This window comes from Oncorhynchus mykiss, chromosome 8 (genome assembly GCF_013265735.2).
Source record: "Oncorhynchus mykiss isolate Arlee chromosome 8, USDA_OmykA_1.1, whole genome shotgun sequence".
NCBI classification, from domain to species: domain Eukaryota; kingdom Metazoa; phylum Chordata; class Actinopteri; order Salmoniformes; family Salmonidae; genus Oncorhynchus; species Oncorhynchus mykiss.
In genome coordinates, this window is record NC_048572.1 from 67,933,058 (window position 1) to 68,221,415 (window position 288,358).

General features: G+C 43.9%; 3 protein-coding genes across 24 annotated transcripts; 1 reads left to right on the forward strand and 2 right to left on the reverse strand.

Moving 5' to 3' along the window:
* Positions 1-8,257: 8,257 nt before the first annotated feature.
* Positions 8,258-192,890, reverse strand: LOC110530414 (zinc finger protein 521). Of its 6 annotated transcripts, none has more exons than XM_021613442.2 (8): positions 192,236-192,890; positions 179,737-179,790; positions 161,441-161,650; positions 114,502-118,058; positions 114,025-114,118; positions 68,142-68,273; positions 41,930-42,045; positions 8,258-9,780 (listed from the first exon to the last, which is right to left on the reverse strand). In XM_021613442.2, exons 1-8 carry the CDS (start codon positions 192,273-192,275, stop codon positions 9,751-9,753), a joined length of 4,233 nt encoding a protein of 1,410 aa, XP_021469117.2. In that variant the 5' UTR covers positions 192,276-192,890; the 3' UTR covers positions 8,258-9,750. The 6 variants fall into 6 exon arrangements, with proteins under 6 accessions (XP_021469117.2, XP_021469119.2, XP_021469116.2 ...); XM_021613444.2 differs by having other exon boundaries at positions 114,034-114,115; positions 179,737-179,793; XM_021613441.2 differs by having other exon boundaries at positions 114,025-114,115; positions 179,737-179,793.
* Positions 192,891-230,310: 37,420 nt separating this feature from the next.
* LOC110530416 (protein SSXT) lies at positions 230,311-246,968 on the reverse strand. Of its 15 annotated transcripts, XM_021613452.2 has the most exons (15): positions 246,770-246,968; positions 245,804-245,880; positions 245,569-245,653; positions 244,217-244,255; positions 243,561-243,720; positions 241,316-241,546; positions 240,991-241,152; positions 240,534-240,611; positions 239,422-239,487; positions 238,829-238,876; positions 238,621-238,668; positions 238,223-238,345; positions 235,285-235,421; positions 234,822-234,884; positions 230,311-234,051 (listed from the first exon to the last, which is right to left on the reverse strand). In XM_021613452.2, exons 1-14 carry the CDS (start codon positions 246,836-246,838, stop codon positions 234,867-234,869), a joined length of 1,341 nt encoding a protein of 446 aa, XP_021469127.1. In that variant the 5' UTR covers positions 246,839-246,968; the 3' UTR covers positions 230,311-234,051; positions 234,822-234,866. The 15 variants fall into 15 exon arrangements, with proteins under 15 accessions (XP_021469127.1, XP_021469126.1, XP_021469130.1 ...); XM_021613451.2 differs by lacking the exon at positions 234,822-234,884 and having other exon boundaries at positions 244,217-244,252; XM_021613455.2 differs by lacking the exon at positions 238,621-238,668.
* A 5,881-nt stretch (positions 246,969-252,849) lies between these two features.
* On the forward strand, positions 252,850-265,918 carry LOC110530418 (proteasome subunit alpha type-7). Of its 3 annotated transcripts, none has more exons than XM_021613468.2 (7): positions 252,850-252,985; positions 262,955-263,081; positions 263,161-263,285; positions 264,541-264,663; positions 264,924-265,043; positions 265,338-265,400; positions 265,491-265,918. In XM_021613468.2, exons 1-7 carry the CDS (start codon positions 252,983-252,985, stop codon positions 265,584-265,586), a joined length of 657 nt encoding a protein of 218 aa, XP_021469143.1. In that variant the 5' UTR covers positions 252,850-252,982; the 3' UTR covers positions 265,587-265,918. The 3 variants fall into 3 exon arrangements, with proteins under 3 accessions (XP_021469143.1, XP_021469141.1, XP_021469142.1); XM_021613466.2 differs by lacking the exon at positions 252,850-252,985 and adding an exon at positions 253,022-253,236; XM_021613467.2 differs by lacking the exon at positions 252,850-252,985 and adding an exon at positions 253,081-253,250.
* Positions 265,919-288,358: the final 22,440 nt, after the last annotated feature.

A 288,358-nucleotide genomic window follows, 5' to 3' on the forward strand; every position in this document is an offset into this window, starting at 1 on the left:
ATGAATACATACGATTATGATTTATGGATGATACATCTCAAATATAGATTATAAAAAATATAAAAAAAAACCTTCCTCAGTGAGTCTGGGAATGTAGCATACAGCATACTCAACAGCAGTATCATACTGTCTCTGTAACAATAGTCTCTTCTAATGACATTCCCCCAGTAACTCCTTGCCTCTACACGTCTCGGGGGACAGGCGCTACAAAAAGTGATAATTACATGAAATATACATAGAGAATAAAGAGAGCATGTTTACATAACCAGGCCCATAAATATCTGACTGAGAAGACATTGTGCTCCGACTCCTTTTAAGCTGATCTCCCAGGGATGCCATTTTAATGACATGATGGTTTAAAGAGATGCTGCTCCGTCTCGTTCCATATTTAATTAACTTTTTCTTTTCTGACGCGGCGGAGAGAAAAGAGAGAGAGAGAGAGGAATAAAGAAAAGTGTGATAGAGACAAACACACGATAGCGGAGGAGACAATAACAAACAGCTGGGAGAAGGGAGAGTAAAGAGGGGGGAACACGAGGAGACCTTGTCACACTTTTGTGAGCTGTTTACAATACAAGATATGCAAGAGAGGAGGGGGACGGTGGGAGAGAGAGGGGAGGGAAAGGGGGAGAGAGACAGAGGGAAATAAAAGAGTTGAGGAGAGTGGGTAAAGAGGTAGCAGTAAATTAAACAAGGGTGAGAGAAAGTAGGTAATACAGGGATAGCGAGAGAAAAAGAAAGACAGAAGCAGGGGGAATGAGGCCTTTATCTCCCACGAGGCACCATTATAGAGCATTTCCTAGTTCACCAATAAGCACATGTAGGAAAACAAATGACAAACTAACTGGCATTATGAGGCAATACAATTAGTTCCCCTTCCTCCCAGCCTCCATAAGGCAAAACAAACAGACAAAAATAAGACTTCACAAAAACACACCTCCATTGCAATGTGTTAGGCCTCCTCTGCCAGTAAAGCATTCAATCAAATATATCACATAAAACCATGGAATGACTGACAAGTCTAATTAGCCCAGATACAACTAAATCAACTCAATTCAGTATGGCTGTGTTTCTCTGTCTTTCATTCTCCATCTATCCCTGCCCATCTTCGAGAAGTAGCTATTTTCTTACTCTGCCCTCTTCTACACCCCCACACACTCAGACTTAGAGCAGAGGCCATGTGAGCTCGGCTCTTCCTCTGTCCATCCCCCACTCCCTCCTCCCTCCTGCGGCCCTGATGGCTAATGATCCCCCCTGCGTCCTGAACTAGGAGAGGCTGAAGGTGAGTCTCTCCCTCTAGCCATCATCTTCCATCCCACCCCACTGCCCTAGCAGACCCAACAAGACAGCAAAACACTTAAAACAGGGGGATTATTTTTGTATTCTCTAAAATGAATTAAACACCAAGTAATGAAATATAGACTATGTGTGGTCAAACCCACAGGAAGACTCTTGGCTCCTGCATGCCAGTGTGATGGGAAGGGAAGGTTGAAAATCTGAGAGAGAGAGAGAGAGAGAGAGAGAGAGATAGTACTGTGTATATAAATAATGCAGTGTACACACAGCTACTGCAGCTAACTGTGTAAGTGGGATGTACACAGCTCAAGAGTAAGTTAAGATCTAGATCACATAGGCAAAGCTCCAATGGTATCTTCAATACGTTCAGTTAATTTGACATTATGACGCATCGTTTTATTACAGACAGTTGAGGTCATGTTTGTTCTACTGTAGTAGTAGTGTTGTAGTGACATATTGTAGTACCTGTGTTGTCAGGTGTATTAGAGGAAGAGAGGATTTGTGGTGTTGCATGGGGGCGGGTGATTCACTGTTGCCAAGCTTCTGTGACTCCTCCAAGATCCGAAGGTGATATTCACAGCTACACACTTTTTTCTCCCATTATCACCTGAGAGGTTTTTTCTTGCCATCCACACCTCTATAGCCCATAATTCTCTGTAGGTTAGTTTTGAAGTCACTGTGATCACTGTGAAGTATTTATTTCTCTTAATTAAGAAGGTCTTCTATAAAGATGGATTTTTACAAAGAGCCTATGAGTTACAGTAGAGCTGATTACTATGCATCACAAGGATCAAGTTTGACACAGAGGAGATGAGGGCTACACGTAACCTAGTGGTTACGGGCGTAACCGAAAGCTCGCTGGTTCGCGTCACCGAGCCGACTAGTGAAAAAATCTGCCGATGTCTCCTTGAGTAAGGCATTTAACCCTAATTGCTCCTGTAAGTCACTCTGGATAAAAGCGTCTGTTAAAATGGAAAATACAGTGAATTGAAAAAAATACTAAAGGCGGCCCCTTTTCACACAGATTCGATTAGACATGGAGAGGCGACAATGTCCATTTTGCTGACACAGTTTTGAAAAGATGTCTCTCTGGACAAGAGAGAGGAGAGGGGACGGTGTGGTCATGGAGATCCTATTAAATTATTAGAAGGGATATGTCATAAACCATCAAAATTCCAGAATGGGCTGAAAATGGCAGCCATATTGGTCAGGGAGAAATCCAAACCAGTCTAATTGGAATGAATGGCACTAGAGGCATAACACTGATTTTACTTATGCAGGGAAATAAAAGTAAGGCATGTGATATGTCAGAAATGATCTAATAGAATTATTGTCAACCTAAAATATTGTCATACACTACAGAACATGACCAAAAATATGTGGACACCTGCTCGTCGAACATCTCATTCCAAAATCATGGGCATTAATATGAAGTTGGCCCCCTTTTGGTGCTATAACAGCCTCCACTCTTCTGGGATGGCTTTCCACTAGATGTTGGAACATTGCTGCGGGGACTTGCTTCCATTCAGCCACAAGAGCATTAGTGAGGTCGGACACTGATGTTGGATGAATTAGGCCTGGCTCACAGTCGGCGTTCCAATTCATCCCAAAGGTGCAGGCCAGTCAAGTTCTTCCACACTGATCTAAAAAAAAAAACATTTCTGTATGGACCTCGCTTTGTGCACAGGGGCATGGTCATACTGAAACAGGAAAGGGCCTTCCCCAAACTGTTGCCACAAGTTGGAAACACAGAATCATCTAGAATGTCATTGTATGCTGTAGCGTTAACATTTCCCTTCACTGGAACTAAGGGGCCTAGCCTAAACCATGAAAAACATCCCCAGACCATTATTTCTCCTCCACCAAACTTTACAGTTGGCACTACGCATTGGAGCAGGTAGTGTTCTCCTGGCATCAGTCAAACCCAGATTCGTCAGTTGGACTGCCAAATGGTGAAGCGTGATTCATCACACTGTCCAATGGAGGCGAGCTTTACACCACTCCAGCCGACACTTGGCATTGCACATGGTGATCATAGGCTTTTGTGCGACTGCTCGGCCATGGAAACCCATTTCATGAAGCTCCCGACTAACAATTATTGTGCTGACGTTGCTTCCAGAGGCAGTTTGGAATATGGTAGTGAGTGCAACCGAGGACAGACAATTTTTATGAGCTACGCGCTTAAGCGCTCAGCGGTCCCATTCTGTGAGCTTGTGTGGGCTACCACTTCGCGGCTGAGACGATGTTGCTCCTAGACATTTCCACTTCACAATAACAGCATCTACAGTTGACCGGGCAGCTCTAGCAGGGTAGAATTTTGACGTACTGACTTGTTTGATAGGTGGCATCCTATCACGGTGCCACGTTGAAAGTCACTGAACTATTTTCTTGACAATGTTTTTCAATGGGGATTGCATGGCTGTGTGCTCAATTTCTATACACCTGTCAGCAACGGGTGTGTCTGAAATGTCTGAATCCACTCATTTGAAGGGGTGTCCACATACGTTAGTATATATTGTATAATCATAAATACAGTTTTTACCGGTTTTATACACATTTTCTATATAAATAGCCTCTAAAATGTATGCAAACAGACCTTAAATGTCTAAATGTTTGTTTTCTTGAAAAGATGTGAGTGTTATTATATGATACATTAGCAGTAATTGTTGCATTTACAACTTGTCTAAGTTCTATCATCAGCTGATTTCAGTCAGTGTATGGCAGTGGATTGACTGCATCTGCTGAATGCAATGTTGGCATATTCATTATTTTACACAATATCTTATCACAGCACTGGCAAACCAAGGTTGACCAACTCCCTGACCAAAATGGCTGACCTTTATCTCACCATAAGAAGGTTCATATCCATTCTAGTATTCTAATTCCTAATTCTATGGGCGCGGTGGTGTGAGAGATTGGGTTACCCCAGACAGTCCCCATGGATCCCCGGCTAAATGGATCTGGAGCTCATGCTTGGGCGCACATATTGAATGCCATAAGAGGTCTCCCAGGTCCCGTTCAGTGGGAGGAATGCTCAGTCTTAACCGTGGTCAGTAAAAAAAAGAAACGACAGTAAGGAGAAGCTAAGGGAGCAAGAAGAAGCGAAGGAGTTGTTTGGTGTTTGTGTTTTTTGCAGTGCAAAAACAACGCTTTTTAAGGAAGGTGAATACCCCAGTAGGTTTTCATTATTCTTTCATGAATTGTACACTACAATATGCCTCTGGTAGTAGAGGTCAACAGACTAGAGAGCTTCTCCTGCTGATTGCTTCTCCTGCTGATTGCTTCTCCTGCTGATTGCCGCCTCACCCTACGTGGTCCTTCACTATAACCCTAGCTTCATGTCCACCTCCTGGTTCAACTCTAATCCTATCCATTACCCTAACCCTAACTATAACCCTAGCTTCATGTTGTCGTGAATGAGCCTAGTCAGTATGAACTGATGACTCCTCCAGTCCCCAGACAGAAATCTGGTAACTGAAAATAGGAAAAGACAAAAAGAATGGAAGAAGGACCACAAGTAGTTCTAAAGAGCAGCAAGACCCAGCCAAAGGCAGAGAGGGAATTCTGGGTGCGGGTGGACTGTATGTAGATGATCCTCTGCCGGATGGTGGAGGTTCATCTTATTTGACGACACCCCCGTCAAATCTCTGCCCTCGGATGGAGTTGTTAGAGTTGCCTGATGGGACGTGGCCATGAAGCAGATGACACCACGGGTTGTCGTCACCTACGAAGGAATCAATTTGTTACCCGACTCTGTGTAGACATCACGTGTAAAGGAGAAAATGTGGTATGTAATTTTCCTTAAATATCACGTGTAGGTGGGAGGGGGTGTGTTGTGTGGCTGTACTCAAAGGAGGCATGGGCTTCAGGAGCTGATCAATGTATTAGAACAGAGCTGCCCAACCCTCGTCCTGGAGATCTACCGTCTTGTGTGTTTTTAGTCCAAACCTAATTTAACACACCTGATTCTACATACTAGCTGCTCAACAAGACCTTAACTAGCTGAATCAGACATGCTAAATTAGGGTTGGACTGAAAACCTACAGGACAGTAGATCTCCAGGAAGAGGGTTGGGCAGCCCTGTATTAGAAGTTGGAATAATTTGTGGGGTAAGGTAAGAACACAACTTAATTACTATTGTTAGAAGCTACTGCATTGTAATTGCTATAGAAAAAAAACGTGAAAACCCATCAGTTGTGAAGCTGTGGAACCAAAACAGAAGTGTTACTGGTTTTCATTAACTAGTTAAATGACACTATTTGTTAAATAAGTGCTGAAGAGAAAAAGTTTCATTATAACAAATTTAGGCTCAGGGGGTACACCTTAGGTGTCCCGCGGCCATACCATATTGTGGGCTTGAGCAGGAAACCACAGGGGAGCTTGTGGGTAACTGTGTAACAATCACACAAAAGGACTACTGAGTGTCTATAGTTTGTCCTTACTCAGACGAAGTGCCGAACCCCTGCTTTAGGCTGAGAATTAATTTCAATACATTTGTTTTAGCTGAAACCCTAAAGCTGGGACTTGGCAAGTGTGACTCACCCCTGAAGTTGTGTTGTCAGATCAACTATAAAGGGAAGACCAGCCGCTAGCAGGAGTGTCTGAGATTATGCCATGCTTATAAAAATTGTTTAACCCCGTGGCTGAACGTATCCTGCGTGAACAGCGAGATAACACGCAGTAAGAGGCGGGCCACACGAAAATAGAGCAGAGGACACATTTTTTTTATTGGATTGCCCCCTCTGTCACGTGGGATAAAGTGTCACAAACTACCCATGAAGTGTTAACAGTATGAAGGAGTGAGCTAACCTCTGTGGCAAGCAGGGATAGACCAAGAGAAGTGACCATGATAAAGTGTCAGGACTCCATTGCTAACTCAGTTTAGGGTAGGATGACAGGGAGGCCCCCTCACCAGGAAAGATGCTCATACCGCAGGATAATCCAGGCCTACAATGTGCGGTGGGAGTTGACCCACCCCGTGTGGTATAAAGAAGGTCCACAGGCAAAGACTACCAGCACGTGAAATATCCAAACCGCGGTTCAAACAACCTAGGAACATCATTCGTCTTGCACTGAAAGTACAGTATGTGTGTGCAGCCATATTATGGTGGATCAGCCCAGTAATGATATCTCTATAGATGCCGTGCAGGCCATGTGGTCCATTGCTCGCTGTCGGAGATGACAGGGGTCTGTGTATTTATATTCCTTTAATTGAGCCTCTGAGAGTCCCCTTGCCAAAGCGCCCACAGTCTCACTCTTGGGCAGGAGGAATTTGGAGGCACATGCATGTGTGTTTTTGTGTGTGAGAGTGTATACATGTGCGCATGTGTTTGTTTTTGTGTGTGTGCTTTTCATTGCTGAGGCTGGCGGGAGAAAGGGAGGCCTCGGTGGTTCTCACAAGTTCATTTAATTAAATCATAAATATGAGCTGGAGGCCGCCACCCAATTTAACGTAATGGATGATGTGGGCCAGTCCATCTCTGGCAACACAAAGTTCTGGACCCGTTCAGAATGCCCTTGAAGCTTATTAAAAGTGTCTGGCATGGGGAGATGCTAGCAGAGTTGTTTAATGGCTGCCCAGCTTGCATTCTGCTTGACAGTTAATGCTGGAACACTGGTGAGATGAGCCATCTATTCCATTCCATTTCAATTGAAAAAGATTGTCACAGTCAGAAAAACATAATGAAGAGGAGTCAAAATAGCAGATAAAACCTCTACATCAGATACACACATATATATGTATATATATATCTCTGATCGGCTTATATGTGTTCATTAGGATACAGTGAAGGAGAATCCAGTGAAGTAATTGTTGTTGACACATAAAGTGACTTTATTTCCCCATGGTCGTGGTGCTGGCTCGTCATGGTCAATAATCTGTCTGGACACATAATTGGGTCTGTTACCAGCCAATCATCCTACAGGCAGATCAATGGGAGGTGCTGTGAGTTTATATATTTTCTTGTATTGATGTATTAAGACGGTAGGTTGGTGAATCATAATACTAATAAACAAATACATTCTAAAAGCTTTAACAAGAGCAAGGTATTGTGTTTCATTTGAAAACAGCATCACATTTTGTAAAAGCAGAATATTTCAGGTCCTCCTGATAGGGATTGGGGATTGCAATTATTTCCCAGGAACGAGGAATTCCCATGAATATGGGAATGAATATTCCCTGCTGATTTAATTTATTTCTAATCTTAATTTTGTTCAGAAAAAAGTGGCATCATTTTATTAAAACATTAATAAGTATTCTATAATATTATTCAATTTGTTGTCTTTGTTAAATATATCCTTTTGCATGACATACTCATGTCCCTTGTCATAACGGTTATTTTGGACTTTGTGTTTTTCATCTCATTGCTGTGAGGAATCATCTGTAAAGACAGACAGATGTTACTAGTTGGCCCTTTGTCCCATTCGGCACAGACATCCTTCCTTTCCATTGGTCCCCTGGAGTGCTGCAGGCTCCCTAATAGGCCTGGTGCGAGGGTGTGTGGAATGGGACCGCACAGGGTGATGGGTAATGGAGTCATTAATAACGCAGACCTCCCTTAAGATGCTCAGATGTTCGTTAGGCAGAGCCACAAGGGAACCAGCGAAAAGGATGGAATTTGATTTAAATCCAAAAATGCAAAGTAAGCTTTTGAAGATGATAATGTTTATGCTGCCAAGGGCCCATTTTGCCACTTAATCAAATTAATTGATCCACACACATACTGTATGCACACGCACACATGCATGCATAAACACACACACACACACACACACACACACACACACACACACACACACACGCACACGCACGCATAAACACACACACACGCACGCACACACACACACACACACACACACACACACACACACACACACACACACACACACACACACACACACACACACACACACACACACACACACACACACACACACACACACACACACACACACACACACAGCATTTTTCATACAGTTTTAATATTTCCATCACATGTGCAACACCAAAAAAAAACGAGGTCTGCCAAATACAGAACTCCATATTTGTACAATAACATTTGAATAACAGACAAGATAATTGTCCTTTTGCTGAAGCAGGAGATGGTGGTTAATTTCCTGTAAACTGAGTACGAACAATTCTCAATCAAAAGATCAAAACATTAAAGTTTCATACAAAAGTGCATCTCAGGTTCAATGAATGCAAAAACATTTACATAACAGAATGATTTATATTGGTGTATTATAATGCCACATTGGCTTCCAGCTTGAGCAGAGAGCAGAGCAATGGGATACCGCAGGAAACAGGGAAGAAAGAGGAGGAGTTGGGAGTTCTCAAGGAGAGCCCAGGACATAAGTTTAAGCACATCCCCCAGAGAGACCTAATACATGTAGTCTCCCCCACGACCCCAAATCAAAATGGATTTATTCCCCATTGCAAAAAAAATGTAATACAAAGAGCTAAGAAAAATGACATAATTTTTCCAGTAATCTCCAGGCTTGAACGAGCAGTAAACATTAATAACAGAAACGTACAGGTTTGAGTCAGTGGGCTGGAGATTTCCCATGATGCTCTAGGAGACACAGGGGGGTTGACAATGTCTATGTTACCGTGCCAACCAGAGTAGCTAGCTGGCCTTTTCAAATCTGTGTCACTGCTTTTGCATATATCAGAACCCTGTCCTGTTTTTCTCCATTTTTTTCTTTTTTTTTCTTTGTCTCATTTGAACTTGTCCATGTGCAGTTAGGCAGGCGGACCAGATTAAATGCACAACTTAGTCCTCAGCTGGTCAACTGGAATGGCAGCCATGTTGGAATGAGACCTGTGATGTCATGTCAGGCTCTGCTGGTGATCAAGCATCCTGCTACACCCTTCTGTCATAAGTGACCAGGTCAGGATAGTGTCACATACAGGAAATGTGCGCTGATGAAAAGGGACCTTACTGACCATACCACAACTTCATGTTCCCTATATAATAATACCCCACATTGGCACCCTGTTTCGCCAACATATTGTGGATGAGTTCCACATCTTCTTGTTGACAGTGGCATTCTCTGTTTAGCTTTTTTTCTCTCTTTATTTTTTGGAGACAACCGGTTCTGAACTGTACATTAGCAAATACTGTACTGTATAAGACTACAATTTAGCTGGAGTTATTAAGCAACACATGAAGAAGTACTTCTATTTACAAAGATAGTTGTCCAGTTTTGGTGACATGACGACCAGACAAAGAGATACGTTTTTCTGTCTTTTTTTCACACCTCTGTCTTTCATCTGTCCTTTTCTTTTTGTTTGACATGGTCCTTCCTGATGTGAAGTGAATCCAAAGTTCAGTGCAAAAGAGACAGTGGGCTATTGCACTGACGGTGGTTGGAGGACTGACTGGGTCAGACATGATTCTCCTCCTCGCCGTATGGTTCTCCTCTGCTCCTCAGGCCAAGTGATGATCTGCCTGGTTAGCTGCTGTGCTGAGTCAGCGTGTGGTTCTGGACAGGAGGAAGAACAGAGAGGGAGAGAGAGAGAAAGGAATGAAACGACTGAATCAAGATCAAATTCAACACAAGGACATTCCATTTCATTCAACATTTACTCCGTTTAGAAAGTTTGAATTTGAACACTGAATATCTTCTCATTAATATTAAGGCATATTCCTAATACCAAATAATGAATTCCCATTGGTTTTTCAGAGGGTTAGTGATTGACATAACGTAGTGTTGTAAGTGGTGAATGTCAGGATGTGGGTGTATGTCCAATCAACCCGAGCAGCAGTAAATGGTTATGTGGAGCCATATGTTCTGGTCCTCCAAGGGATTAAACATGGTTAAGTCCTCTCCTGACACACTGACACGCCACCACGGAGCTGACAACATCTCCCTCCCTACAACATCTCAATCCCCAACCATCAATACCAACATCAGATCAATGGCTGTGGCCACGGAAACAACAGTTACCATGTAATATCTGTGATGGAATATATTAACACACACACAGGGTTGGGGAGTATAAGAGATTACATGTAAGGGATCCATTAAATTACCAGCAAAAATATTGTAATCAGATTACAGATTCTTTTGAAAAACTAGATGATTACTTTGAGGATTACTTTTGTAAATATCACTTTTCAGTAGTGCTCAATGCATGCCATTCCACAACAAAATCATGAACAACAGAGTAGGGCTGGCTAATAAATTCTTAATTTGACTAGTTTCATTGAAACTAGTTTTATTGAAACTCGTCAGTCAATAAAATGCAAATTAATTATTTAAAAATCATACAATGTGATTTTCTGGATTTTTGTTGTAGATTCCGTCTCTCACAGTTGAAGTGTACCTATGATAAAAATTACTACATGCTTTGTAAGTAGTTAAACCTGCAAAATCGGCAGTGTATCAAATACTTGTTCTCCCCACTGTATGTATGTATGTATGTATGTATGTATGTATGTATGTATGTATGCATGTATGTATGTATGTATGTATGTATGTATATATATAAATCAAATCAAATCAAATCAAATTTTATTTGTCACATACACAGGGTTAGCAGATGTTAATGCGAGTGTAGCGAAATGCTTGTGCTTCTAGTTCCAACAATGCAGTAATAACCAACAAGTAATCTAACTAACAATTCCAAAACTACTGTCTTGTACACAGTGTAAGGGGATAAAAAATTTGTACATAAGGATATATGAATGAGTGATGGTACAGAGCAGCATAGGCAAGATACAGTAGATGGTATCGAGTACAGTATATACATATGAGATGTGTATGTAAACAAAGTGGCATAGTTAAAGTGGCTAGTTATACATGTATTACATAAGGATACAGTCGATGATATAGAGTACAGTATATACGTATGCATATGAGATGAATAATGTAGGGTAAGTAACAGTATATAAGGTAGCATTGTTTAAAGTGGCTAGTGATATATTTACATCATTTCCCATCAATTCCCATTATTAAAGTGGCTGGAGTTGAGTCAGTGTCAGTGTGTTGGCAGCAGCCACTCAATGTTAGTGGTGGCTGTTTAACAGTCTGATGGCCTTGAGATAGAAGCTGTTTTTCAGTCTCTCGGTCCCAGCTTTGATGCACCTGTACTGACCTCGCCTTCTGGATGATAGCGGGGTGAACAGGCAGTGGCTCCGGTGGTTGATGTCCTTGATGATCTTTATGGCCTTCCTGTGACATCGGGTGGTGTAGGTGTCCTGGAGGGCAGGTAGTTTGCCCCCGGTGATGCGTTGTGCAGACCTCACTACCCTCTGGAGAGCCTTACGGTTGTGCGCAGAGCAGTTGCCGTACCAGGCGGTGATACAGCCCGTCAGGATGCTCTCGATTGTGCATCTGTAGAAGTTTGTGAGTGCTTTTGGTGACAAGCAGAATTTCTTCAGCCTCCTGAGGTTGAAGAGACGCTGCTGCGCCTTCTTCACAATGCTGTCTGTGTGAGTGGACCAATTCAGTTTGTCTGTGATGTGTATGCCGAGGAACTTAAAACTTGCTACCCTCTCCACTACTGTTCCATCAATGTGGATAGGGGGGTGTTCCCTCTGCTGTTTCCTGAAGTCCACAATCATCTCCTTAGTTTTGTTGACGTTGAGTGTGAGGTTATTTTCCTGACACCACACTCCGAGGGCCCTCACCTCCTCCCTGTAGGCCGTCTCGTCGTTGTTGGTAATCAAGCCTACCACTGTTGTGTCGTCCGCAAACTTGATGATTGAGTTGGAGTTGAGTTGGAGGCGTGCGTGGCCACGCAGTCGTGGGTGAACAGGCAGTACAGGAGAGGGCTCAGAACGCACCCTTGTGGGGCCCCAGTGTTGAGGATCAGCGGGGAGGAGATGTTGTTGCCTACCCTCACCACCTGGGGGCGGCCCGTCAGGAAGTCCAGTACCCAGTTGCACAGGGCGGGGTCGAGACCCAGGGTCTCGAGCTTGATGACGAGCTTGGAGGGTACTATGGTGTTGAATGCTGAGCTGTAGTCAATGAACAGCATTCTCACATAGGTATTCCTCTTGTCCAGATGGGTTAGGGCAGTGTGCAGTGTGGTTGAGATTGCATCGTCTGTGGACCTATTTGGGCGGTAAGCAAATTGGAGTGGGTTTAGGGTGTCAGGTAGGGTGGAGGTGATATGATCCTTGACTAGTCTCTCAAAGCACTTCATGATGACGGAAGTGAGTGCTACGGGGCGGTAGTCGTTTAGCTCAGTTACCTTAGCTTTCTTGGGAACAGGAACAATGGTGGCCCTCTTGAAGCATGTGGGAACAGCAGACTGGTATAGGGATTGATTGAATATGTCCTGGCTGGATTTCTTCCTGTAGTCCGTGATTGACTGTAGACCCTGCCACATGCCTCTTGTGTCTGAGCCGTTGAATTGAGATTCTACTTTGTCTCTGTACTGACGCTTAGCTTGTTTGATAGCCTTGCGGAGGGAATAGCTGCACTGTTTGTATTCGGTCATGTTACCAGACACCTTGCCCTGATTAAAAGCAGTGGTTCGCGCTTTCAGTTTCACGCGAATGCTGCCATCAATCCACGTTTTCTGGTTAGGGAATGTTTTAATCGTTGCTATGGGAACGACATCTTCAGCGCACGTTCTAATGAACTCGCACACCGAATCAGCGTATTCGTCAATGTTGTTGTCTGACGCAATACGAAACATGTCCCAGTCCACGTGATGGAAGCAGTCTTGGAGTGTGGAGTCAGCTTGGTCGGACCAGCGTTGGACAGACCTCAGCGTGGGAGCCTCTTGTTTTAGTTTCTGTCTGTAGGCAGGGGTCAACAAAATGGAGTCGTGGTCAGCTTTTCCGAAAGGGGGGGCAGGGCCTTATATGCGTCGCTGAAGTTAGAGTAACAATGATCCAAGGTCTTTCCACCCCTGGTTGCGCAATCGATATGCTGATAAAATTTAGGGAGTCTTGTTTTCAGATTAGCCTTGTTAAAATCCCCAGCTACAATGAATGCAGCCTCCGGATAAATGGTTTCCAGTTTGCAAAGAGTCAAATAAAGTTCATTCAGAGCCATCGATGTGTCTGCTTGGGGGGGATATATACGGCTGTGATTATAATCGAAGAGAATTCTCTTGGTAGATAATGCGGTCTACATTTGATTGTGAGGAATTCTAAATCAGATGAACAGAAGGATTTGAGTTCCTGTATGTTTCTTTCATCACACCATGTCACGTTAGCCATAAGGCATACGCCCCCGCCCCTGTTCTTACCAGAAAGATGTTTGTTTCTGTCTGCGCGATGCGTGGAGAAACCCGTTGGCTGCACCGCCTCGGATAGCGTCTCTCCAGTGAGCCACGTTTCCGTGAAGCAAAGAACGTTACAGTCTCTGATGTCCCTCTGGAATGCTACCCTTGCTTGGATTTCATCAACCTTGTTGTCAAGAGACTGGACATTGGCAAGAAGAATGCTAGGGAGTGGTGCACAGTGTGCCCGTCTCCGGAGTCTGACCAGAAGACCGCCTCGTTTCCCTCTTTTTCTGAGTCGTTTTTTTGGGTCGCTGCATGGGATCCGCTCCGTTGTCCTGTTTGTAAGGCAGAACACAGGATCCGCGTCGTGAAAAACATATTATTGGTCGTACTGATGGTGAGTTGACGCTGATCTTATATTCAGTAGTTCTTCTCGTCTGTATGTAATGAAACCTAAGATGACCTGGGGTACTAATGTAAGAAATAACACGTAAAAAAACAAAAAACTACATAGTTTCCTAGGAACGCGAAGCGAGGCGGCCATCTCTGTCGGCGCCGGAAGATATATATATATATATATGGAGGAATCCATTGATTGTTGAAGAATATAACTTATACATGCCGCGTGTGCTTAGTTCAACTGTCATACTCTCTGAGAACCTTGTTAAGCTTGTTTTACTCCAATGTTTGTAAACATTGTACATATAAACAAACACTGTACAGCCTCATAACATGGTTTAAACATTTTTTTTCGTCATGGATGGTCAGTCCTTGCATCAATAGCTCCGTCTATTAATCTGAGAGTGGTTACATTTCTCCAAGCCCATCCCTCAGCTTTTTACCAAAACAGAGACGGGGCATCCGTTTTGTTAATGTTTCATCTGTGGATTTGCCCTTTAAACAGCTGGATATTATCAAGATATCAAAGTGTCACCAATAGGCCTATAGCAAATCCAGCATATGGCATTCATTTTTCACATGTAAATATCACTTTTCAGTAGTGGTCAAAGCATGCCATTCCATGAGCGCAGCATTTATTTTTCAACTCGAATCAATGAGCCCAATCAGTCCTCCATGACAACAAAATCATCAACAACAGAGTAGGGCTGGCTCATAAATTCTTAACTTGGCTAATCTATACTTCCATATTTCCAAGTCCTATTCCTGAAGATCAATGGGTATAACATTTATTGGAATGACTAATTCTGATAGACTTTGGTTTTTAATGTAAAGATATAACCAGCAAAAAAAAAGAAACGTCCTCTCACTGTCAACTGTGTTTATTTTCAGCAAACTTAATTAACATGTGCAAATATTTGTATGAACATAACAAGATTCAACAACTGAGACAAACTGAACAAGTTCCGCAGACATGTGACTAACAGAAATTGAATAATGTGTCCCTGAACAAAGGGGGGGTCAAAATCAAAAATCAAAAGTAACAGTCAGTATCTGTTGTGGCCACCAGCTGCATTACGTACTGCAGTTTATCTCCTCCTCGTGGACTGCACCAGATTTTCCAGTTCTTGCTGTGAGATGTTACCCCACTCTTCCACCAAGGCACCTGCAAGTTCCCAGACATTTCTGGGGGGATTTCGCCCTAGCCCTCACCCTCCCATCCAACAGGTCCCAGACGTACTCAATGGGATTGAGATCTGGGCTCTTCCCTGGTCATGACAGGACACTGACATTCCTGTCTTGCAGGAAATCACACACAGAACGAGCAGTATGGCTGGTGGCATTGTCATGCTGGAGGGTCATGTCAGGATGAGCCTGCAGGAAGGGTACCACATGAGGGAGGAGGATGTCTTCCCTGAAACGCACAGCTTTGAGATTGCCTGCAATGAAAAGTTCAGTCCGATGATGCTGTGACACACCACCCCAGACCATGACAGACCCTCCACCTCCAAATCGATCCCGCTCCAGAGTACAGGCCTCGGTGTAACACTCATTCCTTCGACAATAAATGTGAATCCAACTATCGCCCCTGGTGAGACAAAACCACGACTTGTCAGTGAAGAGCACTTTTTGCCAGTCCTGTCTGGTTCAGCGACGGTGGGTTTGTGTCCATAGGCAACGTTGTTGCAGGTGATGTCTAGTGATGACCTGCCTTACAACAGGCCTATAAGCCCTCAGTCCAGCCTCTCTCAGCCTATTGCGAACAGTCTGAGCCCTGATGGAGGGATTGTGCATTCCTAGTGTAACTCGGGCAGTTGTTGTTGCCATCCTGTACCTGTCCCGCAGCTGTGATGTTCGGATGTACCGATCCTGTGCAGGTGTTGTTGCACGTGGTCTGCCACCGTGAAGACGATCAGCTGTCCATTCTGTCTCTCTGTTGCGCTGTCTTTAGGCGTCTCACAGTATGGACATTGCAATTTATTGCCCTGGCCACATCTGCAGCCCTCATGCTTCCTTGCAGCATGCCTAAGGCACGTTCACACAGTTGAGCAGGGACCCTGGCCATCTTTCTTTTGGTGTTTTTCAGAGTCAGTCGAAAGGCCTCTTTAGTGTCCTAAGTTGCCTCCCGTCTGTAAGCTGTTAGTGTCTTAACGACCGATCCACAGGGGCATGTTCATTAATTGTTTATAGTTCATTAAACATGGGAAACAGTGTTTAAACCTTTACAATGAAAATCTGTGAAGTTATTTGGATTTTTAACTAATTATCTTTGAAAGACACGGTCCTGAAAAAGGGACGTTTCTTTTTTTGCTGAGTTTAATTTAATTGTGTTATTATATGTAGTAGAAAGCGATGGGTTAGAAGAAGTCTTCATAACCAACCCATAAAGTAACATTTAACATCAATATATGGCCAGCTATTTAAACTTTAACATTGGTTTATTCTGCAATAGATGTCGATCAATTGGTAACATACATTTCTGTCTTCTTCTAATGCCGCCTAAGCTGAAAGTAATCTAAAAGTAACGGAATGTAATCAGATTACGTTACTGAGTTTGGGTCATCCCAAAATTACGTTACTGATTACAATTTTGGACAGGACAGTTTTGGACTAGTAACTGTAACAGATTACATTTAGAAAGTAACCTATGCAACCCTGCACACACACACAAACACTCACACACACACAAGTGGGGTGTGGTGCAGTGAGGGAGAGTGGTTGTAGTGGGGGCAGCTGCGCCAGCTAGGTTCTTTAAAGGAGGGAGTGTGTGTGTGTGTGTGTGTGTGTGTGTGTGGACCAGGGGGTGTGTAACTGGTGTCCCTGGTGGGCCAAATCCAGGTCATCTTTTGAAGTGACTGCTAATCCCTTTAATGCAAACCACATGCCCCACTTGCTGCGCTCTGTTAAAAACATGGCCTTGGACTCGCTACACTTCCACGGACTAGGCACACCTGTCAAACACTCATCAGTACGCTGATTACACACACAAAGAAGAACAGTGACATACAGTTCAAACACACCCTCACACATAAGCAAACTCCTACTCCGGATAGGTTTGAATTCTCTTTGAATAAACAACATGGAAAGACCCTGAACCACAAAAGGTTGTGACTCCTTCAGCGAGCCTGAGCCATAAAGGTGAGTTTACTAATGCACTGACTGCAGTCACCTTCAGTCTTATCAACATAGCAGAATCCCTAAGGCAGGCTAGGCCACGTCCATTTGTCCCCTCCCTTCCATCCCCTCCCTCTTTACCGTTTCAAGTGCCTCCATATAAAGCATTTAAACACCTCGACAGCTTTCCTTTCAGCCGGGGCGATTACTTTCCGACAGGTGGGGTAATAAGCTGTTTGACGGGGGCAGGAGGGAGTTTGACCCCTAGAAGGGTTAGCCTCGGCTTGCCTGGGGCCCCATCTGGGCCCCCGCACTTCATTTTAAAGAGCCGGTCCCGGCTTCTCTTCTCTCCTCTGCTTCCCTCTCCTCTCTCTCTCTTTCCTCTCTTCTCTCGATGAAATAAAGCTCCTTTAAGTGAGTCTGGGAGGAGACTCCCCACGGGACGCCCCCCCCCCCACCTCCCATCCCCCCGGTGAAGACATCCGTGGCATTGCCGGGGAGGGACAGGAGCACGGCAACCTTATTAATGAATGCGGCCCATTACCCGTCAGCCTGGCTCCTCGGTGACTCCCAGAAGCCCCTGCAGTACGTGACTTCAAATGGCAGGATATTGACACGGAGCGAGCAAAGCGGCCGGGAGAGTGTGTGTGTGCTTTTTTCTATGTGTGTTAGAGAGAGAGAGAGGGAGAGAGAGTGTGCCTGCGTGTGTGTGTGTTTGTGTACTGTATGTGTACTGTGTGTGTGTGTGTGCGTGTGTGTTTGTGTGTATGTGTATGTGTGTGTGTCTGGACCCCAAAGGAATGTAGCTCCTTGGATATAATGTAGGGCTCGTAACAGCTATTAGAGGGGAAAATAACCCCCCTGGGGAGTACCCCCCCTCCATCTCCACCACCCTACCCCTTGCACATCCCAGCTTTGTCTGACACACACTGCATTCTACCTTTTCCTTAAACATGCCAGTAGTTTTCTCACTGAGGGCTTTTTCAAGGACGGTGCTAAACGACTTCAGTGGCCGTGGCAGCCATGCAGGCTGGAGGGAAATAGAAAGACAAGAAAGAAAGAATGAAAGAGATTAAAAAAAAGGTAAAAGGAAAATGATACCTTTACCTCTGTGGATATTGAACTCCACAGAGTGGAAGATAGATACTGTTCTGTATATCAGTGGAGAAAGGGGGAGGGAGAGAGTGATAGAGGGAGAGAAAATAAGAACTCATCATTCAATTTCGACTCTATCATTTTATGAAATTCTTGAAGGCCAATGTGTGCAACCATTCACACAGTGAAATAGAGCAAATACACTGCCTCAGCTCCTAGCCTCAGCCCACCAATGTCACCTAAATCAATCATGTCAATTCATAACAGATTGACTGACCCCTTACCACCAATCTCCTTGCTACCCCATCTTCTTTCTTCCTAACCCCCAATCTCACACTCACTTACCCCGCATCACCCCCTATCTTATCCTCAATCTCCCCCTCTCTTAGCCACACTCTCCCTTACCCCCCATGGTTCTTCTTCCCGACCACCCGCTGGGCTACATACAACACGCTGCTATACTGGTAACTGCAGGTCCCAGTTACCAGCAAAGCCCAGGTAAAACCCTTAACAGTCAATTCTCCACTAAATAAAGTTTTGCTCTGATCAATAATGAGCATCCATCTCTCTCCCGAATAAAGCCTGTGACTGGGAAGGCTCTTCTTCCCCCTCTCTCTGCTCCATCGATTGGCTCTCTGCCACCGTTAACCCTCCAACCGCCTTCTTTCATCAGATTACATCATATTGCTGGAACGCCCTCGGGGGGTGAGAGGGAATGGAGGGAGGGAGGGAGAATGCCCGGCAGGGGTCCTGTGTACCTATGAAAACCCATGCAAATGTCTTAAAGAATTTAACAGAGAAGGAGGAGAGGAAGAGAGATAGAGAGAGGGAGGAGAGAGACAGGGAAAGTGCATGCAGGCTGGGGAGTTGATTTATTAACTAATCATTCTTTATGTAGTTTCCAATTCCTCTGGTCTCCATCAATAGCACCGGTCTGGGCTCCAGTGTAGCAAGGCAACAGAGGTGTACCTGTTACATCAGCCCTGCAGAGGAAAAAGCCAAACAGATCAGCTGCCATTTTAAACCTCTCGTTTACTCTAGGTCATGTCCCCTGCTCAGGCATTGCATGCATCAACCAATGGTTGCACGCCACATTATCGACTGTGTAATCGACTGACAGATTGCTATAACATATGATGAGGTTAGCTGATACTTAAAATACCTATCTAGGAGTTGTAAGATCTGGCATGCGTCAGTCCCTAATCTACAAACTAGGCAAAACTATAGCAGGACTAAAAACTCAACTCATTCTTTCTGGTTCTGGAATGTCTACTACAACCCAGAGCTGTGACTTTATAGAGTGTTCAGAAAGCTGATGGAATGAACAATAATTACTCTCTAAGCTTGGGTCTCGGGAGACCCCTCAAACTGGGGGAAAGTCGAGGAGACATTATATTATACAAGCGTAATGCCAGGCAACAGAGAGCACAGTCCAGGCCAGGTGAATAACATCAGATTCTCATTAGGCCTCAAAGAGACATAATTGAAATGGTAAACATTTGTTGACACGTTGTATGCGCACCAATTCACAACAATGATTGAATAGTTTGCTAAAGGACAATTCAGGGAGTTGTCAGGTAATTTTCAACTGACATTGAAAGACAGAAAAATGACAAAACAATCTATTTTATTTTGAATGCATGTCTGCAATGGAAACTTTCTTCAAACTCATATATTCATATCAACAAGAACTGAAAGTGATTCCAGCACTAACTCCCCTTACTTCTGCTACCTGATTCCATCCAAGACCCTGCACAATTGTTTTTATTGTCATACAGCTCACAGTCCTAGCAACGGCTATCCCCCCATGCCTAAGCAGTAGTTGTTACTCCCCACGTCTAAGCAGTAGTGGCTATCCCCCCATGTCTAAACAGTAGTGGCAATGCCCACCATGTCAAAACAGTACTGGCTATCCACCCATGTCTAAAGAGTAGTGGCTATCCCCCCATGTCTAAACAGTAGTGGCTATCCCCCCATGTCTAAACAGTAGTGGCTATCCCCCCATGCCTAAACAGTAGTGGCTATCCACCAATGTCTAAAGAGTAGTGGCTATCCCCCCATGTCTAAACAGTAGTGGCTATCCCTCTATGTCTAAACAGTAGTGGCTATTTCCCCATGACTAAACAGTAGTGGCTATCCCCAATGTCAAACAGTAGTGGCTATCCCCCCATGTCTAAACAGTAGTGGCTATCCCTCTATCTCTAAACAGTAGTGGCTATTTCCCCATGACTAAACAGTAGTGGCAATCCCCAATGTCAAACAGTAGTGGCTATCCCCCCATGTCTAAACAGTAGTGGCCAAGCCCCCCATGTCTAAACAGTAGTGGCTATCCCCCTATGTCTAAACAGTAGTGGATATGCCGCCCATGTCTAAACAGTAGTGGCTATCCCCCCCATGTCTAAACAGTAGTGACTATGCCCCCATGTCAAAACAGTAGTGGCTATGACCACCATGTCTATAAAGTAGTGGCTATGACCACCATGTCTATAAAGTAGTGGCTATGACCACCATGTCTAAACAGTAGTGGCTATGACCACCATGTCAAACAGTAGTGGCTATCCCCCCATGTCAAACAGTAGTGGCTATCCCCCCATGTCAAACAGTAGCGGCTATCCCCCTATGTCTAAACAGTTGTGGCATCCCCTCCATGTCTAAACAGTAGTGGTTATCCCCCCCATGTCTAAACAGTAGTGGCTATCGCCCCATGTCTAAACAGTAGTGGCTATGCCCCCCATGTCGAAACAGTAGTGGCTATGACCACCATGTCTAAACAGTAGTGGCTATCCCCCCATGTCTAAACAGTAGTGGCTATCCCCCCCATGTCTAAACAGTAGTGGCAATCCCCCCATGTCTAAACAGTAGTGGCTATGCCCCCCATGTCTAAACAGTAGTGGCTATCCCCCCATGTCTAAACAGTAGTGGCAATCCCCAATGTCAAACAGTAGTGGCTATCCCCCCCATGTCTAAACAGTAGTGGCTATGCCCCCCATGTCTAAACAGTAGTGGCTATGCCCCCCATGTCTAAACAGTAGTGGCTATGCCCCCCATGTCTAAACAGTAGTGGCTATGGCCACCATGTCTAAACATTAGTGGCTATCCCTCCCATGTCTAAACAATAGTGGCTATGCCCCCCATGTCTAAACAGTAGTGGCTATGACCACCATGTCTAAACAGTAGTGGCTATGCACCCCATGTCTAAACAGTAGTGGCTATGACCACCATGTCTAAACAGTAGTGGCTATGCCCCCCGTGTCTAAACAGGAGTGGCTGTGCCCCCCATGTCTAAACAGTAGTGGCTATGCCCCCCATGTCTAAACAGTAGTGGCTATGACCACCATGTCTAAACAGTAGTGGCTATGACCACCATGTCTAAACAGTAGTGGCTATGCCCCCCGTGTCTAAACAGGAGTGGCTATGCCCCCCATGTCTAAACAGTAGTGGCTATGACCACCATGTCTAAACAGGAGTGGCTATGCCCCCCATGTCTAAACAGTAGTGGCTATGACCACCATGTCTAAACAGTAGTGGCTATGCCCCCCATGTCTAAACAGTAGTGGCTATGCCCCCCATGACTAAACAGTAGTGGCTATGACCACCATTTCTAAACAGTAGTGGCTATGACCACCATGTCTAAACAGTAGTGGCTATCCACCAATGTCTAAAGAGTAGTGGCTATCCCCCCATGTCTAAACAGTAGTGGCTATCCCTCTATGTCTAAACAGTAGTGGCTATTTCCCCATGACTAAACAGTAGTGGCTATCCCCAATGTCAAACAGTAGTGGCTATCCCCCCATGTCTAAACAGTAGTGGCTATCCCTCTATCTCTAAACAGTAGTGGCTATTTCCCCATGACTAAACAGTAGTGGCAATCCCCAATGTCAAACAGTAGTGGCTATCCCCCCATGTCTAAACAGTAGTGGCCAAGCCCCCCATGTCTAAACAGTAGTGGCTATCCCCCTATGTCTAAACAGTAGTGGATATGCCGCCCATGTCTAAACAGTAGTGGCTATCCCCCCCATGTCTAAACAGTAGTGACTATGCCCCCATGTCAAAACAGTAGTGGCTATGACCACCATGTCTATAAAGTAGTGGCTATGACCACCATGTCTATAAAGTAGTGGCTATGACCACCATGTCTAAACAGTAGTGGCTATGACCACCATGTCAAACAGTATGTGCTATCCCCCCATGTCAAACAGTAGTGGCTATCCCCCCATGTCAAACAGTAGCGGCTATCCCCCTATGTCTAAACAGTTGTGGCATCCCCTCCATGTCTAAACAGTAGTGGTTATCCCCCCCATGTCTAAACAGTAGTGGCTATCGCCCCATGTCTAAACAGTAGTGGCTATGCCCCCCATGTCGAAACAGTAGTGGCTATGACCACCATGTCTAAACAGTAGTGGCTATCCCCCCATGTCTAAACAGTAGTGGCTATCCCCCCCATGTCTAAACAGTAGTGGCAATCCCCCCATGTCTAAACAGTAGTGGCTATGCCCCCCATGTCTAAACAGTAGTGGCTATCCCCCCATGTCTAAACAGTAGTGGCAATCCCCAATGTCAAACAGTAGTGGCTATCCCCCCCATGTCTAAACAGTAGTGGCTATGCCCCCCATGTCTAAACAGTAGTGGCTATGCCCCCCATGTCTAAACAGTAGTGGCTATGCCCCCCATGTCTAAACAGTAGTGGGTATGGCCACCATGTCTAAACATTAGTGGCTATCCCTCCCATGTCTAAACAATAGTGGCTATGCCCCCCATGTCTAAACAGTAGTGGCTATGACCACCATGTCTAAACAGTAGTGGCTATGCCCCCCATGTCTAAACAGTAGTGGCTATGACCACCATGTCTAAACAGTAGTGGCTATGCCCCCCGTGTCTAAACAGGAGTGGCTGTGCCCCCCATGTCTAAACAGTAGTGGCTATGCCCCCCATGTCTAAACAGTAGTGGCTATGACCACCATGTCTAAACAGTAGTGGCTATGACCACCATGTCTAAACAGTAGTGGCTATGCCCCCCGTGTCTAAACAGGAGTGGCTATGCCCCCCATGTCTAAACAGTAGTGGCTATGACCACCATGTCTAAACAGGAGTGGCTATGCCCCCCATGTCTAAACAGTAGTGGCTATGACCACCATGTCTAAACAGTAGTGGCTATGCCCCCCATGTCTAAACAGTAGTGGCTATGCCCCCCATGACTAAACAGTAGTGGCTATGACCACCATTTCTAAACAGTAGTGGCTATGACCACCATGTCTAAACAGTAGTGGCTATCCACCAATGTCTAAAGAGTAGTGGCTATCCCCCCATGTCTAAACAGTAGTGGCTATCCCTCTATGTCTAAACAGTAGTGGCTATTTCCCCATGACTAAACAGTAGTGGCTATCCCCAATGTCAAACAGTAGTGGCTATCCCCCCATGTCTAAACAGTAGTGGCTATCCCTCTATCTCTAAACAGTAGTGGCTATTTCCCCATGACTAAACAGTAGTGGCAATCCCCAATGTCAAACAGTAGTGGCTATCCCCCCATGTCTAAACAGTAGTGGCCAAGCCCCCCATGTCTAAACAGTAGTGGCTATCCCCCTATGTCTAAACAGTAGTGGATATGCCGCCCATGTCTAAACAGTAGTGGCTATCCCCCCCATGTCTAAACAGTAGTGACTATGCCCCCATGTCAAAACAGTAGTGGCTATGACCACCATGTCTATAAAGTAGTGGCTATGACCACCATGTCTATAAAGTAGTGGCTATGACCACCATGTCTAAACAGTAGTGGCTATGACCACCATGTCAAACAGTAGTGGCTATCCCCCCATGTCAAACAGTAGTGGCTATCCCCCCATGTCAAACAGTAGCGGCTATCCCCCTATGTCTAAACAGTTGTGGCATCCCCTCCATGTCTAAACAGTAGTGGTTATCCCCCCCATGTCTAAACAGTAGTGGCTATCGCCCCATGTCTAAACAGTAGTGGCTATGCCCCCCATGTCGAAACAGTAGTGGCTATGACCACCATGTCTAAACAGTAGTGGCTATCCCCCCATGTCTAAACAGTAGTGGCTATCCCCCCCATGTCTAAACAGTAGTGGCAATCCCCCCATGTCTAAACAGTAGTGGCTATGCCCCCCATGTCTAAACAGTAGTGGCTATCCCCCCATGTCTAAACAGTAGTGGCAATCCCCAATGTCAAACAGTAGTGGCTATCCCCCCCATGTCTAAACAGTAGTGGCTATGCCCCCCATGTCTAAACAGTAGTGGCTATGCCCCCCATGTCTAAACAGTAGTGGCTATGCCCCCCATGTCTAAACAGTAGTGGCTATGGCCACCATGTCTAAACATTAGTGGCTATCCCTCCCATGTCTAAACAATAGTGGCTATGCCCCCCATGTCTAAACAGTAGTGGCTATGACCACCATGTCTAAACAGTAGTGGCTATGCCCCCCATGTCTAAACAGTAGTGGCTATGACCACCATGTCTAAACAGTAGTGGCTATGCCCCCCGTGTCTAAACAGGAGTGGCTGTGCCCCCCATGTCTAAACAGTAGTGGTTATGCCCCCCATGTCTAAACAGTAGTGGCTATGACCACCATGTCTAAACAGTAGTGGCTATGCCCCCCGTGTCTAAACAGGAGTGGCTATGCCCCCCATGTCTAAACAGTAGTGGCTATGACCACCATGTCTAAACAGGAGTGGCTATGCCCCCCATGTCTAAACAGTAGTGGCTATGACCACCATGTCTAAACAGTAGTGGCTATGCCCCCCATGTCTAAACAGTAGTGGCTATGCCCCCCATGACTAAACAGTAGTGGCTATGACCACCATTTCTAAACAGTAGTGGCTATGACCACCATGTCTAAACAGTAGTGGCTATGACCACCATGTCTAAACAGTAGTGGCTATGCCCACCATGTCTAAACAGTAGTGGCCAAGCCCCCCATGTCTAAACAGTAGTGGCTATCCCCCCATGTCTAAACAGTAGTGGCTATCCCCCCATGTCTAAACAGTAGTGGCTATGCCCCCCGTGTCTACACAGTAGTGGCTATGCCCCCCATGTCTAAACAGTAGTGGCTATGCCCCCCATATCTACTGAGTGTGTGCTAAAACTACCTCTCTGCTCGTAGCGGACATAAGTCTGCTGACATACAGTAGCTGGATCTGGAGCACAGGGAGCAAGCGGAGCGCCAAACCACAGAGATCCAGCCACAGCACACTGCTAGTCATCAGTCAGATGTTTAATTAATGCATAAGAGCAGAGCACGCTGCTGCTCAGATACGCTGAGCAAAGAACTCACAGGCCTCAGAACAGATCACAGGTTAAACTGGAACATTGGGCTGCTTTAAGAGACACATATGGGTCATGCTGTATCCGAACTACTAACACAAAGCACTGGACAAATGCTATTTCATTCCACAAAGCTCTAAATAGCAATTTTTTTCTATGGTGTTTTCACCAGATACTGTAAAAAGACTGATCATACCTAACCTATATACGTGAAGTTCACCCCTATGACCAGACCGAGAAGGCCAATGCAGTCCTAGTGCTACATTCCCTGGGTTCTGTCTGAGCAGTGATTGCGGGTTTAATTGAACCCAGGCCAGTATTGACTCAGTCCCCCTTTGCTTGCATTGATCTCCATTCCATACTGTTGGCACAACCACTAGGGGTGCAATCTCTTCCTGTTTGGCTTATGAAGAATACAATCAAATAAATAAATACAACTAATAAAACTAGCAGCTGTCACTCTCCATAGTCAACACTAATTGACTGTATTAGTATATACTGTATTCTATTCTACTGTATTTTAGTCAATGCCACTCTGACATTGCTCAATCTAACATTTATATTTTTCTTAATTCCATTTTTAGATTTGTGTGTATTATTGTGAATTGTTTTTAGATGCTACTGCAGTGTTGGAGCTCGGAGCACAAGCATTTTGCTACACCCGCAATAACATCTGATAAATATGTGTATGCGACCAATAAAATTTGATTTGATTTATTTGGGCGTAGGGAGGGCTGACCTTGTCGCTGTTTGGCCACCACCGCTATGGTCTCCTTGGTAACCAACCGCTTTGTTTGAAGTGAGGTGTCTGGGGACACGTGGACATTCAGTACAGCTCTGGGGCTAGCGTGGAGTGGGGAGACTTTGGTGTGTGTCTTATTGTGTCTAGCCTCTGGCATGTGGTTATGTGGATAATAGCCATGTAATAAATGAGTAATAGCTGGAATAGTCTGGCTGGATAGAAAAAAGAGCCATCATTTATCACACCATGATCCGTTTCACCTGTCTTGTGCTTGTCTCCACCCCCCACCAGGTGTCTCACATTTTTCTCCATTATCCCCTGTGTATTTATACCTGCGTTTTCTGTTTGTCTGTTAGGCAGTTCGTCAAGACTCGTCAAGTCATCCCAGCGTCTTTTACGTGTGTTACCTTCTCTCTAGTTCTGTTTACTAGTCTTCCAGGTTCTGACCTTTATGTCTACCCTGAGCCTGCCTGCCGTTCTGTCCCTTGATGACTCTGCCTTGGATTACAAACCTCTGCATGCCCTCAATCCAGTAGACTCAGACCAGCTCTTCCTGCAAGGAGCCACCATTGGAAGACACGAGGAGCTACTTCAGAACCTTATGGAGGGACTCCATACCTTGGAAGAACTCCTTGACCATACAGTTGAAGTGACCCCAAGCATACTTCCAAAGTTGTGGCAAAATGGCTTAAGGACAACAAAGTCAAGGTATTGGAGTGGCCATCACAAAGACCTTACCTCAATCCCATAGAACATTTTTGGGCAGAACTGAAAAAACGTATGCGAGCAAGGAGCAACGAGGCCAAGGAGGAATGGGCCAAAAATCACCCAACTTATTGTGGGAAGCTTGTGGAAGGCTACTTGAAACGTTTGACCCAGGTTAAACAATTTCAAGGCAATGCTACCAAATACTAATTGTGTGTATGTAAACTTCTGACCCACTGCGAATGTGATGAAAGAAAGAAAAGCTGAAATAAATCACTCTACTATTATTCTGACATTTCACATTCTTAAAATAAAGTGGTGATCCTAACTGACCTAAGACAAGGAAGTGTTACTAGGATTAAATGTCAGGAATTGTGAAAAACTGGGTTTAAATGTATTTGGCTAAGGTGTATGTAAACTTCCGACTTTAACTCTATGTTCAACTCATTACTAGAGCAAGCCACAATGGAAACCTCCTGGATCCTGGAACCAGCCGTGAGTTTCTCAGCCAGTTCTCGCTCATCTTTGATCCACAGCCCTCTTCATTTCCTTTGGATTGGTCAAAAATAGAGTATCTTAGAACACTGATATCTGGAAGGGTGCTCGATTGGGCTACAGGGATGTGGGATCAACAATCCGCTGTTTGCCCTAGTCTGGAGATTTCATGGAGAATGTAAGGAAGGTGTTTTATTCCCATGTGTCTGGGAGAGAGGCGGCTGAGAAGCTACTTCATCTAGACTCCCGCAGTGTGGCAGACTACGCGGTTGACTTTCGTACGCTGGCCGCCGAGAGAGCCTGGAACCCGGAGTCCCTGTTCAACACCTAACCTTCATGGATCATTGGAGGAAATCAAAAAGGAATTCACTGCCCGGGAGTTACCCAGGGACCACAACTCCTTCATAGCCTTGACTATATTGATTGATGGGCGCCTCCGGGAACGCAGGAGGGAGAGAAGGTCTGTTCTCAGCCACACACGCTTGTCCACGGTTTCACCCTCGCCTCCGAAGAACCCCGGAAGTCCCCGACGCCTGCATTCCCAAGAAAGCCCGAGACCCCTCGGGGATCATCTGGGACTAGCGGCTCATCTCCTCCTGAACCCATGCAACAGAGCAGGGCTCGAATGTCTCCTAATGAACATTTACGCAGGCTGAGCGCCAACAGTTGCCTGTAGTGTGGTACAACAGGACATTCAGGACATATCCACCTGTCCAGTAAAATATCAGGCTCATCAGTAGGTACGGGAACGCTGGTGGGCCATACAGGGAGTCTCCAAACTCCCATTACTCACACTCCACTGCACGCTATCCTGCTGTGGGCTGACTGGTCAGAATCTCTCCGGGTGCTCATTGACTCTGGGGCTGACGAGAGCTTCATGGACGCTTCCCTGGTATCTGAGCTGGGTATCTCTACTCAACTCCTCTCTATTCCCATGGACGCCAGTGCTTTGGACTGATGCTCCGTTGACAGGGTCACTCATAGTACGGTTCCCGTTAACCAGCGAGTGTCAGGTAATCACAATGATCCCATACAGTTTCTACTAATTTGATCTCCTCATACACCTGTGGCTTTGGGATTTTCATGGCTCCAGAGGAAAAAAAACCTGATTGACTGAGCTACTCCTTCTATCCTGGATTGGAGCCCATTCTGCAATGCACATTACCTTAAGGCAGCGCAGCTTGCCCTGGGACGTCGTTCTGTGGGCTTGTGAAAAGCCTTGGATCTCTCCGCGGTTCGCGCAGAGTACCAGGACCTCCGGGAGGTTTTCAACAAGGCTCGCGCCACATCCCTTCCTCCGCATCAACCCTACGATTGTGCTACTGACCTCCGGCCGGACACCTGTCTGACCCGGACACCAAGACCATGGTGGTATACATTGAGGACTCTTTAACTGCTGGGACCATGCATCCTTCATCCTCCCCTGCCGGTGCAGGGTTTTGTGAAAAAGAAGGACAAAACCCTGCACCTCTGTATCAACTACTGGGGCCTCAATGACATCACTGTAAAAAAGTGTTACCCGATTCCACTCCTCTCCTCGGCTTTTGAGTGCCCCCAGGGGGCGACCATTTTTTGGAAGTTGGACTTTCGGAACGCCTACCACCTGGTTTGGATACGGGAAGGAGACGAGTGGAAGACAGCCTTCAACATGGCTAGAGGAGACTACGAGTACCTAGTTATGCCGTTTGGTCTGAACAACGCTCCTGCAGTGTTCCAGGCTCTGGTCAACAATGTGCTCCGTGACATGTTGAACCGGTTTGTGTTTGTCTACCTCGACAACATCCCTGTCTTTTCCCGGTCAGCTCAAGAGCATGTTCTCCAAGTCCGACAAGTCCTTCAGCGCTTCCTGGAGAACCAGTTGTTTGTTAAAGCAGATAAATGTAAATTCCATTGTACTACTGTCTCCTTCTGGGATACGTCATCACTGCAGGGAACATTCAGATGGATCCTGACAGATGAGAGCGGTGGTGAATTGGCCCCAACCCACATTCAGAGTGCAGCTGCAACGTTTCCTGGGATTTGCTCATTTCCACTGCAGCTTTATTCAACTCCACAACACCCTGGCCTCCCCCTCTTCACTCACCTCTCCCAAGGTTCCGTTCATGTGGTCCCCTGCTGCTGACTGGGTGTTTCTGGATCTGAAGCACCGTTTCAGCACTTCCACCATCCTGATCCATCTGGACCCATCCCGTCAGTTCGTGGTGGAGGTTGACGCCTCGGACATTGGAGTGGGGGCCGTCTTGTCCCAGCGTTCTGCCAAGACCAAAAGCTGCATCCCTGCGCTTTCTTCTACCATCATCTCGATTCTGCTGAGAGGACCTATGATGTGGGAAATCGGGAACTTCTGGCGGTCAAGATGGTGCTGGATGAGTGTAGGCACTGGCTTGAAGGGGCGGAACATCCATTCTTAGTGTGGACCGACCATAAGAATTTGGAATATCTCTAGGCACGCTCATTGGCCTCTTAAAAAAAATAAAATGTATTTCACCTTTATTGAATCAGGTAGGCCAGTTGAGAACAAGTTCTCATTTACAACTGCGACCTGGCAAGATAAAGCAAAGCAGTGCAACAACAACACATGGAATAAACAAACGTACAGTCAATAACACAATAGAAAAAATATATACAGTGTGTGCAAATGGCGTGAGGAGGTAAGGCAATAAATAGGCCATAATAATTACAATTTAGCAAATTAACATTGGAGTGATAGATGTGCAGATGATGATGTGCAAGTAGAAATACTGGTGTTCGAATGAGCAAAAAAGTAAATAAAAACAATTTGGGGATGAGGTAGGTAGATAGGATGGGCTATTTACAGACTGGCGGTGTAAAGCTGCAGCTATTGGTTAGCTCCTCAGATAGCTGATGTTTAAAGTTAGTGAGGGACATATAAGTCTCCAACTTGAGCAATTTTTGCAATTCGTTCCAGTCATTGGCAGCAGAGAACTGGAAGTATAGACAGCCAAACTTGGTGTTGGCTTTAGGGATGACCAGTGAGATTTACCTGCTGGAGCGCGTGCTACGGGTGGGTGTTGTTATCATGACCAGTGAGCTGAGATAAGGCAGAGCTTTACCTAGAAAATACTTATAGATGGCGACAAATACTGTATGTAGCAAGGGCCAGCCGACGAGAGCATACAGGTCGCAGTGGTGGGTGGTATATGGGGCTTTGGTGACAAAACAGATGGCACTGTGATAGACTGCATCCAGTTTGCTGATTAGAGTGTTGGAGGCTATTTTGTAAATGACATCGCCGAAGTCGAGGATCAGTAGGATAGTCAGTTTTACGAGGGTATGTTTGGCAGCGTGAGTGAAGGAGGCTTTGTTGCGAAATAGGAAGCTGATTCTAGATTTTATTTTCTAAGTCAGAACCGTCCAGAGTAATGATGCTAGTCGGGCGGGCGGGTGCGGGCAGCGATCCGTTGAAAAGCATGCATTTAGTTTTACTAGCATTTAAGAGCAGTTGGAGGCCACAGAAGGAGAGTTGTATGGCACTGGAGCTCGTTTGGAGGTTTGTTAACACAGTCTCTAAAGAAGGGTCAGATGTATACAGAATGGTATCGTCTGCGTAGAGGTGGATCAGGGAATCACCCGCAGCAAGAGCGACATCGTTGATATATACAGAGAAAAGAGTCGGCCCGAGAATTGAACCCTGTGGTACCCCTATAGAGACTGCCAGAGGTCCGATTTGACACACGAAACTCTATCTAGGAAGTAGTTGGTGAACCAGGCGAGGCAGTCATTTGAGAAACCAAGGCGGTTGAGTCTGCCGATAAGAATACGGTGATTGACAGAGTCGAAATCCTTGGCCAGGTCGATGAAGACGGCTGCACAGTACTGTCTTTTATCGATGGCAGTTATGATATCGTTTAGTACCTTGAGTGTGGCTGAGGTGCACCTGTGACCAGCTCGAAAAACCGGATTTCACAGTGGAGAAGGTACGGTGGGATTCGAAATGGTCAGTGATCTGTTTATTAACTTTTTATGGCTGCAGGGACAGTATTGAGTAGCTTGGATAAATGTTGCCTATATCAAACGGCTTGCTCCTCAGTCATAGTTGCTAATATTTGCATATTATTATTAGTATTGGATAGAAAACACTCTGAAGTTTCTAAAACTGTTTGAATGATGTCTGTGAGTATAACAGAACTCATATAGCAGGCAAAAACCTGAGAAATTCCACTTCCTGTTTTTTTTCTGGAGGTGGCAGATTTTCAACCAAGGTCTCATTGAAATTACAGCGAGATATGGATGAGTTTTCACTTCCTACGCCTTCCACTAGATGTCAGCAGTCATTAGAGTCTGATGAGTCTAATGTGAAGGGGGGGTCGATTGACACAGGAAATAGTCACCACAGCCATGAGTGGACCATGCTTTCACCAGGCGCGTTCACAGGGGAAGGACTTGCGTTCCACCGCTCATCTGAAGTAATTCTAATTCTCCGGTTGGAACGTTATTCAAGATATATGTAAACAACATTCTAAAGATTGATTCAGTACATCGTTTGACATGTTTCTACTGACTGTTACGGAACTTTTGGACATGACTTTCCAATGACTTTGGAATTGTTTACCAAACGCGCTAACCAAAGTAGCTAATTGGACATAAATAACGGACATTTTCGGGAAAAAAGCATTTATTGTGGACCTGGGATTTCTAGGACTGCATTCTGATGAAGTTCATCAAAGGTAAGGAAACATTTTTCATGTATTTTCTGGTTTCTGTTGTCTACAACATGGAGGCTAATTTGGCTACTGTTCTGAGCGCCGTCTCAGATTATTGCATGGGTTGCTTTTTCCACAAACGTATTTTGAAATCTGACACAGCGGTTGCATTAAGGAGAGGCATATCTATAATTCCATGTGTATAACTTGTATTATCATCTACATTTATGATGAGTATTTCTGTTGAAACAATGTGGCTATGCAAAATCACTTGATGTTTTTGGAACTAGTGACTGACTGCGTGTATTGGTTCCTGACTTCCCTTGCATATTGCGGGGACTATTCGATGCTAGTGCAGTCCGCCACAGGAAGTTTTTGTGCTGGTCGAGGGCAATCAGGTCCTGGAGTGAACCAAGTGCTAAATCTGTTCTTAGTTCTACATTTTTTGAAAGGGGCATGCTTATTTAAGATTGTGAGGAAATTACTTTTAAAGAACGACCAGGCATCCTCTACGGACGGGATGAGGTCAATATCCTTCCAGGATACCCGGGCCAGGGCCATTCCCCCCTGTTATTCACTCAATTCAATTTAACCATCACCTACCACCTTGGGTCCAAGAAAGTGAAGACTGACACCCTCTCCGCCTGTATAGTTCCGATGCTACACCATCTGACCCTGAGACCATCCTCCCTACCTCCGGTCTAGCAGCTACACTAGTCTGAGGTATTGAGAGCCGGAGCTTCAAGGCGCAGCGTTCCCAGCCAGACACTGGATGTTCATACCAGATTTGGCCAGGTCCCCGGTCCTGGAATGGGCCCATTGCTCCAAACTCCCCTGTCATCCCGGCTCCCATCAGACATTGGCTTTCATCAGCCAACGTTTTTGGTGGCCCACCATGGTTCCAGACATCTCCTCATTCATCGCTGCCTGCACTGTGTGCGCACAGAACAAAACTCTGCGGCACGCTCCAGCTGTCCTCCTTCAACCACTCCCTGTTCATCATCGCCCTTGGTCCCATATATCCCTGGACTTTGTCACCGGTCTCCCTCCATCAGTTGGCAACACCACCATCCTTACTGTGGTGGATAGGTTTTCCAAAACTGCACATTTCATTCCCCTTCCCAAGTTACCCTCAGCCAAGAAGACGGCCCAACTTGTGGTGCAGCATGTCTTCCGGATCCATGGACTTCCGGTCAACATGGTCTCTGATCGGGGTCCTGAGTTCTCATCCAGGTTCTGGAAAGCATTCTGCACCCTCAATGGTTCATTGGCCAGCCTGTGCTCCACGGCCAATCGGAGCGAGCCAATCAGGACCTGGAAACTACTTTTCGCTGCCTCGTCTCTGCCAACCCCACCACCTGGAGCCAGAAACTTGTGTGGGTGGAGTACGCCCGCAACTCCTTTCCCTGCTCGGCCACTGGACTCTCAATCTTCGAGTGTTCCTTGGGTTACCAGCCCCCCTCTTCCCTGAGCAAGAGGAAGAGGTCAGCATACCCTCGGCCCAGATGTTCATTCGCCGCTGTCGGCTTACCTGGAAGAGAGCTTGGTCCGCTCTTCTTTAGACCTCCTCCATGTATCGGCGAGAAATATTCTGAGTACCGAACCATCCACCTCCTGTGCCTGCATCTGGGTCATATCCTGAGTAATGATACTTTTTGAGGTGCAACGGGAGAAGACAGATCCCTTATTAGATGGCTAGTGTGCTTTGTTCCACCAAATGATAATCATTACCCTGTCTATGTAGACAAGTGAATGGTGCTAGAAACCCACTATGCAGTGAGTGACTGAGGTAGCAAAACAACTGCACAACCACTGGGTTATTATAGAGCCTCATTAAGTGAAGCGACTACAGAGTGGCAAAGAGGGAAGGAGAGAGAGAACAGAGAGAGAGGGAGGGATGGAAAGAGGGAGGGGAGATAGAAATAGGAAGGGAAGGGAGATGGGGAGAAAGAGAAAGGGATATGGAGAGAAAGCAAGAGAGAGAAATGGTGAGAGAGATATATACAGGAATTGAGAGAAGGCAGAGGGAGGGAGATGGGGAGAAAATAAGAGAGAGAGAGAGAGAGAGATGGTGAGAGAGATACATACAGGAATTGAGAGAGAGCAGATGGAGAGGGAGGGAGATGGGGAGAATGAGACAGTGAAAAGAGAGAGATAAAGAAAGCAGTGAGCGAGAGAAAGAGAAAAATCTGAGCTGATTTCTGAGGTGATAGCTACAAACACAGATGCCTTTCCACACTTAAAACGTAGACTATGACTAAAGAACCCAATTAAGGATCTTTCTTAGGGGAGCCATCTTGGGAGGGAGATGGTGGGGATGAGTCTTGGTGGGACGTGAGCCCTAGGCTACACACACTAATTAGACTGAGGCAGGGGGTGGAAGGGGGGTAGAGGATGTGAGATCCAAGCCTGTCACTGGGAGGGAGATGGGGTCCATGGAGCTCCACAGTCCCAGAAACAAAACAAAATTACTCTCACATTTAACTGCTTCCCTTACGCACAAGAGTTTGCATGATGATGCTACAACACAGCACAGCAAACTCACTCATACAATACCCCTCTCTCTGTTCTATGTCTCTCTCTCCTTTCCTCTCGCTGCTCTAGCTACTTCAGTGACAGAGTGAATTTTAGGAGTAAATTTGAGGCTACTGTTAGATTTGAGTTGAAACTGTGACGCCGACAAAGAACAAATACACTCTCACATCTACCCACTTGTTTGGAGAGAGTCAGTCAGAATATTCACTTTTAATAGCCACACAATTGGTGTCATGTAACATTTGTACAGAATTGAAATGTCTAATAATTATTGTACATGTTTGAAAACGTATCTGTGAAGAACTGTTTAATCTGACGCTGTGAGGACCAGCTAGCCTCAACAGGGTTTTGTAAAACACGTTTAGAATCAAACATTTGCAGAGTGAATCTCTTTAAACCTGGAATATATTTCTCAAGCGGCGTTAATGACAAGCTTCATCAAAGTGTCAGAAAGTGAAATAGAAATACAAATGTGTGTGTGTTAGGGAACAGATCCGATGATGAATTCCAGCACTGAGCATCCCTCCCTCTGTTTGGTTTTAACTTTTCCCTGTAGTACAGCGAGCGGAGGAAGAAGAGAAAGAGAATGCCTCAAAGGCTTCTGGGAGTTTTTGTCATGTTTCCCTCCAGACACTGTGTTTGCATGTACACATCAGATCCACCCTTGGAGGAAGAAACAGAGACACATACTCTACATACACACACACACACACACACGCACAAACATACACACATACACAAACACACACACATACACACTGCAGTGAGAAAATCCTCCTAGGATCATTAGGTTTGTCATGCTGTCTAATTCTGATCCACCTATAGTAGGAAAGTAGAATGCCGAGACTGTGTTACGTCGTCGCCATTCATCTCACAATGTTCACATCCCCTTTTACAGGGCTGGACGACTGTTTGTACAGCGTGTTTGTACATCATTATAGATACATTTAAATATTAATTATAGCGCATCACAAACAAACAGTTGTGCTCTTTTATTCACTTTTACTTTGATGCTCAACTTTTTGAAATAGTGACAGCATTGTGAGCACCTGGGGTGATGAATAGAAGAACGGCTTGTCATTTAAAAAGGTAAAAACAGAAGTTCAAACGCATGTGAAGCTGTCACACTTGGCAAATGAAGATAGTGTATTCTCAAAAAGTGAAATGTAGATCAGCCTCAGAGTGGAAAGTGTTAGGGACATGATGCACTCAAGGTGGGGGCATATTCCAAATGGGCACATTCTAAAATCAATCTTCATGGGAATTATAGTCCCGATGTACCGTGTCAGAATAATGCTTTGCCTCGTTTCAGTTTCTCAACGTCGGCGAGAGACCCAAAAACACAGATAAACATCACTCTCCAAAAAACACTGACAAACTTAACACTAAATAATATAATGTAATATTGTTTAAATAATATTTTGTGTGATGACCGTGTATATTTGGCTCTCACAGACTTTGAGAAATTACCCTAAAATTGTTATCCGATCTACAGTAGAATGGGCTATGCTATTACATATGCTAATGCAATAATATCATTAGTAATACAACAAACCATGGTGATTATTTCTGCTCTATTTCCAAGATATAATCTTTTCTCCCAATTTTGAAGTATTTTCCCCAGACATTATGGATGTCACGACATGCTTCGCTGTTTACACTAACACGGCGACACGCCAGCTAATACATTTCCTTCATTTATTAAAAGCTTGGCAATAATGGCTATCACACACAGAGGAAAAAGGAGGATTTAATTTGTGAGAAGAAGTACAACATGATACAGACGTGTTCTTGTGACTACTTGGCGTCTTTGAAGGAATCATTTTAAAAGACACTCCAATTAAGGTGTGTCCTGCGGGTATCTAAGAAAAGGGAGAAGGAGAAGTCCTAGTGTACAAATTGACTACCCACTCACTCCCCTCCTCTCCTCTCCTCTCATCTGTCAATTGGAGCAGGACATACATGACTTCCAAGGAATGATATGAAAGTGTAGTATAAAAAAGAGCCCCAGCCAAGAGGAACAAGGGGGAATTTCATCCCAGAAAAAATGTACAAATGTAAGTGGAACTGCAAAATGAACTTCCACTTATAGAAAGATTTAAGCTGTGGCTAATTCACTGCCACCTCCATCAGTTAATATATCTGCCTCATTAACCCAGTGGAATAGTAGAGCATTGTCAGTGACTCAGTGCCTTATGTAATAAGGAAGAGACGCATCCACTGAATCTAATACTGAGGAAAGGGGAGAACAAAAAATGTTCAGTATGGCCAGTCCTGAGTATCCACAAACCCCTGGCTTGTCCAAACCAGGATAAGGGCATGGGAGGAAGTAAGAGTACAGTAGATTGGAGGAGAGACTAGAAGAGGATGTGTCTCCTACCCCTATCCTATAGGTGCATGGGTGGTGGACGGTAGGGGGTGGTGGAAGAGAGAGAGAGAAAATGAGAGAGAGAGAGAATGAAAGAGGGAGAGAAAGAATGAGAGAGAGAATGAGAGAGAAAGAAAGAGAGCGAGAGAGAGAGAGAGCGAGTGAGAGAGAGCAGGGAGACCATACTGGAGACCACACCACAGCTAGCCCTGATAGCACCAACACTGAACCATTGGCCCTCCCCATCAGTACCTCATGCAATATCTCCACTCCATATTTTAATGGGATGGGGGAAGGGGAAAGGTGGTGTGTGGAGGTTGGGGACGGATCACAGGAGGATTCAGGAAACAATGATGGTCTAGGGGAGAGCAGAGTCTCTTCTGGACTGTGGATTCTGGGTCACCGAGGCCCAGGAGTCAGTCAATCTGTCCGGTCCGAGGGGGTGGCCGGGAGGGGGGTCCTGGGAGGGCTGATTAGACGGATGCTCTCCCATCATCCATCTCGACAGGCCGGCAAAAATTGTCTACCCCTCGCAGGGTAGAGTTCACAGGGGGAGGCGGTGTAGGAGAAGGGGGGAGGCGGTGGGGGAGAGGGGAGTGGCCCTGCATACCAGTCACAGCCTTTGGTCTGTTTCAGGGAATCTCAGCAGCAAATTAATAAAATATCGTTGCTGCTTCCCTTTACCTGCCTACCATGGCAGACAGCTCTCCCTCTCCTCTAGTCTCTCCCCCATGCCTGCTTCCCCTATTCTCTCTCCCCCCTGCCTGCAGTAACCCCCTGACCTCTCTGACTACAGTGAGAGATGAGGAGTCGAGGTAGCCAGAGTGTCTGGGTGTAGGAGGAGAGAGAAACTCAAAACTCCAGGTAGACCAGGCAGAGAGAGAAGCAACATCTACCTCCTCATTGCTGGATGACAGCTTCACTACAAAGAGATTGACAAATATCTTCACCATGTTAGGGAGACATTTTTGAGTAGTGATATAAAAACCAACATCCCAAAACAAACAACTCGTATACGGTACATAAACTTTGACGAGCAGTATGCCGCATTATGGATCCAGTAGAAAAGAGACATCTACAGTTGAAGTCAGAAGTCTACATACACTTAGGTTGGAGTTATTAAAACTCGTTTTTCAACCACTCCACACATTTCTTGTTAACAAACTATCGTTTTGGCAAGGTGGTTAGGACATCTACTTTGTGCATGACACATGTCATTTCTCCAACAACTGTTTACAGAGATTATTTCACTTATAATTCACTGTATCACAATTCCAGTGGGTCAGAAGTTTACACACACTAAGTTGACTATGCCTATAAACAGCTTTCAAAATTCCAGAAAATGATGTCATGGCTTTAGAAGCTTCTGATAGACTAATTGACATTATTTGAGTCAATTGGAGGTGTACCTGTGGATGTATTTCAAGGCCTACCTTCAAACTCAGTACCTCTTTGCTTGACATCATGGGAAAATCAAAATAAATCATCCAAGACCTCAGAAAAACAATTGTAGACCTCCACAAGTCTGGTTCACCCTTGGAAGCAATTTCAAAATGCCTCATCTATACAAACAATAGTACGTATAAACACAATGGGACAACGCAGCCGTCATACCGCTCAGTAAGGAGACGCGGTCTGTCTCCTAGAGATGAACAAACTTTGGTGCGAAAGTACAAATCAATCCCAGAACAACAGCAAAGGACCTTGTGAAGATGCTGGAGGAAGCTGGTACAAAATGACATACTTCCAAAGTTGTGGCAAAATGGCTTAACTTCTTATGGCTGGGGGCAGTATTGAGTAGCTTGGATGAATAAGGTGCCCAGAGTAAACTGCCTGCTCCTCAGTCCCAGTTGCTAATATATGCATATTATTAGTACATTTGGATAGAAAACACTCTGAAGTTTCTAAAACTGTTTTAATGATGTCGGTGAGTATAACAGAACTCATATGGCAGGCAAAAACCTGAGAAAGAATCCAAACAGGAAGTTGGTCGATTTTCAACTCAGCCCCTATCGAATACACAGTGGGATATTGGTCAAGTTGCACTTCCTAAGGCTTCCACTAGATGTCAACCGTCTTTAGAAACTTGTTTGAGGCTTCTACGCGCTAACAAAATTAGCTATTTGGAAGAAATTATGGACATTATCGAACAAATCAAACATTTATGGTGGAATTAGGATTCATGGGAGTGCATTCTGATGAAGATCATCAAAGGTAAGTGAATATTTATAATGTTATTTCTGATTTCTCTTGACTCCAACATGGCGGATATATGTAAATGTTTTCTGAGTGCCGTTCTCAGATTATTGCATGATTTGCTTTTTCTGTAAAGCTTTTTTTGAAATCTGACACAGCCGTTGCATTAAGGAGAAGTATATCTATAATTCCATGTATAACACTTGTATTTTCATCAACATTTATGATGAGTATTTCTGTAAATTGATGTGGCTATGCAAAATCACTGGATGTTTTTGGAACTTCTGAACATAACGAGTCAATGTATACTCAGATTTTTTTTATATAAATATGAACTTTCTCAAACAAAACATACATGTATTGTGTAACATGAAGTCCTATGAGTGTCATCTGATGAAGATCATCAAAGGTTAGTGATTAATTTTATCTCTATTTGTGCTTTTTGTGACTCCTCTCTTTGGCTGGAAAATGACTGTGTTTTTCTGTGGCTTGGTAGTGACCTAACATAATCATTTGTGGTGCTTTCTCTGTAAAGCCTTTTTGAAATCAGACACTGTGGCTGGATTAATGAGAATGTTTACTTTAAAATGGTGTAAAATACTTGTATGCTTGAGGAATTTAAATTATGAGATTTTTGTTGTTTTTCAATTTGGCACCCTGCACTTTCACTGGCTGTTGTCATATCGATCCCGTTCACGGGATTTCAGCCCTAAGAGTTAAATGTATTTAGCTGAGGTGTATGTAAACTTCCGACTTCAACTGTATATTCTAGAAACATTGAAAACACGTGTCTTCATTATTAAAAATAAGGAACTCCAGGCGGAGTCAGTGGATGGTCTTGGTGTTAATAAACTGCTTGTGTATCTTATATAATGTGAATGTATGTAATGCTGTGTTCTGAATGCATGTTTAAGTGTGATAAGCCTGTGTGTGTGTGTGTGTGTGTGTGTGTGTGTGTGTGTGTATGTGTGTGTGTGTGTGTGTGTGTGTGTGTGTGTGTGTGTGTGTGTGTGTGTGTGTGTGTGTGTGTGTGTGTGTGTGTGTGTGCGTGCATGTGTGTGTTTGAGCATGTGCGCACACGTGTGTGTGTCTATGTGCGTATGCACCCACTTGGGGTTGCTTCAAGAACATGCCATGGCACAGGTTGAATTTGATGATGATCTTATCCCCTATGCTCAATACATGCTCTCCTTTTCACAACCCTCTGCTCCACAACAAAGTGCCATAGATCTTTCATGTTTGCTCTCCATCTCTTCACAAAGGGTGTAAAACAATATAAGCATGAAACAACACCTCCGGGAGCTGGATCCCAAAACATGTCAGAGTAAAAAGTAGGAAAAACATCCCCAGGTTATTTGAGATTGTTTACAGGTACTTGTAACAACCCTGGCTATAGCGAAAACACTCCAAACACTCGTTCCAATGAGAGATGAAGTGGGATAAATCAGATGCTGTTTGCCATGTTGTGTAGAGAGATAGAGAACACACACAAGACGTGTTAGTTAAACACAATACTTTTTAGTTACTAATAACCTTGTCCTCCATGAGGAACCTGTATGTTGGTGGGTGGTGCATCAACACTTATTTTATTCATGCTGGTCTGTTCTGTAGACTCAACTGACCGGTAGATAATAATCACATTCACCTTCCTCCTGGCACACCATGGATATGTGTTTACTGGCTGAATCTCAACATGAACTGTCTGATCAATGCTAAGCTAAAACCTTGGATTCACCCTTCCATCTGCTGGCTCGATGCTAATACTGAGCTAGCGCCACCAATCTGTGTAAGTGGTGGTTGGGGTTAGAGGTCAGTAGTATGATGTTCGGTACACTCTTAGAAAAGAAGGTGCAATCTAGAACCAAAAAGGATTCTTTGGCTGTCCCCATAGGATAACCCTTTGAGTAACCCCTTTTGGTTTCAGGTAGAACTATTTTGGGTTCCATTTAGAACCCTATCTACATGGAACCCAAAAGAGTTCTCCCTGGAATCAAAACGTATTCTATCTGGAACCAAAAAAGGTTCTCATATGAGGACAGCCGCAGAACCCTTTTGGAACCCTTTTTCCAAGAGTGTACTAGCGGGTTTCACAAGGTGCTTGGACATATGAACACTTTAATTGTCTCTACTCAGATGGCTATATTCATATATGTTAGGGTTCTTAGTTCTCAACTATGAGAGATACAAGAAGTACTGATAGAAAATAAAAGATTTGTACAAGGAACTAGGAAAGATGTGGCATGCCCTGCCAGGGTACAATTCCCCCAAATATGATCGAGCTGCTTAAAAACAACAAGTTGACGACTGAAATTATTTAATTTTGTTTAAGTACTCTGAGGATAGTGGGAAGAGATGGCTTGCAAATGGATTATCTCTACAACGTTGAACGTTTCAAAGAGTCCAAATTCTAACTTTGTTGAAGGGCAGATTTGGCATCCCTACAGTCACAGATCATATTTAGCTATGAGTGCCTCCTCTGTGATTACGAGGCTGGGAGTTGCTGGCATATTATTGACTGAACTGTGTTTTTTCTCTGCACAGTATAGTTAATACTCCCCAAAAAGCACATTCTCCTAATCCTTCTAATTCTAGATATGTAAGGTCTAATAAGCAAATCAAATCATTCTATATCTGTTGATCACAAATTAGTTTGGAAACCAACTGGGGTAATTCTGTCTGAGTCTCCCAGTCTCAACCGGAACAGAGAGGGGGCACAGTGTAATGTGTGTATGTGTGTGTGCTCCTGCTTGCATGTGTGTGTGAGTGTGTGAGTGAGTGAGTGAGTGAGTGAGTGAGTGAGTGAGTGTGCGTGCGTGTGCTTGGTGTTGGTGACCACTACCAGAGCTAAGTTTGGGTTTACCTGTAGCTCGGTCTGGAAGAAGAACTTCTGTGGGCACGGGGAGCAGTCGTATATCTTATCCTCCTGGCCATGGGCTGAGAAGATGTGTTGCTGGAGCTTGCTGGCCTGGACAAATACTATAGACAGAGTGAGGGAGAGAGAGAGAGGGAGAGAGGGAGAGAGGGAGAGAGGGGGAGAGAGAGGGACAGAGAGAGGGACAGAGAGAGAGGGAGAGAGGGAGAGAGAGAGAGGGAGAGAGAGAGGGAGAGAGAGAGACAAAGAGAGAGGGAGAGAGAGAGGGACAGAGATAGAGGGACAGAGAGAGAGGGACAGAGAGAGAGGGAGAGAAAGAGGAAAAACAAAAATGAGTTTATTTTTTGAAATCATAGTAAATTATTTAAAATGTTGCTAACAAAACAAATACAGCTATCAGGAAATAACGGCAAATGCAAAATAAAACACAATTAAATAGGCTAAATGAAACAGAAACAAAAAAGAGCAACAAATGATTGTAAAGCCAATATATATATGCGTCGACAATAGCTAGGAAAACGCACTAAATCCGGGCGCCTGAATATGTTGTACGGACAATAAATGACATTATGATGTCAGTAATTAAGAAAAAAAGAAGTGAACTTTGATAGGCTTTGATTGACCTGGCTGTGCTGCTACACTACAGTGAGCTAGGACATAATGTTATGAGAATAATGATGATCTTTATTTAGGAATACTGTGGGGACAACAAACTAGAAAATAAACAACCACAGAAGAAATTGGCATTGCTTCGTGCAAAACATGGCCTCCATTACTCTACATCGCTAATGATATTGACAATATAAATATTCATGCAGATGCACTATTTATTTATGCAGACTAAGACTACAGTCACTATGATATAAACACATACACGCATACAACTTGCCTAGCACTTAAAATATATAAATATATACTATGCATTTGTGCTTTAATTAAGCCATAGATAGTCCACGTTGCTACAGTAGACTAGGGAGATGGGTGTATGCGTGTGTGCTTGTCTGTGTAATTTGTGTGTGTGTGTGTGTGTTTGTGAGTGTGTGAGTGTGTGTGCGTGTGTCTCTTCTGTGTTCTCAGAGGGGCACTTCAAACATGGCGTTTGTTATCCCAGACCCCTGTGCTTTAAGGAAGTACGTACAGACTGCTTCCGAAAAGTTACCATGTGGGGCCAGGCTTCATTTGAATTTCTCAAAATAACTTTTCTCTTAATGCATGCACCGCCTGGGCTGAGGGGCTGAGGCCCGCAGGGAGGTGAATGAAAAGCAGCCGCTAAAGGTGAGGTGTCTATTTGAGAGCACTTTGGGGTCGCTTCAGCCCATTTGCCCCTGATGGGAGCCACACTGCAGCGCACGGGCGCATGGCGGAGCTCGCAACATCAACATGTCCCAATTTGAGTGCACCAGGGAGAGCTGATATTAATTATTGAGCTGCATATGCCTGAGGCTCACGTAGCTCCGGCAAACAGACACCAGGATGGCCGCCACCTACGGTCCTTAAATATATATTTTTAAATAAACGTTTATATATCTCCAGCTCGCGCTTTACATCCAGAGTGACAGACACTGCCTGGCTACTAATATCTCAGTGACAGCTGTCTGTGATACACGACTAAACTAAACACCGTGTTGAACACTGATATGAACAAAGTCACACTAATGAACCAACAAACAATGCTACAGCTATGGTATTGGTTTTGGCACACTTTTAAAAACACAAGGACAAACAGACAGAGATAGAGACAGCTTGCTGGATGTTCTATTCACAACAGCCTTGTTTTATCCCAAGGTTAACTACAACATGAGAATATCCAACGCTTTAACTATACAACTACTTTGTTCTAAGAGGCTACAATGATTGTGGCTTTGATTGTGTTTTTGACATATTTTTTAAAACTGAAAATAGGCTTGCAGACAATAGCTGTTTTTTAAAGCCATGGTGTTGTCTGTCTGCTCTGCATAGAAACAGGTCAACCCAACAACAGTGAGTTATCATTTTTGGACTGGGAGGCAGAGAAATCCCTACGACAAAAAAAAGCTTCAAGACTGGGAGGCATCACTACAGACCCAGGTTTGATCCCGGGCTGTACCACAACCGGCCGTGATCGGGAGTCCCATAGGCCGGCGCACAATTGGCCCAGCGTCATCCGGGTTAGGGGACTTTACAAGTAGGCCGTCATTATAAATAAGAATTTGTTCTTAAGTGACTTCCCTAGTTATAAATAAACACTTTCATCTGGGGGATGGGTTGTAAATCCCACACCGGCCTACCTACAATACAGTACACAAGAGAGGTGTCAGGTGAGCTCCTCATATCATGATGTTAACATGTCTTCTGACCTTGTTCATACATCAATATTTAGTGGGTTGAAGTCATTGGTACGTTTGTACCAATCCTTGAAACATATCTCTGGCAAATATGAATTCACAGCTTTATCATCAGAAATTGAAACACTATGAGTAAAAACACCCAGTGGGCTATTAGGGGAGTGTTGTCTAACTTTTTATTTAGCTTTTATAATGCATTTTCCCCCAGGTTCACATTCACTAAATGTGCAGGTTTTACTATATCATTTCTTCCATTGTAGACAAATGTCCTCATCTGCTTGCATGCACCTCCCCTATATCAAGATGTTTTGGAGGTTCCATTATGCACTGCACATCTCCACTTACTAACTATACCACAGGCTAATATAGTCTACCAGTCTATCTGTCTATCCTGCCCTCTATCCACCTTTCAAAGTGACAATAGTGGTAGGTGGATAGTTTGTCCAGATCTGCAATATGTTAACTAACAATGATACCACACGTAGAATCATGTGATTTGAACATTTCATTCCATTAATTCAATTTGGATCAGTTGTGGGTCTACTCTGGACAGTTTATAAGGCCTATAAAGACACAATACCAGGCCAGTCTGGCCGTATTTTAAGACCTGAGATACGCTGTCTGTTGCGGATCATCATTCTCCTAAGTCGTGCTATAAAAATGTGGCCACATATGTTCCCAACAGGCCCAGTTGTTCAGGAAAGCGTCATGCGTGCTCTGCCTCCGAGCAGCTATTCCTCGCGCACCTAGAACCTAACACTTCAATATAGCCTAAATATTTGTAATTTATCTTTTAAAATGTATTACCTTTTAGGGGAGACAGGTAGCATAAAGTTAAGAGCGTTGAGCCAGTAACCAAAAGGTTGCTGGTTTGAATCCCTGAGCCGGCAAGGTAGAAAAATCTGCATTTCTGCCCTTGAGCAAGGCAGTTAACCCCCAACAACACCTGCTCCCCAGACGCTAATGACATGGGTGTCGATTAAGGCAGCCCCCTTCACTTCTCTGATTCAGAGGGGTTGGGTTAAATTCAGTTGAATGCATTCAGTTGTGCAACGGACTAGGTGACCCCTTTCCATAAACACAACGTTTAATCTGATTAAGCTACTTCAAAAGTCTCCTGTAGGCTACATGTGCACGTTCGTTCAAAATATAATTCAGGCATCCAACCTGTCCAGATTGTGGTGTTAAAAACGTAAATCATGACGTTGAAGCACCCAAAGTCAGTATGCTTTGCTTATTGGTTGTGGTGCATTGGCACAGAAACTGTTGGTGTAACATTTGTTGCATATATAATTATAAATATAACATCAACATGTTAAAAATCTGATTTCCACCTAGATCATTGTCTACAGCTGGCTCAGATCATAGTGTGGGTCTAATGAAACAGGCCGGGAGAGGTGTGGTGGTCGGCGAACCCTCAATCTTCTGGCCCATAGCCTTGTGTGTAATCGACTGTGCCACAAAAGCATGCCAAAGTGGCAAAGTCAATATCCATATTTATAAACACAGGGTCACTAAAGTTATTGTTATTTGTGGTCGGAAACATTAATTTGAGTTATTCTTATGAGGGGGACGGTGTTCAAAAATGTTTTACAGGACAAGGCGAGGGCTGTGCGAAAATATTTTTAACATTGTGGAAGTGGGCACATTTTTTTATGACACTGAGTTTTGGCACCTCGCGTTTAGAACTGTCCCTATTAATGGCTACACAGGGCCATAGTAATAGCAGAGAGGAAGCAAGATACAGAGCAAGAAACTGAGAGGCAGGGAAAGAGACGGGGAGAGAGAGACAATGAAAGAGAGGGAGAGAGAGAGACAGGGGAAGAAAGGGAAAGAGAGAGACAGGGAAAGAGAGGGAAAGAGAGAGACAGGGAAAGAGAGGGAGCGTGAGACACAGGGAAAGAGGGGGAAAGAGAGAGACAGGGAAAGAGAGGGAGAGAGAGACAGGGAAAGAGAGGGCGAGAGAGAGACAGGGAAAGAGAGGGCGAGAGAGAGACAGGGAAAGAGAGGGAGAGAGAGAGTGACAGGGAAAGAGAGGTCAAGAGAGAGACAGGGAAAGAGAGGGAGAGAGAGAGACAGGGAAAGAGAGGGAGAGAGAGAGACAAGGAAAGAGAGGGAAAGAGAGAGACAGGGAAAGAGAGGGAAAGAGAGAGAGACAGGGAAAGAGAGGGAGAGAGAGAGACAAGGAAAGAGAGAGACAGGGAAAGAGAGGGAGAGAGAGAGACAGGGAAAGAGAGGGCGAGAGAGAGACAGGGAAAGAGAGGGAGAGATAGAGACAGGGAAAGAGAGGGAGAGAGAGAGACAAGGAAGGAGAGGGAGAGAGAGACAAGGAAAGAGAGGGAGAGAGAGACAAGGAAAGAGAGGGAGCGAGAGAGACAGGGAAAGAGAGGGAAAGAGAGAGACAGGGAAAGAGAGGGAGAGAGACAGAAAGAGAGGGAGCGAGAGAGACAGGGAAAGAGAGGGAGAGAGAGACAGGGAAAGAGAGGGAAAGAGAGAGACAGGGAAAGAGAGGGAGAGAGAGAGACAGGGAAAGAGAGGGAGAGAGAGAGACATAAAAAGAGAGGGAAAGAGAGAGACAGGGAAAGAGAGGGAGAGAGAGACAGGGAAAGAGAGGGAGAGAGACACAGGGAAAGAAAGGGGGAGAGAGAGACAGGGAAAGAGAGGGAGAGAGATACAGGGAAAGAGAGGGAGAGAGAGAGACAGGGAAAGAGAGGGAAAGAGAGAGAAATGGAAAGAGAGGGAAAGAGAGAGACAGGGAAAGAGAGGGAGAGAGAGACAGGGAAAAAGAGGGAGAGAGAAAGACAGGGAATAGAGGGAGAGAGAGAGAGTGGAAAAAACAAGTGTGTGCGAAAGAGAGCAAGCGAGTGCGAGAGAGAGCTAGGAATACGACTTTGTGGACTTTTCTGGCTGTGTGAGTGGAGGCCGAATGAGTGAGCAGGTCTGGGGCTGGTCTGAGCTGAGGCGGCGGGGCAGAGGGGCCAAGGTCTCCTGGCTGTCGGGGATATTAAGCCCTCTGATTAGATCTCAGGGGCCTCCGCCATGGCAGACGTCTCCTTTACTACGGGCCTCAGCACGGGCCCCAACTCATCTTTATTTTGGCAGGGTGGACGGTGCTCTCTGCAGGCTGTCTCTCTTTTTCACTCTCTCTGAACATACATCACCAATACTAAGCTGTTTGTGGGAGAAAAGTTGATCCTGCTTTTATTCTCCCTTTCATCTTTTTTATGTATTTATTTATCTGTTTTATTTACTTGTGTTTCACACCCAGGAGTTCATGATAGGACAGCTATAGATTTTCCAGCAACGTGATTCAGTACTCTCAGATTTATGTAATTTCATTGTTAGTAATAAGCTTAATTTGGGATGCTATTTTGAAACTTTTGTTTGATACAACAACAGAAGAGACTGGCAGTTCATGGAAGGAATGAAAGGAATGGACTACAGAAATCACTTTCTATTTCCAATAAAAGACAAAGAACATCCTGGAGTTTTGTGACATTCATTCACCTACTGTGACAAAAGGGGGGAACACCCACAACACTTTCTCCTGTTTTGTTTGTCTTAATATTCCCAATCACATTTTCCCTGGCAGGCCCCTCGCAGCCGCTCCTAATGGTGCGGGAAGAGCAGACACTCCTAGCTGCAGGCTCCCCCACTTCTGAAACCTGTCAAAGCTGTCCTGGGAGAGTCAGCCTCACACTATCTCCTCATCCAGGGGCTTATGGACCTCTTTGCTCTCCTCTCCTCTCATCTCCTCTCCTCGCTTCCACTCCCATTTACCCTCCTTCCGTTCCCCAGCTTTCTTCCCCTTCTCCTCCCTCTCTCCATGGAATATGAAAATGTATGTCATTTTTGTTTTGTTTTTAAAGGTTAATAGATGACGTTATTATGAAAACATTATAAGGTCAACAGTTTACCTAGAATATGTTTGATGTTTATACATTGTACGATCTATGGAAAATGTCCAAATCAAAGAGAATGTTTTGGTAAAGATGAAATGTGAAGTTAGTTGTCTAAAATTGGATTTGAATCAAATCTAGACCTTGCCCATAACTTGGTACGCCCAGAGAAGGGCCCTAAAGGCGGTTACGCCCACTTCTGACACGAGGGTATAAAACCTGTGAGTAAAGAGTTTCTAGATTAGACTACGTGACCCAAGCTGTCAACTAACCCAAAAGTCAACTAACCCAAAACGCAACACGTTTGAAGACAAATAAATATTTTTCTACCCAAGCTACGGATGAGTAGCTGTGTCTAAGCGGGTGAATTCAAGTCGAACCACCTAGCCTCCATCTCCCATCGAATCGTGGTATCTACACTGTTTCATTCCTATGCTGTGAGCTCTGAGCTACAGAGCTGTCTGTCCTCAGAAGAGCCCTTCCAGAACAAGGGCGAGGGAACAGACTCCTAAGCCAAAAGGACACTGGCATCGTGAGGATGACCAGAGAGGTGCGCCTGAGAAGTGCGTCATTGAGCAGCCTGGACGGTCCACGCGGAGAATCCACAGAGACCTTCCCCACGTAATTACATCCTTATATTCTGACCCATAAGAGCGGCAGTTTGGGGCAAGGCTAGGGTTAGAATAAGCATAGCTGACAAATTCACCCAAATGTATATTTCTCTCATGTACTTTCTCTTTTCTCTCTCTTTGAAATCCCCATTTTGGGTAACACGCGCCATAGTGTGTTGGCCCGTTATACTAAGTTCTAATCAATAGCCTAGAATGTGTTTTTGTGTATGTGTATCTTTTATCATCATTTTAGCTTTCTAGTAAATAAATCATCAACTAAGATAGGTGTGGTACAAACTCATTGGTGAGACCCGGGTCCGTGCAGATTCCCGGATTATACGACGTTCAGAACGAGATTGTAGAGGTAACTGATTAATTAGCGGCTGTTGTAAAATCGATATTCAGATAGTCTTTGAGTTAATTTGGGAAATAGAAACTCAATAAAAACATATTTTCCCATGGTGCCGCAGGTTAATGAGTTAATAATTGCTTGATTCAGTTAATCACGCAATTAGAAACTTTTAATAATTCGATGAGCAACAGTCATCACATTAACTAATACAACGTCACAACATATTGGCGCCCCCTGTGAGGATTCTAAAATAGGACTAGGCCGCACTGTTGGGTTAATTCTATACCAATTGTGTAGCAAGATACATACAGTGCCTTGCGAAAGTATTCGGCCCCCTTGAACTTTGCGACCTTTTGCCACATTTCAGGCTTCAAACGTAAAGATATAAAACTGTATTTGTTTGTGAAGAATCAACAACAAGTGGGACACAATCATGAAGTGGAACGACATTTATTGGATATTTCAAACTTTTTTAACAAATCAAAAACTGAAAAATTGGCCGTGCAAAATTATTCAGCCCCCTTAAGTTAATACTTTGTAGCGCCACCTTTTGCTGCGATTACAGCTGTAAGTCGCTTGGGGTATGTCTCTATCAGTTTTGCACATCGAGAGACTGAATTTTTTTCCCATTCCTCCTTGCAAAACAGCTCGAGCTCAGTGAGGTTGGATGGAGAGCATTTGTGAACAGCAGTTTTCAGTTCTTTCCACAGATTCTCGATTGGATTCAGGTCCGGACTTTGACTTGGCCATTCTAACACCTGGATATGTTTATTTTTGAACCATTCCATTGTAGATTTTGCTTTATGTTTTGGATCATTGTCTTGTTGGAAGACAAATCTCCGTCCCAGTCTCAGGTCTTTTGCAGACTCCATCAGGTTTTCTTCCAGAATGGTCCTATATTTGGCTCCATCCAACTTCCCATCAATTTTAACCATCTTCCCTGTCCCTGCTGAAGAAAAGCAGGCCCAAACCATGATGCTGCCACCACCATGTTTGACAGTGGGGATGGTGCGTTCAGGTTGATGAGCTATGTTGCTTTTACGCCAAACATAACGTTTTGCATTGTTGCCAAAAAGTTCAATTTTGGTTTCATCTGACCAGAGCACCTTCTTCCACATGTTTGGTGTGTCTCCCAGGTGGCTTGTGGCAAACTTTAAACGACACTTTTTTATGGATATCTTTAAGAAATGGCTTTCTTCTTGCCACTCTTCCATAAAGGCCAGATTTGTGCAATATACGACTGATTGTTGTCCTATGGACAGAGTCTCCCACCTCAGCTGTAGATCTCTGCAGTTCATCCAGAGTGATCATGGGCCTCTTGGCTGCATCTCTGATCAGTCTTCTCCTTGTATGAGCTGAAATTTTAGAGGGACGGCCAGGTCTTGGTAGATTTGCAGTGGTCTGATACTCCTTCCATTTCAATATTATCGCTTGCACAGTGCTCCTTGGGATGTTTAAAGCTTGGGAAATCTTTTTGTATCCAAATCCGGCTTTAAACTTCTTCACAACAGTATCTCGGACCTGCCTGGTGTGTTCCTTGTTCTTCATGATGCTCTCTGCGCTTTTGACGGACCTCTGAGACTATCACAGTGCAGGTGCATTTATACGGAGACTTGATTACACACAGGTGGATTGTATTTATCATCATTAGTCATTTAGGTCAACATTGGATCATTCAGAGATCCTCACTGAACTTATGGAGAGAGTTTGCTGCACTGAAAGTAAAGGGGCTGAATAATTTTGCACGCCCAATTTTTCAGTTTTTGATTTGTTAAAAAAGTTTGAAATATCCAATAAATGTCGTTCCACTTCATGATTGTGTCCCACTTGTTGTTGATTCTTCACAAAAAAATACAGTTTTATATCTTTATGTTTGAAGCCTGAAATGTGGCAAAGGGTCGCAAAGTTCAATAGGGGCCGAATACTTTCGCAAGGCACTGTATATACCATTAATAGCTATAGGCAGGACTAGTGCGGGAGAGAAGCGCGTGTGTGTGTGACGTTCAATTTCACCCAGATACTGGTCGGGAGAGTACCACCCTGTGGTATTTCTGACGAAAGCCAGTGTGTAGGGGGGTCTACTGAATGCTACGAGCCAGGGCATAAGTACCAGCCGATGCAGGCATTCTAAGAATAATACTAGTCCGGCCCAACTTAGTGTTATTTCTGTCGATCGCTTTCAGGAGCAGAGGACATATGAGCCAGCCATTACGGAAATTGGAGTAGATATATTAGTTTGACCGAAGCAAAGTCATTATCTCTCTACCTCTCGCGTTAGGTAACGTGAAGAGTATAAGGGTTGAACGTAAGACGACACCTAGCAAACCCGTTCCCTTGTTGGAGGGAACTTCCCTTGTGCGGCGTGGTGGAAACCCCGCGCAAGAAAGCATTGCGCCAGATGCTAAGCTAACAAAGCGGAGCAGCCATTTTTGTTTTCCCCTTTGTTCATAGTGTGAGATCTCAGCTTGCCCTATCAGTAACCTCTGGCGACGAATCGCCAGTCATTTTTCGTGAAATAATTCAGGTTACGCCGTAGGATATCAAACCAGTCTCAACTGATTGGATAATATTGTCTTTCAATTTTATACATACATTAAATTGATACACTACCTTTCCAGGTTGGTTATTGGAATAATACACAAACGAATGTGTTCTAACCAATGAGACATGGTTAGACTGTTCCACATTAACTTAGATATAGCAACTATTTCAGGTTAATTAAAGCTAATTCCTGTAGCCTATACAGGGTTGACTAATCATTCAAAATGATTAATAAATTAAATCTGTTTTACCAGCTTAATGGTGTTTAGGGAGACCTTTTTACAGCATTGTGAAATTCTACCTTCACTGGTACCTGGTCGATTTTAGCTTGTGTTAACAGTGGCCTCCGATGGTGAAGAATCACCAGTAATTATTTTTAAATAATTCAGGTTATGCTGTACGATATCTAACCAGTCTCAACTGATTGGATATCATTGGCTCATTCAATTTAATACATACATTAAATTGCTACACTTCCTTTCCAGGTTGATTATTTAAATAATACGCAAACTAATGTGTTCTAACCAATGAGACATAGAACTTAAACTTTTCAACGTTAACTTAGAGATAGCAACTCTTTCAGGTGAATTAAAGTTCAAATTCCCAAATAGCCTATTCAGGCTAGATTGATCATTAAAATCGATTTAATCAATTAAATCTGTTTTGGCAAGTTCAGTAATAACATTGACATTTACAAATTGAGTTAAATCGTGTTTGCAGCCTCCAACTCAAAAACTCAAACATTACATAAATTGAAATAACTGATAATCATAACAATGAGCAATCCATCAAATGGGTTTCCATTGCGAGCAACTTGATGCCCTGCAAACAGTTATGAATGAAACCACTCAAAGCAATAATGCTCTATTCCAAAAGCTGCAGACCAAAGACGATCAGTTAATGAACACAATGACCAAGTTGGAGGACAAAACAGCAGAACTCATTGAAGTCGCTGATTTAATGGAGGATGAGAAAGACCAGGTGAGAAAGTTGGAAAAGGCGACCTCTAAACAAAAGGAGGACATCGCATCACTGGATCTCTCACTCCACACTTTGGACCTCTCACTGCAAACCATGACAGATAAGTATGAGGCCGAGCGGAGCAAGGGCAACACCTACGTCTCTAAAATAAACACCCTCAACTCCCAGGTGGACTCTGCGATGCAGCAGAACACCACCCTTAGGTATCATCTGGAGGAACTCCAGAGGAACTCCAGAACAGTCACGCGCTATCGCAGGACAACTAAACCAAGCAACATAGCTCACATCCGGAGCTCAGAAACGGAGGGAATGTAGATGACAGGAGATTTCAGCCTCTTTCTCTTGGCCATTCGGCCCATAGTGAATTGGGGCCTCCTCGCCAACACAACCACAGCTTGACTTTTCCTCTTGGCCTTTCGGCCCACAATTCCCCACAGGAGAGTGCAGATGCTCCCCGCGCACTTGGCGGGGATCTTCTTGACAAAATCGTCAAAAACTTCCGCCTCTTTGACCCCGTTCCAGGAAAGCCAAACGACACTGAGACATTCTTAGCAGACATAGAGGACGCCTTGGATGGCTACCCAAATGCTACGAATGCAGACAGGCTCTACCTTTTGAAGCGAACATCCAACAGACACGTGACAAGGTTCATCCGTCTACAAGAGCAACATATGCAAAACGACTATGCTAAATTTGCCACGGTTTTGAAAACAGAATTCAGTGGTTCTGCGACTCGCAAACACGATAGCTCGTTGGCTAACAATATCAGACAAGCTCGAAATTAACATCCACAAGCCTACTATCACCGGCTTCGTTCAGCTTACTTTGGCAAGCTCACTGAAACCGGAATGGAATATTTATTGCCATTTAAACAACTGTTCCTGTCAAACATGTCTCCCAACTTCATTAACTACTTGGGCCCTACTGCCCACGTTGGGTTGCCAATCTCAACACTCCAAGAACTTGCAAGCACCGCTTTTGAAGCATCAAAAGCAAGCCGGGCTAAGAGCCCAGACACCTCGACTTTCGAGCTTAGGCGTGAACCATCACAGCGAATTAGAAGGTGCTGCATCGGGGACATGTGCGGTAAAATATGACAATGAAAGGGGGTGGCTACCAAGTAACCACCACCCGACAACCACCGCTGTGACAATAGCTACGATGAACGTCACCAATCTAACAGGTCGCGTAGAGATCAACCTAGCCGACATGCCCCTGCACCAGACTCTCACAAAGGGTCAGGACCTAAGGGTAACAAGCGTAACAAGGGCAACAAAGTGTTCAACAATGATCTAAATGCTAACCGAGATGATCTAGAAGCTCTGATAAGAGATGTACTGCATCGTAAGAAATCTGAGAAAGAGTACAAGGATAAGTCATCATGACTAGGCATAAAATCGTTGGAAACCAAGTCCGCCAAAACTCATGCAATTCGAGAGGACGCAAACATTTCCATTATCCCCTTCCCCACTCAAATCTCTGTCCAGGAACCACTCGTTCTAGACACAAGCCTGCAGGTTTTGTCTATAGACTTGGATACGGATGTGGAGATGCACAAGATAAGCTGCGTTGCAACAGATGATTCCTCTCCCATTCCGATAGAGGACCCACTGGGTCACATAGGTGACTTACCTGTCTTGGAAATCGACACAGATTACAAACCGCTCCGTTCTCCCAACCCACTCCATTTCGTTGGGGATATGACGAGGACAACCAACTCGAACAGACCATACCTTAGAACAGACCTGGAGGACTGTTTGACCTGTCACGCTCTGATAGATTCGGGTTCGACAATTTCCCTCATATACGAAACCTTGCTGGATGAACTAAAAAGGGCAGTGGACCCTTCAAAACATTGGTTGAAACATCTCCTACTTAAACTCAACTTCGAAAGCGTGTCACTGAGCCGCGTATGTGACTAGCGAAATTGAATGGATGCTGATTGGGATCGATTTAATTGACCGTTTGGTACCACTAATGGATTGGAAAACCAATCAAATCTGGTCACAAATACCTATGCCAACTCCATTGACTTTACAGCATTCTTCCAAGGCTACCTGCCATACATTGTGCAACGACGTGGGTTCGACGTCAGCATCTGACGCAAAACCGGTGAACTTGTCCATGAGCCCGCCATTGGTGGCAAATGACAAGGTGAGTTCAACTCGGAACTTAACCGAACATGAGGTTTTCCTGTGTGGCTTGGGTGACTCAACAGCCGACACTTACCGCCCTCCTCTGATAGGGGGCGTGTGCCTAAACGGCACTATGGTTGAGGATGTCAGACTGGCAACCTGGTCAGAAAAATCCGCAATCAGTTTGGAAATGTTCAACGAAATTTCGAAAACGGCTAACTGCCATCCCCTTGTGCCAAAAACATTTAGATTTCCACTGGGAACGACTCCCCTTACGACGCTCACCGCAATAGTGGTGTGTGCGCTATCGATCTGCATTAGAACCAAGGAAGTATCTCACTACCCACTGGTTGTCGCGGACCTCCCACATACAGTCTATGTGGGAGTGGACATTTTGGTAAAATTGGGTGTGAAACTCGATACCATACACCATGTTCTTTGGTCTTTGGCGCAGCCAACATGCATTGTCTTTCGACCCGATGCGAATGGCATCCGGGCAGACTATTCCTGAAGCTTGCAAGGTGATAACTGAGTCCGCCATGTTGATTCCAGCAAGAACCACAGAGGTTTCTGTAAGACTGAACCTGGCGCCCGGATACCGGATGGAAGGCAACACTGCGTTCTTCCAACCCTCTACGCAACTATTCGACTTGGGGCTAACTATCAAAGGCAACCCGCTGTTGGAATTAACCGCTAGATCCACTTACCTCCTGGTATGTAGCAGGCAAAACTCAGAGGACTAACTGTTCAGAATTTTTTTGGTTTTTTGCCTCTGACCGTTCCCTCTGTTGTCTTTGCCAAGGGATATTTGATAGGGACCATTTTACAGTTCCTACAACTTCCACTGGATGTCACCAGTCTTTGGAATTTGGTTGAGGTTAATCATTTGTGCAAGAAGAAGAAGCACATCCTGGAACAAGGTTACACTGTTGAGAGTTGCGCAAGACGAAAAAAGGAGCATGGTTTGTTTACTTTCTGTATTGAATACAGATTGCCCATCTACAATTTGATCGATTATTAACGTTTAAAAATACCTAAAGTTGCATTACAAAAGTAGTTTGAAATATTTTGGCAAAGTTTATAGGCAACTTTTGAAATGCTTTGCAGTGACGTTATGTTTTGGTAAGCTGTTTTTTTCTGGATCAAATGTGCTTTATAAATGGACATTTTGGGTATACATGGACGGAATTAATCGAAAAAAGGACCAATTGTGATGTTTATGGGACATATTGGAGTGCCAACAAAAGAAGCTCGTCAAAGGTAATGCATATTTTATATTTTATTTCAGCGTTTTGTGTAGCGCCTGCTACGCTAGCTCTTTTGTTTACTACTGGTTCAGATGGGTGCATGCTATCAGATAATAGCTTCTTATGCTTTCGCCGAAAAGCATTTTTTAAATCTGACATGTTGGCTGGATTCACAACGAGTGTAGCTTAAATTGAGTATCTTATATGTGTGATTTAATGAAAGTTTGAATTTTATAGCATTTTATTTGAATCTGGCGCTCTGCATTTCCCCAGGTAATTGGCCAGTTGAGACACTAGCGTCTCCCTATCCTCAAGAGTTAATATACTCCATCGTCACGGAGGATGACATCGCGTCTCTTCCTGCATGCGAAGTACACTCTTGTGAGGTAACAACCGATGACTCTCCCAAAAGTGACATGCCATCACCACCCGATGAAGACCTGCACAATGTCACCGAACCATATCCTGGTTTCCATGCACAGGTAATACAACTACTGTCGGAGGCTGATGCTCTTGTCAACGCCATCAGTTGAGAGAATTGTTTAACAAACAAAGTGAGATCTGGTCAACAGACTCACTGGATTGCGGGGTGACGGGTATCCATGTGGTGCGTATTCCTACGCCACCCGGAGCAACTCCTACGTTTGTTAGACAATACAAAATCCCACTCGCAGCATACGCAGCGGTACAAGAGATTATCGATTCCTTATTAGCTAAACGGATAATCAGGGAATGTAACAGTACATACAGCGCTCCCGTGTGGCCCATTCTAAAACCAACAGGTAAATGGCGTCTTACCGTTGACTATAGAGAACTCAACAAACCGGTTCCGTTGTCTCGTTGGCCAATGACACAGCTAGAACAAGAGTTTCCAAAGGTAGCAAACGCCAAGTACTTCTCCACCGTCAACGTGGCTAATGGTTTCTGGACCATGACAGTCAACCCTCGTGACCAACACAAGTTGGCCTTCTCTTTCTCGAACAAGCTCTTCACGTTCAATCGTTGCCCATTCGGGTATGCGAACTCCCCCTCAGAGTTCAACATCTTCCTGCACAAGGCAATGCCAGACGCAGCCTCTAGGGGGACGATAATCTATGTGGACGACGTTCTCATGAGAAGTGAGACAATGAAATGGCCAACGTTCTCACCCAACTCGGGACTGCAGGGGCTAAATTGGCCATCATGAAAGGACAATGGTGCAGGACCAAGGTAAACTACGTTGGGCTTCTGCTGGGTGCCGAGGACATCCTGCCACAGTCTAACTGAATCCAAGCAGTCCGCAACATCAAAACACCTACGAACCTTCACGAGGTGCGCAGCTTCTTGGGAGTATGTAATTACTCCCGTCAATTCATCGAAAACTACATTGTTTTGTCAAAACCGTTGACTCGTCTTCTTCAGAAAGACACCCCATTTGTTTGGGATGTCACTCACAACGAAGCTGTGGCTTCCTTCAAAAACCTGCTTTGAGAGGCACCCTGCCTGGTATACCCCAACAAAGACAAGACATTATTTTTTGAAGTCGGTCTCTCAGAGCACTGCCTTAGCCCTGGGTTGTACCAAAAATACGACCAAGACGAACGTGAGCAAAACACTCAACCCTGCTGAACACAAATACTCTGCGACTGCGAAAAAGCGCTGCTGTCGACAGTCTGGGCAGTCAAACACTTCACCAGTTATGTCGGCGGACAAAAGGTGATCATAGAAACAAGTCACCAGCCTGTGACTTTTCTGAAAAGCCAACGAATCCGTGAGGGCTCTGTACACAACAGCAGCGGCTTGGCTTATGACGCTACAGAGCCATGATGTAGTAATCAACTACGCAAAAGCGAAAAACCTGTCTTTGGGCAGTGCCATGGCGGTGTGTCAACGCTGTGGTGACGATGAAACCGACTCCGCACCACCCCCGCGTGACATCGCTCCGCCATTGCCTTCTACTTCAAAGAGAACGAGTGTCTTGAAATGCTGATGGCACTTGTAGATGGCTGTTCTTACCGCAATCTAGACCACTTGCAAGCTGGGGTGAGATTGGTATGGCACAACGACATTCCGTGCAAACCGCTTCAATTTCAGCTTGGCAACAAGACCGGCCAGTTTGCAGAAGTGGCTGGTGTGTAGATCACCCTGCAAACGATGGTGAAACACCAATTGTCAGAACTGGTGACCTGCACCGACTCAAACTACGCGAGACTCACCTTCTTATGCCACTTGCCGTTTTGAAAAGAAAAGCAAATGACTACTTCAAGTGGTAAAGAGGTGAAAAACAAAGAGCTCATCCTAGCTTGTGATGACCTCATCACCAAACACGACATACAGGTGTATTGGAAGTAAGTCAAAGGACACTCCAAATCACCTGGTCATGACAAACTTGGCAATGACCATGCCGACAGCATGGCGAAATCAATTCCCTTGGGTGTTTGATGCTCAAGACGGAAAAAACACTGAGGAAGCTATGGTGTCTGCGTTAACGCATAGCCATGTAGCACCACAGAAAACGTCTTTGCACGAACATAATGTGTTCGCATTATAACGCATTCATTCCTGAATAGCGATCTGGTAGCAATGCAACAAGATGAGTCCCTCGCCACTTTTATGGCGTTCCTGTCATATCCAGTGTCCGAACTGGCTTTGGCAGGTTCACACCACTTGCATTCGCTGTACGCAACTAAACAGCACCTCACACTTGTAGATGAGCTACTGGTGTATGTTTCAGAAACCGACACCGCTCAAAGGTGGGTGGTTCCTAAAACACAGAGGGGGATAATGATAGCCCATGCCCACAATGAGCCATGTGGAGGCCATAGGGGGGTCAAGGCTACATGTGAAACATTGCGACCTCACATGGAACAAGACGTGGCACAATACGTGAGGGGGTGTCTAGTTTCAACCCTCCATGCCACTTCACAGAGCACCCCTATAACGCAAGGGTGTGTCTTACCCCTGGAGCTCGATCCAGATCGACTGGGTCGGCCCAGTTGCCAGGTCGGCCAGAGGCAACAAGTATCTCCTCACAGTGACTTGCGCATTCACAAAGTGGGTGGAGTGCCTGCCGGCGACCAATGACACAGTGGAAACCACAGCCGTTCTTTTGCTAAACCACGTTTTCAGTCGTTTCGGCCTGCCAGGAGAAACCGTGGACAGCGACAGAGGAACCAACTTTTCGGCAGCTGTAATGACCGAACTGTGGAGGCTTCTGGGAGTCAAAGCTAAACTCCACATAGCATACCACCCTAGGAGCTCGGGCAGGGTAGAAAGGAGCAACCAAACAATCGTCAGAATCTTGAGGAAGTATGTGGCAGTCAACCACAAAGATTGGGACCTCAAACTCCTATTGGTACTGTTGGCGATCAGAACCACACGCAACAGGTCTACAGGAATAACAACCTTCGAGATGATGACGGGCCGGCAAATGACACTTCCACTGCATCTCCTGTACCAACTGGGAGATGTCGCCGCAGCCACGGCCTACACGGCTCATCAATACGTGACTGACCTGCGGAACCATCTCCACACTACCTTTGCATATGCTCAAGGACAGTTGGAAAGAAGTGCAGAAGGTGACAAGACCTATTACGACAAAAAAGGCCTCACACCAGGTGTTCGAGGTCGGGGATAAGGTGTGGTACTACATATACACCAAACCCACGGGCGTCGCAACAAAGTTCCTGCCCCACTGGACGAGGCCACATGAGATTGTGGTGAAGCTATCACCTGTAGCTTACCAGATAAGAATCAGCAAAGGTCGACAAAACGCCACATTAAAGTGTGTCCACCGGAACCAAATCAAGTTGTACACTCCCCCCATGGGAATAGAAGGGGTGCTAGCCAGCACCGAATAGATAAAAACTTGGCAAAGTCAGAGGTACTGAGAAAATTCTTAAGTCCCCTCAGCTGATCCCTTCCAGGAGATCAGTACGTTGCACCTAACATCTCTTATTTGCTTCCCAGCTACCAGATATACATCTGTTGACACTATTGATATCGTTCTGCGCTGTACTGTTTCAAAATACCGCCAACACATTCCACCTGCGGCACATTTGAGTTGGGCCGGGGCTGACTGGACCAGCCAGGCAATTAAGCACACCCAGCTAGACACTGCCCATATGTTGGCCCAACTCCAAAAGTTCACAGTAACCCAGTCTGAACTACCCGAGCCCAGGCGAGAGAAACGATTAGTTGGGGCGCTACTATCGATTGGGGCAGCCGTTGGGTCACTATTTGCCGTAGGTACCACTGCCGTCAACACAGTCAGTCTAGCCACAGTCAAGAGGAATGTTAGGGAGATTACTGAAGAGATGCCACTTATCCAGCAGCAGATGAAGGCACAGGCCCTCAGGTTACAACATGTGGGAGAGTCTCTCCAGGACACTATTCTAGTGGTCAACACACACGCTACTCTCCTGAACAAAACTATCCTGTCTGTAGGAAAGCTAGCAGAGGTCATGAACCATGACTATGCCCATGTCCAATTGGTTTGATTATTACTGGAGGATTTACGTTGCCGCTTGTTGAACTGGAGAATACCTATAGATTGAAAACAGTTCTCAATGTCAGATTTTGGAGTGACAGTACCCACGTAAAGATTGCCAAGCCCCCAGTTGTAGCTTACCAGGAAAACAACCCAGATTTCTATCTCACCCCTAATGTGTACTCTAACCAAAGATGTCCACTACCTCTGTCCTAGCAAACCGTTTGTCAGGGATAACACTGAGCGTCTTTGTGGTATTAAAGCTATCACCAGCGAAGAACGCGGGAGAGCCAAACTAAAAGCCAGGGATGGGGCCACCACCACACAAGTGGAGGTGGTAGGGAACACACCGTCCGCGTCCGCCACTATGACTTACGAACGCCATGACTCCATCACCCAATTGAACCTCCCCAACCAGGCTGTTTTTGGTAAGCTCTATACCAACTTCCAGGATAGACACAGGATAGACACCGAGATTGAAATGCCGGGCGCTTTTTCTAAACGTTCCCTTTAGTTACGACAAGCCATTCAAAACCAAATCCAGTATGAGGGACCCATGACTGTTGATCTTAGGGTACAGGATAAGGCACTTTTAGTTGACCCGACTGACTACAGACCAAAAGATTGGTCCCGCTCTTGGACGGTGCCGGACAGTATCCTGACTGTTACCATGATCCTTGGTCTTATTTCCCTTGGTGTGTGCACCTACTACGTACACAGGCGCACATGTGCAATGGAAGACCTAATGAGGTCTTATACTAGGATCACCCGTGGGACGGAAGCGATTCCGATTTTTGGAAAGTTGGCAATGGATCCTGAAACCCCCTTAGGGGGTCCAGTCCCAGCCTCCTCTCCCGAACTCGTTAGGTCAGCCCAGTAATGTGCCCAATGTAAGCTTTGGCCTTCAGCGGCAAAGTTTTTACAAGTGCCTTAACTACCCACCTGCAAGTAGGATCACCCTAGACCAACATTAGAGACAATGCCATGATAGAGTCATTTAGCCAAGAACTTGGACATATATAGAACATAGTCCAAATTAGATGATTAAGGTATGGTAGACACATTTTGTATACTTTTATGTTTTAATCCATTATTTTTTGTTTCATTTCCTTTGACACTTAGGAAGCAGTAGAGCCCAATGGCGCTCGTTTGGGGAGGAAATGTAATGAAGTATTGCCTGAGTGAACCACCAAAGGGGGGGGGGGGGGGGGGGGGCTGCTATGGTGATCCACAAACCAGGACATCCGATTGTCATTCTTATGGTGGGTTGCAACATGCAGAATCATCCCAAGTTGAACCTACCAGAGGGGGACTGTCATGACTGTCCTGATCAGGTCAGGTTACAGGAGACCACAACCCTACAGATTATCTCTCAGCCCCAACAGAGGAGGAGAGATCTAGGGGTCTGAAGATGTGGTGGTTTTATGACCCCTCGCGCCCCTGGTATATCTTAGGCCACAGACAAATTATTTTGTCCTGTTACTATGGAGAACCAGCCTCAGAACATTAAACATGAAATAAAGGCACTTTGGAACAATGGTTTCCATCAGCCACAATGGTGGTCATGACGATAGATGGAATATGAAAATGTATGTCATTTTTGTTTTGTTTTTAAAGGTTAACTAGTTGGATATAGGGGGCGCTCTTTAAATTTTTGGATGAAAAACTTTCCCGTTTTTAAACAAGATATTTTGTCACGAAAAGATGCTCGACTATGCATATAACTGGTTATTCGGTCTCATCAAACAGCGCTTCGGAAAGACCAGAGTGAACACTTTGCCTCAGATTGCTGGTGTTGTTAAGGACAGCACTGTGACAGGGTTCAACATCCCACAGCTGGTTGGACTGGAGGATGGTACGGTGCTGGTGGAAAGCTATGGCTGGCAACAACACCTGACTCCGTACTTCAGGCCGCTGCCACAGATCAAGCAGTACCAGCACTTCAGGTGAAAACAATTTTCATGACATTTTATGAGGTTATTCTTCTGATCTAAACTCAGGAGGTGAATTGACATTATGCAGGGTTGTAATGTTTTCAGATTTTTTGTTGTTGTTATTCCCTGTTTTACAGCCTCGATGCTCTGGAGCCTGGTGTTGTTGTCGCCAAGAAGCGTTCTGACTGTCGGGACCATGTTTCATCTGCTGCGCAACACTGACATTATTTCTCCCATAGATCGTATGCCTGTATGAGCACCACCTGGACAGGACACAGCTGTCTGGTTTAATATAAGGAATTTTAAATTATTTATACTTAAGTATGACAATTTAGTACTTTTTCCACCACTGGATGTGCCTGAGGGTTATAGCATTTATTTCACATGACCCATCAATTTAGACAAACGTGTCTGGGTTTGTGTCTGCGACACAAACTCAAAAAATAAGAGACATTACATCGATAAGAGACATTACTGTGCAGCCGTATTCATCGACCTGTTATGACAATCGGTTTGTATTGCTAGTAACGTTACTCTATGGATTGGGATTGTAGTTTATTTTTTAGCTATCTAACATTAACGTGACTTGTCTAAACAAAAGACCCTAAGTTAAAGCTTGCTGTTAGCTAGCTAACATTAGCTGAGGTTAGATGGCTGGCTTGCTAGCTAACATTAATTTACGCGTATGATTCGCTAGCCAGCTGGAGTTCGATTGCTGGTTTACTAGCTAACATTAACGTTGAACCTAATTTATTTGAATAACTTTAGCTGTGACAATCGGTTTGTATTTCTAGCAATGTTACTCTATGGATTGAGATTATATTTTTTAGCTAGCTAACGTTAACGTGACATGTCTAAACAAAAGACCCAAAGTTAAAACTTGCTATTAGCTAGCTAAAGTTAGCTGTGGTTAGATGGCTAGCTTGCTAGCTAACGTTAATGTTGAACCTAATTTATTTGGTTAACTTTAGCTATGACAATCGGTTTGTATTGCTAGTATCGTGTATGATTGAATTGTGTGTAATGTTAGTGATATTTTTTCAGAATGCCATTTCGCATCTATTGTATATAAATGCTAAAATATTTGTATCTGGAATTTGTATTTAAGCATCAGTAGAACACGCCTGACTCTCCTCCACCAGTCATACAAGGAGAATGGTCTAATGCCTCCCATTAAAAAGAGAGCTGGTCCAAGCAAGCAAAAGGCAGCAGCGCAGTCATCAACATGCTCCATTTCTTCACCCACTATGGAGTTGGGGAAACATGTGTGGACCTGAATTGTGATAACTGCAGTGGCCAAGGCTTTTGACTCTGTCAATCATCACATCCTTATCGGCAGACTCAATAGCCTTGGTTTCTCAAATGATTTTCTCGCCTGGTTCACCAACTACATCTCTGATAGAGTTCAGTGTGTCAAATCGGAGGGCCTGTTGTCCGGGCCTTTGGCAGTCTCTATGGGGGTGCCACAGGGTTCAACTCTTGGGCCAACTCTCTCCTCTGTACATACATCAATGATGTCGCTCTTGCTGCTGGTTTCTGATCCCCCTCTACGCAGACAACACCATTCTGTATACTTCTGGCCTTACTTTGGACACTGTGTTAACAATTGCAAACAAACCCGTATCCGGGAGCGTAATCATAGCCTCAAACGCATTAGCGTAACGCAACGGACATAAATACCCCTAGAAACTTTTCCTATTCATGAAAATCGCAAATGAAATGAAATAAATATATTCAATCACAAGCTTAGCCTTTTGTTAACAACACTGTCATCTCAGATTTTCAAAATATGCGTTACAGCCAACGCTAGACAAGCATTTGTGTAAGTTTATCATGGCATTATGCTATGCTAGGCTCTGCTGGCAGCAGGCAACATTTTCACAAAAATAAGAAAAGCAACCAAATTAAATCATTTACCTTTGAAGAACTTTGGATGCTTTCACTCAGGAGACTCCCAGTTAGATAGCAAATGTTCCTTTTTTCCAAAAATATTATTTTTGTAGGCGAAAAAGCTCCCGTTTCTTCACCATGCTTGGCTGAGAAATAGACCGAAAAATGCTACAACTATAACGCCAAACCTTTTTCATAATTAGCTACATAATATCGACAGAAACACGGCAAACGTTGTTTAGGATCCATCCTCAAGGTGTTTTTAACAAATATATTCGGCAATATATCCATCGAGGCAGTTGGTTTCTCATAAGAAGCGATTGGAAAAATGGCTACCTCAGTATTTTACGCAAGGTTTTCTGCGGGAGACACCATGTGACCACATGCCATATATGGTCCCTTACAGTCATTCTTCAAGGGAAATGGCTAAAAAGACGTCACAATGCTGTAGACACCTTGGGGAAAATGTGGAAAACGTAAGCTCATTCGTAGCTCATTCACAGCCATATAAGGAGTCATTGGCATGAGGCGGTTTCAAAAAATGCGGCACTTCCTGGTTGGATTTTAATCTGGGTTTCGCATGTAACATCAGTTCTGTGGCACTCACAGACAATATCTTTGCAGTTTTGGAAACGTCAAGAGTGTCTTCTTTCCAAAGCTGTCAATCATATGCATAGTCGAGCATCTTTTCGTGACAAAATATCTTGTTTAAAACAGGAACGTTTTTCATCCAAAAATTAAAATAGCGCCCCTTAAATCCAACTGGTTAACAACCCTCCAGACGAGCTTCAATGCCATACAACTCTCCTTCCGTGGCCTCCAACTGCTCTTAAATACAAGTAAAACTAAATGCATGCTTTTTAACCGATCACTGCCTGCACCTGCCCGCCCGTCCAGCAGTTTTGACTTAGAATATGTGGACAACTACAAATACTTAGGTGTCTGGTTAGACTGTAAACTCTCCTTCCAGACTCACATCAAACATCTCCAATCAAAAGTTAAATCTAGAATTGGCTTCCTATTTCGCAACAAAGCATCCTTCACTCATGTTGCCAAACATACCCTCGTAAAACTGACCATCCTACCGATCCTCGACTGCGGCAATGTCATCTACAAAATAGCCTCCAATACCCTACTCAATAAATTGGATGCAGTCTATCACAGTGCCATCTGTTTTGTCACCAAAGCCCCATATACTACCCACCCCTGCGACCTGTACGCTCTCGTTGGCTGGCCCTCACTTCATACTCGTCGCCAAACCCACTGGCTCCAGGTCATCTACAAGACCCTGCTAGGTAAAGTCCCCCCTTATCTCAGCTCGCTGGTCACCATAGCAGCACCCACCCGTAGCACGCGCTCCAGCAGGTATATCTCTCTGGTCACCCCCAAAACCAATTCCTCCTTTGGCCGCCTCTCCTTCCAGTTCTCTGCTGCCAATGACTGGAACAAACTACACAAATCTCTGAAACTGGAAACACTTATCTCCCTCACTAGCTTTAAGCACCAGCTGTCAGAGCAGCTCACAGATTACTGCACCTGTACATAGCCCATCTATAATTTAGCCCAAACAACTACCTCTTCCCCTACTGTATTTATTTATTTATTTTGCTCCTTTGCACCCCATTATTTATATTTCTACTTTGCACATTCTTCCACTGCAAATCTACCATTCCAGTGTTTTACTTGCTATATTGTATTTACTTCGCCACCATGGCCTTTTTTTTGCCTTTACCTCCCTCATTTGCTCACATTGTATATAGACTTATTTTTCTATTGTATTATTGACTGTATGTTTGTGTAACTCTGTGTTGTTGTATGTGTCAAACTGCTTTGCTTTATCTTAGCCAGGTCGCAATTGTAAATGAGAACTTGTTCTCAACTTGCCTACCTGGTTAAATAAAGGTGAAAATAATAAATAAATAAATAAGTGTCATTTAATATTTAGCGATATCTGGACGCTTTCTGTTTACCTGGAATTTCCCTTATTGTAGGCTACTACCAGTATTAGTCTTAACTTTACTACACTACTCACTGTTTAGCACATGACTTCATGTGAATCCTTAAAGAGATGTGTGGGGCTGGCTTAAGAGGGTGTGAACAATGCTAAATGGGTGTAGACAAAGGAGAGCTCTCCAGTAGGTACCACAACATTCAAAGGCCCTTTTCTCAAAGTGTATCAACTTTCAAAGCAGAATTACTTTCCCATTGTTCCTCAACAATTGTGTATGAAACGTGTATGATATATCATTTTGTAGCTCGGAGTCTCTACTTTTATCCAATGTAAAAAATCAAATAAAAAATCAAATGTTACTACATAAGACAGAATCCAGGTGGTGAATAACTCAAATGAATAACTGCAAGTAATTTTGCCCCTCCGCCACAGACATGCCTCTCCGGGTTAACTGGATCATTTGGATACAGACTTGTATCACTGAGTCCATCTTAATGGATATAAATGTTTTCAAGGACAGACTGGGTCTCACAGACAACTGCCCCCAACCCATTTCTCCCTATCCAGAAAATGTCTGAGGAGGCTAGTGTGATCTGAGTCTCAGCCTGTCCCCTCCCTCCTTTCTCAACAGTAGCAGGCCTTTCAGTCTCTCCATCCATACTCCCCATGGTCCACCACTTCCATCCATCCCCCCGTCCCCTGCCTCTGTGTGTCTGCTCTACCACCACTGTCCTGAGGGCTCTCTCTCTCTCTGTCTCGCTCACATTCTCATCCTCTCTCTCTCTATCTCCCTCTCTGCATCCCTCTCTCTCCTGCGCCTGCCGCCGTGATCGATATGGATGCAGAGGGAGAAGGGGGACCTGTCTGTCAAAGCAGCCTGTAGAAAATGAAGGCTCAGATGAAGAAAGCATGCTCTGTATATTAAACGGCCTGACCCAGGCAGGGGGAGGAGGGGGGGAGAAGGGAAGGAGGGGAAATATCAATAAGCTGCTGCTAAAAGAGAGATAAGGCCAAACAGCAATGAGAGGAGATGGGTATGAGAGGAGGGGTGAATACTGAGAAAAAGCGAGAGAAACAAGCCAAATGAGTGAGCATCTGCTGGACAATGGGACAAGAGAAGAGCTTATGAAGAGGAGAAGAGCGAAAATATAAATATAAAGTAAAATGATGAGACCTGATCAATTCTAAATATTAACTGATGAAAAAACACTGAGATAAAAACGAGTGAAGTGAGTAAACAGCTGAGGATTGGAAAAAAGTGAAAAATAACGAGTATAGCTAAAGAGCTGAGAGAGGGGGAAAAGAAAGAATGAGGAGAAGTTAACGACTTTGCAGATTTCATTATAGAGATAGTTAACCCTGTTGACACTGAAGGAGGGCGTTATCCTCTCCGGAGGAGTCCTGTATGGTCCTTCCACCTCCACGCACACAGACAGATGAGATCATTACAGCTATCAGCACCACCGACATCCACAATTAGCACTTCACTCTCCCTCCTTCACTCCCTTCATCCCCCCTTCCTCTTTATTCCACTCTAGCACACTCTTTTCCTCCTTATTATTTCCTATTTTCCTTTCTCTCGCCCTCTCCCCCATTCTCTCCCTCCCCTCCTCTACCCTCTATCCCTCTGCTCATGACAGGTCTTGATTTAGAGGCAATTTGAGTAAATATTAAGATGCACGCAACAAACTGCTTTCAGCTTTGGCTGACCTGCCTTTCTGACCTTTTCATACTCATTTAGAAAACCATTTGCCATTTTAGACAAACAATGAGGTTTCTGAAAATTGCTTTGCATTGTAATGCAATTTTGTGGGTGGGGCTCTCTGAGGACACATGTGCAAGCACACACATGCACACAGGCACTCACCTGTGAAGCAGACAGGACACTTGAAGGTGCCGCCCATGCCCTCGAAGCTGTGCTCGATCAGGTGGCATTGTAGTTTGGCTGGCGAGTCGAACGACTGACTGCAGAGCTTACACTCATGGTTCAGGCCCTCTTCTAAGGAGAAAGAGACCACACAACACACAAAACAGCATAGTTAGAAGGGTGAATAATCTGAGTAGAAATTGCAGAGATGGATCCAGAATATACACTATCGTTCAAAAGTTTGGGGTCACTTAGAAATGTCCTATTTTTTGAAAGAAAAACACATTTATTGTCCATTAAAATAACATCAAATTGATCAGAAATACAGTGTAGACATTGTTAATGTTGTAAATGACTATTGTAGCTGGAAACAGCTGTCACGCCCTGACCTTAGTTATCTTTGTTTTCTTTATTATTTTGGTGAGGTCAGGGTGTGACGAGGGTGGTTTGTGTAGTTTTTGTATTCTAGGGGTTTTGTATGTCTAGGGGTTGTTATAGTTTGGGTGTTTATATGTTTATGGTTGCCTCGATTGGTTCCCAATCAGAGGCCAAGCTGTTTATCGTTGTCTCTGATTGGGGCCCATATTTAGGTAGCCATATGCCTTGGGTATTTTGTGGGTTATTGTCTATGTGTAGTTGCCTGTCAGCACTTGTTATTGTAGCTTCACGGTCGTTTTGTTATTTTGTTAGTTTGTTAAGTGTTCTTCATTTATTTAAAAGAGGAATGTATTCATCTCACGCTGCGCCTTGGTCTCCTCTATACAACGAACGTGACAGAATCACCCACCAAACAAGGACCAAGCAGTGTGAAAAGGAGGAACAGCGCTTAATGGGGAGATGGAACTGGGAGGAGATATTAGATGGAGCAGGACCCTGGACGCAGCCGGGGGAATATCACCGTCCTAAGGAGGAGATAGAGGCAGCGAAAGCGGAACGGCGAAACTACGAGGAAAAATACAGGAGAATAGAGGAACGGCGATGATATGAATGTACACGGCTAGCACGGAAGCCCGAGGGGCAGCCCCAAGATGGGGAGGCTCGCGAGGAGATTGGCTGAGTCAGGTAGGAGACCTGAGCCAACTCCTCGTGCTTACTGTGGGGAGCTGGTCAGGCGCCGTGTTATGCGGTAGAGCGCACGGTGTCTCCAGTAAGCTATTCTAGCCCGGTGCGCTCTATTCCAGCTCCTCGCATTTGCAGGGCTAGAATGGGCATCCAGCCAGGACGTAGTGAGCCAGCTCTATGTTCTGGATCTCCAATGCGTCTCCACGGTCCAGTGTATCCTGTGCCTCCACCCCGCACTCGCCCTGAGGTGCGTGTCACCAGCCCAGTACCACTAGTGCCAACACCACGCACCAGGCTTCCTGTGCGCCTCCAGGGTCCAGTATGCCCTGTTCCTCCTCCCCGCACTCGCCCTGAGGTGCGTGTCCCCAGCCCGGTACCACCAGTGCCGGCACCACGCACCAGACCTATAGTGCGCCTCGGCAGTCCAGTATGCCCTGTTCCTGCTCCTCGCACTCGCCCTGAGGTGCGTGTCCCCAGCCCGGTACCACCAGTGCCGGCACCACGCACCAGGTCTACAATGTGCCTCCAGGGTCCATTATGCCCTGTTCCTGCTCCTCGCACTCGCCCTGAGGTGTGTGTCCCCAGCCTGGTACCACCTGGTGCCACGCACCAGGCCTATAGTGCGCCTCGGCAGTCTAGAGCGTCCGTGTACTTTCTTTTTCTCTCTCTCTTTGAAATCCCCATTTTGGGTAACACGCGCCATAGTGTGTTGGCCCGTTATACTAAGTTCTAATCAATAGCCTATAATGTGTTTTGTCTATATGTGTCTTTTATCATCATTTTAGCTTTTTAGTGAATAAATATTCAACTAAGATTGGTGTGGTACGAACTCATTGGTGAGACCCGGGTCCGCGCAGATTCACGGGCTATACGACGTTCAGAATGAGATTGGTAGACGTAACTGGTTAATTAGTGGCTGTTGTAAAATCGATATTCTGATATTCTTTGAGTTAATTTGGGAAATAGAAACTCAATAAAAACTAGTTTTCCCATGGTGCCACAGGTTAATGAGTTAATAATTGCTTGATTCAGATAATCACGCAATTAGAAACTTTTAATCATTCGATGAACAACAGTCGTCACATTAACTAATAAAACATCACGACAGGGTTGTTATATTCTAGGTGTTTATGTCTATGGTTGCCTAGATTGGTTCCCAATTAGAGGCAGCTGTTTATCGTTTAGGTGCCATATTCCTTGGGTATTTTGTGGGTTATTGTCTATGTGTAGTTGACTGTCAGCACTTGTTATTGTAGCTTCACGTTCGTTTAGTTATTTTGTTAGTTTGTTAAGTGTTCGTTTAATTAAAAGAAGAATGTATTCTCATCACACTGCGCCTTGGTCTCCTCCATATGACGACCGCGACAACGGCTGATTCTTTTATGGAATATCTACACAGGCGTAAAGAGGCCCAATATCAGCAACCATCACTCCTGTGTTCCAATGGCACGTTGTGTTAGCTAATCCAAGTTATGGAATAGCCTTCATTTATCAGAACAAGAATAGATTGACGAGTTTCAGAAGAAAGGTCTTTGTTTCTGGCCATTTTGAGCCTGTAATCGAACCTACAAATTCTTATGCTCCAGATACTCAACTAGTCTAAAGAAGGCCAGTTTCATTTCTTCTTTAATCAGAACAACAGTTTTCAGCTGTGCTAACATAATTGCAAAAGGGTTTTCTAATGTTCAATGAGATTTTTTTTTAATTATAAACTTAGATTAGCTAACACAACGTGCCATTGGAACACAGGAGTGCTGGTTGCTGATAATGGGTCTCTGTACGCCTATGTAGATATTCCATAAAAAATCTGCCATTTCCAGCTACAATAGTAATTTACAACATTAACAATGTCTACACTGTATTTCTGATCAATTTGATGTTATTTTAATGGACAAAAAATGTGCTTTTCTTTCAAAAACAAGGACATTTCTAAGTGACCCCAAACTTTTGAATGGTAGTGTATATTATTTATTTTCTCCTCCTTCCCCATTTTATTGAGCTCCAACACATTTGTGTCAAAGGCTCCTGCCTATAACTTTCGTGGCTCATACCAACAGTAATATAATGTGTGATCTAGACCCATCAGGCATAAATTGGATGGCCAGTGTGGGGCCTAATTGCACAGGCGAGGTCTTGCACTTTGAACATGGCAAGCATCGCTCTTTTTGATTGGCTAACACGCAAATGAATTTCTGTGGGCGACTTGGTGTGGGCAAATGGGCTGTAGGGTGCAGTGCTACTGTAGCTTGATAAAGGGAAAGATGTAATGCATAAAAAACATCTAGGCTAATTTACAGATTCAAGTGGAAAATGTAAGAATAGCCAAGCGGGGGAACATATTCATTTTATAATCAACATTTAATAATAAACAATATGAGCAAGTGAGAATATTATAGATTTCAACATCTCAACGTTTACACACTTCCCTTTATTATCACCATGGCATTTTAACCGCTCTCTTTAACACCACTGTTGAATTTAATCTCATGGTTTTCAACCAAGATGAATACCCATGTTTTCATGTTATTACTAATACATGAGTTATAATTAATACCTGAAATGAGATATTGCTCAAGGCAATGGCCAAAACAACTGTGAGTCTGCATCCATTCCCCTGTCACATTAGAATGTATGACACGTCTCTCCCTGACATTAGATTACCTCGGACCGATATTTCAGACCTTGATAGCTGAAATAAATGGCATTGGTTCAGACACTGAACCTTCCCTACTGCTCATTTGCTGCACAACGATCCGCTGACTCAGCATTCAGCAGAACCGAACTGCCCATCTCCTGAACTACACGCCAATAAAAACCCAGTGCACTCTGCTATCCATGCAGTTTGGCCTGTACTCTGTCAAAATCCCCTTGTCCCGTGAAGCATGGGTCCAGGCATGGGGCCAGCGAGAGGGGGGTGAAGGGGGATGGAAGGAGGGTCCCTGAGTGCCTATCCAGGGCCAGGGCCCATCCTTCAGTCTCTACAGCCCAATGCCCACAACATGGGCCCAGGGTACCAGACGCAGAAACACACAATCCACCTAACCAGCTGTGGCCATCTAAAGCCCTGGAGGATCAGAGTGGGGGGTTACCGGATGGGCCTTGGGCAAATCTGGCAACGCAACTCACAGATCTGGCAAAGCAAATCACCTTAACAACAATGGCCTGAGATGAACGGGACAGATTCGTCCCAGATCCACCTAGATGCCAGTGTTTTAAAACCCCCGCCCACACACTGCCAGTGACTTTCCCATTTGTACTTTTATGGTCAATTGTTGTTCCGCTGCTCAAAGCACACATTAAACAACATGGGCTGGATCGCTCCACTAACAACATTTGGCAACGTTATAAAAAACGGGTCATTTCTGAAACCTGCAGCCGATTACAACAAGCTTTGCAAAATAATGTTAATAAAGCATTTTAATACCAAGTTAAATGTTATTGGTTTAATTCTTTACAAGGGAAGTGTAGTCACTTAATGAGATGTGCTACAGTATAGTAAAGTAACTGTACAGTATAGTAATAAAACAATTAGAGGTATCTGTACCTGTTTTGGTGACTAGCTACCTACAGTATAATGGAGAGTATCCACTGTATATCATGCAATACGATATAAAGTGACAATACAACCCAGCGACCTGGGCTGTTCTAGGAGGGCAATGGGAAACGTGTTACACAGCATAGTGAGTCTATTAATTTATTATATACAGAGCATGTTTATGCTCTATTTCACCATATGGCCAGCCCTCTTCTCCTTATAACCCTGTCAAGGAGAATCCTCTACTACGACCACAAAACAAACATTTAAAGCTGGTCGTGTCTGAATGAGCTCACATGACAAGCTATTGTCTTACTGTGTGTGTCTGGCTTAGTGGCTTAGGTATGGATGGAAAGATTTAAAAAACTATTTTATCACAGAAACCAGAGGAGTTGATTGTGTCGCCTGTAATTGTGCATTCCCCTTTGAAAGATGAGACATGGTGTGTGTGCACGTGTGTGCGTGCATATGTGTGTGCATAATTTGTGCATGTGTGTAAGAGAGCGACAGAGTTCTTTGATCCCCATTCAACCTGGCCGTCTGTGTGTGTGTGTGTGTGTGTGTGTGTGTGTGTGTGTGTGTGTGTGTGTGTGTGTGTGTTCAGAGCACTCCATGCCTTTGCCCATATGTGCAGCCCTTGTTTGACCCTGGAGCACACTCCTGTTCCTTCAGAGACCTGACCTGCTTCATTATGCAGAATACTCTGCACCTGCCCAACCGTCTGACCTTGGGTGCATGCGTGTGTGTATTTGTGTGTGAGAGGGAGAGAGGTTTGCATATGTCTGTGGATCTAAGATACGTGATTGTTTGATACTGCATGTGTGTGCATGAAGAGTGTGTGTAAGACAATACAGTGCAAGTGGGATGACTCAGTGTGTGAGTGCACGAGTCTGTTCGGCACTGCTCGCCCCTGTAATGTAACTGTGTATAGGGGGACGGGTTTGTTTGCGGCAGGGGAGCAGGGGTTGGATCACACTGGCAGCCTGTTCCTTAGTGAGAGTCAAGGGAGGAAGTCAGCCCTATAGCTCCCTCATCGGGGTGAGGTCACTTCCTGTCGTTCCCCCAGCCTCCCCCAGGGCTGTCCAATCAGGACAGAGCATTCAGGAGCCCCCACCCTGGCCCGCTCTGCACCGATTGGAGCAGACTCTGGATATAGTTACAGAGCCACTGGGGACTGGAAGCTCTCTCTCTCTATATATATATTTCTCTCTCACCCCCCTCACCCTCCCTTCTCCCTCCACTCTCGTGAGTGTTCTGCCTCCACTGCCACCACCCTGTCCCCCTGCACTCATAAGCGAAATCTTTTAGATGAGAGCTTTTCTGTTCCTGCTCCCTCTAAGCGTCCCTGACACCAGCAAAGTAAGTCCATCTGCATATCCACAGGGCATGGTGGCACATCCAAGGTTCATGGTTTATGTATTTCACAGCTCCTGAAAAACACAAACATCTAATATCTTTCCCATGTGTAAGGAGAGAGGGAGACGGAGTAGGAAAACTATTTTAAAAAAGGACAGCCTTTATTATTTCTTCTTGTGTTTATTCTTCAGCAACCAGGCTGAAGTTAATGTTCTGTTGAAGGTTGTTTGGGACACTGGGGTTTGTTTTCATTTTGGTTTCGTCTGGATGTTCAAGTACAGCTTTGTATACACTGAGAGTACAAAACGTTAATAACATCTTCCTAATATTGAATTGCCCTCAGAAGAGCCTCAATTAATCGGGGCATGGGCTCTACAAGGTGTCAAAAGCGTTCCACAGGCATGCTGGCCCAATGTTGACTCCAATGCTTCCCATTGTTGTGTCAAGTTGGCTGGATGTCCTTTGGGTGGTGGACCATTCTTGATATACACAGGAAACTGTTGAGCATGAAAACCACAGCAGCGTTGCAGTTCTTGACACAAACCGGTGAACCTGGCACCTACTACCATACCCCGTTCGAAGGCACTTAAATATTTTGTCTTGCACATTCATCCTCTGAATGACACACATACACAATCCATGTCTCAATTGTCTCAAGGCTTAAAATTCCTTATTTTTTCTGTCTCCTCCCCTTCACTGACTGAAGTGGATATAACAAGTGATATCAAGAAGGGATTATATCTTTCACTGGTCAGTCTATGTCATGGAAACAGCAGGTGCTCCTAATGTTTTGTAAACTCAGTATATAGTAGAGTATGTGTGTAGAGTAGGTTTGAGTAAGAGTGTGAATCTGTGTGTGTGTGCAGTACAGTATGTGTGAGGATTTAGTGTGGATATAGTGCGCACTAGTGAATACAGTTGCTGAAAGACACTACTGATATTTCTCAAATACTCTCAGGTATTGGGTATTCTCACAAATTTGACCAAAATTAAGTATGTTGCTCTACAGGGCTTAATTAAAATATGTATCCTAGCCAAGTCCCCTCCTCATCCCCTACCCCTTACATACTATCGTATATAAACAATTCTGCTTCAGAGCAGGTCCAGTTGAAAGGGGAATTCAGGATCACTTCATAGTAATCTGATAGTAAGATTTACACTTCTCTCTGTCTCACTGTGAATCTTACTCACAAGCTCCCTCTTAAAGGAACCAAGTCTGCTCACTTCTCAAAATCAGGCAACAACCTCTAACAAAGTTGTGGAGACAAAACAAAAGATGTCAACCAAAGACAACAGTAGTCATAGAAAACAGTAGTCATAGAAAAGGAATTGGAAACACGGTAGACTAAACAAACTACAATCGGGGTCAAGTCAAGGTTGAGGTCACACTCAGACTGCAGTCTCTCAACAAGGTATTATTTGTGCTCAATCAGGTCTAAAGATGATAGGCTTCAGACTGCAATATGGTGTACTATAGGTCACAGAAAACACACCAAGAAACATCTGAGGAAATTGCCTGGCATTAAAACCCAGAGTAGTCCACAGCTGTTTCTGAAAGACTCAGTTACATATCCTGCATTCAAACATCTTTCAACTTACACACTCTCTGAAATGCTACTTGTGACTGCAATACTTTTTTAAATTGTGAGAAGGCGAGAGAAGGATATCATTTGTTTTTTTAGAGGACATACATACAGTATATAGAGTAAAGCTATGGTGTTGTGTGTATGGTGGCAGAGTTCAGTAGACAGCTCTGAGGCTGTAAACAGTAGGTGGGTTTACTTGGCTCTACATCTCCATGGGAACTATCCATTAACAGATAATGGGGGAAAATCTGAGTGATTAAGGCCCAGGGAATTATGGGTGAATACAAATACATCTCCGTGTGGTGGAGTGAGTGTGTATGTGTGTTCTCTGGAGATATAGAACCACTTCTCATGTGGAACTCGGTTCATTTTAGAGATACTAGAAGGCCCATTAGTGTGTTGAGAAGAGAAAGGGGGCGGGATATGGATGTAGCTGGTAGATGGGAGCTACTGTAGCTAGCGCACGGGGACCAGGCTCCCCCTGGACCAAGGCTGATTGGCTCCCCGTGAACCTAGGCTGATTGGAGAACTGGCACCTGGAGGGGAATATACCTAATATTTATTTCCTGCCTTCTCAGTTTAAAGAGGAGGACATGCCATTATGAACAACATTATAGAATAAAACCCTATTTAAACGTCCTGAACATCACCCTCATTACTATACAGGTATGATGATAATGATGCCCTAGTATGGTCAAATGCTAGCTAATAACCTCATTAAGACTGATAAAACTACCTGTATATCAGCTATAAACAATAAGAATACAGGAGAGATGTGTAGCAGAGAAGTGTACTCATGTCAAAACAGAGAGAAGACATTAATTGAAGTGAGAGTATAAGGGAATCGGGACAATCACAAGGAGAGAACAGGAAGTGGAAACCAATGTGCCACAGACAGACAGAAAGAAAAACCCCAATGTCAGGGTCCCATGCTTGTGCCATGTCTGTGTGACTTTTACTTCAAACCTGCAGAGTGAACTGAACTAAGGGGTGAGGTTGTCGGGTGACAGTGGTGGCGACGACCTTACAAGCGAGTTGCCGCTGGCATCTGGGGGTGGGCGGGATATAGTTCTACGTCCCCAAATGGGAATAGGGTGTGATTTGGGACGCAGCCTAAGTCTCTGGGAGATTGTCAGGCCTGATGCATGGCTGAACTTGAACCTGGACGCACAGTGGTGCACAGTGCACAGCGCAGGGTGTAAGTGCTAATCAGAGCACAGCTAGTCTTATGCTAGCCACTTTCTCGCTCTCTTTCTCTCTCTACACCGCCGGCATTATCCGTCTCACACCATCCCCTAGCGGCCAGGTTGGCTAGGTCACAGGCACCTTCTAACTGCCAAACTGGTATTGAGATAAACAAGTGTAAGGCCTGAAGACAGTATAAAAGGCGTAGCCAACTAGAACACCTTGAAGAGGACAGCACACTGTAATATCTGGGTTATCTGTGAGCTATAAGGTGTCTGTTCTATATCATAGCCTCTTTATGGGTTATGCATAGTAGACAGTAGACCTATACAATGCATAAAAAGTGTTGCTAAATAGTCACTAAAAGACAAACTTAACAATCAACATGGTAAAATACATACAGTATGAGCTAATAGTCACTGTCTGCCATCAAGATGGCTAATATCAGGTAAGTAATAAGAACATCAAAACATTGGGCATGTGGCATTTTTTTCTCTAGCTAATCAGTACTCAGCTGAAGTTAAGGATGCTGCTGTATGGAAGTGTGTGCTACACTCAAACAGTGAAACCAGAGAAGAGCTGGTGTTTACACATGACTTAGGTAGTATATGATCCTCTGACTGTCTGCCAGTTTTTTGCTTAATAGCTACAGTTAAAGCAAGAAGACACACTGGTTATAACTCAAATTAATAGTTGGTAGGTCTTTGGGGCTGCAGTTCACCAACATGCACACACAAAACCCCCACCATAGCAAAGGGGAGAGCAGAGCAGAAGACTTGTTAACGAATTATGTGTAGGCACTGCAGCTTGAGGCCAGGTATGGAGGTCCATGGGGGCCAAACAGTGCAGGTTAGCTGCTGAGATGGATGGTATTGGAGCATTAGACCCCCTGCAGCCATACAAACACAATTCTGCAGTCAACTGCTCTCATTTACTTCATCCATGCCCCATTCTAAACTAATGGGGCCTTTTCTTGTTGGGAGAAAATAAAGGTCAAATGACTATAGCCCTGCTATTTCACAGCACAAGAAGGCTCTGACTGGCACCCAATGCAACCCGCTGCCGAAAGAAAGAGAGAAAAAGACAGAAGTGAATCAGACAAAAAAGCTAACAGGCAAAGAAGCACAAGTAAGGGAGGTAGAGCAGGGACAACTCTAACAAGAATCTGTCTTTCTGCCCATGAAAAGAGTAAGTGGCCTAAATGTAAAAAGTTAATTATGACACACTTGCAAGGGCCTTTCTTCGCTATTCACATGGTGGCAGCTGCGTTGTGCAGGCTGAGGATCGCATGGCTCTATGGTGTCCGTCCGCAGCCCATCCACACAAAGAAGCAGGAGGGAGGATAGATGGCTGGAGAGCGGGGAGAGATGGAGAAAGGTCCCTTGGCTGGTCTCGCGGCATGGAGCACTGTACAATTAGCCAGCCCCTGCGTTCTGCTAGCTTATAATTATCAGCGCTCTCTTTAATTGACTCCCTTAGCCTGGTGCAGAGGGACCCCACCACCACCTCCTCCCTTCAATACAACCCCCCCACCCCACACCCCTCCGCTCAGCGCAGACCACGGAGCATCGAGCACCACGCCGGGCTCTCCAAAGTCATTTATAAAAGCGCTCATATTTTCAACACAAAAAAGAGAGGGGAACATTTGGTGAGAGAGAATTCATCATCAGGTATCTAGAGGTTTTCCTTAATAGAAAAGCCGAGTCCCACTGAGCGCGCTCCTTGTAGCGGCCAGCCACGCATGCTCAGGACCAGCAAGCCACCGTTCGCAGCGGGTCAGCTAGACATTAGCATAATTTTATATAACACAGCCACGCTGGAAATTTAATACATCTCAGCAAATATGAGACAGGCATTTTGCATAATGTTTTTAATTATTTTCTGTGAGCGACATACCTACCTGTCTATACACTCTTAGAAAAAAAGGTGCTATCTCGAACCTTAAAGGGTTCTTTGGCTGTCCTCATAGGAGAACCCTTTCAAGAACCCTTTTTGATTGTCGGTAGAACCCTTTTGGGTTCAATGTAGAACCCTCTCCAGAAAAGGTTCAACTTGGAACCCAAAAGGGTTCTCTTATGGGGACAGCCCCCTTTTGGAAACCTTTTTTTCTAAGAGTGTAGTCTAGTTTATTCTCTAGTCTCTCCTTGTCCCTCCTCTCCACGTCGCTCTACTGTCCTGTTTTTCTCTCTCTCTCTCTCCCCCGTTCTCGCCCCATGGTGCTGATCTCACTAGGAGAAGAGAAGTTCATTACCGCAGCTAAATCAGAATTAGTCCCTTCATTTTGACAGGGCGAACTTCATTAGAAAGGCCCTTCCTTAATCCAGCCGGGAAGACTGATGAATCTACATGGGGCCCATAATTTGCTTCAGACAGCATATTCAGCTACTTCCTACTCAGAGGAGGCTGGTGGAAGGAGCTATAGGAGGACAGACTCGTTGTAATAGCTCTAATGGAATCAATTGAATGGTACCAAACACATCAAACAAATGGAAACAAGGTGTTTGACTCCGTTCCATTGATTCCATTTCAGCCATTACAATGAGCCTGTTAACATATAGCTTCTCTCACCAGCCTCCTGTTTCCTCCTCCTTTCCTTTTCCCTCTGCCCCCTTCTATCTTGCCTTATGCATTTACACTTACATTTTTATTAGATAAAGAACAAGAAACTGAGAGAGGAACTTAAGTTAGGAAAACACCTGCATATAATGAAGTAATGGGAGCAGAGAGGGTGTAAAGAGAGAGGGAGTTATTCTGTTTGAAACGTCCCGTCTCCCCAACAGACCTTGGAGCCTCTGGGGCTGAAGGACTACAGTATGGCTGGGTTGGTTGGCGGACACTCAAATACAGAACAGACAGTGGACTCAGTCGGTTAGTTCAAATATGAACTAATAGTCTACAAGGCCACATACACATGAGAGAGATATAGAGAAGCAAAATTGATATCCACTATGTCTGTGTTTTTGGGTGAAAGTGGAATCCTGCCAAATTTTGTCCCAAAACCCCAACAATATCATACAGTTTTATAAGCCTGTGTTGCGTTCGACACACCCCATCCACCACTGCAGTTCACCAGAATCAACACAACGCCCCAAAATCCAGAGACGTGGATGAGGACAGTCAGTCCCCGACTGGCATCCACTGTGTCATCACTGTGCCTGTTGACTGGTGTCAAGCAGATGTGGCACTTGGAATTGCAGTTACTCTCGCTATGCCCCCACCCCTCCACCCCCCACCTGCCAGGCCTCCCTCCCCAAGCTGGCCCCTGGAGAGCTCGAGAGCTCTGAGCTGGGGCACCCCCCTTTGCCACCCCTTGTCTAATATAGTGTGCATGCACACACAGTCTCTCGGAGTGGCAATAACACATGCACGCACACACACACACACACATACTCATGCACCCACACACATTTACCCATCACAGACACACATACACAAGTGCGACAAGCCATTGAAGGAAAGCACTTCACACATAATTTATATTCTCACTCATCTACATTAAGATTGAATATATGATAAACAAACAGATACCAGGAATTGAGTCAATATATGTCAAAATTCAAATGTGCATCATCTGGGACACGGCTCAGCTTGTGTGCCTCTGGTCTCCTCTAGCCACTGACTGCACCTGACTTCTGTTGCCATAGTTTCCATTATCTGAACCCATCGAAATGAAAGGACAGAAAAGGACACAAGAAGATGACTTACTAATCCAATAAATAAAAGGGTGCCTACTAGATGTCATAACCCCAAGAATAGCACCGTTGCACCATAGCATTGTTCCATATGAAGAGACTCCATATATTAATAAACATGATTAAACCAGATCCGGCCTGTTTTTTTCCATCCAGTCCGGCATCAGAGTAGGATTTCCCAGAGGCCTACTAGTCTATCTGTCCAAGTCTTCCATCCCTCCATCCCCATACCATCTTTCTGTCTATTTTTCCTCCTCCTCAGTCGATTCTCTGAAGCATACGTGGAGCTGTAAACGATTGAGTCCGCTCTCAAATCACACAGACGTCCTGAAATAGTTGACAGGACCCGGAGGGGCTAAAGATCACTGCAGAGGAAGCCACAGAGGCCTTCCTGTCAGAACAGACTCAGGGCTTTTTCAGGGCCAGGGGTGATGGGGTGAGGGGAGTGATGGGGTGAGGGGGGTGAGCGAAGCCAGGGGGGGAAAGCCAGAGAGCCTCAGAGCCACAGACATGACATACATTTTATTACACTTAAACCAACTGTGGGTTCAACTCAGAAACCTTGGACTTGCATTTTCTCAGAGGAAAAAGTATGGAGAAAGTGGAGGTGGGAAGAGTGACTTTTAAAAAGAGCACAATGGTGATGTGGACAAAGAGAAAGGAGGCAGTGGACTAATTGCTTAGGGGGTTTGTCTGATTATTTGTTGTGCTAAGTTATTTAGTTTAAAGCTCATGGCTTGTGCCTATTGAGATGAAGATACACTAAATATACAAAAGTACGCCCCTTCAAATTAGTGGATTTGGCTATTTCAGCCACACCCGTTGCTGTGTGCTAAAATGGAGCACACATCCATGCCATCTCCATAGACAAACAGTGGCAGTAGAATGGCCTTATTAAAGAGGTCAGTGGCTTTCAACGTGGCACCGTCATAAGTCAGTTTGTCAACTGTAAGTGCTGTTATTGTGAAGTGGAAATGTCTAGGAGCAACCATGGCTCAACCTCGACCCTCTGATAGGCCACACAAGCTCACAGAAAGGGACCGCCGAGTGCAGAAGCCCGTAGCATGTAAAAATCGTCTGCCCTCTGTAATAATAATCCCAAACGAGTTCCAAACTGCCTCTGGAAGCAACGTCAGCACAAGAACTGTTCGTCAGTAGCTTCATGAAATGGGTTTCCATGGCCGAGCAGCCGCACACAAGCCTCAGATCACCATGCGCAAATGCCAAGCGTCGGCTGGAGTGGTCTAAAGCTCGCCGCCATTGGACTCTGGAGCAGTGGAAAAGCGTTCTCTGGAGTGATAAATCAAGCTTCACCATCTGGAAGTCCGACGGACAAATCTGGGTTTGACGGATGCCAGGAAAATGCTATCTGCCCCAATGCATATTGCCGACTGTAAACTTTGGTGGAGGAGGAATTATGGTCTGGGGCTGTTTTTCATGGTTCGGGCTAGGCCCCTTAGTTCAAGTGAAGGGAAATCTTAACGCTACAGCATACAATGGCATTCTAGGCTATTCTGTGCTTCCAACTTTGTGGCAACAGTTTGGGGAAAGCGCTTTCCTGTTTCAGCATGACAATGCCCCATGCACAAAGCGAGGTCCATACAGAAATGGTTTGTCGAGATTAGTGTGGAAGAACTTGACTAGCCTGCACAGAGCCCTGACCTCAATCCCATCAAACACCTATGGGTTGAATTGGAACACCGACTGTAAGCCACGCCTAATCACCCAACATCAATGCTCAACCTCACTAATGCCCTTGCGGTTGAATGGAAACAAGCCCCCACAGCATTATTCCAACATCTAGTGGAAGGCCTTCCCAGAAGAGTGGAGTTTGTTATACTAAAGCAGCAAAGGGAGGACCAACTCCATATTAATGTCCATGATTTTGGAATGAGATGTTTGACAAACAGGTGTCCACATACTTTTGGTATGTTGTTTATATCCATGTTTAAGATCTCAATGAAAAGCATGCCAATGATCAGCATATATAATATGGCGCAGTGTACTACATTTCAATATCGGCATTCCACTCTCATGCCACCATGTTCAAGTTTATTACTTTAAGAAAGCTCTACTCTTGACCATTTCCACCCATTCTGAAAGAGACCTCCCATCAGGAGCCCAAAGGAGCCTAGAGACCCTCCTCATCTATACTCCCTAGCCAACCTCCCCATCCACACTCCTCATTCCTCAGCCCTGCTCCTCGTCCAACCTCCTCAGCCCTGATCCTCGTCCAACCTCCTCAGCCCTGCTCCTCGTCCAACCTCCTCAGCCCTGCTCCTCGTCCAACCTCCTCAGCCCTGCTCCTCATCCAACTTCCTCATCCAACTTCCTCGGCCCTGCTCCTCGTCCAATCTCCTCAGCCCTGCTCCTCGTCCAATCTCCTTGGCCCTGCTCCTCGTCCAACCTCCTCAGCCCTGCTCCTCGTCCAACCTCCTCAGCCCTGCTCCTCGTCCAACCTCCTCAGCCCTGCTCCTCGTCCAACTTCCTCAGCCCTGCTCCTCATCCAACCCCCTCAGCCCTGCTCCTCATCCAACTTCCTCAGCCCTGCCCCTCATCCAACATCCTCAGCCCTGATCCTCGTCCAACGTCCTCAGCCCTGATCCTCGTCCAACCTCCTCAGCCCTGCTCCTCGTCCAACCTCCTCAGCCCTGCTCCTCGTCCAACCTCCTCAGCCCTGCTCCTCATCCAATTTCCTCAGCCCTGCTCCTCATCCAACTTCCTCGGCCCTGCTCCTCGTCCAACCTCCTTGGCCCTGCTCCTCGTCCAACCTCCTCAGCACAGCTCCTCATCCAACTTCCTCAGCCCTGCTCCTCATCCAACTTCCTCAGCCCTGCTCCTCATCCAACTTCCTCAGCCCTGCTACTCGTCCAACCTCCTCGGCCCTGCTCCTCATCCAACTTCCTCAGCCCTGCTTCTCATCCAACTTCCTCAGCCCTGCTCCTCATCCAACTTCCTCAGCCCTGCTACTCGTCCAACTTCCTCAGCCCTGCTCCTCATCCAACTTCCTCAGCCCTGCTCCTCATCCAACTTCCTCAGCCCTGCTCCTCATCCAACTTCCTCAGCCCTGCTCCTCATCCAACTTCCTCAGCCCTGCTCCTCATCCAACTTCATCGGCCCTTCTCCTCGTCCAACCTCCTCGGCCCTGCTCCTCGTCCAACCTCCTCGGCCCTGCTCCTCATCCAAGCCCCTTAACTCTACTCCCCAGCCCCTCTCCTCATCCCTCAGCCATGCTCCTCATCCCCAGCCTAGTCTACTCCTCATCCAACCTCCTCAGCCCTGTTCAGCACCTCTGCCAAGCATCTTATCCCCACACCTCCTCTTGTTCACTCCACAGCCTAGTCTACTCTTCATTCAACCTCCTCCCCACACCTCCTCTTGTTCACTCCCCAGCCTCTTCTCCTCAGCTTTACTCTCTATGTTCACTGTTCTCTGATCGCTCTGTTTAGTTCCTCCCAGTAAACACAACAGCCTTGGTAGGGCCTGAGAGGAGGATAAGAGGATAGGAGAGAAAACAGCTCTTATCCCAGACATGCCCAGAGTGGTCTTTTCAGCAAGAGCGAGAGAGCAAAGAGAGACAGAGAGACAGTCCATAGCCTTGGAGAGAGACCACTTGTCCATTAAGACTGTCAGAGGATGCTCCTTGAATACAATAGGCCATATCTCCGAAGAGGTCTTTAGAGAGCACACTCAGTCTGGGGCTGCTGGGGGTTAGAGGAGAGGGGAGCACTATTAGAAGCTACTAGCCAACTATATTGTACACAGGGTCAAGCTGAATCTGCTCTCTGGCTTATCTCAGTCAGATAGATAGTCTGGCTACTATAACTTTGCTTGGAGGAAAAGCCCATCTCCTATCGTTCTCTAGTCATAGAGTTCCTATAAACAGACTCTATTGGGTAACACTGCATTCTGTGAAATAGCATTTACTATCTAGCGTGCTTTGGTTTACAAAGGATCTCTTGCTAGTGTTCAATTCCTTAGAGTATTATTAGAAAGGGTATAGAATTACAGAACACTATTGTTATCACGCACGGGGGTACCCTTGTTCATTACACTGCTATGAAGTCGAGGATTTACAATGATTCTATCAGTTCGGTTGAGCTTTTTTTACTATTTCCTTCCAGCTGTCAGAAGACGTACAGTACAAGATCACAAAACACCTTCAAACAGACTTCTGATATAATATCTGATATGTCTTCAAAACCCATTGGCAGCCATTGCTTGATTCCCCCATTGCTTTGCAGCGGGATTAAGGAAGTCGACAGAGAAACTTTTCATTTTCCTTAACCGGTTGCTACATGTGACATCAGAGTGCATGTAACAGAATGGTATTATCCAGGGCAGGGAACCCTTGGTCTATCAATCAGCACATCCTTGGTGGGACAGAGGAGATTAAAACACCCTGTGTCTGACTGACAGGCTCAGCACAGCTTCTAGGAAGATGACAGCTCTCCAAGTCACACAAAAAGACAACTAATCCAATTTTACCTCTGACTACAACACCAACTGAGAACCAACCCTTCTGTCAAAACCCACAAAATAATACCCCCCCCCCCCCCCCCCCCCCCCCCCCCGCCCCCCCCCCCAACAGAGTTTAGATGAATAGCAATAGGGAGGAGAGAGACAAAAGGGCTGAGAAGGCACCATCTCCCTCTGGTGCACGCCAACAGCAGGAGCCTGTGGGATTGTAACACTTTCAAACATTTCTGTTACTTTCTCAGAACATGTCTGATGCCGCGGCTCCGATGTGATGTGGTGTGTGTTGCTTCCTCATGCAGCAGCCTCGTAGTCCCACTGTACCACCGTACAACCGACTTGGCAACTCTGGCAAGTTCTGGTTACCCAGAAAAACATCACACACTCCTCACTGACTACACTTGCCATTTGTCATGACAGATGAGGGGGAGGGAGGGAGGGAGAGAGAGAGAGACAGAGAGAGACAGAGAGAGCGAGAGAGAGGGAGAGAGAGAGAGAGAGAGAGAGAGAGAGAGAGAGAGAGAGAGAGAGAGAGAGAGAGAGAGAGAGAGAGAGAGAATGTGATCAATGTGTGAACTAGTATCTGAGAAAATATAGGTCTGTATTCTGAGTTTGTTGTGTTTTAAGGAGGAAAGCATGGGGGGGTACTTCCTGTCGTTGTCACATTGTGTAGAGAACGCAGGCAGGATCGTGCCCTAAATGATTAACTGAAAACTGAATATTTTACATTGGCGTCAGCAATTCAGCCAGGCGCCCTTATGGGGGAATTACTTTCTGTGTGTTTTTATTGAAGCCTGTGCCGAGTGGGCCCAAAAGCTCTGACAGGGGGCCCCCGCGGGCACTTGTCTTCACCTGCAAATCATAAGATGGAGAGATGAAGCTCCCTCTGTGTTCTCAATTATACCCCTCAACACCCCCTCACGTGCATGCACACACACACACACACACACACACACACACACACACACACACACACACACACACACACACACACACACACACACACACACACACACACACACACACACACACACACACAACCCCAACCATCCCCGCCCAAAAACCAAGAGAGGGGCAGAGAAGAAAAGCCTTCAGTAATACAGTCCCGGTGGAGGGCTCCTCGATCGGGGCTCAGCTCGAAGCAGAGCAGCGGGCGCTAGCTGCTGGAACAGCTGACAGGCTCTATCCGACCGGTGGCCCCGGCAGCCCCGTCCCCCACGGCCTGTCAGAGCTTGCTCTACAGCGTGACGGTTAGTTGCTTCATCTCCAGGGACATGCCTCATAGGCCTACAACCTCTGCCCCTCACTACTCCCTGCCCCTGTCCACACCCTTCACATGACAGGCCCGTCCTCTGACCCGTAGAGGCTCCACGGCCTCACCCCGATTACGACTGCCAGTAGGGGGAGCCACAGGTTACATTCCCCCCTCCCTTCTTCTCACCTCTCCCTCTGTCCCCAGCGACTGGGATCCCACACATTCCAGCTCCTAGCAGGCTCAGAGGAGGTATGGGGGGACGAGTGAGGAGAAGGGAGGGGTGCAGATGGGAGCCGGGGGGTGCAGAGAGCGGGTCGGGTGTAATTTAATCGTAGAGCACAGCTGCGCAAACAGGGGTATCAAGGAATGTCTGTCTGCTGAAGGAATGGACTTTGCATGAATGTCCCCACTTTCCCACCAAAACGGGCCGTTGTTCACGTCTTAATGAGTGGGAGTGTAACGATCCAGACAGCTTCTCTTTTTTTCTTTGCAGTAATCAGACTGTTAACACTGGAGCTGAAACACAGGGTAGCTAGTGCCTTGTTTCTGCCACTGCTGAAACCAACTCACTGACGGTTCATCTCCCTCCCTCTGTTTCTCTCTTCCTCCCTAGCTGTCTCTCTCTCCCTCTTCCTCTCCCACACTGGCTGTCTCTTTCTTTCTCACTGTCTGGTTGTCTCTCTCTCTCCGCTAAAGACCTCATCCAAGTTCCTGCTGTCTGACCTGTCAAAATACAGCCCTCTCACCCCACCTCACTAAAACCATCAAACAAAACAACCCAACAACTGCTAGTGGGGTCAGAGGGCAGCTGTTCTGGGTGCCTGGACTCTGGTGGTGGCCCTGATTGGTTAAACGGGCAGCACGGAGAGAGAGAAAATGAAACAGGTTGTTTTTCAAAGTGAAATCTCCAGCTGACGGCTTATAGCCCCCACACACACACCCCACAGTTAGCTAGCTACAGTTTCTCTCACTGCTGTGTGTCTGTTTGTCTGTCAGAGTCTTAATCCGTCCAAGCCATTTGGAAGGATTAGAAAAAGAAGGAGAAGAAAACTAAAGCACAGCACACTGGGGCTTCATAGTGATAGTGTACTGCATAGTGTATAGTAGTGCCTGAGGGATGGTTCAGAGACCATCAAAGAGTGTTAAACCTCTTGACCTTAACAGTCCCCAGTGGTGACCGTGGACCTCCCTGACCTCTGGCCCTCTGCCAGCCCCTCCTCACTGTGAGACAGGTGCAGGCATAAGAGTGGCCGACTGGCCATACTATATCCCGCTGTCTTGCCTAAAACCTAAAACCATCCTCGCCTGACCTATCTGCACAGAGACCCTCCCCAATCTCAGACAGGAGTCAATATAACCCCTGGCGCAGGCTAGAGCTAGTGTGCTCCTGATATTGGTACTGTACACCCCCAAACTATTACCATACAGAACATTCCAATGTTCCAACAAGGTGTGATGCAAGTAATACGGGTGATGGTATTTGTTTCAATTTGCTACATATAACACTGAACTAACAGTAGTTATGCTAAAATGCTACCCAGGATATACGTGGAGTGGAAGACAGAAATCGACCATCAGCAGAGGAGGGGGAACTAGCTAAATGGATCAGGAGGAAGACAGACATAGCCAGTTTACAAATGGATTAAGTTCCATTTTAAAATTATACACACTGTTACATAAAACAAAACTGATGACTGTGGATATTTTTTAAGTGGCAGCGGCGTGCAGATCTAGAGTGGAATGGCACATCACGCCGCCCCGTTTCAGTTCCGCAGGTGGGTGAGCGGGATGGCGGGCGCCCGGTTCCAAGGTCGTGCCAGTCTTTCTTTCTTCAAATCCATTTCCTCTCCCTAGGCGCCACCCTCCCTCTCCCTCGTGTTGTTGGCCCAGTGATTCAGTGCCTTGCATTAAGAGCAATTCACCTGCCTCCGGCGTCCCAGCGGCACGGGTCCCCAGGGAAAACCAGGTGGAGCGTAAAAAAAGTTCCACATATGGTAAAGTCAAGCTGCTCGGAGGCTGCTGAGTGTCTGCTGTGGGGATAGAGGCTCCTAAAAGGCCCAGCTGGTACTTGGAAAACGGCTTCTGCATTACTACACCTTAGTGCCTGTTTCGGCTCCCCTTTGGAAAGTGTTGGCCGGCGCTCACCACCACCAGCCATTTTAGATTTCTCCGTCTCTATACCCACCTCCCTCCCTCCCTCTCTCTCTCTCTCTCTCCCTCCCTCCCTCCAACTGGTTCTGTATCCAAATGAACATTTGGTCCTCCACTGCTGGTTAATCAAATTCCTCCATCTGGCCCCCCTATCCCTGTGGAACACAAAAGGTGCAGCCTGAGCCCTGGTCCAAGTGGATATTGGGAGGGAGGGAGGGAGGATGGGATTGAGGGGTGGAGGGGAGGGACTGCCTACCTAACTTACCCAGCCCAGTCAACTAGATCAGGAAGGGCCAGATCGGATGGGATAGTTTTGGGCAAACAGAACAGGAGGGAGCTACGAGGAACCAAGCATCACCTGCTGTTCATATAGAGCTCAGGGACATGGGAGGAGGGGAGTGCGGCTCAGTATGGCCATATGAGGGTATGGAATTATAGTTATCTTTGCATACACTGTAGAATAGGTACTGTACAGTATAGAATACAGAATAGAGCATATTCATGCTATTAAGTCTCCCTGGCAGAAGGGGGTGCCATCCTCATAACACACAGCGTTAGGAGGAAATAAATACTAAAAGGAGAGAGGAAAATAAGAAACGTTGATGCCTGGGGTTTTAGAAAAGTGACAGTTCACAGAAAAGCGAGGATTTGCTGGTTGGCTCCGTACATAATCTCCTGCTCAGTCAAAGAGAGCAGCTGAATGCCTAAGCCGACTCTCTGATCAAAAAAAGCTACCTTAAGATATCACACAAAGCTTCAAATGATCTTTTAAACCCCCCAGGAGCGTGTAAAGCCTTCAGAAAAATATCTTAACTACATATTTATCAGACTACAACTGTCAAAAAAGCAGCCCTGCTGTATGTCGTCAAATTGGGTTAAAAATACAATAAACTCTTCAAAATACATCACTCACAGGAGTGACATATCCATCGTTTAATTCACACTCTTATATTCAGCACTAGAATCCAAAGAATGGCACAGACAGTGGAAGAAAACGTGCCACAGATGAGAGAGAGAGAGAGAGATGGACTTCATTATTATTTTAGATTTTTTTTTACTCAAACCACCCATGGGCCAGATTGGACCCCTGATCTGGACAGCGGGCCTTATGTTTGACACCCCTGCTCTAGACTCTCCAGAGTTATAGCTCTCCCTACAGGTGTCGGATCTTAATTTGATCACTGCATTAACACATGTTTTATTAACCAGTATTGCACTTTTCATATAGCCTAATTTTGGCCAGCTAATAGCCTAACCACCAATCAAGAAACATTACATTGGCAGAGATCCTGTTGCTGTAGGATTATTTTTGCTGCGACAATACTGGCCATAAGATCCTACATCTGTATACCAGTCTCATAATATATATTGTTCATGTCCAACCATCCCCTCTCCCTCTGCCAGGTGGCAAAACATGTGTCAATAATGAAACTGCTTTTACATAACAGGATACAGGAACACAATGCAATTTGTTCACCATATTTCATTGTGCCTTTACGGAAGCACATGAGAGTGAAAGTAATTAATCAAACCACTGGAATATGTGAACAGCAATTTCCACCTAATGGCACTTACAGGGATTGGATCCCTTAAGCGCCACGATGTGTCTACCAAACGAGCCCGATTCATTTTCTATCTACACAATATCAGACAATAAAATGCAGGCGTGGCCGTGGACATTATACCGTTCCATTTATTCCAGACATTACAGTGAGCCCATCCTCCTATAGCTCCTCCCACCAGCCTCCTCTGGTGGACATATTGGCCTATGAAGAACCCTGACATTTCACTCTTCGCAGTACTACACCATGTGTAAAAACACAATACTTTGAGGGTTGGAATGGATGCTCATTTTAATGATCTTGGCTTCACCTCAAACCTGAGTGTTTGTTCTGTATTCACTTAACCACACCAGCAGGCTATACTAAACCACTGTGGCCCTCTGAGGGACGGCCCTCCAGAAGATGACCATACACTGCTTTTAGTGAGGAGGTGGACCTAGCCTAAATGGCACCCATGTCCCTAAAAGTGTTTCTCTTTCCCTCTTCTCCCTCACTTCTCTCTCCATCTTCACTCTCTCCAAAGACTTCTCTAAGTGCAGCATCTTGTTTCAGTAATTCAGCCAGGGCAGAGACAGTGGAGGGAGGAAACTAATCTCTCTCTCTCTCTCTCTCTGTAAGGTTTCTTGGATAGTTCTGGACTTTTGGATAGGACAGTGTTATGGGAAAGAGTGCCATTGCGTTTAAGGTCATTGTTACATCGAGGTTTCATCTTGAGTGTTTTTTTAATCGGCCTTTAAAACAAAGTCGTTAAACAAACAAAGCTACTATTGCTACTGATACAGAATCTATATAACAAATACCAAGTTGTTAACACTACATCATTTGAAGGGATAAATAACAATTCCTTGTACAGTAGCAAACATATTTTAGTCCCAATTTTTAGGCCATATTTGTAGGCCTGCATGTTAAAAACAAGCATTAAAGGCCAAGCTTTTAGTAAGGTGCATAGGTAAACCCCAGAACTATAAAAATACAAGATCACTAAATAATTCATATAAATGCCTTTGTCATTACTTTTACTGCACCTTTTCAAATAGAGAGATAGAGAAAGTGGGTAAAGATCAGTTTATACTTGGTCTAACGACATGTCTGTAGACAATTAGAAAGTGAAAAGTGTAGCAGCTCAAAATGTAATTCATACTCTGGTGGAATGCCTGTACACCGTCGCTGTAACTGGTGGTTTCCTTGTTGCACAGACATGAAAAAAGTTAATGTGTCTGCGACTGTCGCAACATCCGTTGTCGTGTCCAAATCCATCAGTGACCAGATGTGCAGGAGTTTTTAACCGTAACCCATTTTCTGTAAGCTAGCCATCCTTACCTTGTAAATAACTATGTTGTTGTGGGTTATTTTTCATGTAATAATGAATAAAATGTTGCTAAAGTTAAGACGTTGTCAGCTATACTCTGGTCATTATTTGAACTATCTAGCCAGCTAGTTAGCTAGCTATCAAGCTAGCAACGAACCAAAACATTGTTTAGAAAGTTGCTTTTAGTTGCCTGGCTAAATTCATTTTATAAATAGAGCAAATACGCTATTCGGAGCACTGAGCTACTGATATCATGCAGAGCCGGTCGTTTTGTGTTTATACCTTTTCATAACTACAACAAGAAGTTTGATGTCACTGTGACAACTGCAGACATGTATATGGACCAACTATAAACCAGCCTTAATTGTGCATTTGTGAGAGAGAAAGAGATAAGATTGAGAGATTGAAAAACACACACAACCCACTGTGCACACGCTGGTTGAATCAACATTGTTTCCACGCCATTTCAAATAAATTACGTTGAACCAACGTGGAATAGATGTTGAATTGACGTCTGTGCCCAGTGGGGCACCAGCACACTCCATATAACTTCAAAGGCCACATACAGTACTGTAACAAATACAAATACAGGAACTACTAGAGCTAGTCTAACAAGACAAACAGGGTGACAAAATAGTCATAAATTAGAAAACTAAAAGGACCACTGCCCCTTTAAGTCTAATCAGGACAGTGCATTGCCAGGGAAGGCTTCATTCCAACTCCCCCCACCCCGGCCCCCATCTATGTGTGTGGGTTCATCCAGTCTCTAGGGGCCCCAGTCGCAGCCCTGCATTTGGCCCCCTTATGGATTCTAATCTTTCACTCTGGGTTTCCACTGCCTGCCGCCAAGCCACACCAGGCCTTTAATTCTTAATGGCGGTCAGTAATTCTCAAGTTGAGCTTCTTTTCTAATTTACAATAAATATTCCTTAAAATTCTTGAATGAACCAATTAAAACCAGTAACATATTAATTACAGTAGCAGTAACACTACAAGCCACACAATCCATACACATATTCCAATGTATACCAATATTCAAGCTATCTATTGTTTATCTTCTTTTTAAAGTGCTATACCCATTGGGGCGGACTAAGAGACAGGGCAGAAGTCAGCATCATCACCATTCACTCATCTCTCTGAGTCAGACACTGCAAAGACATGCATAGGCAAATTCCATGGCAGCATCATATGTATCTCACATTAAAATAATCCCCATAAGGGCTAAGCTTTCGTTCAAATTCATTTGATTCTAAGAGAGTTATAAAAACAATCACAATGCTGAGCTGACAGCCTCGTCCAATCTGTGTATGTGTTTCATGAGTAGAGTTGTTGTTTGTCTCTCAGTCTTGTGACTGCTCTTGCTAAAGACGTGCTATTCCAAGAATAAAGCATCAGGGGAGATGGGGGATCATTGAATCATACTGGCTAGAATATCACATCATCTGGAAAGCGTCTGTCTTCAATATCAAACTGGGTCTCGAAAATAAGATCTTCAAGAAGAGGGTGGATTTTTCTACTGTATAAATATTGTTATTCTATATTTATGGACTGTTCCAAATAACATTTTCATCATAAAAAAAGAGTCCTAACCTGGATTATAATTGTTGTACAAATAAGAAGAAAACAGATACATGATAAAGTAGAGCACATTCTCCATTTGGGCTCTACTTATAACATTATGGCTACAGCCTTACCAGTACACATCCTCCATTTTGGCTCCTGGTGTCACCTGTTACAAACTGCCAGCATTTGCAGCTTCACTTAACACTAACATTCAAGGTAACAAATGCTACGAGGGTACAATGTCATGTCACAATGCCAAGAGACCAGGAAACAAAAACTCTCCATAACATTTATTTTTCATCAGTGCAGGCAGAGGCAACCTAATGAAGAGGGCAGTGAGCCGTGTGCTTTTCAACCCTACATTCTGACTTGTACACATGTAGCAATCTTTAGCATAGCCTTGTCATGACAAAACAGTGATCCAGAAGATAAAAGGAGAGGGGATGAATGAGAAAGGAATACAATAAGAGGGGGAACAAACACAGAAACCTATAGAGAAAGAGATGAAAAGAGAGAGAGAGAGGAAGAGAGTGGAGAGTAAAGTAGTCAGGACCAACACAGACAGAGAGAGAGAGACAGGAATGGAAATGCAGGAAAAAGAGAGTGATTGGGAAAAACTATCGGAAAAAGGGTAGAGTACAAGACAGAGAGAGAAGGGAGAAAGAAAGAAAGAAAGAAAGAAAGAAAGAAAAAGAAAGAAAGAGAGAGAGAGGAAGAAAGAGAGATCTGTGAATTTCCCCCTTCTATCCCCTGAGACCTCCCTTGATGCCAAGCATTCATCATCCAGCCTCTAATATCAGTTATTCTGTGGCTCCTCTGCTTACAGCAGAATTAATTTTGGCTTTAATTACTCTCATCGGCGGAATGCTGATGAAGGAGAGGGACCAGGCATTCTGGGACCCGGGCCTCATTCCGACGCTTTAATTTGAATGAATTCCACCCGGAGACGCTGGCAAACAACCGGCAGCCGAGCCCAGGGAGCCACTCTGGGACCACACCGCTCTACACTGCACCGTGAGAGGAAGGAAGAACAGCGGCCGTGGCCCTACCCAACCTAGTGTGTGTGTGTGTGTGTGTGTGTGTGTGTGTGTGTGTGTGTGTGTGTGTGTGTGTGTGTGTGTGTGTGTGTGTGTTTGTGTGTTTGTGTGTGTGCTAAAGGGCTGCTATAGGGTGACTAGAACATCCAGGGAGACAAACTACAAAAGCAAATAATATCAACTAAAAAAATGAAGGATCCTAGAATTCACCACTACTCTGAGACAGAGACACACTACTGACTGTATTGAGTGGCACAAACGTTAATTAGAAAATGTTCATTAATAGTTCATTTTATTCTTATAAGTAGGGCATATCATATCAAACCCTTCAACAAGTCAGTGTGTGTGTATTATACAATAACCATGGTACCAATACGGATGTCGGATCTTAACTTCTCCTGCTGCATCAGGAAATTCCCATGAGTCCCTAAAACGAGCAGTTCTCTTTCTCTCCATGCGGGGGGCAGTTGAGTCATTGGAATGAGAGCTTGCTATCAAACTAATCTCTCGCTCGCTCAAACACTAGGCCTAGCACCTATTGCTGCAACATTCAAATGTACAAAAATATATCTGAAATGCAGCCATACACATCAACATCCATCTTAATAACATAATATAGATATTGATCTCCACTAGGCTATGACATACAGTTGAAGTCGGAAGTTTACATACACCTTAGCCAAATACATTTAAACTCAGTTTTTCACAATTCCTGACATTTAATCCTAGTAAAAATTCCCTGTTTTAGGTCAATTAGTATCACCACTTTATTTTAAGAATGTCAAATGTCAGAATAATAGAAGAGAGAATGATTTATTTCAGCTTTATTTCTTTCATCACATTCCCAGTGGGTCAGACGTTTACATACACTCAATTAGTATTTGGTAGCATTGCCTTTAAATTGTTTAACTTGGTCAAACGTTTCGGGTAGCCTTCCACAAGCTTCCCATTCCTCCTGACAGAGCTGGTGTAACTGAGTCAGGTTTCTAGGCCTCCTAGCTCACACACGCTTTTTCAGTTCTGCCTACAAATTTTCTATGGGATTGAGGTCAGGGCTTTGTGATGGCCACTCCAATACCTTGACTTTGTTGCCCTTAAGCCATTTTGACACAACTTTGGAAGTATGCTTGGGGTCATTATCCATTTGGAAGATCCATTTGTGACCAAGATTTAACTTCCTGACTGATGTCTTGAGATGTTGCTTCAATATATCCACATAGTTTTCCAGCCTCATGATGCCATCGATTTTGTGAAGTGCACCAGTCCCTACTGCAGCAAAGCACACCCACAACACGATGCTGCCACCCCCATGCTTCATGGTTGGGATGGTGTTCTTCGGCTTGCAAGCATCCCCCTTTTTCCTCCAAACATGACAATGGACATTATGGCCAAACAGTTCTATTTTTGTTTCATCAGACCAGAGGATATTTCTCCAAAAAGTACAATCTTTGTTCCCATTTGCAGTTGCAAACCGTAGTCTGGCTTTTTTTATGGCGGTTTTGGAGCATTGAGTTCTTCCTTGCTGAGCGGCCTTTCAGGTTATGTCGATATAGGATTCGTTTACTGTGGATATCGATAGTTTGGTACCTGTTTCCTCCAGCATCTTCAAAAGGTCCTTTGCTGTTGTTCTGGGATTGATTTGCACTTTTCGCACCAAAGTACGTTCATCTCTAGAGACAAAACGCATCTCCTTCCTGAACGGTATGACGGCAGCATTGTCCCATGGTGTTTATACTTGCGTACTATTGCTTGTACAGATGAACGTGGTACCTTCAGGCATTTGGAAATTGTTCCCAAGGGTGAACCAGACTTGTGGAGGTCTACAATTTTTTTTCTGAGGACTTGGCAGATTTCTTTTGATTTTGCCATGATGTCAAGCAAAGAGGCACTGAGTTTGAAGGTAGGCCTTGAAATACATCCACAGGTACACCTCCAATTGACTCAAATGATGTCAATATGCCTATCAGAAGCTTCTAAAGCCATGACATGATTTTCTGGAATTTTCCAAGCTGTTTAAAGGCACAGTCAACTTAGTGTATGTAAACTTCTGACCCACTGGAATTGTGAAACAGTGAATTAATTATAAGTGATATAATCTGTCTTCAAACAATTGTTGGAAAAATGACTTGTGTCATGCACAAAGTAGATGTCCTAAACGACTTGCCAGAAATAGAGTTTGTTAACAAGACATTTGTGGAGTGGTTGAAAAACTAGTTTTAATGACTCCAATCTAAGTGTATGTTAACTTCCGACTTCAACTGTACAAGTGTCAAGTGTATCCTGAGGTTAAGGAATGAATTGTCAAAATGTAGTTCAATCGTGGCCTGGGGTGGACTAGCTGCCATATAGGACTATTGTGTCGGTGTGGGTTTGATTTCCTTCTGGTACAAATAACTCAATCCCCTTGATTACAGTGGAGACTCCTCAGAGGAGGAAGGGGAGGACCATGCTCCTCAGTGAAATTCATAAAAATAGTGAAACATTCTAAAAGTTTTTAGATAAAACCATACTAAACATATTCACGTCAAATAATTGATTAAAACACGCTGTTTTGCAATGAAGGTCTACAGTAGCCTCAACAGCACTCTGTAGGGTAGCACCATGTTGTAGCCAGAGGTCAGCTAGTTTCCATCCTCCTCTGGGTACATTGACTTCAAAACCTAGGAGGCTCATGGTTCTCACTCCCTTCCAGAGACTTACACAGTAATTACGACAACTTCCGCAGTCCTCCAACCTAGCACAGCTCTTGCAGCATGAATTGACATGTTGTTCACCCAATCAAAGGATCAGAGAATTAATCTAGTACTGAAAGCACAAGCTATAGCTATCTAGCACTGAAATGCATAAAATGTGGTGAGTAGTTGACTCAAAGAGAGAGAAAGACAACAGTTAATTAACCTTTTTGGGATAGGGGTTACTTTTGGATGAATAGCGTGCCCAAAGTGAACTGCCTCCTACTCTGTCCCAGATGTGAATATATGCATATTATTACTAGTATTGGATAAAAAACACTCTGAAGTTTCTAAAACAGTTTTAATTATGTCTGTGAGTATAACAGAACTCATATGGCAGGCAAAAACCTGAGAAAAATCCAACCAGGAAGAGAGAAATCGGAGGTTTGTCATTTTTCAAAGCTTGGTCTACCGAATACACAGTGTCTATGGAGTCAAGTTGCACTTCCTACGGCTTCCACTAGATGTCAACTGTCTTTAGAAAATTGTTTCAGGCTTCTGCTATAAAGAAGGGGGGAATGGGAGCTGAATGAGTCATGGGTCCGGCAGTTTGTCTCAGGCTCGTGAAGCGTGCTCCCGACAGGGTTAGCTCTCGTTCCAGTGCTTTTCTTCAGACAATGAAATTCTCCGGTTGGAACCTTTTTGATGATTTACGTTAAAAACATCCTTAAGATTGATTCCATACATCGTTTGACTTGTTTCTACGACCTGTAATGGAACTTTTTGAGTTTTTGTCTGGACGAAGTGCTCGTGCCTCATGAAGATGGATTACTGGGCTGAACACGCTAACAACAAGTGGCTATTTGGACATAAATGATGGACTTTATGAAAGTTTATGGAACAAATCAGTCATTTATTGTCATACTGGGATTCCTGTATGATGAAGATCATCAAAGGTAAGTGAATATTTATAGTGTTATTTCTAACTTCTGTTGACTCCAACATGGCAGATATTACTTTGGCCTGATTGGGCTCTGAGCGCCGTTCTCAGATTATGCATTTTCCGTAAAGTAAAAAAAAAAAATCTTATACAGCGGTTGCATTAAGGAGAAGTATATATTTAATTCTGTGAATAACACTTGTATCTTTTATGAATGTTTATTATTAGTATTTTGGCAAAATCACTGGATGTTTTGGAATCAAAACATTACTGCACGTAACGCGCCGATGTAAAGTGAGATTTTTGTATATAAATATGCACATTATCGAACAAAACATACATGTATTGTCTAACATGATGTCCTATGAGTGTCATATGATGAAGATCATCAAAGGTTAGTGATTCATTTTATCTATATTTCTTCTTTTTGTGACTCCTATCTTTGGCTGGAAAAATGGCTGTTTTTTTTTGACTTGGTGGTGACCTAACATAATCATAAATTGTGCTTTCGCTGTAAAGCCTCTTTGAAATCGGACACGGTGGGTAGATTAACAAGAAGTTTATCTTTCATTTGCTGTATTGGACTTGTTAATGTGTGAAAGTTACATATTTAAAAAAAAAATTTTTGAATTTCGCGCACTGCCTTTTCAGCGGAATGTTGTCGAGGGGTTCCGCTAGCAGAACGCCTGCCCTAGAAAGGTTAAACAGTTTCGAACTGTTAATGAAGGAGAAGCAAGAGAGAGATAGAGAGAGAAAGATTTCGTATATATTTTTTTACTTTCACTTAGATAGCAAATGCAGCTAGCTAGTTTAGCCTACTCAAACACCCACCTCAAACAGAGATGGATGCTATGTTAGCTAGCTGACGTTCCAACACTGGAACTCTTCCAAGTCAAGGTAAGCTTTTTGTTTTATACATTTGTTTCCAGTGTAACTGCTAAACTACTTCATAGTAGTTTAGCAAACCGAACGAAACGGGGATAATCATACCTGAATTTGTCCAAAAGAAACTCTTGTTTGCAACTGCTGGACTAATGATTAACACTCTAGATCAGCTATATGCAGGCAAGAGTGTGCAAGGCGGTATTGAATGTGTAATGTCACCCATCACCATCTTTTAGGCCGCGGTAATGAGATGACCAGAAATTAAGATCAGCTGTGCGGGTGAATTTAGCACATATTGATGGTTTAACGAGACATCAACTGGTGATAACCTAGTACCAACAATGTAGGTCCCTTGTTATTTGATTATATTCCAATAAGCTACATTCTGTAGGCTACCCGTTAGCCTAGCCATAGTCACATAATAAAAGGTGTGAAAACCATTAACAGTGTTTGTGTTTTCCGAGCTGAGTTGATGAACTGATCTGGGCCATCAGTTTATTGACAGATGTAGGCCTACTGTATAAACTTTCCTCCCGTGTGGATGCTAGCCCACGTTTTACTGTTCAGCTATGTATAATTTATCAATTTAGTTATGGTCTTTGGTGTAGTGAAAGCCTGTATTGTGTGGCTTTAATATTACATTTCATAAAGCTGTCAAGATGTTTATGCGTTTGAGCCAATCCAAAGACGATTTCGTTGAGCTCAGACACTTTTCTCTGATGTGTTAATGATCAGACTATTTGTTTTACTTGTTAAAAACATTTTAAAAAGTGCAATTAACTTGTGGGCCTAATGCAGGCTCAGGCTGGTCACTAGATCGCTCAGCACTGGGCACAAACTCATGACTCCACTGCACTACGGCAGGTTACAATGCAAGCTCTAAGAATGTTATAAATACTGATGATACACAGGCGCGTTGTTTTAAACTATTTTGTTTTAAGCCTTCCCAAAACCATAGCCATAACCTTAACCACTCGGAATGAACGCCTAAACCGTTTAGTTGTTTCTGTTTTAGCCCAGTAACCATGCAGAATGAACCCAGTAACCACGAGGAATGAATGCGTCAAAAATATACATTAATTCATGAGTCAAAGGGCTGTAGCATATGTGTGCCGGGGTAAACCGCTGGACCACACAAGCACTGAGGTAACCAATAATTGATTCTGCCTATTCCTTGCCTTCAACATGTAATAAATAAATACATTATTTCAACGAATGAAAAATACATATACCCCCTACAAATACAATCCACATTAGAATTCACATGATGCTGTAGCCTGCAAGTAGCCTACATAAGGTACAGTACAGGTGTGTACCCGGGTCTTCCACGGTAGAGACCAACATTTTACATCGTTAGACCAGGAGGAAATTCTCCTACTGCAGGATTATTTTCCTCCTATGACGAAATGGGTCAAATTAAGATTCGACATCTAGTTTATGAAACTACATAAGCTAGATGCTAACGTATGCATACTGTAACAACCGCAAAACATGCATAATATCACAGAAAAGCCGCAGAAAGAGAAAGGGGAGAGTGTTGTAATTGACTTTTCTCCAAGCCAGCATGGTAGTTACAGAATGTAACATATTGGATAAGGATTGTGATTGATTGTGTGAGTCTTCCATAGCGATTCGTTTGATTAAATGTAACCACAGGATCCTCTTCCAACTCCTAATGAAGCAGCAATTTGAAAACTGGGAAAGGAGGAGAGTGAGCCAGACAGCCTATAGCTAGCTCCACACACACTGTCTCCGTGACGACCACATCACACTGTATTGAGCTACTCTAACAGAGTAGTCCTCCAACCGCCCCAACTACAGCAACATGTAAATCATGACTGCCTCACAGTTGTCGTAGAACATGTTCTTCTAATCCTAGGTTACTGTAACTATGATGTTCACACCCTTAGTTAATTCACCGTCATTGTGGAAATGAGTAAAAGAGAAAGCTATTATATGGTACTGTCACATTGTCCGTTTTTAAATCTATTACCAGAAATTAAACAAATTATTTGCACAAAAAGTCTAATTTCACCCAAAATGTAGTATTACTGCTCAACCGTTGGAACAGCGTGAGTTAACAGTAACATGGAAATGTACTGTATAATTATGTGGAATAAATCTCTGAAGGGAAAACATACATTTCCCCTTGCATCGGAATAACATAGTTAGAATTAATATGTACGCCAATATTGTATAAGAGGGAGATGTTTAAGAATTGGGTTGGTTATTATAATAATCACTTAGTTTCATTATAGACGTTGGTAATCTTTCAACCAATTATTTTGTTACTTTTTTGTTTATTACACCCACATACAGTATAAACACACTACTTAAAAAAAAATGTACACACAAATCCATAACTTTCACCAACACCTCTGCACTGGAAATGTAGCTAGATAGAGTAGGTTTCGACTAATAACCAAACTTGTCCAATCAGAAGCCTGGGTTGTAGGCGTCACCTTTGGTGACCCTGAGAGCCCCTGGACAGGTGGGCGGTCAGCCCCTGTGGTCCCTGAGCAGGGTCCGTTTTGGCAGCGACGGGCATGATGAGCAGCTGGGTCACAAACACTAAGCACATTAATATCTTCTTAATGATAATAATCATTATGGTATAAGCACCTTCCCAAAAGTGGGCCGGATTGTGGGAAGTGCCAGGTTAGCATCATTGTCGTCTTTAAGGTAAAAAAATTAGATGAAATAATGAGCAGTATATCTCACAGCACAGACACCATGATAATGACAGCCAACACTAAAGCACTTAAGTGATAATGCGATTTTTTTTTAAAGAACATAGTCTCGGAAAAACGCTTGACACCTATGATCAACATTTATCACGGTATATGAACAACAGACACATGGAATATATTACACCATGACGGAGTGCCAACCAACCACAGCCTACATTTTGTCTACCAACTAGAATAACACATTTTCTCTCCAAACCCCTCCATTTCAGTGTTGTTTATTCACCACACTAGACTTTGTGGGACCACTCAACCACAGTACTGTCTTCCAGAGCTTCCCAATCCATGAAGCTACCACATCCTCACAGTCTTTCCCATATACCCTCCATCCACCTCATTTAATATAACTGTCACTGTTCACCTATCATAGGCTATTAGCTGTCTCATTCACGTTCATTATTGAAGCTAATGATCTGTTGTCCTCTCTGTTCCCCATTGAAGGAGGACTACATTAAAAGTCTCTTACTAACTTAATCAGTAATTATAAACGTTAAAGATTAATCAGAGGGAGAGTGGCTTAAGGTTTGCGTCTCCAGTGGGACAAATGGAAAGACAAAGGGCTGCGTCGCCACAATGTTCACTCTGAACCTTTACGGAACGAACAGAGAACTCTGAACATTCTACCACTAACGCCCAACTAATACCTTTCTATGTCTGAGTTGAATGTATTGTCTTTCAAAAAATCTGCAGAGAAAATGTGTCAATTAAAAATGTTAATGCAAAAAAAAATATTCCCGATAAATTATATTACATTTTTAGAACAAACCCATACATCTAAGCTCATAAACCAAAAAACACTGAATTTTGTCCAGTATTTTGCTTTCTTTTACTGTTGATTAGGAAAAACCACTTTACAGTACGCTCCAGCAGTCTTTTCATGCTCATCATCAACTGTAGCGGGGATAATGTTGTAACACAATGCAACGTACAATAATGGTAACAGATGATGCATGCAGGACACACATTATCCTCCACATAACACACATTATCCAACAACATAACTAACATTATCCTCCACATAACAAGACTGAAATGGATCCTCTCAATTAAAACCCGTGATACAGACTAGATCTGCGCCACACCGACAATTCTACCTCAGCAGAGTCGAGGAACTGTATTAACACTGATACATCAACATTAATGCTTAATATGTACTGTAGCTTTCATCCTGGGAGTTCCTGTGGGAGTAATACTGTATGTACTGCAGCTTTCATCCTGGGAGTTCCTGTGGGAGTTCCATTAATGAGGAAGAATCGCCCAGGACCATCTCCTCTCCCAGTGTTCCGGAGTGTGTTGACGATGGAGCCAGAGGGGGCTGCAGTCACGGAATGGAACAGGGAAAACAAGCAGTAACTTTCTAAGATGAGGACGGGAAGAGTTGTGGAGAGGTGGAGGGATAAACTGCAGATCTGTTTTCTCCTCATCTTGTTAAGGTTAAGAGGTCAAGTGAGGAGAGTCTACTGTAAGAAATTGTACACTTGTTTTTAGCCTATAGTACAATTCTGAGTACAGTAAACTAAAAGCTAAAGAAATGTTACACTGAGACAAACAACAGGAATACCACACTGCGGGAATGGGAGGGGTCTACATGACAATTAACTTTTTACTGAGCATTTTCCTCTAGAAATGACTGGTGTCCATTGTCATGTGTCTCCCCCGTCTCCTTGAGAGGAGAAATGGCAGTGCTGCTATCACACGGGACGGGACGGGGGTTTGGCCGGTGTCTCACAGCACCTGAAACCTATTAGAGAGCGCTTTAGAACATTCCACAGGGTTCCTCCACTCTGCTTCACATTAGCCAGAGGGCATCATAAAGGTCTTCACTGAGAGGGTTGCTCACTAAATCAGATGCCCAGTAGTTTTTTCGTCCCCAGACCCAGTGTATTGTATAGCCGGGACAGGCAAGTTGAAACAACAATACAACCACCACTGCGTGTGAGAGAAGGGATAGAGGCTTCTAAAATGTCCAACAAGAGTCAAAACAATCTGGCTCTTGTTGTTGGTGTTCAAGTCGGGCAATACAGCATGGCAAAAGGAAATATGACTACTAGAGCAGCGTAAGGGCCCCAGAAGGGTGTGTCCTCAGTCCTCTGCTGTACTCTCTGTTCACCCACAACTGTGTGGCTTTACACGACACCAACTCCATCATCAAGTTTGCTCGTGACACCACGGTTGTAGGCCTGATAACCAACAACGACAAGTCAGCTATGGAGGAGGTAAGTGAACTGGCATTGTGGTGTCATGACAACAACCTCTCCCTCAACGTCAACAAGACAAATGAGTTGATTGTTGACTTCAGGATGTAGAGGAGGGAGCGTGCCCTGATCCACATAAACAGGACTGCAGTAGAGAGAGTCACAAGTTTTTAAGTTCCTCGTCCACATCACCAAGGACTTTTCATGGACCAACAACACCACCACTCTTGTCAAGAGGGCGCAACAGCATCTCTACTTCCTAAGGCAGCTGAAGAAATGTAGCATGCCACCACAGATCCTCTCCAGATACTACCGCTGCACCATCGAGAGAGTCCTGACTACTTGCATTATGGTCTGGAACGGAAATTGTGCACTCCCGCAACGGCCCTCCAGCGGGTGGTGAAGACGGTCCAGTACATCACTTGGATCATGCTACCACCCATCCAGGACATCTACTCAAAACGGTGCCTGAGCACGCAGCATCATCAAGGACCCCACACACCCTAGCCACGAGCTGTTCTCTCCCTTACTGCTGGGCAGACGCTATTGGAGCATGAGGTCTGATACTAACAGGCTCAGAGACAGTTTCTATCTACAGGCCATCAGACTGATTAACACTTGAACTGGACTGACCACCTGCTCTGATTCTCCGCACCTTAACAAACATGCACTCACTCATGCACACACCCACACAGACATACACACACAAATATACGTTAATGCGACACACACATCACAACTGCTGCTACCGGACTCTTATTACACTGCTCAGTTCATACACTGCCACCCAGCCCCTCCTTCCCCATTAAACATTTAAATATTGGATTATACAGTGCCTTGCGAAAGTATTCGGCCCCCTTGAACTTTGAAACCTTTTGCCACATTTCAGGCTTCAAACATAAAGATATAAAACTGTATTTTTTTGTGAAGAATCACCAACAAGTGGGACACAATCATGAAGTGGAACGACATTTATTGGATATTTCAAACTTTTTTAACAAATCAAAAACTGAAAAATTGGGCGTGCAAAATTAATCAGCCCCTTTACTTTTAGTGCAGACAACCTCACTCCAGAAGTTCAGTGAGGATCTCTGAATGATCCAATGTTGACCTAAATGACTAATGATGATAAATACAATCCACCTGTGTGTAATCAAGTCTCCGTATAAATGCACCTGCACTGTGATAGTCTCAGAGGTCCGTCAAAAGCGCAGAGAGCATCATGAAGAACAAGGAACACACCAGGCAGGTCCGAGATACTGTTGTGAAGAAGTTTAAAGCCGGATTTGGATACAAAAAGATTTCCCAAGCTTTAAACATCCCAAGGAGCACTGTGCAAGCGATAATATTGAAATGGAAGGAGTATCAGACCACTGCAAATCTACCAAGACCTGGCCGTCCCTCTAAACTTTCAGCTCATACAAGGAGAAGACTGATCAGAGATGCAGCCAAGAGGCCCATGATCACTCTGGATGAACTGCAGAGATCTACAGCTGAGGTGGGAGACTCTGTCCATAGGACAACAATCAGTCGTATATTGCACAAATCTGGCCTTTATGGAAGAGTGGCAAGAAGAAAGCCATTTCTTAAAGATATCCATAAAAAGTGTCATTTAAAGTTTGCCACAAGCCACCTGGGAGACACACCAAACATGTGGAAGAAGGTGCTCTGGTCAGATGAAACCAACATGGAACTTTTTGGCAACAATGCAAAACGTTATGTTTGGCGTAAAAGCAACACAGCTGAACACACCATCCCCACTGTCAAACATGGTGGTGGCAGCATCATGGTTTGGGCCTGCTTTTCTTCAGCAGGGACAGGGAAGATGGTTAAAATTGATGGGAAGATGGATGGAGCCAAATACAGGACCATTCTGGAAGAAAACCTGATGGAGTCTGCAAAAGACCTGAGACTGGGACGGAGATTTGTCTTCCAACAAGACAATGATCCAAAACATAAAGCAAAATCTACAATGGAATGGTTCAAAAATAAACATATCCAGGTGTTAGAATGGCCAAGTCAAAGTCCAGACCTGAATCCAATCGAGAATCTGTGGAAAGAACTGAAAACTGCTGTTCACAAATGCTCTCCATCCAACCTCACTGAGCTCGAGCTGTTTTGCAAGGAGGAATGGGAAAAAATGTCAGTCTCTCGATGTGCAAAACTGATAGAGACATACCCCAAGCGACTTACAGCTGTAATCGCAGCAAAAGGTGGCGCTACAAAGTATTAACTTAAGGGGGCTGAATAATTTTGCACGCCCAATTTTTCAGTTTTTGATTTGTTAAAAAAGTTGGAAATATCCAATAAATGTCGTTCCACTTCATGATTGTGTCCCACTTGTTGTTGATTTTTCACAAAAAAAATACAGTTTTATATCTTTATGTTTGAAGCATGAAATGTGGCAAAAGGTCGCAAAGTTCAAGGGGGCCGAATACTTTCGCAAGGCACTGTATATTGAGCCTTCCTCTATTATATTTATGCTAAAATGTTTATTCTATTCTACTGCCATTTACTTATTGTTCGTATTCTTATTTATTACTATTTCTTATTGTTGTTGTCCAGAAAGAACCTGCAAGTAAGCATTTTGTTGAACTATGTATACCATGCGTATCCCTTACATATGACTAATGAAACTTGAAACTAAGGACAGCGTGAAGAGCTCTTCTGAAAATATAAAAATGAAATACGAAAAAGGAGGTCTTTATCAAAATATAGCTAAAATGTCAAGAATGACTTTAATCTGACAACATACTCTAACAGATCATGTTTGTGTTCAATACTTTGCCATCTGGACTCATAACAGCCAGACCCCAATAGTGCACTCACACTAAGAAACAAGCACACAGAACCCAATGCCAACTTTACCACGCTAGCTAGCTCTATCTATGTACACACCACTGTCCCTGCACTGTCCCTGTGTTTAGCTGCAGCATCAAGGTCCATCTCTGTGCTCTGCATTGGCTGGATCTCTGTCTGTCCAAGCCTCAGTGTTATGCTCGGTGGGTTTAGCTCCATGGGTGTCTGTGGCCTCTCCTCTGGCCGCCCGTGTCCATTTGCTCTGCGGGTATGGCAGGCCCGAGCTGACAGATGGCAGCCCCTCTCCTCTACTCCCGTTCTCTACTCCCACTCCGGAGTAACACAGTAACTGTTTTTTCCTCCAACGTTGACCTTGCCGCAGCCAGCCAGCGATCCAGGCTGGCACTCCGCCTGTCGAACAGGAGGGTAATGAAGTCCAGTGCAGCTCACATGATTATTAAGGCTTTGGCGCTGGGGGGCCTTTTGAGGGGCTTACGCTCTACCCCCCTCACCTCTCTTCTCCCCTCCCTTCTCCTCCCATGTCTGTCGTTCACACACCAAGCGTTGATGAGAACAGTCAATCGTTACACAGCACTTTGGAAATACCAATTGTGCGCCATTAAGAGTGTTCCAATCCTTGGGTACATCTCTTTAGCAGTTTGTTGTTGGTTCATAGCCACAGAATCTGCTTATGATAAGTTATGCCACTGGAATGCCTTTTCTTTATTGCTTTTAAGTAGAAGAGTTATCTTATATCGCACCCGGATGTACTGCTGTAATTCCTCCCAGCTGACACCAACACGGAAGGACTATGTTAGGACTAAAGTTTCATCAGATGAAGATACTGTATATAGGTGACAACTTCTAAAGCCAGACCACACCGCCACGTCAGTCTATCACACCACCACGCCACATCAGTCTATCACACAACCACACCGCGTCAGTCTACCACGCCACGTCAGTCTACCACACCACCACGCCACATCAGTCTATCACACAACCACACCACGTCAGTCTACCACACCACACCGCCACGCCACGTCAGTCTACCACACAACACCGCCACGCCACGTCAGTCTATCACACCACCACACCACGTCAGTCTATCACACCACCACGCCACATCAGTCTATCACACAACCACACCACGTCAGTCTACCACACCACACCGCCACGCCACGTCAGTCTACCACACAACACCACCACACCACGTCAGTCTACCACACCACACCGCCACGCCACGTCAGTCTACCACACAACACCACCACGCCACGTCAGTCTACCACACCACCATGCCACATCAGTCTATCACACAACCACACCACGTCAGTCTACCACACCACACCACACCGCCACGCCACGTCAGTCTACCACACAACACCGCCACGCCACGTCAGTCTATCACACCACCACGCCACATCAGTCTATCACACAACCACACCGCGTCAGTCTGCCACACCACATCAGTCTACCACACCACACCGTCATGCCACGTCAGTCTACCACACCACACCGTCATGCCACGTCAGTCTATCACACCACCACGCCACATCAGTCTATCACACAACCACACCGCGTCAGTCTGCCACGCCACGTCAGTCTATCACACAACCACACCGCGTCAGTCTGCCACACCACGTCAGTCTACCACACCACACCGTCATGCCACGTCAGTCTACCACACCACACCGCCACGTCACGTCAGTCTACCACACCACACCGCCATGCCACGTCAGTCTATCACAGCACCACACTGCGTCAGTCTGCCATGCCACGTCAGTCTACCACACCACACCGTCATGCCACGTCAGTCTATCACAGCACCACACTGCGTCAGTCTGCCATGCCACATCAGTCTACCACACCACACCGTCATGCCACGTCAGTCTACCACACCACACCGCCACGCCACGTCAGTCTACCACACCACACCGCCATGCCACGTCATGTCTACCACACCACACCGCCATGCCACGTCAGTCTATCACACCACCACACCGGGTCAGTCTGCCACGCCACGTCAGTCTACCACACCACACCGCCACACCACGTCATGTCTACCACAACACAACGCTAGCCCTGTAATTCTCCCCAGGGCAGAGGGAGGCATCTCTCTCCAGTCACACTCAGAGTCTGGGTCACACAATGAGAGGTCGTTCTGCGATTTGAGAGGTGTGGGTTGCAGCATTGACCTTTACTAAGGCAGAGCTGTCTGTTTGCACTGCTCCCATAAGCCACCTCCCCGTCAGACTGCTTAGCAACCCCCTCGGACCGGGGAGTGCCGCGGTGCGCATGCTCCGTTGGCCTCCGTGACATCTAGGAACCTCCGGGGAGGGACAGGAATGGAGAGGTTAATTCTGATCATCCAGTATTTATAGGCCAATTCAGAACAAGGGTTGGCATTAACACTCTAAAGGAGACATCCCTCCTGTATATCAATAAAACATAGAAGAGCCAGGACTGGAGCACAGGAAGGATGAGCCTTCTACCTCAAGCTCATTCCAGGACTGTAGAGAAACCAAGCAGTCTGACATGGTAGCTGGGCTAGAGCTACAACAGACACATTTGTCATTAGGTAGAGTACTACAACAGTATCTCCTCAAAAGGATTTGGCAAAATAAAATCACCATGGTGACATGACATCAGCCTACCAATCACAACAGAGTCCAGACATTGTTCACTCAAACCTTGTGCAAACACACCGTATGAACTGTGGGAGCATCACATATTTTCTCACATGTTGGCCTAGTCTGTGAGGTTTGGGGAAATATCAAGAAAATCTCAATATCAGGACCATTTCAGACGGAGCTTGTCTGGCCTAGCAACAGACCATCATAACAGAAATACCTTTCCAAGAAGAGTACATTCACCGCAATGCTGTAAAAGCTTTTAATAGAGACAGTCTCTGAGTTAAAGGAGAACTTTCACTTTTTTTTTAAGGAAGGAGTTATAATCCAGTCCGATAAAAACTGTGCAATTGAATGTGTCGAAACTACAGATAGTATTTTTCTTTGCAGCCCATCTCTGTTTCTCTATTCTCCTCATGGACTCCACATTAGTCAGGCAGAGAGGTATAATGTAACGGGAAGGAAGGTGAGCGTAATTGCATATTAGCAGCAGCACACTCGACTGCGCGGGAGGTGACTGCGCTAACGAATCGAGAGGAGTTATTATTAATCACCAATTAATACAAATCAGGCTAGAAATCGCACTCAGTCTACAGTACGCATGGCATCCTTTTGTTTCCAATGGCTGATCTGGGCTGGTCAGAGTGAGGCTGGTCTGTTCTCTTATTTATTTCATAACATTGATCGAGTTCCTGTTGCTGTGGTATGTTGTGTTGACTATTGGGTTTTAGAGTCTGATCCAACCCCCTAGGATTGAAATGAGAAGCCTGTTCCACTATGTTAGTTAACAGATTACATGTGTATGTGCTTTATGAATTAGATTAATTCATTGCAGAGCACAGGTTATTGTTATACTGTCTGGTGGTAATAACAAGAAAACACTAAAAACCATCCTATTTCTTTACGCAACACGAAAATAAATGTCCTTTAATGGAGTAGTGAGTGAGTGTGTTTCCACTAGTAAAGAGAATGACAGAGACAGCCTAATCAACACACCATTGTCCAAACTGCTCCAGGGACCCACAACCAGGAGGAAAGGGATCATTTGAAGCCCTTTAGAAGGCAATGAAACAAGCCTTTTAGCCTCAACTACAGCTATACTTCTCTATTTACTCTATCATCACTAAAACCCAAACACAGTAAGGGTTGCCAGATTGGTGGATCATATAAAAAACTAAACAACAAGCCTTTTAGCCTCTGAAAACAGCTATTCTTCCCGCTTTACTACATCACTAAAAGCCAAACACAGTTAGGATTGCCAGATTGGTGGTTAGTATGAAAAACGGTGTCAGAGAGTCAGGGAGGGAGAGATAACAGAGACAGAGGTTGAATCTGGAGGAGGGCTAGAGGCCTCATGCTCCTCACCCTCCTCTCTCCAGCTCTGTAACGGCCCACAGTGACCTGCTTCACACAGAGCAGCCAGCTGTACACCAAATGTGCCTTTCCCTCTCCGCCCCGAACCTCGTACCCTACCCCTCCTGTGCCCCCCCCCCCCCCCCGCCCAAGCTGACCAGGCCACTGGCTCCGCTCTGTGAGAGGGAGAAGGCTCCTCCCTGAATTGGCTGCAGGCTCAGCGTTGTCCTGTCACCAGCCCAAAAAACGGTAGAGGTGACCCCAAACCCACTTTCTGGAATGTCCTACCCTGCTGCCTAGGGTTTGTTTGTTTATGATTGTCCTTCTGAGCCTTGCCACCTTGGCTGGAGTAGCTTGGACTGGACTAGTATAAAAATATAGGATCAGAGTGGACACCAAAATTGTGAAAATGTGAGACCCTTCTTCACCTTTTAAGCACCACGATTACTGCCCATGCTTTTAAAAGGTGTCATTGGTCACTGAAATCCACAGAGGGATATTTGAGACAGTAGGATAAATGGGTCAAAAGTCACCCCCCCATGAGTTCACGGTGAGGTCAAAGTGAAGGGCTGTGGAGAGGTTATGTCCTGTTGGTTTAAACCCAACAGGCTTAACTGACATATGAAGGAGCTTCAAAGGCAAACAGTTCAAAACAAACAAAAACTTGAGCAAACAAACAACCCATCTAGAGCAGGGATGGGCAATTTTGATGGTGGTGGGGCCCAAGAAAAATCTTAACTCATCATGAAGGGCCGCGGTGTCTCGCAGGTCTGCATACCCACATCCATACACACACGTAGTCAGAGCTGGCTCTAGCCTTTTGGGGGGCCTGAGCAACACATTTTATCATCTCCTTGACAGCAGAGAGAAAAAAATAATTAACTGCGGGCCTACAAAAGGGGGGTCACGCGCTGGCCGCCAGTTACCCATCCCTGATCTAGAGTGCTTGTCTCATACAACCCAAACAGATGATGATTGACACAAATGTGTTGTATCTGTGTGGAGGATGAAGAATTCAGAATGCCTTAATCAACATCCTGCACGAAGAAAGATACAAATGAGGGAATTGATAGTCGACAACCACAACAACTGAAAGCAGTATAAATCTGTTTGTCGGGCACCCTCAATTCTGTAAGTGCACCATGCCAAAAAAAAATGTAAACCAAAGAGTGGCCAGCTGTCTTCTGGCCTGCTATTAAATTGCTCCTTGGATGGTGGCAATATCATTTTTTTCTCGATAGGAGTATCACACCAGGTCCCCAAACAGAGCGACCAGCTGTACAGCAAATGTGTACTGATCCATCTGGGCCCTAGCAGGTTGCAGCCTCCATCTTAAGACACTTGGGTCTGTTTCCAGCGCTTGGCCAGAGCTGGTCTAGCCTGGTTAAACCAGACTGAACACAGAGGCAACATTGTGAACACAGTGTTGAGTCTGGTTCAACCAGGCTAGGGCTGGTATGCAGTGTACTGTCCTCCTTCATTCACACCCATAGCCACCTCCCTCCTTCCCTCCCTCCCTTCCACTTCCAAATGATCATGCTAAATGTTGAGAAGCAATGCACGAGAGCTGTGCTTTCTGTCGTCATGCGAGCATAATATCCATGCATCAAAATGTGCTGGCAGACGTACAAACAAGGCCACAAGCTAGCTAGCTCTTTGGTTAGGAAAGCGGGGAGGAAGGGGAGACAGAGTGCACTTGATTTACGGTCAGAGATGATTGTATTACAAAGACAGACAGCTGAGATGGACTTCTCGGGTTCTGTTGTTCCATACACTTAGCGACAGCGTTATGTCACGCCACATCACTATATATAGTTATCAGTGTGAAGCAAAACCAGTGTGGAGTGGGGTAGGAGTGGAGCAGGGCATGGGTTGAAAATAACACCCCTATGAATCCAGCTCCTGCTCCATTACCTAGGCTAATAACACTGAGAGCTGAGCAGAGATGACCCGAGCTCCGTTTCCCCCCTCTAGTGCAGATGGCCATTAAAGTGAGAAAGTCTCCCTTTTTCAGGGAGAAAGAGACGGTAGTTAGAGCTTTTTCCAAATGAGGGTATTTCAGTTTTTTGGAGGGGGAATGAGGGTATTTCAGTTTTTTGGAGGGGGAATGAGGGTATTTCAGTTTTTTGGAGGGGGAATGAGGGTATTTCATTTTTTGGAGGGGGAATGAGGGTATTTCAGTTTTTTGGAGGGGGAATGAGGGTATTTCAGCTTTTTGGAGGGGGAATGAGGGTATTTCAGTTTTTTGGAGGGGGAATGAGGGTATTTCAGCTAAATTGGGTTTGTGGTAATTACAGCCTGCTCCAGGTTTAACCCTTCCATTGTCGGAGAGGGAAAGCAGAAAGAGAAATGCCTCAGCATATAAAACCAACCAATGTCAACTCTGAACAATGTTTGTGTAATAACATAACTATAGGCAATTAACAAATAATTACAAAAAAATTACAATTACTTTTTATTGATTATATCTATTTCTCTTTAATCTATTTGAAGTATATACTTTCTTTAACAAAACGCATTCGATCAATCAATAATTGATTTTGATCCATTGCACATTTGTATTTATTCCAAATAAAGTAATTTCAGATTTGGTTTTCTGAAACTGTTTGGATTCTAACATTATGGGGGAATAGCATGCCTGTCTGTGTGGCTGAAAGACTTAAAGTAACCAGTAGGGGGAGGTGTTTTGAGAGGACTAGCGCTAGCATGGTGATGTATTAGGCACCCCCAGTAAAGTGTAGAGAGATCAGATCAGATGAATACAAACCAACCACACACATAGCTACACACTTTCTCTCACACACACACACACACACACACACACACACACACACACACACACACACACACACACACACACACACACACACACACACACACACACACACACACACACACACACACACACACACACACACACACACACACACACAGCTCAAACACAGCTCAAAATCAGAAATCACATGCCTGATTGTTTATGCACAAACAGTGTGTTCCTGATAGAATTGCCCACCGGTCCTTATAGAATTGCCCACCGTGTTTAAATTCACCTGCGCCTAGGAGCGCGTCCCAAACAGAGAGGCAGGTTGGTTCCAGATCAATGAGTCTCTCTCCCACTGAAGACAACAGATAATGCAGTGTAATGAAAGAGACGCCAAACGAGTTGAATAAATGAATGAATAAAGGAAGGTGAGACTGGAATTCAGACGCCTACTTACTGCAGGCAAGAAAGAAAGAAGCCTGGGTAGTGAATTGTGTTTTCTCTGCAAATGATTCTACCTGCATACAAATGAAAGCCAAAAGTAAAGACATTTGAGAATTATAGAACAGGAGAGGGTATGCTCTTTGTGTTTTAATTAAGCATTCAGAATATTAATGTGTTGAATAACATTTGAATAAAGGGTTTTTATCTAGATTCTTGTTCGATGAACTTAGTCTACATGCATCAAATTGTACTACATTGTTGTTTTCATACATTTCATACAGGATCAGGCATTTCAGCATTGACAGACAAGAATATCTGAAAATCAAAAGCAGGCTCACACAATGTTCATGCTTGTGCATCCCAGAGGCTTTCATCACATATTCACAAGGTATAAAAATAGAAGATTTTATATTCTATAGTTATGCTTACAGTAATTATTTTTGTTACAACAAAGGGTGTATTTAGTACTGCAATCTGGGGAGAGTGTGAAAGATTTAAAGCCAAATATGAAACAATATGCTCTGGATAAGAGCGTCTGCAAAATGAAAAAAATTGAGTGTAAATGGAATATCTTCGGGAAATATGTTGAATAATTAACAACATATCAACAGATATTCCTTTGTATGACTACATTAGACAGTACCTCAAAACAAGTGACCATAAACATGGAGAGAAATATGAAATGAGTCACCTCTCCTACCTAGCATGTGATTGGCCACGTGGACCTGGATGTCCCATTCGCTGTAGAAGACCATCTGACACTTGATGCACTGGTAGGTCTTCTTCTGAGCAAGAGACCAGGAGGAAAAGACAACACAAGGACACAGGGTTTTATACTATGTCAATGTCACATTCTTACTGAGCACTCTGAGTAGTTCTGAGCAGTTCTTTGGATACAAATCTGAAACTAATTTGTATACTCTGTGATTAATTAACAAGCTCACTGGACAACCAAAAAACTCTGGTACTTTTCTAATTTGGTAATTTTATAAGATATGTTTTATCATAGGGGCGGTTTCCCTGACACAGATGAAGCCTAGTCCAGGAATAAAAAGCATGGTCAATAAAGAATCTCCATTAAAATAGCTTTTTAGTGTAGGACTAGGTTGAATCTCTCTCAGGGAAACCGGCACCTTTTGTTTATTTACATTGTATTAAAGTCCCTTACCTCCTCAGTCTGTGAGGGGCTTGCCCTGGGCATGGGGGAGATCTGTGGGGTCCTGAGCTGCCCGCTGTTGCAGTCCCCTCCCTGCTCCCTGTGCACCGTCTGGGCGTGGTTCTGCAGCTCCGCCTCTGACTCAAACTTCACATTGCAGCTGGTACATCGAGTCTTGGCGGCGCTTGAGGAGATAGAGGAGGAGGACGATGACGATGAATGGGCCAGCTTGCCTTTCCCCTCCCCGGGGCTGAGACTCTCCATATGAGCAGTCCATGCTGCTGCAGGCATGGCTGGGGTTGTGGCTCCTCCCCCTCCCTGCTGCTGCCTGCCTCCGTTCATTACCTTGGGGCTGGAGCTCTTTGAGCCAGCGGCACTGACACACGCGGCACACAGCCCGTACGGCAGCCCGTTGATGTCTAGCTTCACCAGGTCAGATTTGGACCGGAACTCCTTCAGGCACGAGGCACACTTGAAGAGCTTCTGGTTTACTTGGTGGTGTTGTTGGTGATGATGGTGGTTGTGGGAAGCCAGATTGGTGGTGCGGCCGATGGGGTGGTTGGTGGATATTGTGCCAGTCTTCTGCATGTGGAAGGTGCCGTGAATCTTGAGCTCCAGGGTGGAGGTGACGGTCTGCATGCACACCACACAGCGGAAGCCCGTCAGGGAGTTCCTCAGGTCTGGGTGCATCTGGCAGTGCTCCATGAAGTCCTCCTCGCTCTGCAGGGGCATCTTGCAGATTCGGCAGCTGCCTGTGTCTAGGCTCTTGCTGTGGGTGACCTTGTGCTCGGTCAGTGTGAGCAGCGAGGGGAAACGCTCTCCGCAGATAGGACACATGTAGTGCTTGACGGGGCCCAGGTGGGTTTGCATGTGTTCCCTCAGACCTGCCTCTGAGAAGAAGGTGCGTTGGCAAACATTACACTTGTGGGTGCCCTTGATCATGTCTGACTTCCTCTTCGCCATGGCGCTCTCGCCCGGGCGGATGTTGTGGTCTCGGAGTTGGTGGTTGGTGAGGAGGGAGTCCATTGTGTACGATGCCCCGCAGATGTCGCACCCGAACAAGGGGTCAGCGGTGTCCACCTCCTCCTCACTCCCATCATGGTTGTTTGGGGACTCCAACACGCCCCCTGATCCTGCCACCCCTACACCATGGTTGTTGGTCAACAGACCCTGTAGCTCTGCGTCGTCCTTGGTCGCCGGGTGGTGGTCCACTCCTCCGGTGGTCGATCCATTGGCGCCACAGTTCTGGGCCTTTCCCTCAAACACACAGTGCTTCTCCCTCAGGTGCTTCTCCAGAAGTACGATGGCTTGGAAGGCTTTGCTGCAGAAGCGGCAGTTATACTTCTTGCTGTGGGTGGTGATGTGGCACTGCAGCTCCACCTCCGTGCCGAAGGACTCCCCGCAGAAGATGCAGCGGTGGGCCCGGCCCTGGTTCTCCAGGTGGCTGTGCTTGACATGCAGCTGCAGGTCGGCCTCGTGCCTGAAGTCCCAGTTACATGAGGTACAGCGGTACACCTTTTTCTCGTTGCTGTGCTTGACGGCCAGGTGAAGCTGAGTGGACACCTTGGAGTCAAACACTTCCTGGCACAGGGTGCAGCGGAAGAACACGAACGTATGCATTTCCAGCAGGTGTTTCTGCAGGTCGTCCACTGAGGTGAACTGCTTGTCGCAGCTCTCGCAGATGTAGTAGGTAGAGGTGATGGTGAAGTGGACTGTCACATGCTTCAGCAGGGACTCCTGGTTGGGGAAGTCCTTGCTGCACTGGGGGCAGGTGAGCTGGGGCTGTATCCCGTCCAGGTGAGTTTTCAGGTGGGTCTGGAACAGGTCCAGGCTGGTGTACTTGGCCCCACACTGGTTGCAGATGAACTCGCTAATGCCACGATTGCCACGAGAGGAGGAACCATGAAGGAAAGATTGATCAATCGATATGGGTGAGGAAGGGCTGAGGGTCCGCAGAGACTTCTTTCCATTGTTGATGTAGTTCAGTGCCAGCGGAATGTTCTTGTGGTTTTCTTTGATGTGCTTGTTCAGCTTCAGAACGCTGTTGAAGATTGGCGAGTTGGTGCAGTAGGAGCAGGAGTACACCTCCATGACGGGCTCCTTGGGGGTCACCGCCAGGGGGGAGTCGAAACGCAGGCTGCCCGCCTCGCAGTGGGTCTGACGGACGTGCTCCTCCAGCGTGGCTTCGGTCAGGAACCCCATAAAGCACTGGGGACAGAAGAAGGCATTGCTCTCCTTAGCCACAGGGCTGGGGAAGCTGTGGGAGCAGCGGATGTGTTCTTGAAGAGCATTGAGGTTGCTCAGCACCTCAGTGCAGAAGTTACACTGGAGCAAGGCGTCGGGCAGGCTGGCCACCAGGGCGGCATGGTCCTCGGCGTTGTGCACCTGCTTTAGGTGCTCACTCAGGTTGAACAGGGAGGGCAGCAACTCCAGGCAGAACTGACAGGTGTGTGCCTGCTCAGGTTTGTCAAGGTGCATGGTCCGCAGGTGTATCTGAAGTACGGCCAGGCTATTGAACACCTGCTTGTTGCAGTAGATGCAGCTGTAGGAGATCTTGGGCTGCTTGGAGGAGCGTCCCCCGACATCATGTGAGGTGTGTTGGGCAGCCCTCTTCCTCCTCCCCCGGGTCTTGGGCACAGGTGGGGCGGCCTCCACCATGGTGGAGCTGTCGACGGAGAGGTTGGAGTCCGGGGTGGTGCTGGAGACAGAGGTGTAGCCCACGGTGAGCAGGGAAGGGCTGTTGCTGTGGTTACTGGACTCAGGGAGTTGGTGGTTGTCCATGTGGGCATAGAGGTCCTCCACGGAGAGGAAGTGCTCGGAGCAGACGGCGCAGCAGTGACCTTTGCGGTCATGGCTGTGGGCCTGGTCAATGTGGGTCAGCAGGATGCCCTCATCGCTGAAGGGCTCGTGGCAGTAGATGCACTGCAGGGCACCGCACAGGCCCCCGTCCTCTGATGGAGAGCACTCAGGGTGGCACTCAGCGATGTGCCTCTGCAACTCCTCAGGGACGTCAAAGCCCTCCTCACAGCGGCTGCACTTCCTTGTCTCCTTCAGCTTCCATTCCTCCTTGGAGAATCCACTGCCTGACCCCCTGCTGCTGCTGTCTTTGCCCCGCTCGTGTACCTGCATGTGTCCGTGGAGGGAGCTGGAGGAGAGGAAGCCCCGGCGGCACACAGGGCACTTGTGGGGCTTGTTGGAGGCGTGGGTCTTCATATGGATCTTGAGGTGGTCGCTGCGTGAGAAGGCCGAGTCGCATTCGCCACAATGATATTTCTTGTCGCCGGTGTGCAGCTTGACATGCCGGTCGCGGCTGCGCTTGTGCTTGAACAGGCGGCTGCAGAAGGTGCAACTGAAGGGGAGCTTGTCACCGTGGCTCTGCTCGTGGCGCTTGAGAAAGCTCAGACGGCTAAAGGACTTGTCACAGAACTGGCACGGGTACGGTAGGCCAGGGCCCCCTTCATCCTCGCCAAAATCATAGTCTTCGCAGTGGCCAGGGGAAGTCTGGTCTTTACTGGATGGAGATGATGCAGGCCAAGAACAGGATGGGTCATCATCGAGATCAACACCGTCTGTACATAGATACAGGTTCATAAAGAGAGAAGAGAGAGAGAGAGAGAGAGAGAGAGAGAGAGAGAGAGAGAGAGAGAGAGAGCAGAGGGGGGAGAGAGAGGGAGAGAGAGGTAAGAGAAAGTGGGGAACAAGAGGGAGAGGGAGAGAGAGGTGTTTTGTCAGATTGCATTAGGAACTCATTTGTCTCAGCTCTGTTAAATAGTAAAGGTTGGCTGCTGTGGCATTAGTCATTATGGTAATTGCAAGGTAGCTAAGTATGAGTTTACATTCCTTTGTTACTTTGACATTTTTTCTCTTGTTACTGCGTTATGCTTGCCTCTCACAGGAAACAATGCCTCATCTTAGGAGTTATCTAAAATTGTACATTTCAACCTGCTATTTAAAGTATAATTACAGGTAAGGAAAGAAAAATGAAAGCGCTTTTACCACAATTAACCTTGTATGGGGCCATGTAATGGCTTAGCCCACCGTGACTCACAATGCAAACTCTCTGACATTTAAACCCCAACACAAGGCAATGGGGAGCTTCAAGATGTAAGCCCCACATGAGGTAAATTAGGACATGTTTATTATTTTTTAGCAATTACCTGAATAGCTTCTATGAAATAATAGGCTTTAAAATGACCTTACGTCAACGGAGACAAGAAAACAAAAGTCAAAAGGGAGATTTGAAACAAAGACAGAAATGGAAACACATTGTACATAAATATGCAAAAACAACACTCCCGTCTCAACTGCAAAATGAGCAACTTTTTAAGAGAAACGCGGTTTGTTCTGACCATTAATCTGTTCTAGATATTAGATTATAGAATATTGGCTGAGCAGAGTGAGTGCTGGCTAAACTGAGCCATAAGGCAGCCGGTGCTGGATAGATAAGGTGTGCCAGGGGGCACTGTGAAGGGTTAAGGTGAGGTCAGAGAGAGAGTGATGGGGGAAGCGTGGGGGAGGATAAATACCTCACCCAAGGACAAGCAGGTGCAGTGAATGACCTGGGGACATCAGAACAACTGCCAATGTACCCTCGCTTTTATCATTATCACAATGGGCTATTCGTCGCCCAATTCTAAGTGCTGTGAACTTCTTTACTTGAATAAAACCACGTAATTTCACCCCTTCAGAAAAAAATCCCAAGTCAAAAGGCCAAAACCTGCATTGGAACGGGAAAAACAAGAGGAAACTGCACAGATGTATTTGACTTATTTATTTATGGGACGGCTGGGGGAAAAGCATAAAGCCTCCATCATTCCAGAATCCAACCTTCCCCTTCACCATGTTATCTTTCAGCTGACACATACTGTTAGTCTCTCTCTCCCTCTCTCTCGTTCTGTTGTTTTTGATGGGGAAAAAGATCTGCCTTTCGTCAGGATAACATACCCTCACTGAGCACTTACAGGCGTCATCAGGGCCTATCTTCAGGAAACAGATGGGGTCAGAGGTTATTCCCCTGCCCCCCCACAGCCCACTTTACACAAGCTCTCACTCAAGGAGCAGGCAGAAAACCAAAGCATCTACTGACTTTCTTTATCCAGTTCATCCATGTTGTTTTATTCTGCTTTGAGGGAGGATGGGTGAGTCAGTGGAATGCCCTCCCCCACAGTGTGGGAGGATCTGCGCATGCACACACACACACACACACACACACACACACACACACACACTTACAGGGTTGGAATAGACAGCGGAGCAGAGAGGAATGACCAATGCCTTATAGTCAAGCATGTTAGCTAGGAGACGAAACCAAAACAAACAAACACATATAACAAGATATATACAAGGCAAAATCTAATTCCGCCTGTCTTAAATGATGATGGCATTGCGATATTGCGATGCTGTCAAGGCTGCCTCCTCCCTTCTTTGTTGACTGATTTATATTATTTATATAATGTCTTTATTACATTGAGCTGCATACATTAGTTAACATACAAACCCAAGAGTGGGGAGTGGGAGTCATGAGTAATGTACACATGTGGGCCATCATTTGAGTTGAACTGTCAGATGCTTAATTGACTTAACATGCTCCATGGTGCCACATTGTTGATTAACACAAGTGAATTGATGATATATGTATGTAGACCTTACAGCTGTGTTGACATTGGACCTGTGAGTACAGTATTCCAGGTACTTTACAGTTTGTTAATCGTACCTGTGTGACCTAATGTCTTCTGAATGATATCTACGCTGCTTTCTCTGAACTGTTGCTATTCCCACTAACACTTGACATTGTTTTGAAAGGATGTCGGTGTGCAATTCAAAAGATGCACTGATATGGCTTTTTGGCAAACAGGTGGTTACTGACCCCTCGTAGCTAGATAACTTGTGTTCACTATATAACATATTTTATATGTTTTGCTGCCCCTATCATCACCAAGGCATATTTTATATGTTTTGCTGCCCCTATCATCACCAAGGCATATTTTATATGTTTTGCTGCCCCTATCATCACCAAGGCATATTTTATATGTTTTTCATATATCACCATGGGGGTAGCACTTGAGGACAAGAGCTCAGGTAACCCACACACACACAACCCCCTCCCCAACACACACCCACACACACAGCCAAGACAAGTGTGTGAACAACGGCAGATGGAAAGTACTGTTCAACCCCAGGAGACGTAAGAGGAAAGAGAGAGAGAGAGGCTCTGTTTTTTCCCTACTTCACCCAGACAAGAAATGCCCAGGTCTCATCAGCCTGAGTAAATAAAAGCGAGGCGAGCAGGCCTATACTTCCCCGTCCGTCCGTCTCTGGGGCCTGTGCACGCCAGAGCTCTCTGCGCCGCTGCCAAAGGGTATTCTGAGGCCTGAAAAAGTACACCCTGGAGCTGAAGGGCTGTCTTTGTTGGCCTGCCAAGGCCTTCCTGAGCATCCTCCAGCCAACAGCCTGTCACATCCTGGGAGGAAGACCTCCATCTTAGGTCCCTCTCCCTTGCTCCTCTCTCTCTTTCTCTGGGCTCTGGAGTCTTTAATCTCTCTCTCTTTATGGTCTCTCTCTGGGTTCTTTCCTCTCTCTCTCTCTGGGTTCTTTCCTCTCTCTCTCTCTCTCTCTCTCTCTGGGTTCTTTCCTCTCTCTCTCTTACTGGGTTCTTTCCTCTCTCTCTCTCTCTCTCTCTCTCTCTCTCTCTCTTTCCTTTAAATGTCTGCTACATAGAACAAAACAACTTGGTTGCGGGGCTGATACAGGGGACAGCTGGAAACTCATTTGACATCTGTTAAGTAAGAGTGTGCTCGTTCTCTAGCTAAGACTGGTGCATTACAAATATAGTTTTTTAAGCTACATTTAAATATGTTATCTTTCTTGGTTTGTTCTGAGTTGGAGGTCCACAGGGAATGGTGGCACTTAAAAACAAAATATTTTTGGGCTCTGTTCACTACTTATTACAAAATAATCTTGGCATATCAGCTTTCACTTAAATGTATAACTACTATAACTTCTAACCTTTATCGAGGCTTCAGTGAAACACACAACCCTGATGAAATTGTAGTACAACGTTGCCATCTAATGCACATTCAAATGTCATGAATCAACACTGCAGAGCTCTCCCTGTCCTCTGCCGTGCCCTGATTGTATTAATGCGCATGTACACCCTGGCCCATCTACTGTTGCTAGCCCCAATTCTGCTCTGATATCTGCGTCACTGATTTCTTCGTTCTTCTTTCTTCTTCTTTTTTTTGCACTTTAACACTAAAATGGATCAATTGAAAGTGTGGGTTCACAGCTCCAATCCAGATGTGTTGGTCCTTACTGAGAAGTGGTTAAGAAAGAGTATTTTGAACACTGATGTTAACCTTTCTGGTTATAACCTTTTTCGGCAAGACAGACCTTCCAAAGGTGGTGGAGTGGCAATCTTACCAAGGTTCACCTTCAGTGCTCGGTTGTCTCCACCAAGTCTGTTCCCAAACAATTTGATTTGCTGGTTTTAAGCATTAAACTTCAAATAGCTCTTTGCTGCTTTGTCATTACTCATCCATAAATGTATATTCTTATTCCATTCCTTTACTTAGATTTGTGTGTATTAGGTAGTTGTTGTGGAATTGTTAGATTACCTGTTAGATACTGCTGCCCTGTCGGAACTAGAAGCGCATGCATTTCGCTACACTCGCAATAACATATGATAACCATGTGTATGTGATTTGATTTGTTGACTGTTGCTGGATGTAATCATCCATCATCAGCACCGGCCTGTACCCTACCTGCCCTAAGCTCTCTCCTGACCTCTTACACTAAGTCTGAATTTGTCCTGCTAGGTGACCTAAACTGGGACATGCTTAAACCACCTGACCAAGTCCTAAAGCAATGGGACTCCCTAAATCTTTCTCAGATTATTATCCAACAAGGTATGACTCCAAACACCCAAAGGCTACTCTCCTTGATGTTATCCTCACATATAATCCTGATAGGTATCAGTCTGGTGTTTTCTGTAATGACCTTAGTGATCACTGTTTTACAGCCTGTGTTCGTAATGGCTGCTCAGTGAAACGAGTTGTCCTGATTTGTCAAAGAAAAAAAAACTTTAATGAGCAAGCCATCCTTCATGACTTGGTATAGAATCATCTTGATCTTCTCTGTCGAAGACGCTTGGACCTTATTTTTTTTTCAGTGGTATTGTTAACAAACATGCCCCCATAAAGAAAATTAGAATTAAAAACAGGTTCAGCCCCTGGTTCGACTGTGATCTGTCAGAGTTACTCCACCTCAATAATTAAATTTGGTGAAAGGCTCGGCACATGCATACTCAGGCTTACTGGCTCTCGTTCAGGCAAATGAGAAATAAGTGCACTCAGGCTATTCGGAAGGCCAGAGTTAGTTCATTTAAGGAGCAGTTCTCTCTCTGTGGGTCTAATCCCAAGAAGTTCTGGAATATGGTTAAAGACCTGGAGAATAAACCCTCCCCCTCACAGCTGCCCATGTCCCTTAATGTTGATGATGTGGTTGTTACTGACAAGGAGCACATGGCTGAGCTCTTTAATCACCATTTCATTAAGTCAGGATTCCTATTTGACTCAGCCATACCTCCTTGCTCATCCAACATTTCCTCATCTCCCACCCTTTCCAATGCGACAAGCCCACGATGCTCCTCCCTCTTTTTCCCCTGCCCCACTACAAAGTTTCTCCCTGCAGGCGGTCACTGGGGTGCTAAAAGAGCTCCTTAAACTTGACCCCAAAAAAACAGCTGGGTCAGATGGTTTACACCCTTTCTTCTTTAAGGTTGCTGCCCCTATCATTGCCAAGTCGATCTCTGACCTTTTTAACCTCTTTCTCCTTTCTGGGGAGGTTCCCATTGCTTGGAAGGCAGCCACGGTGCATCCTTTATTTAAAGGGGAGATCAAGCTGATCCAAACTTTTATAGGCCCATTTCTATTTTGCCCTGTTCATCAAAGTGTTGGAAAAACTTAATAATCAACTGACTGGCTTTCTTGATGTCTATAGTATTGTCTCTGGTATGCAATCTGGTTTCTGCAACCTTAAAGGTCCTAAATTATGTCACCATTACCCTTGATTCTAAGCAATGTTGTGCTGCTATTTTTATTGACTTGGACAAAGCTTTTGATACAGTAGACCATTCCATTATTGTGGGCCGGCTAAGGAGTACTGGTGTCTCTGAGGGGACTTTGGCATGGTTTGCTAACTACCTCTTTCAAAGACTGCAGTGTATAAAGTCAGAACATCTGCTGTCTCAGCCACTGCCTGTCACCAAGGGAGTACCCCAAGGCTCGATCTTATGCCCCACATTCTTCTCAATTGACATCAACAACATAGCTCAGGCAGTAGGAAGCTCTCTTAGAACTTGAGGTAGTCACCTCATAAAAGTACTTGGGTGTATGGCTAGACGGTACACTATCCTTCTCTCAGCACATATCAAAGCTGCAGGCTAAAGTTAAATCTAGACTTGGTTTCCTCTATTGTAATCGCTCTTCTTTCACCCCAGCTGCCAAACTAACCCTGATTCAGATGACCATCCTACCCATGCTAGATTATGGAGATGTAATTTATAGATTGGCAAGTAAGGGTGCTCTCGAACGGCTAGATGTTCTTTACTATTCGGCAATCAGATTTGCCAACAATGCTCCTTATAGGACACATAACTTCACTCTATACTCCTCTGTAAACTGGTCATCTCTGTATACCCGTCGCAAGACCCACTGTTTGATGCTTATTTAAAAAACCCTCTTAGGCCTCACTATCTGAGATACCTACTGCAGCCCTCATCCTCCACATACAACCCCCATTCTGCCAGTCACATTCTTGTAAAGGACCCCTAAGCACACACATCCCTGGGTCGCTCCTCTTTCAGTTCGCTGCAGCTAGCGACGAGAACAAGCTGCAAAAAACACTCCAACTGGACAGTTTTATCTACATCTCTTCAGTCAAAGACTCAATCATGGACACTCTTACTGACAGTTGTGTCTGCTTCGTGTGATGTATTGTTGTGTCTACCTTATTCTCCTTTGTGCTGCTGTCTGTGCCCAATAATGTTTGTACCCTGTTTTGTGATGCTACTATCTTGTGCTGCAGCCATGTTATGTTGCAGGGTAGCCTAGTGGTTAGAGCATTGGACTACCAGCCGAAAGGTTGCAAGTTCCAATCCCCAAGCTGACATGGAACAAATCTGTCGTTCTGCCCCTGAACAGGCAGTTAACCCACCGTTCCTAGGCCATCATTGAAAATAAGAATTTGTTCTTAACTGACTTGCCTAGTTAAATAAAAAAAATAAAGAAATGTTGTTGTTGTGTTGCTACCATGTTGTTGTCATGTTGTGTTGCTACCATGTTTTTGTCATCTTATGTTGTTGTCATGTTATGTTGCTACCATGTTGTTGTCATGTTGTGTTGCTTCCATGTTTTTGTAATCTTATGTTGCTACCATGTTGTTGTCATGTTGCTACCATGTTGTTGTCATGTTGTGTTGCTACCATGTTGTTGTCATGTTGTGCTGCGACCATGTTGTTGTCATGTTGTGTTGCTACCATGTTGCTGTCATGTTATGTTGCTACCATGTTGTTGTCATGTTATGTTGATACCATGTTGTTGTCATGTTGTGTTGCTACCATGTTGTTGTCATGTTGTGTTGCTACCATGTTGTTGTCATGTTATGTTGCTACCATGTTGTTGTCATGTTGTGTTGCTACCATGTTGTTGTCATGTTGTGTTGCTACCATGTTGTTGTCATGTTGTGTTGCTACCATGTTGTTGTCATGTTGTGTTGCTACCATGCTGTGCTGTCATGTGATTTTTACATTTTATTTATTTATTTATTTTTTAGGGGTGGATCAGCTTAATCTTGCAAAAAGAATGTTGCTTCCATCAATGTAATTCTCTGCATCATTTCCAATCCCCTGTATATTTCTTTGGTAAATATATATATCCATATACATACACGCATGCATACATATACACATATATACATACACATACCTATATAGACATACTTTTTTTATAATATACTGTAACTTTATTATTCCCCGCAAACCCTACCACCCTTCCCCCAATTGGAGTAAACTAATAAACAATAACACTTAGGCTTCTACCTTCAGCTTATACATATTATACACATTTTACAGAGACAATCTATTTTACAATAGTTTTATTTTGTTTGTTTTTTGTCCTTCCTCTATTAGTTGTCATGTGTTGCTGCCATGCTATTTTGTTGTCTTAGGTCTCTCTTGATGTAGTGTTGTGGTGTCTCTCTTGTCGTGATGTGTGTTTTGTCCTATATTTTAAATGTATTTTTAATTTTTAATCCCAGCTGTAGACCTTTTTGCCTTTTGATAGGCCGTCATTGTAAATAAGAATTTGTTCTTAACTGACTTGCCTAGTAAAATAAAGGTAAAATAAAAAATATATATAACAATAATCACAACCTAACAAAACTACCCACCACAACACAGTCACTGACAAACGAACACACGCGCGCGTGTGCGCGCACACACACACACACACACATGCACATACACAATCACCCTGAGCTTCCAAGCCAGTCTACACTCTCTCTGTGTGCCACCTCTCTTCCATGTTCATTTTTAGCTCTCTCTCACTGAGTAAATATGGCTGTTCAAATAAGCCCTTCAGCCAGGGACCTGCTGCCATTACTGCTCCTGCATACACACAGACACTGCTCTTAACGACCCGTAAGCTGACATGCGCTTCACTTCAAGCGTTTAGTGCAAAAATATAGCTACAGCACAGTATCTGTTAGTTCAAATTGGTTTGTTTCTGTGACCCCATTCTTCCTCATGTCTTCACTATAAAACATGTTGAGAAATGAGCAGGAATGCAGCGAAGTCACAGGTGTGGTCATTATGGTTTAGGTGGGTGAGAATATGAATACGTTCAAGCTTCTCGTATTCTATACTTCTATAGTGCAGGACTGTGTAACTCCACCTCTCTCTGCCCTGTCATCAGAACTAGGACAATTTGACAGAAGAGGTGAAAGCAGGTTTCCCCTCCCAGCTTGCGTAGCATGATAAATTAGACCAGACAGGCCTCTGTGTCAGTCTATGGCCTCTACCCCTAAATCACCGCTATGGACATCAACTTTAACGACTGACGACAAGCTGCTAGTGATTGTTTTTTTATCCAGTCATAACGCACAGACAGCATTAAGCTTTTAAGGGCCATGCTTAGGGAATGACTCACTGTTGGCACCTGTGGCTTCCTGTCTGGGTTCCTGGGAGCAGTTCAAGGAGTCTTATCTCTGCCTGACAGAACTAAACAGGGGTGGCTAGAGCACCTTGTCTCTTATTCCAGAGACAGACAACTTTTATCCAAATCCACCTCCTTATCTTATCAGACAAAGGCTTTAGGAGATCTTCTGTCAATTATACCGCTAGACTTTTGTCAAACACCTGTTCCATGTTCTCAGTGTTGGGGAGTAATGAACTACATTTAGTTCAACTAGTAATTTAATTAAATTTGGTAGTAGCTTGGTGGTAGTGGAACTAAATTCACATCTCGGTAGTGGTTCAGTAATTAATTACTGTTTTACCATGTCATGGTGTAGCTTTTTGGAACTACACACTATTGTTTTCTGCTAAAATAAGATAAAATATGGGTGACCTGCCTAATTCTCACTTGAAACACATTTTGTATGCCTAATTCTCACATGTTGTGTTTAATTTAAATTTGGCTAAATTACACATTGTGTTAACATCTGACTCCAGAGTGGTCTGTTCTTGCAATTTGCATTCTAAGACATTTCAGATTCAGATAGTTTTAAGTAGTTCGGATGAAGTGAACTACTTTTTCAAAGTAACTTCAGTTAAGTAAACTATATTTTCCTTAAGGGTACCATTAGTGCAGCTTAACTTCTTCCACTGTGAAGTAATTGGAAGCTTCCCCATCACTGCATATTCTTATGATAGAGAGAACCGTCAATGCACCTTTCCCAAATCAAAAAAACAACTTGATATCATACCAGAAATCTTTATAGGGATTTTCCTAGGAACTGTATCAGTGCGCACGTACACAAGTGAGGGTGCGTGAGTGTATGTGTGCGTGTGTGCTTGAGTGTGAGTGTATGTGTGCGTGGTCGTGCGTGTGTGCTTGAGTGTGAGTGTATGTGTGCGTGGTCGTGCGTGTGTACTTGAGTGTGAGTGTATGTGTGCGTGGTCGTGCGTGTGTGCTTGAGTGTGAGTGTATGTGTGCGTGGTCGTGCGTGTGTGCTTGAGTGTGAGTGTATGTGTGCGTGGTCGTGCGTGTGTGCTTGAGTGTGAGTGTATGTGTGCGTGGTCGTGCGTGTGTGCTTGAGTGTGAGTGTATGTGTGCGTGGTCGTGCGTGTGTGCTTGAGTGTGAGTGTATGTGTGCGTGGTCGTGCGTGTGTGCTTGAGTGTGAGTGTATGTGTGCGTGGTCGTGCGTGTGTGCTTGAGTGTGAGTGTATGTGTGCGTGGTCGTTCGTGTGTGCTTGAGTGTGAGTGTATGTGTGCGTGGTCGTGCGTGTGTGCTTGAGTGTGAGTGTATGTGTGCGTGGTCGTGCGTGTGTGCTTGAGTGTGAGTGTATGTGTGCGTGGTCGTGCGTGTGTGCTTGAGTGTAAGTGTATGTGTGCGTGGTCGTGCGTGTGTGCTTGAGTGTGAGTGCACAAGCTTGCGTGTCTTTGTGTTCCGCACAGCAAGGATTGGCGATTCATTGAATAAACAAAGAACTGCCAAAGCGTCTGATATAACGCTATGACCCTACTTCATATTCAGAGAGAAGAAGAACAAGGCATCCTTTATGGCTACTGGTAAAAGTAGTCTGACAATCCCCTCGAGACTGTTAATGTGTCATTGTTGATGTGTCATCTCAAAGCACATTCTGAAGCGCATATCAAACATGATATCATGTTTGAACAACACAATATCATCTTCACTGCTTTATGTGACACAACCACTTAAGATCTAATAAGCGGAGGCTAGAAAGCTGCGAGAGGCTTCAGCTTAGCTAGCTAAAGAGACTCCCGTTTCCCTCACATGAAAAAAAGAGGTTTCAATGGTTTCAATTTTCAGGCTAATTCCAGTTCTCCTCAGATGACTGGATCATTGAGCCGACTCAGGACCCCACACAGAGCTATTGGAGCGAGCCCAGCCCCAAGGCTTTACATACAGTGCCACTGCTACACTGCGACAGCCCTGGTTAAAAAGAAATCACATCCAGTCAAAATGGAGTGCTGAACATTCCCAGCAGCACTCAAAGAGAAGTGCCAGGTAGCATGGCTTATTGCACCAGTCTCACACATACTACCACTGACACTACACACAAACATAAACACACACACATACACACATACATACATACATACATACACAAGTAGAACTTGAATATTGAGTGTCCTCTCTTGCCCATTGGAGATGGATTTAATGCCAAGCCTTGTCCTTGCCTTCCCACCATCTCTTTCTTTAGTTCTCCATCTCTCTCTCTCTCCCCCTCTCTCTCCTCCCTCTCTCTCCCCCTCTCTCTCCCTCTTTCCCTATCTTGCGCTCTCTCTCCCACTCTCTCTTAGCAAACAATATGTTTTTTAAACATCAGTGAGAAATGTCAGGCCCTGCTTTCCCTCCTGCCAAAGAACAATCAAATCTGACATGCTACAGGAAGAGAGGGAAGAGGGGACTACAGCAACACTACTAAAGGAGGAAAAAAGAGGGGCAGGAGGGAGAGAGGGATGGGTGCATTACTGGAGGACAGAGAGAGAGAGGGAGAGAGGAGGGAGGGGTCGAGAATGATAGAAGGATGCACTTCCCATGGTTTCAGTGGCACCTTAGCAACGTGTCTCTTCCTGTCACGTCATGCTCACAATGACACGCCTTGTCACAACACAACACAACACACACACCAAAATGGCAGTCAAGGGGAGGCTTTTACACAGGGCCTGACACTAGAAGCTGGAACATTAAACTGCTGCCTAGCTGTCTCAGTGGCCTGGGGTCCATTATACCGGCCTTCAAGGCTCTGTCTGCCCCAACCACGGGGAAACAGAAAACTGTCAACTACTTTGTCCACATTACCCATGTCCCCCAGCACAGAGAGTAGCACTTGGTCACTGTCCCAGAAATCACAGTGCCCCAGTGGCGTCCCAGGAAACATAGACAAATGGAGGGCCAGCGGAGGGAAAGTAGGGCGGCCAGTCATCTTTTACGAGCTGGGGCCTTTTTCTTTCCATGAGGACATGGAATGGGAGAGTGAGACAGAGCGAGGAGAGGAGGAGAGGGATTCAATTACTTATCATGGGTCTTGATCCCACTGTTCTGATGTCTTGAAGACAGACGAGAAGTGTGAGAGCAGAAACCACTGAACATATTTTTCTATCATAAAAGAATGTGACAGATCATGGTAAGGGGACATGAGAGCAAGATGCATATGATGTGTCTCTTATAGCCCCATGTACAGTGCCTTGCGAAAGTATTCGGCCCCCTTGAACTTTGCGACCTTTTGCAACATTTTTTGTATTTTTTTGTGAAGAATCAACAACAAGTGGGACACAATCATGAAGTGGAACGACATTTATTGGATATTTCAAACTTTTTTAACAAATCAAATACTGAAAAATTGGGCGTGCAAAATTATTCAGCCCCTTTACTTTCAGTGCAGCAAACTCTCTCCAGAAGTTCAGTGAGGATCTCTGAATGATCCAATGTTGACCTAAATGACGAATGATGATAAATACAATCCACCTGTGTTAATCAAGTCTCCGTATAAATGCACCTGCACTGTGATAATCTCAGAGGTCCGTTAAAAGCGCAGAGAGCATCATGAAGAACAAGGAACACACCAGGCAGGTCCGAGATACTGTTGTGAAAAAGTTTAAAGCCGGATTTGGATACAAAAAGATTTCCCAAGCTTTCAACATCCCAAGGAGCACTGTGCAAGCGATAATATTGAAATGGAAGGAGTATCAGACCACTGCAAATCTACCAAGACCTGGCCGTCCCTCTAAACTTTCAGCTCATACAAGGAGAAGACTGATCAGAGATGCAGCCAAGAGGCCCATGATCACTCTGGATGAACTGCAGAGATCTACAGCTGAGGTGGGAGACTCTGTCCATAGGACAACAATCAGTCGTATATTGCACAAATCTGGCCTTTATGGAAGAGTGGCAAGCAGAAAGCCATTTCTTAAAGATATCCATAAAAAGTGTTGTTTAAAGTTTGCCACAAGCCACCTGGGAGACACACCAAACATGTGGAAGAAGGTGCTCTGGTCAGATGAAACCAAAATTGAACTTTTTGGCAACAATGCAAAACGTTATGTTTGGCGTAAAAGCAACACAACTGAACACACCATCCCCACTGTCAAACATGGTGGTGGCAGCATCATGGTTTGGGCCTGCTTTTCTTCAGCAGGGACAGGGAAGATGGTTAAAATTGATGGGAAGATGGATGGAGCCAAATACAGGACCATTCTGGAAGAAAACCTGACGGAGTCTGCAAAAGACCTGAGACTGGGACGGAGATTTGTCTTCCAACAAGACAATGATCCTAAACATAAAGCAAAATCTACAATGGAATGGTTCAAAAATAAACATATCCAGGTGTTAGAATGGCCAAGTCAAAGTCCAGACCTGAATCCAATCGAGAATCTGTGGAAAGAACTGAAAACTGCTGTTCACAAATGCTCTCCATCCAACCTCACTGAGCTCGAGCTGTTTTGCAAGGAGGAATGGGGGAAAAATTCAGTCTCTCGATGTGCAAAACTGATAGAGACATACCCCAAGCGACTTACAGCTGTAATCGCAGCAAAAGGTGGGGGGCTGAATAATTTTGCACGCCCAATTTTTCAGTTTTTGATTTGTTAAAAAAGTTTGAAATATCCAATAAATGTCGTTCCACTTCATGATTGTGTCCCACTTGTTGTTGATTCTTCACAAAAAAATACAGTTTTATATCTTCATGTTTGAAGCCTGAAATGTGGCAAAAGGTCGCAAAGTTCAAGCGGGCCGAATACTTTCGCAAGGCACTGTACGATATCATCATGAAGATGAACCTTATTGTTCTCCTGGAGTCAATGATGAAACCATGCCAGAGAAGACACACTGTGGCCACCAAGAATGGTGAGATCTGGTCATTTTCCTCACCCCAGCTATTCACTGTTACAAGATCAGCCCCGCCATAAAGCATTGTTAACTAACTTAACAGTATATGAGTGTGATTGTGGGTGTTGTTCAACTCAAGGCTGCTGATGGAAGCTAGAGGAAGAACAGATAGTTGACCATGGCAGTTACTACAGGAGAGGAGAGAACACACTAACAGGAAGGAGGCTCTGCCCCGCCCCAGGCCTTGGCCGGACCACCAGCTCCCGTGGGCCTCCCAGGGGGGAGAAGGGGGGGATGCAGGGGGAGGAGGGGTGACAATCTGTCCCCCAGCACGGCCCATCACTCCTGCCTCACTGCACTGGCTCTGAGGGAGTGAGGGGGAGAGTGCTGGGTTGGATCTGGGTACTAGAGGGGGCCGTGTGTACTGGCTCCTTTCCCTCACCAATACGGCAGGCTAGGTAGGCAGGAAGGCAGGTAGCATGTAGGCAGTCAGGCTAGGCAGGCAGGAAGGCAGGTAGCAGGTAGGCAGTCAGGCTAGGCAGGCAGGAAGGCAGGTAGCAGGTAGGCAGTCAGGCTAGGCAGGCAGGAAGGCAGGTAGCATGTAGGCAGTCAGGCTAGGCAGGCAGGCTAGGCAGGCAGGAAGGCAGGTAGCGTGTAGGCAGTCAGGCTAGGCAGGCAGGAAGGCAGGTAGCAGGTAGGCAGTCATGCTAGGCAGGCAGGCTAGGCAGGCAGGAAGGCAGGTAGCGTGTAGGCAGGCAGGCTGGAGACCCAGTGGACAACTAGCCAGCTGGAGAAACACAGCATTCCGCTATGTTCTACCATCCTCTTACACCTGGTTTCACCTTCTTCCACACATCACAGAGGGGGAATTTACATGGACAGTAGTGTTTTATTTTCCCTGTTAATTTACTCACAGAGAACGTGATTTATGTGATAAAACTTTTTTAAATAAATATATACAGCCATGGAAATATGCTGTTACTCAATGGTTTGCTGCTTCATTAAAATTGGGTTGGCTCAGCAACTTCCTAGAGGTGCTATCTATTACTTATGAACCAAGTGCTGGACTCAAAGTGCAAAATAAATCATATTTTCATATGCATACTGTCATGGTGACCCACTCAGCCTAATTATACAATTTGAAGAATTAGACACTCTAATGAAAAAAAATGAATCTATAGAAAATGTGTGGATGTTTACTTCTTGAAGCACTTGAGTAATCTACCTCTCAGCAGCATGTTCCGTTCAGGGGAAAGCGGAGGTCAGTGAACCTTTCAACCTCCTACCACTGAGAACACGGCTGATGTTTAGACAATCGTCTGTTTCAAAGACCTCCGGTGTCTCTGGGCACTGAGCTAGCTACAGTACTGAGCCAGATCAAGCATGGAACCGAGGAGAGGCTAACAACAGACAGCTAGACAGATGCTAGGTAGCCTACTAGTCTTAGAATGCACGCACCAGAACACCCTGAACCTTGACCTCTAAGCCCTGACCCTGCCTTCCCCTGATTAATCCACTCTGGCTCTCCGTTTTATATCTCGTCAATGCCATGTGGTCTTGTCAGCGGTATAACAACTCCAGACAGTCCAGGAGGGAGTGGAAAACATGCACCACTGAGGAGAAGAGAGGGGGATGGAGGGATAGAGGGATGGAGGCATAGAGGGGGAGGGAGGAAAACAAGCAAACCAAGCAAACAGCCCATGTATTTTTATGCATCCCTGTCTTAAATGTCAAGATTTCCTAAAACTCAGATCACTGGAGCACTGACACTTCTCCGAGGTTCAACAGAAACCGCATTCATTAATAATTAGATGAGAGGACAGGCAGAGAGAGAGTGAAAGCGAGATAGAGAGATCCAGGTAAACTCCAACCCCTTCCCTAGCTGATATAATGTTTTTAGCTGTGTTATTTTTGTATTGTCTTTTTTTTCTGTTTCTTTGGAATCTGTGCCAGGATCCATCTGAGTAGCTGGTTTCTGAGCAAAGGCTGCAGACGTCGCCGTCCTCCTCTCCTCCTCCTCTTTTCCTTAATCATGGCTCTAATACCCTCCAGATGAATAAACATCTTCATCCCTGCTCCTCCAAAGCCAGCAGGCGCCTCTCCCCTCCCAATCCAAGGAAGAGAGAGAAGGAAGGAGCAAAGGAGAAAATGACAGATGGATGGGTGGATCAATGGGAGAAACTAAATCAACACCAAAAAGTAACAAAGCCGCCACGATCACAATGGCAAGATTTTCCTGCTTCTTCTCCCCTCGCTAACTCATCAGATCTATCTCCCCCCTGACACAATTATCACAGTCCCCCTAATTATATTTTTTTACTGATCGCTAATGGTGGGTCGGCTCAGTTTTTATGTTTGTGTTCCTAAAGCGGATTTCTGGGCTGTCGTTAAACCTGGTCGGTAGTCTCAAACGGTCCATATTACAACAGAGAGGCAGGAAGCGGGGAAGGTCTCCAGAGGATGGGCCAGGCTCCTGACCAACACTTCCCTCTCTCTCTGTCTCTCTCCCCGCTCCCCGACCGAGGAACCGTGCCAGGAGTCCCATGCAATGTGAACAGTATGGAGTCGGCAAATGGCAGACACATTTAGGCGGGTTGGATTTGTGGCTTTGTTTTCCCTCCTATTGTTTTCTTTCTGCTGGTATTCAGGCGACTCATCGCATCACAATGACAAAGTGCTCGAAGAACGTTGTTGTGTATTTTACGGACAGATCACTGTGGAAGATTACAACGCCTCCTTCTCCTCTAACTCCTCACACTCATGTGTCGAACATGGTGTGTGAGTGTGTGTTAGGCCTGAATCACATCAGACAAATGACTACAGGGCATTTTATTTATTCATCCATCACTACACATTGATTTATTCCTGTTTATCTATTCATCAGCTGGACGAAAACAGTTATCTTGACCTGGTGTAGCCTATGCTGAAAAGATTACATGGCTACCTGCGTAGTTGTTGGACACTTTTCTTTTGTAAAATTCCAGGGTCTCTGGGTCTGAATCATCAGCATTCCAGCCAAACAACTGTGGTCCTCTATCCTTACCCATGATGCCCCTCTTCTGGGTCTCTCTCTCACAGATTCTTATTTACTTAACATAAGCTCTCTCCCATCTCCACCACCTGCGAGACAATATTTTGTCTGTTCTCCAGAGAGGAACTCAGTTTGACTGCCAAACAACGCCCCCGGATGAATTATCGTCATCACCCATGCAATATGGAATTAGGATCTGAAGGAAGATCACATTCAAATCAACACAGAAACATCACATTGACTCTCACAGATGTCACTAGCATAGTAGCACATATTTACTACAATCTGAAGTTCTGGGTGGGGCTACTATATGATCAGTAGGCTAAATGGAGTAGCACAGTCTGCGAGATAATATTCATTTCATCCAACTTGCTGACAGTGTAGTAGTGTTTCGTTATGGCGTGGAGTCAGTCCATAATCTCACGTCCATCACCAATGAGCAGCTTAGCGTGATGAAGCCATTTCAAGGATCATCATTCCAGGGAATGAGTGTATAGTCCCCCAATATCAGTTATCACTGACAGCTACATCCATATCAGCTAATTCCTTTTTTCTACACCAGGCTATTAACATCACAGAACAACACTAGCACTTATCTGGCTCTAGTACAAACTATTTAATAGTAGTCTACTGTAGTATACATTATACACAATAGTAGTACACAATGTGATTACCATGGTTTGCCTGTTTAAGGCACAGTCATACCCCAATGCATATTTATTTTACCTTGTAACAAATAAGTGACATTTAATTAGATTTAGCATGCAAATAAGTAAGAGATAATAAGAGAAAGATTGTGTAAGAGAGAGAGAGTGACAGAGAGAGAGAGACCAAGACAAAGAAAGAGAGATAGAGTTATCAAGAGATAGAAATATAGAGATAGAGGTAGAGAGCTATAAAGTAGAAAGAATGAGATTACCACTGTAGTACCCATCATGCCAACACACAGAAGATGCCTCTCCTACTGGTCACAGGATCCATGCACCAACAGAAACACAGGAAGTAGCAGATAGGTCAGAGCCGTGCTGGATCCCTTCCTCAGTTTGTATTTTCCTGTGAGTCACTGGGTTAGTAAGGTGAGTGTCTCTGTTGCCGTGCCGACTCTTCATTGTCTCAATGAGGAGCTTGGCGAGGGGAATAGAATACTGCGTACTGTGCATACAGCGGGGAGGAAATGTGGGCAAAGAGGTGGTGAATGCACATCCCCCTGGGTAATTTGTCAAACATGAGTCAAGCCACCTCGACGCCCTGCTGAGGCCTGGGTCAGGTGACTCAGTCACAGGTACAGCATGGGAGAAATCTCCAGTGAGCAGACGGAGGAGACTCCAACTGTTAAGTTACGAGTGCAACCACAGGGTTGTATATGAGTCGTTGAACACTCGTATTAAACTTATTTTATAATTCAGATATAAAGATGGGGTACATGTGGTATATCAACATTTAAATGAGGTAGCTACTAACTCCTATTACAATGGAGTGAACTGTCCAAAGGTCATTCACATTATTGCAAATATATTTGGGTTTAAGCCTTTATTGCTCATATTTTTGCAACACCCACCATTATGTCAAAAGGGATGGGAAAATAACTCAAACTGTACATTGTGCAGCTTTAACGTGGTTGGTTGGTTGGTTGAATGGGCTTTCATTCACTCTGCAGAGTATGCAGCTGCAGAGAGAGACGCAATTGTACGAGTTGGCGGACACAGCATCCTGCAAGCACGCCCAGGGTGTACGCTTTGCTAGGCCTTAGATAACCTTGATCCTATAGGGTTTAATTACTGTCAGCTAGTCTGGTGTTAGCCTTTCACAAGGAAATGACTTATCCCCCTCCTCTGTACCAAATCCCTCTGTTTCCCTTGTGGGGGCAGACTGGCAGCTTTGTTTATCCCAGCTACAGGTATGCTACGGTTGTCCTCTTAAGGCCACGGCTTGTTACAGGGAAAAGGGTGAATTATTTACCAATAGTGGAGAGATGGAGAGAAGGAGGTAGGGATGGTGAGAGAGGGAGAGGAGGAGGTAGGGATGGTGAGAGAGGGAGAGGAGGATAGAGAGGGAGAGAGAAGAAAGAGAGAGGCTGCATGTAGCTGGGGTTTGATGTTGTTTTTGAGGTTACGACAAAGACAAGATAAATCATCCGTAGACATTAAATAGAAGTGTGCATGGCTTCCCAGTGGAAAGGGCAGACTTGTATAATTATGAAATAGGACATTTAGACCTAGGTAATTTGCTGCTCTGGCAACACAATGCAGAATACTCCTTATCAAAACAACAATATAGACCTTCACAGAGTATTAGAAATACAGTACATATGAGTAAAGGTGGCACTTCAAGTACAAGCAATGATGTTCGAATGACAAGTCCAAATCAGCTTACCTATAACCTCAGCGGATGATAAATCTGATTAAATGTATAGCACAACTCGATAGTCGTGCATCATAGTATGACATAATATGTTAACATGTTCAGTAGCAAGACTAAATATGTTTTTAAAGCAATCAAAAGGCATTGCTTGGATATGTTGTCATAGATAGATAGGTCATTGTCCAATTCATAGGTTGCACCTCCATCACTCGGTTGCGTCATGCCATTGCTTTGAACGTTTTCAAGCCACCCTCTACTGGCGGCGCCATAGTGGTGCCCCAAAGTGTTGATGCATCCAGTCATTTTGGACGGAGGCTAACTACTGTTTTGTCTAAATTACACTATAGTGCCTGGAAATACGATGACATTGCTAAAGTGGTCAAATATTTAGTAGGAAACAACTTTGTCGGCATTATTAGACAGATGGCAATGTTGTCATTAGCTAGCAAAGGTTGTCAAAATAGCTAGCAATGATAATGTTAGCTAGCTAAAATGCGGTGGCCTCCCCTCAATCTTCGCTAGCTTGCAAACCTTATACTGCATCTAAAGTCAATCTGGCGACATCAAAATGACGACAAAAGGTTTTCTTACTAGTTATATTTGCCTCCTTCTAAATGCCATTGTATTGTCAAGCCACAGTAATGCACTTGTGATGAAATCTTCATCAGCGCTCCTTGACGATGCATTGAGTAGAATGCTCAGTCGAGCATCAGTCCAAAACGAATGTTCAAAACAATATTGTGACGAAACATGCAACCCATGAATAGACAAGTGTGATGCACCCATCATCTGCACTCCATCCAGAGCAGAGTCTGCCTGCATCTCAGCATCTTTGCCTCGACTTAGAACAAAACATAGAGAAAGAAAGCGAGCACTGACGGAAAGCATAGCGACAGACCGAACTCAACCACAAGAGAGAGAGTTTGTGAGTATGTGTGCATATGAGTGTGTGTTTGTGTGTGTATGAGTGAGAGAGAGGGGTAGATAGAGAGACAGAAGGAGAAATCGAGGGAGTGAGAGAAGGAGAGTAGGGATATGAAGACAAATGCAGAGAGGGAAAGAGACAGAGGGAGGGAGAGAAAACGAAAGACAGAGGGAGAAATCAAATTTGCAAGAACATAACAAAAAGCTGTGTCTCAGACAAAGAAGAACACACAAGGGTATTTGTCTAGCTGTCTGCTCCAGCAGCCTCTGAAACTTTATTAAACTAGAACCCTTCAAGAGAAGGCAGAGAGCAGTAAACTACACTACTGGGGAGGAGAAGAGAGAGAGAGAAAGAAGAGAGGGAGGGAGTGTGGGTGGGTGGGGGGTGAAGAAAGACTAGCTTTACAGCCCCCTGTCTCTCAGAAATGATTTTATTTCAGCCATGCATTAAGCAACCTCCCCACTGAGTTGTGCTCCCCTTCCTGGTGTGGATAAAGCCGTCCCTTGGGGAAGCTGCCAGTAATTTCCAGCTTCGCCAGAAACTCAGGTATTAGAAAAGACCGCTTGGGGACCTGCCACAATATACCTTCACAATTTCAGAGCCGCTCTGAAAAAGGAGGGGAAGGTAGGGAGCCCCCCCAAATACCCCTCCCCGCCCCCAACCCCCTTGAGGGTTTCCAGTTCACATTTCTGAAGTGCAGGCAGGGGGTGGATATGTGGGGGAGGGAGGGCCTGTGGGAGCGTGTGCACCAGCAATAGAAAATCCACTGCAGAGAGCGAGAGGGAGAGAGAGCGAGAGAGAGAGAGCGAGAGAGAGAGAGAGAGCGAGAGAGAGAGAGAGAGAGAGAGAGAGCGAGAGAGCGAGAGAGCGAGAGAGCGAGAGAGCGAGAGAGAGAGAAAGAGAAAGAGAGAGAGAGAGAGAGAGAGAGAGAGAGCGAGAGGACGAGCACGAGCACATTTCCTTTCTGGTCTGGCAGGAGTGCATTTTGTCCCCTGACTCCCACCAGAGGCTTTTTACAAAACATGTGTTGCTGACATGTTGACAGATTGCTCAGTGAAGTGTTAGGCGCATGCACACGGCTGGCCATTTAGGGGAACATGGCTTCCTACCCAACATCCTCTACCTGAGGCTCCATGTTTAATACATCACCCCTCCATCCTCCCCACCAAGGGAAAAAAGAAAACAATAAAAAAGGTAAGGTAGTCGCTTCCTTTGTGAGGAAAGGAAAATATTGGAGACCAGAAAATAAAGAGCATGTGTGTATAATTCTGCCTTAGCTGAACTGAAGAGTAGGGGAGGTAGGGTTTGATGAAGAGGAGGAACTTGAGGCGAGGAGGTGGAACGGAAGTATAGAGGGTAAGGGAGGGAAATGGTTTCAGCCAGGGAATGAAATCGAGGAGGAATAAGAGATGAGGGTGTGTGTGTATGGGTGCTTTTATGTAAGTGTTTGTCAGGTAGTCAACTCGACAACAAGAACACAACGTCTACTCTTCCTCTTTGTCTCCTCTCCTCCTGTCCTAACCACCCAGACCCAGTCTAGGGATTGAAGCTGATCAAAGGCCAAAACATTTGCATCCAACTTCTGCTCGTATCAGGCAGGGTATCGAAGGTGTGCGTACGTCTTAATCGCCCTGCGGCTTCGAAAGTGCTGCCGTGGCAACAGGATGGAAATGGGGATCATAATGTATTCATGGTGCCGGCGACCTGGGGGCTGCGGAGCGTGCTCTCTGGGGACCGCACTTTACCCAGAGCCAGACGTGTCTGGGCAAAATCACTCCACACAAGACAGCAGTTGAATACTGAGGAGCCAAGCAGGGAGAGAGAGGGAGAGAGAGAGAACGACAGGATGGAGGGAGGGAGACCGGGAGAAAGAGAACAGGGGAAAGAGAGCGAAATGGAGGGAGAGAAAGGAAGCAGGCAGCGAGAGAGAATGACAGGATGGAGGGTGGGAAAGAGAGAGAAAGGATGGAGGCAGAGACAGCTTCAGTGGGAAAATGGAGAGGGAAAGGGGTGGGAGAGAGGAAGAAAAGGGGGAGGATATAAGAGATGGAGGAATAAAACACTAGCTAAGAAAGAGAGATGAAAACAATGGAAAGGGATAAAGAATGTGATAGGGATTGGGGGGGGGGGGGGGGGGGGGGGGTAAAGCTGAGTAGCTCTACCTTGAGAAGGCAGCTGCTGCTTGAACAAGGTGGCTGGGAAATAAATTGCAGAGGAAATTGGTCCAGATTACCTGGGCCACAAAGAGACACAGCCCTTCAGCCACCAGCCAGAGATGGATAAATGGATAGATGAGTAAATGAAAGGAGGGAAGGAAGGAGGGAAGATGGATGGGTGAATAGATGGATAGTTCAGTTCAGGACTGAGAGCATAGTAGCGTGCACACACACACACACCTCGATTCTTGAAAATAAAAGCTAACATTGGAGACAGATCTCATCCAGACAAGATGGAGTATGCTATCTGACCCTTACCTTACTAATGATCTCCTTCACACACACACACACCTACACACACACACGTACACACCCCACACACACACACACACACACACTAGCCTGGCTCTCCTCTACAACAGGAACCATGCCAGATAAACATCCTCAAACTGTATGTGCTCACTGCAGAGAGAGAGGAAACACAGCTCACTCTGATGCTCCAACCTCGGAAAGTAGTCAATAATGTTGAAAGAGACCATACACTGAGGTTAGGTTGTGTGTGTTTTACAGGGTTCTACCATAGAGTTACTCAGACTACAGATATTACACATTTTGGTGCATTTATCACTGCTCATTCTATCATAGAAAGTCATCATATTTCCCCACAGGAGCCGTGATTCAAACACAGTTAAGTCTCACAAATGAGAAAGTGTTCACCTGCAAACTGAGGTAGCTACAGCCGGCACTAACTATCCTCCACACGTAGCACCCCCTCAGGCATTAAGACTAGGGCCACAGACAACTCCCCTGTCTCCTCCCTTCCTTCCTGATAACTGACAGGTTCTTTAGTACTGAGCACAAATGCATGTGTGTGATGACTGTATAGCACTGAGCTAGAGAGAGGGGGGAGATGGAAAGCGAGAGAGGGAGAGCAGAGAGAAAGTGAGAAAGAGAGCGAGAGAGAGAGAGAGAGAGAGAGAGAGAGAGAGAGAGAGAGAGAGAGAGAGAGAGAGTGTGTTACAGAGAGATATAGAGAGAGAGGGAACCAAGGACATCAACAGCATGTTCTGGTAAAGAGAGAGATGACCCCTGGCCATCCCGAGGCATCTGGTTTATCTGGCTGTCTGGGTAAGCCTCGCACACCTAATGACTGCAGCCCGCTACCTGCAATGTGTGTGTGTGTGTGTGTGTGTGTGTGTGTGTGTGTGTGTGTGTATTTACCCCCTTTCTAATTTTCTTTACATTGTACATTTGTTTTATCCTGAATGTTATCAGATCTTCAACCAAAACCTAATATTAGATAAAGGGAACCTGAGTGAACAAATAACATGACAATTACATACTTATTTTATTTATTTCATAAACAAAGTTTATGCAACACCCAATTCCCCTGTGTGAAAAATAAATTGCCCCCTTACACCCCTTGCAATGACTCCAACCAAACGCTTCCTGTAGTTGTTGATCAGTCTGTCATGTTGTGGAGGAATTTTGTCCCACTCTTCCATGCAGAACTGCTTTAACTCAGGAACATTTGTGGCTTTTCAAGCATAAACTGCTCACTATCAAATCCGGCCACAACATCTCAATTGTGATTAGGTCTGGATTTACGTAACTGTTGCTCACTGTTTCTAGAATCCTATGCACTAGATGGATAATTGTCTTCATTGTAAAAGTTAATTGTTGAAAAGGGCTTAAATAAAATCCAGACAAGACAGTGAGAATGGCCTTGAAGCCCAACATATTTTGAAACGTTGCAAAAAGGTTGCAATCTTGAATGCAGCTAAGAGCCCAGGCAGTATGGAACTCCTAATCTCATGCATATCCTAAACCGCTGCCTAAACCACCCATGATCTGATCATGATCTAGCCCCCCCCCCCCCCCCCCCCCCCACACACCCCGCTCCTGAGCAGACCTTAGTACTGTCTGGTGTTCTGCAGTGAAGATTAGTAATCATCCAGGGTGTGCATATTGATGGCCAGACTCGGCCATGTTTGCATATTTACTGGTCTCAGAGCCCAGTTGCCTGAGGTGAGAAGCAAATTAAGTTTCCTCTACATACCCCCATACCGACAACTCTCTCTCGCACTCTTTCGATCAATCTAACTCACTTGTGGGGTTTTTTTCTTTATTCTTTTCCACCTCCCTCATTTCTCTTAACATGCTGATCAGTCATCTTGGGGTAAGCATCCTCCTTCTAGCCCACCTTGGTTGCATCCATGGCGGATTAGCACCGTCTCGTTTGGATAACATCATCACAGTGTAATCTTGTCGGAGAGAGCAATCAGTTTACTTTGGAATTAGGCATTCCGTCGGTGGGGCCCGGAGAGAGAGAGAGAATCTCACAGGGTTTAAGGGATGCAAACGGAAGCATGCTCTCTGGAATACGGTCTGGATGCTGATTGGGTGATCACAGCCCACACAGACGCCATGTGAGAGTAATGAATGGCCAATGGGAGACTGGAATAATAATGCTATCGGATTAAAATCCAATCACAAGTTAGGTTTTTGGTGTGTTGACTCTATTTGTGGGGTATGTATGTTGAACAAACCCTGTCCTACGATGTGGAGAAAGCAGGATGCCTCATGCGTTGACTGAGGGCACATGATGTCCTAATCATAAAGATTGCTTCTCTGTTTACTAAAACCCAGTCCCTCTTGGCTGACATAATTCCTTTGAGCTATTTTTGAAAATGTGATTTGTTTTTTTTTGTGTACATCCAGTGAATATAGAATGAAGCTGATTTAAATGGCTGGATGTTATTGTGGCTGTGGAGATGGTAGAAGTGATGACTGCAGGGGGTTCTTCTCTCTTTAAAACAGCGACTGATTCAGCGCGGGGCTAGAGTACCACAGGTGGTTTACTATTCAATCAGGGGTTTTAATGCCTCAGTTTAGAGCAGAGTCACGGCCAAAGCTAGCCATTGTGCAGCCCTCCGCAGAATTCCAACCAACCGTGGCTTTAATTAAGAGAAGATCTAGCTCTGATCAAATCAATTGCCAGTCCCACCCCCCCCCCCCCCCCCCCCCCCCCCCCCCAGCCAATCCATTAAGTGGGAAGGTGTGAGATGTACAGATTGGATAACCTTTACATTCACAGCAGTAGAGCGACACCCCCCCCCCCCCCCCTCTGAAGCATGAGAGGAGATCTATGGGTTAGAGTCCTTACGACTACAGCACACACCATAGTGTTTGTCCTGCCAAAGCACAGTCCAGCCGGTACCCTAAGAGATCCTGAGAACGACACCCATCCTGCACATAAACATTTATTTATGAAACCACCACCTTCCAGCTTCGAAAAATGGGCAATTAGTGCAGAGGAACAAGTGTGTTATACTGCAAGTTGACGTTAGAGGAAATCTGTCTTGTGGGTGGGTAGTGGACTCCCCATCCTGGCAAAAGGGGGGATGCTCTGGCCCTCACCGCCCCACACCAGACACCATCCCCCTGGCCTGGCAAAAAGCAACAACCCATGGGAGGGGAGGTGGAGGAGTTGGTGGAGGGGAAACACTGAGACTGTGATAGTGCCTGCATTCACAAACATCTAAGAGTAGTACTGCTGATCTAGGTTTTGCCATAATGAACACACTCAGCAAAAAGGGTTCCAAAGGGGTTCTTCGTCTGTCCCCATTGGAGAACCCTTTCTGGTTCCAGGTTTGACCTTTTTGGGTATGTAATGAAACTCAGGGAGAAAAAGGTGTAGATTTACACGCAGAGCGCGGCAGGTGTATACTTCACCTTCACACAAGGCAGGAATCGTGGTCACAGGCAGGCAATGGTCAAACACAGGTAAGCAAACAGACAGGTGTATCAAGACTGGTTCACACAAACAAGCTAGGAAAAGGCTTAGTAGAGTCAAAACGAACAATGCCCCACAAAAACACAAACAGAATGAACTGAACTAAATAAGGAGCTGATGAGACCAGGTGAGTAAATAACACAGGTGAAATCAATGAACAAAAATGAAAGACAGGGCTACATTCAAGAACACAACAAAACAGAACACAAGGTTGACTAAGAAAATAAATACAGGACCTTACAGGGTCCTGTGAGGCTCAGTTGGTAGAGCATGACACTTGCAATGCCACAGTTGTGGGTTCATTTCCCACGGGGGACCAGTATGGGGGGGGGGGAAGTATGAAAATGTATTCTACTTTAAGTTTCTCTGGATAAAAGCATCTGCTTAATTACTAAAATGTAGAACCCTCTGTGGAAAGGGTTTTACATGGAACCCAATTGGGTCTACCTGGAACCAAAAAGGGTTCTCCTATGGGGACAGCTGAAGACTGTTTTTATGTTCTAGATAGCGCCTTTTTTTCTAAGAGTGTACGATTATATAGATAGGAGGGACCAGATCCTAGATCAGCACTCTGAGACATTACTTTGTGAATTCAGGCCCAGAGTTCCTGAAGCTCAGGGGCCAGCAGGCCAGCAGAATGCCGTCACACAGCTGGCTCTGTTCCTTCCTTTGGGTCCAGCCCGGTCCACAGAATACAGCCTGTGGGGACATATAAACCTGTCGGACCAGTCACTCTTTCCACCGCCCGCCCTCCCTCCATCCTTCCATCCCACCGCACTGCTGGCCAGTTTGGCAAAGCCGTATGCGTCTCGGGAACAAGCCCTTAGGGTATCAATGTGCAGTACATTTCCACGCAGACGTAGGCAAAAAAATCCAGTGACCTTTTCATTAGTAAGCATTAAAAGCTAGTAATGTCCAAAAGCCATTGCTAGGGCTTTTTTAGGACTAAGTGCCATGTTCTGTGCACAGTGCTGTACAGCGAACTAACCTGTTTCCAAAATCCCCATTTAGTCCCATACAGACTCAAGACACAGAGACACACATCATCTTAAATAAGTACATCATCCCTGAAAAGCTCCTTGGCATTTGATATGCTAATACCGGGTTTTAATTATGTTTGTTCATGTTTCACACTTCACGTGATTGTTTATTAATTCTAACCAGAGCAAGCTAGCGAGCGTTTCTTTTGTCGCAGGCACGCCAGACACCTGCTAGGATGCCTACGGATGAAAGGAAACATGATGACTGCAAACACAATATCATAAGGCTATCTTGAGATAGAATTTTAACTTATCTATTCATCGAACAACCACATGTACAGGTATAGCTTAATTGAAAGTGTTGTTATTGATGGAGATACATTCTAACAAACACACAAGTTCATAAACATCTTGAAGAGATAACACTACAGGTGGAGTCTGTAGTGGAATAGCCTCATCGCGAACCAGGCTTCCCTAAAACAGAAAGCCTGGGGAAGTTCTATGGCAGAAATCAGCTGAAGAGGGGTCGGAATCAAATCAAATCAAATTGTATTTGTCACATGCGCCGAATACAACAGGTGTAGACCTTACCGTGAAATGCTTACTTACAAGCCCTTAAGCAACGATGCAGTTTTAAGAAAATAGAGTTAAGAAAAGATTTACTGAATAAAATAAAAACACAATAAAAGAACAATAATGAGGCTATATACAGGGGGAACCGAGTTGTGGGGGGGGGGGGCATTTGATTAATTGTTCAGCAGTCTTATGGCTTGGGGGTAGAAGCTGTAAAGGAGCCTTTTGAACCTATACTTGGAGCTTCGGGACAGTTAGCAGTGGGAACAGTCTATGGGAACAGACTTAGGTGACTGGAGTCTTTGACAAAAAAAATTCAAATTCTCGCAACAAATCAAACTAATCAAATGCCTTGCTTGGGCAGAGCTCCAAAGGTGTTCACCAGCTTAGTGCCTTAGGAGCAACAGTGCGCGAGTACAAAAAATGTCAAGAAGCACTGCCACCAAAACATTTTAGAGCGTTTGCAGCACACGGATTTTCACAACATTTCTCTGTTATTTCAAAGGGAGAAATTGGTCTACAGTTTTTATATGTATTTTTTTATTTGACCTTTATTTAACGAGGCAAGTCAGTTAAGAACAAATGATTATGTTCAAGGACGGCCTAGGAACAGTGGGTTAACTGCCTTGTTCAAGGGCAGAACAACAGATTTTGACCTTGTCAGCTCTAAAAAACTAGGCTACCTGCCGCCCCAATGCTTTTTATCTTTCTGAAGTGATATTTGGCTGTAAAGGCTAGCATGAGGGACAAGAAGTAGCTAGATGACATTTAATTCACTTCGCTAAACAGTGTGTAAAGTTAGCTAGCTAGCAGCTCAGTTGAGTTAGCCTACAATGTATTTACTTACTTGAATAGGTTCTCCCAATGCCTCCGTTTTTTGGGTTGTTCCAAAAACTAAATGATGGGCAATCTTCCACATTTTTTGGGGTGGTAGAAAAGCGCAGCCAGCAGCTATGTGAACGAATGAAGACAAGGCTAAAAATGTTTGTCACCACAACGATTTAGAACATGTTGTGACATTTGACTTTACCAGTGTAATTGACTTTCAATTTCAATAAATCTAGATCGCAGACTGTCGGCCACACTTGAAACTAGCATACTCAACAACTAACAGTGACGTATATAACCACATCCCCCTTCTACGGGCTTGTAGGGGAAGGGTTCGTGAAATGTAACCTCCAATAAAACATTTGCCGCTTGGAGCATGCGGACCATTACTACCGTTTTTTGCAATACAAAATTCTCCAGAACTCCAAGGGAGGCATGACAACGACATGATGTTTGAAGTATGTCAATGTTGTTAAGTTCAAAAGAATACAAGATTAAAAAGTGTTGACACCATTCAAACCAATGAGGGTTTGGAACATTAACGCCAATTATCTCACAATCGTCTTTTAACAGATAGAATCTTATAGCCCCAAGTTTTTCCATTTCACAAAGCATAAAACAGAACAAAACCTAGCCAAGACACACAATTCATAAAGTTTTCAAGATTCATTATCCTGCTTTTTTTCCCCACTGGTCTAGTTATGTTTTTTTTTTGGTATCTGGTTTATCATTATTCTGGTGAGCAGCAGCACGTTTCAGTGAAACCAAAAAAAATCATTTGAATTCCTGTGACCCTGAGGAGAACGAGTGAAGCCCAGAGGTAAGATCTGAGCTCACTCTCCGTGCCTTTCCACAGGCTGAAACACTACCTGGTAAACATCACATCTCCACCTCCTCACTTTCAAAACACGTCAACCCACCAATGCCTCTTAGGCACAGGGGTCGGTCGACCGGTTCGAGCATCCAGGAATCTAGACTTTATTTGTTTTATCACATTTCCCCTCTCACGGAGAGTCAATGCACGTAACCTGTCTGGCATTAATGATGTCGTTAATAAATCTGGGGGCTAGACGCAGACGGTGGGCCGTGCAGTGGATTTGCCTGGCGGGGCCTGGTGCCTCTCGGTTTTCAGAGATAAGCTCCAGCATGGGGGTCTTATCTGCTTCCCGCAGCCCCACCCAGCAGCACCGTGCACTGGACACGCAACCAGTCAACTCATCACTAGGTAATTACCACCTCTTACGTTCCAACAAAGATGCCATGCCCTGCCTGCATTCACCATGCAGCCTGCTAGTGTTGTCTGTCTCAATCTCCTTGTCTGTCTGTCTGTCTGTCTGTCTGTCTGTCTGTCTGTCTGTCTGTCTGTCTGTCTGTCTGTCTGTCTGTCTGTCTGTCTGTCTGTCTGTCTGTGTCTCTCTCTCTAGTCCTATCATATATTGTGCTGCTGCAAATGCTGTCGGTCTGCTGTTCCCTCTTTCTCTAGTATCTATTCGTTTCATGATAGCATCTACCCCAAATAATCTTGGTTCCTTTTTGCAATTGCGTTTATGTGAGGACTGATGCCATTTTTGGTTCAGTCTCCAGGCAGGGAACTCTGTGTAGTGGCGTCTATATAGGTGGCACGGTAAATCCTATAGCTACCTGAATCATACTGTATGTCTACAGTGCCTCCAGAAAGTATTCACACCCCTTGACTTTTTCCACATATTATTGTGTTACAGCCTGAATTTAAAATGGATTCATTTGAGATTTGTTTTGCCACTGGCCTACACACAATACCCTATAATGTCAAAGTGGAATTATGTTTTTAAAAATGCCAAAAGTAATCAGTCCCTTTGTTATACAAGTCACATAATAAGTTGTTTAACATGATTTTTGAATGACTACCTCATCTTTGTACCCCAAATATACAATTATATACGATTATCTGTAAGGTTCCTCAGTAGAGTAGTGAATTTCAAACACAGATTCAACCACAAAGACCAGGGAGGTTTTCCAATGTTTCGCAAAGAGGGGCACCTATTGGTGGATGGTTAAAAAAAAATCTGACATTAAATATCCCTTTAAGCAAGTTATTAATTACTCTTTGGATGGTGTATCAATACACCCAGTCAGTACAAAGATACAGGCGTCCTTCCTAACTCAGTTGCCGGAGAAGAAGGAAACCACTCAGGGATTTTACCATGAGGCCAAAGGTGACTTTAAAACAGTTACAGAGTTGAATGGATGTGACAGGAGAAAACTGAGGATGGATCAACAACATTGTAGTTACTCCATAATACTAATTGACAGAGTGAAAAGAAGGAAGCCTGTACAAAATAAAAAATATTATAAAACATGCAACCTGTTTGCAAAAAAATGCATCTTGTTATGGGTATGCTTGTAAGCGTTAAGGACTGTGGAGTTTTCCATGATAAAAAATAAACAGAATGGAGCTAAGCACAGGAGAAATCCTAGAGGGAAAACTGTTTCAGTCTGCTTTCCATCATATACTGGGAGGTGAATTCACCTTTCAGCAGGACAATAACCTAAAACACAAGGCAAAATCTACACTGGAGTTGCTTACCAAGAAGACAGTGAATGTTCCTGAGTTGTAGAGTTACAGTTTTGACTCATTTACAATCTATGGCAAGACCTAAAAATGGTTGTCTAGCAATGATCAACAACCAATTTGACAGAGCTTGAAGAATTTTGATTAATGGGCAAATGTTGCACAATCCAAGTGTGGAAAACTCTTAGAGACTTACCCAGAAAGACTCACAGCTGTAATCGCTGCCAAAGGCGCTTCTACAAAGTATAGAAAATAGTCTGTAAATAGTTATGTAAATTAGATATTTCTGTATTTCATTTTCAATACATGTGCAAACATTTCTAAAAACATGTTTTCACTTTGTCATAATGGGGTGTGTAGATGGATGAGAAAAAATATTTAATCAATTTTGAATTCAGGCTGTAACAACAAAATGTGTAATAAGTCAAGAGGTATGAATACTTTCTGAAGGCACTGTATGTGCTGTGAGCAATTAAGTCATTTGTGTTACAGTGTCTTTACAGGGGCTTAAGTCATTTGTGTTACAGTGTCTTTACAGGGGCTTACGTCATTTGTGTTACAGTGTCTTCACAGGGGCTTAAGTCATTTGTGTAGTACTCTCTCTCGGTCGGCTCATTGCTTCAGACTAGAAGTCAGAGTCACTTGGTGCTACAGAGCGAGGGAGCGGTTTCTTTTATTCAATTGTTTTCCACTTCCACGAGCATGTGCCAAGGGGGAGGAAAGCACCGGCTTAACACGTTCTGCAATTCAACAAGGCCAGACGCAGTCCTATTAAGATTTAATGTGCCATTCTTCTGCCTGCCCCGCTGAAAAAGACTTGGAGGCTGAGTAGGAGAGTGAACAAAGAGCAAGCAGAGCCAGGGCCAGGGAGAGAGAGATGGAGAGTCAGCCTGCTACACCATGACCAAGCCACCGTCAAACAATCCTAGTGACGTGTCTGCACACGACAAACGGACCATAGGTTGAAAAAAAGGGCAAACCACAACAGTGTTGCAAATACAAATACGTCATTTCACGGATACTTACATGATATTTTCTGTATCCTTCCCATTACATTAGCCTTTCAACCTTGCTCCTCTGTCTCCATTCGATCTCCAAGGAGGTTGTCTGGATGAATGTTAAAGACACAGCATGTTGTTTAGCCCCTCCGGCTACAAATTATGTTTAGTCTCAGGTGGAAAGTGCAAGCGCGCAGTTGTGTGCATGCGTGTGTGTGTGTGTGTGTGTGTGTGTGTGTGTGTGTGTGTGTGTGTGTGTGTGTGTGTGTGTGTGTGTGTGTGCGCGCGCACAATGGTTGTATGTGTGTGTATTGGTGCGTGTGTGCGAAAGAGAGACAGAGAGAGACAGAGAGACAGAGAGAGAGACAGAGAGAGACAGACAGAGAGAGTGACAGAGAGAGAGACAGAGAGAGACAGAGAGAGAAAGAGAGAGAGAGAGAGACAGAGAGAGAGACAGAGAGAGAGAGAAAGAGAGAGAGAGAGAGAGAGACAGAGAGAGACAGAGAGACAGAGAGAGAGAGAGAGAGAGACAGAGAGAGAGAGAGAGAGAGAGACAGAGACAGAGAGAGACAGAGAGCGAGAGCAGCATCACAATTAGACCCAACCAAATAATGAGAAAGCAAAAAGATAATTACTTGACACATTGGAAAGAATTAACAAAAAAACAGAGCAAACTAGAATGCTATTTGGACAGAGAGTTCACAGTGGCAGAATACCTGACCACCGTGACTGAGCCAAAATTAAGGAAATCTTTGACTATGTACAGACTCAGTGAGCATTTCCTTGCTTTTGAGAAAGGCCCCCGAAGGCAGACTTGGCTCTCAAGACAAGAGGCTATGTGCTCACTGCCCACAAAATGAGGTGGAAACTGAGCTGCACTTCCTAACCTCCTGCCAAATGCATGACCACATTAGAGACACATATTTTCCTCAGATTACTCAGACCCACAAAGAATTCGAAAACAAATCCAATTTTTCTAAACTTCCATATCTACTGGGTGAAATACCACAGTGTGCCATCACAGCAGCAAGATTTGTGACCTGTTGCCACAAGAAAAGGTCAACCAGTGAAGAACAAACACCATTGTAAATATTTATTATTATATATTATTTTCCCTTTTGTACCTTAACTATTTGCACAGCATTACAACACTGTATTTTGACATAAAATTATATTTGAAATGTCTTTATTCTTTTGGAACTTTTGTGAGTATGATGTTAGCTGTTAATTTTTTTAATGTCTATTTCACTTGCTTTGGCAATGTAAACATATGTTTCCCGTGCCAATAAAACCTGTTCAACTGAAATTGAATGAAGTGAGAGACAGAGAGAGACAGAGAGATGACAATAGATAAAGAGACAAGTGAAGTGGGTACAAAAAAGGCGCAGAGACAGAGAGAAGCCGAGCTGCTGAGCTGGTCTGAGTTGGCCATCAGTCTGTCTCATACACATCCACAAACAAACAAGACTCCTCTATTACTATTTTGATTGTGTTACTGCAGAAAATGCCGAGCTCGGCTGACAAAAGACCAATAAATACTTTATACGGTGCATAACGTGTGCTGTGTGAAGCACAGGGGAAAGAAGAAGAGGGTACCCTCATGAGAGCATAATATGCTTTGAAATCCTAATGACACTCCTGTTAATGTTACCGGCTCAGTCGTACAGAGAGCAAACACAAGGGGCTGCTACATTGAGGAGTCAGATCTACTACTTTATACACGCACGCACGCACGCACACACACACACACACACACACACACACACACACACACACACACACACACACACACACACACACACAAACTTGGGAAAGACTCCAACCTAATTCTCTTTTCAGTGGCTGCGTTGTGCCAGAAGTCGCTGCTATTCTCCCCTGACCACCTCTCCCCCGTTCAAAGCCTTGCTGTGCCACACTTTGTACCGCACTGTCACAAGACGCCCAGGCAAAAACATGGCATCATTTCTGATGACCGGCAGAATGCTCAGAGTTGGGCTATTCAGGGCTGCTCATGTCTCCTCTCTATCAATGTCTGCTAAAGGCTTTTGAAGCAAATAAAGTCTTTGTGGTTTTGTAGGAGTGTTCTTTTTGGTAGCCGCAAAGCAGCCGTTGGATCAATTCATCCTTTTTTTCTGTGTGGAAAAAAAGCTCCAGGTCTGCCAATGAGATCCTACTGGAAACAGTTATTACAAAACACGGTCCGCCAGCAACTAGTTAATGATAGTTGTGGGTATTACTGAACGTTTCCATGCCGCTGACCCAAAGACTTGTTTTACTTCGTACCAGCATGTTGGTGTACGAATTCAGACAACGAGAACATATTCAGAGAGCCTTAATGTAATGAAATTCTTTATAAAGGCTTGAAAATAAACAGAGCTAAATCATTAACAGAGAGAACTGAACAGTATGCCTCTGTGTTCCCATGTCCCTATCAAATTACATCAAATCGCTGCAGTATTGCCTGCGATGTCTTGCTAGGAAATAGTGCAACTCATTGTTTCATAGTCCATGAATATACCTCATTTGTATTTTTCTCATAAATCTAAAATGTATTTTATCGGATGTTGAATGCATCGCTAAATCTCCACAGGCAAGAGCAGAAAAAGGGAAGAATTTACATAATATAAATCCATATATGGCCCAGTTCTCTCTCTCTCTCTTTCTGATTGATTTCTTTATCTGAGGGAAGCAGAAGACATGCTCTGTTTGCTCTCACAGTGGCCGGCAAGAAAACAGAGAAAGACACTTATTAAAAAGGTCATCTCACAGAGGGTTAAAATAGCAGGCCACATATCTCTCCTGAGGGACGAGCTGTGCTTCTCCTCTAGTGAAGGACACAAGAAAAGGTGTTTCTCTAGGGAGCGGGCCAGTAATGAAAGTATGACCACTAGGATGACAGCACTGTATGCACTGTGCTATTCAAATGCCTCCAGCACAGCAGCAGTATAGGAGAATAAAATTGACACTGGCAAGGTAAGCCGTTGTGAAACCAAACTACCTTTGAATTAAACTCAGTACTGGTGCCATTGTCCTTATTTACATTAAAAGACAGTAAGGGCTACTATTAGTGTACATTTTCTTACATGCCATTACACTGTCATGTATCTCAACTATTAACATGTGTGTGCGGCCCAAAAGAAAACCCATGACACACTGAGGACCAACCATAGGTGTCTCTTTCCCGCATCATAATCGCTAACAATGCGAGCCGGAGCAGACAATGGAAGACTGAGACTGTTGAGAGACAAAGCTAGTGGAAAGAGAGAGGCCTACGGAATAAAAGGCTGCCTCCTAACTCGTCTCTCTCCTGCCTCCTCCCCTGGGCAGCCTAAAGCCCTGACGGCAGGATGCTGATCCCAACACGGAAACCTGATCCGCAGCCATCCTGGAGCCTGGAGGGGGGCCACGCCCGCCTCCCCCATCTACCCCCACACCCAGCCCCCCTGCCCTCCGGAGCCCCTTCAGTCCTGCCCCAGAGTTAGATGACCACTTTGGGGGAGCACTCCTCCAGCCCCAGCCTCTCCAACCCTCTCCACTCTCGGCTCTCCAGAGAAGCATTCTTCCAGCCCTGCCTTGTCTTCCACCCCAGCCTGTACTCGAACAGTGGAAGTCTACCTCCGGGGGAGCATTCCTACAGCCCTGCCCCAGCCCAAGACAGTCTCTGGAGACACATTCCTGCAGCACTCTCCCTCCTCTCGCCTCTCCTCTCTCCCAGACTATCTCTTGCCTTCCTCCGCAGTCCAGCATTAGCACGATCGATAGCACCGATCGCATCGGGGACACGAGGCAATCCATACCCCCGTGCTCCCTTAGCGCACTGCAGTGGTCACGGCTTAAGTGCATGGAGAGGTGTTAAACTTCAGCCAGACGGTGGGGAGACAATGGCAGCCATTGATCAGGGTGACATGTTATACATCTCTCTCTCTCTTGTCTGTTGGGCGTGGTCTAGTAGGCCGAGGTACAGAATGCTATAGCACCAGGGTTTGTTCTTTAAACTGTAGATCGTGTTGTTAGGTTTAGTTACCAAGGGATAGTGAGACGGTGGGTATGGGTACTCATTTGTTTGTGGTGTGCATGTGCCTTAGAGCTGGGACAATAAACCGAAGATTTCCGACACCGACATTGCCTTCCTCTTACCGAAGCATTTTGCTTACGTCTGTAATTGTCTGTGATTTTTCTACACAACATTCCTGTAGATTGTTTCTAACTATTATTTGGTCAACAGTAATAGCCTATGCATTACGTTGATCCCTGCTATGAAAGTATCTGCCTGTCCCTGTTTTGCTGTCGGCTGCTGACTCTCACTCCCTCTCCCCACTGTGCGCAAGGAGGATGGAGAGATGCATTCTGTGAAGCACAAAGCATTACCGTTGCTCAAAATGTTGTGGGAAGAATAGGGTTTTCAAAGCAACTACTGTTGTTCTAGTTACAGAGAGGAGAGTCACAGCTTTCTGGGAGTAGATCATGTATTTCTCACCTTTTAATATTGAGTTCATGGCACCACTTTACAACCAGAGTAGGCTGTAGTTAGTATGATGCATGGAGCCAGTTGCAGTGAATAGTCGTACATCAAGTAGCCTAGGCCTAGCGCTGGGAAGTTTTTGTATGACATTAGCCTACATTAGCCTACATTTAGTGATAGATTAATCGATAAGCCTACTTGGCAATCTAGCAACAATATAATATTTAGAGTTCCCTCTTCCTCAGGTGGTGACTAATATAGCCTATAGCCCAATATGCACAAAGATGTCTGCAAATTCTCTGAAGAGACAAAAATACATCTGATAATTCTGGATCCTGTTTGGACAGGTTGCACATCAAAATATCAATCAATCATCTCCTGAATATGTTAAATGAAATAGCTTACATTTTGAACCATCTCCATTAGAGGTCGACCGATTATGATTTTTCAACGCCGATACAGATGCCGATTATTGGAGGACCAAAAAAAGGCGATACCGATTTATCGGACAATTTTTAAAATGTATTTGTAATAATGACAATTACAACAATACTGAATGAACACTTATTTTAACTGAATATAATACATCAATAAAGTCAATTTAGCCTCAAATAAATAATGAAACATGTTCAATATGGTTTAAATAATGCAAAAACAAAGTGTTGGAGAAGAAAGTAAAAGTGCAATATGTGCCATGTAAGAAAGCTAACGTTTAAGTCCCTTGCTCAGAACATGAGAACGTATGAAAGCTGGTGGTTCCTTTTAACATGAGTCTTCAATATTCCCAGGTAAGAAGTTTTAGGTTGTAGTTATTATAGGAATTATAGGACTATTTCTCTCTATACCATTTGTATTTCATATACTTTTGACTATTGGATGTTCTTATAGGCACTTTAGTATTGCCAGTGTAACAGTATAGCTTAAACAGCGCAATGCTTAAAGCATGCAAAACGCACGAAAGTGCTGTTAAATTAATGCTTACGAACCTGCTGGTGCCTACCATCGCTCAGTCAGACTTCTATATCAAATCATAAACTTAATTATAACATAATAACACACAGAAATACGAGCCTTAGGTCATTAATATGGTCGAATCCGGAAACTATCATTTCGAAAACAAAACGTTTATTCTTTCAGTGAAATACGGAACCGTTCCGTATTTTATCTAACGGGTGGCAACCCTAAGTCTAAATATTGCTGTTACATTGCACAACCTTCAATGTTATATCATAATTACTTAAAATTCAGGCAAATTAGTTCGCAATGAGCCAGGCGGCCCAAACTGTTGCATATACCCTGACTCTGCGTGCAATGAACGCAAGAGAAGTGACACAATTTCACCTGGTTAATATTGCCTGCTAACCTTTCTTTTAGCTAAATATGCAGGTTTAAAAATATATACTTCTGTGTATTGATTTTAAGAAAGGAATTGATGTTTATGGTTAGGTACACATTGGAGCAATGACAGTCCTTTTTCGCGAATGCGCACCGCATCGATTACACGCAACGCAGGACACGCTAGATAAACTAGTAATATCATCAACCATGTGTAGATAACTAGTGATTATGATTTATTGATTGATTGTTTTTTACAAGATAAGTGTAATGCTAGCTAGCAACTTACCTTGGCTTCTTACTGCATTCGCGTAACAGGCAGGCTCCTCGTGAGGCAGGTGGATAGAGCGTTGGACTAGTTAACTGTAAGGTTGCAAGATTGAATCCCTGAGCTGACAAGGTAAAAATCTGTTGTTCTGCCCCTGAACAAGGCAGTTAACCCACCGTTCTTAGGCCGTTATTGAAAATAAGAATGTGTTCTTAACTGACTTGCCTTGTTAAATAAAGTTGTAAAAAATATATATATATATATATATATTTTTTTTTTTAAATCGGAAAAATCAGCGATTTACAATTGTTATGAAAACTTGAAATCGGCCCTAATTAATCGGCTATTCCGATTAATCGGTCGACCTCTAATCTCTATTATCTTACTTGGCACTGGAAAATATTATCTAGAGCCCTGCCATTAATGTAAAGCAACTGTCCATAAAAAAAATGGTTGTATTGGTTTTCATCAAGCAAAAGAGTAACATATATCACTATATAACTTTTTGTCCATATCAGCCAGCTCTAGCACCCCAAAATAATTTATCACTGATTTATAGTTAGTGCAAAAAATTGACAATTTATTGCGATATGGATTTGTTTTCCATACTGCCCAGCTCTAATGTGCCTGCATGGGTATTATACATATCTGTCTGCATGCATTCTGAAATCTCCTCAAGTAGACAGTACATGGTAAATATTTACTAAGCTAACTATACTGAACAAAAATATCAATGAAACAAGCAAAAATGTCAAATATTTTACTGAGTTTCAAATCACATCAAATCAAATTGTATCGGTCGAATACACATATTTATCAGATGTTATTGCGGGTGTAGCGAAACGATAAAAAAAAAAAGTTCATGTTCATATGAGGAAATCAGTCAATTAAAATAAATGCATTAGGCCATAATCTATGGATTTCACGTAACTGGGAATACAGATATGCATCTGCTGGTCACAGATACCTTAAAATAAATGAGCCTCACAATGGGTCTCAGCTTCTCGTCATAGTATTTCTGTGCGTTCATATTTCTGTGCATTCAAATTGCCATCAAAAAATGCAATTGTGTTCATTGGGGCGGCAGGTAGCCTGGTGGCTAGAGCATTGGACTAGTAACCAAAAGGTTGCAAGATCAAATCCCCGAGCTGACAAGGTCAAAATCTGTCGTTCTGCCCCTGAACAAGGCAGTTAACCTGCTGTTCCTAGGCCGTCATTGAAAATAAGAATTTGTTCATAACTGACTTGCCTCGTTAAATAAAGGTATAAAATAAATTGTCCATAGCTTATGCCTGCCCATACCATAACTCCCCCGCCACCATGTTGACATCAGTAAACCGCTCGCCCAAATGTGTGGCCAGTTGGATGTACTGCCAAATTCTCTAAAATGATGTGCCTTATGGTAAAGAAATGAACATACAATTCCCTGGCAACAGCTCTGGTGGACATTCGTGCTGTCAGCATGTCAATTGCACACCCCCTCAAAACTTGTGGCATTGTGTTGTGTGACAAAACTGTACATTTTAGAGTGCCATTTTATTGTCCCAGCACAAGGTGCACCTGTTTAATCAGCTTCTTGATATGCCACATCTGTCAGGTGGATGGATTATCTCGGCAAAGGAGAAATGTTCACTAACAGGGATGTAAACAAATTTATGTACACAATTTGAGAGAAATAAGCTTTGTGCGTATGAAAAATGTCTGTGATCTATTATTTCAGCTCATGAAACATGGAACCAACACAAACAAATAAGAATATCTACTGCAACAACAATTTCTACATTTTCCATAAAATCCTACTCATTCTCAATATCAGGATTGGGTCCAGTCAAGCTCTGAATAGGTTTCCTAAAAATAAAACCTAAAAAAGTGATTTGTAGAAGTGGAGGATTCAGTATGTGCTGGTTGTTGATTAGAATGTGGTTTTAAAAAAGAATCTGTGAGCTGAGAGTCGATGTAAAGCTGATTAATTGGTAATGGATGCCAGCCACATAGGAAGAAGACTCCCGACTGAAACACACACACACACACACACACACACACACACACACACACACACACACACACACACACACACACACACACACACACACACACACACACACACACACACACACACACACACACACACACACACACAGTCTGCTGTATCTCAAAGTGTATTTTTCCTCTCCCTCTGTGTTTGAATACCTATAGAGTGGTCGTGCATAATGCTCAGGTTTTACAGGGGTTCTTAGCCAAACTGCAGCATTCCAGCATTCAGCAATTAAATCTTATTTGTCCGTGAGATTGACATTAATAAAGGCCTTTGCTTAATTCTAGGATAAATAATATGCCTGAGTTGTTAATTGTGACCGTGTCTAGATAATGTAAGACCCTGTCTATAAGTCAGAACATGCTTGACTATTGTCTTGCTCAAAATGCTAAAGAGAAAAATCTGAAAACATTTCTCAGCACTTTAAAGGTGCCCCTAGAAATATACCTCCCTTTGTTCCCAATCAAATCATAATAGGAAAAAGGTAAGGTATCAAACAAATCAAAGAGCTATTAGAAATCGGCAATACTGTTAGAAGTCAATGGTACAGCATGAGCTTCTTTCCTACTCTACCTTTAATGAAATGGCCTTTGTGCAATGATTTCATATGTATGCCAAATATAATGTGCTGGAATCAATATTTGTTTGATGGATTGCTGGGTGTATTGAGAGGAGACGGCTGAGGGCTCCACTCAAGTCAGGAAAGTCATAATTTGCAAGTGCACATTCAACAGATTTCCACACCTTTTGAAAAGTAGGCTAGGCCCTCTCTCATATACACTTTGCTTGATTGGCTTCCTGCTTGTGAAGCAGTACACACATAAACACATATACTGACACACATACACTACCGTTCAAAAGTTTGTGGTCACTTAGAAATGTCCTTGTTTTTTAAAGAAAAGCAAAACATTTTCTCATTAAAATAACATCAAATCGATCAGAAATACAGTGTAGACATTGTTAGTGTTGTAAATGACTATTATAGCTGGAAACGGCAGATTTTTAATGGAATATCTACATAGGCGTAATTATCAACAACCATCACTCCTGTGATGTGCTTTTCTTTCAAAAACAAGGACATTTCTAAGTGATCCCAAACTTTTGAACGGTAGCGTACATCTATGCGCCCACACACGTGAGCAAGACACTGTCCATTCAGTGAGACATGCTTCCTGCTAATGGAAAATATTTGTAACACTCATATGGGATATCTTACTGGTTGTTTGGAAATCTGAGATCACTCTGAAGCAGTCCTGCCCTATAATTTGTGGTTGGCTGGTTGCGGATTGCAAAATATGAAATCAAACTATGTCTGTGTATAAACAGAGGAGAGTATATATTGCTGTCTGATAGGACAATGTTTACTGTAGCCCCCCTCTTACAATGGAACTCCTAACATAAAGTAAGTCTTCCTCTTCACATGAACTTCACTGATCTCTCCCAAAAATGACAAGAAGAAATTTGTGTCAGACTGTTTTTCTCATCATGGGATAGGACGGTATAGGATGGTACAGGAGGGTACAGGACGGTATAGCACAGTACAGCAAGGGACAGGACGGTACACGACAGGACGGTACAGGACAGGATGGTACAGGACGGTAAATGGAAAGGACGGTACAGGACAGGATGGTACAGGACGGTAAAGGGACAGGATGGTACAGGACGGTACAGGACGGTACAGGACAGGATAGTACAGGACGGTAAAGGGACAGGACGGTACAGGACGGTAAAGGGACAGGACGGTAAAGGGACGGTAAAGGGACAGGACGGTACAGGACGGTAAGGGACAGGACGGTAAAGGGACGGTACAGGACGGTAAAGGGACAGGACGGTACAGGACGGTAAAGGGACAGGACGGTAAAGGGACAGGACGGTACAGGACGGTAAAGGGACAGGACGGTAAAGGGACAGGACGTATAGGACAGGACGGTACAGGACGGTAGGGACAGGACGGTAAAGGGACAGGACGGTAAAGGGACAGGACGGTAAAGGGACAGCACGGTACAGGACGGTAAAGGGACAGGACGGTAAAGGGACAGGACGGTAAAGGGACAGGACGGTAAAGGGACAGGACGGTACAGGACGGTAAAGGGACAGGACGGTAAAGGGACAGGACGGTACAGGACGGTAAAGGGACAGGACGTATAGGACAGGACGGTACAGGACGGTAGGGACAGGACGGTAAAGGGACAGGATGGTAAAGGGACAGGACGGTAAAGGGACAGCACGGTACAGGACGGTAAAGGGACAGGACGGTAAAGGGACAGGACGGTAAAGGGACAGGACGGTAAAGGGACAGGACGGTAAAGGGACAGGACGGTACAGGACGGTAAAGGGACAGGACGGTACAGGACGGTACAGGACGGTAAAGGGACAGCACGGTACAGGACGGTAGGGACAGCACGGTACAGGACGGTAGGGACAGGACGGTAAAGGGACAGGACGGTACAGGACGGTAAAGGGACAGGACAGTAAAGGGAAAGGACGGTACAGGACAGTAAAGGGACAGCACGGTACAGGACGGTAAAGGGACAGCACGGTACAGGACGGTAAAGGGACAGGATGGTACAGGACAGTAAAGGGACAGGACGGTAAAGGACGGTAAAGGGACAGGACGGTACAGGACGGTAAAGGGACAGGACGGTAAAGGGACAGGACGGTACAGGACGGTAAAGGGACAGGACGTATAGGACAGGATGGTACAGGACGGTAAAGGGACAGGACGGTAAAGGGACAGGACGGTAAAGGGACAGGACGGTACAGGACAGGACGGTACAGGATGGTAAAAGGACAGGACGGACAGGACGGACAGGACGGTAAAGGGACAGGACGGTATAGAACAGGACAGTACAGAGTGGTAAAGGGACAGGGTAAAGGAGAACACCAAGTCCATGAAAATCCCATGGAGGAAACCTTCAGCAGCTCATATCATTAGTTCTCTGAGCCACCTTGTCAGAGTATTTATAGCAGTGTTCTGTTTATCCATCTCAGGTTCAATGACACAGTCTGCCAATGGCACCCTTCCTTCTCTCGTCTTCCTCCCAGGGTCCCAGTAGACATGGATGATGCCTCCACACTAAGAGGAGAGACCTCACTATAGTAGGGATCCACTTACCAAGGAGGTCTGGTTACAGTGAGACCTCAATGACATTGGCTTTGACTACTGGTGAATATGACTGTGTGGCTTGGTGGAGTATGTAGTAGAGTGTGTGGCGTGGTGTAGTGAGGTGCCTAAAAACTCAAATGATCAGTACGGTAAGAGGAAGTGTGGGTGTGTGCATACATACACATTGTGTTGTGTGTCTGTGTAGTAACGGCAAAGGAGAATGGAAACTATCCATATAATGCATGCAAAAAAAATAGAGTTTTTGTGAGTGTGTCATACTGGAATTCTGCCTATTTCATGGCATGCAATGTTCATCTAAGGTAGACTAGTGCTGCAGTCAATTACAGGCTGTGTGGTGAAGTACCCAGCTCACTATGGATTCCTATGGTTTTTTCCAGTGGGAAGACTGGATTGGGAGAGATAGAACTGACTGGTGGAGAGGGAAGGGAAGCTCGGTGGGCTGAGCGTTGTTTACCTGTCAGCTGGCATTGATTAATCTTGTGTTCGGTGAGATCACTCAGCGACTCGAACACCTGCTGGCAGCTGTCGCAGCTGTGCAGCGCGGCCTCCTCCTCCTCCTCCTCCTCCTCGCCTTCCTCTGGAGAGAGAAGCCTCTTCCTCAAACGCCTGGACCTGGCCTGAGCCTCACCATCCTCCAGTCCGCTCTCGAGGGCGCACTCTGGGTCTGTTGGAGTCACAGGAAACAACACAACACCACACAGTTAGTTGAGTGACCCGGAGTGGAGAGGAGAGGCTACCTCTGGGTGACAATAAAAACAATCTCTAGAGTCCAGTTTTAATAAAACAATAATAAAAAGTGTAATAAAGATGGAGGTTCCTTTTGGAATACTGTAACTCAAGCATAACATATCGAGTACAGACACACACACACACTGACATGGAAACACACTGACATGGACACACACACACTCACCCGTCGGCCACCACCGTACGCACACATGCACACACACACACCACTATTTTATTAAAAATGGTTTGATGTTGTGTTTGTCCTCAAAGTACAGTGTATGAAACTAGCCGGATGGGAATATGTGTTGTTAATACATCCAGGATTGCAGGCCTTGCAGGTTCTTCCAAATTTGAGAGTTCCACATGAGAACGCTGAACTGCATCACTCTGGATGTGTCAAAGGAGACAGGAAACTACCCATGTAATCTAGACTTCCAACCTGGAAATGTTGGCAAATTATGAGAAAGAGAGAGAGGGAGAGAGAGGGAGAAGCAACACACAGGGCTGAGATTAGTGTGTGTTACGCTGTCGTCACAACACACATCTCTGAATTATTCAGCCTTGCTCGCAGGCAGCCGCGGGTCACACACATCAATATTCTTCAATCCATCTGCAGTTTTGTCTCTTGTTGGCTTTGTGCTATAGTAGTGCCAGGGGTGGGCCGACTACCGTGAACCAAGACCTACCAGTCTACGAACCAGGACTACAAACTACGTAAACCCAGGGAGACAGACAGACAGACAGCACCAAGGTCCAGGTGATACTACTACACTCTTACAACAACACAACAAACCCTGCATCGCTTGCTAATTCATCTTAAACATCTCCATTTAGAGAACAGTAAAAAACAAAACACATATGGTAAACAAACTGGTGGGATAATATCAGCAGCATCTTTCAGATTCAGCAGGCAGCATTGCCTGCAGTCCATTCTCTCTCTCCCCTGCTGTGTCTCTCCCATTTCAATACAATAAGGCTGATTACAAAGCCATACTCACAATTAAACAATCATGGCCCCACCGGTCTAACTCCCAAAGCTTTCTGGGTAGTGGAAGGAGCCCTCCCTACACTGACTGGCAGCCATTTTGAGTCCCACTGCCAGTTATCTTCGAACATTGCCTGAAACCTCTTGAGGGAACATTATGAGCAGGACTGCCTAGCATACAGTTAAGACCGCTTAAGGACATGGGGTGGGTAGGAAGTAGTGCATTAACGTGTCTGTGGCACTGTGTTGGCATGAAGCCGGGCTGTACATATGTGGGCTACATGTTGGCCGGCCATTTTAAAGTCTTTCTCTGGTCGGTCTGTGGGGTGCTCTTAACAGTGTGAAATTCCTCGGAGAAGAGGCGTTCCAAAACTCATCAAGGCCACCCAGGATTTTTCCTTCCCCCCTCCCTCCACTCCACTCGCGGCCAAGTATCGATGTAACATCACACCCACCATTGTCCTTCCCTCTTGGCGACGGAGGCTTTCGGAACATGCCCTCTAAAAATATCAGCGCTATAGTCCCCGCTGGGACCACCACAGAACAGAACAGAAGGTGTTTCAAGAAAATGAAAATCCCAACCCAATCCTCGCAGATGCAGGCCTCGCTGGGCTCTCTAAGGGGAATGCTGCTTTTGACTGAGGCCAAACGCCACACAATATACACTCATGATTCATCCATACTCACAGGCCCAGCAGCAGAGCACGACTCCAAATGTGCCACAAAAAACTATCTAAGAAACGTCAAGGTTTTTCACAGGCACCAGAAAGTCAAGTGAAATTACACTTATTTTTGTTGAAGACTCAATCAACGGAAGCCTTTATGACACACACATATACGCAGAGCATTCGGAAAGTATTCAAACTTTTCCCACATTTTGTTACATTACAGCCTTATTCTAAAATGGATACCCCATAATGACGAAGCAAAAACAGGTAGAAATGTTTGCAAATGTATTAAACTTTTTTTTTAAATGAAATATCACATTCAGACCCTTTGTTCAGTACTTTTTTGAAGCACCGTTAGTAGCGAATACAGCCTAGAGTCTTCTAGGGTAAGACGCTACAATGATCTCTCTGTACTTTGCTCCGTTCATCTTTCCCTCGATTCTGGCTGGTCTCCCAGTCCCTGCCGCTGAAAAATATCCCCACAGCATGATGCTGCCACCACCATGCTTCACTGTTGGAATGGTGCCAGGTCTCCTCCAGAACTGATGCTTGGCATTCAGGCCAAAGAGTTCAATCTTGGTTGCATCAGACCAGAGAAGAATGAGGCCTCCCGAGTGGCGCAGTGGTCTAAGGCACTGCATCACAGTGCTAGCTTCTGGGTTTGAGTCCAGGCTCTGTCGCAGCTGACCGGGAGACCCATGGGGTGGCGCACAATTGGCCCAGCATCGTCCGGGTTAGGGGAGGGTTTGGCCGGCAGGGATGTCTTTGTCCCATCGTGCACTAGCAACTCCTGTGGTGGGCTGGATGCAGTGCACGCTGACACGGTTGCCAGGTGTACTGTGTTTCCTTCAACACATTTGTGCTTCTGGGTTAAGAGGGCATTGTGTCAAGAAGCGGCTTGGCTGGGTAGTATTTTGGAGGACACACAGCTCTCGGCCTTCACTTCTCCCGAGTCCGTACAGGAGTTGCAGAGATGAAGTACCAATTAGATACCACAATATTGGGGAGAAAAACATTTAGTTTTTTTAAGAAAAAATGAAAAAATGAAAGGACCAGATAATCTTGTTTCTCATGGTCTGAGAGTTCTTAAGGTGCCTTTTGGCAAACTCTAAGTGGGCTGTTTGATGCCTTTTACTAAGGAGTGGCTTCCATCTGGCCAATACCATAAAGGCCTGATTGGTGGAGTGCTGCAGAGATGGTTGTCCTGTCAGAGTGACCATCGGATTCTTGGTCACCTCCCCGACCAAGGCCCTTCTCCCCCGACTGCTCAGTTTGGCCGGGTGACCATCTCTTTTTATTTGATATTTTCAAAAAAGTCAACTTATTCTTTGGGTTGCTGATTCAAGAAATCACAGCAAAAGGCTAAAAACGCAACTAAAGTAACTTATAAAAACATAAGCATTCCCTCCTGAACACCACTAATGTCAAACCAGTGTCCTGTGGATGTAAGCCGGAATCATGGCTTTCTGTACATGAGTCTGACCCCACATACCTCCCCTTTAAACTGGTGTTGTTTAGGTAAAGTGCTGAACGTGTGTGTGTGGGGGGGGGCTCACAGTTTACAGGCCCACCACCACACCAAGTCAATACTAAGGATCCTGAGGATGTCTGGGTCTTTCTGGGTCTCCTACAGCCAACTGGGTTACACAATGCCGTCGGTGGTACGCCAAATAAAAATGTGATTCACATTTTCAAACAATCCATTTATATTTTCCAGCGTGGCTATACATTTGGGTGAGGTTTTTTTCTCGATTGAGTAGCCTCGTTTCACTGCCAAAAATGTTTATTTAACGATCTAGTGTTCAGCGAAATAACAACACAATGTTAAAGTTAGAATAAGTTAGCCTAGTCAAATAATTAACATCCAATCACATTAACATTAACGGGAATTCCACTAACGGTCCATATGTAGCCAAACGTAGCTGCTGCTCATGTTGGTATCTGAACTGATGGTGCAAAAGCCATGACAGGGAGACATAGTGGAGTGGTTTAAAAAAGTTAACAAGTTTTAAAAAAAATCTAATCAAATGTTATTGGTCACATCCACATGGTTAGCAGATGTTAATGTGAGTGTAGCGAAATGCTTGTGCTTCTAGTTCCGACCATGCAAAACATTTCACAACAACTACATTATACACACAAGTGTAAAGGAATGAATAAGAATATGTACATAAAAATATATATGAATGAGCGATGACCGAACGGCATAGGCAAGATGCGGTAGATGGTATAGAGTACAGTATATACATATGAGATGAGTAGTGTAGGGTATGCAAACAATATATCAAGTGGCATTGTTTAAGTTACTACTGATACATTTATTACATCCACATTTTAATTATTGAAGTGGCTAGAGATTGAGTCAGTATTTTGGCAGCAGCGACTCAATGTTAGTGATGGCTGTTTAACAGTCTGATGGCCTTGAGATTGAAGCTGTTTTTCAGTCTCTTGGTCCCAGCTTTGATGCACCTGTACTGACCTCGCCTTCTGGATGATAACGGGTTGAACAGGCAGTGACTCGGGTGGTTGTTGTCCTTGATGATTTGTTTGGCCTTGTGACATTGGGTGGTGTAGGTGTCCTGGAGGGCAGGTAGTTTGCCCCCGGTGATGCATTGCGCAGACCTCACTACCCTCATGGCCAGTCAGTCATGGATGAACAGAGAGTACAGGAGAAGGCTGAGAATGCACCCTTGTGGGGCCCCAGTGTTGAGGATCAGCGGGGTGGAGATGTTGTTTCCTACCCTCACCACCTGGGGGCGGCCCTTCAGGAAGTCCAGGACCCAGTTGCACAGGGCGGGGTCGAGACCCAGGGTCTCAAGCTTAGTGACGAGTTTGGAGGGTACTATGGTGTTAAATACTGATCTGTAGTCGATGAACAACATTCTTACATAGGTATTCTTCTTGTCCAGATGGGTTCGGGCAGTGTGCAGTGTGATTGCGATTGCGTCGTCTGTGGACCTATTGGGGTGGTAAGCAAATTGGAGTGAGTCTAGGGTGTCAGGTAGGGTGGAGGTGAAATGACTAGTCTCTCAAAGCACTTCATGATGACGGAGGTGAGTGCTACGGGGCGATAGTCATTTAGCTCAGTTACCTTAGCTTTCTTGGGAACTGGAACAATGGTGGCCCTCTTGAAGCATGTGGGAACAGCAGACTGGGATAGGGATTGATTGAATATGTCTGTAAACACACCAGCCAGCTGGTCTGCGCATGCTCTGAGGAAGCGGCTAGGGATGCCATCGGGGCCGGAAGCCTTGCAAGGGTTAACACGTTTAAATGCTTTACTCATGTTGGCTGCGGTGAAGGAGAGCCTGCAGGTTTTGGTAGCGGGCCGTGTCGTTGGCACTGTATTGTCCTCAAAGCGAGCAAAGAAGTTGTTTAGTTTGTCTGGGAGCAGGACATTGTGGTCCGCGACGGGGCTGGTTTTCTTTTTATAGTCCATAATTGACTGTAGACCCTGCCACATACCTCTCGTGTCTGAGCCGTTGAATTGCAACTCTAGTTTGTCTCTATACTGACGCTTAGCTTGTTTGATTGCCTTGCGGAGGGAATAGCTACACTGTTTGTATTCGGTCATGTTTCCGGTCGCCTTGCCCTGATTAAAAGCAATGGTCCACGCTTTCAGTTTTGCACGAATGCTGCCATCAATCTACGGTTTCTGGTTGGGGAAGGTTTTAATAGTTGCTGTGGGTACAACATCACCGATGCAATTGCTAATAAACTCACTGACCGAATCAGCGTATTCATCAATGTTATTGTTCGACGCTATGCAGAACATATCCCAATCCACGTGACCACAATTGAGACACGAGCTGAAAGTTTTCTTTACTGACCATCATTTTCACTTGTCTGACCGTTTGCATGATGACGAGTTTCTCACACGACTGGCCTATCTGGGTGATGTTTTTTCTCAACTGAATGATCTGAATCTGGGATTACAGGGACTCTCCGAAACTATATTCAATGTGCGGGACAAAATTGAGACTATGATTAAGAAGTTGGAGCTCTTCTCTGTCTGCATTAACAAGGACAACACACAGGTCTTTCCATCATTGTATGATTCTTCGTGTGCAAATGAACTCAAGCTTACGGACAATGTCAAATGTGATATAGCGAAGCACTTGAGTGAGTTGGGTTTGCAATTACAAAGGTTCATTCCCGAAATGGATGACACAAACAACTGGATTTGTTATCCCTTTCATGCCCTGTCTCCAGTCCACTTACCGATAACTGAACAACAGAGCCTCATCGAAATTGCAACAAACGGTTCTGTGAAAATTGAATTTAATCAGAAGCCATTTCCAGATTTCTGGACAGGGCTGTGCTCAGATTATCCTGCCTTGGCAAATCGCGCTGTTAAGACACTGATGCCCTTGGCAACCACATGCCTATGTGAGAGTGGATTCTCGGCCCTGACCAGCATGAAAACTAAATACAGGCACAGACTGTGTGTGGAAATTGATTTAAGACTGAGACTCTCTCAAATACAACCCAACATTGCAGAGTTATGTGCATCCTTTCAAGCACACACTTCTCATTAACCTGTGGTGAGTTACTCACAATTTTCAATGAACATAAAAGGTTTTATATGTAAGGTGGTTAAATAAAGAGCAAAATGATTGATTATTATTATTTTATTATATGTGCCCTGGTTCTATAAGAGCTCTTTGTCACTTCCCACGAGCCGGGTTGTGACAAAAACTCACACTCATTCTTATGTTTAAATAAATGTATCGTATAGTGTGTGTGTGTGGCAGTCTTACAATGACGGCAAAAAACAACATTTGAGAGTGCGCTGACCCTGGTGCTAGAGGGGGTACACAGCTGGAGGTTTGAAGGGGTACGAGACTATAAAAAGTTTGGGAACCACTACAGTAATCTATCAGATCCGGACATGCTCTTAAACCAGGCCTCTACAGGCTGGACAGAATAACAACACATCTACTGCTGCTTGGAGGGGCTGACAGTCACACACAGAAGACAGCTATGGTGTTATACTGTATTTCCATTTTTTTGCTGTCTATTCCACTGCTCTGTTCATTTCTGGCATCCATTGGTGTGACTATTTTAATTATTTCAAGTTGCAGTTGGAATGGATGCTTATATCAGTATATAAATGTCACAAGGGTTCACCAGATATGGAAAACATTGGCTACATTCATCTAAATTAAATCCACAAATCCATATGTTAAGGTCAGGTGGATATCTGTATATTGATTCAATAAGACCACAGAATGTATCTACACAGTGAACTGCATTCTAAAATGCTACAGTGGATATTATTGGGAGTTAAAAGCTCGTAGATGATTAGTAAATCAAAATATTAAATTCTGGCTAGTGATTGACGCCATTTTGAGTCGCCCAGTAACGTCTTCCTGGGGTCCATCCATCATCCATTTCCTGTCTGTTAAGGTGCATTGACATTTATCCCCCTGGACCTCCCACCTTTATATTATTGAATATTTCTGCTCTTAAATATTTATAATCTTTTAATTGATGTTTTCCTCTCTGCTCCCTTCACCCCCACCAGGGAACCAGAAGGACACCAGCAGAGCCGGGCCCCCCATGTCCCCTCACGGCCTCCCACTGAGCACTGAGAGAGACAGGTGGGGCCACTTTGGCCATGGGGAGAGGGGAAGGAGAGGAGGGAGAAATTAAGGGAGGCGGGGGCTGGGGAGAGATAGAGATGGGGAAAGAGAGAGAAAGAAACCGAGAGAGAAAAAGAGATATTGAGAAAAGTACAGTACAGTACAGTGGAGCGAGAGAAAGTGAGTTTTTGAGAGGTAGACATAATTTGGCTGACACTATAGGTCTTTAAATGCTACACTGGAGGGGTCTCGAATATTTCTAAATCAAATTCATTCAAATCCATCCGAAACATAAAGGTTGAAGACATGACAATAAAAATGACCCCGGGGTGGTGCCATGCTTTCTCCTGCTCCTGCTACGTCTCTACTGTACTGTACGTCTAGTTCCATAAGGTTCAATGGGAGTCCTTCTGTTCAACCATCTCCATACTCATTTTCTCTCATTTCCAAGAGAGTAAGATCGTGTGGATGGTCCCTCTCTCCTCAGCCCTCCCCTCCCTCATTTGCCATGCTACCCCTCCCACCATCAACCCCCAAGTTCAAATTAAGAATTTATTTTAACCAGCGAGCAGCTTCTGTCGACACATATCGGCAGGCCTGATCAAAGGCAAGCTCCTTTATCAGAGTGAGGAGGGCTGTCAGAAATAGGACATTAAGATTGAAAAACCCTTCACACGGATGCTGCCGCCCGCCTGCCACCTCATTATTAAAAAATCCTCAAACTTTATTTTTTTCTGAGAGAGAAGAGCGGGAGAGCTCTCACAATATAGGTCACACTGCCAGCCACATTACAGTACATTCTAATGCCACATGTGAATTCCTCCGAACGTATCTATGTACAGTAACTATCCTCTCCTCTCCTCCTCTATGTGGCTGCATGGAATTTGGGGTCCCTCCACTTAGCCCATCAAATCCACTGATCACAGATCATTAAAGACTTAACTTGATCTATCTCTGAGACTCTGAGAGCAGAGAGATCAACTGATACCACATTATTAAAGATAATCAGGTGTTAACATTGAGGGGCTACTGTACTGTATTTCTTCAGCAGATCTATGGTCAGATCATCATACAATGAGATCCGATTCATAATTAAGTCTGGATGGCTTGCTTATTTTACTGTGTCTGAGCTCTTTGGATGTAAACTAAGCAAAAAAAGGAAACTTCACTATTTGTCAAAGAAAATGTGTAAATTTGCAATAAATTCTGAGATCTTCATTGTAAAGGGATTAAACACTGTTTCCCAAGCTTGTTAAATGAACCATAAACAATTAATGAACATCCACCTGTGGAACAGTCATTAAGACACTAACAACTTACAGACGGTAGGCAATTAAGGTCACAGTTATGAAAACTTAGGACACTAAAGAGGCCTTTCTACTGATGCTGAAAAACAGCAAAGGAAATGAGGACTGCAGATGTGGCCAAGGCAATAAATTACAATGTCCGTACTGTGAGACGCCTAAGACAGCGCTACCGAGAGACAGGATAGACAGCTGATCGTCCTCGCAGTGGCAGACCACGTGTAACAACACCTGCACAGGATCAGTACGTCCGAACATCACACCTGCACAGGATCAGTACGTCCGAACATCACACCTGCAGGACAGGTACAGGATGGCAACAACAACTTCCCGAGTTACACCAGGAACGCACAATCCCTCCATCAGTGCTCAGACAGTCCGCAATAGGCTGAGAGAGGCTGGACTGAGGGCTTGTAGGCCTGTTGTAAGGCAGGTCCTCACCAGATATCACCGGCAACAACGTGGGCACAAACCCACCATTGCTGGACCAGACAGGACTGGGAAAAAGTGCTCTTCACTGACGAGTCGCGGTTTTGTCTCACCAGGGGTGATGGTCGGATTCACGTTTATCGTCAAAGGAATGAGCGTTACACCGAGGCCTGTACTCTGGAGTGGGATAATAAATTAACGATTTAATTTGATTGCTTTTCTGATTTCCGTGACAAGGTTGCCTGCTGCTAGCAAGGCATAATGCTATGCTAGGCTATGATGCGCTCCAAGCTCATCATTAAGCTCAGGACCCTGGGTCTGAACCCCGCCCTGTGCAACTGGGTCCTGGACTTCCTGACGGGCCGCCCCTATGTGGTGAAGGTAGGAAACAACACCTCCACTTTGCTGATCCTCAACACACAAGGGTGCATGCTCTACAAGGGTGCATGCTCGGGCCCCACAAGGGTGCATGCTCAGCCCCCTCCTGTACTTACTGTTCACCCATGACTGCGTGGCCATGCACACCTCCAACGCAATCATCAAGTTTGCAGACAACACAACAGTAGTAGGCCTGATTACCAACATTGACAAGACAGCCTACAGGGAGGAGGTGAGGGCCCTGGCGGAGTGGTGCCGGGAAAATAACCTCTCCCTCAACGGCAACAAAATGAAGGAGCTGACCGTTGACTTCAGGAAACAGCAGAGGGAGCACGCCCCTATCCACATCGACAGGACCGTAGTGGAGGAGGTGAAAAGCTTCCTATTCCTCGGCGTACACATCACTGACGATCTGAAATGGTCCACCCACACAGACAGTGTGGTGAAGAACGCGCAACAGAGCCTCTTCAATCCCAAGTGGCTGAAGAAATTCGGCTTGGCTCCTCAGACCATTGTCATCAAAATCTTACACAGGGACACCTGAAGTCAATCTTACATGAATCATTGTTTACTATCAGCACGCTGGAGAGGTTCCAACCAACTCAATGCACCATGTACACATGATGATCAGGAGCTATTACGGGGCCTTCCCGTTAGTTCCCTTATATACAGGTTACAGACACGTAACATAAGCATAGTTCATAGGGTTGGTTCTGGCATGTGTCGGGCACCGTCTCCTATCTTAAGTTAAAGAACATATTCTGGGCATTCTGCCAGACGGTCCTAAAGAGGAGGTCATGATGGCCCCCCCTCATATCTTTACCAGGCACCGGCAGGAACCAAGGATTGTTAAAGATACCAAACCGATCTACCCAACGCATCACTGGGGGAACACTGCCTGTCCTCCAGGACACCTACAGCATCACTGGAAGGACAAAAAGATTGTCAAGGACATCAACAACCCGAGCCTGTTCACCCCGCTATCATCTAAAAGGCGAGGTCAGTAGAGGTGCAATCAAAGCTCAGACCGAGAGACTGAAAAACAGCTTCTATCTCAAGGCCATCAGACTGTTAAATAGCCGTCACTAGCCGGCTACCACCCGGTTATTCAACCCTGCACCTAAGAGGCTGCTGCCCTGTATACATAGACATGGAATCACTGGCCACTTTAATAATGGAACACTAGTCACTTTAATAACGTTTACATACTGCTTTACTCATCTCATATGTACATACTGTATTCTATTCTACTGTATTTTAGTCAATGCCACTCTGACATTGCTCGTTCTAATATTTATATATTTCTTAATTCTATTCTTTTACATTAGTTTCGACATCAGCAGTGAAGAGGTGACTCTGGGATTCTGGCCTTCTAGGTAGAGTTGCAAAGAAAAAGCCATATCTCAGACTGGCCAATAAAAATAAATGATTAAGAAGGGCAAAAGAACATAGACACTGGACAGAGGAACTCTGCCTAGAAGGCCAGCATCCCGGAGTCGCCTCATCACTGTTGACGTTGAGACTGGTGTTTTGAAGGTACTATTTAATGAAGCTGCCAGTTGAGGACTTATGAGGTGTCTGTTTCTCAAACTAGACACTCCATTGTACTCTTGCTCATTTGTGCACTGGGGCCTCCCACTCCTCTTTCTATTCTGGTTAGGGCCAGTTTGCGCTGTTCTGTGAAGGGAGTAATACACAGCTTTATACAAGAGCTTCAGTTCCTTGGCAATTCCTCGCATGGAATAGCCTTCATTTCTCAGAACAAGAATAGACTGACGAATTTCAGAAGAAAGTTCTTTGTTTATGGCCATTTTGAGCCTGTGATCGAACCCACAATCGCTGGTGCTAAAGAAAGTCTAAAGAAAGGCCAGTTTTATTGCCTCTTTAATCAGGACAACAGTTTCAGCTGTGCTAACATAGTCGCAGAAGGGTTTTCTAATGATCAATTAGCCTTTTAAAATGCTCAACTTTGATTAGCCAACACAACATGCCAATGGAACACAGGAGTGATAGTTGTTGATAATGGGCCTCTGTACGCCTATGTAGATATTCCATTAAAAATCAGCCGTTTCCAGTTACAAAGGTCATTTACAACATTAACAATGTCTACACTGTATTTCTGATCAATTTTCTGTTATTTTAATGGACAAAAAATTTGCTTTTCTTTCAAAAACAAGGACCTTTCTGTGACCCCAAACTTTTGAACCGTAGTGTGTGTTGTGAATTGTTAGATACTACTGCTCTGTTGGAGCTATGAACACAAGCATTTCGCTACACCAGAAATAATATATGCTAAATATGTGTATGCGACCAATGAAATTTGATTTGATATTACATTTTTAGATTCACGTGGCCAAACTATTACTGGAGGATGTAGAGCAAACAACCGAAACAACACGGAAGCTTACATGATAAAGAAACCACCACATGTCACAGGTAACACAGGTGGCATCATTCACCATTAAAATCGTTGCACCAAAAGGAATATAAGAACACTAAGGAAAGGAAATCAAAGCGCACGAATGAGAAACATGATTTGATTTCCTCTTTCTTTCTTTCTTTCTTTCTTTCTTTCTTTCTTTCTTTCTTTCTTTCTTTCTTTCTTTCTTTCTTTCTTTCTTTCTTTCTTTCTTTCTCTCTCTCTCTCTCTCTCTCGCTCTCTCTTGCTCTCTCTCTCTCTGAGTGATAATATTGAACGAAGCGCCTTGCCATGCCATTAGTGTAGTCGAACAACAAAGGAAATGAATAATAGAGAATATGGTTTGAGAAGTGCTGGAGTGAAAGACTCCTTTCCTCTTCCTGCTGTACGAAGCCCTGCAGTGCATTGATCTGGGGCTGCCTCAGCCATCAGCCGACACTATGATGTATACCACTAGCTTGCATTACAGTAAGAGTACATCGCCATCCAGACAACCTCACAGATCTAACACACTCTATTACAGACACACACGCATGTAAGCATGTACGCCTGTTATAAGAATACAAACACACTAAGACACACACACAGGCACACACACAGGCACACACACACACCCTTTCTCTTTCATAGACCCAGAGCTTAGTCCACTCCGATTCTAGCTGGAGCAGACATCGTCTTCCACAAAACAGCCCCAACCAGCCACAGCCAGGAGGAGAGAAAGAAAAGCAGATATTAAAGAGAGAAGAAAGAAGGCGGAGCATGTGGTTATAACTCCACACAGGCAGTGACGGCAGTTGTAAAGCCAAGCTGTGGATCTTAAGCCTGTTCCACACTCTCTCTCCGGGTAAAAAGCACTCTGCCTCATTAAACCTTCCATATCATACTGTTCCTGTCCTCCGCACTAGCTAACTAAAATGCTGTCTTTCTTTCTTCTTTACCAGAGACCTATTTTGTTATAATTTACCCCTTTTTCCTATTCTGTTATACATCAAACATGAGTGTGGCGTATAGAATAATAATACAGTAGGTACCTGGCTGTAAGACACAATGAACATACAGGCTCATAGAGGAACACTGCTGGGGGTCTTCTCTTGAGCCAAGCCCTCGACACATCACGTCTGATTTAGGTAGGGGATTATCAAGGGGCTAATGGGTATTGTGACCATGTCAATCACTGATCAGTGGCCTACAAGCATGAATAGAAGCTGATGTATTTTTTTACATCAAAAAGCTCTTGATGGGCAATGGTTTAACCATAAGGCCCTGTAATGTTAGATCTGTCATTTAAATATAAAGGGGTTTAAAAACCATACTGTTCTTGATCATTGGTCCAACATCATATTTTCTCAAGGCACTATAACAGGTGAAATGACATGAAAGACTAAATGAAAAGTCAAAAATGTGCGGCAAATTATTCAAAACAATAACAATAATCTTGTCCTATATTTTAGCAAATTTCTGCAACTTCTACTAGCATCCTTTACACTGCATCTGACAAGAGGGTTAAAAGAAAATCAGCCATACAAACTCAAATGAGAAAAGTGAGAAATTAATTTGTGTGCCCTCTTGATTTCTCCACAGGCAGACATCGATCAAGTCGTTGCTGTCTCCCCTAACTCAGGAGATGGCGTCTAGAGGGAGGTGGCGGGGGAAGAAGGTGTGGAGGAGAGGAGAGAGAGGCGTGTGTGCGTGTGTCTGAGGAGGTCATTGTAATCAGGGGCTCTCATTAGCCCGCCATTGGCTGTGGATGACAGGAGGTGTCCCAGGGAACCAGGGGAAACAGGAGCTCATAAGCCCAGCGCTTCATCTACTGCCGCTGGGCTGGCTGAGGACGAAGCCTGCCTCTCTCCCCAACCAACTCCCAGATATACGGAGTATGACTCTCCCCAACCAACACCTAGACATACAGAGCCTGCTTCTCTACCAAACACCAACAAACACCCAGACATCAATACAAAACACTACAGCCGTAGACTAGACTGGTATGGGCCTGGTGCTCTTGCCTTATGCACAATACTGTTTTACACAGAGATGGCAGAGGAAGACAGGTAAATACTGAACAGACACATATACACTAGGAGGGGGCTGAAGGAAAGAGACTTAACTCTCTTACACAAAACCAATAAAACAACTCATCCGCACAGACATACTGTAGTAAAACAGCCCTTGTGTTTCCCGTTTCTGCATTTCTCTCTGTCTGAAGGGGCCCAGAGAGGGAGAGGGAGGTGTGCAAATGCTACTGGACTCACTACAGTGCTAGGTGCCAGGCAGTGTGTGTGACTGTGTGAGTACCCAGGGTCCCCAACCTGCTGGGCAAAGCCATCCATATCAGGTTTAAAATAACCACAAATGAGACTTAACCTTCAGCAGACAAATGAAATGAAAGAATGGTCGCGTGGTGGATGCGATCAGTAGCAGGCCTCATTCATAGGGGGCTCTCTGTGAGCCTGACCTGGATTACTGCTCTGTTCCTGGAGGGCCTATGGTGAATGCCACACCAGCAGACAGGACACATTCATCTGCTCTGTGAGCTCTATTCTACCTCTATCAGAGGTTAGGAAACAAAGACGTGAACACACACACATACAGTGCTTTGCGAAAGTATTCGGCCCCCTTGAACTTTGCGACCTTTTGCCACATTTCAGGCTTCAAACATAAAGATATAAAACTGTATTTTTTTGTGAAGAATCAACAACAAGTGGGACACAGTCATGAAGTGGAACGACATTTATTGGATATTTCAAACTTTTTTTAACAAATCAAAAACTGAAAAATTGGCCGTGCAAAATTATTCAGCCCCCTTAAGTTAATACTTTGTAGCGCCACCTTTTGCTGCGATTACAGCTGTAAGTCGCTTGGGGTATGTCTCTATCAGTTTTCCACATCGAGAGACTGACATTTTTTCCCATTCCTCCTTGTAAAACAGCTCGAGCTCAGTGAGGTTGGATGGAGAGCATTTGTGAACAGCAGTTTTCAGTTCTTTCCACAGATTCTCGATTGGATTCAGGTCTGGACTTTGACTTGGCCATTCTAACACCTGGATATGTTTATTTTTGAACCATTCCATTGTAGATTTTGCTTTATGTTTTGGATCATTGTCTTGTTGGAAGACAAATCTCCGTCCCAGTCTCAGGTCTTTTGCAGACGCCATCAGGTTTTCTTCCAGAATGGTCCTGTATTTGGCTCCATCCATCTTCCCATCAATTTTAACCATCTTCCCTGTCCCTGCTGAAGAAAAGCAGGCCCAAACCATGATGCTGCCACCACCATGTTTGACAGTGGGTATGGTGTGTTCAGGGTGATGAGCTGTGTTGCTTTTACGCCAAACATAACGTTTTGCATTGTTGCCAAAAAGTTAAATTTTGGTTTCATCTGACCAGAGCACCTTCTTCCACATGTTTGGTGTGTCTCCCAGGTGGCTTGTGGCAAACTTTAAACTACACTTTTTATGGATATCTTTAAGAAATGGCTTACTTCTTGCCACTCTTCCATAAAGGCCAGATTTGTGCAATATACGACTGATTGTTATCCTATGGACAGAGTCTCCCACCTCAGCTGTAGATCTCTGCAGTTCATCCAGAGTGATCATGGGCCTCTTGGCTGCATCTCTGATCAGTCTTCTCCTTGTATGAGCTGAAAGTTTAGAGGGACGGCCAGGTCTTGGTAGATTTGCAGTGGTCTGATACTCCTTCCATTTCAATATTATCGCTTGCACAGTGCTCCTTGGGATGTTTACAGCTTGGGAAATCTTTTTGTATCCAAATCCGGCTTTAAACTTCTTCACAACAGTATCTCGGACCTGCCTGGTGTGTTCCTTGTTCTTCATGATGCTCTCTGCGCTTTTAACGGACCTCTGAGACTATCACAGTGCAGGTGCATTTATACGGAGACTTGATTACACACAGGTGGATTGTATTTATCATCATTAGTCATTTAGGTCAACATTGGATCATTCAGAGATCCTCACTGAACTTCTGGAGAGAGTTTGCTGCACTGAAAGTTTTTTTTTTTTGATTTGTTAAAAAAGTTTGAAATATCCAATAAATGTCGTTCCACTTCATGATTGTGTCCCACTTCTTGTTGATTCTTCACAAAAAAATACAGTTTTATATCTTTATGTTTGAAGCCTGAAATGTGACAAAAGGTCGCAAAGTTCAAGGGGGCCGAATACTTTCGCAAGGCACTGTACAGTTGAAGTCAGAAGTTGACATACATTAAAACTCATTTTTCAACCACTCCACAAATGTCTTGTTAACAAACTATAGTTTTCGCATGTCGGTTAGGACATCTACTTTGTGCATGATATTGCAGATTATTTCACTTATAATTCACTGTATCACAATTCTAGTGCGTCAGAAGTTTACATACACTAAGTTGACTGTGCCTATAAACATCTTGGAAAATTCCAGAAAATTATGTTGCGGCTTTAAAAAGCTTCTGATAGGCTAAATTACATAATTTGAGTCAATTGGAGGTGTACCTGTGGATGTATTTCAAGGCCTACCTTCAAACTCAGTGCCTCTTTGCTTGAAATCATGGGAAAATCAAAAGTAATCAGCCAAGACCTCAGAAAAAAGATTGTAGACCTCCACAAGTCTGGTTAATCCTTGGGAGCAATTTCCAAACGCCTGAAGGTACCACGTTCATCTGTACAAACAATAGTACGCAAGTATAAACACTGTGGGACCACGCAGCCGTCACACCGCTCAGGAAGGAGACGCGTTCTGTCTCCTAGAGATGAACGTACTTTGGTGCGAAAAGTGCAAATCAATCCCAGAACAACAGCAAAGAACCTTTTGAAGATGCTGGAGGAGACAGGTACAAAAGTATCTATACCCACAGTAAAACAAGTCCTATATCGACATAACCTGAAAGGCAACTCAGCAAGGAAGAAGCCACTGCTCCAAAACCACCATAAAAAAAGCCAGACTATGGTTTGCAACTGCACATGGGGATCGTACTTTTTGGAGAAATCTCCTCTGGTCTGCTGAAACAAAAATAGAACTGTTTGGCCATAATGACCATCGTTATATTTGGAGGAGAAAGGGGGAGGCTTGCAGGCCAAAGACACCATCCCAACCGTGAATCACAGAGATTGCAGCGTCATGTTGTGGAGGTGCTTTGCCACAGGAGGGACTGGTGCACTTCACAAAATAGATGGCATCATGAGGATGGAAAATTATGTGGATATATTGAAGCAACATCTCAAGACATCAGTTAAAGCTTGGTCACAAATGGGTCTTCCAAATGGACAATGACCCCAAGCATACTTCCAAAGTTGTGGCAAAATGGCTTAAGGACAACAAAGTCAAGGTATTGGAGTGGCCATCACAAAGCCCTGACCTCAACCCTATAGACGATTTGTGGGCAGAACTGAAAAAGTGTGTGTGAGCAAGGATCCTACAAAACTGACTCAGTTAAAAAGGCTCTGTCAGGAGGAATGAGCCAAAATTCCCCCAACTTATTTTATCTTTATTTAACTAGGCAGTTAAGAACAAATTCTTATTTTCAATGACGGCCTAGGAACAGTGCCTGTTCAGGGGCAGAATAACAGGTTTGTAACTTGTCAGTTCGGGGGTTTGAACTTGCAACCTTCCGGTTACTAGTCCAACTCTCTAACCACTAGGCTACCCTGCCACCCCATTGCGGGAAGCTTGTGGAAGGCTACCCGAAACGTTTGACCCAAGTTAAGCAATTTAAAGGCAATGCTACCAAATACTAATTGAATTGAGTGTATGTAAACTTCTGACCCACTGGGAATGTGATGAAAGAAATAAAAGCTGGAATAAATCATTCTCTCTTCTATTATTCTGGCATTTCACATTCCTAAAAGAAAGTGATGATCCTAACTGACCTAAGACAGGGAATTAAATGTCAGGAATTGTGAAAAACTGAGTTTAAATGTATTTGGCTAAGGTGTATGTAAACTTCCGACTTCAACTGTACCCCCCCCCCCCACCCCACACACACACACACACACACACACACACAAACAAACAGGCATGTATGTATACAATATACACACAACGCATGCATTTTACAGCATTTGATAAAAATGCTCTCTCAAACAGACATGCGTGCCTGCACGGGCACTCGCACACACACACACACGCACACACAAACACACACACAGGTGAGCAAACACACAAGGAGCAGTAACATATCTTAATGGTTGAAACACACTTCATTCCATAGATCACACGCACGCTCCACTTTCCAGACCCCAATTATGAAATATGAAATGGAGCATTACCGCTCGGAATGGCAGTCTGCCCAGGACTGTGCTGCTCCTCTATCACATTGTCTTCTACTGCCAGAAAGAAAGAGAGAGAGGGGGAAGAAGCGATTAACAGCAAGAAACCAAAAACAAGTTTCCACTTGTCAGACACACTGAGACTTTCTTTTCCCTTTTTTCTACACTATCTTTTTTATATTTATTATTTACTGCATGGAAACTCCAGGGGATTTCAACAGCTCAACCTGTTTTTTTATTTTGTATTTTATTTCACCTTTAACCAGGTAGGCCAGTAGAGAACAAGTTCTCATTTACAAACTCGACCTGGCCAAGATAATACCAAGCAGTGCGACAAAAACAACAACATAGAGTTACACATTGGATAAACAAACGTTCAGTCAATAGAAAAATCTATGTACAGTGTGTGTAAATGTATTAAGATTAGGGAGGTAAGGCAATAAATAGGCCACAATGGCGAAATAATTACAATTTAGCATTATCACTGGAGAGATAGATGTGCAGATGATGTGCAAGTAGAGATACTGGGGTGCAAAAGATCAAAAAATAAAAATAACAATATGGGGATGAGGTAGTTGGGTGTGCTATTTACAGATGGGCTGTGTACATGTACAGTGATCAGTAAGCTGCTCTGACAGCTGATGCTTAAAGTTAGAGAGGGAGATATAAGTCTCCAGCTTCAGTGATTTCTGCAATTCTGGGGTTTGGGAATCCACAAGCCTTTCATGTGTATGAGGTTCGGCAACAAGGTAGGCAACCTCCCACGTAAATAACATATTGGACTGAGTAATGACATTATGATTCATTAAATTCTCCCAAGAAACCATCTCCCAACATCAACAGTGACAAACTGAAAAACACCTTGATGACTGCATTAGTGAGAGGATATCTCTGAGACAAAATAAAACCCCATGTATTAGACAGAAGATATAGATAAATAACACATTTAGACTAAAATGGTACTGTCACAGCATTAATCTAGAATTTTGGATCGTGTGTTGCAGTGGTCTAAGGCACTGCATCGCAGTGGTGTCACTACAGATCCGGATTCGATCCCGGGCTGTATCACAACCGGCCGTGATCGGGAGTCCCATAGGGCGGGGCACAATTGGACCAGCGTCGTCCGGGTTAGGGGAGGGTTTGGCCGGTGTTGTAAATAATAATTTGTTCTTAACTGACTTGCCTAGTTAAATAAAGGTTTTTGGGGGTATGATATTTATTCCTCTGTAACTTTCTCACACATCATTACTCACAATTCATTCAGGACAATGGCCTACAATGCCAGCCATTATCAATATATTTCTGAAGTGATATTTGGCTGTACAGGCTAGCATAAGGGACAAGAAGTACCTAGCCACAACGAGGTATGTTTTTAGAAAAGTCAGCTAACCTTCTAAGCTACCTTGGTATATCTAGCTAGTTAACGTTCTCTCATGATTATAAAGACTACAAAATGTTAATAAAAACAGCATATTTTATTGACCTAAAAGTTAGCTGTTTTAGCCTAGTCGTTAGCTTATGCAGGGTCAGTGATACATAGAGCAACCATGTACTGTCTATCTATGGGAACAACTGCAATTATTTTGCAAGCAACATTGCTAAAATGTATAAAATAACATTTCATTAACCTCATAAAATGTTATCTGTAATGCTCATCTCCTGTAGCCTAATTGACATCTCCTTATTTCCATATGGTACCTAAATTACAAGGGTTAGATGTGCACTAAACAACTGTACATGTTAGCACTTAAAAGGCATATACAAAATCTGGTATATACTGTACATTGTCTACTGGTATCATTTAAAATTGAGAACATATATCTCTACATGTAAACAATATGTGAGTTTACTGACCATAAGGCCAGTAATGCCATCATTTTTTAAATGTATTTAACCTTTTAACTATACATGTCAGTTAAGAACAAATTCTTATTTACAATGATGAGCCGCCCTATAGGACTCCCAATTACTTCCGGTTGTGATACAGCCTGGAATCAAACCAGGGTCTGTAGACATACATCATACTGTAGGCCTATGGCTGCATTAGTGATGCATGCCATATGATAATGTGCAAAATGGATTCACATAGCTGATATACTGAGAGAGTGACAATCAAATAAAACAGATTGGTGATCTTACAACTAGACAAAAAGGAAATGTTCATTTGAGAATACAACACAGAAACACAGACACATTAGAGACAGAACCCCTCTTTATTGCAGGATTGTGATGATTAATCAACATTGACACTAGTTCATCTTGAATAATAGTTTAACAGTTAAAACAAGTTGAAACACTTCACTTCAAAGAATCAACACTTCAAAATGTACAAATAAGCTAAGTCATATGTAAAGATTAGACATCTTAGAGTAAACAACAATAGATACTTGAGTAGTAACAAGTAGGCTATTATTACTAAAGCATAATTTCAGGCAGGGACGCAACTTTCACTGGGAACGGGGGTGACATGTCCCCCCACATTCTGAAATGGCAGTTTTACCATTGGAATGTGATACAAAACGAGGCAATGGTGTGCTTTAGGACCATGCAAACTCCTCCAAGCGGTCGGGTAGGCTGTTTGGAGTGTTTATCCGACTGGATAAAAACATTTAATGATGTCCCCCACTTACAAAACCAAAGTTGTGCCCCTGCTAGACAGAACCCTGCACTCCCAGCAGACCTCCTGCAGGGTTTGTAATGGTAATAGTGCCAATTGTAATAGGTTTATACATTGTGAGTGATGTTAAACTGTATTTTTTGTATGCAACATTTGCTAACATAGGTAGGCCTACACATACAATATAGGAACTACCCAGTCTCTTGGAATATTCATATGGACCTCTCTCCTCTTCTGCAAACAGGCTTTCACAGATTTCCTGAGGACAGAAAACATCACAAACAAACAAACAGGCTTCATTATCCTCAAAATAGACAGCACTGAATATGTTGCTATTATCTCTGTCTTCAAAATGTCCCTCTCTAGGGACTGGAACTGGAGAATATTTTCATAATGTCCTCACACAAAAATACCTGCCCTATCCAGTAGCCTACACTGTTCCTTTACTGACAGCTGAAGCTGGGACCAGAACCGAGTTTGGGAAACGCTGAGCTAGTTGATGACATTTAATTAACTTAGCTAAACAGCTAGCTAGCAGCTCCGTTAAGTTAGCATACAAAGTGACCTACTGTAGCCAGCTAGCTAGCTGATAATTCATTTTTTTTTTTACATAAAAACTGTGTTTACTTACTCGAATAGGTTCTTCCACTGCCTCCATTTTTTGGGTCCTTACAAAAGAAAAATAATGGGCAAAAGTGCAGCCAGCAGCCATGTGGATGAATGGAGACGAAGGAAAAAGTAAATTTGTCACTAGAGCGGTTTAGAACGTGTTGTGACATTTGACTTTCCCAGCGTAGTCCTCTTTCAATTTCAACAAATATAAATCATAGACTGCCGGCCACACTTGACAACTTTAAAACTAGCATAGGCAACAACTACCCGGACAGAAAACAGTGATGCACATATCACACCACCCCCACAGAAGATGAGTTAGAAAACTATTTTGGAACATTCAAACCGTTTTTGCAATACAAAAAGTCCAAGGGAGGCATGACAACGATATGATTTTAGAGATATGGCAACGTGAGACTACGGGGATATGAACAATTCATAGGACTATAAGATATAATATTATTTATATTTCGTAGTTTTGAAAGACTGTGTTTATATGTATTCATCCAAGGCCAGTTCACACACAACGTGGCATATTTGTGCGATTTTGAGGTTTAATTTGTCAGAGTATGACTGTGCATTCAGATCAGCCCCCAGTCAGTCAGTGATAGGTAACTGAACGCTTGTCATAGGAGTGATGGTTTGATCAGCGTTAAGATTAATTCATTAGCTACACTACATGGCAATTAACCCTTATTTGATACAATGTGATATTGGTCTTGACAAAAATAACTTTATCTTGATGAGGCCGGATTTTTTTTCTCGTGGGCACTGTTTTGAACTGGGTGACGGTGGGGGGGAGAGAGTTCCTTGCAGCTTGTCAAGTACAGGGAACTAAATGTATTTTAGCAGCGGGAAGAGAACTAAAGACTCTCCCACCTGTTCCCTGTGAAATTAGGGTCTCACCAAGGACTTCTGATGCCTCGCTGTTCCTCCCCTGCAGTTGAAATGCATTCTCCATTATGCCTTCTCCATCTAGCCTTTCATTTCCCTTCAGCAGAGAGAAAGGGGTGTCTGACAGGACCTCCCAGCAGGGGGAGAGTGGCAGTGTGACTGCCAACACCAGAAACCAGCTAGTGACACTTTTAAACAAAGGCACCAAATATCCTGTACTTTGTATAATTAAGACAAGGATCTTATGGTGGTGAGCAACTTATTCTCAAGTGAGCTGGAGTCAATGTAGAGAGTGGTGTCAAACCTCGCTGGAGAATCAAGAGGGAAGAGGCAAGCAGCTTCTTATGAAGACGGTAACGCGAGAGATAGGAGTGGCAATGTCTCCTTCACTTGCCGGAACCGCTGGCCGATATTGAACAAGAGTTTCAGTAAAGGAGATCCTCTTCAAAGCTGTCTTTATGACATGCCATGTTTAGGAAATGTGTTTCATTCCACAAAAGGAAGAACAATAGGTCTGCACTCCTACCAGAGTTAATCACACACCATTTATCCAATTTGTGAGAATACAAAAGTCCTCTGAACTCTGTTAGTTAATTTGTTAAACACATCACTAAAATGGGAGAGATGAGGAGTGGCAGATGAACGCAATGTTGAATGTGTCCCCATAGAGCACGGTAAATAGAGAACTGTGTCTCTGTATCTTTCCGTCTCACCAGTGCAGAAGCCTCGCCTCGTCCTGTGGAGACATACAGGCCTTAGAGAGTGAGCCTGAGTCCCTGTGAATCTAATGAGTTTATCCAGCTGTGTTGAGCACCTTGCATCCAGGATCATTTAAATGGACCAGGATAGAGGGGGATCCTAATAAATGCCCCATGGTTTGTACAGAGATTGGTTGAGTGGAAGGATTGTGTGTGTGTGTGTGTGTGTTTGGAGGAGAGCTGGAGTTTTTGTTTTGATTACTGTCCCTGTTGGTGAGATAAGGGAGTTGAGGCAGAAAATTCCATTTTAGAATGCCATCAGAACTTATCCATTACAGCAGCATCAGCCATGATTTGAGTATTTGTCACCACTGTGAACTTATTAAAAAATGACAAACCAAGCCATTTTTGTTCTTGATGTAAATTCCTTTTTATTTCCATCACTCCATGGGATGTTTCAGTGGATTTGACAGGTGCTACCTAGGTGCGCTATTGGTCATCCGAGCTAACCTGTCAGACATGCAAATAATTTACCCATAGTATTTCTCCAACAATGACAACTCAGCAACGATCAAATACACATTTCATCAGCCATTGATGCAATACTCAATGAGAAATTAATAATAATACCCCTGACTCATTTAATGAATATATACTACAGCTGCCTGATAACCATCTCAACGAGATGGTAGCTGGTCGGCTGCTGAAGTGATATTCTGTTTGTCTGCTCGTATAATATTGAAGATATATATATTATAATATAATAATATATTATACGAGCAGACATAATAATATATTATATTATAATAATATATTATACGAGCAGACAAACAGAATATCACATCAGTTAATACATTTTTGACAAGGTACATTGTAAAACTCTGCCAGTGACACACTGTTTTTATTATTATGCTGCAATGTTGTGTTGATACAACATACACATGGGACCAAATCAACACTGCTCCTTTGATTTTATACATGTAACAGGAATAATGTCATCTGACTACAAGTGTTGTAGCATCGAAGGTCCGCTGATTAACATATACAATCCAACACAAAGTCATTTAGGAGAGATTGGCAATCCCCTGGCAAGAATCAATCCTTCAACGTGTCATCTACAAATGAATTACCAACCAATAAATACAAACCCAAAGAATAAGACTCATGGCCATATGTCCTCAATAAAAGCAATATGGTGAAATGTCTCTTAGAAATCATGTAGAAAACACAACACAATCTAATGAAGAAGTGAACGGTCAAAAAACACAACACAATCTAATGAAGAAGTGAACGGTCAAAAAACAACACAATCTAATGAAGAAGTGAACGGGCAAAACACAACACAATCTAATGAAGAAGTGAACGGTCAAAAAACACAACACAATCTAATGAAGAAGTGAACGGGCAAAACACAACACAATCTAATGAAGAAGTGAACGGGCAAAACACAACACAATCTAATGAAGAAGTGAACGGGCAAAACACAACACAATCTAATGAAGAAGTGAACGGGCAAAACACAACACAATCTAATGAAGAAGTGAACGGGCAAAACACAACACAATCTAATGAAGAAGTGAACGGTCAAAAAACACAACACAATCTAATGAAGAAGTGAACGGTCAAAAAACACAACACAATCTAATGAAGAAGTGAACGGGCAAAACACAACACAATCTAATGAAGAAGTGAACGGGCAAAACACAACACAATCTAATGAAGAAGTGAACGGTCAAAAAACACAACACAATCTAATGAAGAAGTGAACGGGCAAAACACAACACAATCTAATGAAGAAGTGAACGGTCAAAAAACACAACACAATCTAATGAAGAAGTGAACGGGCAAAACACAACACAATCTAATGAAGAAGTGAACGGGCAAAACACAACACAATCTAATGAAGAAGTGAACGGGCAAAACACAACACAATCTAATGAAGAAGTGAACGAGCAAAACACAACACAATCTAATGAAGAAGTGAACGAGCAAAACACAACACAATCTAATGAAGATGGGAACGGGCAAAACACAACACAATCTAATGAAGATGTGAACAGGCAAAACACAACACAATCTGAGTATCACTTGCTTTAATCCATCAAATGAATTCCTGTTGCGTGAAAGGCTGTAAGGCCATAAGTAAAGAGGCTGTGTGTGTGTGTGTGTGTGTGTGTGTGTGTGTGTGTGTGTGTGTGTGTGTGTGTGTGTGTGTGTGTGTGTGTGTGTGTGTGTGTGTGTGTGTGTGAGAGAGAGAAGCAGGACTGCTAGACACACACACACACACACATGCAAAGCCCTGAGTCTCTGTTCCTGGATATGCGAGCGGTGAGTAGCAGCGGGATTCATCTGGTTGGTTACAGTGAGCTTGGACATTACAATGTGGAGCACAATGGCTGTGTAATCGGCCCTGACTGACCGGGAAGGAGACACTCGCCACAGGGACTACAACTCAATTTAGCTGAGGTCACCAGGTCAAACCTCCTCAATTAGTGCTGGGGGAGAGGAGGGGAGAGGACACAAACTGCCCATGAATAACTTTCTTAATGAGCATTATTTGAACTGCTGCTGATTAGGGTCATAAATAATTTGCAATGGAGGAGCCATGTGTTAATCATACACTGTAATGTTTGTAATCCTTCATGTATTATTATAATGTAAACACATATGAATAGTCATTCTGAAGTAGTTTGAAATTGAATAATACCTTATTGAAAATAATAATACTATCAATGGATAAATAATCATACTAATGTATTATTTTATATTATGTTCATATTTATTAAACAAAAATAATAATACTTTATGTATTTTATTCAAACAAATTTGTCAGGAAATCAATCATTGAGAGCAGATCGGGGAGGCACCATCTCCCAGCAGACAGACAAGCCATGACAACAGGAGAGACACACGCCATGAAATAAAAGTAGATATCGGCCAGCTCCCGTGGCACCCAGACAGGCCCGGCACAACTCACTGAGCCCCAGCCTCCAGCACATCAAGAACACTGACAGCCATGTTAATGGGATTTCTATGGCTCCATCATCATTTCCTTAATGATAATACTAACCATATTTTTGTGTCACATTAGAAAAGTGTTAATGGGTGTTATATCACAGATCATTAATTGTAAAAATTAAAATAAAATAAAATAATGTAAAAAATATTGGGAGCTTATTAAAGTAGAAATGGCATTAGAGCTTGCTAGCGTTTAAAGTAGAGGAAAATAAAATAGAGTGAATAGCATATCTACTCTGTCTCTCACTTTAATCATTAAAAGCAAATGAGTGCAGCTCTTATTGCATTTTTTTATAATTATGAATACATACTGAATAATTATTTTTCATTAATATTCGCAACAACAAAACTCTAAAGCTTAAGTACTGTATGGCCTAGTTGCAATCACTTGGTTTAAATTAGGTACTGTAAATTTGGTTTGCAAATCGAAAAAAGTGGCTATGGATCCACAGAGTGCAGCACATCTGCCTAGTTCCATATTGGCCAGGTTGGACATCAATAAATGCATCGATACTGGACTAGAGATGGAGACATGGTTTAACTATGGTTGAACTCTCAACATTTGCACCACTTTAAATGAACCCTTCTAATATGATAACAATAAAGCCTGAACGTCAATGACCTGAAATCAAATTAAATCTGACTGTTAATTAAGCCAAAACAGGGTTATTTTTGACACTCAGCCTATATGACACAGACGATCTATGTTAGCTGTTGATTTCATAGCATTTCCTTGACTGTAATGAGCATACTATTTCCATTGCTTCAATGCCAAGCCAATTCCCAGAGTTCACTCATGTGGTGATGGAACTCATCTTGTGATAAACATCATATATTTAAGGTGTATATGACATGACAACGATTTCATCATACTCTGCTATACATTAACTAAATGGTGCAGAAAATAAATGTATGTATGCAGACGACAGCTACCCTGGAAATATAGTTTTCAGCCAATGAAGACAGAGGAGTGGGAGAGAGTGCTCTAAGAGAAAATATCAAAACAGTCTCTCTCTCGCGCTCTCTGCTCAGGAGGTCAGTGAGCAACGTGGCAGGCAGTCATATGTTCTGTATGTGCAGAATCTGGACTAGTCTGACTGAGGGATCGTCCTTCTATCCCTCTATCACTGCAGATCACTGTGACTAAACAAGCTTCTGACCCAACACTTCAGCGTTCACATCAAAACAAAATCACGATGCACCCGCCACAGTTTAGAAATGCAGATGGAACAGGATTGAGTAAATGTCAGTGGCGAGGGTGAAGTGTTTGCATATAAGTGAATTATGTACGGTCTTGTCCTGTGCCATCTATTCCCCTAAGCATTAACGGCGCCGGCTACTTCTCTCAGACTTAATTGAAACGGGACTTGTAACGTTGCCCTTTTCCTCAACAGGACCAAAACATAACCTCTGACTCCCTCTAGCATCCAATCGACAGAGAAGTTAAAGGGGGACAGATTCCACAGAGAAAAGAAAGGGGGACAGATTCCATAGACAGAATAAGAAGAAAAAGAGAGGCGACCATCAAGGCTTCATTTTGTCCTCTTTCTTGTAAGCATTTCACTGTAAGGCCTACACCTGTTGTATTCGGCACATGTGACAAATACAATTTGATTTGATTTGATTTCTCTCTCTGTACATGCTGTCTCTCAACCTAAGTCAACCGATAGCCTCCCGTACACCCCCGTCTCCGGACATGATTGGGATTGACTGTCCCTACATGTGTCATCAGCGTCTGACCTTACTTTTATCAGTCACAGAACAAAGTGTTATTTTACTGTCAGGGTGAGACATGGACATTGACCAGGTCTCTAACCCACACAACACAGTCAATGACACTGTGATCTGAAACTCTGCAATTACAGTCTGAAAGGTAAACTACCTGCAGTAAGAGCTACCATTACATTCAAACACTGACCACTGTCTCTAACCCACACAACCCACACAACACAATCGATGACACTGTGATCTGAAACTCTGCTATTACAGTCTGAAAGGTAAACTACCTAGAGTAAGAGCTACCATTACATTCAAACACTGACCACTGTAGCCAACACAAGACAACCAATAAATAATACTCTGCTACTACATTCTGAGGGGAAATATAATCTGAAAGACACCACCTAATGCAAACACTGAAACTATGCAGAATCCCCAAAACAGATGAAAAGGAAGGCTGTCTTGTGAACATCAGTATAAGTGTGACTGTGTCCTTACGGATAGAGGTGGACACAAAACAATAAACAACATCTGCCTGCTCTCTTCTGAAGAATCTAGGACGGGTTCACATTTCATTACAACTTCACTTAAAGACAAGACAGTTGTGGAGAACATATGGGAGTAGAAACCGTTTCTGCAACTAAGCTGTTGCATTTGGATTTCAATAGCACTGCAAAAACAAACACTAAATGTCATCACTCAGACAATATTTAAAATATTGCATGCAGTCTCTCTCTGACACATACTGTTTACTCACACACACACACTCAACACACACACACACACACAGAAGAAATGTGCCTACATACTAAAGAAATGTGCACACACACACACACACTTGTAGCACATCTGCTGGTTCAAACATATAATGTCTAAGTGATTTATCTTTGGAGAATAGAGAATGTCATTTCACCTACAGCATCAAAACCAGTCAATGCCACCAAAGTGTGAGCTGCTGACAAAAACAGAAATCTATCTATAGAGGCGTTGTTTACTGTGAATATAACCAGCAGACACAGACACACTTGAAAAAGTCTGTGACAAGAACAGTGAGATGTGCATGATACACTCACACTCACATTCCCCTCTCTCCTGGGTATTGATTTAAAATGGTCGCTGTAGGAATTTTACCATAGACCATGTAACTATCCTTGGAGATGAAGACTTCCGAGAATGAAAGGGGAGAAAGAAAGAGTCAACAGACCACAAGCTGAGACAGTGAAATTGTGGACAATTATTTGCTGAGCAAAATACAATGCCTGTCAGATGAACTGCAGCTCAACCTCGAACCTCGGCAGCTACCATACCACAAACACTACAGAGAAATACTGTGTGTGTAAAGCTGGCTACCGTAGAACCGTGTAACTGACGGTTATGGATAAAGACATAATTAAAATAAAATAACCGTCATAACTGTTTTGGGGGAGGGAACATGGACTCTTCACAACGTGATGAAACTGTGTTACTCCTTGCTGAAACAAAAGGTGTTGTTGTAGCAAACAAGTCTCCCAAACGAGTCTCCCCCCTCCCCCACACAATGCAGCAGCAGCGTACATAGAAATATAACAAATAGAATATGCTTGGAACCTCTAACCCTGGAAATTTGACTGTAAACTCATGGGTACACTACACTCGCAATGGCTTCCTAATATTGTGATGCAATAATTTCCATGGTAATGTAGAATGTTAATTCAAATTATGTTATATGACGTGGCTCATGCAATGGAAAATATTTTTGGTTTTGTCAGTTAAGCTGAATCAACAAATCCCAGCACATATTGATGGGTGCACTTCCTGCTTTTAGTTCTTGCTTTTACTTCCTGCTTTGCTCCTATGGGCACATTCACAATGGCCACCTATATGCCATCACTGCCTTGAATGGGGACGGGTGTTCTATTCATTATTTTTCTATGGCAGCACATGCAGTAAGGAGCAGAGGAGAAAATGTGCTTAAATAATTTGTTTAAATAATAATGCATACATTTTTTTGCTATTCGAACAGTGACCCTGGTCATTTGGCTGGTCAATTACGTCATCCAATATTCCATGACCGTCACAGCCCTATGTGTGTGTATGTGTATGTATCTAAGATACCTTTGGTACATATCATAATGTGACCAATTAAGAATAAATTAAGACAAAGTTAATCTCAAATGAATGTGTTCAGAGCAAAAATAATGTAGCACTTTGGAAACTGAGAGTCTATCAAATAAATACATATCACATGTGGATGTAGTTCTGCTTTATGCTTATAATCATATAACAGCATTCGTTTTAATATAGCACTAATGTGGAATAGATTGTATGAGAAAATCCCCACTATTGACCAATAATGAAAAAGTTATAAAGTAATCTGACAGTTCGTGAAATCTAATTATCAAGGCTCTCAAGGAACAGGTCAAACGCAAAGTAGTACCTTCTAGCTATCAATTTAATCTACTAATCTCCTCCTCCACAAGCACACACTTTATTAAAAATGCTTCCTCCCATTTAATATCAGACTCGCGTCACGTGACACTACAAATCAACCATTCCAGCAGACAGACAGCTCAAGCTCCGAACTTCAGCGTCATTAACAGATCCAGATGGTCCTCAAACTCGCCGCGTTCCATCACATCGCTCGGGGTAGCCTATTCCGTATAGAGCTGTCTCATTTCTCCCCTCTCTAGCTTCCTAAATGTACACAAATTACAATGTTACTATACCATGAGGGGTTTTCCTACAAGAAAAATGAATTCGCCAGGCGTTTCCAAATGAGTATGTAAAAAAGGGGAAAATACTTTTAAACGAGAGGAAAATAGTATCTAATCTCTGTAAAAACATGAACTCACACTACCGTATACAAGTTTATTTCATCTAAAACGTTAGTTGGTGAATTTGGTTGGTTTCCACACCAACATAGTTTACGATCTTTTTCAGAGGCATCCAACATATCACTTACCTTTCAATGATCTTGGTTTAGCTTGCTTGCGGCGCGACATCCTACAGAAAACGCTGAAGTTGCTCAGTTTCAGACAGGTAAATTGGATTCACTAAGGAAATCCTTTTTAAATTTCACTGACAATAGCAGCGAGTGTTATTTTACCATTACAAAAAAATGTATATGGTCTGAATATCAGTTGCGATTATTTTGTGATGAGTAGGTGGATGTAACCTAATGTTAAAATCCATTAATCGGTAGGCAACTCTATTTAGTTCAACTGCGTATCGGGAAAAGTGTCAGAATATAGTGGTACCGTCATGCGCTTCCATTCTCCAGCAATACACATTCGCGTGTACTGTAGGTATAGGCTAATAGTCGTTTAGAAATAAAAGCTGAACTGTTGCTTTTAGCTTCAGATCTCAAATGCAGTCGCGTGAGAAAGACATATGCAAAACGCCTGCTGTGAGAGAGCAAAAATGAAACAAAAGAAAAAAAGAATAACAATTTTCCCTGCATATCCACCTAGAAGCATCAAAACTCTTATAGAGTCTTCCTTTTCCCAATCCAGTTAGCTAATCATGGATTAGGTTCGGTATCTGATCTAAATCTACGTCTAAATTGGTTTAAAAAGAGGATGAAGAAGCAGAGAGAAGATGGAAGCTCCCTCCTCATCACAAACCTGCAAGGTCTTGGACTGCGCTGTCGCTCCGGTAGTCCACATAATAATGGAAAATGGAAGCAAGGCCCCCAAAGCCATCAGGATGGCTCCAGAGGGGGCCCCTACCCCGCAGGGACTCGCTCTGTACGTAATCACTGAGGAAATCATTGTCAGCCTGCCTGCACTCACACACAGACAGAGAGGCATGATTAAAATCCTCGGGATCATGGCAAGATGCGGATTGCTGGATCTGCTAGTCCCCGGATCCGGAGTCGAACTCACAACCCAAAATCTGCTTGGTCGCCCCCGCAGTCTCGTCTGTCTCGGCTCGCGGTCGACCACTCTCCGTCTTCGGCAGACGGACTGGTCCCCCTTCTGGTAGAAACGGTTAAGCAGGGAAGGAGTTTTTTGTTGTGGCTGTTGACATCCCTCATGTAGGCAACCATGATATTTGGTGTTTGGGAAGAACAATTGAACATGCTTGTTTTAAATATTCACCTATTGCAAATTAAAATAAATTGCTATATTAATTATAGATATTATATTATTAATTTATGTAATATCTATGCGTTATTACTATCTAGCCTATTCCTGTTTATTGTAATACAATTCATCCTCCGAAGTCAACAATTAATTTCATTATTTGTGTATAAATAACTCAAAACAAAAAAATAAATCAAGAGTAGGCCTAATATAAAGCTAATTGTTTCAAACCAGTTATAAAATACAGTAGTATACATTTAATGATTTATACATATCCTTTTTAACTTTAGGCTGACATGTTCAAATCAAACATCAGTATTGATACAGGTCATTGGATTGGATGACCTCTCTCTCTCTCTCACACACACACGCACGCACACATGCACGCACGCACACACACACACACATAGACTCTTTCTGTCTCTCTCTCTCTCTCTCTCTCTCTCTCTATCTCTCTCTCTCTCTCTCTCTCTCTCTCTCTCTCTCTCTCTCTCTCTCTCTCTCTCTCTCTCTCTCTCTCGGCAGTGTCTTGTTATAGAGGTGCTGGCTACTGGTTTAACTCCCCACGAATGTCCAGGTCCATACCCCTGCTATGTGAAAATTAGATCCAGAGAAGGAGTCCTGTGGTGGGCTTCTCACTCTGGCCTCTTCCCCCCACATCCTGGTAGAGCGACGCCACTGTCAGGGGCCTCATAAAAAAAAATCACACAAACACAAGGACATCTCTCCTCTCAATGCACTTTTATTCTGTTGAATTCATACAGAATGGAGGCTGAGAGGGAGAGAAGAGTGTTGCTCAACACCTCATATAGACATGTAGAACAGTAGAACAGTAGCACAATGGAGTCTAAATACTTACGAAATATCACATGCACCTGCAAGTACATCTTGGTACCTGTATTACAGTGTAAATTAAGAGTTCATTTCCAAATCTCTATATCCAGCAGTTTTTCACGGTTGTGTTTTCACCAGAAATGATTGCTTATGGGTACCTTTAAAGTGTGTGTCAAATATTACTGTTCTCAGATTTTTTTAATGTTTTTTTTTTCTTACAAATTGCTATATATTTCTTGTTTAGATGGAATGGAATGTTCGTGTATTGTATGTGACTGTGATATGTGGTTGTCTCACCTTGCTAGTTTAAGATGAATGTACTAACTGTCACTCTGAATAAGAGCATCTGCTAAATTACTAAAATGTAAATGTTTTACATACAGATCTCATATTAATGTATTGATTCATAATATTGATGTCACAATAATGATGTCATGTATCATTTGTACTGTTCTTTATAAAACATTTAGTTATTTGTTACATTTGACCCGGTGAAACCTCAAAGTACTACTTATTTCGCTGATTAGTTGTCTCTCTGAAATCAAGTGATAGATTTCAAACAAATACATCTCTGTCATCAACCCCATGCTGTGATTAAATAGTGAGATAAAACTCCCACCAAACTCTTCAATAAGTTCTTACAATAACAATAAAAGCTAATTGACCAACATTTCTGAAAATGGCTATTTAGCGTTATTGATAGAAACTCTTCAAATAGACTTCTACAATGATCTGCGAAAGTGCAAGCTCTCATTGTGATAATTCAAATGTATGTATGTAACACATATAAATATTTCATATCCCAAGCAAATGTTCATGACCTTTTCTGTTGTATATTATGTTCCATATGTTCCATTTAGCATAAACACAATTACATTTTTCCTCTATTCAGATTGGACACCTACATTTTCAGAATGTTACAGAGTTTCATATTGTTGATATCTTATTATATTATAATATTGATATTTTATTCTCTGAGCAAGGCCTCATAGAGGTTTAACAGAGTAGCTCTCAAGCAGACATTAGAAGGTGGGAGTGTGGAGGAGGGTTGAAAGGGAAAGGCTATCCAAGGTCATGAGTAGACCTAGAGACCTTGTCACTCGGGACTAGGTGTGTGAGGTAAGAATCAGGCGCAGAGAGCAGAGAGTTCCAAAGGGAGAAGTGCACTTTAATATGGCACCAAAAAGCAATGCCCAAAACACACAGGGTGAGAAAAATATGGACCAACCCAAAACACAGGGTACCCGGTCAGGTCCGGAGCACGAACACACCCAACAACACAACACGTAACACAAGAGTAATCCCGCACAAAACAAGGGCGGGTTTACTAGCCTTAAATCAGGAAGCCCAACAGGAAAACACAATTAGACACAGGTGCAACTAATAAGACAAAACAAACAGAAAACGGAAAAAGGGATCGGTGGTGGCTAGTAGGCCGGTGACGACGACCACCGAGCACAGCCCAAACAGGCAGGGGAGCCAATTTCGGCGGAAGTCGTGACAGTACCCCCCTGAAGCGCGGCTCCCGCAGCGCGCCGCCACCGGCCTCGAGGGCGACCGGGTGGAGGCGGTGGAAGTCTCTCAGGAGTGAAGGGTCCAAAATGTCCCCCACAGGTACCCAGCACCTCTCCTCCTACAGTACCCCTCCCAGTCCACGAGGTACTGTAGGCCCCCCACCTGACGTCTCGAGTCCAGAATGCCATGTACTATGTACGCCGGGCAGGACAGGGCAGGCGTACTAAGTACGCTTCCGGCAGGACAGGCGGAGGGGCAGGTTTTGGGTCGAGAGCCAGACCAGGTCTCCCGGTGCGAACACGGGGGCCTCACTGCCGTGCTGGTCAGTGCTCCTCTTCCTGCACAGCTTTCCAGGTGTCCTTTGAGCGCTGTACCCATTCCTCTACCGCAGGAGCCTCGGTCTGGCTCTGATGCCATGGGGCCAGGACCGGCTGGTAGCCCAACACACACTGAAAGGAGACATGTTCGTTGAGGAGTGGCGGAGGGAGTTCTGAGCGAGCTCAGCCCAAGGAACATACCTCGCCCACTCATCTGGCCGGTCCCGGCATTATGGCCGCAGACACCTGCCCACATCCTCGTTTACTCGCTCCACCTGCCCATTACTCTCGGGGTGGAAACCCGAGGTCAAGCTGACCAAGACCCCCAGTCTCTCCATAAACACCCTCCAAACTCTGGACGTGAAGTGGGGGCCCCGATCAGAAACGATGTCCTCAGGCACCCTGTAGTGTCGGAAGACATGGGTAAACAGAGCCTCCGCAGTCTGCAGGGCCGTAGGGAGACCGGGCAACGGGATGAGACGGCAGGACTTAGAAAACCAATCTACAATGACCAGGATCGCCGTACTTCCCTGGGACGGGGGAAGGTCGGTGAGGAAGTCCACCGATAAGTGTGACCACGGCCGTTGTGGAACGGGGAGGGGCTGTAACTTCCCTCTAGGCAAGTGTCGGGGAGCCTTGCTCTGAGCGCACACCAAGCAGGAGGAGACATAAAATCTCACGTCCTTAGCCACTGTGGGCCACCAGTATCTCCCCCTAAGACTACGCACTGTCCTCTCGATGCCAGGATGACCCGAGGAGGGTAGAATATGAGCCCAACATAGTACTTTTCAAGGACCCCCCTCGGCACGTACTGAGCCCCTGCTGGACACTGAGGGGGGGCCGGCTCTAACCGTGATGCCCTCTCTATCTCCGCGTCCACCTCCCATACCATCGGGCATGCCCGAGCGCTGGGACAGCACGGCCCCGACCCCAGCCTCGGACGCGTTCACCTCCACTATGAATGCTAAAGAGGGGTCTGGATGCACCAACACGGGAGCATTGGTGAACAGCTCCTTCAGACGACTGAAAGCTCTGCCCGCCTCTGCTGACCAACGCAAGCGCACCGGTCCTCCCTTCAGCAGTGAGGTAATGGGAGCAGCCACCTGACAAAAACCCTGGATAAACCTCCGGTAGTAATTGACAAACCCTAAAAACCGCTGCACCTCTTTCACCTTGGTCGGAGTCGGTCAGTTACGCACGGCTGTAAAGCGGCCACACTCCATCACCACCCCGGAGGTGGAAATGTGATAACCCAGGAAGGAAACGGCCTGTTTGAAGAACACACATTTCTCGGCCTTGACATACAGGTCATGCTCCAGCAGTCACCCAAGTACCTTACGCACCAGAGACACGTGCGCCGTGCGTGTGGCAGAATATATCAGGATGTCATCGATGTACACTACCACTCCCTGTCCGAGCAGGTCTAGGGGAATGGTGGAGCATTCTTCAACCCATATGGCATGATGAGGTACTCATAATGGCTAGATGTAGTACTAAATTCGGTTTTCCACTCGTCTCCTCCCCGGATACGCACCAAATTATACGCACTCCTCAGGTCCAGTTTTGTGAAGAAGCGCACCCTGTGAAATGATTCCACATTCGTAGCGATGCGAGGTAGTGGGTAACTAAACCCCACTGTGATAGAATTTAGACCTTGATAATCAATGCACGGGCGCAGGCCTCCCTCCTTCTTCTTCACAAAAAAAGAAGCTTGAGGAGACGGGTGATGGCCGAATGTACCCCTGTCCCAGCGATTCAGCGACATATGTCTCCATAGCCACTGTCTCCTCCTGGGACAATGGGTACACATGACTCCTAGGAAGTGCAGCGTTCTCCAGGAAGTCTATTGCGCAGTCCCCTCGGCGATGGGGTGGTAATTGGGTTGCCTTCCTCTTACTGAAGGCGATAGCCAAATCGGCATATTCAGAGGGAATGCGCACGGTGGAAACCTGGTCTGGACTCTCCACCGTAGTCGCCCCAACAGAAACTCCTATACACCTCCCTGACCACTCCTGACCCTAATGGTTGGCTATCTAAGGAGTGCACAGGGAAAGGTAGGTCTAACGACACCAGGGGAATCCCTAGCCTTAATAACGCGAGCTCACGATCCATGAAGTTCCCAGCTGCGCCTGAATCGACTAGCGCCTTGTGCTGTAGAGAGGGAGAAAACCCAGGAAAAGAGGTTAACACAAACACATGACTGACAGGAAGCTCTGGGTGAGTCTGGTGCTGACTCACCTGGGGTGACCGAGTAGTGCTCCGCCTGCCCTCCCGACTCCCAGACGAGCTCCTCCAGCACCGGTCGACCGTGTGTCCTCGCCGACCACAACTGGTGCAGCAAGTCCCCCTCGATGCAGCCCCCCCTAACTCCATGGGGATGGGAGCAGGAGAGCCTGGGGGTGGAAACAATAGGGCCTGTTCCGGACGCCCGCAGGCAGCCAGAAGGTTGTCCAGACGAATGGACATGTCTATGAGTTCATCCAAGGTGAATGTGGTGTCCTGACACGCTAGCTCCCTGCGAACGTCCTCCCTGAGGCTACATCGGTAGTGGTCTATCAAAGCCCTGTCGTTCCATCCCGCTCCTGCGGCCAAGGTCCTGAACTCCAGGGCAAAGTCCTGCGCGCTCCTCGTCTCCTGACGCAGGTGGAACAGCCGTTCACCCACTGCCCGACCCTCGATTGGGGGATCGAACACAGCTCGGAATCGGCGGGTGAATAACGGGGTAGTGATCCCTCGCCGAGGGATAAACTCAGCAAAAAAATAAACATCCTCTCACTGTTAACTGCGTTTATTTTCACCAAACTTAACATGTGTAAATATTTGTATGAACATAACAAGATAAGATTCAACAATTGAAACATAAACTGAACAAGTTCCACAGACATGTGACTAACAGAAATGGAATAATGTGTCCCTGAATAAAGGGGGTGTCAAAATCAAAAGCAACAGTCCGTATCTGGTGTGACCACCAGCTGCATTAAAATACTGCAGTGCATCTCCTCCTCGTGGACTGCGCCAGATTTGCCAGTTCTTGCTGTGAGATGTTACCCCACTCTTCCACCAAGGCACTTGCAAGTTCCCAGACATTTCTGGGGGGAATGGCCTTAGCCCTCAACCCTCCGATCCAACAAGTCTCAGACGTGCTCAATGGGATTGAGATCCGGGTTCTTCGCTGGCCATGGCAGAACACTGACATTCCTGTCTTGCAGGAAATCACTCACAGAACGAGCAGTATGGCTGGTGGCATTGTCATGCTGGAGGGTTATGTCAAGATGAGCCTGCAGGAAGGGTACCACATGAGGGAAGATGATGTCTTCCCTGTAATGCACAGCTTTGAGATTGCCTGCAATGACAACAAGCTCAGTCCGATGATGCTGTGACACATCACCCCAGACCATGATGTACCCTCCATCTCCAAATTGATCCCGCTCCAGAGTACAGGTTTTTACGTAACGCTCATTCCTTCAACAATAAACACGAATCCGACCATCACCCCTGGTGAGACAAAACCGCGACTCGTCAGTGAAGAGTACTTTTTGCCAATCCTGTCTGCTCCAGCAACGGTGGGTTTGTGCCCATAGGTGACGTTCTGGTGAGAACCTGCCTACAAGCCCTCAGTCCAGCCTCTCTCAGCCTATTGGGGAAGTCTGAGCACTGATGGAGGAATTGTGCGTTCCTGGTGTAACTCGGGCAGTTGTTGTTGTAATCCTGTACCTGTCCCGCAGGTGTGATGTTCGGATGTACCGATCCTGTGCAGGTGTTGTTACACGTGGTCTGCCACTGTGAGGACGATCAGCTGTCCATCCTGTCTCCCTGTAGCTCTGTTTTAGGCGTCTCACAGTACGGACATTGCAATTTATTGCACTGGCCACATCTGCAGTCCTCATGCCTCCTTGCAGTATGCCTAAGGCACATTCACACAGATGAGCAGGGACCCTGGGCATCTTTCCTTTGGTGTTTTTCAGAGTCAGTAGAAAGGCCTCTTTAGTGTCCTAAGTTTTCATAACTGTGACCTTCATTGCCTACCTTCTGTAAGCTGCTAGTGTCTTAATGACCGTTCCACAGGTGCATGTTAATTAATTGTTTATGCTTCATTGAACATGCATGGGAAACAGGGTTTAAACCTTTACAATGAAGATCTATGAAGTTATTTTGATTTTTACGAATGATCTTTGAAACACGGTCCTGATAAAGGGATGTTTCTTTTTTTGCTGAGTTTATAACTCTTCTATTGTTGAGACTGAGAAAGCCTTGTCATGTGTTATTACCTTGAATCAGACTATTTGTTTCTCTGTATACATAGGGACCTAAACTGCATAAGTGGGAACTTGTGATCCATATACTCTGTCAAGACTTTCTTTTTGTTTGCTTATTTTACATCCTGTAATATTAGCCGTAACTTTCACTCTTCAATCCACGTCCCCATCCACTTGCTGCCACACAGAAATATGTGTACGAAAGATTAAATAAAAGAGAAGACTGGCAAAAATTGACATGATGTGATTTGGTGAATTCAAAGCTACCTGTTAACTACAGTAACACTGGGTAAACACATATGAAACGTCTATTTGTAGGTGCTTGGATTCTGTCAGGAGGTCCCAGCTGTCATCAACTTCAATCTTAAGTGTGCTCCGAAGTTCCTCCTCACCGTCCCAGCGCACTGTCAGGAGGTTCTCCCAAAGTTTTACCACCACTGCTTCCCCCTTACCCCCTCGAATAGTCTCACAAACACAAACAGTACGCTCCTTGCTTGGTCCTCCAGGGCGGTTTGCTACTTTGATTAGATGACAAAGTCACAGGGAAAAGACTTGACTTGGCTCAGCAGCGCTCACTCAGTTCACTCTCTGAGGTACAGCAGTGATGTGGAGTGTTGCTCAGAAGTAGTTGTTGTTGTGTGTGAGACTGAGAGGAGCATCATGTGAAGGGTGTTGTTCAGGAGTCTGTGACAATAGGCTGTCATGACTCATGATCCCAATGGAGGACCTCTAGGAGTTTAGAACTGGAAATCAAATATGGGGTTTTCACAAACAAATAGGAACATTGATAATCAACCAAATTGGTTGTGTTTTGTCCCCACCCACTCAGCAGAGACAAAATGACAATCAAAATAGCGGGAATGAAAAGAGTGAAAGATAACTGATGTGAAGAATAGAGCTATAGACAATTTGACTCTTCAGTGATGAGCATCATACCATGCTTAAGAAAATATATAAGTGAAGACACAAAAACAAATAACACAACACACCATGAAATGCTTTCAAATATATGAAATGCCCCATACCTGAAAAAAGTAGAACATGATTCTGTATCATCTCTTGGTATCATATAGTTGAACTCTGAAAATACAACTAAGCCTTCAGCTGAAAATTATGAAATCAACACTTTTATTTGAGGGTGCAGTGGAATTTTGATAATAGCTAAATTGATGAAAATAACATAAGTAAAGAGAAAACAAGACAAACAGCCACAAAAACTATTATTATTAGAATACAAGTTCCTTATCAAAGTATCTTGGAGTATAATGGAGCAGTTGTGTTCCACTCATAACTAGTTGGTGAGACACTGAGACTTCATGCCGAGTGTGTCTGAGCATCTGAGTTTCCACTCTCTTTCAGTAGGATGAAATGTTCCCTACAGGAATATGTGGTCTACTGGGGACTGGATCATGGCATTCCGCCTCACCCGGAGCCCCCGAGCCCTCTAGCCTGTCTGTCTGTTTGTCTGTCTAGGAGGGCTTCACTCTTCAGACACATCGGCCAAAAACAGTTCAGTTGTTTTTGGCAGTCTGAATACATAGTTTAGTTCACTTCTTTCTCTGGTTTCAGATTTTTTTTGTCTGTGTTTGACAACAAATCAACTACGAGTCTCTTAAAAAGTTTTAATGCTCGCAAAAATAATTACCACTGAAGGCTTTTTTAGTCGAACCCAGAATGCCCTAACAAATGGTGAAAACAGCAATGTGTTGTGCACCCACAGTAGATCAATTACAGTCATTAGAACAGGGCAGAGTGTGCACACATTCACACACGCACTCGTACACACACATGCATCCATGCACACTCCCGAGTGGCGGGAGTGCTAGAGGCATCACTACAGCCGCTGGTTCGATTTCAGGCTGTATCACAACCGCCCATGATTGGGAGTCCCATAGGACGGCGCACAATTGGCCCAGCGTCATCTGGGTTAGGGTTTGGCCGGGGTAGGATGTAATTGTAAATAAGAATTTGTCCATCACTGACTTGCCTAGTTAAATAAAGGTTAAATAAATAAAAAATACACACACACAAACACACACACACTTCACTTGCCTCATTAAAACCTATCTACTAGAACTCTGAGATGTGAATGTCTCTCTTGAGGAGGGGCTATGTATTCATCTCCAGAAAGGCAAGAATATTACACTTTTTTCTTTGCTTATAATTACAGTGCTAGCTGGGATGCATGACCCTGAGAATAAGGCTATGCTCCTGGGAGAGTGAAGCAGAAGCATCGTGCAGCCTCTGTCTGGACCTCCATTGCAGTGCCTCCCCACTCTGATGCGATGCCACCCACACTAGGCATGAGAAGGGTCGAGCCAGCGCCCCCATCACTGGAGGAACCCTCTCCCGGGACCTTACACCATGCTCCAACAAGCCAAACTCCTGAGGCTGAGGGAAGAATATTGTGGGGAGTGACTGAAAACATTGGCCTCTCTGAGCACTGAGGCATGCTCACACAGCAAGCTGATTAAAAAAAACTAACAAAAACATATCACAAGCTTGGATTCAGAGTTGCTTGGTTGGCAAGTCAGTAGTCTTCTGCTCTACAGAATCACAGTAATCTAAAATCATTAAGCAAGTAAACATCAGCGTAAAACACACACACACAAAATAAATCTATTCAGCAAAAATGTAATTAAAAGGTCAAATACTTATTTCCACCAGATTCACAGATTTAAAACATTTGTAAGAGATTCTTATCATTAACACTGGGCTACTCACAGAGGTTACTCACAGGTCCCTCATACGGCACCTGTCATCGTTGTCCTTGCAACTGAAAGGTGTCACAAACTAGACCCGAAACGGAAACAGAAATGCATGGTCCTCGTCAACACAGTGACCTTCCAGTTGGATATCCATCTATGACTTCCATGTTTCCCAGCCAAGGAGCCCTGCAGAGCAAGTCCCAAAACGGGTCATTAGCACGGTGGTGTCACCAGAAAGCCCATCACGGGCCAGAGAGGGAGTGAGAGGGGGACTCCTGGCACCGCAGTGGCTGCTGTGCGGGTTGACATTCAGGGCTGGCTGATCTATGGGGCTGGGGAGACTGTGCCCTTGCTCTGGGTCTTCACCACAAGAAGGTCCTGGCAGCTTTCCCCCCATTTACTCCATCATAAAGCTGGGACACTGGATGTTACACTCATGTCTACCTTATTAACTATATCATGACCCAGAATATAGGGCTCTGTTAGGAGCTTCTGTCACAGGATTCTACACTGTACTCCCACGTACTATATCATGACTTAGGCTATAGGCGTTATAGGGGGCTGAGCTGCACCCCACTTTCTATGTAATGACCAGACTGCAAGATACTACTGTTCATAGGCCACCCTCACTATTAAAGCATTATATACTGTAAGCTACACAATGCATGTCTGAGGGCAGCGAATGTACTTCCTCGGGACAACCTTTGAAAGAAATTCATGGTGTGATGATTTTCATGAAGACGTATTATTGGCGTGCTGTACACCATTAATCCGCGATGGGATAGTTTCATAGTGTGATCAAGAATCATGGGGGGGGGGGGGGGGGTTATGTCCTTCGAAATAGCTTTGACCTCTAAAACCCATCTCCTGTTAAATGGTGACCACTGAGAACATGCCAAGAAACAGAATACCTAGAGGAATTACCTGGAGCCAAGATTAAACATTCTACTCTTATTGCTGTATGGGCACTTTTATCTTCTTCTTGGCAATAACCCACAAGATGAGAAAAAGAGAAGATAAAGAGTCCTCCGAAATTATTTCCCATCCAAATGAGAGCGATTCATTTTTTGTTCTCTCTCATTACGACTCATTCTCATTACGACTCATTCTCATTACGACTCATTCTCATTAGGGGTCTGACCGTCTCTACAAGTTTAAATCCGGCCTCTGTACCTTCCTTCTACATGCTGCTTCAACTAACTAGGCTACAGTACGCAGTGATGCATCAGAACAGAACACTCATCTCACGGAACATTCTACACTATCACTGCGACTCCTCTCAGAGCAGCTATATATGTGTCTGACCACCCACAGGTTCGCCAGAGCTATCCCACCTCATTTAGTTCCTTTGTTATCAAATAGTTCCTTTGTAAGCAGATGTCATGAACTGTGATTAGTTACAATGCCCTGAATATTAATAATATTACTTGGTACAAGCAGGACAAAATGTGCACAAGCCGCATAACAGCTATATTAAACCCACTGGTTAGGTAGGAGTCACTGAGGTTTAATACGTACATTGTTCTCAAGTAACTTTGGTCATGAACAGAAGAAACCTCTAACTAAAGAGTAGAATGAGGTCCGTTGGAGATGAAGAAAAGCTGTCTTTTAAGACCTACATCTCCCCTTGATTAAAAGGCAGCAGCATTGTAGTTGACTGACTGGGGTGGTGTGGTGTGCTGTGGCTCTATAGAGGCATGTGGATAAGAAGGGCTCGGAAGAATTAGGAGGAAACCTTGCTACTTCCAGACCATGTGCACATTTTTCATCCCCTTCCACCCCCTTACCCCCTCAATCCCCCCCAGAGTGTCTCCCCCACTTCCTTGACAGTGGCACAAGCCCAAAGAGTCCCTCTCTGGACTTTGGGTGGCACAGGGGAGGTTAGGGTAAGTTGTTAATTACAGGAAAAGGTGAACACACACAGGGGTCTCAGAGTCTGTATTGGTGACGGTCCCTTGGTGGAGCAGCTGCTGGCTTTCCTCTCCCTCAGCACCATCTATAAGGGGACCGGGGGATGGGAGCCAGGTGAACTGGGAGTGGGGGACAATTGGAATACGGGACTGGGCCATGAAGGGAGGGTGGTGGCTGGGTTGACCCTGTACTAAGGAGCATCCATGGGGTGGGCAATGTAGCTAGCTAGCAAGTGATTCTTCTCACCTGTCCAGTGTGAGACGGCATGCCTGGGTCTTGGTTGGGAGCTGATTAGTGTGTCCCAGAGAAGCCCTCCTCACCACCCCTCCCCACATCCCACCTAACACCCCGACTATCATCCCCATCACACACACACTTCCATGGCTGCCGGCTGACAGTGGGATGGAGGCCTATTTATGAGGAGATTTCAGAGAGTGAAGGAGAGAGAGAGATAAAAAGAGGGGAATTAAGGTGGTCATTTTTATAAAAAGTTAATTAAACACCAATGAGCGGTTGAGGTGCACGTCGGAAGAGAATTGGGTGTCCATACTGATCTTCTACAGTTTGTATCTTCTACAACTGCTCCATGTATGGAGCAGCACTGTCTGTATGAGCATCATTAAATGATGATAAATTATCTCTCCATGTTGCCCAAATATATAACATTGTTTTCATATGGGTGAATTTTCTGTTGGGAAATAGATGGCCTAGTTTAGTTCAGCGTGAGTATCAATAGGGAATAAATGATGAATGGTTAAGACTATGTAGCAAGTTTTTAAAACATTACCTAAAGTTAAGGAAGCGCACCTCATGTAATTAAACTAAATATTATTATGCATATTCCTGAATGTGATGACAACTAATTTCACAAAACATTGTGTAACAGGCTGAAACTGTTTCAGTTTTGAACACAGCATCTGTCATTTTCAGCTGTTGGCTAGTTTGAAGGAGCTAATCTGAGTGCTTCTGATGCTCTACAACAACAGTATCCAGGTTGTGAACATTGGTTATATATTTACCTATCTTGGTCATTGAATTAATTGGTGGATGGAAATCTAGCCCAATTACTTATTTTGTCAGGATTGCGACAATTATCTCCTTGATTCCATCATGCCTGCAGTCCTTGAGTGGATGCCTAATGCTGCTACCGCTCACTTCCGTCCTCCCTGCGCCTTCTCATGACAATGGGATCTGTGGAACAAACAGAAACAGACATTTTTATAATCAAGATAAGTAACTCCAAAGATTATGAATATACTGACAAGATACGTCTATTCGCCATAACAATGGGGGTCATTGTCCACAAAGCGGCACGGCGGGCTGTTTAGCTCCCACCAAACCTTTATTTGGATTGGTAGACACATATCATTATTGTAATCCTTTTTTGAATATTCTATTCAATCAAATAAACCTCACGTAGCAAATAAGCCATATATTTTTTGTCGACCAAATTCAACACTCGTTCATTAATAACCTCCATACAAAAACTCCTTGCTTGGTGGGTGAAACAATGAAGAAACGCCACCTGCTGGAGGGAGACAGATTTTCAGCCGAGCTGGGCCTCTCTCTTCCTCTCTGGTAACTGATCCCACCCTTGATTGCAATTGCCAACACTTGAGACTGGCAAAGGCTGCATTCAAATCCTGCAACAGTTCCACCCTGTGACACATCATACATTTCAAAGAATGTATATTCAGATCGATAGTGTTACAAAACCAATAACTAGCCTACTGATTTTGTTGCACTAGTTATGTCTAGGGGTCTAAGGCCTAGCTACATGGTCAGTAAGCTGATTTGATCTGTGTATAAATGTGAGAAGTAAGCGTATGTGCCCAGGTGTTGAATGTATGTGCCCAGGTGTTGAATGTATGTGCCCAGGTGTTGAATGTATGTGCCCAGGTGTTGAATGTATGTGCTCAGGTGTTGAATGTATGTGCCCAGGTGTTGAATGTATGTGCCCAGGTGTTGAATGTATGTGCCCAGGTGTTGAATGTATGTGCCCAGGTGTTGAATGTATGTGCCCAGGTGTTGAATGTATGTGCCCAGGTGTTGAATGTATGTGCCCAGGTGTTGAATGTATGTGACCAGGTGTTGAATGTATGTGCCCAGGTGTTGAATGCCACAGTACCTTACCTTAAGTCCAGGGCTAGCTCAGTCATGTCTCCCATGGTCGGCCAGTCCAAGCATATTATTCATATCTTAATGGTGACTAAAAAAATATGTCCAAAAACCCAACTACAAAAAGACACACACAACTAAAGAGGTTAACTAACACAAGAAACTAACAAAGACCGGCTGAGAGGCTTTTGGCTTCCTATCTCTCCAGGACTCACAATCAATCCTGATGTCTTGCCCCTGTCGGCTTTATCAAGGCTTGGCTCAGCATCTAGACCCGGTTGCTTCTGCCTCCCGGGCGATGGAGTGTGGAAGTGTAGCGTAGTGTGTAATTATGCTCCTGACAATAGCATAACTACCGTATTCCATAACAATAGGCTTAATACTATTACAAATTCATGGTAACCCTGTATATTTCCTCCACATAGTTTGCTTTTTTTTTTTTACCAAACTGCACTCAGTTTCCCTATAAATATAATTCAACAGACTATAATGCAAGATTCTGATTACAATAACAAAGCATTACATATATGAGATTGACAGCCATCTATCTAAAACCAAGCATCATAACATGTTGATTAATCTCAATTAATTTAAATAAACAGTTTAATGCATTTAAAGGCAAACAGGAGGGAGTGAAACAGTTCTCCTCCCTTTTCCCCAAACAAGCCCAAGGTAATTACACATCCATCCAGAGAGAGAAGCATCGTTCCCACCGGAGCGCTGTTTGGTTTATAGATCTGCTCTGAGGTTTGACTCGCCAGGGACACACTCAGAGTTTGAGTCTCAAGGTTTTATATTTTTAACAAGGCTTTAATTACCTAGGCAACACACAGTACCTGATTATGCCCTATATTACGCCTACTATGCAATATTGGTGCTGGGAAACGTTGTATAGGAGATCGTATGTGGTGTTAGAGGCATACAAAACAATGATGGGCAGGTTGGCATGCTGAATAGTTTCCGTAGGTACGATCTTTAATACAAGGTAGTTAGCTGTAAGGTGATCGATTTCTATCAAACCAGCTGTCAATGACAGTTTCAGTGTGAACATACGGTTCAACAATACTATTCAGAACACAATGACTCCAGTAATGTATCAAGTAGAAAGGAAGGAAGTCTCCCAGACTCCGGAGAGAAGTGCAGAGGGGAGCTGCTTTCAAAAGTTAGAGTGCAAGAGGTCCCATGTCATATGCCCTCCTTATAATAACTAGTGCATTGCTCTCCTCAAACTCTGACTGGTGTGGGGAGGGGGGTATTCTTCAGAGGAGACTGAAGAGAAGATGCAGTGTGTGGATAGAAAAGTCAGTTACACAGTCCCATCTCTCCTGTCAGAGGGCTGACACGGGGCATCCAGGGACCTAGGGGCCTTTGGTGCTGGGAGTCTGGACAGTGACCTAGATTCCCCCTTCCTTCCTCCATATCCCACCTACTATAACTCCTAACCACCATGCACCAAGCTGCAGCCTCATCTCATCTGTTCTCTACTGTCATCTCCCTCCACCCCTCTCTTGGAAGGCGGAGCCTTAGTATCCAGTACCCCACATTTCTTTCTTTCTTTCTTTCATTCTTGAATTCTTTCAGTATTCCTGTATTCCTGTATTCCTGTATTCCTTTATTCCTTTATTTCTTTCTTTCTTTCTTTCTTTCCTTCATTCTTGAATTCTTTCAGTATTCCTGTATTCCTGTATTCCTGTATTCCTTTATTTCTTTCTTTCTTTCTTTCTTTCCTTCATTCTTGAATTCTTTCAGTATTCCTGTATTCCTGTATTCCTGTATTCCTGTATTCCTGTATTCCTGTATTCCTGTATTCCTTTCTTTCTTTCTTTCTTTCTTTCTTTCTTTCTTTCTTTCTTTCTTTCTTTCTTTCTTTCTTTCTTTCTTTCTTTCTTTCTTTCTTTCTTTCTTTCTTTTTTCTTAACGGTTAGTTAGCACTTAACCCAAGGCCACTAATAGAAATACAAAGGAGGGTACCATTTTTTATGTAACAAATGATGTGTATTCACAAAGAAATCCGCTGGCATACAGAACCAAACCAAAATTCCCCAAAATGTATAGACTCTCTGAAACACACATGAAAATGCAAAATCAAGTCTATATTAGTTAGCAACAATGTCTTCATCCTCCAATTAAAGTACATGTTCAATTCAGTCACAAAATCCAGAAAGAAAATAGAGTAAGACATCTAAAATAAGGTTTGACTTTACCAGTTCAGTTGTTGCTATTTCTCCTTTGGATTATTTCACTGAGGAAAATAACTATAACAGGCCTTGGAAATAGCCTTCCACACATTGGTTTTTCGATGCTTTTAGTCTACAAAAGGAACCTTCTTCAGGTGAACAATACAATATCCCTAATGATTCTTTGAGGAAGATCTCACTTGTAGCCTTTTGAGTGAGAAAACTAGGCTTTTAAACTACGAACAGTTTCCTAGTTCCAAAACATTTGGTCAAGATGGCTTCACCCTTAATGACACACACACCTCCTATTTAACACAAACCAGGAGTGGTCCGGGTGGAGCCCACAGCCCATACCCATGCAACCTTGTGGGCTACAATTGATATATTTCTGTCTGTCTGTCTGTCTGTCTGTCTGTCTGTCTGTCTGTCTGTCTGTCTGTCTGTCTGTCTGTCTGTCTGTCTTTCTTTATTTCTTTCTTTCTTTCTTTCTGTCTTTTCACATCAACGTTAATAATAAAGCTCAGCGTAGGCCACATCTTGAGAGAATCACTGTATCTGGATGATTTATATGCACCTTGTTAAAGCTCAAATAACATTCAAAGGAGCACAGCGACAAGACTATGTAATGTGTGTTATTTATTTAAAGTTCGTAATGACACCGTGCAACCTGCCAAACACCTCACACCACATCATACATTGTGTATGATGCTACAGACATCATATCGTTCTCTCTGGCAGGTGTAAATGGATCTGGTTCCTGTTGTCTTGTTCAACACCCATTTTATTTTGATGTGTTGGCAAGCCCTTCGCCAGGCCAGTAACTCCTCACACCTCCACTATTCTTTCATGCTGCCTGCCTTTTTTCTTCCTCATTCTTGGAAGAATCCCCCAGGGATCCATAGTGTGCCTCTTAATTTCCCTCGGGGCCATGCAGGAAACATACACCAGTGATTTTCCAAGGATGAAACGGAGGAAAAACATTAGGACAGAGGGGAAAATACTCATGTCATCTACCTAGCTACTGCTGGTTGGCCACAGACTCACTTAAGTGTCTTCTCTCTTCACTTCCAGTTGAGTCCATATTATTTTTTCTTTTGTTTGTCTTTTATTGCTTTGGTGTTCTTTTGTTTCTTGAGGCTGAGGGCGGTGAAGTGATTTGGAACAGTTTTGCATTGAACAACATGCAGCCAGCGTGGCGGTGTAGTCAGGGAGGCTCTCAGGGTAGACGCCGTTCCCAGGTAGGTTTGGTTTGTACACCCGTCACACACACTTCTGAGGGGTGACGTGCATGGCTGCTCCACTGAGGGAGAGCCTCTGCCATGTTTACTGTCATGTTCCTAGGTATGCTACGTGGCTTCAAACACATCAAACACATCTACAGGAATACTGATATTGAGAACGACACAGGGGAATCACACAAAAACACACAAAACTCACAGCTACAAACATGCACACACACACACACACACACACACACACACACACACACACACACACACACACACACACACACACACACACACACACACACACACACACACACACACACACACACACAGACACACACACACACACATACACACACACACACACACACACACACACACACACACACACACACACACATTCACACACACCCACACACACTGGCACACATGCCCATGCTCTGAGCTTTGTTATCAATTGTTTTTATGGATGGTTAATCAATTATTTCAAATACACAGCTGGGTCGTAACACTTGTTTACAGCAAGTGGCAATAAAGACTTTGTATATTGTATTTTACACTGTAATAACAGTGCTCTTACAAATGTGATATTGGATTGTTTGCTGATTGACATTCTCTTTGGACTGGATTTGTAAAACAGTACTAAGTGAATATATGGGTTAATGCTGCAAATAAAGAATGACACCATAAACCATGACTCCAACACTCCTGGTTGGGAAGAATACACTAGTAAAAATACATAGTGAATCATGCCCTACTCATGCCAGCTGTTCAGGGTTGTCAAAGGATTCATGTGTAATTTAATCTGTATCATTGTTTCCATAGTAACATGACCGACACTAGTAATCAGAGAGATGGTTTATCACGACTCAGGATATGACCCAGATGCAGACACAGGAGGCGGATAGTACATTTCTCATAATATTTATTATACAATGGCACAGGCCAGGGCAGGTTGAGGGCAGGCAGAATGGTCAGAACCAGGAAGACTAGAAAACAGCAACTAGAAAGACTCGAAGACGGGAAAACACACTGGTAAGACTTGATGGGACTTGACGAACTGGCAACAGACAAACAGAAAACACTAGTATAAATACACAGGGGATAATTGGGACAAATGGGAGATACTTGGTGGGGGTGGAGACAAGCACAAGACAGGTGAAACAGATCAGGGCGTGACATGGTTATGAGGCCAAGTGATGTCTGTATCAGGCCTGTGAAAACTGATTAGAAAGAAGAGAGATGAAATAGGTTGCTAGTATCACAGCTAGTTGGCTACAGTAGACCACAGTTTCAGGGATGTCCTGAGAAATCAAAATAATGTGTGGCACTGTCCACCAAAGTAAATCTCATTATTTTTCCTTTCGCAATTGATTAGATTCCTCCTGTTTTGACATCAGAGACACTCTCTTGTGGTAAGACGAACCCTCTTCTGTTCTGATACAGACACTTGTCTTCCAGGATTAAAATCCAAACGGTCAGTTTATTGATTTATCTCAAATGGTCATTGTGGATTTCACTTAGTGATATCCTCACTTGCTGTGTTGTGTTCTTGTGTTATGCTGCAGGTCGGTTTTGTTTGCTGGAGCCTTTGGGCACATGGAGGCAGAGCAGCCTGGAGCCCCTGCTTGCCTGGAGCTCCCCATGCCTGGCTCCGGGGGAGGTTGGGCTGGATTAGACAACTGACAGCTGGGCCACATCTCTGGAGACGCCGGGTGGAGAGGCCCCCTGTCTTTCTGCCGCTGAACCAAGTGTCAATTTGGGCATGAAGGAAAGAGCGGGGAGCAGGCAAAGAAAGGAATGGAAGGAGTGAGCGAGCGTGCGAGCGACTGAACAGGGGCCCCTGGTTGTCCTCTGTGGATCAACAACAGTGTTGCATGGGCCGTGCACACCGTTAGGCATCGAGAAACACACTGTTTATTTAGGAGGAGCCTCCGACATGGGAGCACTAACGCACACACACAGACGGACACACTCACGCTTGCGCACACAAACACACAAGGATGGACACTGACAGAGACAAAGCACAGGGATGAGCTCTGGTCTCTTCTTGTAAAAGTATTGTTGTTAGTGTGAGGAGAGGAGAACGTCTGAGTTGCAATGTTGACAGCATGCATTTACATGACCTTGTTGTAAGTAACACACTCACATATTTTGTAAACAACAGCTTAAATAATGCCTGGAACTATTCTTGGAGAAAACCACAGCTTTTCGATAATGAAGAAATGGCCTGGAAATTTACCCACCTCAGGTGGTATCCTATACAATTAAGTGCAATCAAGATTACAGATTACTTTAAATTAAACAGTTTCTTGTTTTTAATCAAGAAAATAATTCACTGAGGGGAATCAATTAAACTTTACTAAGTGGATGCAATGTTATGTTACCTCATTTGACTTTTAACTTCTATACATTGTAGTTGCTTTGGAGATATTTGACGAGATACTACATATAGTTACACATATTATTAAAGGCATATAGAAATAACACAATTAGAGATTAGCATGATAATAACGATCTCTACATGAATATTTCCACTAAATAGTCTACACTAATCCTATGAGGCTAACATGGATTTCCTGCTCTGAAACGTTGACATCCCTGTGATATGGGATAGACACTTTATTACCCCATGATGGTCTAATGCAATTTTATTTGAATAAATGAGGGTGGGTGTGGGTGTTGGGGCTTGGGCTGTGGGTGGGGGGCAGTATGCAAATGTATCCCCTCATTAGACTGAACCACCAGACAACATTATCTGCTGCTGCTGTTGGGAGGATTGTTTGTGTGCATTAATGATGAGAAACCATGTCCGCTAACTAATGACATCCTAATGATCAAGAACTCAGAGACCCTTCTTTATGATGAAGTCGTCAGAAGGTGTGACACTTATGTATTCTATATGATGGAAGCTGTTAAACGTATATATCAATGAAATCAGGGTTTACAGTGCATTCGGAAACTATTCAGACCCCTTGACTTTTTCCACATTTTGTTACATTACAGCCTTATTCTAAAATGTATTAGATAGTTGTCTTTCCTCATAAATCTACACACAATACCCTATAATGACAAAGCAGAAACAGGTTTTTATCATTTTTTGCAAGCGTGTCACACCTGTATTTGGAGAGTTTCTCCCATTCTTCTTTCCAGATCCTATCAAGCTCTGCCAGGTTGGATGGGGAGTGTCGTTGAAAAGCTATTTTCAGGTCTCTCCAGAGATGCTCGATTGGGTACCAGTCCGGGCTCTGGCTGGGTCACTCATGGACATTCAGAGACTTGTCTCGAAGCCACTCCTGCATGGTATTGGCTGTGTGCTTAGTGTTGTTGTCCTGTTGGGAGGTGAACCTTCGCCCCAGTCTGAGGTCCTGAGCGCTCTGGACCAGGTTTTCATCAAGGATCCCTCTGTACTTTGCTCCGTTCATCTTTCCCTCGATCCTGACTAGTCTCCCAGTCCCTGCTGCTGATAAACATCCGCACAGCATGATGCTGCCACCACCATGCTTCACTGTAGGCATGGTGTAGCGTTGGACTAGTAACCGGAAGGTTGCAAGTTCCATGTTGCAAGTTCCAAATTGCTGTCTTATTCAATTTTGTGTTATGTTAGGTTTTGTTAGGTTTTGAATTTAAGTTTAGCATTTTCGAAAAGAGTATGTAAACATGTGCAAATTGGCCTGTAGGTACATAAAGTTCTGGTGGTGGTTGTGTCTGAAATTTGAAAGATGTAGTCATTAAATGCATTTTGTGCCAAAGCAATGAAAAATGATCCACAGTTTAGCCCACATAGACTGCTGTTGTGCTCACTGTGTGAAGAGTTTCGAAAAAGTGACCTAAGTATTGAGAAATGGGTCTTAGCGATTGTTTTAAAAAAAACTGTAAAGCTGATCTACCCCCCCCCCCCCCAAAAAAAAAAGAACACAAAATTGAATAAGACAGCAACTTGCTACATACAGTAATACCGTATTGAAATATATTCCAAATCTAAAAAATGAAATACTATCAAAACAATTAGACCAACCACAGCTGATTCCCATTGTAGCTGAACACCTACCCAGGTGTTAGTCTTTCAATTTCATTACTATCTATACAAAAGGGGACATTTTAGGAATAATGATGTACTGTAATGTAAACATGGACACAGCCAGAGATAGAGAAGTGGCTTACAGAGGAAGAAGAGTGGCTGGGAGAGGGAGAGGAGTACGTATGCATGGTGGAAGAAGGCTGAGAGGAAGATCAAGAGCTGTAGTCTCAGATGAGATTAGGGCCACTAAAATTGATCATGTAATAAATCATGGTCTATCAATGAAAGAGGCTGGTCTGAGAGTGCAGCAAAATCTGGAACGCTCAACAGTGGCATCTCTTATGAGAAATATCCGGCAAAACAATAGGTAAGATGTGCATTCTGCAAGGGCATCTGACTGAACTGCTCATTACAGAAGTAAATTGAGCAAAGCCTCCAAACCCACTTATGTGTAATTGTTTTTGTATTTCTGCTTAGGACCCAATGGTTACCTCCCACAGGCGGGAGAGGTAGGATTTTCACTGCTGTGCAGGAAACTGCAATCGTTGATATGGTCATCAGAAACAATGGCATAAAACTCACAGAGATTTGGGACAGAAGCGCCGCCTATTCGGGCGGCGCTCGGCGGTCGTTGTCGCTGGTCTACTAGCTGCCACCGATCCCTTTTCTTTTTATTTGGTTTTGTCTGTCTTGTGTTCACCTGTGTCTAGTTTAGGCTAATCAGTGGGGTATTTAATCTCGCCCTACTCGCTAGGTTTTGTGCGGGATTGTTTGTGTTACTGTCATTGTGCTTTGGGTTGGGTTGAGTTTTTTCTGTTAAAAAGGTGTATTTCACGGGACTGTTTTCCCGCACGTTAGTTTAGTCAGAGTGTGTTCATGGAGGAGCGTGTCCTCCAGCATACCGTCGTTTTACACCGTCTGGTGACGGCTATGGATCAAGTGATGGCGAGAATGGAGAGATGGGAGAGGAGCGGCCTCCCTACCCCGTCTTCAGCCACTCTCCAGCCTGCACCACCACCTTCTCCGGCGGCGTCCAGCCCCAGCGGGATTCAGCTCGCGCTCCCGAGGGAGTACGATGGGATGGATGCCGGGTGCAAGGGGTTCCTGCTCCAGCTGGAGCTTTACCTGGCGACCTTTCACTAGACTCCCTCGGATGGGGAGAGTGTCAACATCCTCGTCTCCTGCCTTTCGGGCAAAGCCCTGGAGTGGGCCAACGCGGTCCGGGAGGGTCCAGACTCAGCGAGGGACCATTACCCAGAGATCACCCACCGCTTCTGGGCTGTGTTTGACCACCCACCGGAGGGCAGAGCGGCGGGTGAACGTCTGTTTCATCTGAGGCAGGAGTAAAGGAGGTGCAGCGGGTTTTAGGGTTTGCCAATAACTACCGGAGTATTATCAGGGGTTTTGGGCAGGTGGCTGCTCCCATTACCTCACTGCTGAAGTGGGGGCCGGTGCGTTTGCGGTGGTTGGCGGAGGCGGACAGAGCTTTTGGTCACCTGAAGGCTTTGTTTACCGATGCTCCCGTATTGGCCGTATAGTTTCTGATCGGGGTCCCCAGTTCACGTCCCGGGTTTGGAGGGCGTTCATGGAGCTTCTGGGGGTCTCGATCAGCCTAACCTCGGGTTTTTACCCCGAGAGTAATGGGCAGGTGGAGAGAGTTAACCAGGATGTGGGTAGGTTTCTGCGGTCGTATTGGACCGGCCAGGAGAGTGGGCGAGGTTCGTCCCATGGGCCGAGATGGCCCAAAATTCACTCTGCCACTCCTCCACGAACCTGTTGCCGTGTTGGGCTATCAGCCGGTCCTGGTACAGTGGCATCAGAGCCAGACCGAGGCTCCTGCGGTGGAGGAATGGCTGCAGCGCTCAAAGGAGACCTGGAGAGCCATCCAGGAAGCCCTGAAACGGGCCGGTGGGCGGCAGAAGGAGAGTGCTGACTGCCACCGCAGTGAGGCCCCGTGTTCGCACCGGGGGACCGGGTCTGGCTCTCGACCCGAAACCTGCCCCTCCGCCTGCCCTGCCAGAAGCTGGGCCTGCGGTTTGTGGGGCCATTTAAAGTCCTGAGGAGAATAAACAAGGTGTGTTATAGGTTACAGCTCCCCCTTACTATTGTATTTACCCCTCACTTCATGTGTTTCTCTTCAAGCCGGTGGTAGCTGGTCCACTGCAGGATGTTGAGGTGCGGGAGGTCCCTCCACCCCCCCTGGACACCAAGGGGGCCCGTGGGGGACATCTTGGACCCATCTCTGTTGTGTGAGTTCCACAGCCTCCACAGCCTCCATCCGACAGTAACACAGTCTCCATCCGGATCGCCGGATCGCCGGGTTGCTTTTTGTTTTTTCTGTTAAAAAGGTGTATTTCTCACGGGACTGTTTTCCCGCACGTTAGTTAAGTCAGAGGAGTGTGTTCCTCCGTTTTCGACTGGACTGCATTCCTGTTTCTTAGGTCCTGCACCTGTTCTGTTGATGGACTAATAAAACGCACTTCTTGGAATTCTTGCTCTCCTGCACCTGACTTCACACCCACCTCTCCTAGGGAGAATCTGACAGATGGCAGACAACATTACATTTGGAAATATTCCCAATGTATGCATAACAACTATTTATAGAGTCCTGAAACAACATCAAGTCAGGATGAAGCAGTTGTACACTATCCCCTTTGAGAGGAACTCTGAACGAGTCAAGCAACTCAGGATCCAATATGTCCAGGTAAGATGACTATAAAATAGAGAACTGGTTTTGAACAAAACCAAACAGGGCAGAGGCACACAATGGCATGTTTTTAGGTATAATGTAAACTACCGTAATAGCCTAACTCTTATGTTGCTTTGTGGATTTATTTTAGAGAGTCATGGACATTGAATCCAGGCAAACACCCCACATATTCATCTTTGCGGGTGATGCTGGTTTCAACTTGGCCAAAAAACGGAGGCGAGGAAGGAATGTAATTGGGAAAAAAGCCACAGTGGATGGCCCGGGCCAGAGGGGTGCCAACAACACAATGTGTGCAGCAATATCCTCTGATGGATTGCTGTTACACAAACCACTAATTGGGCCGTACAACACCGAGCGTCTCATTTCATTCCTGGGTGACCTCTATGGAAGGGTTGTGCCAGGTGAGGAAAGGGTTGCAGTGAGGCAAAATCGGCCAACGTTTGTGATTGTATGGGACAATGTGGAATTTCCCCACTCCCGTGCAGTCACAAAGTGGCTTGCAGCCCATCCCAGGATGGTGTCACTTTTCTTCCCACCTTACTCTCCGTTCCTCAAACCCATCGATTATTTATTTTCCTCATGGAGGTGGAAGGTTTATGACCACCATCCATATGATCAAATGTCCCTCCTGAACGCAATGAATGCTGGGTGCCTGGACATATCTGCAGAAAATTGCCAGGGATGGACCAGGCATGCCTCCCATGTATTGCCCAAGATGACATAAGATGTGATGAGGATGAGAACTTGTGGCCAAATGCAGAAGACAGGGTTGACTAGCATTGCTACTGTATCTGTTTCGGTAAATGGTGTATAGACAAATTATTGTATTTTGGAATCACTCAATGCCAAAAAATGACAAAACACATTGAAGCATATTGCATCATGTCTGATTCATTCCTGTAACATATACTGCAGTGAATTCTAAACAGTAGAGAGGTGTCATTCTTGTTTTGTAAAGACATTTTACAAAAGTAAACATTGTGTTTACATACCTGTTGATAGTGTTTTTTAGGTCATTGTTTCATGGGTGACAAAGTGTGCTTGTTGGGTGACAACCTTTGCTAGTGTTAAGGAAGAATGAGTTCATTTGAGACATATATGAAGTGTTTTGGTAGTTTTAGTGCATTTTGGATGTGAAATTAACTGCTGTGCCAAGCTGAAAGTTGGTTAGGAGAACTGTGTGAAGAGTTTGTAAAAAGTGAAGTATTGAGAAATGGGTTCTAGCGATTGTAAAAAAAAAAATGGTAATGTTGCAGAAAGACTGCGGCTTCCATCAATGTAATTGTCTGCATCATTTCCAATTCCCGATAAATTATATTTGTTTTTGTAAATATATACAGTACAAATCAAAGGTTTGGACACACCTACTCATTCAAGGGGCTTTCTTTAGTTTTACTATTTTCTACATTGTAGAATGATAGTGAAGACATCAAAACTATGAAATAACACATGGAATCATGTAGCAAACAAAAAAGTGTTATTTTAGATTTTAGATTCTGCAAAAATCAATTTTTTTCAAAACAATTTCATTTATATAGCCCTTCGTACATCAGCTGATATCTCAAAGTGCTGTACAGAAACCCAGCCTAAAACCCCAAACAGCAAGCAATGCAGGTGTAGAAGCACGGTGGCTAGGAAAAACTCCCTATAAAGGCTAAAACCCAGGACGAAACCTAGAGAGGAACCAGGCTATGTTGGGTGGCCAGTCCTCTTCTGGCTGTGCCGGGTGGAGATTATAACAGAACATGGCCAAGATGTTCAAATGTTCATAAATGACCAGCATGGTCAAATAATAACAATCACAGGCAGAACAGTTGAAACTGGAGCAGCAGCACGGCCAGGTGGACTGGGGACAGCAAGGAGTCATCATGTCAGGTAGTCCTGAGGCATGGTCCTAGGGCTCAGGTCCTCCGAGAGAGAGAAAGAAAGAGAGAAAGAGAGAATTAGAGAGAGCATACTTAAATTCACACAGGACACCAGATAGGACAGGAGAAGTACTCCAGATATAACAAACTGACCCTAGCCCCCCGACACATAAACTACTGCAGCATAAATACTGGTGGCTGAGAAGAGGGGTCAGGAGACACTGTGGCCCCATTCGAGGACACCCCCGGACAGGGCCAAACAGGAAGGATATAACCCCACCCACTTTGCCAAAGCACAGCCCCCACACCACTAGAGGGATATCTTCAACCACCAACTTACCATCCTGAGACAAGGCCGAGTATAGCCCACAAAGATCTCCGCCACGGCACAACCCAGGGGGAGGGGGGGGGGGGCGCTAACCCAGACAGGAAGATCACATCAGTGACTCAACCCACTCAAGTGACGCACCCCTCCTAGGGATGGTATGAAAGAGCCCAAGTAAGCCAGTGACTCAGCCCCTGTATTAGGGTTAGAGGCAGAGAATCCCAGTGGAAAGAGGGGAACCGGCCAGGCAGAGACAGCAAGGGCGGTTCATTGCTCCAGAGCCTTTCCGTTCACCTTCCCACTCCTGGGCCAGACTACACTCAATCATATGACCCACTGAAGAGATGAGTCTTCAGTAAACACTTAAAGGTTGAGACCGAGTTTGCGTCTCTTACATGGGTAGGCAGACCATTCCATAAAAATTGAGTTCTATAGCAGAAAGCCCTGCCTCCAGCTGTTGGCTTTTTCAACGAATCCACGCATTTCTTGTTAACAAAGTCGGTTAGGACATCTACTTTGAGCATGACACAAGTCATTTTTTCCAACAATTGTTTACAGACCGATTATTTCAATTACAATTCACTGTATCACAATTCCAGTGGGTTAGAAGTTTACATACACTAAGTTGACTGTGCCTTTGAACAGCCTTTGAACAGCTAGGCTAATTGACATAATTTGAGTCAATTGGAGGTGTGCCTATGGATGTATTTCAAGGCCTACCTTCAAACTCAGTGCCTCTTTGCTTGACATCATGGGGAAATCAAAAGAAAACAGCCAAGACCTCAGAAATAATTTGTTGACCTCCACAAGTCTGGTTCATCCTTAGGAGCAATTTCCAAACGTCTGAAAGTACCACGTTAATCTGTACAAACAATAGTACGCAAGTATAAACAAAATGGGACCACGCAGCCATCATACCGCTCAGGAAGTAGACGCATTCTGTCTCTTAGAGATGAACGTACTTTGGTGCGAAAAGTGCAAATCAATCCCAGAACAACAGCAAAGGACCTTTTGAAGATGCTGGAGGAAACAGGTACAAAACTATCTATATCCACAGTAAAAACGAGTCCAATATTGACATAACATGAAAGGCCGCTCAGCAAGGAAGAAGCCACTGCTCCAAAACCGCCATAAATAAGCCAGACTACGGTTTGCAATTCCACATGGGGACAAAGTTTGTACATTTTGGAGAAATGTCCTCTGGTCTGCTGAAACAAAAATTGAACTGTTTGGCCATAATGACCATTGTTATGTTTGGAGGAAAAATGGGGATGCTTGCAAGCTGAGAACACCATCCCAACCGTGAACCACGGGGGATCATGTTGTGGGGGTGTTTTGCTGCAGGAGGGACTGGTGCACTTCACAAAATAGATGGCATCATGAGGATGGAAAATTATGTGGATAAATTGAAGCAACATCTCAAGACATCAGTCAGGAAGTTAAAGCTTGGTCGCAAATGGGTCTTCCAAATGGACACTGACCCCAAGCATACTTCCAAAGTTGTGGCAAAATGGCTTAAGGACCACAAAGCCAAGGTATTGGAGTGGCCATCACAAAGACCTGACTTCAATCCTACAGACAATTTGTGGGCAGAACTGAAAAAGCATGTGCGAGCAAGGAGGCCTACAAACCTGACTCAGTCACACTAGCTCTGTCAGGAGGAATGGACCAAAATACACCCAACTTATTGTGGGAAGCTTGTGGAAGGCTACCCAAAACTGAGTGAATGTAAACTTCTGACCCACTGGGAATGTGATGGAAGAAATAAAAGCTGAAATAAATCATTCTCTCTACTATTATTCTGAGATTTCACAATCTTAATATCAAGTGGTGATCCTAACTGACCTAAGACAGGGAATGTTTACTAGGATTAAATGTATTTGGCAAAGGTGTATGTAAACTTCCGACTTCAACTGTATACATGTAAACTACCGTTCAAAAGTTTGGGGTCACTTAGAAATGTCCTTGTTTCTGAAAGAAAAACACATTTATTGTCCATTAAAATAACATAAAATTGATCAGAAATACACTGTAGACATTGTTAATGTTAGAAATGACTATTGTAGCTGGAAACGGCTGATTTTTTAAATGGAATATCTACATAGGCGTACAGAGGCCCATTATCAGCAACCATCACGCCTGAGTTCCATTTTGCACGTTGTGTTAGCTAATCCAAGTTGATCACTTTAAAAGGCTAATCGATCATTTAAAAAAAAAAACTGGTCCTGTATATACAAAAGGCATGATGACTGTCTCTCTTTTAATAGCATTAATGAATTAATTAATTCATCCGTGTTCGAAGTAAACTGTTGTTGTAAAGTTGAACAGAAGTTCTCAGAAGACATTATGAGACCATCTGTGTTTGACAAGTTGCTCTTTATGACTTTTAGAGGAGTGAGGAGATTAACCTCGTACCTAGCAGCCATCTCAGCATCATTAGTCCGTTTTATGACATGACATCTCAGCTATCTCGCGACACAACATACCTCTGAGATGACTGGGTCTCTGATTCCTGCGACTTCTAGGATTCTCTCTCTCTCTCTCTGTGTGTGTGTGTGTGTGTGTGTGTGTGTGTGTGTCTCCCACATACAGAGAGAGCAACTAGCTCTCACAGTCTCACGTCAGAATTAGAATCATCCATCTTTCTCAAACGTAACATTTTGAAGTTGTTGCAAACGTCACATTTAAAAGTGTTGAAGGTTAAGTTTAGGCATTAACTCTGCATTTTTAAGGTTGGGATTACCGAAACCTCCTTGAAGGTAATGGCCCCTAGTGGACAATTTCCACGTCATCTCCCGACGTCCTCGGGCATGCATGGATATACGTCGAATACTGACTTGTATCACGGGTTTCCTGGCTGGGGAGAGACACCTAGGTCTCCGGAATCTGAGATGACTGAGTCTCTGAGTCTGACTGTCTCCGGCAACCTCTAGGAGTCTCTCCCTGTGTGTGTGTGTGAGTGTGTGTGTTTGATTATTTTACATTCAGAGGCACGCAGGCATGCATGCACGCACGCACACGCACAGACACACACACTAAAAAAGATGCATTTGCCCATTAGAGATGGATTGACAGCAACACAGAATAAATCTTTGTGGCAGAGAGTTAGAACAGAGTTAGAACAGAAAGATAAATAGAGCAGTACCTGAGGTAGATTTGTCTCTATTGTTTACCTCAGGGGGAGAGCTTACCGTTTTAGTAATGAGGACAAACCTGAAACACTTTGGTCTACTAATGGGGAATGATTGATCTGTGTTTCATACACAAAACGACCGTAGAAGAACGACAAACTAAAACATTTAGGATAGGACACACAGCCCCAGCAGCACAACCACAGCAATATTGTCCCCCACAGCCCTTCTGTATGGGTCTTTCTATTGGAAGTATGAGCCCCACCTGGTGGCTTTAGCCTTGGGATATATTGTGTGTGGTTTGTTTCTGTGCTGTGGAATACTGTTCAGTAGCTGTATCAATGCAGAACATACAGTAACACCGTAACTGATGTGGCCAGAGCTGAAGCACTAACATTTAATTTGATCTTTAACACTGGATCTTCATGTGGCCATCTTTGTATGCCTTTTATTCCCCCAATACCCTCCATTAAGACTTAATTAAAAGCTAAATCATGTTTAATTAGATCAATAAACAATATGTAAAATCAGGTTGGTAGGCAGGGAGGCTGGGAAGGAAACAAACTCTCCAGTCTCCATTTCCCAGTTTATCATCAAAGCATTAGCTTGTGCTAATTATTCTAGCAGCACCGAGTCAGACCAGGCCACCAGAGACTGCTAACCCAGGACTTCCCAGGGTTAAAATGATTGCACACATTACACATCTCCTTCAACATCTCGTTGGATATACAGTATGATAAAGTGTTATCCTAGATACATGGCTGAAATATGTTGCCGCAGGATATAGGATTAGGTATATTATGATGGTGGGGTGTGTTATTGTGTTTTTTTTTATCCTGGTACAGCACTATTGCTAATCAATGTAATGCATTATGGGTTATATAAATCATTGTCTGGCACTTACTCTATGGGTCATTAACATGCAAGTCACCAGGGAGAGATGACAGACCAGACTGTCATATAGCACTATAATGTCTGCATGTAAAGCTGAAATATAGAACACTATAGAAATGACAGGGGGAAAGCAGTGTCATACAGTAGGAATATAAGAGACGTTCGGAGTTTAGCCTAGAGTGTCATTCTTATTTGATGATGTGCTAGGAGTGGTAGCTCAACAAATGTCGAGCTACCTCTCCTGTGCAATTTCTTATCAGTATTTGACTACAAAATCATCTAGCTCTAGTGACATTGTGTGATGGCTCAAATGATATCCAAAACGCAAACATCCTCAGACCACTGGAGATGCTTCTCAAATTTCCTGTTAACATTTTTAATTGAGCATGCATTTATTCTGCCTGAAAAGGCGTCTTTCTGGGAAAGTGCACACGCAGGCGTTTGTAACCTGAGCCCTGTTACCGAGGGCATCTGAAGACTCACAGGCCCTTTGATGTCTTTTGAATACTGGCATAATGCATGTGTAATTAATAATACATTTGCATATGATGAACTAGGGTACTTAGTCAATGTTCTCGGGATACAAATACCTGAGGAAGACAATAACAACTGAGAACATTAAAAAAAGGGAGTCTCCGCAAAAAAATACAAATCTATGGCTCACTTTGGAATTACAAATACATTAGCAGCTAATTATGTCCTAATTGCCAATATTTTAGCAGGTGTTTGTACTTAACCAGCGGTAAAGCCCTGGTGGAACGAGCGCATCAGGGTTAGTCTCAGGTGAATCTGTTCTGTGGTCCTCCGTGGATAAGATGGGATAGGATGGACCAGTCATTTACAGTCATATTAGGCCACAATCATTAAGCGGTATTCACATTTGAGAGTTGATGATGGAATGAGAGAGTATGATAATGGAAATGTCATTAGTCATTTTACTACTACAACTACTACTACGACTATAACTAACCTACTATAACTACTCGTAATTCAACAACTTTGATTCTGTCACGGAGTGAACAGTATGTTTTTGTATTTATTCTATCATTTTGTACTTACCTCTGACACTCTGGTGTCTGTATTAGAGTGGCCTGGGATGCTAGAATCTGTAAAGCGGAATAAATGGGTTAAGAAACCATTCCTGAAGTTGCTACTGTTGTTTGGGAGACAATTTACATTTATTTCAACCCCAATATCAAGGAGTGTAATGAAGAAGCTTTTGTCAAATATTTTCACTACTATTTAAAACCTCCCTTTCTCTTTCTGAGAGGAAGCCAGCCCAATTCCTTCACCTAATCAAACAGAAAAAGTAACCCAACCAGGAGTATGATTAAATATTGAGCTTAGGAATTTAAGATAACTTATTTTTCATTGGCTCTACTGACATTTGGCAGAAAGGGGTGCGTCAAACTCCCATAATTCCCCTGAGACAGTCCTCTATGGAAGAAAGAGCTAAGCAAGAAGAAGCCTGAACTGAACATTGCATGGCAGATGAGAAAATGTATAACGAGCCAGACATCATTCGATTATCTCCCCATTATTTTATTTGTTTTTGGTCTATCATTCCCTACACTATTGTTCGACCTTGAATGAGATGCTGTCAGGCAGCTTTTTAGAACATAAGCACTGCCGTTTCCCACAATCCTCTGGGAGTGTTGAGGTGAGAGCTGTGGCCCAGTAGCACGCCAAGTGGCTGGCAGCAGATCAAAAGCAAACGAGGTTCCCGAGCTCATTCCAATTATAACAGCACACACTATCAACTACAAATACAAACAGCACGTAGCCTAAGTGATAGCGCTTGTGGCCTAGAGGACTGCTGCCAGAGAGCAGGCAGCATGCTAATCAGACTACCTCTTGCCATGGGCTATTTAGGGAATAGCCTCTCTCATCCCACCAATTCCCCATGCCAAAGCCAGGGAAAAAGAAAGGATGAAAAAAAAGGGAAGAGAATTCCCGTGGTACAAAATCCAAGGACAAAATATTAGAAAATGGATCTTTATCTTTAGCTCTTGGCCAATATCCATAGTAATTACTACAAACACACAAATCACATGTCCTGAATAAAATATAAATTTAGTTTAACATGGAGTGGTGGCCTACAACTGAGAGTGGTCTCCGGAAGATCCATGACAGACAGAAAAGATACATGGGTTAGATTAATTTGACAAAGGCTTTTGTTGCAGCCTTTTGACTTGCACAACATAGGATACTGTAGGCCTTCATCCTATCCTGTGGTTTGACACTTTGAAAAAATAACAATTTGGAAAAAGGGAGCTACTTATACATTTTTTACAGATCAGTAAACAGTTTATTACTATCTAGTTACTCATTCATACTTTTTTATAAGCATTCTATTCTAGGTGTGCCACACAACGCAGTGATTTATATTGTGTGGTGTTGTTTTGAAAAGGGGGATGGTAGATCAAGAGAGATAGGAGGATGTGTGGAGGAGACGAGCTGTTTCTCCAGTAGCACGCTCCCCCGCTCGCACGGACATCCCCTTGGAGCTTGGCGTCTCTCCAGAGCCACGCAGGGGCAGCGGAGTACAGCGGGAGTCTGGACACAAAGCACACATTGTGCACCGCGGGACCCCACCAGCCACGGCGCGAAGGCACAACTCTCAAGGACATCGTAAACTGGGGCAGAGAACTTCCTACCTTCCCACTGCTACAGTAGGTGTGTGTGTGTGAGAGAGAGAGAGAGAGAGAGAGAGAGAGAGAGAGAGAGAGAGAGAGAGAGAGAGTGTCTCCTGCTGTATTATCAGTTATACCATTGGTGGTGTCTGGTGTGGAGATGATGACAATAACTTTGCCTCATAGTTTATACAAAATCTTCTCATTTCTTATTCTCAACATTATTGAGACAGTTCTCTGTGTGTGTGTGTGTGTGTGTGTGTGTGTGTGTGTGTGTGTGTGTGTGTGTGTGTGTGTGTGTGTGTGTGTGTGTGTGTGTGTGTGTGTGTGTGTGTGTGTGTGTGTGTGTGTGTGTGTGTGTGTGTGTTTTTACTAGGCTCTGATCTCACAGTCAAATATAATGACTGATTGGTTGTATAATAATAGGCTTATCCCAGGGAGTGGTTTAGCTTGGGATCTCTATCACATATTGTCTCATCTTGTTTATTCATGCTTTTCATGGAGATACATGCCGATCATGTATTTTGCAGACAAAGAAGAATCTTAACTGAAAATGGAGATGACAGCTTCCGGTTTTACCTACTACTTATCCTCTGCGTGACTATAGGTTTCCCGACTCAATAACTTCTATAGACACATGAGTGTTTGCAATGGTGCTTACAAGTGTGTGCATTTCCATGGTTTTAAAAAGTTGGATCTCCTCTAGTTCAAGAGTCATGGGGAACCTTCCAGGGCATAGCGTACACCGGTAAAGAAGTAATACACCAAGAAACTCACTCTATAAAGACTTATTTCACTTATTCATTTTAGTGGAGAAACGGTCTTCAACGGTTTTCTTGAAGTCATTCCAGGTGGTCTTCATAAGGCAGCTTCGTTAACAATTCTATTCATCCCTGTATGACGAGAACAACGTATTTAATGACATTTCAAAGAGACACTACGGTGATAAACGATAAACGATAAACAACATCCAACGTATAGAGGTGCTTTAATTCTACAGGGCCCAGCCCAGCCATGGACACGGTGTTCTTTCTCCTCCTCACCCCCTTTCCACCTCCCTCCTCCCCCCTCAGGAGCACAGGATGTCAGTGGGTCAACAGCCCCTCTTTCTTCTCATCACAGGGAGCTGAAAAACACTGTGTCGAGATGGCGTACCCCCTACTAGACCTGGCCACATCGACCCATGCCACCAACCTGGCCCTCTAATGGAAGTCCTGGGCATCCAGATGCCTCTCCCTGCCTCTGCCTGTCCCTCCCGCCTCGATGGGGGCGTCAAGTAGGGCACTACTCTTCTTCCCAACCAGCAGGCACCCTCTACCATTCTCAAACTCCATTCCTTCTCCCCAGGCCAGCCTTTTTGGGAACATTACAGGCAGATGTGTTCAGATGAGCATGTTCTAATTTATTAGCCAGGTTAATGCTCGGCCAGAGGCCCTGGAGGATCAATGGTTTTATTTCCCTAAAATGCCTGCGTGGCGAGAGGCGGCTCACAGGGCAGTTTTAATACCGCCAGCACCCCAGTGTGTCCCAGTGAGGACTGGGCCGTATTGATCGCACCACACTGAAAGTACGTGCACCTTTTGGGGAAGGATCTATTTGTGTCACCCTGGGCTGAGATGAGGGCTCCGCCGGAGGAGGAGAGAGCCCAGCCAATGGAGGATGCCAAAAACATCAAAACAGCCATGTTTACAGATTACCCAAAGGGAAAGCAAATTACTCCAATTATGCAGGCTGTGGGAATACTGATATCAACATACCTGCTATTTCTCCCAAAGACACAACTTCTATCAGGCTGGAACACAAACAAAAACAGCACACTGTTCATTTGAGTTGATGGCTAAACTGCAACAAACATGGTGTGGTTGGTTTTAACGAAGCAAAGAGCTGCACATCATATGCATAGAAAATCATTAGTTGTCTACTAACTCTACCTCAAGTCACGAACACACAGTGGATTTATTGGTGAACATCATTAAACGTTGCCAACTGATCACCTGAAAAACACCCTTACATGCTTCCCAGAAAATGTGACAGATCTATTGTAATATTGTAATATATATATATGTTCATACAGAATGCATTTACAGATGATGGCCTTTGTTGTGGGCTGTATGTGTGCCATATTTATAACACAGACCGTAATCGTCTAAATCCTCTTCTGTTCCCTGAGAGACCAGAGAGGATGTTGTCATGTCCAATTATCTACACTATAGAGGTATCTCACAACTCATGTCAAGTCTACAATATTCGCTCGCACACACACACAGACGTACACTCAACAAGGCCAAGTTGCAGAGGACAACAGATATTAATATTGATAGAATATTGGAATACACATTCTCCTGAGGTGCTCCTGGTCATGTATGAATTGGACAGGCAGATTGGATTGGCTGTGTTTTTTCTAAAGATAGATTGACGTAGACGGTTTTGAGGAGCTAGACCGATAGATAGAAATTGTTTGTGGAGAAACTGTTATGTTTATGGATTTTTGTGATGGCATGTAGGGATTTAAATGTATGGCAGATCAGGAATACAGTCTCCTTCTGATTGTAGGTCAGAAGAATCAATTGATGTGCTTCCAGGTCACCAAGTTCCCCAACATCTAATATCCCAAGTTCAACAGTCAACTATCATAACAATGTTTTATCTTTCATCATCCTGCAAGTTGGTTTGTGAGGGTTGCTGGTGGTTAGACTCTATAGAGGGTAGGGTACCTTAGCCGAGAAGAACCTAGCCCCATCTCACCCTGAAGCGGAGCAGAGCTCCGGCCCAATAAAGCAGGCTGCCTCCCCAGGGCCCCTCTGTCAAGCCTCCAGTCAGCGCTTGTTTTTGCACCATTTATTTAGTGTGACACATCTCCAATTAAACTGTGGAGGCTGGTGCATTTCCCCCATAACTACCTCTTATTCCTCCCCATAGACTTTCTGTCACACTGAGAGAGAGAGAGAGAGAGAGAGAGAGAGAGAGAGAGAGACAGAAGGAGGGAGAGATCACATCTTGCCTGCTAGCTATATGATGACAATGTCATTTTCCCCTCAGTGGTTACAAGCCTCGCCTGAAAGGTGCCTTGAATTATAATTATCAAAATATTGAACAAGATTATGATCCTCTGAAATTATACTGTCACCTTAATGTTTGCCTTGCCACCCGTCGACACTTCTATATCTCTTTCCTTATTTTCCATGGATCAAAAGGTATTGAATTAACACTGATTAGATTATTACATGAAATATTGTGAGTTGTAGGTTGTAAGATACAGAAAATTATATCTTAACTTCATACCAAAAACAAGTGCCATTACTGCTACATGTAACAGTCACTCTTGCCATACTGTAAATAAAAACTTCCAACAATTCACCGTTACATAAAGATTAGCAGGCTCAGACTAAACGATGTTTAGCCTACTCATCAAAAACACTTTGAGGGGTTACTTTCCTCCACTATCCTATTGTGCTCGAAAATTTGACTGTGATGTGTCCGTCTTGCTGAATTGTTAAAGTGCCCAAAAGAGATCCGACGGTATATGACGGGAATAAGGAAAGTATTCCTCCCACCCCATCCCCTCATCATCTCTCTGTCCCCTGTGGCACCAGACAGTCACAGGAGGAGTGACTTTGTACGACCCCGTTCCCGTCTGCAAGTGCGCAGCTGAGGGTGGCAGTTGCCAGGGAGGGCTGGTGGGGGAGCGCCCAAAACGGTGTGTCAGCCAAGTAGAGGGGCTAGGGGGAGCCCCAATGACAGCTTGGTAGGGTGGGGTGGCCAGCTGTGGAGGAGCAGGATGGTGCTGGGGTGACTGGGAGATGCCACCAGACCTTGAGCACTGCACATATACATGCGCGCACACACACATACACACAGTCTACATGCAGATCATTATAAAGGAGCGCAAACACGTTTAAGATTTCTCTCTTACTGTCTTTCTCTTAGTGTCTGACATCTATAAACACCCTCTCTAACACACAAACACATCAACATCAGGGAAGGGTCAGGCAGTGGCCCTCTAACACCATGTCCAGTCTGGTCACGTGCTCCGGACACACATCTGGTGCACCATCTGTAGCTCTCCCCCCTACTGTGCATGACAGGTAGTCCCTCTGGAGGGGGAAGGTCATTTTTGGTGCAAAAGTACCCGGGACTTCTGATACATCTGGAATGCAGGGTGTGGTGGGAACTTACTGAGCTAATAGTGTACAGTAAATACATGAACAGATATTCAAAACAAGAAAATCACAAAGTAAACAACATTGTCTATGTCATTGCATTTGAAGAACAGGGACATTTGAAGACAATTGCATAAAAATCCAACACAAGTGTATTAAAAAAAATTCTATTTATTGTTGCAGTTTTTCAGTGACATACTGTACAGTTTCACATCACAATGACACTTACAGTAACATCATGTTGGCTACAGGGTAAATGAAAGACAAAACATTTATTACAAGGTATGTACTAAAGCATACCAAGGTTAGTATCTTTGAGGCTGACTGGAAACCAATCACCATACTTCTATCTTCTCTATAGTATGTGCATGATTTATGCATATTGTACAAATGTATATCAAGCCCAAGGTTTCATAAAATAACACAACCCGTCTGTACAAGAGTGAAATGTTGCATGACATCATAGGAAATGTATCTCAAATCATTACAGCAAGACACTCAGTTTAGAGTATAACGTAACACTTTGTTATACTCCACATAACTCTTATTATTCTGTTGGTGGTTAACTTACATTACATTTTCTTAAATAACAAAAATGTAAAAGTTTATTCGGGGGAGAAATCTCATCCAACATTGTAAAGACGATTAATTCTGTCTGAAACAAGCTTATGTGGTGCTGAACATACTGAATGTACGACAGTCTGATCGGACAGTCTGTGGTCAATGCACTCCCACAGACCCATTATGGGAATATTCAGCACGGGCAAAACGTTCAGAAAGTTGCTGATAAAAACGTAATGTATCGAGCAGACACTATTCTCCAGAGAGCTGTGTCCGATGCACATTAGACATATGTTTGGAATATCCCCCAAATTAATTAATCTCTTATTCAGCTACCAATAACAGAGCACACTGAAGCGCCAAGGCCATAAGATACATGCTTCTAAATTCAACTTTTAAGAGAAGCAGGGGGTACTGGAAGCATTCAGGGGCCCTATTAATATATCGTCTCAGAGTAGGAGTGCTGATCTAGGATCAGGTCTCCCCTATCTATTTATTCTTACATATTATCTAAAAGGCTAAACTGATCCCAATTCAGCTGTCCTAATCTGAGACACTTTATGAATATGGGCTCAGTGCTTTGTGATACACATTGGTTTGCAAAGGGAGGGTGTAAACTAACAGAATTGTTTTTTATCTTCCAAGGATTTTTTTTACAATCTGTCAGAAGACATCTAGTGGCCCATTTGTGTAATTCAGATTATGACAAGTGTCTAATAATCTCTGGCCCTCTGCGTGGGTAATAACATGTAAAATATCTGAAATATTTTAATCAGATGAGGATCGGCCCATTTTTTAAAATTTCCACCTAAAATGACATACCCAAATCTAATGGCCTGGAGCTCAGGACCTGAAGGAAGGATATGCATATTATTGATACCAGTTGAAAGGAAACACTTTGAAGTTTGTGGAAATGTGAAATTAATGTAGAAGAATAACACATAAGTTCTGGTAAAAGATAATACAAACAAAAACATGCGTTTTCAGAAAATAATCATTGTTCCATCGTCTTTGAAATGCAAGAGAAAGGCCATACATTCAGATAGGAGTTTAGGTGTAATTTAGATGGCAGCAGTGTGTGTGTAAAGTTTCAGACTGATCCAGTGAAGCATTACATTAGTAGACTATATTTTGTATCAAGTCTGCCAGGAGTTTCCCCAAATGTGCCGAATTGGTCAATTGATACATTTTCAAGTACATAACTATAGAGAACATACAAAAATGCTATGGTAATAAAAAAATACAAGTTTAAACACATTCAGGAATGTCATACATGATGGATAATTAGCTTCCCTACAGAAAAAACCCCCACTAACCTTCAGACATCTAGATGGCCAGGCAGGGCCCAAGACAGAACCCAGTTCCTACATTTGAATATAACATGTGTTTTATCAAACAAAACTATGCTACATTTGATCTCTGGGACCCTCAGGAGGACAAATCAGAGCAAGATTACTAAATGTAAGTACATTATTTACCTTCAGAGGTGAATGTATCAAACCAGTTGCCATGATAAGTGTTTTGTTGTTGTGCACTCTCCAAATAATAGCATGGTATTTATTCATTGTAATAGCTACTGTAAATTGGACTGCAGTTAGATTAACAAGAATTTAAGCTTTCTGCCCATATAAGACATATCTATGTACTGGAAAGTTGGCTGTTACTTATGTCATTCTAGTCACATTAGCAACAACCATCCAGGTTTAGGGACACCGAACCTTTAGAGTTAAAAAAATATGACAAAGATGTTAAACAATCCTAAATAAAAAAATTAACTAAATGAATACCATTCATTGGTGTTTAATATGAGGGTTTCAGCATGAAATTTCCTTTTTACAAACTTTTATTTTATGTCAATGTTTTATTCATGTTTGGGCATCAAACTGGTGGCAGTTGTGAAAAAAGTAAATCATTAGATTAGTGAAAAAATTATGTAATTGCTGATTAGATGCTTTTTGCCATTAATTAGGTTATTTTCTCTTGAAAAATATGGTGAAATAAAAAAATGTCACATACACCAGATTAGTCCGGAGAAATGTGGTGTTTGACATGGTCAGCCATGGCGTTCCTGGAGCAAATTAGGGTTAAGTGCCTCACTCATGGGCAAGTCGGCAGATTTTTCACCTTGTCTGCTCAGGTATTCAAACCAGCAACCTTTCGGTTACTAGCCCAACGCGCTACCTGCCACCCTACTATCTAATATAAAACTCATGGACAATATGGTCACAGATATAATAAATGAACACTATATACGAATACAGTTTTTAAAAGTTATTCAAGTATAGATTACTAGATTACCAAAGTTACAATAGATTCTGTTAATGACTAAAATCACGCAATATTCCGGTAACTTTGGTAAATTACCGGTAGCTTTGCAACCCTAGTTACACACATACTGTAGATCTCAAAGTCAGAATCCAGCCCCACTCACAGGTCATGTTTTGTTGCCCAAAGAAATAATGTTTCACCACTGATGCTCCAATACAGATAGGTGTTCTCAGTTTGTTTGAGGGCTTTCTATGTACAATCCATTCATAAAACCAAAGCATCTGATTTGTTCACCCCAAGCACATATTCAATGTACAAGTCATTGAAGAAGCAAAGGGAAATCAGGGGTTACAAATAACAAAAGAACAAACAAAATAGCAGATGAAAACAATGTTAATCACAACTTACATCAAGAGACATAACACTTCAGGAGGAAAACAGAAACCATATTCAACAGTACTCCAAATTCTTATACAAAATTAGCTCCATCTAAAAATCATAAAATACATGTTTACATCATCACATATGTTGACCTTGACATATAACATAGCCTTACAGAATTTTGTTTCTGGTGTAAAATCTCCTCACTCCATCCCCGTCCCACCCCTCCACTTCCCATTGGCATTATTGCTTCTTATGAACAGGGGGCTATTGGATGGAGAAACATTGCCCTACAAGAGTGTGAAGTTCAGTTCTGTCCTCTGTAATCTAGACAAAATGAATTTTACGGGTAATTTTTTGCCCTTTTTCGAAATCTGCAGTGCTCTGGATAAGGCAGCTCTGTTTGGTTTTAAGGCATTGCTGCTTTGAGACTTAACTCAGACTAGAAAAGGAGAAATGGAAGTGAACACAATCATCTCATTACATAAGGCCCAGACATAGAGGATACAGAGGGCAAAGTGTGTGTGTGTGTGTGTGGGCGTCTCTGTGAGCTGCAGCCGTTATAAAAGTCCAGATAACAGTTGTACAGAGGTCAGAGGTTAGAGGTCAGAGCAGGGCTCTTGGTGACTGACTGAGTGACTGCCATGGCCATCTCTCATTGCTGGTAATTTCCATATTGACCCTGTGGAGGGAGGAAGGGAGTACTGTAAATGGACATCTTAATTACTTTTCATCCGAACATCTGAACAAACAGGCATTTACTAGGGAAATGCTAATATTTACATATTTAAACAGGATGCAAACAAGCACATCTGTAGCAGCTAGTTATGAACCTTTTGTTACAGATACAGATGCAGACTATTCCTGTGTGGCTGCATTGGCTATATTTAACCAGCAGGTGGCAGCATGGCCACAGAAAAGGTCAACAGGAGGGAAGTAACTTCATGTCAGTTATACTGTAGCAGTAGGCAAAATGCTTCTCTCCGACTTGCACATTTCACATGTTTTGTATTTTGCAGGAGCATTTCTAAACAGGGGTCGAAAGTGGCTGCTCTTTAGGAATAAAAGTTTAGTTACACATTGATTTATTTTGCTTAAATTTGACTTTCTTTGATCATTTACTATTCTACACAGTGCATAATTAAATTACGCATTAAAAAAAAACATTTAAATGCAGTATATTGCATGAAAAGGGATGAATAATAACCCAAGGCATGATGAGTTGTACTTTTGATTGATTTAGTCAATTCCAAACCATCAACATTTTATTTTTTAAGTTCCCCTACAGAATATGCTTGAAATGTTTGAAGACCTCAAGAATAGAATTCGACCCCTGGTTACAAAAAGAGGTAAAGGTGGAAATCAGATGTTTAAATAGAAGACAGGAGGAGAAACATGACAAATGCAAATCAAGGCTAGGCGAACGGTCACACGTTCAGATTTTACCATTACCTTTGCTTCTTACAGAACTAGTCAGGGGTTCAAATCCCTGGGTCTTTATTTCCTCATGTGTCCCTGAATATTCAAAGATAAAGAATCAAAGTGTTGCTGTGGCCCCAGCAAAGGACCACAGAAAATACAGGGCAACACGTAGCTCTCCCCTCCCCTTCAACAATCTCAAAAGTCCGTTACGTTTAGGGAGGAGACACTACATTGCCCTCGCATTGCACTGCTCTGGTGTGACTTGCTATATTATCCAATATTATTCAACTTGTCTTAATCTCCCCATACAATGTCAGCATGCACAAGACACCCACTCCACCCAGGTCTCTTGCTTATGGACACTCCCTGAACCCTGGAAAACTTCACGTTACATTTTTAACTTCTATCCATCTCTAGCCAACATATAAAAGGACACAATAAGAGTCACATACAGATAGAGGTTAGGCCTGCCTACTCATGGGCTCATACTCACCTGATCGTAGCCTGGGTATGGGCGTTGCTGCTGGGCCTGAGGGGGGCCGGGCTGGGGGCCCCGGTAGGCCCCGTACTGCTGCCCCTGGCCCTGGGGGTAACCCTGGGGGTACTGGCCTGGGGCTCCCTGGGACGGACCTGGGGAGGGGGGACAGAGCAGAGAAAAAGGTTATGGATGTCTAACTGAAACATGCTACAGTTCTTCACACCATATAGGAGCAGTTAAGAAGACTGGTCTGTTCAATAACAAAAAGCACACAGTTAACCTGGGAGTATAACAGCGCGCTTGATTCACTGACTTTGTCCTGTTTGATGTCCATTATGCCACGTCTTGTTCTTGAACCATTGAGTGTCAATGAACCTTTATCTCCCAATAGACATATCCAGTGACAACCAGACAGCCAGCCAGAGGCATGGCAGAAAGAGACTGGTGGGTAGTAGTAGTATTAGTTGGGCCCTGGCCCATTTGCTGAAGTTTGGCTCCACATTAACACTGGCCTACTCTGCTGTGTAATGAGAGAGTCTGACTTGCTGGAGCTGGATGTTAAGTTTTCTAATGAAAGGAGACATCAAGGAGATTCAGTGGGCCCTCATTAGATAAGCGAAGCCTCATTAAAAATCACTCCATCAGACCGCCTCTGTATACTACCACTGCACTGCAGCTACCTTACCGCCGCGTAGTGCCATAATCAGGCATCTTAACTTCTTTGGGATAGGGGGCAGCATTTTCACTTTTGGATGAATAGCGTGCCCAGAGTGAACTGCCTCCTACTCAGTCCCAGATGCTAATGAATGCATATTATTATTATTGGTATTGGATAGAAAACACTCTGAAGTTTCTAAAACTGTTGAATGATGTCTGTGAGTATAACAGAACTCATATGGCAGGCAAAAACCTGAGAAAAAAAATCCAAACAGGAAGTGGGAAATCTGAGGTTTGTAGTTTTGAACTCACCCCTATCGAATACACAGTGGGATATTGGTTATGTTGGACTTCCTACGGCTTCCACTAGATGTTAACCGTCTTTAGAACATTGTTTCAGGCTTCTACTGTGATGTGGGACCGGATGAGAGCTCTTTGAGTCAGTGGTCTGCCTACAGCCTCGCTCTCAGTCACGCGCTTTCACTTGAGAGGTAGCTCTCATTCCATTGCTTTCCTACAGACAATGTAATTCTCCGGTTGGAACATTATTGAACTTTTATGATAAAAACATCCTAAAGAAAAATTCTATACTTAGTTTGACAAGTTTCTTCGACCGGTAATATAACTTTTGAACGTTTCGTCCGAATGGACCAGATCGCACATTTGGATTTGTTTACCAAACACCCTAACAAAAGAAGCTATTGGACATAAATGGACATTATCAAACAAAACAAACATTTATTGTGGAACTGCGATTCCTGGGAGTGCATTCTGATGAAGATCATCAAAGTTAATATTTATAATGCTATTTATGAATAATGCTGACTACCCAACATGGAAGATTTGGGCTCTGAGCTCCGTTCTCAGATTGTGCTTTTTCCGTAAAGTTTTTTTGAAATCTGACACAGCGGTTGCATTAGGGGGAAGTGTATCTATATTTCCATGTTTAACAATTGTATTTTCATCAACATATATAATGAGTATTTCAGTGAATTCATGTGGCTCTCTGCAATATCACTGCATGTTTTGGAACTACTGAACATAACACGTCAATGTAAAATAAGATTTTTGGATATAAATATGAACTTTACCGAACAAAACATACATGTATTGTGTAACATGAAGTCCTATGAGTGCCATCTGATGAAGATCAAAGGTTAGTGATTAATTTTACCTATATTTGTGCTTTTTGTGACTCCTCTCTTTGGCTGGAAAAATGGCTAGGTTTATCTGTGAGTTGGTGGTGACCTAACATAATCGTTTGTGGAGCTTTCACTGTAAAGAATTTTTGAAATCAGATGCTGTGGCTGTATTAACGAGAATTTTCATCTTTAAAATAGTGCCTAATACTTGTATGTTTCAGAAATTTGATTTATCAGATTTCTGTTGATTTGTATTTGGCGCCCTGCAATTTCATTGGCTGTTGGCGAGGGGTTCCGCTAGACAGGTTAACAGCTGATCAGTGATACGATGACTGACTGACTGGGCCAAGTCAAACGTCATTAGGTGCTCATAATGCAGACGCAGCTACCGCAAAGCTTAACCTTGTGTGGCCCGCCTGCGAGAGCGCATGTGAGCCAGATGGAGCCCAACTCATAGCCTCTGCCTCTCTCCACCAGCTCATTACTGACATGAGAGAAAGGCCTCTGGTTCTGAGAGAAAGGAGAGCTGACAGGATTTTAAAAACGAAAGAGGGGGGCTGTGGTTCCCACACCCACAATGCCGAGGGTTATTACCCATAAGCGTGTCCTATTCCTTTTACTCTCTCGCCATCTCTAGCTTTCAGAGACTTTCTATCACACAGTAACTAGGCCTGTACAGTGACCCACCATAGTATGAGAGGGACACCTAACAGCACCAATGTCTGCCAGCTACCGCTTCTGATCAACGTGCCAGTATGTGTAGCCTTGATTGCGCCGCTGCAACATTGAAAGTACACCATTTCAATTAGCAAAACAGTGGTGTGGTTCAGTAAACATATGTGAGGCTCTGGGTGAGTGCCATTTGGAATCTAGGACTGATATTTCAAGATAATGAAAAGGAAAGTAAACAGTGAATCCTACAGGATGAGTGTGGACTGACTGCCATCAGAGTAATGGCACACACCAACATCTTTTTATTTCCCATTTCAGTAAATAAATAAAAAAGTGTACAAAGTAATAGGCTATGGAAAAATAAAGAGAAAGAAAGAACAAGAGAGAAAATAAATAGAGTGAGAGAACAAGATGAGTGAGAGAGAGAAAAAGACCGAGACACACAAAGATAGATTCAGTGATATTGCTTAGGTTCCACCCACCGTAGCCCTGTTGCGGTCCAGGGTAGCCCTGCTGTCCAGGGTACTGCTGCTGTGGGGGGTAGCCCTGCTGCTGGGGAGGACCTTGCTGGTAGGCCTCCTGCTGCTGGCCATACTGGGCATTACCTACAGGGGGCAACAGAGCGACATTACGGTATCTGTGATATTTCAGTACCTGAACCAGGTTTGACGACAACACAGCAGACATCAGTGTTTAGAGTGGCCAGAATCAGGCTTGGGGTCCATTTCAAGTCGGAAGGTAAACTGAAATTCAATTCCAAATTTTTACAGCATGATTAGAATTTCAGTTTACTTCCTGAATTGAACAAGCTATTGACCCCAACCCTGATCAGAATTTGTTTGAAAACACTGATTTTGGCTGTTAAACAAAGTTAACAAACCATGATCTTTTTCATATGGGGACTGTTGGTTGGCTGCTGGGTCTCGCTCTGGCAGACATAACCCACAGGAGAAAAGAACCAACACCATGATTGGAATTTAATTTTACCTCCTGAGTTGATTGAATTGAACAGGATATTGACCCTAATCCTGATCAGAACGTTTTTTGAAAACACTGATTTAGGCTGTTAACAAACAAAGTTAACAAACCATTATCTTTTTCATAGGGGGACTGTTGGTTGGCTGCTGGGTCTCGCTCTGGCAGACAAGACAAGAACCACAGGAGAAAAGAACCAACACTGTGAGCATGCCCATTGAAACATTAAGTTTATTTTTGTTTGTTTTTATATGCAACATGGTTGTTATAGTGACTCTTTTTTAGCATCCTTACCTGACACCTGCTATGAGCCATTAATAAAACAAAGCTGGAACGACAACATTTATGAGAAATGAAATATGTGAGTGAGAAATCATCAACGATTAAAAGTAGTCACGTGCATAGCGGTGAGGGACATGAAGCCAGAAAACAGAGACTAGAACAAACTCAGAAAGCTTCAGCTGGCCAGGGAAGGCTAAACAGAGGAAATAATACCGGTATAGAAAGTGTACTTGAGTTATGTTATTAATTGTAAAAGCTAGCATTTAGGCTACTGCAGTTATAAAACACAATAGCCTTTGTCACAATTGGAAAGTCTCAGAAATGTCTCCATAAAAGCAACACAAAAGTTCCATAAGTCATGTGTTTTTAGCTTAGCTATTTCCTTTTCCCCTGTGAGTACATTTCTGTGAAGCTACATAGATACCTCCTTGGTAGTATTGTTCTGAGGGATCAAAGCCTTGATCAGGGAACGGTGGCTGTAGTAAACCACCTAAAACATTATTTCACAAGGAGATAGGAAGACATGTTATTTCATGTCCATGTTTAAGGTGATAAGTCAATGAGGGGGAAAGTCAGGGGATTAAAAATATACAGATTGTTAAATATCAGTATATATTTTATATTGCTTCAAGCAATGTCTCTGTGTGAGTGTGGGTATCAATGTTCATAAATATAGGTTTTGCAAAAGTGATAAGTAAACATTGGAATATTTGTTTCACTTTCTTTTGGGAATATACAGTTTTACAAGACAATATTTAAATCCTGTAATTTCCATTAGAGTACAACCTAGCTATGAGACTGGAGAGTACTGTGTCAAAGTTTGAAAGGGAGTAGAATGTAGACAACTCAGAAAGGTGTAGAAAGTGATTGATACATGCAAGAGAAAGTTATTAATTTAAGAATAATTGATGGGGATGCTATGATGCAAAATCACTATGGAGGGGTGGGAAATCACTGGTGAAAAATCCTAGTCCAACTAGTCACCTTTTCCACCAGGAGTCTTCAAAGCAACATCTGTCAACTCGTGTGTGGGGCTTCTGCTAAAGTAGGACCTCTGCTTCTGCTAAAAGCACCACCTAAGATCAACTTCCTGGATTGAATCGCGGTACGCATTTGGAGCCACACCTCCACAAGAAAACGGTTCGACAGAATAACTAGCTATTTGTTTATCGAAGACGCATATCACCGGTGGGATGGTGGGCAGGTAAACCAAACATTAGCTTCCTTCTTGCCAGGCTTACAGAGCACCATGACAGTCTAACTGACATCTTCCATTCTCTATTTCCACAAATGTTCTAGATAACTGCGGTGGAACCAAGATAAACCATTGATGATTCGTTTCAGGTGTAAAGTGGTGCTGAGCAATTCACTGGCTTTAGCTGAGGGATGGTGTCACTGTCATACAATGTTATTTTGGTACTCGCTATCCTCTTGTCCTTCTGCATGACTCAATACAGTTTCTCTAAGTGAACGTTAGACGGACGGAGAGGTTTGGTTGGTTCTACGAGCGGTTGGTTGGAGGGTTGGTTCTCCTACCTTCTGAGGCTCCCTGTCCTGCGTGACTGTACTGGTCCCCATAGTAGTCTTCCTGCCCTGGGTACTGCTGAGGGGGTCCTACATACACACACACAACACACACAGGTTGATTCAAGGTGTTGTTGGGGCAGGAGTGGGGGGAGAGGGGAAGGGGGGGATTTCGGCGTGGAAAGGGGAGTGAGGTTGGAATTTGGGCCACTTATTCGCTAGAGAGCTCCTGGTCCTCAAACTATAGCTCAGTTGTCTGGGGCTGACAACAACCTTCAGGACACCTGGGTACTCCTTCTATGGTAATGGGGCTACCTGTGTCTACAAGCAACGACAGTGTAAGTGAAAGATATTTCCACTTAAAAGACGAAGTGGAAAGGGGGTTACGGACAGGAGAACAGGTTTCAGCCCTGTGTCAAGTCAAACCAAGCGCCTTGTCCCAGTGCCCACTCTGTAGAGCAGAGCGTACCTTGCTGTGGGGGTCTGTAAGGGGGCATGGGCCTCTGCCCCATCACGTGGTTCCCCTGGCCCATCATGCCCATGGGGTTCTGCTGGCCCTGGTAGTGCTGCCCGCCACCTCCAGGGGGTATGTTGTACTGCTGGGAGGGAGGCTGCTGGTGCATCATGGGGCCTGGGGCAGGAACAACACAAACACACAGAGTATGCCATTACAGAACCCAATTTGAAAAAAACTCAACAATAAAGCATCCATGGATGAATGTCATCATCAAAAGATGTGTATGGGTCAAAGAGAAGGTCTATCAAGGACACGTTTGTTTTCCTCTTTCCTGTACCTTGGTTAGCCTGCATGTTCATGTTGGGCCGGGGGCCGTAGTTACCCATGGGTCCTTGGGTCATGTTCATCTGGCCTTGGGCAGGCATGCTCTGAGAGGAGGGCACAGCGTGGTTGTAACCGCCCATAGAGCCATGGCTGCTGGGGGGCATGTTCATGGAGCCGCTGCCGGGCATGTTGGGGGGCTGGTTGGGACCTGGCCCAGGGCCCTGCATGGGCATGTGATTAGGCCCTGGGAAAAAAAGAACGACAGATCATTTAACATTTTGGAAGATATTAGACCATACAGTACAGAGATCAAAGATTGTATTATTTCATTAAAACATTATTAATGCTTTCCCGAGAAAATACTTTCTCCCTATTTTAATATTCACAAGCATGTGCGCTGTAGAGCCTTGACAACTGGTAATAACTGGTCAACCTACCCTGCGGCAGAACAAAGTAGACAATGTTAACAGTCTAGCCCCTGGGGCTGGGCGGTATACCGCTTCACACACCAAACCTTGCCCCATGTTACTCAACGAGAGAGTGATTGCTCAACCATGGAGTCACAAGCACTTTCTTGCTGTTCACTCTGCAGTCTGCATGGTTAGATAGATACAAGATGTTGGTGACAACGATGCTGCTTTGCACAAATGTTCTATAATTACACTATTAGTTTGTGTATCTTACCATCTGCAAACTACTACTAGTTTGTCTTTTCTTAGCAAGTTGGGGCTAAAATAACTTGCAATAGCCACAAATGCTAATCACCAGTTAGTACATTTAGCAAGCTAAGAGTCAGCTAGCTAATACAGCCTGGTACCAGTGCTGGTGTAGGCCTAGATAAGCATGTTGTTTGTGCAATGGTATATTCTATATCAGAGGAATAGGCAAATATGTTAGCTAGCTAGCTACATCAGGGCTGCGGTTCAAACACTTAAAAGACCCTATCCCATCAGCCCTCAAATTAAGAGGACACTTCTGATGACGTATCATGACGTCTGACGAGTATACACTTGCAGGCCGAGGTAGGAAGGAATGCTTTTTAAATGGACCACCCTTGTCCGGAAATTCGTCACTCGTACATCCCACGATGATTGTATTATTGACTGTACGTTTGTTTATCCCATGTGTAACTCTGTGTTGTTTGTGTCGCACTGCTTTGCTTTATCTTGGCCAGGTTGCAGTTGTAAATGAGAACTTGTTCTCAACTGGCGTACCTGGTTAAATAAAGGTGAAATAAAAAATAAATAAATTGTGTTTTCAGCCACTGGTAGCTTGTGGGTGCTTTATATGCGCTAGTCATTTATGAGTGCATGTCTAATTAAATATATAATTATTAATATACGCCAACTGTACGATAGCTAGCAAATTAATTAGCTAACTAATATTAGCCTGCCTAGCTGGAACTTCTGAAGGAGGAAAATGTTTTATTTCTACAATTTCCAAAAGATAACCAAACAAAAACATTTTTACGAGACGTGTTTGTGCCGTCATGTGCATTACTAGCACAATTTCTAACTTATTTGCATTTCTTTTTACTTACACTTTTATGTTGACTCCATTGATTTTCTTAGTGGATGTACAATCGCCGCAAATTGAATTATGGGGAGTTTCAGGCCCCGGAGTGAACATAATTGTACACTCGACTAAAAACGAGGGCTGAGGGGCTTACTTTGCAAACTTCCCTTGCTTGGCTAATCAGTTGGGCCGCCCTCCAAAATGGCGACGGGGCTTTCCCCAAGGGCATAAGGCAAGGGTGTCTTTTAAGTTTGGACCGCAGCCCAGGTAATAAAACATCTAATGTAACACCTTATTAGGGTGCCCTGGAAACACTGATCAACACATCGGTTCCTAACCTGTCAATAATGATTTGAACAGTTCACCAAATAACTACGTCTACATTTTTTCCCCATACCATGCAACCTTGCAGAATTTCTTTTGTTTAAAGTTGGATTGAACAGTATAAAACAATCAAGGTCATGAACTACTCAAAGAACATTTAGAACTTTAATTATTCAAAAACATAACACCTTATCAAAATATTTGAAAATATAATTTTATATTTTGGCCATATTGCCCAGCCCTACTCTCCCCACACGCATGCAAACACAACCACAGTGAAGTGGAGTCCAAGACAACCAGAGCTCAGATGGGTGACATCGTTTAACAGAGCACCCTCCCCTCCTCTTCCAGCTCTGTGGTGTTGCTAGGCAACCCTAGTGAGGTAGACAGGGATAGAGAGAGGACGGGAGGTCACTTACCAGGCATCTGTCCGTTCATCTGGCTCTGCATGTGTGGGGCTGGGGGTCCGCCACTGACCATGCCCTCAGAGGGAATGTTGTGTCCGTGGGGGGGCTGGGGGCCCGGCACTCCGCTCTGGTTCATCCCACCAGGGCCCATGGGCATGTTCTGAGTAGGAGGCTGCAGACAGACAACAGAGAGAGAAACACCAGCCGTGTTAAGATACATATCTCAGCCATGTATGAGAGAAAAAGCGGTGGGAGAGGGAGGAAGACTGATGGACGGATGACCATGGGTTCTTAAATGTAAGAACAGAAATGATCATGTTCAAAATAAAAGCAAATTATATTGAAGGTACAGGATTTAAAGACCCCGGCCATTCTGTGGATATAATATGTCATATAATCTCTGGATTTGACATGTTGTTCTATCATCTATTTCACAGCACCAGATTGCAGCAACAAGTAAGCCAATATAATAAAGCAGAACCTATCAACACACGGCACTGTACAATACTATTGCACTATTGTACCAGCAGTCTATCTCAGAGGTATCACATATGAAGTTTCACAACAAAAGACCCTGTGTTTGAATATCAATCATATAGCCTCCGATGCACAGTATGAACCAAGACACCCTATCATAAATTAACCCCCACTTCTCCACCCATACTCACTTCAAGCTTTACCTCTGGGGGAGTAGGGGAGTCACACTTCTGAAATCAAGTACAGAGCATCTAGGTGAACATTATACACCCCTTTGACCAACAGTAGGGGAGACAGGGCAAGCTTCCATTGGTGGCATATGAGGCATATATTATTACATTCAATCTCACATGCACCGCACAATCTATCGTCAGAGCTTGACAGGGTTAGATATACTGGGAATAGGATGGGAAACCCCTATACTGGCTTCATTTCCTGTACTGGCGGAATTTGGTGAAGTTCCGTACTCGGCTCTTCTTCTTCTTTTTTTATTTTTATTTTACCCCTTTTTCTCCCCAATTTCGTGGTATCCAATTGTTGTAGTAGCTACTATCTTGTCTCATTGCTACAACTCCTGTACGGGCTCGGGAGAGACGAAGGCTGAATGTCATGCGTCCTCCGATACACAACCCAACCAGCCGTACTGCTTCTTAACACTTCCAACCAGCCGCACTGCTTCTTAACACAGCGCGCATCCAACCCGGAAGCCAGCCGCACCAATGTGTCGGAGGCACCCGGCAACCCTGGCTAGCGCGCACTGCGCCCGGCTCGCCACAGGAGTCGCTGGTGCGCGATGAGACAAGGAGATCCCTACCGACCAATCCCTCCCTAACCCGGACGACGCTAGGCCAATTGTGCGTCGCCCCATGGACCTCCCGGTCGCGGCCGGTTACGACAGAGCCTGGGCGCGAACCCAGGGACTCTGTGCCATCAGAGTCCCTGGGTTCGCGCCCAGGCTCTGGCGCTGGAGTACAGCGCCCTTAACCACTGCGCCACCCGGGAGGCCCCGCTCGGCTCTTCTTCAATTGTAACTTAGCTCTGTTGTTGCATTTCTATGCCCTTATTTCAAGTCAGGATCTATAAATGATGATAACAGAATACATGATAGTTATGGAGGGAGTATTGTTAGACCACTTCATCAAAGAGTCATGTTTTAGGCAGCAGGTAGCCTAGTGGTTAGTGTGTTGGGACTAGTAACTAAAAGGTTGCAAGATTGAATCGCTGCGCTGACAAGGTAAAAAAATATGTCGTTCTGCCCCTGAACAAGGCAGTTAACCCACTGTTCCCAGGCCGTCATTGAAAATAAAAATGTGTTCTTAACTGACTTGCCTAGTAAAATACAATTTTAAAAAGCCCTATGCTTAGTTTGAGATTTAAAATCACTGAACACAATCCTTGAACTATCGGGAGCCAAGAACAACACCGTATTTCTAACTGTCTGTACAACTTGATGAAATGTGTCAGAGTGAATCCAATTCAGCACCAATGAATTGTCCCCTTCTTGTAACATCACTGCCCTTCTCCGCCCTGGACCCATACTCACAGCAGGGAGCAGAGACTGCATGTTCTGATTGGAGTCTGCTATTGTGGCCAGGTAAACTAAATTTCTGTGGAGCATCTGCTGGTACCTGTTAACAGAAAACAGATAAAAACCCATGTTAACATTTAAAAAGGCAGGGAGAGAAGCCATCAATACACTGCAAAAACTCAAATACATGATAGTATGAAGCCTGAAAGCTCATCAGGTATAGAGATGTTGTACATAAAGTATAACTTACTGTGAACATTCTGCTGTCTTTCCTTTGCTCTGGAAGTCCATTATACATTGAATCAACTGATTGTTTTCATCCAGTAACTGAAACATGACAGAGCAAAACAGGAAGAAAACTTAGTGTTCATATGCTAAACAAACCATACAACATGCACAAGGACTACTTTTAATTTCCACTGAACTTCACAAAACCCCATTTACTTGAAGAACTGTGCAGATACAAAGTGTGTTAACAGAATGGTTTGTGCTGTCTGTTAGCAAACTAGTCATGTGTAATTGTTAAAATTCGTCTATGTGCATAGTTGTATGGTTTGTCTAATTTAACAAATCATTGGTTTTTGTTTGGCATACATTTTAAAGTGCAAAATAATTGAGAATATAGTAAATACAATGTAAAAAGGGTTGGGGAATTGTGATGCATACATGGAAACAATGTTACTTGTGTTAACGTTTTGAACCATAGACAGTATAACTCCAGAGGACAAACTGTCGTTCCAATCCAGACTACTCATAAAATCATATTATTTTATTTGAGAGTAGAGTAGTGTATGATGTTAATGACAACAATGTAACTAACTAGCTGGTCAAACTGCTTTTGCAGTTTTCTCTACTTAGTAACAAAGCATTTGTCATCTAACGTTACTGTTCTGTGTGCCAGCTAACAAAAGAAGCTAACAATCCAGCTAACAAAATACTAGTAGGCCTCCATTCATATCGGAAACAAATGTAATGTTAGTCCATCGAATCGACAAAAAAAAATTAGTTATTTTCAGATTTGCCCACTCCCGCGAAGTTCATATTGACCGCGCTTTACCCTAGCAACATTGTTACCAATCTATTTCCCTTTACTTAGCTAACGTTAGCTGCCTATAGTTCGACCTGGGCACTGGCTAGGCTAGTTAGCTATCTAGCTAGCAGCAGCTGGGTGCTCTCCGCATCCATTCTGTTGTGGTGCGTGATAAAGATGAATTACCTTCTGAATTCCAGTGGGTGTTATATCACCCTTTCCACGTTGTCTGTGAGGTGCAAACGCCACCGACATGGTGATTTGCTATTAAGCGAAATAAACTAAAACATAGAACTAAACAGCTAAAAAAATATGTAGAACTCAAATCAGGCAGTTTAGAATATGAACTCGTATTCCGCCAGCAGCACAAACAATGACGTCACTTTCGTACGGTAATGAGGAACCTTCAAAATAAAATCCCGCATTTCCAAACATTGCAAGGTGAATAACCAATTCAAATGAAATTGCATTTTTATCAATGGCCACTTTTATTGTGCAATTGTTAAGACCAATAATGCAAAAATACAATGCTGACCCTGGTATGTTAAGAATATTGGGCTGTAGAGAGAACTTTTCTACCTGTCTCAGATAAAGTGGGGTGGGAAATATTCATTAGGGTCTCAAATATGCTAAGTTTCAAATCAAATCAAATCAAATGTTATTGGTCACATACACATCGTTAGCAGATGTTAATGCTAGTGTAGCGAAATGCTTGTGCTTCTAGTTCCGACCGTGCAGTAATATCTAACAAGTAATCTAACAATTTCACAACTACCTTATACACACAAGTGTAAAGGAATGAATAAGAATATGTACATATAAATATATGGATGAGTGATGGCCGGATGGCATAGGCAAGATGCGGTAGATGGTATAGAGTACAGTATATACATATGAGATGAGTAATGTAGGGTATGTAAACATTATATAAAGTGGCATTGTTTAAAGTTACTAGTGATACATTTATTACATCCAATTTTTGATTATTAAAGTGGCTAGAGATTTGAGTCATGATTTGAGTCATCATTGTTAGTGATGGCTGTTTAACAGTCTGATGGCCTTGAGATAGAAGCTGTTTTTCAGTCTCTCGGTCCCAGCTTTGATGCACCTGTACTGACCTCGCCTTCTGGATGATAGCGGGGTGAATAGGCAGTGGCTCGGGTGATTGTTGTCCTTGATGATCTTTTTGGCCTTCCTGTGACATTGGGTGGTGTAGGTGTCCTGGAGGGCAAGTAGTTTGCCCCCGGTGATGCGTTTTGCAGACCTCACTGCCCTCTGGAGAGCCTTACGGTTGTGCGCGGAGCAGTTGCTGTACCAGGCGGTGATACAGCCCAACAGGATGCTCTCTTTTGTGCATCTGTAAAAGTTTGTGAGTGTCTTTGGTGACAAACCAAATGTCTTCAGCCTCCTGAGGTTGAAGAGGCGCTGCTGCGCCTTCTTCACAACGCTGTCTGTGTGGGTGGATCATTTCAGTTTGTCCGTGATGTGTACACCGAGGAACTTAAAACTTTCCACATTCTACACTACTGTCCCGTCGATGTGGATAGGGGGGTGCTCCCTTTGCTGTTTCCTGAAGTCCACGATCATCTCCTTTGTTTTGTTGACATTGAGTGTGAGGTTGTTTTCCTGACACCAAAATCCGAAGGCCCTCACCTCCTCCCTGTAGGCCGTCTCGTTGTTGTTGGTAATCAAGCCTGCCACTGTAGTGTCGTCTTCAAACTTGATGATTGAGTTGGAGGCGTGCATGGCCACGCAGTCATGGGTGAATAGGGAGTACAGGAGAGGGCTGAGAATGCACCCTTGTGGGGCCCCAGTGTTGAGGATCAGCGGGGTGGAGATGCTGTTTCCTACCCTCACCACCTGGGGGCGTCCTGTCAGAAAGTCCAGGACCCAGTTGCACAGGGCAGGGTTGAGACCCAGGGTCTTGAGCTTAATGATGAGTTTGGAGGGTACTATGGTGTTAAATGCTGAGCTGTAATCGATGAACAGAATTCTTACATACAGTGCCTTGCGAAAGTATTCAGCCCCCTTGAACTTTGCGACCTTTTGCCACATTGCAGGCTTCAAACATAAAGATATAAAACTGTATTTTTTTGTGAAGAATCAACAACAAGTGGGACACAATCATGAAGTGGAATGACATTTATTGGATATTTCAAACTTTTTTAACAAATCAAAAACTGAAAAATTGGGCATGCAAAATTATTCAGCCCCTTTACTTTCAGTGCAGCAAACTCTCTCCAGAAGTTCAGTGAGGATCTCTGAATGATCCAATGTTGACCTAAATGACTAATGATGATAAATACAATCCACCTGTGTGTAATCAAGTCTCCGTATAAATGCACCTGCACTGTGATAGTCTCAGAGGTCCGTTAAAAGCGCAGAGAGCATCATGAAGAACAAGGAACAAACCAGGCAGGTCCGAGATACTGTTGTGAAGAAGTTTAAAGCCGGATTTGGATACAAAAATATTTCCCAAGCTTTAAACATCCCAAGGAGCACTGTGCAAGCGATTATATTGAAATGGAAGGAGTATCAGACCACTGCAAATCTACCAAGACCTGGCCGTCCCTCTAAACTTTCAGCTCATACAAGGAGAAGACTGATCAGAGATGCAGCCAAGAGGCCCATGATCACTCTGGATGAACTGCAGAGATCTACAGCTGAGGTGGGAGACTCTGTCCATAGGACAACAATCAGTCGTATATTGCACAAATCTGGCCTTTATGGAAGAGTGGCAAGAAGAAAGCCATTTCTTAAAGATATCCATAAAAAGTGTAGTTTAAAGTTTGCCACACGCCACCTGGGAGACACACCAAACATGTGGAAGAAGGTGCCCTGGTCAGATGAAACCAAAATTGAACTTTTTGGCAACAATGCAAAACGTTATGTTTGGCGTAAAAGCAACACAGCTGAACACACCATCCCCACTGTCAAACATGGTGGTGGCAGCATCATGGTTTGGGCCTGCTTTTCTTCAGCAGGGACAGGGAAGATGGTTAAAATTGATGGGAAGATGGATGGAGCCAAATACAGGACCATTCTGGAAGAAAACCTGATGGAGTCTGCAAAAGACCTGAGACTGGGATGGAGATTTGTCTTCCAACAAGACAATGATCCAAAACATAAAGCAAAATCTACAATGGAATGGTTCAAAAATAAACATATCCAGGTGTTAGAATGGCCAAGTCAAAGTCCAGACCTGAATCCAATCGAGAATCTGTGGAAAGAACTGAAAACTGCTGTTCACAAATGCTCTCCATCCAACCTCACTGAGCTCGAGCTATTTTGCAAGGAGGAATGGGAAAAGAAATTCAGTCTCTCGATGTGCAAAACTGATAGAGACATACCCCAAGCGACTTACAGCTGTAATCGCAGCAAAAGGTGGCGCTACAAAGTATTAACTTAAGGGGGCTGAATAATTTTGCACGCCCAATTTTTCAATTTTTGATTTGTTAAAAAAGTTTGAAATATCCAATAAATGTCGTTCCACTTCATGATTGTGTCCCACTTGTTGTTGATTCTTCACAAAAAAATACAGTTTTATATCTTTATGTTTGAAGCCTGAAATGTGGCAAAAGGTCGCAAAGTTCAAGGGGGCCGAATACTTTTGCAAGGCACTGTAGGTATTCCTCTTGTCCAGATGGGTTGGGGCAGTGTGCAGTGTGATTGCGATTGCGTCGCCTGTGGACCTATTGGGGCGGTAAGCAAATTGGAGTGGGTCTAGGGTATCAGGTAGTGTGGAGGTGATATGATCCTTGACTAGTCTCTCAAAGCACTTCCTGATGATGGAAGTGAGTGCTACGGGGCGATAGTCGTTTAGCTCAGTTACCTTAGCTTTCTTGGGAACAGGAACAATGGTGACCCTCTTGAAGCATGTGGGAACAGCAGACTGGGATAGGGATTGATTGAATATGTCCGTAAACACACCAGCCAGCAGTTTTGGAGGGGGACTGTGTTATTGACATATGCATTTAGTCCTGCATGTTATACTAATTCCAAAACAATACTTGAATGTACTGTTGTTGTGTTGAATATCAGTTGTAAATATCAGTGCTGTGTTCTATCATACGAAATGAAACACAGTGAAAAGGTACTACATTTTCTTCAGAAAGACAAAAGTCATTTTTGCTCTGACACATCCCCAAAGAATTACTAATCTGGGTCAAAGATCATAGTATATGTCAATTATTCGGTCACTTGTTGTCATTGCTTAATATGTTATAATCCTCTTTAGTAAGTGGAGATGGAAGAGTTTTGATTGTCTTTGGAATTTGAAGTTTTGACCCAGATTAGTCATTCTTTGTGGATTTGTCAGAGCACAGATTACTTGTGTCTTTCTGAAGAAAATGTAGTACCTTTTCACTGTCTTTTATTTTGTATGATAGAACACAGCTTGCTTCAGGAATTATTGGACCTTCACTAAGGTAAAGCCCACACTTGATTTTTATACTTGAGTGCAGTCGAAATACCAGTGATTTACATGTAGTGTGTACAATTTCCCAAATTGATAATTATCTGAAAATGCTATAATACTAAATAATTCAAAAAGCTGTATGTTATATATGCAGGATATTTTATTTGTCAGTCCAAACTTCAAATTCCAAAGACAACAAAAACTCTTTCATCTCCACTTACTAAAGAGGATTATAGCATATTAAGCAATGACAACAAGTGACAGAATAATTTACATATACTATGATCTTTTGAAGTCACATCAAAAGGAACAATTTGTGTTAATGTCCCCTGCGTCTTTTGAGAGTCAGGAATTACAGTCTGTTTAGTGACAGCAAAGAGGTTATAAATACCTGGCATTACAGTTTCTGGCAATGCATGGATTGATGGTGGATGTGACACTAAACTATAATTTTCTCATAGGTGCTCCCATTTTAGAAAACAGTCAGACGGTAGTAGTTGTAATGTCTGTGTGATTATTCTCCAAAGCAGTCGTATTAAAGTGCAACGTCAATAAGTTGTCACAATGGAATGCGAAAGTATGTTTTATATGAGTTATCAGAGAAAATGACTACATAATACATTTGAAACTATTTTAAACTTGCTGATCTTTATAGATAATACATAATACAGAGACGTGATGAATTTCTTTCATTCTTTTCTCTGGTGTTGGTTTTGAAAACTTGGTTAATAGGTATACTGCTAACCTTGATAGAAAATCCTATAACTCTCCATTGTTGTTCTGAAAGCTTCATTATACTTTGTACTGTCAGCCTTGTTGTCTCTTGTAATGCATTTTAAACTCTATAAAAAGTAGCTTTGCTGACCTTGATCGATAATCATGAAAATCTTGCTTGTAAATAATCTTGTCTATGATATACATTTTTAAAACTAGTTAACAGGCCTATGCCTTTACTGTATACTGTTAACCTTGACAGATAAGAAGTATATATCAGCCTACAACTTGTAAAAAAAAATAGTGCAATTATACTGTGGCCTGGTTAATATTCATTACATGTAACTTGTAAATACATAAGATTTTGTTTTGATAAAAAAAAGTTAGGCTTATATATAGCGTACACAATAGCTTATAACAAATCAGTATTTGTAAACCTTCAAAAGAAATGGTGATATTAATGGGCTCCCGAGTGGTGCAGCGGTCTAAGGTACTGCATCCCATTGCCAGAGGTGTCACTACAGACCCTGGTTTGATTCCAGCCTGAAACACAACCAGCTGTGATTGGGTGGTGCACAATAGGCCCAGTGTTATCTGGGTTAGGGTTTGGCTGGGGTAGGCTGTCATTGTAAGTACGATTTTTTTCTTAACTGACTTGCCTAATTAAATAAAGGATACATAACTAATACTACAACAACAAAGTTATCAATACACATTTTCAAAGCTTTGCAATGCTGCGAAAAACAGTTGTACTGCACTAGAGTGCAAATCGATATTCCCAGTTCAGTATGTCTTTGCATGGCAAATATTATTTTTGAAAAATAATATTACACGATCGCGCTGCCAGCATAATATCCAGCTGCTAGGGGAAAACTAATAGAATAGGACGCTATTCTGTAACGTATTAGCTAGTCCATTAGAGGGGTGAACGAAAATGTCATTAACATATTTATATTCGTGAGATATTAAAAAATAAATTGAAGTAATAACTAAAATATAGAAATAATACCAACATGTCAATACATTGTATCATTGTTTAGTGGGGTGCAATTAAGACATAAAAACAAAACAATATGTTCAACCCCTTTCTAGTAGTGGAATAATCCAAACTCAACCCCAGGGGATTGGAAAATACAATGCTCCGGAAAGGAACCAAACAGCGCTGGAAACGTCTGTATCAACCCCTTACAATGGTTCCGAACCACACTTATGAAATATTTTCGAGTTATGGAGAGTGAAATAAAAAGTTGCACTTGGATAACTTTGAAATGGTGGGTATTTTCTTAGGGAAATGCTCAGAATTGAACTAGGTCCGAGTTCAAGCGCATGCGCTCTGTGAGTGTACACAAAAACTGACTAGAAAACATTCTAGCTGAGTAGCTACACAGATTTCACTGCATTTGTTTCTAGCAACAACATAATGGCAGCAAGATATGACAGGGCGATCACAGTGTTTTCTCCTGACGGTCACCTTTTTCAGGTGGAATATGCGCAAGAGGCTGTGAAGAAAGGCTCCACCGCTGTAAGTTTATGAAGGTGATAAGCAGCTGTTAGCTATGTCATTTAGCTAACTAGATCACTTTTAGTGACTTGGATGAAGGAGAAAATTGATGGTTTCCACTAGTAACTACAGCCACAAAGTCAAAATTGGCTATATTACAAAAATGCGTAAAAACAAAAGTGCTTTTTAACCATAATTTAAGGTTAGCAGTGTGGGTGAGGTTAGTTAGGTTTCAAATCAGATTTTAAGCAGGGGTGGGCAAACTTTGCTCAAGGGCCATGTCGGGACTTTGAAATTCAAAGGAGGGACAGTAATATCTAACAATCAGTGCGATTTTAGCATGGAAATATTTGTGGGGCCCAAAAAGGAAGGGGGTGCATGCCAGCAAAGCCATTACACAACACTAAACAATACATGAATTGCACTTTAACGGTGGCAAACGGTGCCCACAAACTGTTAAGGCCTTCATAAAGCTGTCCCAACACCTTACCAATGCTACACCTGGCTATCAACAGAGGCTTATCTGGCAGTGGAACAGTTAATTCAGCTTCATTTACTGCCTTTAAAAAATCATAGCTGATATGGCTGACTTTCTTAAACAGATGTGCTTTCTAATGTAAATCGAGATGTACAAACTATGGCATAAGGGGACAACAAGTGATTGAGACATTAATGAGCGAGCTAGGATGGAGGTAGTCTTAACTATTTGTTTAGCACTTTTGAAATATACAGCAACAGAATTCAGAACATGGGCTGTTCTTAGTGTTCTCCCTGTACACCAAGTCAGCGTAGGATAAATAAAGGGGGCTTGTAAATTAGGGATGCACGATATATCGGTATCGGACGATATTAGCTAAAAATGGAGACATCGGCCGATGTCTAGTTTAATGCTGATGTGCAAAACTGATGTCAAAGCTGACGTGCATACCTATATAACATGATGTAATGACGCCACGTAAAATGTAGCGTGAGACTTGCAACACAGCATTCCTAGTCTACAATGTCTGCTGTGTGAATCGAGCAGTCAACAAGTCGAGCAGTCATTTGAAAGAGGAAGAACATTTCAGCAAGACAACTCAAAGGCGAAATCCATTAACGGCAAGATAATGGAATTCATCGCCCTTGACAATCAACCGTTCTCTATCATGGGTGATGTTGGCTTTCACCGAATGGTTGTGCACCGGTACACACTAAGTATGCACTATTTTTCAGATTTTGCCCTACCGGAGTTACACATTAATAGCGTCACTGCTATTAGCTTCACGACTGACATTTGGACTAGCAATATCAGCCCCGTGAACATGCTGAGTCTGACAACACAGTTGTTCATCAAGGATTTCGTACTGACGAAAGTCGTCTTTCATGCTCATGAATGTGGCTGTCATACCGCTGCTTCCATTTCAATGGCATTTGAGCACATGTTTGAAACTTGGAAACATGAACATGCTAGCTCTATTCGAACAACTGACTCAAGAAATAAGCTCATCAACTGCGCCGGCAGCAGATGTGATACCCTCTGTCATGGCATTGAAACGCCTGCTCAACAAAACTGCCCGACACAGGCTGCCACCGAATTGCTTATTCACATTCTCTCTTTACTGTGTCGCCACCATGCTCGATGCTATGTACAAGGACCACTACTTCGATGCAGACAAGAAACAGGGTTTACTTGAAATGTTCCATAAGCAGCTAAACAAGATGGAAATGAACACAGTGACCGCACCGAAGAAGAGGCCACGGATATACAGAGCTGAAACGTCACTGCTTGACGTATGATGAAATGAAATTTTGTTAGCCACATGCAACACCTTATAGTGAAATGTTTACTTACGAGCCCCTAACCAACAATGCAGTTATAAAATATAAGAAATAAAGATAACAAGTAATTTAAAGAGCAGCAGTAAAATAACAATAGCGAGAATATATACAGTGGGGTACCGGTACAGAATCAATGTGCGAGGGCACTGATTAGTTGAGGTAGTCTGTACATGTTGGTAAAGTTTATTAAGGTGAGTATGCATAGATGAGAGCGTAGCAGCGGTGTAAAAGAGGGGAGGGGTGGCAATGCAAATAGTCAGGGTAGCCATTTTGATTACACGTTCAGGAGTCTTATGGCTTGGGGGTAGAAGCTGTTCAGAAGCAACTTGGCACAGCGCGATAGCAGAGAGAACAGTCTATGACTAGGGTGGCTGGAGTCTTTGACAATTTTTAGGGCCTTCCTCTGACACCGCCTGGTATAGAGGTCATGGATGGCAGGAAGCGTGGCCCCAGTGATGTACTGGGCCGTAGGCACTACCCTCTAGTGCCTTTTCAGTTGGAGGCCGAGCAGTGGCCATACCAGGCAGTGATGCAACCAGTCAGGATGCTCTCGATGGTGCAGCTGTAAAACCTTTTTGAGGTTCTGCAGACCCATGCCAAATCTTTTAAGTTTCCTGACGGGGAATGGGTTTTGCCATGCCCTTTTCATGGCTGTCTTGTTGTGCTTGGACCATGTTAGTTTGTTGGTGATGTGGACACCAAGGAACTTGAAGCTCTCAACCTGCTATACTACAGCCCTGTCGATGAGAATGGGGGTGTGCTCAGTTCTCTTTTTTTTGTTGTCCACAATCATCTCCTTTGTCTTGAACATGTTGAGGGAGAGGTTGTTGTCCTGGCACCACACAGCCAGGTCTCTGACCTCCTCCCTATAGACTGTCATCATTGTTGGTGATCAGGCCCATCACTGTTGTGTCATCGGCAAACTCAATGATGGTGTTGGAGTCTTCCATGACCGTGCAGTCATGAGTGAACAGGGAGTACACAGGGACTGAGCACACATCCCTGAGGGGTCCCTGTGTTAGGATCAGCGCTGCAGATGTGTTGTTACTTACCCTAACCACCTGGGGGCGGCCCATCAGGAAGTCCAGGATCCAGTTGCAGAGGGAGGTGTTTAGTCACAGGTTCCTTAGCTTATTGATGAGCTTTGATGGCACTATGGTGTTGACCGCTGAGCTGTAGTCAATGAATAGCATTCTCACATAAGTGTTCCTTTTATCCAGGTGGGAAAGAGCAGTGTGGAGTGCAATAGAGATGGCATCATCTGTGGATCTGTTAGGGCGGTATGAAAATTGGAGTGGTTCTTTGGTTTCTGGGATAATGGTGTTGATGTGAGCCTTTCAAAGCTCTTCATGGCTACGGATGTGAGTGCTACTGGTCTGTAGTCATTTAGGCAGGTTACCTTCGCTTTCTTGGGCACAGGAACTATGGTGGTCTGCTTCAAACATGTTGGTATTAGACTCGGACAGGCAGAGGCTGAAATTGTCAGTGAAGACACTTGCCAGTTGGTCAGCGTATGCTCACAGTACACGTCCTGGTAATCCGTCTGGCCCTGCAGCCATGTGAATGTTGACATGTTTAACTTCTTGTTGACAGGTGGCAGTATTTTCACGTCCTGATGAAATGCATGCCCAAATTCAACTGCCTGCTACTCATCCCCAGAAGATGAGATATGCATTTTATTAGTAGATTTGGATAGAAAACACTCTGAAGTTTCTAAAACTGTTTGAATCATATCTGAGTGTAACAGAACTTATTTAGCGGGCAACCCCGAGGACAAACCATTCAGATTTTTTTTTTTTAGGTCACTCTCTTTTCAATGGGGTTTCATTGGGAATCCAGATGTCTAAGGGGCCTTTCTTGCAGTTCCTATTGTTTCCATTATATGTCAAGTCTTTAGAAATTGGTTGAGGTTATTCCTTTGTGTAATGAAGTACGGCCATCTTGAACGAGGGTCACTTCAAGTGTACTGTTAGATAGAGGCTGCGTGACCAGAAAGCTAGCTACAGTTTGTTTTCTTCCTGTATTGAACACCGTCTTCAATTTGATTGATTATTTACGTTAAAAAATACCTCAAGTTGTATTACAAAAGTAGTTTGAAATGTTTTGGCAAAGTTTACAGGTCATTTTTGAGATATTTTGTAGTCACGTTGCGTAAGTTGGAAACAGTGTTTTTCTGGTTCAAACGCGCCAAGTAAATGGACATTTTGGATATATATGGATGGAATTAATCGAACAAAAGGACCATTTGTGATGTTTATGGGACATATTGGAGTGCCAACAAAAGAAGCTCGTCAAAGGTAAGGCATGAATTATATTTTTATTTCTGCGTTTTGTCGAGCCTGCAGGATTGAAATATGGTTTCGCTCTTTGTTTTCGGAGGTGCTATCCTCAGATAATAGCATTGTTTTCTTTTGCCGAAAAGCCTTTTTGAAATCTGACATGTTGGCTGGATTCACAACAAGTGTAGCTTTAATTTGCTATCTTGCATGTGATTTAATGAAAGTTTGATTTTTATAGTAATTTATTTGAATTTGGCGCTCTGCATTTTCCTTGGCTTTTGGCCACATATCCCAGAGAGGTTAAAGGCATCTGCCGGTGTAGTACAACTCGATCTTAGTCCTGTATTGATGTTTTGCCTGTTTGCTGGTTTGTCGGAGGACATAGCGGGATTTCTTATAAGCTTCCAGGTTAGAGTCCCGCTCCTTGAAGCGGCAGCTCTAGCCTTTAGCTCATTGCTTATGTTGCTTGTTGTCCATTGCTTCTGGTTGGGGTATGTACGTACAGTCACTGTGGGGACGACGTCATCGATGCACTTATTGAGGAAGCCAATGACTGATGTGGTGTACTCCTCAATGCTATCGGAAACCCGGAACATATTTCAGTCTGTGCTAGCAAAACAGTCCTGTAGCTTAGCATCTGCTTCATCTGACCACTTTTTTTTTATTGATTGAGTCACTGGTGCTTGCTGCTTTTATTTTTGCTTGTAAGCAGGAATCGGGTGAATAGAATTATGGTCAGATTTGCCAAATGGAGGGCGAGCTTTGTTTGCGTCTCTGTGTGTGGAGGTGGTCAAGGTTTTTATTTTATTTTCCCCCCCTCTGGTTGCTCATTTAACATGGTGATAGCATGCTGATAACATGCTGATTAAAGTTTCCCTGCATTAAAGTCCTCGGCCACTAGGAGCGCAGCTTCTGGGTGAGAGTTTTCCTGTTTTGCTTATGGTGGAATACAGTTCATTGAGTGCGGTCTTAGTGCCAGTCTCAGTCTGTGGTGGTATGTAGACCGCTTCAAAAAATACAGATAGTGTGGTCTACAGTTTATCACGAGACACACTACCTCAGGTGACCAAAACCTCGAGACTTCCTTAGATATCGTACACCAGCTGTTATTTACAAAAATACATAGTCTGCCGCCCCTTGTCTTACCAGACGCCGCTGTTCTATCCTGCTGATACAGCGTATAAACAGCCAGCTGTATGTCAAGGCCATCAGACTGCTAAACGGCAATCACTAACTCCGAGAGGCTGCTGCCTACATTGAGACCAATCACTGGCCACTTTAATAAATGGCTCACTAGTCACTTTATACAATGCACTCTAAAAAATGCCCCTTTAAATATGTTTACATATCTTACATTACTCATATCACATGTATATACTGTATTTTATACCATCTATTGCACCTTGCCTATGCCGCTCGGCCATCGCTCATCAATGTACTTACATGTACATATTCTCATTCACCCCTTTAGATTTGTGTATTAGGTAGTTGTTAGGGAATTGTTAGTGCAATAATATCAGCGCTGGAAGCACAAGCATTTCGCTGCACTTGCATTAACATCTGTGACAAATAAAATTCGATTTGATAATGTCAACGTTCAGCCACGACTCTGTGAATCATAAGCTATTACAATTTTGAATGTCCTGTTGGTAGTTTAATCTTCCGCGTAGATCATCGATTGCACGTTTGCTAGCAGAAATGGAAGGCAGTGGGTGTTCATTCGATCACCTACAATTTCTCGACAGGGATTTGGGCCTGTTCCTGTGAAAGCAATATGTCATTCACGTCGGACTCGTTAAAGGAGGGAAAAAGGATTCTGCCAGTTCGTGGTGAGTAATCGCAATTCTGATGTCCAGAAGTTATTTTCGGTCATAAGACGGTAGCAGCAACAGTATGTACAAAAATAAGTTACAAAAAAAACAAAATTGGATGTACAATGTCAGCCTTCTTCTCTGGCGCCATCTTATTGATAATGAAACTAGTGAACAACGAAACAGCACAGTAAGTGAAAGAAATAGGTTTTGATATTGTTTTACTGCTAATGGTGACATATGTAAATGCCAACAAAATAACTTTTTGTGTGTAACCTTTTTTATTTAACTAGGCATGTCAGTTAAGAACAAATTATTATTTACAATGATGGCCAATTGTACACCACCCTATGGGCTTCCCAATCACGGCCGGATGTGATACAGCCTAGATTTGAACCAGGGACTGTAGGGCCTCTTGTGCTAGCGTGCGGTGCCTTAGACCGCTGTGTCCGTGTTAACTATTTAACTGTACTAGAATGCTTAAAAGACCACAAATGTTTTTTTATATCGGTTATCTGTATCTTTATCAGGTTTTTTGGCAAGGAAAATATTGGCTATCGGTGTCGGCCAAAAATGTAATATCGGTACATCACTAATAAAAATAAGAATTTGTACTTAACTGACTTGCCTAGTTAAACAAAGCTAAAAAGAAAAAATATGAAAAAAGACTAAAATAAATATATAAGCCGACAATGAAAGCTCTTACAATATTCAATCATTACTCTAAAACAGGTTATAGGCTACATGTGCACCACCAAGTCAGAACAGTAGGTGAAATTAAGAGGGGTAAACAGACCAAATGTATTAGGGTGAGGCACATGGGCTACTAACATGTTATTACACAACATACACTTATGTATACTGTAGCTAAGAAAGTAATACTATCTCCCTGGCAAATTACATAATTTATGCAGCAACATGCAACCCATTTTTGGACTCCCCTTGCTGTGCTCACTTGAACAGGAAGGTGGCGTGGCAGTCCTTCGTGGGCAAAGTCGGGCATTCTCTGGATTTATGGTGCTTTCAAAACAACTGGGAACCGGGGAGGAAAATAAACCAAGGTCGAATCATGATGTTGTAGCTCTAGAAAGAGGCCGGATTTACAATTCCGAGTTGGATTTATGTATTTTCCCTTTCGGGAGCTTGTTTATTCCTGACTTCCCAGTTGTCTTAACTTGACTTCAGTGAGTTCTTCGCAGTTCTGAGTTAAGTTGTTTTGAGCGCTGCACAAATCATGCTTCATTGACCACATGGCCAAAGTTGAATCTTTATCATTTTAAATTTGGAAAAGAGCCCCTTAATCCCAGATTTGGGACCACACAGCCACCACTGAATAGTAGGCTAGTGATTGCTTTGCAATGCTTGCAGTTAGCCACTGTCACTGATTCTTTCCAAACCACTCATTGTTGAATTTGCGAATTCCAACTTGTAATGTTTACGTTTAATGGCTGATGAGCACCGATACATCTTATCTATAATTTCTCTTCATTATTTATCTTTATATGACAAGGATTTAAAAGGATTTGCCAGTAGATTGACGACTTGATTCATGGTGATGACTGCTAGCTAAGATCTTAGTATCTTAGATCAGTCCAATCAAATCTGCTGTACATATAACGGGATTTAACGTCATTTTATCTGTGGCCAATGTCTTTCAGCTGCCTTGGATGGGCACTTCTAATGTAACTCTATGGCAGCACCCAAGGGGTTATAATTTTCCCCATGAGTGACAGAACTCTGAGCCAATCACGGCACAACGTTCCGTATCTTCTGCTGGCTTGGCCCACCACCAACGAAGGCACCGAGCTAGGCTAAAACACCTGCATTTTGGAGCTGCCTTACTCAACAAAAAAGAGACTGTTTGTATGCAGCTTTATTAACTCATATATATATATATATATATATATAATTGTTATTTTTATTTTTTCCATAGTTTGCAAACTGTGATGCGTATTGATGCCATAATAACAGGCTCTACCCCACATGCCCTGAATGACAGGTTGCCACTGCTAACAATACACAGCAATACAAACATCTAAAAGTAAAATAATGGAATTTTAGAAATATTAGGATGCGCAATGTCGGAGTAATACAACTAATATATATATATATATATATATATATATATATATATATCACACACACACACAAAGAGAGTACCAGTCAAAGGTTTGGACACCTACTCATTCAAGGGTCTTTCTTTTATTTGTACTATTTTCGACATTGTAGAATAATAGTGAAGATACCAAAACTATGAAATAACACATGGAATAATGTTGTAACCAAAATATATTTGAGATTCTTCAAAGTAGCCACCCTTTGCCTTGACACTATTCATTCTCTCAACCAGCTTCATGAGGTAGTCACCTGGAATGCATTTCAAGTAATAGGTGTTCCTTGTTTAATTTGTGTATCTGCACCTCAGATTGCAGCCCAAATAAATGCTTCAGAGTTCAAGTAACAGACACATCTCAACATCAAGTGTTCAGAGGAGACTCATTTAATCAGGCCTTCATTTTCGAATTGCTGCTAAGAAACCGCTACTAAAAAAACACTACTAAAGGACACCAATAAGGTGAGACTTGCTTGGGCCAAGATACACAAGCAATTGTCATTAGCCCGGTGGAAATCTGTCCTTTGGTCTGATGAGTCCAGATTTTGGAGTTCAAAATGTTGGTTCCAACCGCCATGTCTTTGTGAAACGCAGAGTAGGTGATCTCTGCATGTGTGGTTCCCACAGTGAAGCATGGAGGAGGTGGTGTGATGGTGTGGGGATGCTTTGCTGGTGAGACTGTCTGTGATTTTATTTAGAATTCAAGGCACACTTAACCAGCATGGCTACCACAGCATTCTACAGCGATATGCCATTCCATCTGGTTTGAGCTTAGTGGGACTATCATTCGGTTTTCAATAGAACAATGATCCAACACACTTCCAGATGTGTAAGGGCTATTTGACTAAGGAGAGCGATGTAGTGCTACATCAGATGACCTGGCCTCCACAATCATCTGACCTTAACCCAATTGAGATGGTTTTGGAGGAGTTGGACCGCAGAGTGAAGGAAAACCAGCCAATGAGTGCTCAGGTTATCAGTCCCTGGGGTGAAATGAGCACTGCATACAGTAGATGTGTGGTGCTCAAAATACTTCCTATTCCAATTCACTCTCTTCAACCGGACAAACCGTGCCCACTTCAAAAGCTTGCGTCTCGTTTTTTGGCAACAAATTAGTCGTTATCTCTTACCTGTGGGTTTTACTGCACTGGCTACAAATGATGGAAAACAACTACACCGCTCACTTGACTACCACTACCAAATGCACAGGAGAACAGGCCTTGCCGTTTTTCACAGGAATTCGTTTTTCTTCATGGATGTACATAGTAGCTCACCAGCGCCAACACTTGGTTTGGAATTAAATTGCATGCTAGCATGGCTAGTAGCTAACGTTAGCCAGCTGGAACTAGTACCGGGTCTCCATATGATGTTGAGAAATAGTGCATTGTGGGTAGTTATCTGGAAATAAGTTAATAAATATGTAAAATCGCTAAAACCACTGTTTGTAGTTATAGGTAGTGAGATCGTGACTACAACTAAGTCTTTGACACACTGTTACTTTGAGTAAAAACTCATGCTTCCTACCCTTAAAGAAGAGATGGTCAAAATGGGTGGGGTTTATGACTCTGGCTGTGGTAACTTGTAACTAGTGTGATTACTAAGCTAGCAAGTTAACTGTTACTTAGCTAGTTAGATTTGCTAACTGTCACAGCGCATGTGCTGTTTGTTTAAATAGCTAGCTGACTGTTTCATTTCCCCATTCATTCCTCTAACATTAGGTGGGCATCAGGGGCAAAGACATTGTTGTCCTTGGCGTTGAGAAGAAGTCAGTGGCCAAGCTGCAGGAGGAAAGAACAGTCCGCAAAATATGCACCCTAGACGACCATGTCTGCATGGCATTTGCAGGTACCTATAAACTTCATTAATATACTTGAAATTGAAATCTGCTGGAAGCTTTGGTCTTATTTAACCAGCTGTCTGTCAGGCCTGACAGCAGATGCCCGCATCGTGATCAACAGAGCTCGTGTGGAGTGCCAGAGTCACCGGCTCACTGTGGAGGACCCAGTGACCGTGGAGTACATCACACGACACATCGCCACCCTGAAACAGGTAGAATAGCCTACATCGCCATACTTAAACCGGTAGTCTCCGTTCCTCGAACTAAGAACAAACAGCCCCTAACGGCTTGGCATCGAGTACCACAGAATGAGTCATAATACACACATCTAGAGGTCAAACAAGGAAATGGTTCCAATCGCTTTTTCACCATAAAACGTTCGCCATAGAGAATTTTAGGAACCCTTTTTAAATTAGGGCTGTGTTTCATGTAGGTTTATCCTGGCGTGACATTTTGATAACCATGTAAGTGTATTTACGACAGTGAATTTTAGCCATATATTTGCCTGTATTTACCCTTATCATGAAGAACTACAAATGCCTTGATGATCTGGATGAGACTGCCGAATCGAGGCAAAAGTTAATCCAGGGATTATTACCAATTAGGCAGGTAGCCTAGTGGTTAGAGCGTTGGACCAGTAACCGAAAGGTTGCAAGATCGAATCCCGAGCTGACTATGTAAAAATCTGTCGTTCTGCCCCTTAACTGAGTTAAATAGATACAAACGTAGTAATATCTAAATTGGCTACGTTTCTTTAGATGGACAACCTTTTTAGCAAAGGTGTCATCTAGTGATGATGTACATGAGCTTGCAGCGATTTGTAGTCTTACATGAGTTCTACTTTGATGCTAAAAAGCATTTTCAAATCTGAGAGTAAATAGAGCTGAATATCTTTAAGTCACCTTGTCTGAGCGAGATTTACATGGTTATCAAAACTCAAGCCAGGGTAAGCCTACATGAAACACAGCCCTTATTTTAATAAGTATTTCTAAAATTCTCTGGGGAAGCATTTATGGTGGACAAACGATTGGAACCGTTTCCCTTTTTACTGCTAGGTTTTATAGCTATTATAACACCTCCACTATTGCCATCCATGAGACACAGACATCACTCAACAATTGGACAGACTTCACTTAAACAGGAAGTCACAGCCCTCCGTAAGTCTTTCTCTCAAGATAGCACCCCCCAACCCAAAGAAAGCCATGTATGTGTGCCAGGAAACAGTAGCTTGTGTGGGACTTGTATTTTGATTTGGTGAAGCAAGGAGGAAGTGAAAAATACCTTTGTGGATATTTTTTCCAATTACTAACATCATAAAAACAATTGTGACATGACTTTAGATTTTCGGTGATGAGTTAATACGCAACAATCGTATCTAAGAGTGAAGTTCATATGTTGCTTGACTGAATGGTCTTTTGAAGGTCAGTTTTGTATTCATAACCGGTTTTTGATATTTTAATTCTCTAGCGCTACACTCAGAGCAATGGACGCAGACCGTTTGGCATCTCTGCCTTGATCGTGGGTTTTGACTGTGATGGGACCCCCAGGCTCTATCAGACTGACCCCTCTGGAACTTACCACGCATGGAAGGTCAGCCAATCCACAAAGATTCCTTACCTTTATCCACAGCCAAATATGTTAAACTTTCTTCACAGCTATAGTGTCTATAACTAGTGTGCCTGAAGTGTATCATTGCAAAAATGTGATAATTTCGTATCCTAAATGTTCAGGTCTGTTTTTTAAATCCACATTAGTAGGAGAAAATATTTTCCTGTTGATGTGTATTTAAAATGTTTTACTTTTGTTTAAAAATGCTGAGCTACGGATTTGTTTCCTATGCCTTTGTTCAGGCAAATGCGATTGGCCGTAGTGCTAAGACGGTGAGGGAGTTCCTGGAGAAGAACTACACAGATGAAGCCATCGCCACTGACAATGAGTCGATAAAGCTGGCCATCAAAGCCTTGCTTGAGGTGAGGTCAAATGCTCTCTTTTATAGCGGTAAATACCAAACCGACCCCTAATCCCTACTTCTTATGCACTTCTTGATCTGAGGCAATTGAATTGGTCTATTCACTATGGCAAAAATGCCACCTAGCCAATTAGAGGGCAAGATAGAGCTATACAATTAGCATATCATTTATACCTACAAGAATTCTGGATATTACAAACATTTAGGGGATAGGGACAATTTGCAATTCAGCATAGGTTTGCACCTGATCCATCATGCATATTTGTATACGTACACCTTTGAACTATGTCTACAGGTGGTTCAGTCTGGTGGGAAGAACATTGAACTTGCTGTAATTAGAAGAAACCAGCCACTGAAGGTAAGGGTCTTGGTCTCATGTCCTAGTATTTACAGCTTTGCAAATATATTTGTCTATGGGCTAATTGCTGTATTTTTTTACTCCATGTAGTTATTGGAGTCCAAAGAAATTGAGACTCTGGTGACTGAGATAGAGAAAGAGAAGGAAGATGAGGCAGAGAAGAAAAAACAGAAGAAGTCTACTTGAAGTCATAATAAAACTCTGGCTTTCATTCAGCACTTGCTTAAAGGCAGCATATTTGGTCTGCTAACATCAAAATGTGTTTACAAGCCCCAAAACAGCTTTCATGTCACACGCTAAGGGCAGAATCTTAACTTGATGTATGTTGAATTAGTCACATCTCACATTGCCATCAATGCATTGTTTATGTGGAAATCTAAGTCAAATGTATGGATCTCAAGTTAGGATTCAGACCTACAATGAGGTCTCCCCTCTGCCCACTTAAGGTATGTTGTTGAACTTCTTTGAAGTGAATGTTATTGGATCAAAATGCTTAATAAAGTCAACTTGTTCATGTACCATCTCTGTTTTTATTCACAAGATGCCCTATTACTCTCTGACTTCTATTGCATTATGATGTCAGTGTTATTTTCTTTAGATTCATTGTTGTTTTTGTGAGGTGCTGGTGCTAAAATAATCATTTTCTGCAGGCAGAAACCGAGCACCTTATCACAGAAAAAAATATAACTAATATATATATCACAAACATACAAGTTTGGGGTCACTTAAATATCTTCTTTTTTTTTTTGTCCCATTTTTAAAAGAATATCATTGATCAGAAATACAGTGTAGACATTGTAAATTACTATTGTAGCTGGAAACGGCAGATAAAAAAAAAAAAACAGCTATTTTTATATGGAATATCTACATAGGTGTACAGAGGCCCATTATCAGCAACCATCACTCCTGTGTTCCAATGGTATGTTGTGTTAGCTAATCCAAGTTTATCATTTTAGAAGGCTAATTGATCATTAGAAAACCATTTTTAAATTATGTTATAGAAGCAATAAAACGGGCCTTTAGACTAGTTGAGGATCTGGAGCATCAGCATTTGTGCACTTACAGGCTCAAAATGGCCAGAAACCAAGAAACCTTTCTTCTGAAACTCGTCAGTCTATTTTTGTTCTGATAAATGAAGGCTATTCCATGCAAGAAATTGCCAAGAAACTGAAGATCTCGTACAACGCTGTGGATTACTCCAGTGCAAACAGGCTCTAACCAGAATAGAAAGAGTTGGAGGCCCCGGTGCACAACTGAGCTAGAGGACAAGTACATTAGTGTCTAGTTTGAGAAAGACGCCTCAAGTCCTCAACTTCCAGCTTCATTAAATAGTACCCGCAAAACACCAGTCTCAACGTCAACAGTGAAGCGGCGACTCTGGGATGCTGGCTTTCTAGGCAGAGTTTTAATGCTTAATATGAGTCTGGAAGGATAGTTTACAGTCTAGCCAGACACCTAGGTATTTGTAGTTGTCCACATATTCTAAGTCAGAAACTGCCCAGAGTAGTGATGCTAGTCTGGCGGGCGGGCGCGGGCAACGATAGGTTAAAAAGCATGCATTTAGTTTTACTAGCGTTTTAAGAGCAGTTGGAGGCCACAGAAGGAGTGTTGTATGGCATTGAAGCTTGTTTGTTAACAGTGTCCAAAGAAGGGCGAGATGTATACAGAATGGTGTCGTCTGCGTAGAGGTGGTTCAGGGAACCACCCGCAGCAAGTGCTACACTTCTCCCTCAGTCATTTAAAGTAACTGTCCAGTGAAAATCTCACTTTTTCTAGTTAATATTCTGTTAACTCATACCCAAATAATGTTGACTTGTTATACTCATATTGTCCAAATCATAAATTGGAGAACCCCCCCCCCCCCCCAAACACACACACACACCTCAATCAGACTAACTGAGCTGGCCAATCAGCAGTCTTTTCACTTTTTTTAACCAACATTTCACTCATAATGTAATTCTAGGTAATATTTCATAGAAATCTGGAAACACTGGACAGTTACATAACATTTTTGCATTGGACCAATCAAAGGTTATTTTGGTGGTCCAAGATATGCCTCTTCCTTCCCTTTATTTCACCCTAAATTTGCTGATCAAGAAACCGCTGCTCTGAATTTTTAAAGACACAATTATGGCCGGTGGTGTGGTAGGCCTGCTTAATGGAATTCTGGCCTCAGACCCGTGTTAAACTTCACTGACTTCAATCTGGAACCCTTTGAAAAGTGCTGCCGAGTTCTGCTGAAAAGCCCCGGGGTTCCTTGTGACTCTCACCAAAGACGTTATGGTGAATGGTAAAGTCCTTAATTTAGTCAACTCTCCCAGCCAGGATTTCCTGAGTGGGTGCCTTGACTGCCCTGGTAAGAGTAACCACCATTTGTCTGCAAATTGTCTTGTTTGTGGGGGTTATAAATGGATGGGAATTAAGTTAATTTCAGGAGTATCCTCTTATAGCCATAATATATATGTATAGGGTTTAAATGTCACATTTATCAAACTCATTTCTTAAACGTTCATTTTGTATTTCAATGAGTTGTATATTGAAGCTCTGTCAGAAGCTCTTGTAAAATGATTATGCTGACGGAGACACAAGACGACCAAACGTATAACAAAATATTTTAAAAAAATGTAATTCTTGTGGTAGTGATTTTAAAGTGAAGCCAAATTATATGTGAGCATCAAAATAAGCTACTAATTTAACTTTCTCCAAGTTCACTCAGGTTAATCTTCTTAGACAGAGGTTATCTGCACTGAACAAAAATATAAACCAAACATACACTTAGGTTGGAGTCATTTAAACTTGTTTTTCAACCACTCCACAAATGTCTGGTTAACAAACTATAGTTTTGGCAAGTCTGTTACGACATCTACTTTGTGCATGACACAAGTCATTTTTCCAACAATTGTTTACAGACAGATTATTTCACTTAGAATTAACTGTATCACAATTCCAGTGGGTCAGAAGTTTACATAAACTAAGTTGACTGTGCCTTTAAACAGCTTGGAAAATTCCATAAAATGATGTCATGGTTTTAGAAGCTTCTGATAGGCTAATTTACATAATTTGAGTCAATTAGAGATGTACCTGTGGATGTATTTCAAGTCCTACCTTCAAATTAAGTGCCTCTTTGCTTGACATCATGGTAAAATCAAAAGAAATCAGCCAAGACCTCAGAAAAAAGATTGTAGACCTCCACAAGTCTGATTCATCCTTGGGAGCAATTTCCAAATGCCTGATGGTACCACGTTCGTCTGTACAAACAATAGTACACAAGTGTAAACACCATGGGACCATGCAGCCGTCATACCGCTCAGGAAGGATACGCGTTCTGTCTCCTAGAGATGAATGTACTTTGGTGTGAAAAGTGCAAATCAATCCCAGAACAACAGCGAAGGACCTTGTGAAGATGCTGGAGGAGACAGTATCTATATCCACAGTAAAACGAGTCCTATATCGACATAACCTGAAAGTCTGCTCAGCAAGGATGAAGCCACTGCTCCAAAACCTCCATAAAAAAGCCAGACTACGGTTTGCAACTGCACGTTGGGACAAAGATCGTACTTTTTGGAGAAATTACCTCTGGTCTGATGAATCAAAAATATAACTGTTTGGCCATAATGACCATTGTTATGTTTGGAGGAAAAATGGGAATGCTTGCAAGCCGAAGAACACCATCACAACCGTGAAGCACGGGGGTGGCAACATCATGTTGTGGGAGTGCTTTGCTGCAGGAGGGACTGGTGCACTTCACAAAATAGATGGCATCATGAGGATGGAAAATTATGTGGATATATTGAAGCAACATCTCAAGACATCAGTCAGGAAGTTAAAGCTTGGTCGCAAATGGGTCTTTCAAATGGACAATGACCCCAAGCATACTTCCAAAGTTGTGTCAAAATGCCTTAAGGACAACAAAGTCAAGGTATTGGAGTGGCCATCACAAAGCCCTGACCTCAATCCTATAGAACATTTCTGGGCAGAACTGAAAAAGCATGTGCGAGCAAGGAGGCCTACAAACCTGACTCAGTCACACCAGCTCTGTCAGGAGGAATGGGCCAAAATTCACCCAACTTATTGTGGGAAGCTTGTGGAAGGCTACCCAAAACGTTTGACCGAAGTTAAACAATTTAACGGTAATGCTACCAAATACTAATTGAGTGTATGTAAACTTCTGACCCACTGGGAATGTGGTAAAAGGTATAAAAGCTGAAATAAATAGTTCTCTACTATTACATTTCTGACATTTCACATTCTTAAAATAAAGTGATGATCCTAACTGACCTAAAACAGGGAATATTTACTTGGATTAAATGTCAGGAATTGTGAAAAACTGATTTCAAATGTATTTTGCTAAGGTGTATGTAAACTTCTGACTTCAACTGTACACCAATATGTTACTGAGTTACAGATCATTTAAGGAAATCAGTCAATTGAAATGCATACATTAGGCCCTAATGCGTCATCTATGGATTTCACATAACTAGGAATACAGATATGTATCTGTTTGAAACAACAACAAAAAAATAGGTAAGGGCTTTTGCTTGCCCTTAATCCCACCACCACCATGGGACACTGTTGAAAACATTGACATCAGCAAACTGGTTGCCCACATAACACCATACACACTGTTTGCCATGTGCCCGTTACCGAAACCGGGATTCATCTGTAAAGAGCACACTTCTCCAGCGTGCCAGTGGCCATCGAAGGTGAGCATTTTCCCACTGAAGTCGGTTACAATGCCTAACTGCATTCAGATCAAGACACTGGTGAGGACGACGAGCACGTAGATGAGCTTCGCTGAGGTGCTTTCTGACAGTTTGTGCAGAAATTCTTTGGATGTACAAACCTACAGCTCAGACGATCCTACAGGTGAAGAAGCCGGATGTGGAGGTCCTGGGCTGATGTGGTTACAGTTGGTCTGTGTTTGTGTGGCCGGTTGCACCTAAAATTACAAGAGGTGGCTTGTGGTAGAGAAATTAACATTCAATTCTCTGGTGGACATTCCTCTATTCAGCATGCCAATTGCAATCTCCCTCAACTTGAGACATCTGTAGCATTGTGTTGTGGACTTTTATTGTCCCCAGCACAAGGTGCACCTGTGAAATGATCATGCTGTTTAATCAGGGATGTACTACTGCTGATAGTTCTGTTTGAACTGCTTATGGGAAGACTTTGGTCATGTTCCCCAGCTCAGACATTGCATGCATCAACCAATGGTTGCGTGACATGTCATTGACTTTGCCCTCGGGCACCAGATTCACCATATGATGTGGTCAGCTGATACTTAAAATACCTATCTAGGCGTTGTAAGATGTGGCATGCTTCAGCAACGCCTGGGCAGAGGAACACACCCTTTGTTTTTCGCTCTTTGTCGTTGCCCATAATCAGAGTGAGCTACTTTGCCTTGGGACAAAGCCCATCTCTCCCATCGCTGGCTGTTCGTCATTAATGCAGAAAGTAATGGCTCCACTAGAGGTCATATACGGAGGAACGAGGCCCGGGGGCACGTGCTCTCCAAGCAGGAATGCACAGTGCCCAAGGCTGTAGACGGAGTGCATTACAGAGTGTGTTCACACACACTAATAATGTACCTCAGAAACCAATTGCATACACACAGTAAACAATATAAGATGTATGTGTACACACAAGCATCGCAAACCAATTGCATACACACATTTATTACGCATAGTAAACATTTTAAACTGAACACACTCTCAACCCAGAGTATTTATGCATTAGTCAATAGACTAATGTTACATGAATACAGAAAACATGATAGAAACAACCTCTAGTATGAGTCTGCTGTACTTTGTATAATAACAAAATCCATGTAGCTTCCTGTCGTGTTGATTTCAATTCACATACAGTGCACATTGCAAGCAGTGCGGGCTGGGGATCTGCATTTTGTCATTCTAATGTGTTACCCTTTGGCTGTATTTCATCCCCTCTTGGGATGTTTAAATTTATCAGTGTGGAATGTCCCCGGGTCTAGATAAGATAACTGCTTCAAGGGCAAAACACACACCCAGAGACACACAACCCTTGGGAGCTAAGGTTATATCAGTCCTCTTGTACGGAGAGCTTCTGTTCATTGGAGCCAGTACCACTTGTCACCAGAAGGGTGCAGTGTTGCATAGAAGCAGTACATTCATAATATCAGTTACACTTTCATCTCACTTTTGTTCTAAAGACTGACAGTATGAGTCTAGTCACCTAGCTGAATCTACTGGCTTCTGACATGTTTTTGTCTCTCTGCGCTTTAACATACAGCCTCAAAGGCTCGAAGAACAACTGAATTCATCGAGAGAAAGGGACAGAGAGAGAGAGAGTTGTATTTTCTTAAAACTGTCAGATGAAAAAAAAAACAAGGGTTATGTCCTGCAGGCATGGCCAAGCTGTCAAAGTGTGTTGGGTCATGAAAGGCTACACTCTCAACACTGTCCCTTTTCTGTTTGTCACTTTTCGACAGATATATACACCATTATCCATGCATAGCCCGTCTGATCCGCTGGCCTTTACTCATTCCCTGCAGGGTTATGGTCATACCACGAAGTAAAGGATGGACAAATTGGCAGTATATATGTAGGCCTTAGACATATGTGTGATCCCCTATTATATCTCTGGGGATGCATTGACTAAAGAATCATATTCACATATTTATCTCACATCACTAATTCATAGGCCTACAGAGTATCTATCTTTGCTTTGTGAACACACCCTCCATCGTTCTCACAACAGTTGCTAACATACACATTGGTGGTAATGGATATAACAAACTTCATTGATAGCCTTGGCATTTGTGAGTGTTGAATGTGTGTTGGAACACTAACAGTTCAGTGTGTACAGACTAAAGGGCTGTTTTACTCTTACATCGTGTCACCTGACAAGTTTTTTGTCTCACTGGATAAAATCCGAGTACATCCTCTTCTAATTGAAAGAGGATACTATCACATACACAGGAAGAGAGAGGGAGGGACAGAGAGAGCGACAAGGAAAACTAGAGGGAGGTGGTAAGAAATAAAGGGAGAGGAGGGAGATAGAGGCAAGAAGGAGCAGACAGGGCTAAGTAAACAATTCTCATGATGCCACAGGGCAGGAAGCAGTAGCCCGGAGGGTCTTGGCCTCTCAGGGCCATGGCAGAAGCCAGTCACACACATCACATAGCATTACACTGGATGGGGTTACAGCAAAATGTCAGCCGACGCATAAGAAGGAACCAACGGCCCATATGATAATTTGATGGCCTTAAGGGGGGTGCAATCTCGCATTCCCACAGTTCCGCTCTTTCCACCCACCCCCTTTTTTATTGTATTTTTGAATCAATTTTTTTCTCTCTTTTTCATTATTTAATGTTTCAATTGTACTATGCACTCTAGTAGCCAAGCATACTCATGATTGTAACATGGTAAATGGTTAGTGTATTTCAATGACGAATGAATGTAGTATCCTCTACCACCTGTCCTAACCCACATGAAAAAATACTATAGTGTATACTATGGTAGGAATACTATAGTATTCACTGTAGTGTTTTTGCAGACTTTACTGTAGTATTGACAGTTTACTATAGTTTAAATACTGCAGTAAAAATATAATAGTATATACTATAGTAATTATTGTTGTGTTTTTGTGGACTGTAATATACTGTACTATTTACTGTAGGGTTTTTGGGGACATTACATAAAAGAACAAATGTTCTATAACCTGTAGGTAGGTAGGACTAGGTTCTGAACGGAGAGCTCAGAGCTTCTGCTCTTTTCTATACACATAGGGAACACAGTATTTGGTCTATACTTGGCATGTAGGTTTCTCATTTACGGGTGGCACAAATTGGGATATGGTGGAAGGAAATGGGCATGGATATGCAAATTAAATGCTGTAGTATTTACTATAGTAAATTTTTTTGCAAACTAGTGTTTTTGCAGACATTTCTGTAGTATTTACTATTGTTCTTTTCTTAATACTGTAGTATTTACTATAGTATTCCACAGTATACAACAACATTCTATACTAAGTACTACACATGATCAAGGGATACTACAGTGTGTTGTACAGTATTCTACAGTATACTACAGAATTCTATAGTAGGTCCTGTAGTATTCTATAGTAAACTGTAGTATTTTTTGGAAATGGAAATGTTCATGGCTATTGGTTTAAAGGGTCCTCTGACCTGACTGTTAGATGGCTTGATTCAGGACTTGCTGCCTTCTCTGAATGCTCTCCCTTTGTCTCACTCTCATATTATCACCACCACAGATTCTGTGTCCTTCTATTACTTGTGGGAGGTATTCTTTCCTTCCCAGTCATGAGGGTTTGTCATACTTAATTAATAAATGGTTTAGGACAGTTGAAATACGTAGCTTCATTCTGTCGTTTTGACTGTCACATTGTTTTTGGAGCTCTGTCATTAAGGTACCATATGAAAATGCTTAATATTATGTTGGTCAGTGTGTGTATGTGTGTGTGTGTGTGCGTGTGTGTGTGTACGTGTGTGTGTGTACGTGTGTGTGCCTGTGTGTGTGTGTGTACGTGCAGATATCTGAGTGCCTCTGACAGGGAGGACAGGCCTGAAGGCAGGTCTCAGCCCTTCAGCACCAAAAATGACACATGACTGCTTTGACTTTTGTCATCTCCTCCCTGCCCCCGGCCCTACTACAACCTACAGAAAGCCTCAAACAAACACTGAGGCAGACACACACACACACACACACACACACACACACACACACACACACACACACACACACACACACACACACACACACACGCTGTATACTGCTTAGGTTACATTATCTTTGTCCTCTGGACATGGACTCTCTTTGCTGGATGACATTTGGGCTTGTCCAGTCTGGATGACATTTGGGCTTGTCCAGTCTGGATGACATTTGGGCTTGTCCAGTCTGGATGACATTTGGGCTTGTCCAGTCTGGATGACATTTGGGCTTGTCCAGCACTGAGGTTACCTTTATTTGCCCCGAAGTTAAAGATGCCTGTCTTCAGCATGCTATCGCAAAAAATAAAAGATTGCAAGAATAAAAAAACATGTGACGAGAGAAAGATTTCCAAAAGCACTTTGATCAGAGGCATCAACAGTCGCGCACTAACTTGTTAAGCAGTATGTAAATTTGGTCTGATACTGAAAAAAGTTGCCAGAATGGCATGAATCCATTGTGCTGCGATGATCAAAATAAAAGAGGGCTTCATGTGCTGGAGGGCAAGAAAGTCACAGACATGTAGTTTTTTTTCCTGTTATTTTTTCTCACAAAGAGAGCGGGCTGATGGGAGGCAGAGAGGAGATGGAAGGAGGGAGGTAAATTAAAGATTGAGATCCTTCCAGGCTTTACCCTATCTAAATTATCAGAATAGAGGGAAATGAGATGTATAATTAATATCAGGGTTATATGGCTGGGATGTGATGAAAACATCAGCATTCATTCATTCACTGTCTGATTGGGTGAATTCTCCAATTACAACTAGAACCATATATAAACCATATATAGACGTTTCAAAGCCAAAGGTATAAACTTTGAACTATTGAATAGATTGTGGCAGTACCGCTGGAATGCATTTCGATGAACAATCTAACCTATGGTGCCTTTTTTTATGCAATTGCTTGCTAACTCCATACTCATTCCTCCCTTCCTACCTCTCTCTCTTTCTCTTTTTCTCTCTGACACTCAGTGAGATGAATAGGCGCTGTCACTGAGACTCTTGTAGCCTGTCAGCTTTTAAACAAACAGTCACTGAAAGGATCACTTTCACAGGAGAGGCCTGTTAGTCTGTGGTGAGATCATTAACCAGCCTCTCAGTCACTACCCCTCCACTCATACCTGTCTATGTGGGAAGATGTATTCTACCACTGAAGCCGTATGGTGCAAATGTTACCTCACAAGCAGAATGAGCACATCTCACTCTTGTCCTCAGCAATGTTATCGCAGGAGTCTAGTGAGAGTGCCTTTCATTAGCAGTAATTATCACCAACAAAAATAGCTGATTGAATGATCGTGTTCATTCAGAGTCCATAAGACCTTTTGAACTACACTGTCTACTTATTTACAATGTCTACTTACTTAGGCCTCTGCCTATTCACAGACTATGTGCTGTGTGTAGGGTTAGGAACTCAGTTGGGGTCTCAACTTACTGTTGAGTGTTGGAAAGGTAGCTTTCACAAGGTGCAATTTCATAATTTGGTAGTGCATCAGCAGTTTTCCACTTGTTATGTCAGTCATTGGCAGTCACTCAATTAGCCCATGTCAGCAAAACAATTTTTGATTACTATGTAATGTAGTCTAGCCATCCACATTAAAAAAACACTACAGTTTACTATAGAATACTACAGTACTTACTATAGAATTCTGTCATATACTGTAGAATACTGTACTGTACACACTGTAGTATCCCTCGATCATGTGTAGTACTTACTATAAAATGTTGTAGAATACTATAGTAAATACTACAGTATACTACAGACACAAACACTACAGTAAATACTACAGTAATGTCCGCAAATACACTACAGTAGACCTCTGGCAGTCTCTGTGGGGGTGCCACAGGGTTCAATTCTCCGGCCGACACTCTTCTCTGTATACATCAATGATGTCGTTCTTGCTGCTGGTGATTCTCTGATCCACCTCTACGTAGACGACACCATTCTGTACACTTTTGGCCCTTCCTTGGACACTGTGTTAACTCACCTCCAGACGAGCTTCAATACCATACAACTCTTCTTCCGTGGCCTCCAACTGCTCTTAGATGCAAGTAAAACTAAATGCATGCTATTCAACTGATCGCTGCCCACACCTGCCCGCCGGTCCAGCATCACTACTCTGGACGGTTCTGACTTAGAATATGTGGACAATTACAAATACCTAGGATACTGGTTAGACTGTAAACTCTCCTTCCAGACTCACATTAAGCATCTCCAATCCAAAGTAAAATCTACAATCAGCTTCCTATTTCGCAAACAAAGCATCCTTCACTCATGCTGCCAAACATACCCTCGTAAAACTGACCATCCGACCGATCCTTGACTTCGGCGATGTCATTTAGAAAATAGCCTCCAACACTCTACTCAGCAAATTGGATGCAGTCTATCACAATGCCATCTGTTTTGTCACCAAAGACCCATATACTACCCACCACTGCGACCTGTATGCTCTCGTTGGCTAGCTCTCGCTTCAAATTCGTCGCCAAACCCACTGGCTCCAGATCGTCTATAAGTCTTTGCTAGGTAAAGCCCCGCCTTATCTCAGCTCACTGGTCACCATAGCAGCACCCACCTGTAGCGCGCGCTCCAACGGGTATATTTCACTAGTCACCCCCAAAGTTGTTTGTGACGCACTGCTTTGCTTTATCTTGGCCAGGTCGCAGTTGTAAATGAGAACTTGTTCTCAACTAGCCTACCTGGTTAAATGAAGGTGAAATAAAAAAGAACGAGTTAGAGTTTCGGTGGGAAAATGTCTGTTGAAACAAAGGTACATTCCTGAATTTGGAGAGGGAGATAGCTGAATGTGCTTGTCCTTGCTTTACAAAAGGATGTGAGCTGTCAACCCCCACCAGTTCCCTTCTCCCACTCTCTGCAGGTGAGAGAGGGTCTGGTTGAAGTTATCCATTGCATAGCCGATCTGACCCATTCGATACTCACAGGACAACTCATGACAGTATATACTAAAGTTTGTATACAAAAGTAAACTGTAAAATGTTTTTCCCGCAAGGTGGGTGGGACCCCTGAACGCTTTAGGCCCCCAAAAGCCGGGCTTATTTATGTCCACTCACATACTTGCCTTTCGAAAGTATTCAAACCCCTTCACTTTTCCACATTTTGCTACGTTACAGCATTAATAAATAAAAATAAATAAAAAACACAATACCCCATTATGACAAAGCAAAAACAGGTTTCTAAAAAAAAAGGAAAAAGTATTCAGACCCTTTGCTATGAGAGTCGAAATTGAGCTCAGGTACATCCTGTTTCCATTGATTATCCTTGATGTTTCTACAACTTGATTGGAGTCCACCTGTGGTCAATTCAATTGATTGGACATTATTTGGAAAGGCACACATCTGTCTATATAAGGTCCCTTATTTGACAGTGCATGTCAGAGCAAAAACGAAGCCATGAGGTTGAAGGAATTGTCCATAGAGCTCCGAAACAGAATTGTGTCAAGGCACGGATCTGGGGAAACTGGGGAAAAATGTCTGCAGCATTGAAGGTCCCCCAAGAAGACAGTGGCCTCCAACATGTTTTCACTTTGTCAATATGGGGTATTGCGTGTAGATTGATGAAAAAAATTAAAACATGTAATCAATTTTAGAATAAGGCTGTAACGTAACAAAATGTGGAAAAAGTCAAGGGGTCTGAATACTTTCCAAATGCACTGTATGTCCACTTGATTTTAGTGATCTGACAGATATGGATAGGGTTCAAATAAGATTTTCACTATAATGCTTTCACCTATCAAATGACATCAGATCTGTAATCATGTGAAGCAAATGTCCGACCGACAAAAAAGCCCCCTCAAAAAACAAGCTTGACTTTTGAGAGAAAGAATGGCTCTTAGCCCTCTCTCTCTCTCTCTCTCTCTCTCTCTCTCTCTCTCTCTTTCTCTCTGCACCTGCAAAGATCTAGTCTCTCATGTCTTCCATGTGTCTCTCCACACAATGGAAGAGAGTGCTTAGCCCCTGGCGCCTCTCCCCAGCTGAGAGCCACCTCTCTCCAGAGGACACAGGCAGCCAAGGAGAGACAGGCAGGCAGGAGGAGAAACTGGCAGGGATAAGAACTGATCCTGGCAGATAAAGAAGGAGATAAGAGGAGAGGAAAGGAAAGGGAAGGAAACGATAACTCAGTTAATAGGCTACCTCTGCTGCCCTGTGTGTCTTACATGACTTAATGGTGCTACAACAGACACTGCTACTGGTAATATTAATACTGATACTAGTAATGATAATGGTCAATTATACACATATAAGGAGGAGGAGGAATTGCAACTTTCTCTTTGAAATACAGTGCGTTCGGAAAGTTTTCAAACCCCTCGAATATTTCGTCATTTTGTTACGTTAGTCTTGATCCAAAATAGATTAAATTGTTTTTTTCCCCCTCGTCAATCTACACACAATACCCCATAATGACAAAGAAAAAACAGGTTTTCAGAAATGTTTGCTAATTTATTAAAAATAAAAACCTTTAATATCACACTTACATAAGTATTCAGACCCTTTACTCAGAACTTTGTTGAAGAACCATAGGCAGCGATTACAGCCTTGAGTCTTCTTGGGTATGACTCTACAAGCTTGGCACACCTGTATTTGGGGGGTTTATCCCATTCTTCTCTGCAGTTCCTCTCATGCTCTGTCAGGTTGGATGGGGAGCATCGCTGCACGGCTATTTTCAGGTCGCTCCAGAGATGTTCGATCGGGTTCAAGTCTGGGCTCTGGCTGGACCACTCAAGGACATTCAGAGACTTGTCCCAAAACCACTCCTGCGTTGTCTTAGCTGTGTGCTTAGGGACGTTGTCCTGTTGGAAGGTGAACATTCGCCCCAGTCTGAGTGCTCTGGAGCAGGTTTTCATCAAGGATCTCTCTGTACTTTGCTCTGTTCATCTTTGCCTTGATCCTGACTAGTCTCCCAGTCCCTGCCACTGAAAAACATCCCCACAGCATGATGCTGACACCACCATGCTTCACAGTAGGGATGGTGCCATGTTTCCTCCAAACGTGATGCTTAGCATTCAGGCCAAAGAGTTCATTCTTAGTTTCATAAGACTAGATAATCTTGTTTCTCATGGTCTGAGAGTCCTTTGAGTGCCTTTTGGCAAACACCAAGTGGACTGTCATGTGCATTTAACTGAGGAGTAGCTTCTGTCTGGCTACTCTACCATGAAGGCCTGGTGGAGTGCTGCAGAGATGCTTGTACTTCTGGAACTCTGGAGCTCTGTCAGAGTGACTTTTTTGGTACCCATCCCCTTATCTGTGTCTCGACACAATTCTGTCTCTTACAAAACCTCATGGCTTGGTTTTGTAAGACATTTGCAAAAATTTCTACAAACCTGTTTTCGCTTTGCCATTATGGTGTATTGCATGTAGATTTGATGAGGAACATATTTTTATTTAATTATTAGAATAAGGCTGTAATGTAACAAAAAAATGAATGAGTCTGAGTACTTTCCAAATGTACTGTATGCTCTGAACTATCTTAATCTAACACATTCAGAATAGGTCATCACAAATCTCCCTATTCTGCCAACCTGAATTGTGTCCACAGCCAAAGAGCCCTATATCTCTATAGTGTGTACAATATATAAACTCAGCAAAAAAAGAAACGTCCCTTTTTCAGAACCCTGTATGTCAAAGATAATTCTTAAAAATCCAAATAACTTCACAGATCTTTATTGTAGAGGGTTTAAACACTCTTTCCCATGCTTGTTCAATGAACCATAAACAAGTAATGAACATGCACCTGTGGAACAGTCGTTAAGACACTTACAGCTTACAGACGTAGGCAATGAAGGTCACAGTTATGAAAACTTAGGACATTAAAGAGGCCTTTCTACTGACTCTGAGAAACACCAAAAGAAAGATGCCCTGGGTCCCAGCTCATCTGCATGAACGTGCCTTATGCATGCTGCAAGGAGGCATGAGGACTGCAGATGTGGCCAGGGCAATACATTGCAATGTCCATACTGTGAGACGCCTAAGACAGAGCTACAGGGAGACGGGACGGACAGCTGATCGTCCTCGCAGTGGAAGACCATGTGTAACAAAACCTGCATAGGATCGGTACATCCGAACATCACACCTGCGGGACAAGTACAGGATGGCAACAACTACCGCCCGAGTTACACCAGGAACGCACAATCCCTCCATCAGGGCTCAGACTGTAGGCTGAGAGAGGCTGGACTGAGGGCTTGTAGGCCTGTTGTAAGGCAGGTCTTCACCAGACATCACTGGCAACAATGTCGCTTATGGGCACAGACCCACCATCGTTGGACCAGACAGGACTGGCAAAAAGTGCTCTTTACTGACGAGTCGTGGTTTTGTCTTACCAGGTGTGATGGTCGGATTCGCGTTTATCGTCGAAGGAATGAGCGTTACACAGAGGCCTGTACTCTGGAGCAGGATCGATTTGGAGGTGGAGGGTCCGTCATGGTCTGGGGTGGTGAGTCACAGCATCATCGGACTAAGCTTGTTGTCATTGCAGGCAATCTCAACGCTGTGCGTTACAGGGAAGACATCCTCCTCCCTCATGTGGAACCCTTCCTGCATGCTCATCCTGACATGACCCTCCAGCATGACAATGCCACCAGCCATACTGCTCATTCTGTGAGTGATTTCCTGCAAGACAGGAATGTCAGTGTTCTGCCATGGCCAGCGAAGAGCCCTGATCTCAATCCCATTGAGCACGTCTGGGACCTGTTGGATCGGAGGGTGAGGGCTAGGGCCATTCCCACCAGAAAAGTGCCTTGGTGGAAGAGTGGGGTAACATCTCACAGCAAGAATAGGCAAGTCTGGTGCTCTCCATGAAGAGGAGATGCACTGCGGTACTTAATGCAGCTGGTGGCCACACCAGATACTGACTGTTACTTTTGATTTTGACAACCCCTTTGTTCAGTGACACATTATTCAATTTCTGTTTGTCACATGTCTGTGGAACTTGTTCAGTTTATGTCTCAGTTGTTGAATCTTGTTTTGTTCATACAAATATTTACACATGTTACGTTTGGTGGAAATAAACGCAGTTGACAGTGAAAGGACGTTTCTTTTTTTTCTGAGTTCATGTCTAGTTTTCCAGCAATCAAATCAAATGGACCACAAACTTGTGTTATATTTCAGTTTGTTTAGGTTTGTACCGTATGTGTTGTTATGTATAAGTGAAGAGGAATGCTAGGCTGAGCCACCCAGCCAGGCCTCTGCTCCATGCTCCTGAGGGCAGCGGAGTGGAACAGCGGTTAGGGGAGAGATGGACCACCTTCAGCCCTGGTGGGTCAACCAGGCCAGGGTAGGGTAGGCCACAGCTGGGGAACCCCAGCGACCCAAGATCTAGGCCAGTCTGTCGACCTGACTTGATTAACTACACATCCAGCTGCATGGATAATGTATGGAATTGTTATACCTGGAGAGGGGCTCTGCTAATCCCAGAGTGTCTTTCAGACAGGGTGGGGGAGAACGTTTACGGACAGAAATATGGCAGGCCAGGCCACATAATATAGTAATTTATTGTTGGATTGACGTGTGTATTTATTACTGCTACCTGTGCTTTCTGCAGATTGTTTTTACTCACCCACCTATCAGGCGTGTGTTTCTGGTAGTATGTGTAATTTCAGCACTAGTATTTGTCCTGAGAAAGACCTTGTGTGGAATGAGGTCTCAGCGAGAGTAGAGTACTTACTTTTTTCTCTCTCGTGCTGCTGGGGGCTATGGCTGTATTAATGCAATGCCGGGGATCTTTGAAGTTGTGACTTTATGAGACAAAAGCTAATTTCCTTCCCTTTGTTCATTATCTGGACTGACTTCCAACCGAGCAGAGAACACGCTGTGCTAATTATTCCATTTATGAGTCGTCTCTAAAGTGTGTAATGGATTTCACTGGGCATTTCACAGGTGGTGTGGGAGTGCATAGAGAGAGTCATCTCTTTGGGAGATTATCTGTCTGCCTGGGCCCTAACACTGACTGACCAATAGGAATCTGCTTTTAAATGTCCACACCAGTAGAATTCCACTATTTCGAGCTGAAAGACGATGGCAAGAACTTACTCATTATGTTGCGAAACGATTTGAGTCAACAAGTCATCGTTTTAGTCGAAGTTGGGCTTGAAGTGACATCCTAACTGCCCACTCTGTGCAAATGCGTGTGAATGCGGTGTCTTTCGCTATAATAAAATTGACAAATTATTTTCAGCCTACGTTTTATTTCAGGACTAGGTTTTATTTGAATGTTACAACCCACCAGCATGGGCTTGTTTGTTAATCAGAAACAACTGCAAAGTTATACCTCTTTGTGACTGAGATGAGCAGCCTTGTGTCCACTTGGCCGCCTGAGCCATGGAGCAAATTAAAATAGGGGATGCAAACGTGCGTTTTTCCACTTTTTTACCTGAAAATGATCATAATCCATTGGATAATTTATCAATTTTTACTTATTTATTTGTTAGTCTGTATTTAAAATATTGTAATGTTTTATACATTTGAAAGTCTCTCAGCCTATCACACACTGTTATGCAAATGAGTTGCTGTATGTGAGGATGCTGGGGCATGCTGATGGAGAGTTTTGGTGAGGCGTTTGTGCGGCGGGTCAGTGCTGGGGCACTGTCTGTGTTCATCCAAATAAATGACAACTTGATTATTTTGGGGGAAATCAGTTTTCCAGACTGTTTATGCTTGTCAACAAACTACGTGCGAGTTTCATTGGCCTTACAGTCTCGTTACAAATTGGTGACAGTGGTGGGATCAGCGTGTCAACTAGCTAACAGCAACTCGCAAGCTTGACTAACTTTAGCTGGTTAGCTGCATGGGAAAATGGAGGGAAAAGTTGAACAACCCGGGAACTGCAATCAACAGCCACCGATCGACCAACAGCCGGTGGTGGATCAGTCGGGTGCCATGGGCAGGCGGGTTGACCGACAGGTGTTCATGCCATAATCTTTCAAGGGAAAAGAAGGCGAATGGACTGTTTGGATTGAACAATTTGATTTAGCAGTGCAAGTGAATAGATGGCGCGCGGCAGATTGTTTGAACTTTCTCATGCTGTTGCTGAGGGGAAATGCGCAGAGATTTTGTTGTACTTTACCTCAGGATACCAAGAACGATTACAACAGCGTGAAAGTGGCTTTGCAGAGGCATATGCCATGTGTTAAAGCTAGGTTTTCCTAGCTATATCCATAGCAACCAGGGGCAAAACATTTTATCCGCTCTTTTTATAGAGATGTGCAATCTTTTACAAACGAACAAAACAAGGGCCACTCCGTACAACACACAATCAGATGGTTTGGTGGAAAGAATGAACAGAAGTCTAATCAATAAATATGCTGTCACTTTTTGTTGATGACAGTCAATTAAATTTGGATGAGATACTCCCTTATGTGATGATGTCATACATGGTTCCACAGGGTTCACACCATACAGGGTGTTGTTCGGTACTGAAATTACAGGTTGATGTGGTTATGGGAACACAACAAAATGAAGGGAAACAGTTTGTTTCTCAGTATGTGCAAAATGTGCAAGGGTATTTAAGCACTGTAAGGGGAGCTGTAAAGAGAAATCACCTAAAATCCACAGGTAAACAAAAGCAATAATTTTATCTAAAAGGTGACACCCCAGAGGTATGAGGAAAATTAACGTGTGGCTTAGAGACTACCAGAGCAAAAAGGGGTTGTCACTGAAACTGAGAAAGAAATTCAAGGGTCCTTTCAAAATTGCAAAGAAACTGTCAGAAGTGCTGTATGAAGTAGTGGACCTTATCATGCCAGGTACACTACAACAGCCTCAAATCTTACTTTGGGGTTGTTTCAGAGCATGAGGTCACTGGCACGAGACAAAAGACTGAGTTGAGCAATGACTAATTTGTGCCTAGACTGACACACTACCCCTCAAGGGAACAGGGTTCTCCAAGGATAAAGCAAACAATGTTGCCTAGGTTACCCTTCAGTAGAAGGGTGGGGGACATTGGGAGACTGTGGGCTCCAGGAGATGTTAATGTGTCAGCCGGAACGGGAACTGGACATTAACAGGACTGAAAGCTCAGTCGAAGACACAGAGATTCGTACCACGCAAACTGTTGTGAACACTGAGTTGCCCTGTGCACCTGCAAGAGAAAGTGTCTCCTTTGAGACGAGTCAAGTGGCTGAGTCAATAGCAGCAGAAGATCACATGGGTCAGGGGGATAGACCACAAATAACTATTAGGTTACCTGTTTGGCAAGAGGGCTTTGTGTTGAATACAGTCAATGCATTCTGAATATGTTTGCTTACTGTACACTTCTCAGATGTTATTTTGTGTGTGTTTATCCAGGTTATTAAACACAGGGTGTGTTCAGAGGTTAATGTCATGTTTTACACATTCAAAAGTCTCTACGCAAATGAGTTGCTGTATGTGAGGATGCTGGGGCACGCTGAGGGAGAGTTTTGGTGAGGCGTTTGTGTGGCGGGTCAATGCTGGGGCGCCCTCTCTGTGTTCATCCAAACAAATTTTACTTGAAGCCTGCCAGCAGCCTACCGACCAAGGGTTGCACTCTGTCCATTGCAATATATAAACATGCATATTAGCTATCTTTCAATAGTTATCCATATTACCGGAGCTTCAATTAATTCTTTCTAACTATTTCCATGGCGGATTCGCGGCCACAAGTTATGGAAGATGCCAGAACTTTGGAGATAACAGTAGATGGTAAAGTAAATTGGCCTGTGGTTAAATCAATGCTTATGACAATTTCAGCTCCAGAATCAGCTATAGAGCCAACTGGCTAATCTTTTGACTATTGTGTCATTTAAAAAAAACTGCAACAACAGACAACATTAACTAGCTAGCTAGCTAGATAGATAAGGTTAGCATGCTTTCAGTATTCCTATTTGTTGATGTTTATCAACTCAATGTGGAAATTCCCACAACTAATTTGTAAATATGTATTATTAATCTTCGCCGTTCTTCGTGGGTTTCGGAACCTAAATATGCATTTCCCCTTTAGGACAGGAAATTACGTTGAAATAGTTGCGGCACATCCTCGGGGTCGGGTTACATTTCCCTAGTCTCAGCTTTCAAATCCTAGAATGTAGCTTCACATAAGGAGATGGAGATGGGGTCTTGCTCCATCCAATTAAGTTCCATTCACATCGTGTTGAGGGAACAGGAAGTACTAACTGACCACTTTATCACTAATCAAAAAGCCTTAATGAATTCTTGTTTTTGATCCATCTGTTTGCTGTTCCGGTTCCAATAAACAAGCAATACATTATTAGAAAATGTAACCTTTATTTAATGAGGCATAAAATGAGCTCAAAACAAACCATTTTTCAATGTTTGAATATGGGAGCATGTTTTTAGTGAGTTTATCTTTGCATAATTAGTTTTGTATTAGCCTCGACTCCATCCGTTCTAGGTTTATGCAGAAACTAGAATCGCAGTATGAGGTTTGTGTTAGTGAATGATGCAAAACAACTCACTGATGGTCTTGCAAATATTTCTTATAAACACTTAGGATCAAACCACTTTTATGCTCATTAAGGTTCAAAATCCTATGCTAAGTTTGAGTAGAGCATATACAGGTAACTGCCAAAATAAATTAAACACAGAGTAAATTAGGGTTCTGCCAGCTGTATTATGGCGGGGTGCCTTTTCCTGGCAAGGTTTAGAGGGGAAGGTTTAGAGGGCAAGGTAAACGCCAATAAATACACAGCCATTCTGAGTGATCACCTTCAACCTATGGTGAATCATTCTTATCCTGATGGGAGTGGTCTCTTCCAGGATGACAATGCTGCCATCCACTAGGCACGAGTGGTCACTGAATGGTTTGATGAGCATGCAAATGATTTAAACCCTATGCCATGGCCCTCTCAGTCACCAGATCTCAACCCAATTGAACACTTATGGGAGATTCTTGAGTGGCACCTGAGACAGCGTTTTCCACCACCATCAACAAAATACCAAAAGATTACATTTCTCATGGAAGAATGGTGTTGCATCTCTCCAATAGAGTTCCAGACACTTGTAGAAGCTATACGAAGGCCCATTGAAGCTATTCTTGTGGCTCGTGGCGACCCAACGCCCTATTAAAACACATTATGTTGGTATTTCCTTTATTTTGGCAGTTACTTTTAGTAATGTATGAATACAGGCCCTGGGCCAGTGTAAGTCAACCAATTGTAACCTGTAACATAATGGGATTTCCATATTTATTACAAATAGTGCTTGGCAGAATATAAGGGAAATGGCTACAACATTCCATCTTCAAAAGAGCGTGTGTCAAACTGTCACCCATAGGTACGACCACCTGAATGATCCCAGAAGATATGTAACCTGTAGCACAGAGAGGAAGGATATAGGGTAGGATATAGTCTAAAACTAAAGAGCTAGAGAGGTAATACAGGTGAAACCAACCAGCCCCTCTCTATCTGTCTCTCTCTCTATTGGTCACTCTCTCTCTCTCCCTCTCTCTCTGTCTCTCTGCCCCTTGCCTCTCTCTCTCTCTCCGCCCCTACCCTCTCTCTCTCTCTCTCTCTCGCTTTCTCTCTGCCCCTCCCCTCTCTCTCTTTCTCTCTGCCTCCCCCTCTCTCTCTCCCTCCCTCCCCTCCTGCATTGTTTGGGCTCATTTCATTCTGTATGTAGCAGCCTCCTGGCAGGCAGGTCAAGGTTTACCCTACCATCGCACACCATTTTCCCCATGCACTGCCTGAGGGAGGAACACTGAAGGCTTGAGGCAAGGGCAAGCCCAAACAGTTCACACAACATGGCCGCCATCAACCACCTCCAACCATACTTACAGGATGGTAATGCCGATGAGAGAGAGGTGAACAGCTAGGAGTATCTATAGTTCTATTTTCTTTCTCTTCATTCCTCCATCAGATTATATATTTCCAGCAGTGATTTCCTGTCACTAGTAGGGTATATTTCTATTAACAGACACGTTACAATAAAGGAGCTTCTCATTTGTTCCCTGTAGTGTAAGTGTTCATTTTGTGAGTCTAATACTAACCCTGGCTAGGAGCTAGTGCTGGATTTTTAGCTGTAAATGGAAAAGGCCTGTGGGCTTTTCATTTTCTGGGCCCAGACGTTCCCTTCATGGTGTCGGAGCCCTTGTGTTCACAGAGTTCATATTTGGCCGCGGGGCTTTATTTTTTTCATCTCATAGCTTAGACTAACAGGGCTTCGACTCCCAGAGGAACCACTGCATAGCAACAGCAGAGATCAACAAAGTACGTTTGTTTACATTGGCTGTGTCCGCATGTTGTCGACTTATACATTTCTCCCAGTCTCCCTCTTCCTGCCTCTCCTTGCCCAAGGGGAGCGGAGACCTCTAATTGGATCGTGTCCTAATTGAGCCTAATACTGGAGCTAACCGGAGCTGGGCCCCACGGCTAATGAAGAGAGAGACAATCAAAACTAAGCACTAAAACTTTGACTTTGTGTAGTTTGTGTGTGTGTGTGTGTGTGTGTGCCTGTGTCTGTGTGTGCATTCTTCCTACTGTAACAAAACATCTCAAAGAAACACTACTGTTTACTCATGGCTTGTGACCTTATTGTCGCAGTCTCTAATCCATGTTTTAAATAGAGAGTGTCTGGGCTTGAATCCTATTCAACTGGTTTGAACACATTCATTTCAGAAGAATGACAGCAACAACCAAAAAAGTTATCCTCAGAGTTACACGTCTACATAATCCAACATCTACATCGTCCTCTCGTAACTTTTCATAAAATACATGCCCTTTCTATTAAAAAAACTATTTTCACTCCTTTTCCCCTCTCACACACAAAAGGCCAACCCGATGGATATAAAATGAAACAAAAAGAGCAGATGCTGCAGTTTGGACAGCCACGGATGCAACAGAGAGATGGAAATGGAGAGCTGCTTTCATTGTGCTGGAGGGCCCGGAGAAGAAATGACTACTCCTCCAGCTACGATCTGGTAAACAAGGCTGTGTTTATCTGTCATTACCTATTTTAAAAAGGAATTGTCTCTTTCAGGTCAGAAATTAAGATGTGTTTTGCTGCATGCTTAAATACACTCAATGGCCACACATCAGTGACCAACCGTGTTACTTTATTTTATCCCTTTTCTACCTGTTTGTTCATTTATTTCTTATTCCACTCTGATCTCTGGTGATTATTCCATGTGTAGCCATGTTTTTGGATTGGGGTCTTTCCCAAGGACATGATGGATGGCAGTATTCTTTCTGTTGTTGAACTAACGATCTTCTGGGCACAACACTCTATGCCCTGACAGGCCTCCATACGGACATCTTTGTGAAGTCAGGGTGATAAAG

Excerpts from the sequence above, each read along its gene's own strand:
- LOC110530418 (XM_021613466.2), top strand. The coding sequence starts at position 253,135 with ATGGCAGCAAGATATGACAGGGCGATCACAGTGTTTTCTCCTGACGGT. Across the intron at positions 263,082-263,160 it reads TGTCTGCATGGCATTTGCAG|GCCTGACAGCAGATGCCCGC; the intron begins GTACCTATAAAC and ends GCTGTCTGTCAG. Across the intron at positions 264,664-264,923 it reads GAACTTACCACGCATGGAAG|GCAAATGCGATTGGCCGTAG; the intron begins GTCAGCCAATCC and ends GCCTTTGTTCAG.
- LOC110530414 (XM_021613440.2), bottom strand. The coding sequence starts at position 192,275 with ATGTCGCGCCGCAAGCAAGCTAAACCAAGATCATTGAAAG. Across the intron at positions 42,046-68,141 it reads GTGTCCTGTCTGCTTCACAG|TATTTGTCCAGGCCAGCAAG; the intron begins GTGAGTGCCTGT and ends CTCTGTCTATAG. Across the intron at positions 9,781-41,929 it reads TCTTCCAGACCGAGCTACAG|AACCACACGCTGACTCAGCA; the intron begins GTAAACCCAAAC and ends CCTCCTGTCCAG.
- LOC110530416 (XM_021613450.2), bottom strand. The coding sequence starts at position 246,838 with ATGTCGGTGGCGTTTGCACCTCACAGACAACGTGGAAAGGGTGATATA. Across the intron at positions 241,153-241,315 it reads GAACATGCAGGCTAACCAAG|GCCCCATGATGCACCAGCAG; the intron begins GTACAGGAAAGA and ends TTCCTGCCCCAG. Across the intron at positions 240,612-240,990 it reads TTACAGACCCCCACAGCAAG|GACCCCCTCAGCAGTACCCA; the intron begins GTACGCTCTGCT and ends GTGTGTATGTAG.